Source organism: Engystomops pustulosus, chromosome 10 (assembly GCF_040894005.1).
Source record: "Engystomops pustulosus chromosome 10, aEngPut4.maternal, whole genome shotgun sequence".
Classification (NCBI taxonomy): Eukaryota; Metazoa; Chordata; class Amphibia; order Anura; family Leptodactylidae; genus Engystomops; species Engystomops pustulosus.
In genome coordinates this window covers 40,192,019-40,457,215 of record NC_092420.1, presented here as the reverse complement: position 1 = coordinate 40,457,215, position 265,197 = coordinate 40,192,019, and the positions used below count along the sequence as shown (strand labels likewise).

The 265,197-nt window shown below is 43.7% G+C and overlaps 2 protein-coding genes and 1 long non-coding RNA gene across 8 annotated transcripts; 1 reads left to right on the top strand and 2 right to left on the bottom strand.

Annotated features, from left to right (window-relative positions):
• Window positions 1–43,268: 43,268 nt before the first annotated feature.
• CEBPG (CCAAT enhancer binding protein gamma) lies at window positions 43,269–69,300 on the bottom strand. Of its 4 annotated transcripts, none has more exons than XM_072127236.1 (3): window positions 69,230–69,300; window positions 52,930–53,133; window positions 43,269–44,632 (listed from the first exon to the last, which is right to left on the bottom strand). In XM_072127236.1, the coding sequence occupies exon 3, from the start codon at window positions 44,613–44,615 to the stop codon at window positions 44,208–44,210; it is 408 nt and encodes a 135-aa protein (XP_071983337.1). In that variant the 5' UTR covers window positions 44,616–44,632; window positions 52,930–53,133; window positions 69,230–69,300; the 3' UTR covers window positions 43,269–44,207. The 4 variants fall into 4 exon arrangements, with proteins under 4 accessions (XP_071983337.1, XP_071983335.1, XP_071983336.1 ...); XM_072127234.1 differs by lacking the exon at window positions 69,230–69,300 and adding an exon at window positions 67,259–67,460; XM_072127235.1 differs by lacking the exon at window positions 69,230–69,300 and adding an exon at window positions 66,942–67,008.
• Window positions 69,301–157,434: 88,134 nt separating this feature from the next.
• On the bottom strand, window positions 157,435–182,575 carry LOC140103795 (uncharacterized). 3 transcript variants are annotated; one of them, XR_011850183.1, is made up of 5 exons: window positions 182,225–182,527; window positions 178,499–178,587; window positions 178,332–178,396; window positions 158,247–158,282; window positions 157,435–157,474 (listed from the first exon to the last, which is right to left on the bottom strand). It is a non-coding gene; the product is annotated as an uncharacterized lncRNA (long non-coding RNA). The 3 variants fall into 3 exon arrangements; XR_011850182.1 differs by lacking the exons at window positions 157,435–157,474; window positions 158,247–158,282 and adding an exon at window positions 177,930–178,014 and having other exon boundaries at window positions 182,526–182,575; XR_011850181.1 differs by lacking the exons at window positions 157,435–157,474; window positions 158,247–158,282 and adding an exon at window positions 177,930–178,014.
• CENPM (centromere protein M) lies at window positions 182,543–264,536 on the top strand. The gene is made up of 6 exons (XM_072127041.1): window positions 182,543–182,717; window positions 229,446–229,525; window positions 246,242–246,340; window positions 253,159–253,238; window positions 253,320–253,417; window positions 264,269–264,536. Exons 1-6 carry the CDS (start codon window positions 182,649–182,651, stop codon window positions 264,383–264,385), a joined length of 543 nt encoding a protein of 180 aa, XP_071983142.1. The 5' UTR covers window positions 182,543–182,648; the 3' UTR covers window positions 264,386–264,536.
• The last annotated feature ends 661 nt before the right edge of the window (window positions 264,537–265,197 follow it).

Genomic DNA, 265,197 nt, shown 5'->3' with positions numbered 1-265,197 from the left:
GGAGCCCAGGGAAAAGGAGAAGGATAAAGGGAGAGCTAAAGATCAGTCGAGCGCGAAAAGAGCCGCTTCAAGGAAGTGCAACATGTGCTCAGAAAAGCTCCCTGCAGACTACAAAAAACCAGTCTGTAAAACCTGTGTGGATAACCTACTCAGAGAAGAGAGGTCTTCTTTTGTGGATGAAATGCGCAGTTTTATAAGGGATGAGGTTAAAACATCTATAGCCTCATCTATAACAGCTCTTATACCTCAAGAGCCTCTGCATAAAAGACAACGAGTTATGGAATCCATGTCAGACTCCGCATCGGACTCGGAAGGGACCAAGGAATCTATTGATATGGAGCCAGGACCATCCAATTCAGCATGTAAAATGGAATCTAGATATTTACTAGCTTCAGAAGATCTGGAACCACTTCTAAAGGCTATGAGGGATACCCTCAAGATCGAGGAGATAGAGGAAACTAAATCCATTCAAGATGAGTTATTTGGACTCCTTAAGGTTAAGAAGAGGCGAGTGTTTCCCATAAATAACACTCTTAAGGAGCTGATACTTGAAGAATGGAGAGAACCGGAGAGTAGAATCTCCATTTCTAGAGAGTTTAAAAACCGTCTCTCCTTTGATGAAACAGAAGCAAAAATTTGGAACTCTACCCCCAAAGTCGATGTTCAAGTCACCAAAATGACTAAAAAGACGGATCTTCCATTCGAGGATGCAATTCAGCTAAGGGATCCTCTGGATAGGAAGGCGGACAGCCTTCTAAAAAAGACATGGGAATGTGCCATGTTGAATCTAAAATCTAATATTACTACGACGTCCATGGCGCGCACTCTGTTTCATTGGATTTCAGAATTGGAAGGTCATGTTAGAGACGGCACTCCAAGAGAAATGTTATTGGGCACATTCTCCACCTTAAAAGCAGCTACAGCCTTCATTGCAGATGCCTCAGCGGAGGGAGTAAGGATAAGTGCCAAGGAAGGGGCACTGTCAAATTCGGTTAGAAGGTCACTCTGGCTTCGCCAATGGACCGGTGATTTCAGGTCAAAATCAAAGTTATGTGGAATTCCATTCGAGGGGGAATATCTTTTCGGTTCGGAACTCGACACGCTTTTGGAGAAGGCGGCGGATAGGAAAAAGGGGTTCCCGGAGTCCAGGAGTAACCCCAGGAAACAGCCCTTTCGGGACGCTAAGGACAGAAAACAGCCCTTTAGAGGGAAAGGCAAGCAAGGTAGATGGAGCTACCCTAAAGGAGGGAAAGGAAGAGGCTTCCTACTCAGTGCCAGCAACTCTGCCCCGGCTTATAGAAAACAATGACGCCAGGGTGGGGGGAAGACTGTTAAAGTTCCACTCTCAATGGACTCAAATAACATCAAACCCCTGGATACTAAGTATTCTTCGGGAAGGTTACCATTTAGAATTGACTTCTCTTCCTCCCAGAAAATTTGTTCTGACCAAGCAGCCCTCAGAAAATCTCTCAGACTCATTATGGTTGGAGATACAAAAACTAATTCGACTGGACGTCATCATCCCGGTAGCTCAAAAACAGTTAAGAGAGGGACACTACTCCCCCCTCTTCTTAATAAAAAAACCGAACGGTGCCTTCAGAATGATTTGCAATCTAAAAAGATTAAACAGCCATATACTCTATCGAAAATTCAAGATGGAAACCGTGAGCTCGGCTGTCGTCCTGATACAACAAGGAGCATTTATGTGTACAATAGACCTGAGAGATGCATATTACCATGTGCCGATACATCCGAAATCTCAGAAGTTCCTCAGATTTGCAGTTCGATCGCCTTGGGGAGAAGAGGTCCACTACCAGTACAAGGCACTGCCCTTTGGGATTTCTTCAGCCCCAAGGACATTCACAAAGATCATGGTCGAGGTGATAGCTTATCTGAGGAAAAAAGGGATACTAGTCATCCCCTACCTGGACGATCTGCTAGTGGTGGCCGGTTCAGAACAGGAGCTAATACGCCACCGAGATATTACAAGGACAATCCTACAACAGTTAGGATGGATGATAAATCTGGAAAAATCCAGACTAGTCCCAAATACAAAAGTCGTGTTTCTAGGAACATTGTTGGATTCGATCCAGCAGATGTCCTTTTTGCCACCAGAAAAAGCAGCAAGACTGAGACAACAGATTATGACGTTTCAAAAAAGGAATCATTGCACAATAAGGGAAGCCATGAGGATACTGGGGCTTATGACATCCTCCATTCAAAGCGTACAGTGGAGTCAAAGTCACACCAGAGCCCTTCAAAACTGGGTTTTGACCTCCTGGGACAAAAATCCCCAACACTTGAATCAGAAAGTCCAGATATCGATAGCAGTCAAGCAGTCCCTGGAGTGGTGGACAGATACTTCAAACCTGGAAAGAGGAGTGTCATGGCATCCCTGGCCAGTGATAAACATTCAGACGGACGCAAGTCAGTCAGGTTGGGGAGCAGACATAGCAGGGCGACCCATTCAGGGGCTATGGCCATCGACAATCAGATCCCGTTCCTCGAACTTTCGAGAATTAAGAGCTGTCCTGGAGACTTTAAGAGCCAGCACTCAAAGCCTGAAGGAGAGTCATATAAGAATTTACTCAGACAACACCACCACAGTGGCGTATCTCCGTCATCAGGGGGGTACCAGGAACCCAGATCTCCTCAGTCTCTCAGACAAAATATTTGCTTGGGCAGAAGCAAACATCTGCTCTCTCTCAGCCACCCATCTAAAGGGGGAAAAGAATTTAATAGCGGACTATCTGAGTCGTCAGACTATAGACCACAACGAATGGTGCTTGAACGAGAACATCTTTCTACATCTCACACAAAAATGGGGACAACCAGTGACAGATCTCTTTGCCTCCAGCAAAAATACCAAGGTTCCCCATTTCTTCTCTCTGGAACCAAATACTCCGTTTGGCCAGAGGGATGCCTTCAGTCAAACTTGGAGTGGGCCTCTAATGTATGCTTTTCCTCCTATACCTCTCATAGCGAGAGTTGTTCAAAAGATCAGAGAAGACCAAGCGAAAGTTATTCTCGTTGTTCCCTGGTGGCCAAAGAGGAACTGGTTTCCGTGGCTAGGGAAGATGGCATTAGAAGAACCTGTCAGGCTGGAACCAGTAAACAATCTCCTATTCCAGGGTCCAGTGTACCATCCAAATCCACAGGCTCTCCAGCTCTCGGCGTGGATCCTGAAAGGATGTTGCTGATTGCCAAAGGACTGTCAAGCGAGGTAATTTCTACACTTAAAGCAAGCCGCAAACCAGTCACCCACAAGATCTATTCAAGAATATGGGGTAAATTTGTATCCTTTTGTGGTAGGACTCCTCCTAACCAACTATCCCCTAATATTTCACAGGTGCTAGACTTCCTGCAGGCGGGATTCGACAATGGCCTAAAAACGAGTTCTTTAAAAGTCCAGATTTCAGCCCTCAGTGCCTTTTTCGACACCTCATTAGCAGAAAACAGATGGATCCAAAGGTTTGTCAAAGCTACTGCTAGACTAAGACCACATATAAAGCAAAATATCCCAAACTGGGATCTTTCGTTAGTGCTAGACTACCTCACAAAAATACCATTTGAACCTCTCGAGACGGTTAAACTCAGAGAATTAACTCTGAAAATTTCCTTTCTCATAGCCATAACAACAGCTAGGCGTGTAGGGGAAATCCAGAGTTTATCAATTAAAGAACCATATCTTAGACTGTGTGAGGATAAAATTGTGCTAATGTTAGATAAAACCTTCACACCTAAAGTAGCATCATCTTTTCATCGTAATCAAGAGATTGTTCTACCTTCCTTCTGCCAGAACCCAAAGCATGCCAAAGAACGGGAGTGGCATACATTGGATGTCAGAAGATGCCTGCTACATTATCTCGAAGAGACCAAATCCTGGAGAAAGGACGACAACATTCTCCTACAATTTAGGGGAAAAAACAAAGGCAGAAAAGCTTCAAAAGCATCCATCGCCAGGTGGATCAGAACGGTCATCAAAGAAGCTTATGATGCCAACAACCTGGACATTTCAGGGACTATTAGGGCCCACTCGACCAGAGGGGTGGCAGCCTCTTGGGCGGAAAAACGTGGGGCCTCTCTAGAGGACATATGTAGAGCAGCCACCTGGTCTACTCACCTGACTTTTGCTAAACACTATAGGCTAGATGTCCAAAGTGCTAGAGACCTAACCTTCGGAAGGAAGGTCTTACAAGCTGTTGTCCCCCCCTAACTATGTAATCTGGTACATCTCCAGTTGGGGCCGTCATGGGGGACGCTATGGAAAAAGAGAATTATTCTCACCGTTAATTCGGTTTCCATTAGTCCACCATGACGGCCCATATATATTTCCCACCCTGTATTTTGATTAAGTTAAAATTGCCTATTTGTTATGTGTGAATTGATAACATACAATAAATGGGTTGCATCCAAGGCCGGTGTAGTTATTTGGTAGCCACTGGTGTACGGATGCCGGGGTGGGGTATTTAACCTCTCTGCTTCCTGTCCCTACAGAGGTCAAGGGTCATCCTCCAGTTGGGGCCGTCATGGTGGACTAATGGAAACCGAATTAACGGTGAGAATAATTCTCTTTTTATACTCCCTTCTCTGTCACAGCTTTCATTGATACCAGCCCCTGAGGACACCAATAAAGCAGAAAATAGTCCCAGGTACAGCTGTCACTTTAATATAGCTCTGTGCACAGCAAGTCCTGGGCTGTCTGGGACTGCAAGAAGATACCTGGAGTCATCTCTGGTGATGGCCTGAGTGCCCACAGAAAGAGCTCCGAGTGCCACCTCCGGCACCCGTGCCATAGGTTCGCCATCACTGCCCTAGGCATTGCTTTTTTAATCATTGTGTTCATATATTTTAATACATTGTATTGATCCTTTGCATTATTTCTGTCTATTTTGTTTATTTTTATTTAATTAATTAATTATTTATTCATATATATTCCTTGTAGTATCTTTATATGCTTTTTATCTATTTGTCCTTAGGTGCAATATTTTATTTATCCATATACATTTATATATTTATTTATGCATCCATTGTGTTTATCCAGTGGTTTTTATATAATTATGTTAAGAAATATCAATTACCCATTATATTGTTTACAATTCCATTATGTATCCTTTGCTGCTACAATGTTTCAGAGCCTGGTTTAACTAACTGTGGCCATATACGGCGCAGCATTTCTTGCGCAAGCGCCATTCACATACTTACTCCGTTAACCAGCTCTATCATCACTGCGCACGCGCCACTTCTCTGTGGCCGCAAAAGACCCAGTGCGCATGCGCACTCACGATCCTGTTTTCGCGCGCGCACCAGCGTCCGCACTGTTTATATACAGTCGGCGCTGCAGCGCGCGCCCACTCCACAGCTCCAGCTCATCTTGCCGGGCGCTGTATTATGTAAGTAATATCTGCTTCAAACCCATCACCCCTCACAGCTTCATAATCTATGTATATTCACCTCGGCCACCTTTCCATCTCCTAGATAATTTATAATATCTATTCCAATTTTAAAAGTATCATAGTGTCGTCCATCTATCCATCCCCTTATCCACTTAATTTTACCCTACCACTAATCCTACTCTTTTACTCAATTATCCATCTATCATTTACTTATTTCCTATTTTATTTGAGTGAGGCGATATATTTTATTTATTTATATATTTAATTTTTCATGCTGTACATTGTGCCTTATTCAAATCTAGCTGCATCACGCCTCCTAAAGATATCCATGCACGGGCTTATCTTTCTACCATTCATGTTCGCATTTTCTGCGCATATATATATTTATTTATACACATTGCATGTGAACCAATTTGTATTCATCTATTTTTATATATTTATTTGTCTTTGTTATCATGTTTTGTAGTATTGGTCTGATGAAGGGTCATCCCGAAACGCGTAACCAATGTACCTATGTTTGAAACCAAATTTTAACCATTTATAATAAATACTTACCTTGCTTCTACACCAATTCGTGTTTTTGGTAAAAATTCTCTGGGTTACAAGCGCACCCATCCGTAGCGCCATTTTTTCCTCTACCCATACTCTCAGGGAGTCTATCACTGCTTGTACCTTGGCTAGATGACTCTCCCAATCGTTACTATAGACTATGATGTCATCCAGGTAGGCCGAGGCATATCTCCGGTGAGGTTTTAGCACGAGATCCATTAACCTCTGGAATGTGGCGGGAGCCCCATGTAGCCCAAAGGGGAGTACCACATACTGAAATAGCCCATCAGGAGTAACAAAAGCTGTCTTCTCTCTAGCCCTGTCAGAAAGGGGTACATGCCAATACCCTTTCATCAGGTCAAGAGTGGAGAAGAACCTAGCCTGTCCAAGTCATTCTATCAACTCTAGGCATAGGGTAAGAATCAAATTTGGATACCTCGTTTAACTTCCTAAAGTCATTGCAGAACCGTAGGGAACCATCAGGCTTGGGAATCAACACAATAGGACTCGACCAGTCACTTTTAGACTCCTCGATAACCCCTAGGTCTAACATCTGCCTGACTTCTTTGGTTATGGCTTGCCAGCGCGCTTCAGGGACCCGGTAGGGTTTTTGGTGTACCCGGATGTGGGGTTCGGTTATGATGTCATGCTTGATGACTGAAGTACGACCCGGTAACTTAGAGAACACATCAACGTTTCAGAGCACAAACTCCTTCGCTTCCTGAATCTGGGCCCTGGAGAGGGACTCCGAGATCCGTACTTCAGGCACCTTGGCATCGGGTACACCTACCTCGGGTGTCCCCTTCTTGGGGACAGATGCTTTTCCAATTCCCATGGCTATCAGGGACTCTCTTTCCCTCCATGGCTTTAGGAGGTTCACGTGGTATATCTGTTCGGGTTTCCTCCTCCCCGGCTGATATACCTTGTAGTTAACCTCCCCTACTTTCTCCATGACCTCATATGGACCTTGCCATTTCGCCAAGAACTTACTTTCTACGGTGGGCACAAGAACTAACACTCTGTCACCTGGGTTAAAGGTCCTGAGTCTGGCTGACCTATTGTAGACCCTAGACTGGGCCTCTTGTGCCCTTGTCATGTGCTCCTTTACAAGGGGCATTACTGCCGCTATGCGGTCCTGCATAAGGGAGACGTGTTCAACCACACTACGGTGGGGGGTCCTTTCCTGTTCCCAGGTCTCCTTAGCTACGTCCAGGAGTCCACGCGTGGAACGGCCATATAATAGCTCACAGGGTGAGAAACCTGTGGAAGACTGGGGTACCTCACGTATGGCAAACATCAGATAAGGCAACAAACAATCCCAGTCCTTCCCATCTTTGCTGACCACCTTCTTTAGCATCCCCTTCAAAGTCTTGTTAAACCGCTCGACCAGGCCATCTGTCGGGGGTGATATACAGAGGTGCGGAGCTGTTTAACCTGCAGTAATTTCCACATCTCCTTCGTTACTCTAGACATGAATGGGGTACCCTGGTCAGTCAAGATTTCCTTGGGGAGGCCTGTGCGGGAGAATACCTGGAACAGCTCCCTAGCAATGTTTTTGGAGGAGGTGTTCCTTAATGGAATCGCCTCTGGATACCGCGTAGCGTAGTCCAGGATAACCAGGATGTACTGGTGCCCCCTTGTGGATTTGACTATGGGGTCAACCAAATCCATTGCAATCCGTTCAAACGGCACTTCTATGATTGGTAGTGGGACAACGGGGCAGTAAGTTGACAGGGGCAGGAGCTACAATACCGGTTTACCTCCTCTCATACCCCAGGCCAGAAAAATCTCTGCAGGATTCTCTCTCGGGTCTTCTCAGCACCTAAGTGCCCTCCCAGCACATGTTTGTGTGCCAAATCTAGCACCAGCCTACGGTGAGATTGGGGTACTACAAGTTGCTCAACCTCCTCACCCCGTATCTGGTCAACCCTGTACAGTTCCCCAACAATCACCATTCGGGGGTATATTTTGTCAGCCCCTGGTATTTGGAGTACCCCATTTATCACTTTAACATTTTCCCGTGCTTTAAATAAAGTAGGGTCCTGTAGCTGTGCAGCCCCAAAATTTTCACGGGAAATCTCAAGGTCCGGCATGTCGGCCCCCTCCTCGTGACCCTCGACCTCACCAGCTACGACCTCTAGGGGAGAGAATTCATCACCTGGGGTCACCCCTACTGCTGGTGTGGGCACATTGGCCTCGAAGGGTTCAGGGGCCAAGGCCGGGCATATCCGATGTCCATTATCTGTAATAGCACCTGAGGTGGGTCTTCGTCTCCAGAGGTCCCAAAACACCGGTAAGTTTCTGCCGATAATAGCCTCATGAAACAGGGTCCCCACCACCCCCACTTCATGGGTGATAGTACCACAAGGTGTATGTAGGTTGATGACGGCAGTGGGATATTCACGAGTGTCCCCATGTATACATAACACTCCCACTTTACGCCCACTGTACAGTCCAGGATCAACCAAAGTTCCCCGCACCAGGGTGACCAGACTCCCCGAGTCTAGCAAGGCTTCCACCGTGTGACCATACACACTTGGGGTTCTTCATCCGTGACTGACTCGGCTGCCAGAACCGGCCGGGCAAACAGTGACATTCGCCGGGTCTGGTTGCAGTTCATTGGCTCCACTGACAGGGGACAGTTGGCAGCAATATGGCCCATTTCATGGCATCGCCAGCAATGGATACGGCTATGACCTCTGTCACGAGCCTCACTGGGTTTCTGTGTATCCAAGCCCCCCAGTGGACCCCCTCCCAACCTGACCTGTTTCCCTTTTTCTGCAGTAGCAGTCTTACCAGATGGTTTAGTGGCCTTGTCACTGGCACTGCTTCGTGTGGGAGAGATAAGTAGAAGATCCTCCGTAGCCCGATATCTCTCTACTAGGGACACAAGTTCCTTAGCATTTGTGGGACCGGCCTGTCCAACCCATCGCTGGAGCCGAGAGGGCAGAGAACGGGTGAACTTGTCAAGAACCACTCTCTCGACCATCTGTGCTGGGGTGCAGTCCTCGGGTTGTAGCCACTTCCGGACAAGATGGATCAGGTCATGCATTTGGGAGCGTGGGGGTAGTTTTTCAGAGTATGCCTACTGGTGGACCCAGCTGGAACGAACTTGTATGGTGACCCCAAGACGAGCCAGAATCTCCGCCTTTAGCTGGGGGTACTCACGGGCCTCTGTTTCACTCAGGTCGTAGTAAGCCTTCTGCGATTCGCCTGTCAGGAACGGCGCCAGGACATCTGCCCACTGCTCAGCTGGTAACTCCTCTCGCTCAGCTACTCGCTCGAACACAGTGAGATAGGCCTCCACTTCGTCGGTCGCCGTCATCTTTTGTAAAGCCTTCTGCACTGCAGCCCGTGCGGAATGCTGGACAACCGGATACCCTTGCAAACCAGTATGGGACCCCTCAGTAGCCGTTGCTTGCGGTGCTGCCATAATGCCGGAAAACTTTTCCATCATCAGCTGGAACATGGCTCGGGACTCTTCCTGCTGCTGGCGGGACCTCTCCTCCTGCTGCTGGAGCATGGCTTGCTGCAGCTGTCGATTAGCTCGGGACTCTTCCTGCTGCTGGAGGGATCTCTCCTCCTGCAATTTGCCTGCTGCTTTCACCCAGGCCATGCAATGTTACAGGATGTAGCGAGCCTTTCAGGTGTGTGTCTTTTGAACTGCCCGCAATCCGAAGCACCATATGTGGGAGATTTGGCCCAGTAGAGACCGTGGTAGCGGGGTGCTGGGATGCAGTTCAAGACAGTGACACCAAGGTACAGTCCAAAACAGGTCTCGCCTGCGTGTATTGCAGCAGCAAAATAAAACAGCCTTTACATTCAGGCATTAAACAAACAAAATCCTACCCGTTAGGGTGCTAACTAAACAGAGTTTCTCTAACTCACCACTAGTACATAAAATAAGTCGCTGCTCCAGGCACAGAGGTCAGGGCTGTGTGCTCTCCAGCCTCCTTTCAGAGAGACAACACTCTCAGCTCTGCTCAGCGGCTTTATGCAGACTGATTAGGCTGCTCCCACCACCTGTGTCCAAGGTGCTGGACAACACAACCTCAGCACTCAGGCCTCGCATAATAGGAAAACCTAGGGGAAACATACCGCCCATCCACAGTTAACCCCTTCAGTGGCTCACAGTGGGTATAGTGGGAGATGCATTGCTAAAGCATTTAGACGTGCCAATCAATGAACAAGAGCATTGGCAAGAAACAACACGGATCTCAACCTCCAAGATTTATACATTATATTATGGAAGATGGGGACAAATGAAAGATATTTTGCATACATTTCGGCCGATTTTGCAGACGGATCCAATTTTGAAAGAAACCCTTACTCCTCGACTAGCGATCACCAGCAGACAATGACAGAACTTGAAAGACTTGCTTGTACATGACACCACAAGTAAGTAAACCCATCTTTGGCACATCCAAACCAAAGTGGGGCTGTACATCATGTTGGAGATGTATTGCCTGTCCAAATGTAATGAAGTGCAACACATTCGCGAACTCAAGTTGTGAGCAGACTTATAAGATCACATGGCCAATTGTTTGTAACACCAAAGGGGTGATTTATTATGCCACCTGCCCCTGTTCCTCTTTTACGTTGGAATGACAAGAGAATTAAAAACACGTGCATGAGAACATTCGGCTGCAGCGGTACAAGAACCTGATTCCGTTCAATTGAAACCAATCTCTTGCCACTTTCGGAATTTTCATGGATACAATCCTGCGGGCTTTTGAGTAAGCGGAATAGATCATGTAAATGCTGACTTAAGAGGAGGAGCAACAAAGAAGAGATTACTACAACTGAAATCCAAATGGAGGCTCAATACTGTTAAACCATGTGGTCTAAATGACAATTTTGGATTCTCATCCTTTCTGTAACTATTAGAGATGGGCGAATTTGTTAAAATTCGTTCGTCACGATTCGCCCCGTATCGAATCGTATCGAATTATGAAGAACCACCTTAAAAAACAGGTATTTCCTGCCTGCAGAGAGCCTGTAGGGTGTTGTAGAACGTTGTGCCATGCTTAAATATGCATAGGGAGCATGGTTTGGTCTTCAAACAATGCTGTGTTTTAGTATGACACGCACATGACAGCTGCCTCTCTTAGAATCGCTTCACTCTTCACTTTCATGTGCACTTATATAGGCCAACTTCACCAAATAAGCGAAGTGGGAACGCAGCCTGACAAGGTAACGCCTGTGCCAGCTCGAAAGGACCGAGCTGAGGGCCAAGATCCCAATATAACAGTGGTGGCGAACCTATGGCACGCGTGCCGGAGAGGGCACGCAGAGCCCTCTCTGTGGGCACGCGCACCATCTCCCCTGCCTTCTCTTTATGGATCAGTGAAGCTTTGGGCAGCAGGAAAAGCTGCTGATCACCCCAGGGATCTATCTCCCTTTAGGCTGCATCCTGAGCTCTGTGCTCGATAGTGCTGCCTTAGACACAGCAACAGGTCAGTGCCCGCCCCTCCACTCCCTCCCCCTCCTCTCCTGCAGTGCGGAACACAAGGAGAGTGAGGCAGAATGGCCACAGTTGCAGCTGAGTACAGGTAAGGTATATGTGCAGCCCCTGAGTAGGAGGGAGGAGGGCAGGAGCTGCTCTGTGTGGTTTTCAAAGGCACAAGCTGAGTGTTCAAAGTTAGACCTGTCAGGCAGCTTTGGGACACTGAACAACTATAGGTCCTTATTGTTTAGTGTCCCAAATTGCCCTGTATGACAGAGATCCATGGCCACGTATATACTGCCCTTGACCCAAATCTCTTGTCTCTGTGCTATGCTGCCAGGGACCCCGGGGTGCACTACACTGCCCTCACTGACAGCAGGGCACAGGTGCCCAAAGCTCCGGACCAAGGGAAGTGTATATGTGTGGCAAAAGATGGCTGTCATATGTTGAGATTTAAACCAAAATTCACCTTGGCTCCATCCCCTCCATCCTACAATAAACACTTTGCCCTACACACCCCCTGCCAAATTGGATTCCCCAATCCTTTTTATTGCTCCTGCTACTGACAATATTTGATCCATGAGCAGCTAAAGCATCATAGCCCCCGACCCCTGTTCAGGACTACTGTCACTGTATTGGTGTAAGATTAATCAGTATATGGAGGTAATAATTATTATATAGCAGAAAATTATTCACTATATGGCGGTAATATTCCTCACTGTATGGCGGTAGTGTTCCTCACTGTATGGCAGTAATGTTCCTCACTGTATGGGGGTAGTGTTCCTCTTTGTATGGCGGTAGTGTCCCTCACTGTATGGCGGTATTGTTCCCCACTGTATAGAGGTAGTGTTCCTCACTGTATGGCGGTAGTGTTACTCACTATATTTGCTCCTGCCCAGTGATATAATTGGCGATGTTAGTCTTTCTTTACTGGTCTGTTTATTATCAGTATGGTGGTATTTATCATGTTCTACTGGTAATGGTCATCGTACGGCAGTATTATATGTACCTTTTAGAGTGGTTATTTCGGTAATACAAAAAATGCAAAAGTCCCTCTGCATCAACGTCCTCCGTAAATATTAGATAAAAAATTAATTAAAAAATAATCAATAAGAAAAGACACAGTACCTCTCCATTTTCAAACATATGTACCCGAGTAGAGGCAAAAAACCTTATTTGTGCGTTATCACTCCTTGGTGTAGTGTTCTTTTTAAGCTCGATGCGTCCGTGGATCCTGCGGCTCCCACTGGAGATGCGGTGCGAGTGTCCGGTCTTCCGACTCAGAAACTCAAACTCCTCCAACGTTGGTTCCGCTACGGTCCGTAAAGGGAACACTTCAAGTCCATTCACCAATAAGGAGAGAAAGAACACACAATGGTGCAATAGGGTTTTGCGTAAAACTTTTTCTTTTTATTTCGTATACTCACAAAAAAACTTCGCCAGGTGGCTTCATCCGGGGCTTGTCGACGTGCACAGGTTGTTGCTCATTTATAGATAATGAATTGCAAGTACAAAAAACTTAACCCCGACTGCCAGTTTCTGATCTAACTAACCCAAAATACTAGAGGTATTATATCTGACAATAAAAATTCCCAAGAAATAAATTGATAAGAGGGCTTCATGAAAAAGATTATTTGTATACATAGGTAAAAATCCACGAATAACAATAGAAAATTAAAAAATATAAAAAAAAATATATACATACAAAAATATACAAGGAAACAATTAGAGGGGGGGGGGGGGGATTACCACCCATCTTTTCTGTAATATTGATTCAACCGTAATGTTATTTCAAATGTTTTCAACTATAAGAAACATTTTATTTCTAGGTCTGCCTTCAGACCAAGTGGAAGCAACGTTTTTAATTGAAAGATCCAGAAGGATTCTCTCTGGCTCATCTTTTTTATAAGATCTTCTCCTCTCCAATGGGGAGACACCTTTTCTATACTAAAGAAGGAAGTACCTACAGAATTTTTATTATGGTATTTCGCATAATGTGCAGACAGAGAATGATCTAGTTTTACACCAACGCGGTGTAGTTGCGGTTGCTGAATTTTTAAATAAGGATCAGAATTTTCCAGTAGAACAAAAGAATGTTGTCCTAGATCTGTTGAAATTTGGATTAGAAAGGAATTATTTTTGGTTTGAGGGTAATTTCTTCCTACAGACATCAGGAACGGCGATGGGGGCAAAATTTGCCCCATGTTATGCCAATTTATATATGGCCACCTGGGAGAATAAATGCATTTTTGAAACTAATCCCTTTGAGGAGTACCTGAAGCTACATAAGATGTATATAGACGATATTGTAATACTGTGGGATGGCTCTCAACAGCTGCTAGAAGAATTTATTAGATATATTAACCCCTTCCCGACATTTGACGTAATAGTACTGCATGGCGGGAGGTGCGTTCCCGCAAAATGCAGTACTATTACGTCAAGCTTCTGGCGCCGGCTCCTGAACGGAGCCGGCGCCAGAAGTTGCGGGTGTCGGCTATATATTATAGCCGGCACCCGCCTCTAACACCCGCGATCGGAGATTTCTCCGATCGCGGGTGTTAACCCCTAACACGCCGCGGTCACGCTGACCGCGGCGTGTTAGAGGCATTTAAAAAGCATTGCAAGTGAATCGGACCCCCCCCCGCGGCGCTTACCGGGGGGGGTCCGCAGCTCCGATCGCAGCCCCGGGACTGCCGGTGCCCAGGGCTGCGCGATCTTGATCCGGAAGCCGGGTCCGTGCCTCCTGGCAGGACCCGGCTGTAAGACACTGGGCATGCGCAATACTTATGTATTGCACTGTGTAACCTGTAAAAGAGCTTGAACAAGTAATCAGAATAACAATCCGTCCGTAACAATCTGTACAATAAATCCTAATCATAATTGGACCCGCTCGGTGAACGTGGTAGAAAAAAAACCCATTAAAACTTTGCTTTACAAAAAATGTTCTAAAAATCGATCAGAAAATTTTACAAGCACCAAAATGATACCACTGAAAAGAACAACTTTTCACGCAAAAAAAAAAGCTCACAACCAGCTCCGTCAAGCAAAAAATACTATAGTTATGCTGCTATAAAAATGGAAATACTAAAACAAATGCAATTTTTTCTATTCTAGTTTTCCTTCAATAAAATTGGACAAATATAAATAGAACTATATAAATGAGGTATCACCGTAATCGTAGTGACCCGTAGAATAAAGATAATATATTATTGTTATGCTACAGTGAACACCCCCCCAAAAAAATGCTAAAAATCCAAAACAAGAATTGATGATTTTATTTTCCTCCACACGTAAAAAGTTAATAAAATTGCTTCAATAAACTAAAAACCCACTAAAATGAAGGTTTTTTTTTTACAGTGCATCTCGTCCCGCAAAAAATAAGCCCTTATTTGTCTAAATTGCTTAAATTCCCAACGCGCGTTGTTATAGAACGGTGCGGCGGGTAGTGACTTGCCAACACTGTTCAGATACAGTGATCGGGGCAAGATGGCGGCTGTTCCTGACAGCCATCCATCCTGCCCCATGGACCAGAATGGTTCCGTCCCCCCCACACCCCCAGTTCATGATCGCTGCTATTGGCTCATCAATTCAGACCAGCCAATAGAAGCGAATTTACTTATGACGTCAGTAATACTGATCACCATGTCTGTAGACACGGTGATCGGGCAGGGTGGCGGCTGTTCCTGACTGCCACCAATTTTGCCTTGCGGTCCAGAAGGGTTTTGCTGCCCCCCTCTGTCCATGTTTGCCGCTATTTGCCAAAAGCAGCAATATTCTTCACAATGGGCATCGCTAGGGTGAATAAGAGCAACACTTGGCGATAATTTCCCTACTAAAACGAAGATATGGTACAAAAACGCTGGCCGTGCACATTGTACAGATTATGTTGTACAACTCTTACGAGCTGTTCCAATGTGCACGTCCTGCCGTATCATTTCTCCGTTTTTCAAGAGGAAGGTATTAGGAAACTAATATTGGGACAAGAAGGACGGGGCCCCAGTACCTCTGGTTTAGATGTTCTAGGACAGCATTTTCCCGGTGAATTCTGCTGCTTCTAAAGGTAGGACTCAATAAAGAGAAGTTAGGATGGACACTATGTACTAAGAGACCCACGACACCTCCAGAGTGACAAAAGTTTAGTTGGTCCCCTGGTATATTCTACCTCCATCGAAAAAACTTTTACCCCTCAAAAGAGGGGAGAGAAAGGACCAACTGAGAGGATGCATGTAAAACAAGAAATCTTAATTGGTGACATTATACATTTAAAATTACAATAAAAAACATAAAGTGGTGGAATACAGAAAAATACGGAGCGATCCAATCTGGACAGAATGGAGTAATGGATTGGATCGCTCCGTATTTTTCTGTATTCCACCACTTTGTTTTTTATTGTAATTTTAAATGTATAATGTCACCAATAAAGATTTCTTGTTTTACATGCATCCTCTCAGTTGGTCCTTTCTCTCCCCTCTTTTGAGGGGTAAAAGTTTTTTCGATATTGGTTATTTAGGACCAGTGTGTTATTAGTGAGGGGTGACCGTACAGAGTGCCTTACATTTGGCCCCGGTATACACACTTCGGGGATGATCTTCTTCTCCCCAAAACCCCACTACCTGTATCCAACTCTTTACCTATATTCTACCTCCTTATACACAACACATTCACAATTCACGCCCAAGCTGTTGTGAATTCATTTAGGTAAAATGAATAATTGTAACAACTGTTAGGTTACGTTGCTCCCTATACCCCTCCATTATTTCATAAGGGGCGCCACATAACGGGCACTGAACTTTGCAGAAATAATTGCAATTTCCATCTTGGACTCCGTTGCACATCATATTTGGAAACCACCTGTATGTTCAAAATGCTCATTTCACCACGTGTATTACCCTACACCACATATTACACCTTGCTAAATTCCCCAAGGGGTGTACATTCCACAATTAGGGTCACTTTTCGGGTTTTCCTCTGCTTTGGTACCACTATGGCTCTCCAAATGTATCCTGACACATGTGAAGGATTTCTTTCAAATTTGGCCACTAAAAGACAAACATCCCTCTTTTCCTCTACTGTGCGCCCATAAAGCATTTTATATGCACATGTGGGGTACTTCTACACTCGGGAGAAATAGTTTTACACCTTTTTCAGGGTTATTTAATGTATTATCCCTTGTGGCTTACAAAAATTAGGGGTAAAGTGACATTTATAGGAACATTTTCACCTTTTTAATGTTTAGTGCCTAATTGGATCATTCACCTGTAGGGGCAAAAACATATATTACACATTGCAAACTTCTCTAAGGGGTGTGCGTTCAAAAATTAGGGTCACTTTTCGGATTCTTATCTGTTTTATACCACTAGGGTTCTCCAAATGCATGTCAAACATTTCTGTCAAATTTGGCTTCTAAAAGGCAAACATTCCCCTTTCCTTTTACTGTGCGCCCATACAACATTTTATATACACATGTGGGGTACTTCTACACTCGAGAGAAATAGGTTTACACATTTTGGAGGGTTATTACATATTTTTATCCCTTGTGGCTATAAAAAATTAGGGGTACAATGACCTTTATAAGAAAATTTTCACCTTTTTCCTATTTAACTCCTAATGAAATCAAACAACTTTACGGACAAATACACATATTACACCTTGCTAAATTCTCTAAGGGGTGTACTTTCCAAAATGGGGATACTTGTTGGGGTTCTGCTCTGTTTTGGTACCGCTACGGCTCTCTAAATGCATCCTGACACATGTAAAGGATGTCTGTCAAATTTGGCTTCTAAAAGGACAACGCCCCTCTTTCCCTTCTGAGCTTCACTGCGTACCCATACAACATTTTATTTGCATGTGTGGGGCAATTTTATACTCGGGAGAAATGCTAGTACACATTTTTTTGGGGTTGTTTTATCTTTAATGCCTTATGGGATACAAAAAATAGCCGTAAAAGTGACTTTTTTGGGAAAATGTTCATATTTTTCCTTTTAGGGACCTAATTGAAGCAAACACCTGTAGGGGAAAATACATATATTACACCTTGCTAAATTCTCCAAAGGGTGCACTTTCCAAAATGGTGACACTTGTTGGGGTTCCCCTCTGTTTTGGTACCACTAGGGCTCTCCAAATGCATCCTGACACATGTAAAGGATGATTGTCAAATCTGGCTTCTAAAAGGCCAACGTCCCTCTTTCCCTTCTGAGCCCTACTGTGCACCCATACAACACTTTATATGAAAAAGTGGTGCATTTCTGTGCTTAGGAGAAATAGTTTTACACATTTATGGGGGTTGTTTCATCTTTTATCCCTTGTGGCTTACAAAAATTTGGGGTAAAGGTGACTTTTTTGAGAAAATTTTCACCTTTTTTCCCTTTTGGGGCCTAATTGAATCAAACACCTGTTGGGGCAACTACACAAATTACACCTTGCTAAACTCTCCAAGGGGTGTACTTTCCAAAATGGTGTCTCTTGTTGGGGCTTTCCTCTGTTTTGGTACCATTATGGCTTTCCAAATGCATCCTGACACATGAAAACTTTTTCAGCCATATTTGCCCTGCAAAAACGAAACAACGCTCTTTCCATTCCAAGTGCCCCCCTGTGTCCGTACAGCAGGGTACAGTGACAAAATGGGTATTGGCATACTCAGGAGGAATTGCCCTCAACATTGTAAAATGCATTTTCCTTTTTAACCCATTGTGAAGGTGCAAATTTTAGTGTTCAATGAATCTATAGTAAGATAAAATTACATTTCTCTAATCTTACTTTCATTTATCTGTCACCCTCATGAAACGCTCATAGGGTTAACAAAATTCCCAAAGGCTGTTTTGAATATTTTGAGGGGTGTAGTTTCTGAAATGGTGTCATTCGTGGGGGTTTTCTGTCATGTAGGTCTTATAAAGTCACTTCTAACTAAATTGACCCTCCAAAAGTAGGTTTTGATGATTTTCGTGAAAATCTGAAAAATTGCACCTAAAGTTATAAGCCTCCTAACATCCTAAAAAAAGGAAAAGATGTTTGAAAAATGATGCCAAGTTAAAGCAGACATATAGAAAATGTTAGTTATCAAGTTATTTTAGTGATATGACCAACTTTCCAAAAAGTAGAAAATTTAGAATTTGGAAAACATTGTTTTTTTCAAACATTTTGCCAAATTTCCATTTATTTCATAAATAAATATTAAATATATTGATTAAATTTCTCAACCAACAGGAAGTACAATGTGTCATGAAAAAACAATCTCAAAATCAACTGGATATGTTAAAGCGTTCCAAAGTTATAACCACTTAAATAGACACATGTCAGATTTTAAAAAATGGGCCGTGTCAGGAAGGTGAAAAGTGGCTTCAGCGTTAAGGGGTTAATATGAATGATTTCAATTTGTCTTTTACGTCTAATTTTAGTAAAACTAGTATTCGATTTTTGGACTTGGAATTGATTAAGGGAGATAATAAGATATACACGAAAATGTTTTTCAAGGAAACTGACTGTAATAGCTATATAGATTTTGAAAGTTGCCACTTTGGCCCTTGGTTAAAGAATATTCCAAAGGGCCAGTTTAAAAGAATAAAGAGAAATTGTACTAGAAAAGAGGATTATGATGCACAAGCAGCGATTTTGGAAGGAAGGTTCATAGAAAGAAACTACAATATAGAGGATATTAATAAAGCAAAAGAAGAAATAGAAAATGACACCATTACACCAGTGAATAGAGAAAAAATAATTGGAAATAAAGGTACTAAAATTAAAGATACTAAGAAAGGTGAAGGTAGAGAAGAAAAAAATCACAATTCCGTTTATTACAAATCACACAAAGGATTCTTATTGGGTGAGGAAGATTATTAAAAAGAATTGGCACATTTTACAGCACGATCCGGTATTAGGGCATAGAATGGCAGAACCAAAGGTTGTCCATAGAAGATTAAAGAACATTAAGGACCACATTGTTCACAGTAGTATTAGGACAAATTCACAAAGCTTTAGGACTGCACACACCGGTTTTTTTAATTGTTCCCATTGTAAAGCATGCAAAAGCACGAAGAAAATTTGCACTGGAGGTGTCCATAATTTCACATCATCTGAACCTGTCAACAATTTTTTAATATAGAGTACTTTTCCACATGCGATTCGACGGGTGTTATCTACATGATGGTCTGCCCGTGTGGTTTAAAATATATCAGACGAACTATAAGGAAGTTAAAAACCCAGGTGAATGAGCATGTTAGAAACATTAAAAATTGTTTCCTTGTATATTTTTGTATATATATATTTTTTTATATTTTTAAATTTTTCATTTTCTATTGTTATTTGTGGATTTTTACCTATGTATACAAATAATCTTTTTCATAAAGCCCTCCTATCAATTTATTTCTTGGGAATTTTTATTGTTAGATATAATACCTCTAGTATTTTAGGTTAGTGTTAAATCAGAAACTGGCAGTCGGGGTTAAGTTTTTTGTACTTGCAATTCATTATCTATAAATGAGCAACAACCTGTGCACGTCGACAAGCCCCGGATGAAGCTACCTGGCGAAACTCGGAGTCGGGCTGTTAATGTCGAACGTGCAACCATTTTATTCTTATAAGGCCTTTTATCAGAAGATTTTTGGGGGTATACGAAATAAAAAGAAAAAGTTTTACGCAAAACCCTATTGCACCATTGTGTGTTCTTTCTCTCCTTATTGGTGAATGGACTTGAAGTGTTCCCTTTCCGGACCGTAGCGGAACCAACGTTGGAGGAGTTTGAGTTTCTGAGTCGGAAGACCGGACACTCACACCGCATCTCCAGTGGGAGCCGCAGGATCCACGGACGCATCGAGCTTAAAAAGAACACTACACCAAGGAGTGATAACGCACAAATAAGGTTTTTTGCCTCTACATGGGTACATATGTTTGAAAATGGAGAGGTACTGTGTCTTTTATTATTGATTATTTTTTAATTAATTTTTTATCTAATATTTACGGAGGACGTTGATGCAGAGGGACTTTTGCATTTTTGTATTTCTACGTTTGGATATTTGGACTTTTATCCGTTTTTTGTCTCTCTTGCGCCATTACGTCGTTCCCTACAGCGGATTTGGTTTTCCTTGTTTTTGTTTTTTCTAATTTCGGTAATATTGGGCTAAATAGCCATATAGGCACTTTGCGATAATTACATGGACTTTGGTTTGCACTTTGGGCACTTGGTCTCTAAAAGGTTCGCTATCACTGCACTATAAAATCAAAGAGTGCACTCTTTTTACACTGACATCAGATGATTCCATAGATTACGACAAACCTGTTCAGTTAAACGCGGACACATGTAGAAACCCCCCTAAAGAGTGGAGAGGGTGTCGGCAGTAATTTTGCATTGACGTCACTGATCATTTTGCCCTTCTTTTCACGCGTCAGTGTCCTCTTTCAATCGGTCAATAATCCATCAGTATTGCTAAAGCAAAAAACAAACAGGAGTTGATCCAGAATATGATCTAGAGATGAGCAGCAAATGGGATACTTGCAAGCCCTATGTGTTCTGTATCCACTCCTGCTTTTGGCTATCAATCCTGAAGCTTTCCATCCTTCTGGCAGATAAAATGAAGGGGAAAACCAAACAGTGACAACGTCATAGAGTGGTGGAGGGTGAAAACAACATTATGGAAATCACAGGGTGTTCCAGGGAGACATCGGTCAGTTGGCAGCAGCATGAGTAGGCTGCAGAGTGGCACAATGACAAATTATGGAGGTGGCGGAAACATGGTAGGCCACCAAGTGGCACAATGATAAGAGTGAGGAGGTGGCGGTAGCAGCAGCAACAGGAGGCCACGGGTGACAGCAACATGGAAAGCCACAGAGTGGCACAATGATATAGTGTGAAGGTGGCATCAACAGCAGCCCACAGGTGGCAGCAACATGGTGGCAGCAACAAGGAAAGCCACAGAGTGGTCCAATGACAATGTGGCGGTAGCAGCAGCAACAGCAGGCCACAAAGTGGCACAATGATAGAGTGTGGAGGTGGCGGCAGCAGCACGAGCCCACAGGTGGCAGCATCATGGTGGCAGCAACATGGAAAGCCACAGAGTGGTCCAATGACAGAGTGTGGAGGTGGCAGCAGCAGCAGCAACAGGAGCCCACAAAGTGGCACAACGATAGGAGTGTGGAGGTGGCGGCAGCAGCAGGAGCCCACAGGGGGCAGCAACAGGGAAAGCCACAGAGTGGCACAATAATAAAGGGTGGAGCTGGCAGCAGCAGCTACCGGAGGCCACAAAGTGGCACAATGATAAGAGTGTGGAGGTGGCAGCAGCAGCAGGAGCCCACAGGTGTGCACAACATGGTGGCAGCAACACGGGAAGCCACAGAGCGGCACAATAATATAGTGTGGAGGTGGCATCAACAGGAGCCCACAGGTGGCAGCAACATGGTGGCAGCAACAGGGAAAGCCACAGAGTGGCACAATGATATAGTGTGGAGGTGGCATCAGTATCAGCAGGAGCCCCCAGGGTGGCACAATGAAGTTTGAAACAACAATGAAGTTTGAAATGAATTTGAATTCAAAGTATTCAATGTAAATTTTAATTTGTAGATTGGAGATGCCACATCCATTATACATTACAGTTTTCCTGAAAATATCAGGTCTTTGACAAAAAAGAACTTCAAAGGTGGCACCAGCAGCAGCAGCATGAGGTCAGAGGTGTGGAGGTGGCGGCAACATGGTAGGCCACAGAGTGGCACAATGATATAGTGTGGAGGTGGCATCAGTATCAGCAGGAGTCTGCAGGGTGGCACAATGACAAATTATGGAGGTGGCGGAAACATGGTAGGCCACCAAGTGGCACAATGATAAGAGTGAGGAGGTGGCGGTAGCAGCAGCAACAGGAGGCCACAGGTGACAGCAACATGGAAAGCCACAGAGTGGCACAATGATATAGTGTGAAGGAGGCATCAGTAGCAGCAGCAGCAGCAGGAGCCCGCAGATAGTCACAATGATATCGTGCGTTGGTGGCATCAGTAGCAGCAGCAGCAGGAGCTGACAGGGTGGCACAATAATATAGTGTGGAGGTGGAGTCAGCAGCAGCAGGAGCCCGCAGGGTGGCACAATGATATAGTGTGAAGTTGGCATCAGAAGCAGCAGCAGCAGGAGCCCGCAGGGTGGCACAATGATATAGTGTGGAGGTAGCGTCAACAACAGCAGGAGCACGCAGGGTGGCACAATGATATAGTGTGGAGGTGGCATCTGCAGCAGCAGGAGCCTGCAGAGTGGCACCATGATATAGTGTGGAGGTGGCAGACAATTCGAGTCCCTGGTAAAGATGGTAGGAGGCAGATGGTGCACCTGGCAGCAGATGTGTAGCATCAGGCGGGTGGCAGCATCAGAATAGTGGATGAGGCAGGTAGTTAGAACCCCGACTCATTTCTCAACGTTTGGAGGAGGCGTCATGGCTGATCTAATCTGATGCATTAGGCATTGGTGAGTTGAAAACCTGGCCGATCCAAGCCTGATTCATCTTGACAACATTCTCTCCACATTACGGGTGTACAAGCGCGTTCTCCTTGGGGTAACTATGGCCCCCGCCACACTGAACACACTACTGGCTGGGCAGGACAGCTTCTCTACTGCAAACTCTGCAAGTTGCGGGCACGCATCAAGTTTGGCTGCCCAGTAGTCCATGGGATCCTCTACCTGAGGTGGTAAAGTGCTGTCCAAGTAGGCCACAACCTGCTGGTGCAGGATCTGCTCGATGTCCTGCTGGTAGCGGCTACCCTCTTCACTAGGCGGGTGAAGGAAGTTGCTCAATAAATAATCCAGACTTAACTGCTGCTGATGAAGCTGCTACTGCTCCTGCCCCCCCCCCCAGCTCCCCACAGCAGCCGTGGCAGTAATACGCGAGCAATGACTGCCAGGAGTCCCCCGGTCAGACCTGACAGAGGATGGACAATGTCGCACATAGGCAGTGGCCAACTGTGTGCACAGTATTTCTCTATAGTATGCCAGTTGTTCTCCCTCTCAGCAGCTGGAAAAAAGTCACCCATTTTTGACTGGTAGCGAGGGTCCAAGAGGGTGGAGAGCCAAAACTCATCCCTTTGCCAGATGTTGACTCTTCGGCTGTCACTAGTTAGGCAAAGCAGCATGCTGCGGGCCATCTGCGCACGTGACTCTGAGGGACTCCCGGCCTCCATCTCCACAGTATACTGCCATGGTGCTTCTGGGTCATCTGCCTCGTCTTCTACCTCCTCCGGATGCTCCTGCTCCTCCTCTCTTTCACTTCCACTCATCTAAGTGGAAAAACCACTGATTTCACCAGACTCTGCTTGTGCTCCAATGTCCTCCTCCTCATCCTCCTCCAGTTCAGCCCCCACCGGACTCATGTGGCCATGAGATGTAGTTTCCACTTCTCCAGTGCCCTGACCAGACAGTTTTGCAGCATGAGTTCCAGGACATGAAGCAGTGGAATGACGTTATTCATCCCACAGTCCTGGCGACTGACAAATAATGTGGCCTCTTCAAAGGGCCTGAGCAAATGGCAGGTGTCACGCATGAGCTGCCAATGGCTGACATCAAAAGTTACAAAGGGGAGTACTACGGTCCGCTTCCATCATCAAAAAATCATTAATGGCTTTTCTCTGTTCATACAGGCGGTCTAACATATGGAGGCTGGAATTCCAATGGGTGGAAACATCGCATATCAGACTATGTTGGGGTAGGCTGTTCTGACGCTGCAACTCGAGGAGTTTGTGCTTCGCTTTGTAAGAATGGCTAAAGTGCGTGCACAGTGTGCTGGCCATTTTAAGAATGTCTTGCAGATGGGTGTAAGACTTCAGGAACTTGTTGACTACTAGATTGAACACTTGCGCTATGCAGGGCGCATGGACCATCCTTCCTCGGTGCAGTGCGGTCACCATGTTCCTCCCATTGTCTGTGGTTCCGATTTTTAGTTTTCGCAGAGAAAGCCACACATTGATTTCTTGTTGCATGACGCGTAGCAGTTCCTCCTCTGTGTGACTTTGTTCGCCCAGGCAAACCATGTGTAGAACTGCGTGACACCGCTGCGCCCTGCACATGTGGTATAATGGAGCAGCACTTGTGGAGGCTGAGGTGGTGGTAGAGAAGGAGGAGGCAGGCACTGACGCAGGAGCAGCAGTTTGCCAATGTGGAGGAGAAAGCGCCGTCTATTGTGGAAGTTGTTGGTGTGGCTCCCTTCACTCAGTGGGCTGTAAAGGACATGTACTGGGCCTGACCATAGTTACAGCTCAGACGTTCGTGCTGCCGTACACCTTGGAAGAGACTGATAAGGTCAAGGACTGGCCCACCTTCTGTTGTACATATTGGTGAAGGGCTGGCACAGCCTTTTTGGAAAAAAAATTGTGGCTTGGAACTCTCCACCTCGGTTCGGCACAAGGGTGCAGAGTCCACGTTTTGGAAAGGGAGAGATTGCAGTACCAACAACTTTGACAATAGCATGGTCAGCTTCTGCACCTTAGGATGGCTGTACGCATGGAGCACCTGCAGGATGGACCACATCTGACACCCGTTTCTCCCAGGCGCAGGGCCATGGTGCCAAGGTTAGCTCCTTGACCACGCTTCACTTTCTGCCCACAGATACAACATATACCCACGCTCGGCTCCTCTGGTGTCTTTACAATAAACTGCCACACTGCCAAGGAGGTAATTTTACCGCCAACACTCTGCACTGAGCGACTACAATCGCAGCTGAGCGCCTGTTCCACTGCTTACTTCGACCTGCGAGTCGGGATTTGTACCCCGCAGACGTTTGGCTCCAGTCCTCACACTGCTGTCACCCTGCTGCTTCACGGCCACAGTAGCAACTTGCTGCCTGCTCCGCCTGCCACCTTTCTGTCTGACATAATAGTTTATAAATTACATGGATTTCACACGTAAATCTGGCTGTAAACTATAGCCTCAAAAAGGTATGGCAATGTGTGTTATACAGATACCCTACAACTGACAGTGTAATTTCAGTGAAAATCACTGTATAAACTATGTGGATTTGACACGTAAATCTGGCTGTAAACTATAGCCCCAAAAAGGTATGGCAATGTGCGTTATACAGATACCCTACAACTGACACCCAGTGAGAGATCCAAAAATCACTACAGCAGCTGCATAAACAAATCGCTACTGCAGATGCATGCAAAGACTTACCTGCTATGGAGAGGGCTCAGTCCGTGAGCCCTCTCCATGTAGCGCGACCCGGCTGCCGCCGTGAATACACGGCGGGCGGTCGCGAAGTGGTTAAAGAACAACCAGGGATTGCAGCAAGAATCGCTAATGCATATGCATGAAAGTCAAACAGATTTCTTCCTATTGGATTTTGTCACTAAATAGAACTGCTATTTGGGGTATACAGATCTGCTTTAAAGAACAACCAGGGATTGGTCCACCAATCGCTACTGCAGATGCATGAAAGTCAAACAGATTTCTTCCTATTCGACTTTGTCACTAAATAGAACATCTGTTTGGGGTATACAGATCCCCCTTAACCGGTTAAGGACCGTGCCCTTTCCTGTTTTTTCATGTCCATTTTTCACTCCCCACCTTCAAAAATCTATAACTTTTTTATTTTTACACGTAAAGAGCTGTGTGATGGCTTGTTTTCTGCGTAACAAATTGCACTTCATAGTGATGGTATTAAATATTCCATGCCATGTACTTGGAAGCAGGAAAAAAATTCCAAATGCAGTGAAAATGGTGAAAAAACGCATTTGCGCCATATTCTTGTGGGCTTGGATATTACGTCATTTCACTGAGCGCCCCAAATGACATGTCTACTTTATTCTTTGGGTCGGTACGATTAAGGGGATACCAAATTTGTATAGGTTTTATGTTTTCATACATTTACAAAAATTAAAACCTCCTGTACAAAAATAATTTTTTGATTTTGCCAACTTCTGGCGCTGATAACTTTTTTTATATGCAGCAAAGACTTACCGGCTATGGAGAGGGCTCAGTCCGTGAGCTTTGCCAGCAGACGGCAGCCATCGCTGTGAAAACACCCGCGATCGGTGCTAGCACCGATCACGGGTGTTACCGGTAAGCCTTTGCTGCAATATGCAGCAAAGACTTACCTGCTATGGAGAGGGCTCAGTCCGTGAGCCCTTTCCATGTAGCGCGACCCGGCTGCCGCCGTGAATACACGGCGGGCGGTCGCGAAGTGGTTAAAGAACAACCAGGGATTGCAGCAAGAATCGCTAATGCATATGCATGAAAGTCAAACAGATTTCTTCCTATTCGACTTTGTCACTAAATAGAACATCTGTTTGGGGTATACAGATCCCCCTTAACCGGTTAAGGACCGTGCCCTTTCCTGTTTTTTCCTGTCCATTTTTCACTCCCCACCTTCAAAAATCTATAACTTTTTTATTTTTACACGTAAAGAGCTGTGTGATGGCTTGTTTTCTGCGTAACAAATTGCACTTCATAGTGATGGTATTAAATATTCCATGCCATGTACTTGGAAGCAGGAAAAAAATTCCAAAATTCCAAATGCAGTGAAAATGGTGAAAAAACGCATTTGCGCCATATTCTTGTGGGCTTGGATATTACGTCGGTCGCGAAGTGGTTAAAGAACAACCAGGGATTGCAGCAAGAATCGCTAATGCATATGCATGAAAGTCAAACAGATTTCTTCCTATTCGATTTTGTCACTAAATAGAACTGCTATTTGGGGTATACAGATCCCCCTTAAAGAATATCCAGGGATTGCTGAAAGAATCACTACTGCACAGTAAAGTAGCAGCAGCTGGGTTTTATAGGGCTGTGACATCACATAAGCATGCCGGTCGCTGATTGGCTTACAGGTCTGCAGATGTCATCAGGGGTGTTCCTTTCTCCATCCCAGAGTTCTCTGCCCCATGTAACACGTTGTTCTCGCGCCCATTTAGCTGAAAAAAGAGGGGGGAAAAACAACTTTGTTCCCGCAAATCAGCATAAACTTCGGCTTCGTGACAAATCGAATTTTTCCTGAAATTCTAACCAAAGTTAGAATCTGTAGAATCGATTCGCCCATCTCTAGTAACTATCATTATCCTTGTCCTGAGTTTCACCAGCGGATGACAGGGAATGTTCATGGGAACTACGCTGACATATCAAGGAGCTACGATGTTCAATTATTCGTATAGCTTAGTAAGTTTCTCATGTGGTGCTTTTTTTTCGACCACCACATTTGTTTTTATTTGATTTTAATGGTTTTTATATCTTTTTTAGTTTAGGATAGGGTTAGAGTCGGGATAGGTGGATATAAGTGAATACTCCTCCATTGGCTTTACTCATGCAGTGATCATCAATATAGGTATTCACAAGATTTCCTGCCTCATTATAGTGTATCTCCTTCTGTTTGGAACATTTGTTGGCATATTGAAAGGTGTGGACAACAGCCATTCCTAGGTGGGTTGGGGAACTGCCAGTTCCAAGGATCCAGCATAGTAATAACTTCAGGTAGCATTTTCATCTTTATTTATTATCCTTTTTTTAATTATTTTTATTTTCACTTTTTGTCTTCACAACTACTTTTTTTCATATTTTGATTTTGGGATGTGCCATTACTGTTGGTACATTAGCCATTTATTACATTGGTATTCATACCACGATCACATTCACACAGGTTAAACTTCGCATCAATTCATTCAAACATTCACACGCATAATAATAATAATCTTTATTTATATAGCGCCATCAAATTCCATAGCGCGTTACAAATCATAGGGGACATATACAACTATATTATATTACAAAGAACAAACAGTCATATGGAACAATAGGAGTGAGGGCCCTGTTCACAAGAGCTTAAAGTCTAAGAGGATGAGGGGGTGACACAAGAGGTTGTATAATGGTCCAGCCATTCTTTATAAGGGAACAATATAAAATAATTTAATAAATAATTTACTAAACAACGATGTTGCTGCCTGAACCAGCCATCAGCCACCATCTTATGTACAGGGTCCTAGAAAGGGCCTGAAAGACCAGCCTGGCTGCTGCATTAAGAATAGATTGAAGAGGAGAGAGTTTAGTCAGTAAAAGGCCGATTAGTAGGGAGTTACAGTAGTCTAGTCGAGTGTGAATCAGAGCAACAATTAGCATTTTAGAAGTTTCAAATATCAGAAACGGCCGGATTCTGGAGATGTTTCTGAGATGCATACGGCAAGAGCGAGCAAGAGATTGAATATATGGTGAAAAAGAGAGGTCAGAGTCCAGCACAACCCCAAGACAGCGGGCCTGCTGCCTCGGTGCTATAGTGATCCCACAGACCGAAATGGAGAGGTCGGGGTTGGGTTGGTTAGTAGATGGTGGAAAGACAAGAAGTTCACGCATATTTTTTCATCATTTTTTCTTTTGATTTTTCATGTTTTTTGCCACTACGCTTCATCTACCGTCCACACACATGTTTTCATTTGTACATTTCACTTTTCGTGGTTTCACATATATTTTCATTTTTATTTTATTTTTTTGGTCACATATCATTTTTTTTTTTTTTGAGTTTCCAAAATGTATGATGTTTTTTTAAATTTTTTTTATCATTCTCTTTCATTGAACAAAATACGACATAGTTACAAATGTCAAACCATGTAAAACATCATCATACAAATAATTTCTCACACATGCAGGCGAGCTGGATACAATTGTATGGAGTTAGTGTGTTCCAAGTGTAGATATAATTTTAGAGTCATACATCCGGGAACATCCTTATATCAAATGTACTCTAGGGGATGTGGTTGAAGGTGAAACAATCCTGTTCTTATTAGAGTATATTTACTTTTCATAGTTCCTAGTCTGTGTCCAAATTACTCCTAGTATCAGGATTAGCTTATGCTCTAACAGTCCCCTTTTTATTGGTGGGGAGTACATCCCAGTATTTTTTACAACTAACTTGATTTAAAGAGGGAGGGAGGAAAATTGTAGGGGAAAAAGAGGGGGAGTTGAGATTTATGTAAGCATCTCTATTTCGAGATTAGAAGTATACGTGTATCTCAGAGTTTATGAGAACGTGAGAAAGTCCGGGGAGTTCCTGAAGTCAAGCCACGGACCCCATGTCTTTATATGTTGTTCAGTGGTATGGTAGGAATCTGCCGTGAGTTCTTCCATGTTCTTCTGTGTAATGTTGAAATTTCCGAGAGGAGGTCAGAGCTAGATGGTACCCTAGTGGATTTCCATAAGCGCGGTATCAGTAACCTGGCGGCTATCAGTAGAAAACCCATGAGTGATTTTTTAGCCTTGTGTGTTGGGATCGGGATGATGTTCAGCAGGAGAGTGGCAGGGTCATTGTTTGGTTTAATACCTGTCAGCTTTCATATCAGATTTATAACTCTGTTCCAATGAGGTCTCAATAAGGGACATCCCCACCAAACATGGGTCATAGAGCCTTGGGCCTGTCTGCATCGCCAGCATTCATCGAAGCATGAGGGGTAGATTTTACTCAGTTTTGTGGGAGTCCAGTACCATCGCAATAGTATTTTAAAATTGGATTCCTGAGCCCTACCTGATATGGACAGCTTATGACAGAGCTCGAATGATTTAGCCCATTCCTCCTCAGAGAAAGCTTTACCTAGTTCCTGCTCCCACATTTTTACAAATGGTAGATCAGCGGATGCCCATTTATCTAGAAGCAGGTCATATATTGCAGAGATGGAGTGAGGAGTTTGAGACTGACATATGCATAGCTGCTCGAACGGCGTCAAGGGTCTGTGGACTTTCAGGGTACTCTTGTTAGCATTATAGAAATGCCTTAATTGTGTATACTCCCATTTCACTCTACCTGTGCACACCCCGGCCTCTAGCACTTCTTCAATTGGAATTAGTCCAGTGTCTTTTAGAAGATTTACAAAGGTTAGGGGTTTATTTTGTCTCAGTAGTGAGAGGAAGTGGCTGAGACATCCTGGGGGGAAGTCAGGGTTGTCAACCACTGGTGTCAATGGCCCGTCAGAGGAGAACAAGCGCATGGATTCTCCCATTCGTTTAATTAGTTTGAGGATGTGAGTAGCCACGTATGGAATTTTGGCTAAGTGGAAGCTTTGATTAACGTAGGTGGCCGTCCATGGTAGGATGGTTAAGGGGGCAGGTGAGAGGGTGTTTTCAAGTGTCACCCATAGTTTTCCCTTCCCAGCATGAAACCAGTCCAAAATATGTGCCAGCTTCGCTGCAGTGTAGTACCCCTTGAAGTCGGGTAGCCCAATCCTCCCTGGATTTTCCTACGTATAAGTAACTGTCCGGGCAACGCAAGTGGTATTGTTTGGAATAAATAGAGGAGTCTTGGTAGCACTGTCATTTTGATGCGACTGAGTCGCCCTATCCACGTCAGTTATGTCGAAGTCCATTTTTTCAGGTCGTCTTGTAGTTTCTATAGGAATTGTCCATAGTTACGGGTAAAGGTCTTGTCCAGGTCTGCTGGGAATCAGTTTCATTTTTGTTGTCCTGATTAATTGGTCTCATTCATAACCATTGTCACTACATCATTCACATTACTATTTAAGTGTTCAGGGGTCTTTAGTATTTGTCATAAATTTCACAACCTATTTACTACTTCAATGCTAGGAATATGACAGATAATAATCTTTATTATCCATTTTATTTTATTTTATCTTCATTAATTAATTTCTCTGCACCGGATTTCATTCACTTATATTATATATCGGACTATGTCCGCTTCTTGCGACGCAATCATTGTGTGTGGTCCCTCGATTCCCGGTCCTTGGTGGTGACATGCATTTGGTTCCATTAGATCCCGGCCGCATTGGATACCGCAATCACCGCCAAGTTTCACCTTGTAAGGGGCGGAATTCAAGAGTTTACACACCAGGCAGGTAATTAATTATAGATTGAAGCAAATGGTGAATAAGATTCAGCCATTGGTTGAGAACCCCATTAATATCCCGAGCAGCCACATAGCACCACCCCTTGAGAAAGGCTTGGTATGCCAAAACACGTATTGGGGAAGACGTCCGGGGACACAAACTTTTGTTGGTATGTGTATTACAGCTTTTTATTTTTATCACATTCCCAGTGTTTACAACCTTTGTATCTCTTACAGTTCAGAGCTTTAGATATACTTGTTTACATGCACTCTGCACTTTATGAGCCCTTTTGTGATCCATTGACACTTTGGCTGCTATATGATGTATTGATTTGATATTTCTGACTCTTGATATGATGCAGTTATATTGAGGAGATATACAACAGTTGTTATTTAGTTATCATTGTGCATGTTATGTCTCTATGAGTGGCTTTCATTGTGGTTAGTAATCTAATTCTATTTATTGTATTTTTTTTAATATGTTAATAAATATGTATATAGTTAATATATATTTTATGTGAAAAAGAGATGAGTTGTTTCCCTCACTTTTGTTCATATTTGGTTGTTAACCACTGTTGTTCAACTGTGCACTAGTTTCCCACCTTGTGATTGTACCATGATGGACTGAGTTGTCAAGGCCCATGTTCCAGTAGAACTCTAATTATGTCAGTAGTAAGAGTCTTATCTTTAAAGGGAACCTATCATCAGGGGCTGTTTTTCTGGCTCCCCCATGTCCCATAGAGATTAGTGTGCAGATTGCCAAAGAGTTTTCATAATTAAACTGTCTGTTTCTGAAAAAAAAAGAAATGTTAGATGAAAGTTTCCGTTTATGTATGCAGAGCTGTGTCCCTAGTCTCCTGAGAGTGGCCAGTGAGGAGTGTGGCAGCCATGTACCCCTGCCTGAGGGGGAAAGCAATGGCGGAAGGTAATATGGGGGACATGGGAGTTTTTTAAAATTTGAAATCGAAGTATGACAGTATTTTGCCAGGGGGGGAGGCACTTCTAACTGGCTACTCCCTGCATAGAGTTAGGTAAACTTTCATCTAAATTATGTTTTTCGGAAAAAGCCAGTTCTTCTATAAAAATTCTTTGTCAATGTGTACACTATTCCCTATGGGAACATGCTCTACACTATTGGTAGTGTATTCTTAGTTATCTACTGTCACTGTGTTGACTCTTATATTAAAGGACAACTGGTGGCAGCTTCTCAGGGTTGATAAGATTCTGTCTCACTGAGGCTAGTGAGAGGGATCTTGTAGCCATTCCGGGCTTTGATTTATTGTTGTGCCATAGCAGGAAGTTGTTTGGACAACTATAAAAATCACTTCCTGTGCCTCTCATTATACATGTGGTTGTCTATTTTCTTCTTGCTAGGTTGACATGAACCATTAGGAAAGACAAATTAAAAAGCACAGCATCAAAGAGATTCATCATATCATAATCAATTCTGCCCTATTTGTTGGCAAGGGTAAGGGAAAAAGTAGGGAGTAGGTCTGGGGTCCTGGGCTGTGGGAGGGGTGTTGGGTAAGAGGAGGAGATAGCAGTACCATATGCTATTCTGTGGTAGAATATGTAACCCAATACTGCCATACCTTTGTAAAAAAAATGCTCCTTTATCATGTAGCATGTTATATAGTTTATCATTAACAATAATTTAATTAAGCTTGGATTTCACTAGGTGTATCAGGATAGTGTTTTTTTCCACGACGTGGCTATTGCAATCATAGCTACTAAAATGGGTAAGAAGTGAATCTATGCTATATAGTACGACACAGACCGTATTCCCAATCTATCAACAAAATCAGCAATTCTGTACAGGCCTTCATCCAACCACCATTGAAGCTGATCTTAATAAGCCTGGCGTATGGGGAGACACCATCTTGAACCTATGCTTTAGTCTGTCCCAGACCGCCAGATTTGAAGACAAGAGTGGACATAGTCTATCCTTTGGATTAATCCAGGGAAGGAGGTCAATAGGGATCAGTGGGGCAAGCTGTTTGTTCGATTTGGCCCCATAGTGGAAGTCTATGTAGAGAGACCGCCCTATTTAGAGAGACCAGTGGGACTAGCCTAGCTGCATAATAATAATATTTGGTAACATTTGGAGCCCCTAGTCCCCCATCTACTATGGAGTGAACATAGTGATCTGTGCAATTCTACTATGCCCTGACCCCCATATGAACCGGTTGAACATGGACTGGAGTTGCCTCAAAAAAAGACCCGATATATATCAATGGGAAAGGTACGGAAAAAATAAAGCAATTGTATGCAAGGAGGACCGAATCCGTAACTCTTCAACAAACCTCTTGCATAATGGTATATGGTTTGCTTCATAAGCGTCGGGGTCCTGGGTTCAAATCCCAACCAGGTCAACAGCTGCAAAGAGTTTGTATGTTCTCTCCGTGTATGCGTGGGTTTCCTCCCACATTCCAAAACATACTGTTAGGTTGTTTAGATTGTGAGCCCCATGGGGACAGGGACCAATTTGACATGCTTTGTGCAGCGCTGCGTAATCTGTGTGCACTATATCAATAAAGAATTATTATTATTATAAATAATTTAGCGAAATTGGATGTCAGGTTTATACCTAGCGCATCTCAAAATTCAATTGTAGCAGCTTTGTAATGGGTGGGGGGACAGTTAATTTTAGTGCCTCAGATTTTTCATGGTTAACTTTAAGACCAGAAAGGGACACAAACTTGTCTAGAACCTGATATAGATTTGGTAGCGAGGTTAAGGGAGATGTAAGCAGAAATAGAATGTCATCTGCAAATAGGGCACATTTATATTCCCTGCCACCTACTTCAATAACTTTAATATTAACCCCTTCCCGACATAGGACGCAGTATTACTTCATGGGTGGCAAGGACTTTCTGCATCGTGATGTAGTACTACGTCCCGCTTCTGGCACCGGCTGACTCCGATCGCAGGTATATTAACCCTTTACACGCAGCGGTCACGCTGACCGCGGTATGTAAGGGTCTTTTGCACTAGATCGGACCCCCGCGGTATTACACTGTGTTATAGGAATAAGAGCTTGAACAAGCGATCAAAGCATCGCTTGATCAAGACAACCTGTAAAAGTAAAAAAAAAAAATTTAAGACACTTAATAAACACATTTTTTTAACAAAAAGAATTAATTAAAGTGAAAGTCCCCTAAACACCAACATTCCCTATTGTCACGGGCGCACCTGTGTCCCTCCGTGTGCCCCCGGTGCCCAGTGGAATTCACCTCTCCTGGCTCCAGCGGCGGTCGGTAATTGGCGCTGGCCTGACATAAATTCCTGCCCCTTCCTGTGACCTTTGCTAAATCTTCAAGCCATTCCATTAAGAGAAAGCCCCCTGTGTATCCTGCATTCCTGTGTATCTCGCGTTCCCGTGTGGGATAATTTATGGGATTTTACTTTTATTTAGGCATATTTAGGCAGCTCTCAATAGCAGGATTTTGTGTTTTTTATGAAAATGTTAAAAATCGCACTTAAAGTTCAAAGCCCCATAACATCTTACAAAAATGAGAGGATGCATAAAAAACTGTCAACATAAACCAGACATTTGGTTAACCCCTTAACGCTGAAGCCACTTTTCACCTACCTGAGACGGCCCATTTTTTCAAATCTGCCCTGTGTCACTATAAATGGTTATAACTTCGGAACGCTTTAACATATCCAAGTGATTTTAAAATTGTTTTCTCGTGACACATTGTACTTCAGGTTAGTTGAAAATTTGGAAAAATTCTTGATTTTCGAACTTCAAAATGTTCTACTTTTTCCATACATAGTCATAACCGCAAAAAAACGTAATAACTAACATTCACTAAATGTCTAATTTATGTGGACATGGTTTTTTATGCATACTCTTATTTTTGTAGGATGTTATGGGCCTTTGAACGTTAGGTGCGATTTTTCACATTTTCATAAAAAACGCTAAATCCTGCTATTGAGGGACCTGCTCAGGTTTCAAATCACTTTGAGAGGCCTAAATATATTAAAACCCCATAAATTACTCCATTATAGAAACTACACCCCTCAACGTACGTAAAACAACTTTTATGAAGTTTGTTAACCCTTTAATTGGTTTACAGGGGTTAAAACAAAATCGGATGCAATTTTGAAAGTAACATTTTTTTGGCTAAATTTAATGTGTTTTTCAAAAAATGTACCAATTCTCAGTGGATAAAATACCAAAAAGCTCCACAAAATTTGATACCCAATCTCTTCCGTGTATAATAATACCCCATATGTGGTGGTAACCTGCTGTATGGGCACACGCCAGGGCATCGAAGGGAAGCTGCGCCATTCAGAGCAGATTATGCATTGTCACTTTTTATTGGCTATACAATCTTTATGTTTTGGGCAATTTGGACATATAAGGGCTTATTTTTTGCAACATGAGATGCACTTTACAAATACCGTATATTCCGGCGTATAAGACGACTTTTGATGACAGAAAAATCTTCTGTCTTGTCTGGGGTCGTCTTATACGCCGGTAATCCCGCCCGCCCGCCGTGTATTCACGGCGGCGGTCGGGTCCCGGTGCATGGAGAGGGCTCAGCCCGATTCTTCTCAAATGCCCCTTGCACGGCGTGTCAAGGGGTTAACACCCGCGATCTGAGAAATCTCCGATCCCGGGTGTTAGAGGCAGGTGTCGGCTATAATATATAGCTGACACCTGCAGCTTCTGGCGCCGGCTCCGTTTAGGACGTAATAGTACTGCATTTTGCGGGAACACACCTCCCGCGATGCAGTACTATTACGTCAAATGTCGGGTAGGGGTTAATGTTAGTTATCAAGTTATTTTGCTGTTATGACTATGTGTGGTAAAAGTAGAACATTTTGAATTTCGAAAATTGAGAATTTTTCCAAATTTTTACCAAATATTAAATTTTTTCATAAATAGATGCAAAACATGCCACCAAAATTTTTCAACTAACATGGAGTGCAAAGTGTCACGTGAAAACAATTTCAAAATAGCTTGGAAATGTTAAAGCGTTCCAAAGTTATAACCACTTATAGTGACACATGTCAGATTTGAAAAAAATGGGCCATGTCAGAAAGGTGAAAAGTGGCTTCGGCGTTAAGGGGTTAAGGTTTGCTCTGACCAGGTGGGCCAAGGGCTTGACAGCCAAGACCAAAAAAATTAGGGGGAAAGTGCACCACACTTCATTTTTATGCGATCGGACATGAACCCCTTAACATTGACTACCACTGTGCAAGAGGAATAAAGGTTCCTTATTGTTAGGAACCTCACCTCACCAAAGCCCCACCTTTTAAAGATGTAAAAAAGGAAGTCCTATTGGAGGGAGTCAAATGCCTTGTAGTTGTCAATTTTTAGTAACATGGCTTGTTTAGGTGGGGTGTTGTCCCATTTGGCTTGAACTAGGGATATCCGGTCAATCACGAGTTTGATCTGCTGTGGGATTTGTCTTGAGGGACAATAGAGTTAAAATATTGTACTAAATGAGGTACTAGCAGGTTAGCATACTTCTTACAATAAAGGTTGGAAAATCCGTCAGGGCCAGGACATTTTGATGGTTTGAGTGACTTTATGGCCATCATGACCTCTGTTGGGGCAAAAGGAGCGTCCACTAATTCTCGTTGTGTTTCACTTAGCACTGGTAACTGCATATCAGCAAACAGTAGATGAGCAGACCAAACCTTGCAAGGTATTTCTTGACCATAAATTTCTTTATATAAATATGCAAAAGTTTCTAACACTTCTTTCGGGTGCTGGATTATTTTACCAACAGGCTTCTGAAACTTAGGGATAGAAAAGGATTGGGGATGGGGAGTTAGTCTTCAGGCCAACAAAGTGCCGGCCTTATCACTCTGGGAGAAGAATTTAAACTTAGACCACCTAATGCTGCGTACCGTCGCTGAAGTAAGACATAGATTAAGTTCAGTCCTAGGTGCTTCTATTCTGCATTTGACCTTAATCAGGTTTTTTTTATGGGGGTCCAATAAAGTATAATATTTTGCCTCTGTCTCCTTCCTTATTTTATCTCGCTGCTTCCTTAGCCTCGAGGCTGATTGCATGAGAAGGCCTCTTACCAATACCTAATGTGCCTCCCAACTAGCAATTTGCATATACTCCAGAATGTTATAAAGAGTGATCAGCTTAACAGCAATTAAGTGCAAAATCAATATTTGCCTAGAAAATGAACTTTTTCCCCAAAACACATTTTAACTGCCTTAAAAGGAGCAGCTAACATTGTTTCAGTGATTGCTCCAGTAACACAGGTGTGGGTGTTGATGAGGACAGGGCTGGAGATCAATCTGTCATGATTAAGTAAGGATCATACCACTGGACACTTTAAAAGGAGGCTGGTGCTTGGCATCATTGTTTCTCTTCTGTTAACCATGGTTATCTCTATCACGTGCAGTCATCATTGCACTGCACAAAACTGGCCTAACAGGAAAGAGTATCCCAGCTAGAAAGATTGCACCTCAGTCAACAATCTATCGCATCATCAAGGAGAGAGGTTCCATTGTTGCCAAAAAGGCTCCAGGGCGCCCAAGAAGGACCAGCAAGCGCCAGGACCATCTCTTAAGTGTTTCAGCTTCGGGATCGGGCTACCAGCAGTGCAGAGCTTGCTCAGGAATGGCAGCAGGCAGGTGTGAGTGCATCTGCACGCACTGTGAGTCGGAGACTTTTGGAGCAAGGCCTGGTGTCAAGGAGGGCAGTTAAGAAGCCACTTCTCTCCAGAAAAAACATCAGGGACAGATTGATATTCTTCAAAAGGTACAGGGAGTGGACTGCTGAGGACTGGGGTAAAGTCATTTTCTCTGATGAATCCCCTTTCCGATTGTTTGGAACATCTGGAAAACATCTTGTTGGAGAAGACAAGGTCATCGATACCACTAGTCTTGTATCATGCCAACTGTAAAGCATCCTGCAACCATTCATGTGTGGGGTTGCTTCTTATCCAAGGGAATCGGCTCTATCAGTCCTGCCTAAAAACACATCCATGTGTGTAAAGAATGTCCTTCAAGAGAAACTTTTCCCAACCATCCAAAATGCCTTTTCCAGCATGATGGAGCACTTTGCCATAAAGCAAAGGTGATAACTAAATGGCTCAGAGAACAAAACATAGAAATTTTGGATACATAGCCTGGAAACTCACCAGATCTTAATCCCATTGAGAACTTGTGGCCAATCATCGAAAGACGGGTGTACAAACAAAAACCAACAAATTGTGACAAAATGCAAGCATTGATCGTGCAAGAATGGACTGCTATCAGCCAGGATTTGGTCCAGAAGTTGATTGAGAGCTGCCAGGGAGAATTGCAGAGGTCCTGGAAAAAAAAGGGTCAACCCTGCAAATATTGACTTGCTGCATTAACTCATTCAATAAAAGCTTTTGTTACTCATATATGACTGCACTTGTATTTCTGTATGTGATAAAAACATCTGACAAACACATATAAAAAACAGAGGGCAACAGATCATGTGCAAATATAATATTTGTGTCATTCTCAAAACTTTTGGCCAGGACTGTAGAGGAGAGGGGGCTCTACCGTTGCTGTGGACCGGGATTCTTTACTGTAAAAGCAGGCAGAGCTGGTTTTAGACAAACTCTCGCCCTGGGCAATATTAAAAATGGGGGCCCAAAATATTATATTAACTAAAGTTAAATTCAGTATTAGTTCTCTCCATCCACAAACATTAGCATTCTTCATATTTGTCTAAATGGTGGTTATATCCTACATCCTTTTATAGTGCTGCCAGCCACAATAGCCCACTTAATTTTTTAAATGTCTCCTAATGAAATCTTATACCAGTATTCATGCAAACTTGCTAAAGATGACTACAGTCTCCTGGAGTAAATTGTAGCAAGGTAGTGTGGCTAATTTATAATGAGGCTTGCACCTTGCTCTTGATACATGCCTTCCAATGAGAGGCATCTTCTGTGACTGAAACTTAAATCTGTGCCAGCTAGTAGCAGCCAGCGTAACTCTGTGCTGTAATAAATGCTACTTTCTGGGGTACATCATATTAGATGAGTCAGGCTACAGTAGACCCTGCACCCCCATGCTGTGTCCCAGACACTGGGGTGCAGGGTGCATAACTGCATAAACATCCCTGTTCTTAAAAGTGCAACTGAAACCATGGATTCTACTCCAGAAAGTAATGTAAAAAAAAGGGGGAGATTTATTATACGCCGGCAGATGATGAGATCTCTGCCCCCCGGCGCTGTCGGCAAAAGCCTTTGATGTATGCAATTATTTGGGGGCTTCTACACCAGTTTTTTGTCAGTCCTGATAAATGTCTCAGATAGTATATATAATAATTTGTGTTTTGTATCCACCCCAATGCAGTTCATTGGTGATAAAATATTGGAATGTCCCTTCTATTTGCACATTTTAACAAGGGTCAGTTCACACTTCCAGTGTGAAACAGCAGAAAAAAATAGCGCTGAAGCCTGCACTAGTTTTTTCACTATTAACCCCTTAAGGACGCAGGGTTTTTCGGCTCATTTCTTGCTCTCCAACTTCAAAAATCCATAACTTTTTCATTTTTACGTGTACAGACCTGTGTGAGGGCTTATTTTGTGCGTAACTAATTTTACTTTCCCGTGATGTTATTTATTTTAACATGCCGTGTACTGCGAAGCTGAAAAAAAATTCCAAATGTGGAAAAATTGAAAAAAAAACGCGTCAAGTTCTTGTGGGCTCAGTTTTTACCACTTTTCGCTCCAAATAACACGCCTACTTTATTCTTTGGTTCGGTGCGATCGCGGTGATACCAAATTTATATAGGTTTTATTGTGTTTTAATACATTTTCAAAAATTAAACGAATGTGTACAAAAAAGAAAAAATTTTTTTTGCCATCTTCTGACGCTAAAAACTTTTTCATACTTTGGCGCACAGAGATGTGTGAGGGGTCATTTTTTGCGAAATGAGGCGACGTTTTCATTGCTACCATTTTCTGGTCTGTGCGACATTTTGATAATTTTTTATGTTATGTAAAAACGTGTAAAAGTCGCATTTCGGACATCTGGGCGCCATTTCCCGCCTCGGAGGTCACCGCCGCCCGTAACCGTTTTTATATTTTGATAGATCGGGCATTTTGGGAAGCGGCGATACCTAATATGTTTGTGATTTTTGCTGTTTATTATGTTTTATATCCGTTCTAGGGAAAGGGGGGTGATTTGAACTTTTAATATTTTATTAATTTTTTTAATTTTTTTAAACTTTTTTTTTTTCACTATTTTTTAGACCATCTAGGGTACATTAACCCTAGATGGTCAGATCGCTCCTACCATATACTGCAATACTACAGTATTGCAATATATGGCATTTTTGCAGGTTATACATTACAATGAGCCACTGCTGGTTCATTGTAACGAACCTGCATAAGCTATGTAGCCTCGTGTCAAAAGAAGACCCGAGGCTACCATGGTAACCGATCGCCGCCCCCTGATGACGTTCGGGGGCGCGGCGATCGGAAAAAAGATGGCGGCGCCCACGCGCCGCCGTCTTTTAAACGCCGCCGGGGACTTTGCCGGCGGCGTTGAGAGGGTTAATAGCCGCGATCGGTGCAAGCACTGACCGCGGTTATTAGCGGTGGGGGTTTTGTGCAAAATGCAAAAACCCCCACCTCTGTATGAAGAGGACTCAGCCCGTGAGCCCTCTTCATACATCCCTTACAGCTCTGCGCCGTAGAGCTACGGCGCAGAGCGTTAATAATGTCAAGTTATTTTATACATTTAAGTCAATGGGGAACAAAACGAAAAGGGAAGACCTTCAATTTTTTTAGTTTTCATTACACTTTCCAAGAGTCATAAAGAAAAAATATTTAAATTTTTTTAATGAAAGAATTAAAGGAAACCTACCATTATGATGTGATGCATTATGAAGCAAACATACCTTGAGGATGCTGTAGCTACACTGATGCAGGATCATATATTGACTAATCCCTATGCTGAGTGGTTTTGCTGATAAAACAGATAGAACATTATAATAATGAAGCTCTGTCCCTTCTATGGCTCCTTCAGCGCTTGGTTCAGCACTTCTTCTAGCAGGTAAGTTTTTCTCTGCAGGAGAGGATGATGCAATCACTGTTCTCCCCGCCAGACAGAATAATCAATTGCTACATCATCCCCCAGCTGCTGTGTATGAGTGATCCAGCTCAATTTGATTAATCATGCTTGACTAACCTCCATTTGTAATTGCAAGCTCTGTGTCTATGTTGATCTAGACAGCCAGCCTGAACCAGCTTTCCCAAGGTCCTGAATGTTAGAATTGTTGTTTCAGCAAAACCACTCAGATCAGGGATTAACCAAGATATGGTCCTGTATCAGTGTAGCTAACAGTTCTAACAGGTAGTGGTGAAATAATTTGTTACAGAGACCTGATGACATGTCCTTTAGGAACGCTGTCAGATTTCCTGTCCATTGGGTCTTTTAGTTGGTTTTCTTTCTCAAAGGAAGATCAGTTTTCCTGGTGTTTTTTGTCACTTGCAGATCAACCTTGGGAGCTGCATTCCAAATTTTTGTCTCTTTCTCATCAAAGACTAATCTGTTTTTGAATTCAGTGAAAAAACACATCGTGGACTAATGCAAGGAACCGGAAAAGAGGATTGGTGTTTATAGAGTACTGTTAATGGGGAACATTCTTCTTTTTGCTTTTTTGGTCCCCAAACAACTCATCCTGAATAGTGTAGCGGATAGCTTTAAGTAATGGGTCTAACTCTTCAGATGAAAAGAGATACTTGGATTCCATTTTGTCTGATACTAAGGAAGGAGACATATCAATATCAATGGGGTCTTTAACTGAGAAGGATTCATCTTCTAAATCTGAAGGAAAGGCTAGTTCTAGGTCTTTTAGAGGGGGAGGGGGTTTCTGGATGTTTTATGTTCAATAGGTGATTGTACTTCCTCTCTAATAAAGGAACGAATATCATCTCTAAGCAGGTTTGGCAGTTTTTTAAAAACACATTACACCGTTTTTGCTGCTGGCTTTTTTGGTTGTTTCTCTTTTTCACTCTCCTTGGTCTCCTTTTCCTTCTTATCTTTCTCCATAGAATCCTAGGAGTAGAGGGGAAAAAAGGAACCAAGGTGTAAGAGGATATATAACATTGTGCAGAGCCCCTCCCCATAGGCCACTTACAGAAGCTGTAGGTAAGGAGCTGTATTTTCCATAATGTTAATGAGCCCAGTAACCTAAATACAATGTACTGGTATTAGGGTCTGGAATCAGCAACAGACTGCAGAAGTACACATCAATATGAAAAATACCTCATCTTGGAAGCATGTAGTAGTCACAAAAACAAGACCCTAGAGACATCTAGAGTGACCTGTCGGCAATTTAAATAATCACCTCACCACGAACAATATCTATCTTGTGACATAACTTCCGTAAATTCTGTTATACCGTAAGTACCTTACGGTCACTGGAACACACTGTGTGTGAGCACTGGACTGATTAGGAAGCAGTCTAAATTGGAAGGCAGGGGAGGAATGACCACTCAAGCTTTAAGACTGGCTGGCTTAGGTAACTGAAACCGGTCTACAAATTAGGGCCTCTCTCCACTACCCCCCCCCCCCCCAACTAATTACTTTACAATTTTGCGGTTTTAGCTCCCAGGGTGTTGGTGGGGCCTCTCAAAGCAGACACATAACTATTATCCAACTAGTTCTGTGGAATGACAATGTGGTTACATTATCAGGGTACAAGGTGTATATGCACTTTCATCTGCCTTCTGACATTGTACTAACACATAGAGAGAGGAGACTGTGGGCTCTACTACATCTCACAGAAATGTGCCTGCCTCCCCCTTCCCCCGGGCCACTTATCTCCTTGTAGCTTGTTGTTTGCAGCATCCCTCTCTCCTCCCAATCTCCTGGCAGGAAGTGTCTGTGTCTCAGTGTGCAGCAGTGTAAGCTCTGTGCAGGGGGGTGGGGCTACAGCCTCACAGCATAAACAGACAGTAATCTCAGCTCTATGATTTCATCCAAGGTGGCGTCCAACCCCAAGTCAGAAGTTACTGGGTGGAGTGTAGGGGCAACTGAAATTGTGTATAGCAGGACTGGTTGAACTTATGTCTGTGAATTGCTGCATTTTTGTTAATAACAGTGAATTAGAGAATGTGTTATTTTGCTATCCTGAGTACATATAAAAACCTGGCTTTGTGGGAATACCCTTTTAATCTCCAAGTGTTTGTATTGTTTTAAAAGGGTCTGTGGTCTTCCATCATTCCCATCTGTGCAGGTTGTGTGTAGTGGCAAGGGTAATAGACTTAACCATTCAAGTGCAGATAAACTGTGCCCGATCCTTTAGCTGCTTTATTCAGCCCATTTCAAATAACACTAGCAAGTACATTTCTATAGAAAAACTATGAAAAGGCAATGTCAACTTTTACAAAAACATTATTTCTTAATTTGTGCACTGATACACATATGAAAAAGTTAGCAACTTTGCAATTAAGCACATAGGCTGTATTTCCGTTTGAGAAAAACAATATCAAAATTTGGTTGCAAAGATTTATGCAGCCCTTGAAAAGACTTTTTTTTGTCTAGAATATTCTCCCTTCTTTATTATTCCACCCATACATCATTTTATTAAAATAGCTGTCAATCTTCCGATTGACTCATTTTGTAGTGTTTATAAAAGAAAACCACGATGAATTGGTAATACATTCACACCGATACCACCTGTGATCAAATTATCTATACAATATGTACTAGTAGAATAATCTGTAAAAGTAGCAATCAGTACAACTGCATTATTAAATACAGAAATCTGAAGAACTCTGCCATAAAGCCCAAGAAGCAGTTGTGAACAGATGCCGATTCACATTTTAAAATGAATTCGCCATAACATTGCTTTGCTTTGATCAAAGAAATAAATAATTTAACCAGAATTGTTTTAGATCAGCTGTAACTTTCAGTTATATTAACATAAAATGAAAATGAATACAACATGAAGCAGAAAAGTAACACTAACACTATTTTGTACAAAATCGATAAACAAACATGAAGCTTTTTATGTTCAAAGAAAGTCTCTTATTTACATTCTTATACCAAATTTACATGATGTACTACAAGTTATGGCGTCGCTTGCTCCTGCCCGGCTGCCGAAGTCTCAGAAGGTACACTTTCCGCCAAGTTGTGTGCATGCTCTAGGAAAAGGTCCTTTAACACACTTAACTCTTTCGTCAACAGTTTAATTTTGGCTTCCAGTCGCTCATTTTCCTCTTTTAACTGATTGACCCGCTGCAGTGTATCTTGGGCTTTTTGTTTACTTTTTAATCTACTTTTCTTCACAGCCAAGTTATTACGCTCTCTACGTAAACGGTACTCCTCACTGCCCCGATCCATCCGCTGTGCCTTCTTTTTGCTTGGAGGAGTAGCTTTCCCGCCACCTTCAGAGTTTAACAGCACAAGTTGGGGAGTCAGTGGACTACTCCGAGAATTACTTAAACCATCATCCGAAGAAGATGAAGATGTATTCATTTTCAAACGTGGATATTCTGCCATTAGATAATAGAATTTAATAGCAATACAAATACTTTAAATTACTGATACAATCATATTGCATAGAAAATGTTTAAATTTAAAACTTGTATTTATGTAGAAAGCTTTGCAGTATTTTTCATCAACATTTTAAGCCACTGACAGGAGAAGTGTATAGCATTTCATAAAACCTAGCATTTGGCAAAACCTGTAGATTTCAGGGGCAAACAAATAGTACTATGTACTTATATATTTTTATTATTTTTGTAATGTGGTTTATAAAAGGCTTAACCCCTTCAAGGTGCAGACAGTTTGTATTTTAAGGCTCTGCCTCTTTTTGTAATCTTGCACGTGACGCTTTATATGGTATAACTTCTGAACACTAACTTATCAAAATCATTTTGAGAAGGTATTCTCATGACACATTGTACTTCAGGTTAGCAGTAAATTTTAGTTGATAAGTTTCGTGTTTATGAAAAAAAAACTAAAAGGATAGTTTTACCACCCAAATTAGTTAGTTACTAGCATTTCTCAACATTATGTTCAGAAATTTTTTAAAGTTCCTCTAATATAATGACATAAGATTACAAATAGAAATTTCTAATTGAAATTTTTGGGATCATTTATGTTTTAAATAAGTTTTTAAACTTCATTTAGGAAGATTTTTAACATTTTGAGTGTTGCATAGTACTTTGTTATGCAATTTCTTGGTAGAAAAGCATTAAATTGTATAAATGATTTTTATCTGTATTTTGTTTGACGTTTACCATTTAGCCTAGCAAACATCATATTTTTATTCCATGGGTCAGTACAATGATGCAAAAATGCAAGGAAAAAAAAATCTAATATGGGGAAAGGAGGATGTCTGCAGACAGGTAATGGATGCAGACAATTGAAAGTGTTGGCAAGGTAATAATAGTACAAGACAAATAGTATTTGTTCCATTCACTCCCCTAAGTAGGGCATCAAGTGCTACATGGAATCGTAATGAAAAACATTTAATTAATTAAATAATAATAAAAAAAGGGGATAATGATCAAATGTGACAACGTACTAATGGGAAGAGAGTGCAAAAAACTTCAGTGGGGAGCACTGCATAAGATATAACATTGAGTAAATGGAGCGAGGTCAAAAATTAGGGTTTTGTTATATCTTATGCAGTGCTCCCCACTGAAGTCTTTTGAACTCTTTTCCCATTAGTACGTTGTCACATTTGATAATTATCCCCTTTTTAATTATTATTTCATTAATTAAATGTTTTTCATTCCGATTCCATGTAGCACTTGGTGCCCTACTTCGTACAAGACACACAGGGGAGTGAATGGAACAAATACTATTATTACCTTGCCAACACATTCAATTGTCTGCATCCATTACCTGTCTGCAGACATCCTCCTTTCCCTCACCGTTGCCCTGATTTAAGATGGTGCCCGGACGTGCTGGAAGAGTGTGCGCATGTCCGGTGACCTCTGTGCGCCTGCGCTTCCACGGGGCCGGCCACTGCATCATCCGGATCACAATGTTGCTCCGGATGTTGCTGCTGTCCCGCCCCTCGCTCGCGTTGCCGCACATGCCATGGATCATGTGCCGCTGGAACTCCTCTCCACACGCTCCCTTTTCCGCAGGTGTGTATCTTCTCACCCATTGCCCGGCTTTGATGATATAATCCTCCAGCCTCTGCTGGGCAGCGTCTCCTTTTATGTGCCTCTATACGCCGTACTTACCAGATATATTCTGTTACTTGTACCCTGTGCGCACTTGATGTATTTATCTACTTGTTTGTTACTATGACCACCTGTGATGTACTGCACTTTCTGGCTGTGCACCAAGCACTTTATATCTCCTATTTACTGTAAGCCTCTGTGTGCTCGCTGCCCAGCACCTATACGTAACTACCCTGCTGTGATGCCTTATAGTATCTACTGGTTTTTCTATCTGCATCTTAACTCAGCGAGAAATAATATATTTAGCTACTATGTCCCAATAATTGAACGTTTATGCTTGTTTCTAGATCTTTTGATATATCTGACTCAGTGAAGCGACGGTGTTAACATAAGGGTGTTATCAATGTTAACATTTTGTTTACAACATATATCTGCACGTATCTAACTATTTAAGATTTATTTCATATGTAGGATCTACATGCAAGATTGTAATATCCGTGACGTACCGTTCTCTATATAAGGTTATGAATGTGTTTTTATGCTATTGTTTTTAACCCATTTTATCATTTGTATACTTAGGATCATCGGGAGGTATTGTTTTGGTGTCCTCCTAGATCATGTGATTAGTGGGCGTTACCAGCTATCACGTGATCTGGGAGGGGGAGTTACCTAGTGTCACATGACATGATGGTTTATTTTGAATAGCATGTATTTACCACTGAGTAGTAGACCATGAATAAGGCGTGACCACCGAAACACATAGGTCTGTGTATTGGACTCTTTGGATACGGGTTCTCAGTTTTATTTTATGTATTCAATAAAAGAATCTTTACTACGAATGTCTAGCAAGTCTGTGGAGCAAGTGCCGGGATAATCTTTCCACTACCCTGCTGTGATGTTCTATTTTAAAATTGACTTCAATAAATTTTTTATTTTTATTACCATTTTGCTCAACTTTCTATTGGTATTGTTTGATCCTTGAGCTTTCTTTATACCTTTTGCACCCTTTCATACTAACATCACGTAAGCTTACACCTATATATACTCTCCAATCCATTAGTCTATATAGGTTTTGTATATCGTGTTAAGATTTTTACCTTTTTTACATTATCCCATTTCAGGTGTTAATGAGTTGGGGCATTTATATTCACTAAAAGATAAATTAATAACATTTTCTTCAACTTTTTTTTTTTTATTACTTCCACCATGGGACATGAACAAGCAATCATCTGATTGCTTTTTCATGATAATACCCTGCAATACGAATGTATTGCAGGGTATTAGCTCTGTAAGCCTATGCACAAGCACAGGCTGACACCCATCACAGATGGGATCTTACAAGCACAGCCTGCGGACAGCCCTGGGGTCCTGATCAGACCTTCGAGCCACCATGGAAACTGTCAGCGCCCCCTCCCCGGAAGACAGCGTGGGGGGGGGGGGGGGGGATTTTTGCCAATTAAAGTCGCCTTGTAGGAAGGTGGAGGCTTACAGCCAATGACGCTTCACTGAAGGAAAATATCCCATCCTGGAAGGAAGGCAGCCCCCTGAACATGAAGAATGACTTTCAAGAAGCCCAATGAAATTATGCCCCAGCATCTGCCCCTTAAAAGGTGTTTTCCCATTAAAGAAAGTTCTCAAATATTAACCCTCTAGTGGTGTTTTAAACACAAGAAATTTTTAACCCCCTTACTTTACAATTTATGTTTTAGCTCCATAGCAGCGTAATGGTCAGTGAGTGGGGGCCACGACTCTCTAAGCAGACACATTATTATTATCCTTGTGTGCGGACAATGTGGTTACACAAAGGAAGTGTAGACAAACCATGGACCCTGAATATCTATGTGGCAGATATTAGTAAATGTTCAGAAGCTAATTGAGAGATGACAGATTAGAGATGATGAGATCTAGGAGTTGATATAACACACAATGATAACTTGCTAACTAGTAGCTGACAGTCCTAGTGTATACAATTTTAGTTCCTCCGGGATACGCCCGTAAATCTTCTCATTGCGGTCGGGTAGGGCAGATTCTTCTCATGAATAGCTTCTCCTGCTTACAAAATGCAGTGCCTTTTCTGCCACTCCCCCCTCCATACATACAGCTCACACAAACAGTTCCTGCTGGCAAGCAGCAGCGTGTAAAGACGCGCTCTACAAGCTTCAAGCAAGATAAGGTCTTTATAACAAGGGAAGGAGGCATATAGCAGAGCTAACTGTGTTATAGCTGTATATGTGACTAAAAGCTTCTGGCACTGAATCCAGAACGGCATCAGACACTCACATGTAACACCCACGATTAGAGATTCCTCCGATCACAGGTGTTAGCCCCTTACATGCATGTAAGGAACTTTTGAAGTGGTTCAGACCCCCCCTGCTCCGCTTATTTCATACATTATTCATTGTAAAATCACATATTCTTTATCATATAAATGAGGCTGGTCACATGGTCAGAGGCAGTGATGTCACCCCTGTTACCCCTCCCCTCTCCTCCCCCTGCTCATGTCTGTGTGTAATGTATAGTAAAGCATGGCTGGTGTGTGCTGCATCTGCTGACATGCTGCATCCTCCTAATATACAGGTGAGACACAGACATCAGCTACACATGAATCTGACATGTTCTGCTGTAACATGGCTGCCTGGAGCTGCTGTATCTCTCCTAAACACACACACACAGGCTACAGGGGGCGCCAAGCACCAGGAAGCACATCATTATACAGCCTCACTCCATTATACAGGCTGTCAGTCATGCACTGGGGGCGTGGCTGTGCCTCCCACTCATGAATAGAGTGGACAGCTTGAATATGCTAATGCTTCATTGGACATTTCACAGGTCATTTGCATACAGCTTTAGGACCTCATTGCTTAGGTTTACAGGCATGTAGAGGGACAATGAAGGGATAGAGGCAATGCTCTTTAATGGCAGTTTATGAAAATATATTTAGTTTAGGGGGGTTATTTTGCATGACTGGTTCTCTTTACTGTACCCTAGATGGTCTAAGAAATAGTGGGGAAAAAAAAGTTTAAAAAATAAAAATTTATAAAAAAAAAATATTAAAAATTCAAAATCGCCCCTTTCCCTAGAACTGATATAAAACAGTAAAAATCAAACACAATAGGTATCGCAAAATGCCAGATCTATCAAAATATAAAAACGGTTACGGCCGACGGTGACCTCCGACACGGGAAATTTTTACATCACATAAAAAATGGAATAAAAAGTGATGAAAACGTCGGCTCATTTTGCAAAAAATGCCACCTCACACAGCTCCGTACCCCAAAGTATGAAAAAGTTAGATGGCAAAAAAATGTTTCTTTTTTTGTACACATTCGTTTAATTTTTGAAGATGTATTAAAACGCAATAAAACCTGTATAAATTTGGTTCGGTACGATCGCAGTGATACCAAAGAATAAAGCTGAGGTGTTATTTGGAGCGCACAGTCAAAGTCGTAAAAACTGAGCCCACAAGAATGTGAGTTTTTTTTTTTAATTTTTCCACATTTGGAATTTTTTTTTTCCAGCTTCGAAGTACACGGCATGTTAAAATAAATAACATCACAGGAAAGTATAATTTGTTACGCACAAAATAAGCCCTCACACAGCTCTGTACACTGAAAAATGAAAAAGTTATGGATTTTTGAAGGTGGAGAGCGAGAAATTAGCGAAAAAACCCTGCGTCCTTAAGGGGTTAAACACAAACGTTCCCTAAACATAATAAAGTAGAAAAATCACAAAGAAACTCATATTTTGTATTGCCGCGTCCCCAACAATCTGTACAAACACATCAGACAGACATTTTTGACCTGCTCAATGAGTGCTGTTAAAAAACGAAAAACCCAAATACACAACCTTACAATATCTTTACAAAGTGACAATGCAAATCTACTCTAAATGGTGCACCTTCCATACAATGTCCTGGCGTGTGCAAATACAGCAATTTAGCACCATATATGGAGTATTGGAGTACTATGGAGAAATTGGTAATTTCCACAGAATGTGTAAATAAAATAAAAAAGAAGTTTTTAACCCCAATAAAATAATTATAGGGTTAACTAAATTCATAAAAGTTGTTTTACATACGTTGAAGGGTGTAGTTTCTAAAATTGTGCAATTTATGAACTTTTACTTACCGTATATACTCGAGTATAAGCCGACCCGAGTATAAGCCGAGACCCCTAATTTCAACACAAAAAAAACGGGAAAACCTATTGACTCGAGTATAAGCCGAGGGTGGGAAATGCATTGGTTACAGCCTCCCAGTATATAGTCTACCAGCCCCTGTAGCATACAGCCTACCCAGCCCCTGTAGAAGGAAAAAAAATAACACTGTACTCATCTTTCCGACGTCCCCCATAGGTCCTCTTCTGTCTCAGACAGAAGAGGGCCTATGGGTGATGTCAGAAAGGTGAGTCTTGTCTTTATGTTTTTAGTTGACTCGAGTATAAGCCGAGTTAGGGTTTTTGAGCACAAATTTTGTGCTGAAAAACTAGGCTTATACTCGAGTATATAAGGTACCCGAGCGTAAGTGTCTGAGCTCCCTGCAGGGGGAGTGCCTACAGCCACACAGCAGACAGAGACAGAAATCTCATCTGTACAATCTCACACAGGAATCCAAGATGGCGCCCGAACGCAAGACAGGAGTTACTGGGTCGGGTCTAGGGGCAACTGAAATTCTGTACAGCAGGACTGATAGAGAAAGGTTGGACTTCTATCTGTTAAATGCTGGATTTTTGTTAATAAAAATGAATGTGTTATTTTGTCATCCTGAGTACATATAAGAAACTTGTCTTCGTGGGAATACCCCTATACAGAGGTCGCACTAACATTTTTCCAGAAGGGTAATAATACTCCTGTCACAATTTTTGAGGAGTATTTTTAACCGAGGAGGAGTACCAAATTTTCACTAATAAATGTATAACTCCCAGGCGTATATATAGTGTTAAGCAGAGGTCGCATTAACACCTCATCACGCGTCATAGACGCGTGATGAGGCGCCATTACCCCCCAAAATAATTGCCATGCGTAAAGTTACGCTTGGCAATTATTCCGTGTAGCGCGCAGGCTGAGCGGTTCAGCACGCGCTGCAAAAGAGGGGAATGTCACTAGCGCGAACACAGCGTGCGCCGGACCGCTCAGCGGGGCACGTGACTAAGGGGCGTGCCGGAGAGACCCGGAGTTAGAGCACCGGCCACAGAGGAGACATGTGGACAGCGGGGCTGTCCCAGCGACGGGACTTAAGAGCAAGGCCGGGTGAGTGTAGTGCTGTGTGAGTGGAGTGTAGTGCTGTGTGAGTGGAGTGTAGTGCTATGTGTGCAGTGTTTTACCGAAATTTTCATACTCCTCCTCGGGTAAAAATACTCCTCCAAAATGGTGAGAGTAGTATTTTTACCCTTCTGGAAAAATGTTAGTGCGACCTCTGGTGTTAAGAGACGTCTATTAATACAAGGAAAAAGTTACAGCTCCTGTTTTCTGTGCTTAAAAGGGTTTTCCCACAAATTCAAGTTAGGCCCTATCAACGGGATAGGGTCTAATTTGAATTCTCAGGAAAACTCCTTTAGGGCACATTCACACATTTTTTTATACGTTTTTGACGTATCCAAAGGCTTCACGTGTTGAAATAACACTGCGTTTTAGCCAATGCAATGGAAACGCAATGTTACTTCAACATGTGATCAAGGTTGAAGCCTTTGGAATGCGTAAAAAACACAATGCATCGTGTGAATGCTTCCTCAAATAGCAAGTATGTATTAAACGAGTGGTGCACAACATTTTTGTGGTGTGTTCACACATGGCGTTTTCAAACACATCAGAACAGCTGAGAAGAGATTTGCCTAATTACATTGCTGTATACATTGTTAACAAAACACATGCATCAACGCAATTTTATTGCGTTTTGTAAATGAAATGTTGACACCAATGTAATTAGGCAAATCTCTTCTCAGCTGTTTTGATGCGTTTGAAAACGTATGTAATAACCTCACCCTTACGCTACATTCACACTATCATATGGGGACGTATGTACGGCCGCAAGCTTGTGGCTGTACATATGTCCTCAGTCGATGACAATGGCCGCACGGAGCGATACAGCTCCGTACACGGGAAAATGACATGTCTTTCCCCGTGTTACGGCCAGTGACCCCCTCCTCCTCCTCCTCTCCATGGCACCGAACGCATGCCTGCACGGCTATGGCTAATGCTGCTGAAATTTTATTTAATTTATTTTCTGCGGTTTGGGAACAACTCTTTTTTTTGTTTTGTTTTTTTTGTTTACAGGGGCACATTTAGGGAGGAACACATAATATATGTGTGCCTTGCTTTACTCAAATATATATCACAGATAACAGGGATCTAATGGTAAGAGCCCATTGGATCACTGTCATCAGTGATCTGTATACAGAGACATGCAGAGAGGCTGCATACAGCACCTTCCCTGCATGCCTCTCACTGTATACAGGGGATGCTGTGACTGATAATAATCAGCCCCTGTCACAGTACACGATCGGGCTGTCTTTGTGTGAAAGTTCTGATACTGCAGAAATTATGCTTTTATATGTGTGCACCATCTTTACTATAAATCTTATATTGAATTATTAATGTATGCATGAGATACACATGCCAATCACACTTTATATAATGTCAAAGCAAATTCTTACCAAATATAATTATGTTGAGGCACAATTCCTGCTGCAAGACCCTTTCGGATTCCCAATTTGGGTCAGACTAGTTATAGAAAGATCTGTGGAAAGACACTATGCCACTGCTTAGGTGTTAAAAGGACCACAACACCAAATAAGTGTCCCAGGGGATTTTATTCTTAGACAACACGTTTCGGCATTGGATAAATGTTTTCTTCAGGTCTAGAAGTAAAAAAATATTTGTACATACATTAAAAAAAAAGTTCAAGAGTTTTCACACAAAAAAATTAGCTCCTTCTGACATATAAGCAGAAAAACTCTTCAGGAGTATTTAAATAATTTAAATACACAGAAAATATGCAAATATTTAAATTATAACTTTTCTCTGTACGCCTTGGATCTTTTGGCCTAAGACTAAGTCCTAGCAGCTTTCCCCATTGCCATGGCTACTTGTGTCTTCTGGGTGCCATCAGCTCTGTGCTCCATTACAGAGACCACGCAGCTGTATATTATGCGCCTGTGAGCAAGGTTTTAATTACAATGTGTGTACAGGGGTTTGGGTATTCTTGCAGACTAAAGAATATTCATAGGGAAACCCCCTTTTTCAATATATTGGATTTATGGAAATTCAAGGATTTCTCAGCCAAAATATCACCAGTACATCCATGTCCACATGGATTTTGATGTGTACTCTTGTACTATTGTAACATAAAAGGTTTTAAAAAAACAAAACTAATATATGCTGTAGCGGACTGGGAAATAAAAAAGTGAACCAGGAAAAGAACCACCAAAAAAAAAAAAAAAAAAAAAAAAGTACTTTGTTGGGGATGGCTATTGTGCATATGATCAAATGTTAAGAATTACCCAAGTCCGAAGTTTGTGAATGGATACTGCTCCCCCAACTAACTACAGGCAGTCCCCGGGTTAGCTACAAATACTGCTTTTTAGGTTTGTTCTGAACTTGAATTTAGGCTTACGAGAGCTTCACCAGAGGTCACAGTGAGCAGAGAGGTCCATCTGCAAGTCAGGTGTCAATAAGTAGGGGACTGTCTGTACTATAATACTGCCTGAACAAGAATACAACTACTATAATACTGCCTTCTATGTACAAGAATATGAAAAAATAAAAAAATAAAAATAATAATAATAATAAAAATAATAATAATACAGCTCCAACGCTCCTGCGTTCCTTAAGCATAGGCTCCTCTCCTGTGAAAAGGTTTTTTTCTGTGAAGTACAGGTATCAGTCTCCGGCACTGGTCCTCGCTACATTACATCATTGTGCAAGCCAGGTAACATGCAGAGAAGTAGCTGTGGCTTTAATGCTTTAAGGCATGGGTATCATTCTTTATTGATTATGTATGTGCAGGTCACCCCCAAGGCCAAAACCAGTTGGTCACCCCACCATGATTTTTTATTTGCACATACACATCTCTTGTTCTATTTGTATCTCATATGTGATTTTTTTTTTTAAATTGTAAAATAAAAAAAAATATGAGGCTGAACCCCCTGCTTTCATTATGCTCAGCGCATGACTGCTTTATAGTTGTTATATAGTGATGGAGTCACAGCTGCTGGCTCCGAGGTCCGTCAAGGATAGGTTCTAAACAAAAAAGCTGCATCTACTATGCCTAAACGGTTCTACCCTGTGCTGCCAATCGTCATCTGGACTTCAATGTCTCCCACTTGTTCTAAGTGAGAGACTTTGAAAAGGTTTAATAGATCAGAATCAAAGCTACGGGTTTCGAGGTAACAGGATTACATATTCCGCCTGCATGTTAACACACATACTGGCGAGTATGGAAAGCATTCAGACGCCTTCAAAATGTTCACCCTGTGTTTCATTGCTGCCAATGGCAAGATCTTTTGTTCATTAAAGGGGACTTTTCACCACCTCATACATGTGAAGATTATCATATCATCTTTCTAGCCCCCACGGTAGCAGAGATATCATTCCCAGTTTCTGACCATTGTAATCTGTGTTTGGTGGGAGCTGGTGGTGGAGGTGCACGTTATGCTAATCTTCTCTTATACTGTCCAATCAATGGCAGGCAATGGCAGAGAAGCTATAATGAATATTGAGCTGTGAGTTTTTTCTATGTTACTCTAATGGCTGTGTTCACACACATTCTGCTAATATTCTGTTGACATTGTGTTTACATAATCACAATGTTTCAGCAGTTTTGCTTGCGCTTACGCGCAGCTTGTGGCACGGTTATGGGGCGTTTGCATCACAGTTACGCTTACGAAACATGTGGGTAACTTTTACACTTACATTATGCTTGTGTCACGCTTATGCAGCGTTTGTGTTACGTTTACAGTGTCTGCACTATGTTTATTCTTACACTTCCGCATATGTGCCATTTGTCTCACATTTATGTTTTTATTTATGCATACGCACCATTTGTGGCGCATTTATGTGTATGCAGCGTTTGAGGTGCGTTTACGCATATGCAGACTTTCCGTTTATGTCTTGTTTGCATTGCGTTTACGCCTGCACTTACATTTATACGTTTGCACTTACATTTACATATTGTTTGCGTTTACATTGCATGCGTTTGTAGCATTGCATATACACACTGTTTACAAAAATGCAATGTCAACAGAATAATAGAACACTAAATTGCTGATAGCACATTGTAATGAATAGGTTAACCCAAAGCAGCCTCGGGTCCTCGGAAGACCTCAGGCTTTCATGGCGACGGATCGCAGCTCCCCAATGACATCACAGGGAGCAATGATCCTTGGCAAGATGGCGGCGCCCATACGCCGTCATCTTTATGAAGCCGCCGGCAGCGATCAACGGGAAAACACCCGCGATCGGTTCTGGCAATATGCAGAAAATACTTACCGGCTATGGAGAGGGCTCAGCCCATGAGCCCTCTCCATGCACCCGAGCCCGGCATGTGACGTAGTATTACGTAAAACTATTAAAATGACTCCCTGACTTTGTTTTGATTTTGCTTTCTCTTCCCTTTTTTTGTTCTCTATCCATTTCCCCTACAACGGATATAAATAAACAGTAAAAATCATAAATGCATTAGGTATTGTCACCTCTAAAAATGCACAATCAAAATATAATAACGGTTTTTCACTGCGTTTAACCCTGTAACGGAAAGTAGCGCCAAAAGTTGAATATTGTATTTTTTTGCCATTTGAAAAATATTTAAAAAAAAAATTCAATAAAACGTGATCACGGGGTTGTACAGTCCGAAAGAAAAATTGTAGCATTAAAATGTCATCAAAAGTCGCAAAAAATATGACACCACCCCCAGCTCCGTACACTTAAGTATAAAAAATATGGAATTAGTCTTACCGGTAATTCGGTTTCCACTAGTTACCATGACGGCCCCCACCTGGAGGATGCTCCTTATATCCTGTAGGGACAGGAAGTTGCAAGAGATTAAAAGCTCCTCCCTAGAACCCAACACCAGTGTCTACCAAAGTACCACCTAGAAGGATGCAAGTGCAATAAAAAAAATTTAAATAGACCCATCTCCAAGAAGGAAGGAAAGGAGGGAAATAATGGGAGGCAGTCATGGTCACTAGTGGAAACCGAATTACCGGTAAGACCAATTCCATATTTCCACCACGTTCCATGACGGCCCCCACCTGGAGACTTACCAGATTACACCATTATTTGGGAGGGACCACCGCCTGTAGGATTTTCCTGCCGAATGCCAGGTCTTCCTGGGAGGCAATATCCAAGCTGTAGTGCTTTGCAACGGTCGAGGAACTTGACCACGTTGTTGCCCGGCAGATCTGATCCAGAGATGCACCTCTTTTCTCGGCCCACGAGGCTGCCATGGCCCTAATGGAATTGGCCTTAATGTCCCCCGGAAGGGAGGCGTTTGCGGTTTTGTAGCAGAGAGAGATGGTGGATTTTATCCATCTGGCTAAGGTCGCTTTTGAGGCTTTCAACCCTCTATTCTTTCCCCCAAAGTTGATTAATAAATTCGAATCTTTACACCACCCTTTTGTGGCCTCTAAGTAAAAGAGAACGCATCTCCTGAGATCTAGGGTCTGCGACTTTGGGAAGGAAGAGGGGATCTAATTTGAGAACTCTCTTGTCGTCTAGAATTCTTAGAAAGGGTACTCTGCGTGAAAGGGCCTGGATTTCACCCAACCTGCGTGCTGTGGTAATGGCAATTAGGAAGGCTGTTTTAAATGTAAGAAATTTCATATTCCCAGAGTCTAGAGGCTCGAAGGTGGGCTCTGTGAGGAGATTTAAGATCAGGGAAAGATCCCAAGAAGGGACTGGGTTCTGTATGTGAGGTTTAATTCGGGAACAGCCCTTAATGAATCTTTTTATCCACCGTTGATCTGCTAAGGTAAAAAAAAAAAAAAACAACACCGAAAAATATGCTCAAGGCCGAAATTTGGACTTTAAGAGTACTAGGTTTAAGGCCAAGAGAAAACCCCGCTTGTAAGAAATCTAGAACTTGACCCAAGTTTGGATTGCCCGGAGAAGGGGGGTAGTCCCCAAACCAAGTAGAAAATTTCTTCCAGATTTTTGAATAAATAGCATTAGTCACTGGTTTCCTACTTGCTTGGATAGTGCTGATCACCTCGGTAGAAAGGCCTTTGGTCATTAAGAATGTCCTCTCAGGATCCAGGCTGTGAGTTTTAGATGTCGTCCGTCCTGATGACACAGTGGACCCTGCAGAAGAAGATCCTGACGAGAAGGCAGATGAACAGGATTATCTATAGCTAGTTTCTGGATGACCGGGAACCAACTTCTTTTTGGCCAATATGGAGCAATAAGAATCATTAATACCTGCTCGGTCCTCAATCTCTGTAAGACTTTGGGAATCAGGGGTATGGGGGGGGGAGCATAGACTAACCCTGCTGAAGGCATCTAGTCCTATAGGAGAGCCCTTGGGGTCTACGGAGAAGTATTGAGTGGACTTATTGTTTAGGTGGGTCGCAAAAAGGTCTAATGTTGGAGTCCCCCAGATATAACAGATTTCCCTGAAGGTTTCTGGATTTAGCGACCATTCGTTTGGATCTAATGTAACCCGGTTTAAGAAGTCTGCTTTTACATTTTCCGTACCTTGGAGATGGATAGCTGAGAGGGAAAGAAAATAAGTTTACGCCCACCTGAAAATCTGTTGGGATAAATCTGTCAGACTTTTTGATTTTGTGCCCCCTTGTCTGCGAAGATAAGCTACTGTAGTCGTAAGGGACAAGTCGGAAAGGACTCGGACATGTTGATTTTTTTATATGTAAGTGGATTTGTTTGAATATTTCTAAAACTGCCTATAGTTCTCGGAAATTTGAGGACCTGGAGCGAGTCTAGCTGTCCCACTGACCCTGAAGATAGTGGGCTGCTAATACTGCCCCCCAACCCTTCAGGCTTGCATCTGTTTGTATCGTTAAGACCGGGGTCGGATTTGACCAAACTCCTTTCCCTAGGTTTAAGACATTCTTCCACCATTATAAGGAATGTTTGACTAAGAGAGTAATTTTCACCTTGTAGACTAGATGTAGAGGGTTTTTGTCCCAGACACGGATCGTACAAGCCTGCATAATCCTTGTGTGGTTTTAAGCACTGGATACAGGACGTCAGCAGCCGAATGCTGCAAGAATCTTTTTTCTGGAAGAGACTCACATTCTGTCTTATTTTTTGGACTTTCTCTTTTGGTAGGAAGGAACTTTGATTCACTGAATCTAGTTTTACCCCTAGAAACTTTTTTACTTTCTCTGGTTTTAGTTCCGATTTTTTCTAGTTTATTACCCAACCTAAATCTTGGAGAAGGCCTATGTTGACCTGAAGGCAAGTCTTTAGCTCCAATTCTGTTTTGGCAATTAATAGGAGGTCGTCTAAGTAGGGTACTATTACTATAACTCTCATTCTTAGGTGGGCTACCACCTCTACCATGATTTTGGTGAAAATACAAGGGGCTGAAGGGATCCCAAATGGTAAAGCCCTGAATTGGTAGTGAAGGATTTTTTCCCTCTGGGGAATGGACTGCAAACCTGAGATATTTTTGGTGATCTTGACAGATAGGGACGTGATAATGCGAGTCTTTGAGGTCTATTGTACATAAAAAGTAGTTTTGACCTATAAGAGGTGTTGCTGACTTTATTGATTCCATCTTGAAGTGTTTGTATTTGATAAACCTGTTCAATTTCTTCAGGTTTATAATTAGTCGGTAAGACCCATTGGGGTTTTTTTTAGTAAAAATAGAGGGGAATAAAATCCTTCCCCTTTCTCTGCCTCCTGAACTGGAACAATCACATCCATTTGACGTAGCTGCTGGATGTTGGTTCAGAGTTGGAGATTTTGGTTCTTGGAAAGCTTTTGGGAAATTTGAAAATGTTGTGGGGGAATACAGAGAAATTCTACCCTGTAACCTGTTTGGATGGTCTGGAGTATCCAAGGGTTTGGGAAGAATTTTTCCCATTTGGTCACGAAATAAGAAAGTCTCCCCCCCACCTGTAAGTCATTGTTTTTTCTGCTTGTGGTCGGGGTTAGTGAAAAACCTGCAACCTGACCCTCCTTTTGCATAACTCCATCTCCCAGTTTTCCTTTGCCCCTAAATGGAGTTTTTTCTTCTCTGGAAAGGGAAATGAGGGTTTTTTTAGGAGGAGGTTTATTTACTGGAAACCCCTTCTTCCTGTCTGCAGCTTTTTCTAGAATAGAATCTAGTTCGCTGACAAACACAAAGTCGCCCTGGAAGGGTATGCCACAGAGCATAGATTTAGATTTCACATCATCCCCCCCCCCCCACACACACACACTGTTTTAACCAGAGAGATCTCCGGACGGAATTGGTTAAGGCCGCCTCTTTGGCCGAAAACCTCAGGGCCTCCGCCGAAGCATCAGCAAGAAATGCTGTGGCAGTTTTAAGGGGGGGGGGGGTAAGGATTCTATAATGGATTCCCTTGAAGTGTTATTTACAAGGTGGGATTTAATTCCGACAGCCAGGAAAATGGAGTCCTGTCAACAGATGTGGAGGCGATATTGGTTTTAATATTTAACGAAGAAGTTTCCTATGCCCTTTTTAACAGGGCATCAGATTTACGATCAAGAGGGTCTTTAAGTTGGGCACTGTCTTCAAATGGGAGATCCGTTATTTTAACTACCTTTGTGACCTGGATGTCAACTTTAGGTATCGTGCCCCATAACACATTATCCTCAAATTGTAACCGCTTACGGAATTCTTTAGGGACCGAAATCCTTTTCTCTGGTTCCTTCCACTCTCCTAACACCAAGTCTTTTAACGTGTCCACCACTGGAAAGAACCGTTGCTTTCTATACTTTAGCCCCCCAAAAAGGTCATTCTGAACCGAAGTGGGCTATGTAATGTCTTCTATTTCTAGTGCGTTTCTCAGGGCTTTTAATAGATTGTCTAGGTCTTCAGACGCAAGCAAATATTTAGTGTGGCCCTGATCTTTGGAATGTACTTCTAAATCTTCCTCCAGTCTTTCACTTACAGAACCGGAAGGGAAGTCTGAATCCTGATCCGAGGAGGATGACTGAATATACCTAGCTTTTTTCCTAGGTGGTTTGGGTAAATGGGTGGCAATAGAGGAGGACACTTCCTCTTTTATTGCAGATCTAATCTGCAATAAATGACGATCTTTCCTCTTTTAGTATTTTAGATAAACAGTCTGGACATAGACTTTTCTTATAATCCTCATACAATTTTGTATTACATAGGGCGCATCTTTTAGAGGGTTTATCTCTCTCTGTTCCTTCTCCTTAGATTCTTTTTGCTCTTTTCCCTAAGAAAAGCACACATGATAACAGTCAATAAAGACAGGTATGAAATGTATGAGAGACAGACAGAGACAGACAGGGCTTGTACTTACGGGTACCAGGACCTGGAACAGGTTGGATGCATCATCAGCCATGTTGCTGGAAGCACCAGAGCCACCCGAGAGATAGGGTTCACCAGAGACGCTTATAAGTGTGGTTGGTGTGCCTGGAGAGGCTCTTCCCCCTCCCCCTTCCGGTATGACCGGAAGTGATCGGGCTCCCAGACTGCGTCCTTTCGGAGCCGGGACCTATCAGCCGCCATTGATTACGTGCCCAACGCCCTGGTGACATGACTCCTGAAAGTCGCGTCACCAGGATGTGATCCCAACTTCCGGCACGTGGCTACATGCGCCGCGTACCTGAGTCGCGTTAACGCGCCACTCCGAGACACGTCCTGCCTCCCTGCCAGGACCCTCCACCGGCCGAGGACTTACACCCGAACGCCAGTCCTTGAAATAGAGAAGGCCCCAGCCGGCAGGTACCGCCGTTCCTTTCCCTCATCCGCCCCGCACTTGGCCCTGCCTTAGTCTCCCGGGACCGCTGGGTGAGCCGAATTGATAGGTGGGGGGTGGGGTGTTTGTTCCCCTCTACTCAGCTGTGGAGGCAGAACTATCAGAAGTAAAAAAGTAAAAATGTAAAATTCCTTTTATCTCCCTAAGGAGATTCTCTTGCATCCTATATCCCTTAGGGACAGGAAGTCACTGGTGTTGGGTTCTAGGGAGGAGCTTTTAATCTCTTGCAACTTCCTGTCCCTACAGGATATAAGGAGCATCCTCCAGGTGGGGGCCGTCATGGAACATGGTGGAAAAGTTATTAGCGCTAGAAGATGGCAAAATCCCCCCAAAATTTTTTGTACAGGAGGTTTTAATTTTTGTAAATGTATGAAAACATTTTAAACCTATACAAATTTGGTATCCCCGTGATCGCACCGACCCAAAGAATAAAGTAGACCTGTCATTTGAGGCGCACAGTGAAAGCGGGGTTAATTTGCCTGATAGGTTCTCTTTAATCCTGGTTGTGTGATAGAGATAGAAACCAGTTACAAAATAATAGGATAATATTAGGGAGAAAAATAACAAACTTACAATTAAATACCGATTTCCTGGAGGTGTGAGAAATATGGAACACCTTAGCTTGCTAATGCAGCTTCCAACAAGAGAACAATTTCTACCTACATATCACAAAGTTTAACCCTTTAAGAACAATCCACTTTTTCAAATCTACCAGGTTTCACTATACGCGATTACAACTTTAGAACACTAACAAAGCAATACGATTTTCAATATTTTTTTTTGTGAAATGTTGTACTTCATTTTAGTGTTATATTTTGGTTTAAATTTTTTGCATTTATTTATAACACTTCTGGCTATACTGCATTGATTAAGTTGTATAAACTTTTTTGGCTGGAAAGCAAAAACAAAAATATAGCCTGCCAGTACCTGACCCCACACCAGTATATAGCCCACCAGCCCCACCCAGCCTACAGCCAGCTAGCCCCTGCCCCAAGTATGCCAAGCCTTTAGTTAAAAAAAATAAACAGCTGGGGAGTCAGAAAGGTGAGTACAGTGTTCCTCTTCTTGCTTTGGATGCTCTGGTGCCTCTTTGGGTCCTCTACCAGTCGTTCAGCTCCTCTTCCAGTCATTGTCGTTGTGAAAGGACCCGAAGAGGAGCGGAAGGAGCATAGAAGATTTTATGCCTTCAGAGTTTATCAAGCTAGAAAAAAAAAAACTTCAAGATGTTGGAAAAGCTGCCTAAAACACTTCAAAAGTTAACCAATAGTATGCACTTAAAGGAAACCTACCACTTGAAGTGGCAGGTTTCAGATGGAAATACCGAGCACCAGCTCAGGGTGAGCTGGTGCCGGAGCTTATTTCTGTTAGTGTTTTAAACCGCTGTATTGCGGTTTAAAACACTTTTTAAACTTTATAGCCGACGCAGGGACAACTTTATACCGGCGCCGGCTATAAAGTTTAAAAAGTGTTTTAAATACAGCGGTTTAAAACACTAACAGAAATAAGCTCCGGCACCAGCTCACCCTGAGCTGGTGCTCGGTATTTCCATCTGAAACCTGCCACTTCAAGTGGTAGGTTTCCTTTAAAGGGGTTATCCGAGTTTAACCCCTTCACGCTCCGTGACGGATATATCAGCCATGGAGCTGTGAAGGTTGTATGAAGAAGGCTCACGGGCTGAGCCTTCTTCATACAGAGATGGGCTTTGCTGCATATCGCAGCAAAGACCCATCGCTATCACCCGCGGTCGGTGCTTGCACCGATCGCGGGTGTTAACCTTTTCTTTGCCGCCGGCGCATGGGCGCACCATCTTACCTCCGATCGCCGCTCCCCCAAATGTCATCGGGGGGCGGCGATCGGTTGCCTCGGGTCTTCGTTTGACCCGAGGATACATGGCTTCTGAGCAGAAATGCCATATACTGCGATACAGTAGTATTGCAGTATATGGCAGGAGCGATCAGACCATCTAGGGTTAATGTACCCTAGAGGGTCTAAGAAATAGTGGGGAAAAAAAAGAAAAAAAAAAAAGTTTAAAAAATGTAACAAAATAAAATATTAAAAGTTCAAATCACCCCCCTTTCCCTAGAACTGATATAAAATATAATAAATAGTAAAAATAACAGACACATTAGGTATCGCTGCGTCCCAAAATGCCCGATCTATCAAAATATAAAAACGGTTATTGACGGCGGTGACCTCCGGAACGGCAAATGGCGCCCAAATGTCCAAAACGCGACTTTTACACCTATTTAGATGACAAAAAAAAAAATGTAATAAAAAAAATGATCAAAATGTCGCACAGTCCTCAAAACGGTAGCAATGAGAACGTCGGCTCATTTCGCAAAAAATGACACCTCACACAGCTCCATGCGCCAAAGTATGAAAAAGTTATTCACGTCAGAAGATGGCAAAACATTTTTTTTTCTTTTTTGTACACATTCGTTTAATTTTTGAAAATGTATTAAAACGCAATAAAACCTGTATAAATTTGGTATCACCGCGATCGTACCGAACCAAAGAATATGCAGTTTTTTTCAATTTTTCCACATTTGGAATTTTTTTGCGGCTTCCCACTACATGGCATGGAATAATAAATAACATCATGGGAAAGTAAAATTTGTTACGCACAAAATAAGCCCTCACACAGCTCTATACACGGAAAAATGAAAAAGTTATGGATTTTTGAAGATGGAGAGCGAGAAATTAGCGAAAATACCCTGCGTCCTTAAGGGGTTAACAAATAATTTAGGGCCGGGCTGGGCCATTTGAAAAAAAATATATAAATGTGTACTTCACTCATCCGGCGCTGCTGATGTCCCCAATGTTTTCACAATTTTAAAAATGTTCTGTTTTTTGATCTAATAATCTTATTACCAAAATTGGTTACTAACCTTTACCATATCTCTGCGTTTTAATTTTTCACTCCCCACCTTCAAAAATCTATAGCCAACTTTTATTTTTCCCCATATATTCCATGCCATGTACAGGTAAGAGGGGGAAAAAAAAATATTTCAAAATGCAGCGAAATTGGTGGGGAAAAAAAAAAACGCATTTGAGAAGACTTCTTTTGGGCTTGGATTTTATGACTTTCACTGTGCGCCCCAAATGACATGTCTACTTGATTCTTTAGGTTGATACAATCATGGGGATACCAAATTTGTATAGGTTTTCTAAGTTTTCATACATTTACAAAAATTAAAACCCCTTGGGGGAGAAAAAAAAAAAAAGGTTATTTTGCCATCTTCTGGCGCTATTTACTTTTTCTTATTTCGGTAAATGGAGCGGTGATGTCATTTTTTGCGACTGTTGACGTTTTCAATGCTTCTATTTCTAGGACTGTATGGCATTTTGATCACTTTTTATTGAATTTTATACATTTTCAAAATGGCAAAAAGGGCCATTTTCCATTACGGGGTTAATCAGTAAAAACTCATAAACTCATTAGGTCGCCGTGTCCAAAAATGCCCAATCTATCAAAACATAATAATGTTTTTTACTGCGTTTATATTTATAAGACTTCTAGGGAAAGGGGGGTGATTTGAAGGCCTCTCCATTCATCCACAGCCAACGAGTGACGTAGTACTACTTCAGGTGTCGGTAAGGGGTCAAGTGTCCTTTTGTCCATTACGATACCAGAAAAGCAATTTCAAATTTTTAAGAAAAAAGTTTTGTAGGGGTTTTGGAAGTTCTGTTAATAGAATCCCCCCCAGATATCATTGTTCTATTAACTTCACCCCTTAAGGGAACCTGTGACCAGGGATCACATTTTCACTAAAGACAGGTTGCAGAACCCCATCACACCTGCAGTGCAAAAATGCCTCTCTGCCGTTTCTAAGCATTTGCATTACAATATAATTGTGTGTTATAATTTACCTTGCACCCTGACAAAATCCTGGGGTAGTCACAGGGGCTGGGCTTTGGTTTGGATGAGTTTCAAAAAACAACATGTGACTAATCTATGTTACCAACTCCCCAAATCTTAGCCCTACCTTTGTTCTCCTTTACAGCCCCTCCCTCCCTCCCTTCACAGAGCTCACCGCCTGGTGAGATGACATCAGTAGGGTTGGAGGAGCTGTACAGGAGCACAAAAGGTGGGGGCCAAGATCTGAGAAGTGAGTAACACAGACAAGTCACATGTTTTTTGAAATGCAGCCAAACCACAGCCCAGCCCCTGTGACTACCCCAGGATTTTGTCAGGGTGCAAGGTAAATTATAACACACAATTATATTGCAATGCAAATGCTTAGAAAAGGCAGAGAGGCATTGTTGCACTGCAGGTGTCATGGGCTTCTGCAACCTGTCTTTAGGTTATTGCCGGCGGTGAACCCCATAACAGAAAATAGCGCCTAAATGCCACTTTTACACCATTTTACAAAACATACCGTATATACTTGATATTTTACCACCAAAAACTGGGAAAGCCTTTTGACTCAAGCATAAACTAAGGATAGGAAATGCATTGGTCACAGCCTTCCAGTATATAGTATACTATAATACTATAGTATTTAGTATTATATTGTGTGCCCACCAGCAGAGTGCATGTCTGCACCTCTGCTGGCTGATACAGCTGTGAGAAGAAAGAAGAGGAGCCACAGCAAGCATCAGGAATGCTAAAAGGGGACTATGCAAGTTTATTACATACAAGCGTACAGGGCTGGATTAAGGTTGATGGGGTCAAAATCTATTGGGGGCCCCCCATTGAATGTAGTCCAGACAGGGAACAGCAACCGCTCTATACAGCCCCCCACCCAGCAACCACTGTAATAATAACTTACCTAGGACTGTATATTTTTATAATAGGAGTCAGTATATAGTTAAAGACCTTCCATCATTCCCCGATGCGCACAGAGGTGTCAGTCAGTGTGTGTACTTCGGAGGTGTACCAAGATGGGGCCCCCTGCCGCATTATCAGGGCGCCACCATCTTTGTATACCTCCGACAATCGTCTATGACAGAGCATGGAACATCTGCAGAACACGGCCAAGGGAACCCGGACCCAAATACACGGTGGGCAATTCGGCCCACATTTGGTGGAGGGGCGCCTCCCCTATAATCCGGCCCTGCTCGCGCATAAGCCGAGGTGGAGTTTTTCAGCACATTTTTTTTGTATATATACGGGAAGTGAAATAAAAAGTGATTAAAAGGTCACATAGTCCTCAAAATAGTAGCAATGAAAATGTCAGCTCATCTCGCAAAATACAATCTCACACAGCTCTGTACACCATGGTATGAAAAAGTTATTAGCGCCAGAAAACGGCATAAAAATTTTTTTTTCCGTACACATTGTTTTAATTTGGGAAAATATATTAAAACACAATAAAACCTATACAAATTTGTATCACCATGATCGTTCCAAAGCAAAAAAATAAGGTAAAAATAAAAAGTTAACAATTTTTGAAGGTGGGTAGCGAAAACTGGCTGCATCCTTAAGGGGTTAATAGACCAGTAGTTGCCTGCAGGCACAAAATTAGAAATCTGAATAGAAAAGTGTATAGAAACTGTGCCCCTCCCCCTACAGAACAAACTCTTGACCACTTGTCTTGACAGGGGAGGGGTGCAGACTTTCACAAACTAAAAATAAATAAAGATTAATAAAGACTATAAATAAAGATAATTATTATTATTATTATAAAAACCATGTATTCTATTGTATGGTATAAGCACCTGTGAGGAGAAAGAAAGAGACCCTATGTATATTTAGCAATAACAAAAAGAGTTTTTTTTGTAATCATTATCAACTTCCATCCATGCCCTACCCCGAGAGCTCTGTGTAAAATCTATGAAGTCCATATTCACTCTGCACAACTCCCCTTCATTTTGTACAGGAAGGGGAGGAACACAGCATATGCAGTTATACCGAGACGCCACCATGCCCTCTATACCAGGAAGAGATATACAAGGTTTGGAGAAAGAGAAAAAAAATCGCCGGCACAGCACACAACGCAGTCTTACATGCTTCATTTTTTCTCAAATGTGTCAAAATACACAAGCCGTTCCCTGCCCGCAGCTATAGGACTCGCCGAGAAAAAACAAAGTTAGCTTTGTATGCAGTTTTTCAACAAGATGATTGTACCTTAAGAGCCAGGGTTCCCGCAATTTATAACGAATCTTCCTTAAACTTCTCTTCAGTTTCGAAAAGATTTTATAACCCCACTCAGCTTACAGGCAAACATGACACACAAAGCCTCGTTGCGTAATCTCACAGGTCTTTCTCCTTATTATAACCAGCATGATGCAATCAGGTGAATGACAGATCGACTAACCAATCAGAAACTACTATTTATAAAAATAACGATAACCGGTCCACACGTTAGGTACAGTATAATTAAAATTAAAAAAACAACGTCTAAACTAATGTAATGTCTGCTTATGCATTTCTTGCTTGACGTTGTCTTATCTTTGAACATTATATTATTTCTGCCTGCTTGAAACAGCCTTTAAGGCTGAACTTTTTTTTTCTTTCACGAAGCTTTATTACACTGCCGTTCAAGAACAATTAATGATGTAATAATTTTGGATTCTTAAAGCGAACTGTCACATTAAATATAACACGAAATAACTAACATAACTGTTTTTATTAATTGGATAAAGTGAAAAATTGCATGTAAGAATTGTGGCGTTTAATTATAAGTAATGTAAAGAGCTGTGTGAGGGCTTGTTTTTTGCGTAAGAAATTGCACTTCATAGTGACGGTATTTAATATTCCATGCCGTGTACCGGCAAAGTGTGTCAAAATTCCAAATCCAGTGAAAAAATACGTTTGTGCCATATTCTTGTGGTCTTGGATTTTAGGGCTTTCACTGTGTGACCCCCAAATGACATATCATTCTTTGAATTGATGTGATCACAGGGATTCAAACCTTCTGTACAAAAAAAACTCTTCATTTTGTCATCTTCTTGCTCTAAAAACTATTTCATACTTCAGTGTGCGGAGCTGTGTGTGTTGTAATTTTTTTGCGACTTTTGATGACTTTTCAATGCTCTGATTTGTAGGACTGTACCGCCTTTTGATAACTTTTTATAAATTTTCATCTTTGCGCGCCATTTTCCATGGTGGGGTCAAACAGTGGTAAAAATGGTAATTATATTTTGATAGAAAGGACATTTTGGTATATGGCGATACCTAAAATGTTTATGATTTTTACTGTTTATTTATCAGTTATAGGGAAAAGGGATCTGTATGTTTAGGTTAATATATATATTTTTTTTAAATATTTTTCAGACCCCCTAGAGTACATTAACCCTAGATTGTCTGATTGATCCTACCATATACTGCAGTATATGGCATTTTCGCACAGTATTCATTACAAAGAGCCACTGGCTCATGTAAGGGATTAGGTCCGGGATCGTCGTCTCCTGGGGTAGACGGGCACAATTCACCAGCACACAAATAAGTTCACTGTCCACACTGTGCGACCTTGGTACAACTGACCTCAGCCAGTTTTATTCGGGAGTAAAAACAAAATAAACAAAACAGCAAAGTCTTAGGCTGGTGCCACACGCACCGCTTTGTCTGGGCGCGTTCACACGTTCCGCTAGCGCCGCGTTCATAACGCGACGCTAGCGCACAGGGGGCGGAGTTTGGGGCGATCGCATATGCGTTTCCAGAGAAACGCATGCGATCGGGTTATTAATCGCATGCATTTCCCCGGAAACGCATATGCGATTGGCCCGAGCCCCGCCCACTGTGCGCTAGTGTCGCGTTTTGAACGCGACGATAGCAGAACGTTTGAACGCGCACTCTGCGTTTGAAAACGCAGACAAAGCCGCGCCTACTGGGGCGGGCCGCGGCCCGATCGCATCGGCGTTTCTATGGAAACACGTGCGAACGGGAACGAGCCACCGGTGTTTTGCGTTAATTTAATGCAAAACACCGGTGGCTTGTTCCCGTATCGCAGGCGTTTCCATAGAAACGCCGATGCGATCGGGCCGAGGCCCGCCCCGGTAGGCGTGGCTTTGTTTGCGTTTTCAAACGCAGACAAAGCGGTGCGTGTGGCACCGGCCTAAGCCTCTCCGGCACTGACTATACTTGGAGGTTCCCTACCTCACCAGGTGCTGGCCCACTGCCAGGGACCCCAAAAACTCACAGCAACAGTTCACTGCCACAGCTCCACAGGCCTTTGACATAGCCCGTCTCTTCCCCAGGGTGGAGCCAATCTGCACTAGGTAGTTATGCAGGACTTCCAGCTGGATGCAAATTAATCCTGAGGGCGCGTTCCCACGTTCCGCTAGCGTCACGTTCATAACACGACGCTAGCACACAAGGGGCGGGGCTTGGGCCAATCCCATATGCATTTCCCGTGAAACGCATGCGATTGATAATCTGATCGCATGCGGTTCTCTGGAAACGCATATGCGATTGGGTCGAGCCCCGACCAACCATGCGCTAGCATCTCGTTTTGAATGCTACACTAGCAGAACATGTGAACGCGCCCTCAGGGCGCGTTCACACGTTGCGTTTTGACCTGCGTTTTCATTGCGTTTGAAACGCATATACAACAGCTGAGGAGAGGTGATTTGCCTAATTTCATCACTGTTAACGCATGCGTTAACAAAACGCATCGTAAACGCGATGTTAACGCATGCGTTAACAAAGCGTTAACGCATGCGTTTTGTTAACGCATGCGTTAACAGTGCGTTCACAAACGTAAACGGTAATGTAATTAGGCAAATTACCTCACATCAGCTGTTGTATATGCGTTCCAAACGCAATGAAAACGCAACCAAAACGCAACGTGTGAACGCGCCCTCACTAGTGGCAAAACACCCAGCTTTCCCACATCCATCAAACAACATATTCATTCTATATCTAAAATCTGCTTTAGTTGCAGCTAACCTGCCACACTCATTATAACGAATCTGCAGAAACTAAACAGTCTCAGGTCTGCCGAAGACCCTAGGCTGTCATGGCAACTGATCGGCCCCTCCGATGAGGTCACGAGAGGCGGCGATCGGATCCAAGATGGCGGCACCCATGCACCGCCAGGATTTAACTGCACCTTTGCCTGTAGCATTTGAAGGGTTAACACCCACAATCGGTGGCAGCATATTGTAGCAAACTCCCACCTTTTATGGAGAGGGCTCAGTCCGTGAGCTCTTCCCATACCCCTGCAGCTGGCATGTGATGTAATACTACGGCACACATGTTGGTAATAGGTTAAAAACCCTTTTTTGTTATAACCAGGGTATAAGAAGCAAAAAGAAAAGCAGATCCTGCCAGATGGGGCGCACACCAGTATGTCAGTGTGCTTTGTTTGCAATCCTTCATCCTGTAGATGTCCTTTAACACCTTAACGCTTTCACGACCCGTGACGTGCTTTTACACGGTAAGTCTTTGCTGCATTTCAGAGCAAAGACTAAGGGTGATGCCAAACATGGTGTTTTGAACCTGTTTTTAGTCCGTCTTTAAGCAGTCCGTTAAAAAGCGCATGCGTTTTTGACAGGTTTTACCAATTATCTTAATTAAAACTGGTCAAAAAAGGATGCGTTTTCAAAATACGCATGCACTTTTTAACGCATGCTTTTTTGGACAGACTGCTTAAAAACTTACCAAAAACAGGTTCAAAACGCCATGTGTGGCATCATTCTTACCGGTAACACCTGCAATCAATGCTCGCACATTGTCGCCGGCAAACCTGTCAAAAAGACATCTCATCTCCCCTAGTGACGTGACGTCATCGGGGAGTGGCGATCCGTCACCATGTCTAGTTTTTACCCTTTTATTACAATGTGCTATCAGCTCTCCGGCACTTCCTAATCAGGCGCACGCACAGTTGCGTGCATGGTGCACCGAGCCCGTATCATGGTGCACCAAAGCGTGCTTGGAATATAAAGTATAAAACAGTTTAAAAAGGAATTGGCGGTTTCTGTAATTAATGAAGATATGCTCCGGCACCAGCTCACCCTTAGCTGGTGCACTATATTTGAGGGTTAGAACTGCCATTGTAAAGTGGTAGGTTTACTTTAAGATCATTGATTCAGAAGATCATTTTTCAAAAACGCATGCTTTTCTAAAAACATGCGGTTTTTAACGGACTGCTTAAAAACGGCCCAAAAACAGGTTCAAAACGCCATGTGTGCCGCCAGCCTAAGGATGTGGCCCTTTTTCGTTTTTGCATTTTCATTTTTCACTCCCCACCTTCAAAAATATGTAATTTTTTTATTTTTCCATGTAAAGAGCTGTGTTTGGGCTTGTTTTACAGCTTTCACTGAGCGCCCCCAAATGACATGTCTACTTGATTCTTTGGTTCGGTATGATCACGAGGATACCAATTTTGTATAGGTTTTATACATTATAGATTTTATAATGTTTTCATACTTAAAAAAAAAAATTTAAACCTTCTGTACAAAAAAAAAAAATTCTTCATTTTTGCATGTTCTGGCACTAATAACTTTTTCATACAGTGCGCGGAGCTGTGGATGGTGTCATTTTTTTGCAAATTTTGATGACGTTTTTCATTTTGAGGACTGGACTGCCTTCTGATCACTTTTATATTTCTCAAAATGGAAAAAAAGTGTCACTTTTGACTTTCTGCGCCATTTTCCGTTATGGGGTTAAACGCCGGGAAAAATCGTTATTATATTTTGATAGATCTGACATTTTGGGATGCGATGATACCAAACATTCTTACTGATTCTTACTGTTTATTTGCTTTGATATGTCATCTAGAGAAAGGGGGCTGATTTAAACTTTTATTACTACTTCATATTTTTAAAAAATGTTTACAATTTTTTTTTACCATTATTTCAGATCTTCCAGGGTAATCTGATTGCTAATACTATATACTGCAATACTACTCTATTGCAGTATATACCAATATTACAATGATTTCTAATAGCCTGCCATCTGCTGGCTATTAGAGATCATTGCACATGGCAAGCCGGCGAATCTCAATGAGACTATAGGCTGCCATGCCAACCGATCGCCGCCCTCCGATGACGTCACAGGTTAAAGGTAAGTTAGGTGCCACGGTCAGGTTTGAGCTGCTGTGGTCTGACCAATCTAATCTTTGTACTTTCAAAGAGGAGGTGCTAGGGCTGAAGCTGGGGGCTTGTATTATGCTAATCTTCTCTCATACTGTCTGTCAAGGGGCTAACCCATGCCCCTCTCCCTCCGTCAGTGTGGCGCCCGTGCCACTTACCTCTACCTTATCCTGTTCTGGCTCCGGCTGCTCTCCAGGGGCACGTGCGCGCCGGCTTGCGAAGATTTAAAGGGCAAGTGCACCACTGATTGGCGCTGGCCATTCCAGTAAAAGATTAAAAGCCGGCCTCTCCCAGCATTCCGTGACAAATCTTTGTTCTCTGTGTCTTTAAGAAAGCTTGTACCTTTGCCTAATGCCTGTTTGTTGATTTCTCGTTGTGACCCCAGTTCCGTGTTTGACTTTGATCCTGTTCCACCTGCCTTGACCTGTTGCTCTGATCACATGCTGCCCATCCTGCACCACTGATTGGCGCTGGCCATTCCAGTAAAAGAGTAAAAGCCGGCCTCTCCCAGCATTCCGTGACAAATTTTTGTGCTCTGTGTCATTAAGAAAGTTTGTACCTTTGCCTAATGACTGTTTGTTGATTTCCCATTGTGACCCGGTTCCGTGTTTGACTTTGATCCTGTTCCACCTGCCTTGACCTGTTGCTCTGATCATGTGTTGCCCATCCTGACCTCATGCCTGTCCCTGACTATGATTCTGCTTAACGTCTGTGTACTTCGCCTTGGCTGCCACCACGGACAAAGTCGCACCTGTGAAACAAATTTGTGGTACCACGCAGCAGCAAGTCTTAACCGCTTTGCGGCGGGCTCTGGTGAAAACCGGGTGCCACTTAGATTCTGGTCCCAGGTGTTGGCTTACATCATCGTCCGCGGTGGTCCAGTGGGTCCACTAGCCCTGAAGCCTGACACTGTCCAATCAGTGGCAGAGACGGTATGAACAAACACAATGCAATGGAAACGCCATGGAAATTCAATGGAAACGCAAACACAATGCAGAGGTAAACACCTAGCAAATGCGATACCAGCGCAAAGTAAAAGCAAATGCATTGAAAACACCATATAAACGCAAATGCAATGTAAATGTAATAAGGGGTACACAAATGCAACCCAAGCACCACATAAACATGACTCAAACGGAACGTAAACACAAATGCACCGCAAACTAGTAAATGCCTGCAAGGTCCTGTTACAGACAGGACCTCAAAGGCAGTGGGGCACATTTACTTACCGTTCCGTGTGCGCCCGATATCCTGCATGTGTCGCTTCCCAGCTCAAGTCCGCCGGAGTTCACCATCTTCTTCCAGTGTAAGGCTACATTCACACACATGTATGGGGATCGTATACACGGCCGACGTATATATGGCCGATATACGTCCCCCAGTACGGTGCAGCACACGTGCGCCATATGTTCCTATGGTGAGGGGCCACGCGCTGCCGTGTGCCTGCCATGCTAAGGTACGGCGGGCAACGGCAGTGTGCATGTAGCCTTAGTACTTGTTCTTGCAACACAATTTGAATGTTAAAGTCGGATCGTCCAACCGATTTCTGTCGCATGAAAGCCGGCGCAGCTGCTCCAAAATCCGATCGCGTGCAACACAATCCCCTGCTAAATACCTTTCACAGCGAAATTTTGAAAATCTGACGAAAGTGCGATCCGCAGACCACATAGTTTGTATCAGCATTTATGTCCCATAGTGGGACAAGTAAAAAAAAATTAAGAAAAAAGGGTTTAAATAAAAATAAACTATTAAATTAAACAAAAACATTACACATTACACTTACATATAAAAAGGTAAAATCACCATACAAACCCCACAAATGTATAATGAAACAAAATCATTATTATACCCGCACAATGAACAACAAATTTTTTATTTTTTTTAAAACCCACCGAAAATTATGTTTCTTATCTATTTTGTCCCACATAAAATGAAATAAAAAGTGATCAAAAAATATATCAATACAAAAATGGTACTGTTGTAAAGCACAACATGTAAAAAAACAAGGTGTCATCCAGCTATAGTGACCAAAAATTAAAAGTGTTATGCTACTTGAAAAATGTTGATACAAAAATTATAGATTTTTTCTCACATTAGGCTTTATTGTACAAAAATAGTAAAACGTGGTATTGCGGTTATCGTACTGACGCATTGAATAAATCTAACATGCCACTTTAGGTTATGTGGAGAACACAAAAAAAAAAAGTCAGAACTACTATCAGAACTAGATCTAGTGGAGTAGCCTTAGCTCCCATTGCCTGGCCAGGCAAGTACAAGCCCCTGTAGCCTTTTCAATTAATTTACATATTACCAAAATAATCACTTCTACAGATTTCCTGCTGTCAGCCGTTTGGGGTAGTGAACCCCCTGTACCACCACGGATGATGACACAAGCCAACACCTGGGACTGGAATCTAAGTGGCACACGGTTTACACCAGAGCCTTGCTGCGTCGTGGTGCCACCATGTCGTTCCACAGGTGCAACCAGAACCTCTTTTACCTTGTAGACATCAGTGGAGTCACCCTCACGAGCAGGAAGAGAAGATTGCTGAGAGAAGTGGTTCAAGATGACAGGTTTCAGGAGGGAGACATGGAGGGAGTTCGGGATGCGCATAGTGGGAGGAAGGCAGAGTTTATACGCCACAGTATTTATGTGCTTCACCACCTCAAAAGGACCAACAAAGTGTGGAACAAGCTTGTAGCTAGGGATCTTCAGCTGGATGTATCTGGAAGATAGCCACACCTTGTTACCCTGAGAGAAGACAGGATGAGATCTAAGGTTTTTTTTATCAGCCTGGGCCTTGGTGCAGGCAGCGGCCCAGAGGAGAAACTAACGAGTCTGTTCCCAATTTTGAGGTCCTGTACCAACTCCTCTACCACAGGGACATCCAAGGGAATGGACAAAGGAAGAAGTGGGCGAGGCATTTGTCCGTAGACAACAAAGAAAGGAGCTGCCCAGCAGACTCAGAGTCCAGGGAGTTATAGGAGAACTATAGGTGAAGTTATAGGTGAAGTCTTATTCACCCTTTCCAATAGACCATTCAACTGTGGGTGGTAAGCAGAAGAAAAGTCCAGATTCACTTGCAGCTGGTTATACAAGGATCGCCAGAACTTGGACACAAACTGAACCCCTCGATCAGACACGATGTGTTGAGGAAGTCCATGAAGCTGGAAGATGTGATGAAAAAACAGACTGGCAAGATGTGGAGCAGACAGGAGACCTGGAAGAGAAACAAAATGGGACATCTTGGAAAACTAGTCAGTCACCACCCAGATGACGGTATTGCCAGAGGAAGATGGAAGTTCCGTGACAAAGTCCATTGCCACGTGCAACCACAGGTAACTTGGTATCGGCAACGGAAGCAGCAGGCCAGCCAGTTTAAGACGAGATGGCTTTTTACTGGCACAGGAAGTATAGGAACCCATAAAATCCTGAATGTCTTTGACCAGGTCAGGACACCAGTAGTAGGGCCATGGAGCTTTGCACCCCAGGGTGCCTAGCCAGGTGCGAACAATGTCCTCAAGACAAAATTCTCTTTTGCAGGACAGGTCGGACATACGTCTTGGCGGAAGGAAGCTGCTGAAGATCCACCGGAGCAGCAACAACCAGTTGTTCAGGAGAGATAACAACTCTCATCAGAGGCACGGGAAAAGGCATCAGGACGGAAGTGGATCAGAAGGTTGAAACAAGAAAAGAAGAGCGACCAACGGGCTTGCCTAGGGTTGAGACATTGGGCTGTCTGGAGATACAGGAGATTTTTATGATCTGCATATACACAGACCGGGTGATGGGCTCCCTCCAGAAAATATCATTACTCCTCCAGGGCAAGTTTGATGGCCAGAAGTTCTCTATATCCTATATAGTAATTCCTCTCTGCGGAGGAAAAAGTCCTAAAGATAAAGCAGCAAGTGAGAGTTTGGCCTTTAAGTCCTCTCTGGGTGAGCACCGCCCCTGCACCTATGGAGGACACATCAACCTCCAGATGAAAGGGCTTCTTCGTATCAGGTCTATTGAGAACTGGAGCCAAGGCAAAAGCGGATTTCAACCTTGAGAAGGCTTCTCAGCTGCCGAAGACCAGAGGCGGAGAATGGTGCCACTATGGGAGACACCAGAGTGGAGAAATGCGGGATAAACTGCCGGGAATAGTTTGCAAAGCCCAGGAACCTCTGTATGGCCCGTAGACCTTCCAGACGTGGCCACTGTAGAACTGCAAACAGTTTTGGCAGAATCCATCTGGAGACCTTTGACCGAGATATATAGCCAAGAAAAGGAAAGCTCAGTTGGTGTAACTGTCATTTCTTGAGTTTGACGTAGAGACAATTGCCATGTAGATGACCAAGAACTTGCCGTAAGTGGGAATGGTGGGACTTGAGGTCCGGGAGAACACCAAAATGTCGTCTAAGTAGACTACGACACACGTATACATCAAATCCCTGAATATGTCATTGATGAATTATTGAAAGACAGCTAGCGCATTACAAAGTCCGAATGGCATCACCAGCTACTCGAAATGTCAATCACGAGTGTTAAGAGCTGTCTTCCATTCATCACCCTTGTGGATCCGGATTAGCTTGTAGGCCCCACGAAGTTCCAGCTTGGAGAAGACCTTGGATTAGCGCATGCGGTCAAAGAGTTCCGTGATCAAAGGCAACGGATAGTGGTTTTTAACCGTGACCTTGTTAAGACCGTGATAGTTAATGCAAGGACGGAGTGAGCCAGCCTTCTTGGACATGAAAAAGAAGCCTGCACCAGCCGGAGAGGAGGACTTGCGTATAAATTCTCTCTGCAGTTTCTCTTGAATGTACTCAACCTCCAGATGAAAGGGCTTCTACGTATCAGGCCTATTGAGAACTGGAGCCAAGGCAAAAGCTGGGGGCAAAAGCGGCTTTTGGAAGGTAGGAGCCATGCAAGGAGGGTGTCAAACCCGGTCTTGTGAATGCTGGAGACATAACTCCTCAGCGCGCTCCTTAAACCGATCGTCAATCTGAGTGGCAAGAGTGATGAGTAGATGATAGGTCACGTGTAGCCAACGCGTCTTTGACTTGACCCGAAAGTCCTTTTCTAAAGGTCGCAGTCAGGGCTGCTTCGTTCCAGGGGAGCTCAGGGGCCAGGGTGGGAAACTGAACAGCATAGTCACCTACGGAGTCCCCTTGACGCAGGTTCAGCAGTGCAGTCTCAGCTGAGGAAGCTCATGCAGGTTCTTCAAAGACAGCCCGGAATTCCGCAAGGAATGCAGTATAAGGGGCTGTGACTAGATCGCCTCTGTCCCATAGAGGGGTATCTCAGGCCAGGGCCTTCCCAGAGAGGAGGGTGATGATGAATGCCACCTTGGATTGTTCAGTGACAAACTGAGACAGCATACGTTCAATGTGCAGGGAGCACTGTGTTATATAGCCTCTGCACAACTTGGGGTCCCCATCATACTTGGTAGGCATACAAAATCTCAGCCTTGTTTCAGCGGCAGGTAGACAAGCCGGGGTAGCAGGAGAGGTAGCAGGAATCTGTCTCAGTTGTTGAGTGACAATCAACTGCTGCAACATGGCAGTAACTTCTCCAAGCTGTTCTCCTTGTGAAGCAATCTGCTGGGACTGCTGGACCGCAACGGTGGTAAGATCAGCCAGTTTCGGAAGCAGAACCTTGGTGGGCTCCATGGCCGGATCTTACTGGGGTACTGGGGCTTCTGGGGTAGTGAACACCCTGGACCACCGTGGACGATGACATAAGCCGAGACCTGTGACAGGAATCTAAGTGGTTTTCACCAGAGCCCACCGCAAAGCGGGTTGATCTTGCTGTGGCTAGGTCGTTCCACAGGCGCGACTTATCTGTGGTGGCAGCCAAGGTCGGGGTACAGAATCGGCAGGCAATCTTATGGTCGGGGCAGGCAGGTGGTCAAGGCAGGCGGCAACGGTTCTAGGTCTGGGACGGAGCAGGAGGTCAGGGCCGGCATCGAAGGAACGAAGTCGAGGACAGGTCGACAGGTCACAACGGGAGGTCAGACTACAGGTATCACTTACAGGAAGCTTTCTCTGAGGCTTATAGGACAAAGATCCCGCGGGGAATGCTGGAAAAAGCCAGCTTTTCAGGAATCCCGGAAGTGTCCAGAACCAATCAAGGGAGTGCTGGCCCTTTAAATTTGTGAGTGGCAGCACGCATGTTCCCTAGGGAAAGGGGACACGCACACTGAGGCGTGGGTTGCAGGAGCACCCATGAAACCTGCCTTTGCTCCGGAGACCAGCATTCCTGCGCTGGGGCCCGCTACCACCGGGTGTCCCCAGCCGGCTGCTGTGCTTGCTGCACCTCTAGCAGAGGCGGTTTCCCAGAGGGATCGTCGAAAGAATAATTTCCTGATGGGCTGAAGCCCACCACCAGGTATTCTGTTCATTGTAAATATTATTCTGATTTTGCTTTCTCTCCGTTGGGTTGAGCCCACATATACCTGCTATCTAAAGTCAAGAGACTATCCTTGAACTTTCCCCTGTTGTGCTAGAAAGCTCATTTCTTACTTTGGGAAAAATAACTATTATGATTACTATTGAATGCTACTATGCATTTTTATGCCTTTCCTTTCAGGTCAAAAGGGCACTTAACTGAATATTATTGATTGTTATCAATATCATGCCTTTTCTTTTATAGGAAATGGACATTACTATTGTTGATACTAAATGTTATGTAACCATTTCGCCTTGTAGGCCAATGCAATGTTTATAAATATAGTAACAAGTACTATATCCTGAATGCTTAACCCTTTGATATGCTTTGGAGCTTTGTCAAGACTGTGTCGGACGTGAGCTCAGTACTTGTATGGTCTTTAGGGGATCCGGGGTGTCTAAGCTGTGATACCTAAACGTCATACACTAGGGTAAGACAGCAGGTATAATATACTATGTGTCATATGTCTATGATTATGCCACCTAGGTGATGTGTCCTCTGACAAATATCAGGCCTTGGTGCAAGGATTACAGGACATGATACCACACCTAAGAAAATAGTTGATTTAAGGGCGATAGCTACCAGCTGCATTGTGTCATATGTAATGTACTTAGTCCAACACCAACCCCGCTTCCAATAGCCAGAACCATGAACGGTTTGTCTCCCCTACACTGAATATAGCCCTAGCACTTTAGTTTTCCTACCTCTAGGCTGTAGGATGCGTGGAGGCTGTGTACTGCTATCCAGCCTATCTCCCTATCCGTTCCATAGCCATGCCGCATTCTGCTCGTTCAATTACCAAGGGGGTATGCAACAACCCTGCCGATGCATAGGGTAAGTTGTTGTTTTTGCGAATGGCACCCACTCCAGGAGCTGCCTAGGGAGACTGAACACATGGTCTGTGGGTTTAGTCAGAATTTGAGAAACAAGTCCAGTGTGCAGCTCCTGCAGAGCTGCCATCCAGAAACACTACCAGGAAGCAGAGATGCCTCAGGCCAGCTGCCCCAGAGCAGAGGTCATCTGTCCGGACTCGGCTCCATCAGTCCAGTCTGAAATTACTACCAGGCTGTGGGCCACCCTTCCTGCGGACCATCTATCTCTTACCAGCTTGTTGATGATAGGCCGTTGCCTGCTATTCAAGTTCCAAAAAGAACCGTGAGTTGCTTTGCACAACGTGCCTTCATGTGATCCCTGGATCAGGCTGCTTCACCATCACAGGCTCCCCATCCACCATCACCCAGGGATTCCCATATACACCTCAGGGGTTGCCCCAGGGAGAAACCTCCTTCATCAGCCTCTACTTCGACTTTTCTTGCACACAGCACCTGCTGGAAACCTGTCAAGGTTGTAGGCCCATCTTCCGGTCCCAATACCAAACACCGTGACCACCGCGTGCCCAAGGCAGCATAAGGCAGCCACTTCAGTATTCTGGGCCCCTGCTGTCTACAACCACCGAAGAAAGTTCAGGCCCTGGTGGGGGATGTTGCACCAGTGTGTTACTGTTCGGTCTATACACAGACCACAGTGGGGTTGAGTTTTCAGCCACCTTTATTGTCCGGTGGTCTGAATCAGCATGCACATTTTATGGTTTTGTGCTTTTTTAAGTGTTTTTAAAGCATACCAATAAAATATATGGATTTTATTTAGAGCATATCATTGTTGGCCTGGAGCCTGGAGCCATAGGGGCTTTGCCTGCCAGTATGGGTGCTGGGGGGCAACCAGGTCTTGGTCCCTGCCGGCGCTGTGCTGCAGCGGTGGTGGACGCCATGTGATGCCGCACCCTCCAAAAAGAGGTCACCTTGAAGTGGTTAGTGGGCTTGTACAATTTGATCAAAATGTAACTAAGAACCTCAAGTTCGTTATATAATTAGCCTAGTGGCAGTGGTTCATTGTATGATGTGTGGATGTGCGGTCCAGTTCTTTTTCTCTCCTCATGTTGTTTTTTTAAAAATAAAGGAATTATTATTATTATTATATAACACCAGACTTTAGCAGTTTTTGTTCTTTACTTGTACACTGGTGTTAGTCCTTGTCCATTGGGCCCACATTTCAGACACAGACACAGTTTTGATATACACTCACCGGCCACTTTATTAGGTACACCTGTCCAACTGCTCGTTAACAATTAATTTCTAATCAGCCAATCACATGGCGGCAACTCAGTGCATTTAGGCATGTAGACATGGTCAAGACAATCTCCTGCAGTTCAAACCGAGCATCAGTATGGGGAAGAAAGGTGATTTGAGTGCTTTTGAACGTGGCATGGTTGTTGGTGCCAGAAGGGCTGGTCTGAGTATTTCACAAACTGCTGATCTACTGGGATTTTCATGCACAACCATCTCTAGGATTTACAGAGAATGGTCTGAAAAAGAAAAAACATCCAGTGAGCGGCAGTTCTGTGGGCGGAAATGCCTTGTTGATGCCAGACGAAGAATTGAGGTAGTTCTGAAGGCAAAAGGGGGTCCAACCCGTTACTAGCATGGTGTACCTAATAAAGTGGCCGGTGAGTGTACAAATCACTCCGGTGTAATCATACAAGTTCCTTGTAGTTCCCTGATAACACCTTCTTCACTATCCTTATTACTTGTTCAGACTTAGTGAAATGAGAACCGCAATACGGTCACCTGTTTTGACAATGCATAATGCATCATGAATATTGGAGCACATTTCCTTACCTGCTCAGGTCCGAGAGAGTTCACCATCTTTTTAGTGGTGCATCTAAGTGCTAGGGCTTGTGACACCATTTGAAAGTCAGAATCAGTCAGACTGTCCGATGGCACGCCCCCTAATTTGTGTCGCATGGATGCCAATCGCAACGCACCCGCTACTTAAATATCTGTGCAATTCATTTTACCTTTGAAGAAAGGGTACAGTCACAAAAAAGTGCGGCGCAGAGCCTTAGTAAATGTGTCCCATTGTGTCACAAGCTCTGAGGTGCCATGATTAGCTGCCTTTAACGAGTCCCTGATCTCGGGTTACATGTATAGTAATGCTACCGTTAAAAGATGTAACTTCTCTTTCTACAAGCTGGGAATTCCGTTCTCCAGCTTTAACATTGCAGGAGTGTCGTGATTGGCTGCTGTCAAACGAGCCTCTAAATTGGATATTCCTTCCATTGGTGCTTGCCCAGCGGTACCGCCTCTGATTGGTGTTACATACTCTTAATAAGCTGCGCGTGCACATTCCACTAGCGTCAGTAGCATGTATGAGGCTGTAGAAGTATTCACTGTGTGCCTGCACACTTGAATATCCTATTGTAGATTACATTTATACCTCTGATGATACATTGTCCATACTGGAAAATGTAGATACGCGCCAGGCGGATGCTATATAGCAGTGGTGGCGAACCTCTCTCTATGGGCACCTTCACCATCACACCAGCGCAGAATTCGCCAGACAGGACTCAAGGCCTCTTGCAGTCCCAGCAGCCCAGGACCCTTGAAGGAAGCTACACTGATAATCCAAACTTCCTTCCTTCCTTCTACTCTATTGGTGTCCTCATGTGCCTTTTTAATTTAAACCTGTGAAAGAGCAGGGAGTAATAAGTTACTGCTTAAATTGTTGCATTTGGCACTTTGCGAAAAATACGTGACTTTTGGTTGTAGTTTCGGCACTCGGTGTCTAATAGGTTTGCCGTCACTGCTATATAGGATATAATGGATAGGGGGCTACCAATGTAGCCAGTACCTAATGTTTGTATATCTTGGCTTACAGCAAATCAACCACGTAAAAAAACCCAGAAATACTCACCCCCGCTCCTCTTTATCTTGATCCCGATGTTGTCTTTGGCTAAGCTTGACATGCCAAGATCACAAACTTATAATTAGCTTCACAGACTGTGGGGGCAAGATGTCTGGCACTGTGGGCTGCTAATTTTGCACGCCCTCACCACTTTCCTCTTCCATGCTGCGAGCATAAGAGAGCAAGGTGACGTCACACGAAAGGCGTGCATAGTTAGCAGCCCGAAGCGCCAGACATCTTGTCGTGTGCTCCATGCTGCTAATTATGTTTGTTTTCTAAGTGATCCCAGCATGTCAAAATTAGCAAGGCACAGCCATGATGAAGAGTTTTTTTACTTGAAACGCAGAGCTGTTTGTGGATACCACTATGTGCTGATCGATTTTATATGATGATTTAATAAAGAAGCAAGAATTTTTCATATAAAAAGTGCTGAATCTTTTTCATTAGCGACGCACAGCGCCAGTGTCAAGATTAGGGCTTCCACACCAAGCACGATTTTTTAACCCCTTAACGCCAAAGCCACTTTCCACCTTCCTGACACGGCCCATTTTTTTCCAATCTTCCCTGTGTTATGTTTCGCATTCATTTAGGAGTAAATCAGGTATTTGGTTAAAATTTGGAAAAATTCTTGGTTTTCGAAATTCTAAATATTCTACTTTTTAACAGCAAAAACAGTTAATAACTAACATTCACCATCTGCATTCATCTACACTATGTGGACATGTTTTCTTATGCATGCTCTCATTTTTGTAGGATGTTATGGGGCTTTGAACTTTAGGTGCAATTTTTCACATTTTTATTAAAAAAAAACGCTAAATCCTGCTATTGAGGGACCTGGTGAGGTTTCAAGTACATTTGAGAGGCCTAAATAAAAGTAAAACCCCATAAATTACCCCATTATAGAAACTACACCCCTCAACGTACGTAAAACAACCTTTATGAAGTTTTTAACCCTTTAATTGCTTTACAGGGGTTAAAACAAAATCGGATGCAATTTTGAAATTTGAAATTTTTTTTTATAAATGTGTTTTTCATAAAATGTACACATTCTCAGTGGATAAAATACCAAAACGGTCCACAAAATTTGATATCTAATCTCTCCCAAATATAACAATAACTTATATGTGGTGGTAAACTGCTGTATGGGCACACGCCAGGGCATTGAAGGAAGGTGCGCCATTCAGAGCAGATTATGCATTATCAAATTTTATTGGCTATATAAGGGCTTATTTTTTGTGACATGAGATGCACTTTACAAATACTTTATTTTAGTGGGTCTGTAACTTATTGATGAGATTTTATTAACTCTTGAATGTATGGAGGAAAAGAAAATCGTCAATTTTGGTTTTCTTTCTTTTTGTATTTTTTGAGGGTCATACACTGAAAATACTATATTATCTTTACTCTATAGATCAATATAATTATGGTGATACATTTATATAGTTTTTTTTATATATTTTTACAATTTTACTGGAAAAAAACTAATCTAAAGAAAATCTTGTTTGTTGTATCGTTGTTTTATGAGATACAACTTTAATATTTTTTGGTTGACAGAGCTCGTTTAGGGCTTATTTTTTTTGTGTTGAGTTGTCCTTTTCAGTGGTACCATTTTTCCGCACATTATTCCGTTGTGCCGCTGTGCCCTGGCATCCGGTCCCAGGTGTCGGCTAGTACCATATACCACGGTGGTCCAGGGGGTCCACTGACCCCGAACCTTGAAACTATATATACATGACACATTCTCACAAACAAATACAGTTGCACATCTCTCTAGATGACAGTGGTATGGATCCACAGCTTTCAGCTACTTTTGCTGATTTCGTGCACTGCCCCTTTCTACCCGACAGCTGCATGGCTGGTGTCAAATTACACAGCCAGGGTACTAACGATAGTGAAGAGGAACACTTCCTCCATTAAGTGTCCATCACTGCCGGTAACAGCATGGGACCCGAGCAGGCAGCTCCAGAGACCACCAGGGGCTGGGAGACGGGGCCTCTGTTTTGAGCAGAGGGAAAAGCTTCCTGCACAGCAGTCGGAGAGAGCCAGACAGGGGGACCTGTGACTGCCACAGCTCATCTGCGTGTAAGCTGTGCACTGCACATTCTTCCTGTGGGGGTGCAGCACATGGAGGAGCCATGGACCCTTCTCAACCAGTGGGTCCAGTCGCAGTCACACCCTCTGTTTGACAGAGTAAAGAAGTTTCTTAATTCCATTCCTGCTTTGATATCTGTATTTTTCTTTTCTTATTTCCTGACTTCGGCCTGTTTTCCTTTCTTCTCTCCTCTCTATTGAATTGGTACTACACTGGCCTAACTATTGTGACATGGCTCTGATAACTATTCTAAACTGTTTTTGTTTTGTCTGTTGTTGATGCCTAGTTAACCCCTAGGGGACACAGCCTATTTTGGCCTTAAGGACGCGGCCCCATTCTTCAAATCTGACCTGTGTCACTATAAGTGGTTATAGTTTTGGAACGCTATGAGATATCCAGGGGATTTTGAGATTGTTTTCTCGTGACACATTGTACTTCAAATTAGTTTAAAAATTTGGATGATATCTTTTGTGTTTAGTTATGAAAAAAAACTAAATTTGGCAAAAATTTGGAAAAATTCTTTATTTTCAACGTTCTAAATTCTCTACTTTTGATGCAGATAGTCATAGCTCCCAAATAAATTCATAACTTACATTTCCCAAATGTCTGCTTTATGTTGGCATGGTTTTTTAAGATTCCACATATTTTACTAGAATGTTATGAGGCTCTGAATTTAGGTATCATTTTTCACATTTTTTGTAAAATCACCAAAACCTGTATTTAGATGGACCTGCTCAACTTCTAATTGACACTGAGAGGCCTAAATAATAGTGGGACTCGTAAAATACCCCATTGTGGAAACTACACACCTCAACGTATGAAAAACCACTTTTAAGAAGTTTGTTAACGCTTTACGTGTTTTATAGGGGTTAAAACAAAATGGAGGTGCAGTCTGTAAATTGTAATATTTTTTCACAATACACTCATTTTGGGTGGAAAATTAAACATTTACAATGGATTAAATGAATAAAGGCTCCACAAAGTTTGTTACCCAATTTCTCCCGAGTACACGGATACTCTATATGTGGTGGTAACCTGCTGTATGGGCGCACGGCCGGGCATAGAAGGGAAGGAGGCGCCATCCAGATCAGATTTGCTAGGTCACATTGTACAGGCTATAATTTTTTTCTTTTTTTAATGTGGACCTATAGGGGCTTATTTCTTTTGCCACATGAGATGCACTTTTCTGGTACGTAATTTGGGGGAATCTATAGGCTAATTGGTGAGATTTTATTAACTCTTTGTTGGTGGAGGAAATGAAAATCATCACTTTTCAGGAAGATTTTTATGGGTTTTTTTTTTTGGCTGTTTACCATACCATAAAAATAGTATATTATTTTTATTCTATGGGTCGCCACGATTACAAAAAGACCTCATTTATATAGATTTTTTATTTTTTTCACATTTTTAGTGCATAAAAAGTAATTTGGCAAAAATGTTGTTACTTTTAGCATCACCGTCTTTCATATGCATAACTTTTTTATTTTTCGCCTCACAAATCTGTTTAAGGGCTTATTTTTTGCGAGAAGGATTGTTCTTTTTAGTGGTCTTATTTTAGAGTGCATAACATTTTTTAAATCCCTTTTTAGAGCATTTTTATAGGGTATTAATTGAAAATGATCTTTTTTCTGGAGCTTTTTTTTGTTTTGTTTTTTACGGGGTTAACTTTGCGGATCTAATAACGATTCTGTTTTATTATGCAGATTGTTACGGACGCAGCGATACCAAATATGTGGGGGTTTTGTGTATTTTATTCAATTGTACTGAATAAAAACCAATTTGGAGAAAATCTTGTTCATTTTAGCATCATCATCTTTTCATATGCATAACTTTTTTATTTTTCGCCTGACAAATCTAGTTAGGGGCTTATTTTTTGCGAGAAGAGTTGTTCTTTTTAGTGGGCTTATTTTGGAGTGCATAACATTTTTAAAATTACTTTTTAGAGCATTTTTTTATAGGGTATTAATTAAAAATTATCTTTTTTCGGAACGTTTTTGCGTTTTTTTTTCTACGGCGTGTACCGTGCGGGTCCAGTAATGATTCTGTTTTATTATACAGATTGTTACGGACGCGGCAATACCAAATATGCGTTTTTTTTTGTGTTTTTGTGTTTTTTATACTTTATTAAGTGTTTTTATGGGAAAGTGACATTTTAGGGGCTTATATTTTTATGTATTTATTTTTTATTTATTATAATGTGTAGTGTTTTTGCATATTTTTACTTATACATACTTGAACTTGAACCAGTGATGCTCTGATCACTGGTTTAAGTTCAATACACTGCTCTATAATACTATTTTATTGTAGAGCAGTGTAAACTGTCTGAGCAAGCTTGCGCATGCTCAGACAGTTTACAGTCAGACCCGGAAGGGGTCTGGCTGCCATGGAGACCGGGCAGCTCCGGGGCACATTCCAGTCCTCGGAGCTGCCCAGAAGTGGATCGGATCCCCCGGTAAGCGACACGGGGGATCCGATCCACAGCGCAAACACCCTTACACGCCGCGGTCATGTTTGACCGCGGCGTGTAAGGGGTTAACACCCGCGATCGGAGCCGGCTCCGATCGCGGGTGTTAGCGCAGGCTGTCAGCTGTACTAGACAGCTGACAGCCGCTGCTTCTGGTACCGGCTCCGTTCGTGAGCCGGTGCCAGAAGCAGGACGTTATAGAACGTCCCCATGCGCTAAGCATCTAGCCCCGGGGACGTACTATAACGTCCTGGTGCGCCTAGGGGTAATGGCCAACATTTAGAGCAGATTTTGTAAGGGGAAAGGGCTTGTTTGAGAGGTTTAGTCTTAGGGTTCACCGATTCTGGTATCTGGTTCATCAGCATCACATTCAGTGAATAAATATTTAGTACTGATTAGAAAATACACAAGAGCATGTGTGAAATAGCCAAAAAGAGCAATCTTTATTAACAAATGAAAAAATATATACAAAAAAGACACACAGGTCAGACACAAATGATTAAAATCATCTAAAAATGGAGGGAGATACAGCTCAGCTGTACCCCTCACACAAGTATGGACAAAGAGGGGACAGTGGCACCTGATAATGCCAACAAACTGTCACCCCAAAGCGACCCTGCTCAAGGCACTGTCAGGAACCCATGCAAGTGCAATAAATAATGTGAATACCACACAAAAAGCAGCTGGTGAATAGGGGCTGTTCTGGGCACTCAGATAACAAGCAACCTGTGAGGCTAAATAGAGCGTGCAACAAGCGGGCACATAATAACAGCCTGTTTATGAATATCCAGAAACAATCTTCACCCCTAACATGCATAAGAGATGAAACTCCGCTAAAGCACCCAAGCAGAGGGAGCGGATCACTCCTAACAATAAATTCGCTGCTGTAAAAATGATAGTAGTTACCATCTGGTCCGGACAGTGCAGGGAGAGACAGGGTCGGAAAAAGACGGCCCACGCGTATCGCCGCGGATTGCGGCTTCCTCAGAGGTGCCCGACAAGTGTGGTGTATGCCTATAAATACCTCTGTTAACTAATGTACGCTGGCCTCCAGCTGTGTGACACTGAGAATCGAAGATGGCGGCGCCCATGCATGTGACCGGAAGCGGTGAAACGTCACTTCCGGGATGGCCGTGAAGAGGGAAAAGCGGGTGAGCGCATGCGTGCTGTTAGCTAATATACATGGAACCACCACTAACTGCTGCCAAACATGTTTAGGCAACTGAGATTCTGTCTCAGTATGCAAATTGCTAAATAAAGTGCAGATAGTGCTCCTGTATACGGAAGTGGCTAGTGGGTGGATAAATGACGTATGCGTTATGCAAATATCGTCTGAGAGGCCACGGTGTACAACGCATGAAACGATGAACTGATTAATAATAATAAAAAGTATGATTAATTCATGTGTATGAAAATAATGTATCTAAGATTAATTATACAGTGCAAAGTAAAATGTGCATACAAGTGAAAAACTACATGTAAATTGTGAAATACTTAAGAAAGAGTAATAGATGGCCGCCGTGCTGGGGGGGGAGGTGGGTCCGGCGGGGGTGCCCCAACGGGTGACCGTCACCACGTGAATGCGTGAGGTGGACCGAAGGGGCAGTCCAGCTGGGCCATTCACCCCTGCACCACAGCCCGGGCAGTAAGGTCAGAATGAAGCCAAAGCTTTATAAAGTACATATATGTTAAGCAAAAGCACTTAATCCACCAGTTCATGAATAAAAATGTGAAATAGCACAACCCACGCTCACAACCACACAACCGTGGGCCCATGTCCAATCATACACACATGCACACTGCCGCGGCAGAACAAAACATAGAGGGACATATGTAAATCCATATGGGTATAGCATACAGACAATGTATATATACAGTATCCATGTAAACATTATATAAATATTATGGGGGTCCAAAGACCAGACCCACACTGGATCAGAGGCTGAAAAGGGACCAGACCCAAAGAGGCACTGTCTGGGAACCCTCAGGCTTTCTTCAAGACGTTATGTTCAACATTGCAAGAACTAGGATGGGCCAATCCGGAAAGCTGGTAAGGTAAGACACCAGGTAAAGCCATAAATACATATCACGCAGGGATGCAGGAGGACATAGGCACACCTAGGGATAATGTACACAAAACATGTATGAGACGCAGAGTCAGAGCATCAGAGCTATATGGTGGACAACATTAAAGGATGATAGAGAGTAATATTTATAATATGGAAAAAGGATATACCAGGAACATACCTGGGGAGTGAAGCTGAAACCAAAAAGTGGATACTGTGAGGTGATATGTGGAATGTGAACATAGCAATGTGTGATAACACTGAGATGAATGAGGATGCAGAGAATGAAAAGTGAATCGGAGAGGAGTGAAATGATGGGAGCGTGAAGCAAGGACAAAGAGGAAGAGGGAATGTAAAAGGGAAAGGAAAAGAAAAAAGAAAATCAGGAGGAACAAAGGAAGGAAGACGGGAAATAGAACAGGAGAGAAAAGAAGGGAAACAGTGAATGTGTCAAGCTGCAAAACAGAAAAAAAATTTTTTTGAATGAAAATAATATTACGGGATCACCGTAAAGCAAGCTGGGAGTGATCTAAAGTGCATGCAGAGGTGCTGACAGTGTAAGAATGAGAGAGTTAAGAGAGTGAACTAATGGTGTGAAAAAATGGTGTGAAAGAATATGGGTAACTTACTTTTTGTAAAAACCTGAAAATAACATATCTTCATTGATGCCCTGTGGCATCTGTGATGAAAGACTGAAGATCCATTTGGCTTTCGAACGTAGTAGAGCAGGTGTGATGTCACCACCCCGTATGTTGGGTTGAATTTTTTCCAGTCTCACTTACCCCTCATGCGCCAGTAATTGGCGCTTGCCAGCCACTGACCTGTTAAGTAGCCAAACTCTTCCTGTGACCTCTGTCGGATTTTTGTGCCCTTATGCCATTGAAAAAGCGTTCCCTGACTGTCTGTGTATTACCCGTTGTGACCTCCTGGTACATTCCTGATGTTGATTCTTTGCCGCCTGTCTTGACCTTCTGCCACATCACAGATTCCGGTTCTGTTCCACCTGACAACGACTCCGATTTTGCCTGCTGAATTTGTACCTGGCTTTGGCTGCCACCGCAAGCAAGTCGTGCCTGTGGAGTGACCTGGTGTTATCCCGCAGCAGAAAGTCCAACCCGCTTTGCAGCAGGCTCTGGTGAAAACCGGTTGCCACTTAGCCTCAGCTCCTAGGTGTCAGCTTGCGTCATCGCTCACAGTGGTTCAGTAGGTCCACTCCACCTACACTGACTGTAAGATCTGGCCATGGATTCCTACCTGAACTGGCTGATTTAACTACCATCATGGTTCAGCAGTCAGAACATATTGCCATGCAGGACCAACAACTTCAGCTCACCACAATTATGCAGCAATTGTTGTCTACCCAGCAGTATTGTCCAGTTCCTGCGGCACCTCCCGCTAGAGCGGCCACACTACCTACTGCAGAAGCCACACTAAGATTATCCATGCCCTCCAAATATGATGGAGACGCCAAGTTGTGCAGAGGCTTTATCACTCAGTGTTGCATGTAAATCAAATTACTGCCTACACAGAAAGCCCTGGCGTGTGCCACTCCCCTCTGGCACTGAAATGACCCAGTCACGGCTAATTTAACCACATTCCTCACTGAATTCTGGTCCGTCTTCGAGGAACAAGCTTGGGATTCATCTGCAGAAACTGCTGAACTTGCACCAAGCGGACTCTTCTTTTGGTGACTATGCAGTTCAATTCCACACCCTTGCCTCCAAGCTCTCTTGGAATGAAGCAGCCCTGGTCTCCACATTTAAGAAAGGTTTGGGCTGTCGTATTAGTATTAAAGACCCTCTGTCTGCACGGGATCTGCCGTCTTTGCTGAGTGACATCTCCCTGGCCACTCAGATCGACATCCGGTACTCTGAGAGTTTGCAGGAGCAGACAAACGAACACAAATCAGAGCCCGTCGACTGCCCCGCTTGGCTCCAGTCTTCAAGAGACCATCTCAGTCGCCCTTTGTGTCTGCTGCAGAGGAGCCCATGCAGTTGGACAAGGCTCATCTGACAACTCAAGAGCACTCCAGACGAAGACAGGGTAATTTTTGCCTCTATTGTGCCAGCCCAGAGCACTTCCTCTGGACTTGTTCACTCAGCCCACAGCATCCAGGTAAACGCACCCACATAGGGTTCTTGGGAGAAGCGTCCCTGGGTGAGAGCGAAGCTTCTCGAAGCCTGAACATACCTTCCTTCCACGTGGTCCGACTCGAGAAGCCGCTGGCCTCCTCATCCGTTAGTGGGCAGATCCTCTGCGACCCGACCCAAATTGCAAGGAGAGATTGTCGTCTTATGTGCTACCCAAGGTCCACATTTTCCGTCCTTCTAGGCCTTCAGTGGTTGCAGTGCCATGCACCCGTACTCAAATGGCACACCGGAGAGGTTCTTTGCTAGGGACCAGACTGCCAGTCACTCTGTTTGGTGGTACCTCATCCTGTACGCATCCTGTAGGCTTCTCCGGTGTCCTCCAAGCCTCTGGAGGGACTTTGCAGATATCTTCTCGGAGACGAAAGGCGCCTAAGAAAGAGTCTAAGGGTATAACTCTTATATGCGACTTTTTCTCTAAATCCTTTTCAGCCGCAGAGAGGAATTACTCCATAGGTGTTCAGGAGCTTCTGGTCATAAAGCTTGCTTTAGAAGAGTGGCGTTATCTTCTGGAAGGAGCTTGTCATCTAGTCATTATCTACACAGATCACAAAAATCTCCTTTATCACCAGACTGCTCAGCGTCTCAATCCACGACAGGCTTGTTGGTCCCTCTTCTTCTCCCGTTTTAACTTATTCATTTCCATCCTGCAGAGACGAATGTTATGGCCCTCTCTCGTGACTCAGATGTAATTGGGGAAGAACCAGCTCCTCGCGCCGGCTCTGTAAAATGTAAAGGGCCAGTGCACCACTAACTGGAGCTTGCCAGCCACTGACCTGTTAAGTAGCCAGCCTGTTCCGGTGACCCCTGACGGATCTTTGTGCCCTTATGCCATTGAGAAAGTGTTCCCTGAATGTATGTGTATTACCCATTGTGACCTCCTGTTCTTGCCTTCGATTCTTTGCCGCCTGTCTTGACCTTCCGCTACGTCTCTGGAATCCTGTGGCCAGATGGAGAAAGCCAGGTGCAAAAATGGAGTCAGGGGTTGTGACAGCAGTGCAGTAAGTAGAGAAGATCACAGCAGATATAACAAATGTAGGTATAAACAGTCTGGCCAATTGTCACTGAGCCTGCTTCCAGTATCTAAAATGTCACAGTACCTATTTCACAGTAACCAATATTACATGTGAGGGTGCTTCATGAGGACGTCCATTATGGCTTGCATTAGAAAGAATCTCCACAGGAGGGCATTTTACTGGGGCTAAAGAAAGGGGGCTATATACTTTGTGATGGCAATTAGGGTTGGTAATACACCGTGTGAAAATACTATGGGTTGGGGTAAAGAGCATGGCTTAGGACATAAAAATGTATCAATGTGTGAAACATCTTTTATCCCTATTTTATGGGAGATATGATATGCAAGGGTGCATTAAAACTACCATGGGCCACAGGCTGTATAAAAATTTTGGACATCCCCCTGCCCCCCCCCGAAATCTTATTTTTTGTGAACAGTTGGGATTCTTGGGTAGTAGTGGGGTTTAGGAGGTCCTGAAAAGTCCCTGTATAGATGTGTGTTGAGAGCCAGTACACATTTATGTGGACTTCAGGGCTAGAAATCTCTCACTTTATTATCTACTATCAAACTTGGTGGGTGGTTTGGGTGGCCATCAGCCCCCCAATAGCATAACTTCATATAGGTAGTATAAGTGGGCACTTTGGCTTCGGAGGTGCCCGTCCATACCAGGTCCAATATGAAGATCCGCCATAAGTCTATACTCTCATTCCGGCTTATTCTCCCCGGCCTCACGGCTCCATCTTCTCCTTCCAGCCCAGGCGCATCACTAAGACGTGTATGCGCCATGCATGCCCTTACACTAAGGAAGACGGAGCCGGGGAGAAGAAGCTGAAAGGTGAGTATAGACTTTTTTTTCATTAAAGCTGGCATCTGGGGTGGACATTACTGTAAAGGGGGGCTCTGCCTAGGCTTATACTCCAGTCAATAACTTTTCCCAGTTTTTTGTGTGGTAAAATTAGGAGTAAAATATACAGTATGAGGGGGAGTTCAGCTGCAGAACACAGAGGCTGGGCCAGAGGCAGCATTCACATCTCCTACACTCTCTGGGAGATCTGGTCTAGGCAGTGGTCAGGGGGAGGGTTTCATGCAGCTATTAAATGTGATTGGCTTTCCTTTATAGATAGGTTATAAGAGCATGTGTAAAGTTCACAATGAAATAACTTTAACTGGTTAGCGACCGCCCGCCGTGTATTCACGGCGGCGGCTGCGTCCCACTGCATGGAGAGGACTCACGGGCTGAGCTCTCTCCATAGCCGGTAAGTATTTGCTGCATATTGCAGTAGAATTCCCTAGTGGAGCATCTATGGCTTTAAGTCTCCACACGCCTTTAAGGTGGCCTTAATTGGCATTGTCTCCTTAAGGAGAACACCTACTGTCTGACCCTAGTCAATAGCTTCTCACATAGCCAAATCAGTTCCCTATGCTGTACTGAGGAGACCCAATCAGGTCGAAACAGTGCTGTCTACAGTTGGGAGTCTGTCCCTTATGGAATAGATATACTGGTTTGGCTTAATCCCACATCATATTTTTAGACTTCTTGTAAGTCATTCTTGATGCCTTTCAAGGTAGCAAAAGGAGGTATTGTTTTCCATTTAACACCTTCCATTTAACACCTTGCATATTGCAGCAAAGACTTAGCAGTAACACCCAGCGATCGGTGCTAGCACCGATCGCAGGTGTTATAACAGCGATCTCTGCCAGCAAAGCTGCCGGCAGCCTCAAAAAGACGGCATCGGGGAGCGGCTATTCGTCTCCATGGTAGCCTCGGGTCTTTCAATATGTTTAACCCCGTAATGGAAAATAGCGCCCAAAGTCGAAAATGGAACTTTTTTGCCATTTTGAAAAATATATAAAATATCTATAAAAAGTGATCAAAAGGTCGTACAGTCCTAAAAATGATATCATTGAAAATATTATCAAATGTCGCAAAAAATGACACCACCCACAGCTCCGTACAGCAAAGTATAAGACGTTATTAGCGCCAGAAGATGGCAAAATAAATAAAAACTATTTCTACAGGAGGTTTTAATTTTTGTAAATGTATGAAAACAATATAAAACCTATACACATTTGGTATTCCCATAATTGTACCAACCCAAAGAATAAATTAGACTTGTCATTTGGGCGCTCCGTGAAAGCCGTAATATCCAAGCCCACAAGAAAATGGTGCAAATACGTTTTTTCACCATTTTCACTGCCTTTGGAATGTTTTCCCCGCTTCCCAGTACACAGCATGAAATATTCAATACCATCACTATGAAGTGCAATTTGTTACGCAAAAAACAAGCCATCACACAGCTCTTTACGTGTAAAAATAAAAAAAGTTATACATTTTTGAAGGTGGGGATTGAAAATGGAAATGAAAAAACAGGAAAGGGCCCGGTCCTTAACCAGTTAAATTAATAAACAGTAAACGATTAAGAATATGGAGGATACAGAGTAGCACTTAAGTCCTAACATCCGGCCACTTGTTGTTTCGGCACTGGGAGTGCCCTAGTCGTGTGAACAGCTCAGGGCCCATGGGACAGTTAATCTGCCACTAGGGCCGCCTATACACCTTTGTCCCTGCCACCCAACCACCTATATTATGAGTAAATATATGCAGGAGTAGAGTAGTACTTTGCACAGCCCAGAAATGTAAGATAGTAAGATAGTACACTCACCGGCCACTTTATTAGGTACACCATGCTAGTAACGGGTTGGAACCCCTTTTGCCTTCAGAACTGCCTCAATTCTTCGTGGCATAGATACAACAAGGTGCTGGAAGCATTCCTCAGAGATTTTGGTCCATATTGAAATGATGGCATCACAGAGTTGCCGCAGATTTGTCGGCTGCACATCCATGATGCGAATCTCCCGTTCCACCACATCCCAAAGATGCTCTATTGGATTGAGATCTGGTGACTGTGGAGGCCATTTGAGTACAGTGAACTCATTGTCATGTTCAAGAAACCAGTCTGAGATGATTCCAGCTTTATGACATGGCGCATTATTCTGCTGAAAGTAGCCATCAGATGTTGGGTACATTGTGGTCATAAAGGGATGGACATGGTCAGCAACAATACTCAGGTAGGCTGTGGCGTTGCAACGATGCTCAATTGGTACCAAGGGGCCCAAAGAGTGCCAAGAAAATATTCCCCACACCATGACACCACCACCACCAGCCTGAACCGTTGATACAAGGCAGGATGGATCCATGCTTTCATGTTGTTGACGCCAAATTCTGACCCTACCATCCGAATGTTGCAGCAGAAATCGAGACTCATCAGACGAGGCAACGTTTTTCCAATCTTCTACTGTCCAATTTCAATGAGCTTGTGCAAATTGTAGCCTCAGTTTCCTGTTCTTAGCTGAAAGGAGTGGCACCCGGTGTGGTCTTCTGCTGCTGTAGCCCATCTGCCTCAAAATTCGACGTACTGTGCGTTCAGAGATGCTCTTCTGCCTACCTTGGTTGTAACGGGTGGCGATTTGAGTCACTGTTGCCTTTCTATCAGCTCGAACCAGTCTGCCCATTCTCCTCTGACCTCTGGCATCAACAAGGCATTTCAAATCATCTTTCTTCCCCATACTAATGCTCGGTTTGAATTGCAGGAGATTGTCTTGACCATGTCTACATGCCTACATTACATTTAAATGTAAGTTGCCGCCATGTGATTGGCTGATTAGAAATTAAGTGTTAACGAGCAGTTGGACAGGTGTACCTAATAAAGTGGCCGGTGAGTGTAGATCCATAATATAGTAGTAATACTAAGGATAGTAGTAATTTCCATAACTGTAGGATGTGAGTATTAATACCATGCACAGCCCATAAATATAGGATATTCATATTGCAGAGTATTGCCTGTATATGGAGGTTAGGTTTAGCAGTAGTACCACAAATGCAGAGTAAGTAGTAGTACCAAGCAATGCCCACATATCCCAGTGTATTTATTGCCTGGGGACAATGGGGCTCATTTACTAAGGGTCCGAATGCTGCACTTTCGTCGGGTTTCCCGATTATTCCCGAATTGGCCCAGGATTTTGGTGCATGCGATCGGATTGTGTCGCATCGGCCCCAGCTTTCATGTGACAGAAATTGGGGGGCGTGGCCGACAGACAACCCGACGGATTTGGAAAAAACGCAGAATTTAAAAATAGAATTGTGTCGCAAGATCAAGCACTTACATGCATTGGGAAGAAGAAAGTGAACTCTGGCGGACCTTGGTGCAGCAGCGACACCTGCTGGATATCGTGCGCACAACCTTAGTGAATCCCGGCAGACCCGAATCAGCGTCGGACAACGCGCCGCGGTATTGCGACTGGACCGGGTAAGTAAATGAGCCCCAATGTCTCTAAAAGATTTGAAGGAGTCTTAAAAGGAACCTACCACCACAAATCTACCTATAAAGGTAGATTGGGTGGTAGGTGGATCAATGGGACGTAAGGATAGCCCTTTTAAGGTCCGCGTAGCTGCGCGCCCTCGTCCGGCAATCCTTCCGTCTGCGCATTCGCAGAAGAGCAGGCCCGCGCCTGTTTCGGAGCAGTGACCACGCAGGCGCGGGCCTGCTCTTCTGGGCATGCGCAGACGGCAGGATCGCCGGACGAGGGCGCGCAGCTACGTGGAGCTGCGCGCCAAAGATGGGTGAGTAGGAGGGGAAAAGAGGCTACCGGGGTGTGGAGTAGCCACCTCGTGTAACCTCAGATGCGGCTACTCCACGCCCCAGTAGCCGCATAAGTAAATTTTAAAATATGTCTAATAAAAGTTAACAAAAAAGTGTGGGGACGTGAGGATTAGCCCTTAAAAGGGCTATCTTCACGTCCCATTTATCCACCTACCACCCAATCTACCTTTATAGGTAGATTTGTGGTGGTAGGTTCCCTTTAAGGTTTTAGTTATTTCTTGCCATATACAGGCAGTCCCTGGGTTACGTACAAGATAAGTTCTGTTGGTTTGTTCTTAGGTTGAATTTGTATGTAAGTTGGAACTGTATACTTTATAATTGTGTCCCTAACCATAATTTTTTTGTGACAATTGGATTTTAAAAATATGTGGTTGTCATAAGAACCAGGAATAACAATAAGGCATAATTGCACACACCTTTGATAACTGTTACAGCTGTTTATTGTAGCCTAGGGCTAAAGTACAGTAAATTACCAAAATCCAGAGGTCCGTATTAAACACGTTGGGGCAGATTTATCAGAAAAATCTAAGAGCATAACTTTTCTAGTTGCTCATGGCAACCATTCAGAGCTCAGCTTTCATTTGCATCAAAATGCTTCAAACGCATCTGTGTTCTGCAAGTAGTAACATCTGCTTTGTCTTTTAATATGACTGATGGCAACCAATCAGAGCTCAGATTTAATTTCATAAGCTGCTGGTTGCCATCAGTCATATTAAAAGACAAAGCAGATGTTACTACTTGCAGAACACAGATGCGTTTGATGCATTTTGCCCAAAGCATTTGAATAGCAAACGCATCATCAGAATGCGGCCTCTGACTGTGTTCACACTCTTTACTTGAATTAAGTTAGGAAGGCAATTCCAGTACAGTGCAAAGGAGATTCTCCAGATAACATCTGCGTTTCCTGATCGCAAGCGTTTCATTGTAATGTGCATTGTACACGTGATGGGGAGACTCCTCCCCAAAATGTGTTCCTAAATGTAATTCAAATGCAGTGTGTGAACGCATCATAATGTGAACCATCAGGAACCTAAATGTCGCCAATAACCCAGTAAGTAAACAAATAAGCTAAATATACCCAGCCCAACTAACCCTAAGCTACTGATTCCCTAACATATACTGTGCACTCCATAATTCAAGGGGTTTGAGGGTGTAAGAACAAGAAAGTAGTTGTACTTACCCCCCTCTGGCGCTCCAGTCAAGTGCTGTGCCTCCTATTACCAGCGATCTGTATGTATAGAGGTACAGCAGTGACATAACAACCGGCAGTGCTGCAGGTCCTGGCTGTGGACAGTGTAACACTAACACAGGCTGCAGACAGAGGCTACACAGGCTCCCCACTTCACTGGTAAAAAAATACACAAGCCTGGACAACCCCTTTAATCATGAAGGCCATGTGTGTATATATACATACACACTCACACAGAGAATTGTATAATTACATGAAAACAGGATCAAAACCCAGCTCAGTGTTGTGTTATGAGTGGGTAATGGGGCACATTTACTTACTCAGCCACTTCACAGAAGTTGCATTGTCCGACGATAATGCACTCTGCCGCGATTCACTAAGATTGTGCCCCCCATATCCTGCATGTGTCATTTACCCGCTCAGGTCCGACAGATTTCACCTTTTTCATGGTGCATGTAAGTGCTTGGGCTTGCGACACAATTTAACCCCTTAACGCTCTTCGCCGTAGCTCTACGGCGCAGAGGTATAAGGGATGTATGAAGAGGGCTCACGGGCTGAGTCCTCTTCATACAGAGGTGGGGGTTGTTGCATATTGCAGCAAACCCCCACCGTTAATAACCGCGGTCGGCGCCGCCATCTTTATTACGATCGCCGCGCCCCCGAACGTCATCCGGGAGCGGCGATCGGTTGCCATGGTAGCCTCGGGTCTTCGTTTGACCCAAGACTATCTGGCATCTGCAGATTCGTTACAATGAGCCAGTGGCTCATTGTAATGAATGTGCTGCAAAAATGCCATATATTGCAATACAGAAGTATTGCAGTATATGGTAGGAGCGATCTGACTATCTAGGGTTAATGTACCCTAGATGGTCTAAAAAATAGTGAAAAAAAAAGTTTAAAAAATGAAAAAAATTAATAAAATATTAAAAATTCAAATCACCCCCCTTTCCCTAGAACGGATATAAAACATAATAAACAGTAAAAATCACAAACATATATGGTATCGCCGCGTCCCAAAATGCCCGATCTATGAAAATATAAAAACGGTTACGGGCGGCGGTGACCTCCGAGGCGGGAAATGGCGCTCAAATGTCCGAAATGCGACTTTTACACCTTTTTACATAACATAAAAAATGAAATAAAAAATGATCAAAATGTCGCACAGACCTCAAAATCGTAGCAATGAAAACGTCGCCTCATTTCGCAAAAAATGACCCCTCACACATCTCCGTGCGCCAAAGTATGAAAAAGTTATTAGCGTCAGAAGATGGCAAAAAGAATTTTTTCTTTTTTGTACACATTCGTTTAATTTTTGAAAATGTATTAAAACACAATAAAACCTATATAAATTTGGTATCACCGCGATCGCACCGAACCAAAGAATAAAGTAGGTGTGTTATTTGGAGCAAAGAGTGAAAGTCGTAAAAACTGAGCCCACAAGAACGTGCGGTTTTTTTTCAATTTTTCCACATTTGGAATTTTTTTTCAGCTTCGCAGTACATGGCATGTTAAAATAAATAACATTACGGGAAGTAAAATTTGTTACGCATAAAATAAGCCCTCACACAGGTCTGTACACGTAAAAATGAAAAAGTTATGGATTTTTGAAGTTGAAGAGCGAGAAATGAGCCGAAAAACCCTGCGTCCTTAAGGGGTTAAAAGTTAAATCTCGCGTCCAGTCCAGATCAGTCGGATTGTCCGAAGGCACGCCCCAATAAAAGCCTTTTTAGCCCCCAAAAAGCTGCAAAGACCGACAAAAGTGCGATCCAAGACCCTTAGTAAATGGGCCCTAACGTGTAATACCAGCAATTACTGTAAATCCAGAAACTCACACATGGCTTCTATAGTTCTTCTAGACTTCTCTGTACTTTCTCTATACTTCTATCTGGAGGATACATCAGCTTCTAGCAGCCAGAACTCGGGTCTAAAGATTTAGAAACACAAAAAGTTTAAGTTCCTCATTTTATCATCATCTCCCCTATTGATCACAATTATGCTCCTATAGTGGATATAGTCCCGTTCCCAAGTAGTCACAAGGCATGTCACCCTGCACCCCCACATAACATACATGTCACCCTGCACCACACATTACCTCCATGTCACCCTGCCCCTCCACATAACATCCATGTCACCCTATACTACACATTACCTCCATGTCACCCTGCACCCCAAATTACCTCCATGTCACATTGCAACTCCACACAACATCCATGGCACCCTGCACCACACATTACCTCCATGTCACCCTGCACCCCACATTGCCTCCATGTCACCCTGCACCAGACATTACCTCAATGTAACACTGCACCTCACATTACATCCATGTCACCCTGCACCTCCACATTACATTCATGTCACAATGCACCCCACATTACGTCCATGTCACCCTGCACCTAAACATCACATCAATGTCACCCTGCACCTCACATTACATCCATGTCACCCTGCACCTCCACATGACATCCATGCCACCCTGCAACCTGCATTTCACCCAGCACCCTTTAACATTAAACTGGCAGAATGTGCAGCAGCCAGCGCAGGAAAAGGGCAGATGTGCCCGGTACCTGGTCCCCGCATCCAAACCCAGTCACCCAGGATGTGGGTTGTGTTGTCGTTGCCGACAATTTTTTTAATAAAAAATATTTTTTCCCCTTGCCAGGGGGGTCCCCACCAGTGACGTGGCCCAGCGGAGGATCCTCCGACCTCTGCTATCCTAGTCTGACCCTGTGCACATCTGAATGTTTTTTCTAATAAAAGTTTTCTGCTTTAATCATTGAACCTAAATAACATAAAGACTTTTTCTCTGGGTCAACATTAGAACTAGCAAATTTAAAAAAAATCTTCCTTTGCATAATAAAATGCTTTTGGGGGAGAAAACCTTCCCAGTGCCAATATTTTTTTCAGCATGGCTGTGTGAGGGCTTATATTTTGTGAAAAGACCTACCATGCAACCCCATCGGTACCCTGCAATCACAGTGGGATTGTGCTGATGGATGGCAGAGGTGTCGATGGTGGCAGATATAATAATTCAGCCCAGCCGTGGCAGCAGCTGGGCCCTATGTCCTGTAAAGTTCTTCTATAGTGGCGCTGTAGTAAGGCGTTGCATCAGAAGAAGTACCCTTAAAAGTTGATACGGCAGTCTTTAAGGGGTTGATTGAATATTATTTTTTTATATATATACATATAAGCCTTTTTTTGTGATTTGGTGGACTGGTGGGCTTTGTTGCAGAATGGATGGTCCATTAGCTTCTTTGGCCTTGATCTGAAGTCGGGGTCCTGGGATAGAGTGGGTCTTTCTCCTGTAACGATCCGACAGAAAGAACCATGAGTTATTTTGCATTACATTGCCTCCGTTTAATCACTGCATAAGGCTGTACCACCAAGTGGTCCCCATCCATCACCCAGGTATATATATTACGGACACTCAGGGGCTGCCCCAGGGAGAACCAGTACATCAGCCTCTTCCTCCATATTTCTTGCACACAACACCTACTGGAGACCTGCCAGGCTGTAGGACAGCCCTTCAGTCCCCATACCAAGCACCGTGACCACAGCGTGCCTAGGCTGCCTCCAGGTCCCGGGAAAAAGGCTAGGCCTCGGTGGGGGATGTTGCACAATGTTGTGTTAACAAAACACATGTGTATGCGTTAGCATTGTGTTAACATTGCTTTTATTAAACACAAATGTTAACAGCTATGCAATTAGGCAAATATCCTCTCCTCAGCTGTTGAATTGTGTTTTAAATTGCAATGTAAATGCCACATGTGAACGCAGCCCTTAACATGGGATATGGGATGAAATAGAATTAGTGGCACGTTCCGCATTTGGATGCCTTGGGCGCCACCCCCTCATGAAGCTGTAAGCTTGGTCCGGCATTCTGAGGGCTTCATAGTGCAGTGTTTGCTAGCTTTATCTGTATGTTCCGATAAAGCTAACAATTTAACACTGCTATTGGGGTGTACTGGGGTAGGGCTAGGGGGACAACCCTCCTGGAGGGTTTATACAGAGTGATAGGTTCTCTTTAAATGCAGGACAGATGATGCGATTGTGAATGAGGCAGTGGTCTCATGGGAGTGTGAGGAGGCTGAAACTTTGTGGGTTCAAATTCAAAGCCAGAAGCCAAAAATTATTTTTGGTTTAATTTATAGACTATAGAACATCTCTGAGGAAATAGATGGAGCGGGCTGCACAGGAGGGGACCGTAGTGATAATGGGAGACTTTGTCTTCCCAAATATAAATGGGGTCAGGGCTCTTCTTCACTTGTGAAGGGGAGACATTTTATCAACTTTCTGCAGGATAATTTTATAGTGCAGCTTGTAGAAGATCCCACAAGAGGTGATGCATTGTTGGACCTTGTGATTTCTAACAATGTGGAGATTGTCCAAAATGTCAGTGTCCGGGAACCCCTTGGGAACAGCGATCATAATATAATTATGCTTTAAAAAGCAGAAACAGGCGGGAAAATCGAAAACTTAAGAGGGCTTAATTTCCAGAAATTCAGGGCTGCAATACAGGATATAGACTGGGATCAGATACTGTCACATGGTGATACTAATGTTAAATGGGAGAAATTCAAATCTATCCTGGGTCATTATACTTCTAAATTTATTCCAATAGGTAACAAGTATAGACAGGCGAGATTACACCCCGCATGGCTTACAGCTACAGTTAAAAGGGCAATTAATGAGAAAAAGAGGGCATTCAAAAAATATAAATCTGACGGGTCACCTGAGGCTTTCAATACTTAAAAAAACTTACCAAACCAAGAAATTTTTTAAGTATATCATTGCAAAGAAAAAAAAATGGGTCAGAACTAGAGATGAGCGAACATACTTTTCCGAGCTTGATGCTCGTTCGAGCATTAGCGTACTGGAAACTGCTCGTTGCTCGGACGAATACTTCGCCCGCTCGAGAAAATGGCATCTCCCGCCGTTTTGCTTTTTGGCGGCCAGAAACAGAGCCAATCACAAGCCAGGAGACTCTGCACTCCACCCAGCATGACGTGGTACCCTTACACGTCGATAGCAGTGGTTGGCTGGCCAGATCAGGTGACCCTGGAATAGACTAGCCCCTGCCTGCGCTGCTCGGATCATTCTGTGTCTGGATGCCGCTAGGGAGACAGCTGCTGCTGGTCAGGGAAAGCGTTAGGGTGTTCTATTAGAATAGTGTTAGGCAGGAGTGATTCTACAAGAACCCAACAGCCCTTCTTAGGGCTACAATAACGTTATACATTTTTTTTTATTTGCTTGTGGCTGGGCTTGCTGGCACTAGTAGTGCAGCTAGTACCATATTGTGAGGAATTTGCAGGGGGACTTGCTACCGTTGTGTTTAGCTCTTAGTGACACACATATCCACCTCAAACACCAAAGTGGGACAATTTATTAGGGGTTTGATTAGAATTAGGCAGAGTCTGCTGATTTTTTTTTTTTTTTACCTTTATTTCATTTTATAGCTCAAACTCATCTTGCAAAGCAGTGTGCTTTCAGTGTAGGCTACAAAATAGCCATAGGAGAACCCCAACGGCTTACTTAGGCCTACAATAGCGTTATATTTTCCTTTTTTTTGTTTGCTTGTGGCTGGGCTTGCTGGCATTAGTAGTGCAGCTAGTACCATATTGTGAGGAATTTGCTGGGAGACCTGCGACCATTGTGTTTAGCTCTTAGTGACACGCATATCCACCTCAAACACCGAAGTGGGACAATTTATTAGGGGTTTGATTAGAATTAGGCAGAGTCTGCTGATTTTTTTTTTTTTTTTACCTTTATTTCATTTTATAGCTCAAACTCATCTTGCAAAGCAGTGTGCTTTCATTGTAGGCTACAAAATAGCCATAGGAGAACCCCAACGGCTTACTTAGGCCTACAATAGCGTTATATTTTCCTTTTTTTTGTTTGCTTGTGGCTGGGCTTGCTGGCATTAGTAGTGCAGCTAGTACCATATTGTGAGGAATTTGCTGGGAGACCTGCGACCATTGTGTTTAGCTCTTAGTGACACGCATATCCACCTCAAACACCGAAGTGGGACAATTTATTAGGGGTTTGATTAGAATTAGGCAGAGTCTGCTGATTTATTTTTTTTTTACCTTTATTTCATTTTATAGCTCAAACTCATCTTGCAAAGCAGTGTGCTTTCATTGTAGGCTACAAAATAGCCATAGGAGAACCCCAACGGCTTACTTAGGCCTACAATAGCGTTATATTTTCCTTTTTTTTGTTTGCTTGTGGCTGGGCTTGCTGGCATTAGTAGTGCAGCTAGTAAAATATTGTGAGGAATTTGCTGGGAGACCTGCGACCGTTGGGTTTAGCTCTTAGTGACACGCATATCCACCTCAAACACCGAAGCGGGACAATTTATTAGGGGTTTGATTAGAATTAGGCAGAGTCTGCTGATTTATTTATTTTTTTTACCTTTATTTCATTTTATAGCTCAAACTCATCTTGCAAAGCAGTGTGCTTTCAGTGTAGGCTACAAAATAGCCATAGGAGAACCCCAACGGCTTACTTAGGCCTACAATAGCGTTATATTTTCCTTTTTTTTGTTTGCTTGTGGCTGGGCTTGCTGGCATTAGTAGTGCAGCTAGTACCATATTGTGAGGAATTTGCTGGGAGACCTGCGACCGTTGTGTTTAGCTGTTAGTGACACGCATATCCACCTCAAACACCGAAGTGGGACAATTTATTAGGGGTTTGATTAGAATTAGGCAGAGTCTGCTGATTTATTTATTTTTTTTACCTTTATTTCATTTTATAGCTCAAACTCATCTTGCAAAGCAGTGTGCTTTCAGTGTAGGCTACAAAATAGCCATAGGAGAACCCCAACGGCTTACTTAGGCCTACAATAGCGTTATATTTTCCTTTTTTTTGTTTGCTTGTGGCTGGGCTTGCTGGCATTAGTAGTGCAGCTAGTACCATATTGTGAGGAATTTGCTGGGAGACCTGCGACCGTTGTGTTTAGCTGTTAGTGACACGCATATCCACCTCAAACACCGAAGTGGGACAATTTATTAGGGGTTTGATTAGAATTAGGCAGAGTCTGCTGATTTATTTATTTTTTTTACCTTTATTTCATTTTATAGCTCAAACTCATCTTGCAAAGCAGTGTGCTTTCAGTGTAGGCTACAAAGTAGCCATAGGAGAACCCCAACGGCTTACTTAGGCCTACAATAGCGTTATATTTTCTTTTTTTTTGTTTGCTTGTGGCTGGGCTTGCTGGCATTAGTAGTACAGCTAGTACCATATTGTGAGGAATTTGCTGGGAGACCTGCGACCGTTGTGTTTAGCTCTTAGTGACACGCATATCCACCTCAAACACCGAAGTGGGACAATTTATTAGGGGTTTGATTAGAATTAGGCAGAGTCTGCTGATTTATTTATTTTTTTTACCTTTATTTCATTTTATAGCTCAAACTCATCTTGCAAAGCAGTGTGCTTTCAGTGTAGGCTACAAAGTAGCCATAGGAGAACCCCAACGGCTTACTTAGGCCTACAATAGCGTTATATTTTCTTTTTTTTTGTTTGCTTGTGGCTGGGCTTGCTGGCATTAGTAGTACAGCTAGTACCATATTGTGAGGAATTTGCTGGGAGACCTGCGACCGTTGTGTTTAGCTCTTAGTGACACGCATATCCACCTCAAACACCGAAGTGGGACAATTTATTAGGGGTTTGATTAGAATTAGGCAGAGTCTGCTGATTTTTTTTTTTTTTACCTTTATTTCATTTTATAGCTCAAACTCATCTTGCAAAGCAGTGTGCTTTCAGTGTAGGCTACAAAATAGCCATAGGAGAACCCCAACGGCTTACTTAGGCCTACAATAGCGTTATATTTTCTTTTTTTTTGTTTGCTTGTGGCTGGGCTTGCTGGCATTAGTAGTGCAGCTAGTACCATATTGTGATGAATTTGCTGGGAGACCTGCGACCGTTGTGTTTAGCTCTTAGTGACACGCATATCCACCTCAAACACTGAAGTGGGACAATTTATTAGGGGTTTGATTAGAATTAGGCAGTCTGCTGATTTATTTTTTTTTTACCTTTATTTCATTTTATAGCTCAAAGTAATCAGGCACAGCACAAAATCCAGTTGTGTGCTGTCAGTGTAGGTTAGAAAGTAGCCATAGCAAAAAAAATAAACACACAAAAAAAAAAAAATGTAAAGTTTACACTTTAATTTGGAAAATGTTTAACCCGAGGGCTAGGGGTAGAGGACGAGGGCGTGGACGTGGGCGTCCAACTACTGCAGGGGTCAGAGGCCGTGGTCCTGGGTGGGGTGAGACACCACCTGCTGATGAGGGAGCAGGGGAACGCCGCAGAGCTACACTCCCTAGGTTCATCATGTCTCAAGTTACTGGGACTCGTGGTAGAGCACTGTTGAGGCCAGAACAGTGCGAAGAGGTGATGTCGTGGATTGCGGACAATGCTTCTAGACATTTGTCCACAGTCAGTCTTCCACGCAGTCCACCCATGTCACCGAAATCAGCACTCCTCCAGCTCCTGCACCTCAGCCTCCTTCCCCCCAGTCTGCCCCCTCCCAGCAAAATTTGGCATTTGAACCGGCATACTCTGAGGAGCTGTTTTCTGGACCCTTCCCACAGTCACAAACCACTTGTCCGGTTGCTGCTGAGCAATTTTCCGATGCCCAGGTTTTCCACCAGTCGCAGTCTGTGGGTGATGATGACATTATTGACATAGTGCAAGAAGTGTGTAAAGAGCAAGCTTGTGGCTGGGCTTGCTGGCATTAGTAGTACAGCTAGTACCATATTGTGAGGAATTTGCTGGGAGACCTGCGACCGTTGTGTTTAGCTCTTAGTGACACGCATATCCACCTCAAACACCGAAGTGGGACAATTTATTAGGGGTTTGATTAGAATTAGGCAGAGTCTGCTGATTTTTTTTTTTTTTACCTTTATTTCATTTTATAGCTCAAACTCATCTTGCAAAGCAGTGTGCTTTCAGTGTAGGCTACAAAATAGCCATAGGAGAACCCCAACGGCTTACTTAGGCCTACAATAGCGTTATATTTTCTTTTTTTTTGTTTGCTTGTGGCTGGGCTTGCTGGCATTAGTAGTGCAGCTAGTACCATATTGTGAGGAATTTGCTGGGAGACCTGCGACCGTTGTGTTTAGCTCTTAGTGACACGCATATCCACCTCAAACACTGAAGTGGGACAATTTATTAGGGGTTTGATTAGAATTAGGCAGTCTGCTGATTTATTTTTTTTTTAACTTTATTTCATTTTATAGCTCAAAGTAATCAGGCACAGCACAAAATCCAGTTGTGTGCTGTCAGTGTAGGTTAGAAAGTAGCCATAGCAAAAAAAATAAACACACAAAAAAAAAAAAAAGTAAAGTTTACACTTTAATTTGGAAAATGTTTAACCCGAGGGCTAGGGGTAGAGGACGAGGGCGTGGACGTGGGCGTCCAACTACTGCAGGGGTCAGAGGCCGTGGTCCTGGGCGGGGTGAGACACCACCTGCTGATGAGGGAGCAGGGGAACGCCGCAGAGCTACACTCCCTAGGTTCATCATGTCTCAAGTTACTGGGACTCGTGGTAGAGCACTGTTGAGGCCAGAACAGTGCGAAGAGGTGATGTCGTGGATTGCGGACAATGCTTCTAGCCATTTGTCCACAGTCAGTCTTCCACGCAGTCCACCCATGTCACCGAAATCAGCACTCCTCCAGCTCCTGCACCTCAGCCTCCTTCCCCCCAGTCTGCCCCCTCCCAGCAAAATTTGGCATTTGAACCGGCATACTCTGAGGAGCTGTTTTCTGGACCCTTCCCACAGTCACAAACCACTTGTCCGGTTGCTGCTGAGCAATTTTCCGATGCCCAGGTTTTCCACCAGTCGCAGTCTGTGGGTGATGATGACATTATTGACGTAGTGCAAGAAGTGTGTAAAGAGGTGTGGGACGATGAGGAGACACGGTTGTCAGACAGTGGTGAAGTTGTTGTCAGGGCAGGAAGTCCGAGGGGGGAGCAGACTGAGGGATCGGAGGATGATGAGGTGACAGACCCAAGCTGGGTTGATAGGCCGGGTGAACACAGTGCTTCTGAGACGGAGGCGAGTCCTATAGCAGAACAGGTTGGAAGAGGCAGTGGGGGGGCCAGACAGAGAGGCAGGGCCAGAGCTGGTGCATCAGCGCCAAATGTTGCCCGTAGTCAAGCTCCCGTGGCGAGGGCTAGATTTTCAGAAGTCTGGAGGTTCTTTAAAGAAACACCGGATGACCGACGGACTGTGGTATGCAACCTTTGCCAAACCAGGATCAGCAGGGGTTCCACCACTACTAGCTTAACTACCACCAGTATGCGCAGGCATATGAATGCTAAACACCCCACTCAATGGCACCAAGCCCGTTCACCTCTGGCCGGGCACACCACTGCTCCTTCCCCTGTGTCATCTGCTAGTCAGCCCCCTGCCCAGGACCACGGCCCAAACACCTCCCGTGCGAAAACCCCATCTTCGCCTCCACGATCCTCCACAGCATCCACCAGCGTTCAGCTCTCCATACCCCAGACGCTGGAGCGCAAAAGGAAGTATAGCGCAACCCACCCACACGCCTAAGCCCTCAACGTCCACATCTCCAAGTTGCTTAGCCTGGAGATGCTGCCCTATAGGCTGGTAGAGACCGAGGCCTTTCGAAACCTCATGGCGGCGGCCGCCCCTCGGTATTCGGTCCCCAGCCGCCACTACTTTTCCTGATGTGCCGTCCCAGCCCTGCACAAGCACGTGTCAGAGAACATCATCCGTGCCCTGACCAACGCCGTTTCTGACAAGGTCCACCTGACCACGGACACGTGGGCGAGTGCTGCCGGGCAGGGCCACTATATATCGCTGACGGCACATTGGGTTAACTTGGTGGAGGCTGGGACCGAGTCTGACCCTGGGGCTGCTCATATACTGCCGACGCCGAGGATTGCGGGGCCTACCTCGGTCCAGGTCTCAAAGGCCTACTATGCCTCCTCCTACTCCCACCCCTCCTCCAACTCCTCCTCCTCCGGATTACCATCCATGGGCATGGCGCCATCAGTCGGTAGCTCTAGGCACAGCAGCAGTGCCATCGCTAAGCGACAGCAGGCGGTGATCAAACTGCTGAGCCTAGGCGATAAAAGGCACACCGCCCAAGAGCTATTACAGGGCATCACGGCGCAGACTGATTTGTGGCTGGAACCGCTGAACCTGAAGCCAGGCATGGTTGTGTGTGACAATGGCCGTAACCTAGTGGCGGCTCTGCAACTCGGCAGACTGACACATGTGCCATGCCTGGCCCATGTGTTAAATCTCATAGTTCAGCGTTTCCTCAAGACATACCCCAATCTGTCTGATTTGCTCACGGAGGTGCGCCGCATCTGTGCGCATTTCAGGAAGTCACAGATGCTGCCACTCTCAGGGCAGCGCAGCGCCGCCTCCAACTGCCCGCTCACCGACTGTTGTGCGACGTGCCCACGAGGTGGAATTCAACATTAACCATGTTATCCAGAGTTTACCAGCAGCGCAGAGCGATTGTAGACTGCCAGATGTCAACTTCCACCAGAACTGGTAGTCAGGTCAGTCAGCTTCCTCAAGTCTACAATGAGGAGTGGACGTGGATGTCTGATATCTGTCAGGTGTTGAGTAACTTTGAGGAGTCAACACAGATGGTCAGTGGCGATGCCGCCATCATCAGCCTCACCATCCCGCTGCTTGGCCTGTTGAAAAACTCTCTGGTCAGCATGAAGTCGGAAGCTTTGCGCTCGTCACAAGAGACGGGGGAAGAAGATTCCCTTGTTGATAGCCAAAGCACCCTTAGGTCTGTTTCTCAGCGCATATCGGAGGAGGTGGAGGAGGATGAGGAGGAAGAGGAGGAGAATGTTGGCGAGACAGAAGAGGGGACAATTGTTCAGTCCTTCACTGTTCAGCGTGTATGGGCAGAAGAAGAGGAGTTGGAGGAGGAGGAGGAAATGGGCAGTCAGGCCAGTGAGGGGAGTGAATTCTTGCGCGTTGGGACTCTGGCACATATGGCAGATTTCATGCTAGGCTGCCTATCCCGTGACCCTCGCGTTCAAAGAATTTATTCCAGCACCGATTACTGGGTATTCACTCTCCTGGACCCACGGTACAAGCAAAATCTTTCCACTCTCATCCCTGGAGAGGAAAGGAGTGTGAGAATGCATGAATACCAGCAGGCCCTGGTGCACAAGCTGAAACAGTATTCCCCTTCTGACAGCGCTAGCGGCAGAGGGCGTACTTCTGCGGGACAAGTAGCGAGGGAGAGTAGGCGAGCAGGCAGCTTTTCCAGCACTGGCAGGGGTACGCTTTACAAGGCCTTTGCCAGTTTTATGTCACCCCAGCAAGACACTGTCACCTGTCCCCAGTCTCGGCAGAGTAGGGCTGATGTTTACAGAAAGATGGTGAGGGAGTACGTAGCTGACCATACCATCGTCCTAAATGATCACACAGCTCCCTACAACTACTGGGTTTCAAAGCTGGACATGTGGCACGAATAGGTGCTGTACGCCTTGGAGGTTCTTGCCTGCCCTGCCGCTAGCGTGTTGTCCGAGCGGGTTTTCAGTGCAGCTGGTGGCATCATCACCGATAAGCGTACACGCCTGTCGACTGACAGCGCTGACAGGCTGACGCTTATCAAGATGAATAAAGCCTGGATTTCTCCGGATTTTCATTCTCCACCAGGTGAAAGAAGCTCAACCTGAATAATATTGGCACTCCTCCTCCTCATTGTCCTCCTTCTCCTCCTCTTTGTACACTAAAGCATAGGAAACTGGCTATTTTTTGCCAGGGCCAACTGGCTCTAGCTATAATACTCTATGTATTTAATTTTTCTGGAGGGCCACCTACCCGGTCCTCTGTTTTAAGCAATTTTTGGGAGTGCCACATACAGGCACTCAATCTATTTAATTTTTCTGGAGGACCAGCTACCTGCTCCTCTGGTTTGAAAACTTTTTTGGACTGCCACATACAGGCACTCAATTTATTTAATCTTTTTGGAGGACCAGCTATCTGCTCCTCTGGTTTGAAAACTTTTTTGGACTGCCACATACAGGCACTATCCAAATTAAATTGTCTCCATAGCAGCCTCCACACGTCGTCTTTTTAGCTGCCTTCACACGTTGTCTCCATTGCTACCTCCACACGTCATCGCCATAGCTGCCTCCAAAAGTAGTCCATATAGCTGCCTCCATACATGGTCCCCTTATCAAACGAGCTGTGTCAGGCAGAATTTTGGATTGTTTTCATGGCTTCCATGTTAACTTTGTCGCCACCCTGCTGTGTAATCCACAAAATATACTGGCAAACTTTTATCATTTACCAATATTATTTCAGCGCTTCTTGCACATCTGTTTACATTCCCCTCACCCGCCATATCCTAAACTTATAAGAACACTACTACACTTGATCTTATACAAAAGGTTCTTAGAAGTGCTGTTTGGGGAGTAGCCTAGAGACAGGGGCTTGGATTGGCGAAAGCTCGCCTGGCAGCGGAGCGCCAGCTCCATCTCAAGATCCAACTAACATAGTTTTAACTGCAGCACCTTTAATCTACTACTAGTTCACTGCCTCCATACATCGTCCCCTTATCAAACGAGCTGTGTCGGGCAGAATTTTGGGTTGTTTTCATGGCTTCCACATCAAACTTGTTAACTTTGTCGCCACCCTGCTGTGTAATCCACAAAATATACTGGCAAACTTTTATCATTTACCGATATTATTTCAGCGCTTCTTGCGCATCTGTTTACATTCCCCTCACCCGCCATATCCCAAACTTATAAGAACGCTACTACACTTGATCTTATACAAAAGGTTCTTAGAAGTGCTGTTTGGGGAGTAGCCTAGAGACAGGGGCTTGGATTGGTGAAAGCTCGCATGGCAGCGGAGCGCCAGCTCCATCTCAAGATCCAACTAACATAGTTTTAACTGCAGCACCTTTAATCTACTACTAGTTCACTGCCTCCATACATCGTCCCCTTATCAAACGAGCTGTGTCAGGCAGAATTTTCAGGTGTTTCACCAGATACATAGTGGAACTCGGCCCATCTGTCGCCGCCATGCTGGAGACCTGAAGTTGCAATCATAGCAGCGCAATATGGATGCCCCATACTGTCGCTCTTAATCATGAAACCATTTCCATAAAAACAATTAAAAATAGAACCACTATGCTATTCCATTATTCCTAGGTGAAATATTCAAACGACCCGGCCTGATTTGAAAATTATAATTTTTTCAAAGTAAACGCTTCTGGCCCCCAGGCCCATTTTGGGTGGGGAGGAGCCGAGAGACAGGGGCTTGGACAGGCGAAAGCTCGCCTGGCAGTGGACTGCCAGCTCCATCCCAAGATTAGGCAGCCTCAGAGGCATCCATGCATGCTGCCCCCGCTGTTTCCTGTCCATTTTGCCTCCACGATCCTCCACAGCATCCACCAATGTCTCATTTCAACTCTCTATACCCCTGACGCTGGAGCACGAGTGGATATGCAGCACATCATCCCCTTATCAAACGAGCTGTGTCAGGCAGAATTTTCAGGTGTTTCACCAGATACATAGTGGAACTCGGCCCATCTGTCGCCGCCATGCTGGAGACCTGAAGTTGCAATCATAGCAGCGCAATATGAATGCCCCATACTGTCGCTCTTAATCATGGAAGTCGTCTCCATGGCTGCCTCCACATGTCGTCCCCTTATCAAAAGAGCTGTGTCAGGCTCATTTTTCGGGTGTTTCACCAGATACGTTATGGAACTTGGTCACTATGTCGCCACCATGCTGTGTTATCGACTAAATATACCATATTTTGTTCACATAGGAAATCATTTCACCCCCTTTGGTGAAACCTGAGTCCATTTAGGGTATGTCGCCATGAGACTCTCTAGCCTGCCACTGCTGCCGCTGCCTCTGCATGCAGTCCCCTATAGTGTCAGGGTCAATTATTGCATGTTTTAGATGCTATCTAGCCTCATTCGGTCACTCTGTCATGGCCATGCTGTTGCCCATAATTTTGGCATAATGGTGCAATTAAGCAGCCTCAGAGGCATCCATGCATGCTGCCCCTGCTGTTTCCTGTCCATTTCCGTGGTGTTTCCATTATTTTCTGAGGTTCCCAGGTGTTTGGCCAAGCTTCCCTGTGCAGAGCCTTGGTCCCCTTGAAAAATGCTCGAGTCTCCCATTGACTTCAATGGGGCTCGTTATTCGAGACGAGCACTCGAGCATCGGGAAAAGTTCGTCTCGAATAACGAGTACCCGAGCATTTTAGTGCTCACTCATCTCTAGTCAGAACAGGTTGGATCCCTTTATTCTGAAAATGGGGCATTGGTGACTGGAGATCAAGAGAAGGCGGAGATACTTAATAGGTTTTTTAGCTCTGTTTATACGCATCTTGTAATATACTAGACTGGCTGAATGTACACATGATCCAATCTAAGCTCAATAAAATCAATGTGTACAAGGCTCCTGGACCAGATGGGTTACACCCTAGAATTCTTAAATAACTCAGTTCTGTTATTGCTGTACCGCTGTCTAAAATCTTCTGGAATTCCGTAATGTCTGGTGTGGTGTCAAGTGACTGGCGCAAGACAAATGTGGTGCCAATATATAAAAAGGGCTCTAGAACTGTTAAGGTAAACCTAGATGATAGATGAAATCCTGTCATTTCTACTTGTCTTAGTTTCCTAAAAGCATTGTAACAGAGAATACATTTTAAGATGGTACCGACATTGTGGATCATAACCAAAACATCAAGACTAAAGTTATGTGAGCTTGATGTGAACATGAAGTCAATGTGCAACAGCAGGGAAGTTCTCCAATCAAGAGACTACATAAGCTGGGAATTCTCCACCCTCTTCTGCTTCTTACCTAATTTATATATAGATTTGTGGAACTAAATAAAGCTTGTGCAGTGCAGATTTGCCCCAGGCAATGATAGCATGAGTGAGACTTAAATCAGCTGTCTGAATTATTCGTTAAGCACACATGCTTATTGATTTGAAACACAGCCAACGCACACTAAAAGAGGATATCTTAAATCCTACCCCAACATTTGGAGGCACTGCTGAGATTAGAACTTGTGAGCAGGACCAGGAAGCCCCTTCGTTCCAGCACCGTTTGCAGCTTCGGGGTCACCACTTCCCGATCGGGACTGATCAACCCAGATCACGGTAAGTTTCAGATTACATATGTTAACCTGTGACTTTCCTGTGACTCGAGGGGTGGTGATACCTGTGGCTGTAGACAGCTGGGATTGGAGGCTAAATATATATAGCCACCTGGTGTCCTGCCCAGGATCTGAATTTTTAGACACTTCTGTGTGAAACTGAAACAAGTGCCATGGCTGCTGTGTGTATGCGCTTTGCTGAGCCAGAACAGAAAGGAGGGGGAGGACTTAAAAGTTCAGACAGGATACTGAGAGGAGTATAGCGAAGCTGCAGTGAAGATCAGACGTAGGGACCGTTAGAATTAGGAGAAAAAAGGACAGATGTCTGCACATCAGACATAGGCCGCCAGAATAATGAGAATAGGACGGATGTCAGCACATCAGGCAAAGGCTGCCAGAATAGGAGAACGGGTAAAGAATGGGTGATTTTTACAAGAATTAGGAGAAAAGGGAGATCGTTAAGTGGGGGCCTTCTAACTGACACACAGTGAGCTAAGTCTCTGTAACTGGTGATCGGGGAGCTTGAAGGTCAGCCCTTAAGCCTGTGCGCAGCTGCATTGGTAAGGGTCTCGGACAAATTATGCTGCGGTTTCGGAATAGAAATTATATAATAGAAAATTATATAATTATATTCCCTTCAAGTCCCTGAAAGTTAATTGCCTATGATTCTACTCTGTTGGCAGCCATAAAGGCTGGTTGAGGATAATAGTTGTCGAAAACTTGTTTTTTTTTTTGCAGCTGAGCACCCTTCGGGATTCTTGGCAGGTGTCTGAAATAAACACCAGCAGGTGATTTTTCACCAATTTCAGACTTCTGCTAAAGATCTTGGACTGTGGGACGTTGTTTGTTTGGGTATGGGTTAAACTGTATTTAATCCGGATGACTAGAGAAAAATTACTATAAAAAGTGTTGCAATGTCTCTGGTACCTGCTTTCTGGAGTTTAAAGAGTTAACTAGGGTCAGATCGTGGGGGCAGTTGTGCACCTGGGCTTTGCCTGAGCTGTGTTATCGTTGTTGTGCTTAGGACAGAACAGACAGTGACTTTGCAAGTGTAAGTGTTTACAAAAAGTGGGGACGACAGAGCTGACAGCCTAAAAGACTTGAAGGAACTTGCTTGTGATACAAGAATACAGTATGATGTGATGTCCTCCTGTGTACCCCATGAACAGACTAAGCAAGAACGAGCCCCCCAACTGTATTACAGAGCCTATGACGGACTTTTGTTCCCTTTTGACTAAAAACCAACACCAAAACGCACGTTCTTGTGGGCTCAGTTTTTACAACTTCGACTGTGCGCTCCAAATAACACCTCAGATTTATTCTTTTTGTTCGGTACGATCGTGGTAATACCAAATTTATACAGGTTTTATTGCGTTTTAATAAATTTGCAAAAATTAAAAAAATTTAAAAATTGTGCACAAAAAAGAAAAAAAAACAATTTGCCATCTTCTGACGCTAATAACTTTTTCATACTTTAGGGTACGGAGCTGTCATTTTTTGTGAAATGAGACATTTTCATTGCTACCTTTTTGAGGTCTGTGCGACATTTTGATCACTTTTTATTCCATTTTTTATGCGAAGTAAAAAGCTATAAAAGTCGCATTTCGGATATTTTGGGCGCCATTTCTCGTCTCGGAGGTCACCGCCGGCCAAAACCGTTTTTATATTTTGATAGATCGGGCATTTTGGGACGCTGCGATATCTAATATGTTTGTGATATTTACTGTTTATTATGTTTTATATCAGTTCTAGGGAAAGGGGGGTGATTTAAATTTTTTATATTTTATTAATTTTTTTTATTTTTTAAACTTTTTTTTTCTCTTTTTTTTCACTATTTCTTAGACCATCTAGGGTACATTAACCCTAGATGGTCAGATCGTTCCTACCATATACTGCAATACTTCTGTATCGCAGTATATGGCATTTTTGAAGCACATTTATTACAATGAGCCACTGGGCCATCTGCAGAAGCCATGTAGCCTCGGGCCAAACGAAGACCCGAGGCTTCCATGGCAACCGATCGCTGCCCCCCCCCCATGACGTTCGGGGAGCGACAATCGGAATAAAGATGCCGGCGGCAACGGATGGGTTATTAGCCGTCGGGGTTTGCTGCAATATGCAACAACCCCCACCCTTGTATGAAGAGGACCCATTGCTCAGTCCTTAACTGTTCAGCGTGTATGGGCAGAAGAAGAGGAGTTGGAGAAGGAGGAAATGGACAGTCAGGCCAGTGAGGGGAGTGAATTCTTGCGCGTTGGGACTCTTGCGCATATGGCAGATTTCATGCTAGGCTGCCTATACTGTGACCCTCGCGTTCAAAGAATTTTTTTCCAGCATCGATTACTGGGTATTCACTCTCCTGGACCCTCGGTACAAGCAAAATCTTTCCACTCTCATCCCTGTAGAGGAAAGGAGTGTGGCAAGCGGGCAGCTTGTCCAGCACTGGCAGGGGTATGCTTTAAAAGGCCTTTGCCAGTTTTATGTCACCCCAGCAAGACACTGTCACCTGTCCCCAGTCTCGGCAGAGTAGGGCTGATCTTTACAGAAAGATGGTGAGGGAGTACGTAGCTGACCATACCATCGTCCTAAATGATCACACAGCTCCCTACAACTACTGGGTTTCAAAGCTGGACATGTGGCACGAACTGGCGCTGTACGCCTTGGAAGTTCTTGTCTGCCCTGCCGCTAGCGTGTTGTCTGAGCGGGTTTTCAGTGCAGCTGGTGGCATCATCACTGATAAGCGTACACACCTGTCGACTGACAGCGCTGACAGGCTGACGCTTATCAAGATGAATCAAGCAGGGATTTCTCATGATTTCCATTCTCCACCAGGTGAAAGCAGCTCAACCTGAATAATTCTCATGTATGCACTCCTCCTCCTCATTCTCCTCCTTCTTCTCCTCTTTGTACACTAAAGCAGAAGCAACTGGCTATTTTTTGCCAGGGCCCACTGGCTCTAGCTATAGTACTCTATCTATTTAATTTTTCTAGAGGGCCACCTACCTGGTCCTCTGTTTTAAACATTTTTTGGGAGTGCCACATACAGGTACTCTTTTTTTAAATTTTTCTAGAGGGCCACCTACCCGGTCCTCAGTATTGCAAGTGTTTTGGGAGTGCCACATACAGGTACTCTATGTTTTTAATTTTTCTGGAGGGCCACCTACCCGGTCCTCTGTTTTGAAAACTTTTTTGGACTGCCACATACAGGTCTTCTATCTATTTAATTTTTCTGGCGGACCACCTACCCGGTCCTCTGTTTTGAAAACTTTTTTGAACTGCCACATACATGCACTATCCAAATTTAATTGTCTCCATAGCAGCCTCACTCGGTCACTCTGTCATCGCCATGCTGTTGCCCATAATTTTGGCATAATGGTGCGATTAGGCAGCCTCAGAGGCATCCAAGCATGCTGCCCCTGCTGTTTCCTGTCTATTGCTGTGGTGTTTCCATCATTTTCTGAGGTTTCCAGGTTTTTGGCCAAGCTTCCCTGTGCAGAGCCTCGGTCCCCTTAAAAATTGCTCGAGTCTCCCATTGACTTCAATGGGGTTCGTTATTCAAAACGAGCAGTCGAGCATCGGAAAAAGTTTGACTCGAGTAACGAGCACTCAAGCATTTGCTCATCTCTAGTAAAGACCTGAAACCTTGTCCCTCCTGCATACCCCTTGCCCTTCCCAAGCTAGTGGTGAGATTGAAAGACTAAATGGCACTCTTAAGTTAGAGATCCAGGAGGCCATGGTAACAGAGGAAACCATGTCGCGAGTGCCCTCCTGCTGCCCTCTTTTCAGTTAGAACCACCCTTAACAGATGGGATTGTCCCCATTTGAAGTACTTTTTGGCTGTGCACCCAGACTAGGCCTCTATTTTCTAAACACCCTAAAGCTGATGGCAGGAAACCAGGTGGAACATGCCATGGAGCTAGGCCTTGGAAAAGGTCCGCAAAAGTGTTTCAGATCCAGACAGAGACCTCACAAGCATAACCTGAAGCCTGGAGACTATGTGGTGGTAAAGAGACACACCAGAGAGAGAGTCCGGAGCCTCAATACGACGGTCCTTTCCAAGTCCTGCTGACCACGCCTTCACGCCTGTGAAGCTAGAGGGAAGCCAGCATGCTTCCACGCTTTCTATTGCAAACTTACTTATTCTTCTTTCCAGCTAGTCTCTTCTGACTGACTGTATGCTCAAGATGCTTTCCAGACCCGCATGGCTTTGGTCATGATCCTTGCTGAGAAGGGAGGAGTCTGTAAGATGGTGGGAGCGGCTTGTTGCATGTACATCCCGGATGACATCGCCCCCAATGGATCCATTCCCTATGCACTTGAAAAAATTGGAGGACTGTCCAGGGAACTCAAGAGAAACTCAGAAGTGGACGCTATATCCTTCACTTTGTGGTTGGGGGATTGGAAGGGTTTCCTTTAAGTGGGGGTGATATTGGGGATTATGATTTTGCTCCTGTCATTTATTGCATGTTGGGTGGTCGCCCTCATGAAGTCCACCAAGTATCATGGGTATCAGTAGTTACTCAAGTTACCTAAATTTGCATAATGAAGATATCCCTCTGAGATCAAGCACCCCTAAAACATATCAAACAGCCCCATGGAGTAGGAAGAAATAGAGTAGAGAATTGATTCCCATATGTGAAAGTCCACTAAATGAGGGCACATCCAACAGGGGTCTGCTGTCATCCAACTGGTGAAGAGGAGAACGATGCACATATGGGCAGAGGTCCTTCTAGATTAAGAGTAGCTGAGAGAAATTCCAGGATTTAGGGGGGACTGTTAAGGTAAACCTAGCTGATAGATCAAATCCTGTCATTTCTACTTGTCTTATTTTCCTAAAAGCATTATAACAGAGAATACATTTTAAGATGGCGCCGACATCGTGAATCGATAGACAGAAGAAAAATGTGGACACTAGACTGAGTCCATATATCAATTAATATTTACAAATAAAGGCCTTAGGCCTCACTGAGAATCATTTGTCATTAAAACTTCACTTTTATTGGTATTTTATTTAAAAATATAATCTATTTCACACACTTCAGTGAGTTTTAGTCTGAACAAATCCTAATTAACATTAAAATTATGCAGACCATCGTGGAGACTTTAATATGTGGTATTCAATAGAATGAGGGAGATTGTCTTGGAGAGCTTGTAGGATCTCACTATGTACCCAAAAGCAACACTAGATGTCACTGTAGTGCTGTTAGTCTGATAGTAATATCCAATTTTGTTTTATTGATGGTAAAGGCTACAATGTTGCAAGTCTCGCTGTTCTACGAGTAGATACAGTATCAGTTGGTTCGATCTCTCATATGTGGTCTCAGGTGCATACAAAGTATCAATTTCATTGAACCATCTCGTATGTCATCCCATGCACACAGTGGACTTTCTATAGACGCTTGTGTATTCTCAAGCCCGCTATATCACTTTGAGCCAATGAGCGTATTGCTGGCAGTTAATATTCACTGCCAGTCAGCTCACTCCACTACAAAGGTGCTAGAGATCCTATATCTGTTCTCATTTGTTAGTCTATAGTACTGACTCTCTTTTGCAATATAGATCGTTCTCTATTAGGCTCTTCCTCACTTTCATTCATACATTTGGAATCCACACACACACACTTTGTCTGCTGATTAAAAACTTTTTCACACTATCGCCCCCCGACATGTTTCGCCACGTTAGTGGCGTCCTCAGGGGTGCCGGGGCTAGAGTGTGCTTTGCCGAGTTTGAGCTCCGATTCTTAACACCTCCGTTTGTGTCGTCACTGTGAACTCCCTTTCGTTGCCAACCTATAGTGGTTACCGTTCAATCAGAGTTATCCAATCCGGAGTGGAGAACTGTGGGTGTGGTAACCTGGTCACACGCCTCCTCTGACTACCTCGTGTCTGCGCACCAATCCAGATATCATGCGACTGCGCACTGATCCTCTTTATCCTCCGACGTATGTTTGTTCAACTGTGCGTGCGCCGGAACTTTAGATTCTTCACTCGATCTCCGACAAGGCAGATCCACTAACAGAGAGAATATTCATGGTGAATAGGTAGGTATTAATTTCAATATTGTAAGAGATTTTTTTGAGAGATTTTTTCAAAACTAATGTTGGGGTTATTTGTGTTTTTGTATACATCAATATTATTTTCAATCAATATCCATTTCTCGGACAATATGTTGGGGTTATTTGTGTATTTCATATTTTTGTATACATCAATATTATTTTTAATCGATGTTCCATCAGTTTTAGGTTTTGCTGTAATGGAAACAGTGTATGTAAGGAGCTCAAAAAATACATCAGGATTTGTCCATAATTCTAGAGTGTATATATAGTCTTAAAGTGTATACTTTTTCCTTTGACCTCCTCTAGTGATATTGATAAAAACCCAATTTGGTGTCATATCTCTCATATACATGTACAAAACTACAGAGAGATGACTATAAGAGTATAGTTAACTTCTTATATTTGTCATTATTGATCTATCCAACACTAGGTAGAGAACACAGATATGTTAATTAGCTACGCTGTTAGAATTGGCATATCATTGTATCGATACTGGGAGTGTAGAGGTGTTCCCTGAACCTTACAGATAGAAGGGTATCATAGGAACGCAGAAAAGGTAAAGCCTTCATTTAGGCCTTTTGGACTTAGACAGTCCAACCGCTCTATCCAACGAGCTTCTAGTTGGAGCAATAGTTTGTCTATGTTACCTTTCCGAGGGCCTACCTTTAGTTGATCTATCGCCCAAAATTTTAGATGGTTCATCTTGCCATCGTGTTTTAATTTCACATTTTTTAATGTCTTGCCAGAGATGTTTCCTTATCCGTCCTGATTGTGCTAAGGTGCTGTCAGCACCCGTCCAGCAAACGCGCAACCACAACCAGACTTGGCGCTAGCTGTCAGACTACGTAAGTGATGGCGAACTCACCCTGCGACGTCCCTGCGGGCTAAGGCCCTGCCTAAAGCAGATAAACCGCCCTGATAAGGGCGAACCCACTATCAGGAACCTAACTGACGGTCCCTGAGTGACCCTACAACAGGACAGGGGACACTTACTTCGTCTGGCAGCTGCTGGATGGTGGAGCGGACAGGTAACGGAAATACAGGTAAAGACCAGTGAACATACTGGTACACAGAATACAAACACAGGACTGAACAGGAAACCTGAATACAGGAATAGACCAGTGTTCACACTGGTGCACAGAATACAGACACAGGACAGAACAGGAAACCAGAATACAGGAATAGACCAGTGATCACACTGGTGCACAGAATACAGACACAGGACAGAACAGGAAACCGAAATACAGGAATAGACCAGTGTTCACACTGGTGCACAGAATACAAACACAGGACTGAGACAGGGACAGATATATACAGGAATTCAGGCAGGTATCCAGATACAGATAGGATATACACAGGTCAGGTCAAGATCAAAGGGGTAATATACAGATCAGGTCATATCCAGATAGGATATACACAGGTCAGGTCAAGATAACCAGCCAGGTATGATGGGAATGGGCAGGTATTTAAAGCCGATCCCAGACACGCCTCCAGCAGCACACTGGAGGAACTGTCCATCAGGCTAGTAACCCTGAAATGCAAGGAACAGGGTGTGGCTCAGTTAATCCAAACACAAGAATTAAGCCACAATACACACACAAATACGCCATGTATTCCGCCAACTGCGGATAGAGGGACATTCAGGCACGGACGTTACAGGTGCGCCGATATTCTCCTTCTCAACTCCTGAACTGTTTTGCCCACGTATATTTTAGGGCAGGCAGACTGTGCTATATAGATTACACAGGTGCTCTTACAGTTCAGGAATTTACGGATAGTGTAGACCTTACCGTCAACGGAGAATTCCTTTAGTTTTATCATGTATTTGCAAAATCTCCACAGGGGTAGGACCCCATCAACGATTTTGTTAGCCACGTCTCTTTCCTGTTATGTTTAGGTTCGTAATGGCTGTGGACTAAAGTGTTCTTGATATTCTTGCCCTGACGATAGGTAATACTCGGCCTATTACTAATGACGCTTCTAAGGTCGTCATCTGATTGTAAAATGGGCCAGTATTTACTTAGAATGTTTAGGATATCTTCAGTCCGGGAATCAAAAGTCCCTATGCAGCGTCCTATCTTCTCTTGCTTGTTTGGCCCTCCTATATGCTCGTTTCAAAGACTTTCTAGGATATCCCTTATCAAGGAATCGCCTATATAGTGTTTTGGATTCAATCTCAAAAGCTTCATCCGAAGAACAATTACGTTTAGCCCTCAGATACTGTCCGATCGGGATTCCTTGTTTCAGAGTCTTCGGGTGCCAGCTTTTCCAGTTTAATAAACTGTTAGTTGATGTAGTTTTGCGGTAAACTGCAGTTTCTAAGTCTCCCAAGTGATTTATGCTTATTGTTAGATCCAAAAAGTTGATTTTTGATGCATTAATATCCGGAGTAAATCTCATGCCTATGTCATTATTGTTCAGTGTATCAACCATTTTGTAGAAAGTGTCCTCGTCCCCACTCCAAAGGATGAGGACGTCATCTATATAGCGGCCCCAAAATAAAATGTGATCCGTGTATAATGTGTTTTCATCACTGAAAACATAGACAGATTCTCACCACCCAAGAAATAAATTCGCGTAAGTGGGTGCGCAAATAGTGCCCATGGTGGTACCCTTCACCTGATGGTAAAAGGTACCGCCAAACAAAAAATAGTTGTGTGAAAGTAGAAAATCAAGAAGTGTTAAAGTAAAGTAGTTATGGTCGGAAAATTGTGTCCCTTTTGTGTCCAAAAAACTTTTCACTGCAGTTATACCCAAATGATGTATAATGTTCGAGTAAAGGCCTTCTACGTCAAGGCTGGCTAGGAATGTCCCTGGGGGTACCCTTATGTCTTGTATTTTATTTATCACATCCTTCGTATCCTTTAGATATGATGGTAGTGTGGATACGAACGGATGTAAGATGTTGTTAACATATTCGCTGATACCCTGCGTCAGATTATTCGTGCCAGATACTATAGGGCGACCTGGTATAGGAGAGGTCTGTTTGTGTATCTTTGGGAGGGCATACATAGTTGATATGGTAGGTTTGTTGTTGAAGATATATTTATATTCATCCAAGGTAATCAAATTTCTTCTAAAACCATCATCCAGGATCTCTTTGAGATCACTGAGGTATTGTTTGGTCGGATCCTGTGTCAGTATCTCGTATGTATCTTTATCCTCCAGGATTTTCTTCACCGTGTCTACATATTGTTGACAGTCCATTATTACGGTGTTGCCACCTTTATCCGATGGTTTCAAAATTATTTGGTTGTTTTTAGAGATGAGCGAGCACTAAAATGCTCGGGTACTCGTTATTCGAGACGAACTTTTCCCGATGCTCGAGTGCTCGTCTCGAATAACGAGCACCATTGAAGTCAATGGGAGACTCGAGCATTTTTCAAGGGGACCAAGGATCTGCACAGGGAAGCTTGGCCAAGCACCTGGGAACCTCAGAAAAGGATGGAAACACCATGGAAATGGACAGGAAACAGCAGGGGCAGCATGCATGGATGCCTCTGAGGCTGCTTAATTGCACCATTATGCCAAAAGTATGGGCAACAGCATGGCAATGACAGAGTGACCGAATGAGGCTAGATAGCATCTAAAACATCCAATAATTGACCCTAACACTATAGGGGACTATGCAGAGGCAGCGGCAGCAGCGGCAGGCTAGACAGTGTCTTGGCAACATACCCCAAATGGACTCAGGCTTAAAACCAATGGGTGGCAGAGAGGAACCAAAGGAGGTGAGCAAGAAGCGCTCAAATAATATCGGTAAATGATAAAAGTTTGCCAGTATATTTTGTGGATTACACAGCAGGGTGGCGACAAAGTTAACAAGTTTGATGAGGAAGCCATGAAAACAACCCAAAATTCTGCCTGACACAGCTCGTTTGATAAGGGGACCATGTATGGAGGCAGTGAACTAGTAGTAGATTAAAGGTGCTGCAGTTAAAACTATGTTAGTTGGATCTTGGGATGGAGCTGGCGCTCTGCTGCCAGGCGAGCTTTCGCCAATCCAAGCCCTTGTCTCTAGGCTACTCCCCAAACAGCACTTCTAAGAACCTTTTGTATAAGATCAAGTGTAGTAGCGTTCTTATAAGTTTAGGATATGGCGGGTTAGGGGAATGTAAACAGATGCGCAAGAAGCGCTGAAATAATATTGGTAAATGATAAAAGTTTGCCAGTATATTTTGTGGATTACACAGCAGGGTGGCGACAAAGTTAACAAGTTTGATGTGGAAGCCATGAAAACAACCCAAAATTCTGCCTGACACAGCTCGTTTGATAAGGGGACCATGTATGGAGGCAGTGAACTAGTAGTAGATTAAAGGTGCTGCAGTTAAAACTATGTTAGTTGGATCTTGGGATGGAGCTGGCGCTCCGCTGCCAGGCGAGCCTTCGCCAATCCAAGCCCCTGTCTCTAGGCTACTCCCCAAACAGCACTTCTAAGAACCTTTTGTATAAGATCAAGTGTAGTAGCTTTCTTATAAGTTTGGGTTCTGGCGGATGAGGGGAATGTAAACAGATGCGCAAGAAGCGCTGAAATAATATTGGTAAATGATAAAAGTTTGCCAGTATATTTTGTGGATTACACAGCAGGGTGGCGATAAAGTTAACATGGAAGCCATGAAAACAATCCAAAATTCTGCCTGACACAGCTCGTTTGATAAGGGGACCATGTATGGAGGCAGCTATATGGACTACTTTTGGAGGCAGCTATGGCGATGACGTGTGGAGGTAGCAATGGAGACAACGTGTGAAGGCAGCTAAAAAGACGACGTGTGGAGGCTGCTATGGAGACAATTTAATTTGGATAGTGCCTGTATGTGGCAGTCCAAAACAGTTTTCAAACCAGAGGAGCAGGTAGCTGGTCCTCCAGAAAAATGACATAGATTGAGTGCCTGTATGTGGCAGTCCAAAAAAGTTTTCAAACCAGAGGAGCAGGTAGCTGGTCCTCCAGAAAAATTACATAGATTGAGTGCCTGTATGTGGCAGTCCAAAAAAGTTTTCAAAGCAGAGGAGCAGGTAGCTGGTCCTCCAAAAAGATTAAATAAATTGAGTGCCTGTATGTGGCAGTCCAAAAAAGTTTTCAAACCAGAGGAGCAGGTAGCTGGTCCTCCAAAAAAATTACATAGATTGAGTGCCTGTATGTGGCACTCCCAAAAATTGTTTAAAATAGAGGACAGGGTAGTTGGCCCTCCAGAAAAATTAAATACATAGAGTACTATAGCCAGAGCCAGTTGGCCCTGGCAAAAAAAAAAACCAGTTTCCTCTGCTTTAGTGTACAAAGAGGAGGAGAAGGAGGACAATGAGGAGGAGGAGTGCATACATTATTCAGGTTCAGCTTCTTTCACCTTGTGGAGAATGGAAATGCGGAGAAATCCAGGCTTTATTCATCTTGATAAGCGTCAGCCTGTCAGCGCTGTCAGTCGACAGGCGTGTACGCTTATCGGTGATGATGCCACCAGCTGCACTGAAAACCCGCTCGGACAACACGCTAGCGGCAGGGCAGGCAAGAACCTCCAAGGCGTACAGCGCCAGTTCGTGCCACATGTCCAGCTTTGAAACCCAGTAGTTGTAGGGAGCTGTGTGATCATTTAGGACGATGGTATGGTCAGCTACGTACTCCCTCACCATCTTTCTGTAAAGATCAGCCCTACTCTGCCGAGACTGGGGACAGGTGACAGTGTCTTGCCGGGGTGACATAAAACTGGCAAAGGCCTTGTAAAGCGAACCCCTGAAAGTGCTAGACAAGCTGCCTGCTCGCCTACTCTCCCTCGCTACTTGTCCCGCACAAGTACGCCCTCTGCCGCTAGCGCTGTCAGAAGGGAAATACTGTTTCAGCTTGTGCACCAGGGCCTGCTGGTATTCATGCATTCTCACACTCCTTTCCTCTCCAGGGATGAGAGTGGAAAGATTTTGCTTGTACCGTGGGTCCAGGAGAGTGAATACCCAGTAATCGGTGCTGGAATAAATTCTTTGAACGCGAGGGTCACGGGATAGGCAGCTTAGCATGAAATCTGCCATATGCGCCAGAGTCCCAACGCGCAAGAATTCACTCCCCTCACTGGCCTGACTGTCCATTTCCTCCTCCTCCAACTCCTCCAACTCCTCTTCTTCTGCCCATACACGCTGAACAGTGAAGGACTGAACAATGGTCCCCTCTTCTGTCTCGCCAACATTCTCCTCCTCTTCCTCCTCATCCTCCTCCACCTCCTCCGATATGCGCTGAGAAACAGACCTAAGGGTGCTTTGGCTATCAACAAGGGAATCTTCTTCCCCCGTCTCTTGTGACGAGCGCAAAGCTTCCGACTTCATGCTGACCAGAGAGTTTTTCAACAGGCCAAGCAGCGGGATGGTGAGGCAGATGATGGCGGCATCACCACTGACCATCTGTGTTGACTCCTCAAAGTTACTCAGCACCTGACAGATATCAGACATCCACGTCCACTCCTCATTGTAGACTTGAGGAAGCTGACTGACCTGACTACCAGTTCTGGTGGAAGTTGACATCTGGCAGTCTACAATCGCTCTGCGCTGCTGGTAAACTCTGGATAACATGGTTAGTGTTGAATTCCACCTCGTGGGCACGTCGCACAACAGTCGGTGAGCGGGCAGTTGGAGGCGGCGCTGCGCTGCCCTGAGAGTGGCAGCATCTGTGCTGGACTTCCTGAAATGCGCACAGATGCGGCGCACCTTCGTGAGCAAATCAGACAGATTGGGGTATGTCTTGAGGAAACGCTAAACTATGAGATTTAACACATGGGCCAGGCATGGCACATGTGTCAGTCTGCCGAGTTGCAGAGCTGCCACCAGGTTACGGCCGTTGTCACACACAACCATGCCTGGCTTCAGCTTCAGCGGTGCCAGCCACAGATCAGTCTGCGCCGTGATGCCCTGTAATAACTCTTGGGCGGTGTGCCTTTTATCGCCTAGGCTCAGCAGTTTGAGCACCGCCTGCTGTCGCTTAGCGATGGCACTGCTGCTGTGCCTAGAGCTACCGACTGATGGCGCCATGCCCACGGATGGTAATTCAGAGGAGGAGGTGGAGGAGGGGTGGGAGGAGGAGGAGGCATAGTAGGCCTTTGAGACCTGGACCGAGGTAGGCCCCGCAATCCTCGGCGTCGGCAGTATATGACCAGCCCCAGGGTCAGACTCGGTCCCAGCCTCCACCAAGTTAACCCAATGTGCCGTCAGCGATATATAGTGGCCCTCCCCGGCAGCACTCGTCTACGTGTCCGTGGTCAGGTGGACCTTGTCAGAAACGGCGTTGGTCAGGGCACGGAGGATGTTCTCTGACACGTGCTTGTGCAGGGCTGGGACGGCACATCGAGAAAAGTAGTGGCGGCTGGGGACCGAATACCGAGGGGCGGCCGCCGCCATGAGGTTTCGAAAGGCCTCGGTCACTACCAGCCTATAGGGCAGCATCTCCAGGCTAAGCAACTTGGAGATGTGGACATTGAGGGCTTGGGCGTGTGGGTGGGTTGCGCTATACCTCCTTTTGCCCTCCAGCGTCTGGGGTATGGAGAGCTGAACGCTGGTGGATGCTGTGGAGGATCGTGGGGTTTTCGCACGGGAGGTGTTTGGGCCGGGGTCCTGGGCAGGGGGCTGACTAGCAGATGACACAGGGGAAGGAGCAGTGGTGTGCCCGGCCGGAGGTGAACGGGCTTGGTGCCATTGAGTGGGGTGTTTAGCATTCAGATGCCTGCGCATACTGGTGGTAGTTAAGCTAGTAGTGGTGGAACCCCTGCTGATCCTGGTTTGGCAAAGGTTGCACACCACAGTCCGTCGGTCATCTGGTGTTTCTTTAAAGAACCTCCAGACTTCTGAAAATCTAGCCCTCGCCACGGGAGCTTGACTACGGGCAACATTTGGCGCTGATGCACCAGCTCTGGCCCTGCCTCTCCGTCTGGCCCCACCACTGCCTCTTCCAACCTGTTCTGCTATAGGACTCGCCTCCGTCTCAGAAGCACTGTGTTCACCCGGCCTATCAACCCAGCTTGGGTCTGTCACCTCATCATCCTCCGATCCCTCAGTCTGCTCCCCCCTCGGACTTCCTGCCCTGACAACAACTTCACCACTGTCTGACAACCGTGTCTCCTCATCGTCCGACACCTCTTTACACACTTCTTCCACTACGTGAATAATGTCATCATCACCCACAGACTGCGACTGGGGGAAAACCTGGGCATCGGAAAATAGCTCAGCAGCAGCAGGACAAGTGGTTTGTGACTGTGGGAAGGGTCCAGAAAACAGTTCCTCAGAGTATGCCGGTTCAAATGCCAAATTTTGGTGGGAGGGGGCAGACTGGGGGGAAGGAGGCTGAGGTGGAGGAGCTGGAGGAGTGCCGATTTCGGTGACATGGGTGGACTGCGTGGAAGACTGACTGGTGGACAAATGGCTAGAAGCATTGTCCGCAATCCACGACTTCACTTCTTCGCACTGTTCTGGCCTCAACAGTGCTCTACCACGAGTCCCAGTAACTTCAGACATGATGAACCTAGGGAGTGTACCTCTGCGGCGTTCCCCTGCTCCCCCATCAGCAGGTGGTGTCTCACCCCGCCCAGGACCACGGCCTCTGACCCCTGCAGTAGTTGGACGCCCACGTCCACGCCCTCGTCCTCTACCCCTAGCCCTCGGGTTAAACATTTTCCAAATTAAAGTGTAAACTTGAAAAAAAAAAAATTTTGTGTTTATTTTTTTTTATTTTTTTATTTTTTTTAACAAAACGATGCTATCCTATTGCTATGGCTAGTTTCTAACCTACACTGACAGCACACAACTGGATTTTGTGCTTTGCAAGAAGAGTTTGAGCTATAAAATGAAATAAAGGTAAAAAAAAAAAAAAATCAGCAGACTCTGCCTAATTCTACTCAAACCCCTAATAAATTGTCCCACTTCGGTGTTTGAGGTGGATATGCGTGTCACTAAGAGCTAAACACAACGGTCGCAGGTCTCCCAGCAAATTCCTCACAGTATGGTACTAGCTGCACTACTAGTGCCAGCAAGGCCAGCTACAAGCAAACAAAAAAAAGGAAAATATAACGCTATTGTAGGCCTAAGTAAGCCGTTGGGGTTCTCCTATGGCTATTTTGTAGCCTACAATGAGAGCACACTGCTTTGCAAGATGAGTTTGAGCTATAAAATGAAATACAGCTAAAAAAAAAAAAAATCAGCAGACTCTGCCTAATTCTAATCAAACCCCTAATAAATTGTCCCACTTTGGTGTTTGAGGTGGATATGCGTGTCACTAAGAGCTAAACACAACGGTCGCAGGTCTCCCAGCAAATTCCTCACAGTATGGTACTAGCTGCACTACTAGTGCCAGCAAGCCCAGCCACAAGCAAACAAAAAAAAGGAAAATATAACGCTATTGTAGGCCTAAGTAAGCCGTTGGGGTTCTCCTATGGCTATTTTGTAGCCTACAATGAGAGCACACTGCTTTGCAAGATGAGTTTGAGCTATAAAATGAAATACAGCTAAAAAAAAAAATCAGCAGACTCTGCCTAATTCTACTCAAACCCCTAATAAATTGTCCCACTTCGGTGTTTGAGGTGGATATGTGTGTCACTAAGAGCTAAACACAACGGTAGCAAGTCCCCCTGCAAGCCCAGCCACAAGCAAATTAAAAAAAAAAAGTATAACGTTATTGTAGCCCTAAGAAGGGCTGTTGGGTTCTTGTTGAATCACTCCTGCCTAACACTATTCTAATAGAACACCCTAACGCTTTCCGTGACCAGCAGCAGCTCTCTCCCTAGCGGCATCCAGACACAGAATGATCCGAGCAGTGCAGGCAGGGGCTAGTCTATTCCAGGGTCACCTGATCTGGCCAGCCAACCACTGCTATCGACGTGTAAGGGTACCACGTCATGCTGGGTGGAGTGCAGAGTCTCCTGGCTTGTGATTGGCTCTGTTTCTGGCCGCCAAAAAGCAAAACGGCGGGAGATGCCATTTTCTCGAGCGGGCGAAGTATTCGTCCGAGCAACGAGCAGTTTCGAGTACGCTAATGCTCGAACGAGCATCAAGCTCGGACGGGTATGTTCGCTCATCTCTAGTTGTTTTCTTTTAGTCTCTGAAGAGCTTGTTGTTCTTGTTGACTGAGGTTTGAGTTAGCTATATTTTTATGAGTCTTCATTCGCTTTATATCTTTGGTGACTAGTTGTACAAATGTCTCTATTATTGGAAAAAGTGAAAAAGGTGGTGTATTTCTGGACCTAGGTTTCAAGGATGTCAGAGGTGGATTGATACCTGTTGGACGGTTTGTATTTTCTTCTTCTAAATCTAAAAGCGTTTGTAGTGTTCTTTCGTCTCTACATCTCTCCTGGGTATCATTGTCCCATTTCAGATGTTGCTTATGCAAAGCCAATTTCCGCGTAAAGAAGTTTATATCCAATTAAAGGCATCAAAGGATGGGGTTGGGGTGAAAGATAGTCCTTTTCGTAAGAGTCTCAGCTCCTCCTCATCTAAAGTATAGGAGGAGATGTTGATCACTAGTTTATCTAACTTGTTCAATGTTCTAATATCGACATCTTCTTGATGGGCTTTCATTTCCCATTGAACCCCCATTTTTCCCGATCTCGTAGTTGCATATTGGGGACCGGTGTCCCTAAAAAAAGAGGTCTTGGGTACCATACTTGTGTTCGTAATAGTCATTGTAGAGGGGTTTGTTACAGTTCCTTGATTCGGTCCAATTGTAGTGTGCGCTACAGTATTCACACTTGGTACTCCCAAAGTATCCCTTGGCACGGGGGTTTGTGCGTTCCCACACATCTTAGCATGGGATTGAACTGATTTCCCCCCAAATGATTTGCAGAATGCAACCCTATCATGTTTGGATTTGATACTTGCGTGGCCCAGGTCTGTGTTTGTGAAACCTGTCCAGTCGGGAAAGGTGGGTTGTATGGATGTGAAATAGTAGATGAGGAATATGATTGGGAAGGCCATTGTTCTGCTTTCTTATTTGGTACTTTTTTTGAATATCCACCTTTTCGATGATTGATTTTGCGTTTATTCCTACTCCCTTCTCTTGATTGGTTTGAGTCTAGATCTGAGGAGGAAACTTCTGACTCTGAGATGTCTGTATTAGCGATATTCCTAGTCCTGAATTGATTGAGATTTCTTCGAGTATAGACTTGACCTGTCTCAAAATCCTTTACGTCCCTAAGGAACTTTTTGTGTTTCCGTTCCTTTATATCGTTTGTGAGTAAGGTGATGTTTTTTTGTAATTTACTTTCAAGAGTGGTAAATTCAGAATTTGTATTGAAAGTCTGAATCTATTTGATCTCTTTGTCTAGTCTCTCATGTAATCTATTGAGATGTACTTTTTCGTACTCATAAAGATAATTAATTAGTCAAAGCGAATTTTCTGTAAGAATTTGTTGCCACCCCTATAAATTCACTGTCTTCTTGATGTGAGTTGGGGTGTAGATTAATACGGAGTCCTCTGTATACTAGTTTCTGTTTGAGGTAAGTCTCAAAACTGGCCACTTCCCAACTAGATTTCACGTATTGTCTGTATGTCTTTTGTAAATCTCGAAATGCTGTATTTACATCGGACTGATTTAAAGGTAAAGTTTCCCTGGATAAGACTCTAGAGATATAATTTGAAATACTGTCATTCACATCGTGAATCATAACCAAAACATAAAGACTAAAGGAATGTGGGCGTTCTTTGTGGGAAGTTCTCCAATCAAGAGACTACATAAGCTGGGAATTCTCCACCCCCTTCTGCTTCTTTCCTAATTTCTATATAGATTTGTGAATCCAAATAAAGCTTGCGCAGTGCATATTTGCCCCAGGCAATGATGGCATGAGTGAGACTTAAATCAGCTGTTGTCTGAATTATTCCTTACGACGTGCACACATGCTTTTGATTTGAAACACGGTCAAAGCACACTAAAATAGGATATCTTAAATACTACCCCAACAGAACTTTGCCAGGCAATTACAGGCCTGTAAACTTAACTTCCATCGTGGGGAAAATACTAGAAGGGTTAGTAAAAGACTATATACTGGAGTATGTGACATCAAATAGCCAGCATGGGTTTACTAAGAATAGAAGTTGTTAAACTAACCTGATCTACTTCTATGAAGAAGGGAGCAGATGCCTAGATGGAGAAGCTGCTGTGGATATTGTGTTCTTGGACTTTGCAAAGGCATTTGACACTGTCCCTCATAGACACCTGATGGGTAAAATAAGGTCTATTGGTTTGGCAGAAATCATTTGTCTGAAGGATCGTATCCTGAGAGTTGTGGTCAATGATTACTATTCGGAATGGTCACCAGTTATGAGTGGTGTACCCCAGGGTTCTGTGCTTGGCCCACTACTATTTAATATATTTATTAATGATATAGTGGTAGGAATTAATAGCACTGTATCTATTTATGCTGATGACACCAAGCTGTGTAGAGTAATACAGTCTATGGAGGATGTTCATAGGCTACAGGGGGACTTGGACAAACTGAGTGTTTGGTCGTCCTCTTGGCAAATGAGGTTCAATGTGGATAAATGTAAGGTTATGCACCTGGGAGCTAATAATCCAAAGGCAAAATATGTCCTTGGTGGAGTAAATCTGGGAGAGTCCCTTGTTGAGATGGACCTGGGGGTACTTGTAGGTCATAAATTGAATAACAGCATGCAATGTCAAGCAGCTGCCTCTAAAGCCAGTAGGATCTTGTCATGTATCAAAAGTGGTATGGACTCTCGTGATAGGGATGTAATATTACCACTGTACAAGGCATTGGTTCGGCCTCACCTGGAATATGCTGTCTAGTTCTGGGCACCGGTCCATAAAAAGGATGCCCTGGAGCTGGAGAGGGTTCAATGTAGAGCCACAAAAATGATAAGGGGTATGGAGGGTCTTAGTTATGGCGAAAGATTAAAACAACTAGATTTATTTAGCCTTGAAAAGAGACAGCTACGAGAGGACATGATTAATTTATATAAATATATGAATGGTCCATACAAAAAAATATGGTGGTAAGTTGTTTCAGATTAAATCAAATAAAAAGACAAGGGGGCACTGTCTCCGTCTTTAGAAATCAAGGTTTAATCACCAGTAGCAACAGGGCTTTTTTACTATGAGAACTGTCAATCTGTGGAATAGCCTGCCTCAGGCGCTGGTCACAGCAGGGACAGCAGAGAGCTTCAAGAAGGGTCTAGATGCCTTTTTAAACCTTCCATTACTTGGTTGAACTTGATGGACAAGTGTCTTTTTTCAACCATATAAACTATAATACAATGATACTATGTACTAACATGCATGACAATATAGGCATTGCCTGTATATATAGGATAGGAGCAGTATTACTTTGCATTTCCCATGAATTTACCTGGTAGCGCTGAGTGTACGATATAGTGGGTGCTGAGTGCTGTGATTTCACGCTCAGCGTCCGATATGTCAGCTGCTGGTACTAAATCTGTATCTGAGGTCACCCTTCTCGTGACAGGGTGACAGACTAGCAAAAGATGCCGGGATCGATAGGGGCCATCCCCCCTATGGCATCACAGGGCCGATCTGATTGGTCCTGCGATGTTAATAGCTGCCATTGGCCAGTCTGTAATGATAGTGATTAGTGACTGTGGGGGGCAGATCCAAGTATCACTCCGCTCTCCAACACTGCCATTCTGCATTTGGTGGTGTTGGAGAGAGAAATACTGTGTGGCCTGTCCTGTACTGTGCAGCAGAAAAGATTTCTACACTCATCATCCATCCCACCCTAGTGTAATCCTAGTGTATTCACATTGTTGTCACGGGTGCTCCCTCGATCCCTGTCTCTGATCGCGGGTGCACCCATGCCTCTCAATGTTCCGCACTCACCTTCCCCAGCTCCAGCGGCGTCCTCTGCAGCTCCCACGGCTCGGCGCGAGCGTCCCCGTCTCCTAGGACGCGCACACCAGCTCGCTAAGATTTAAAGGGCCAGCGCGCCAATAATTGGCGCTGGCCTTATTTAAATTCCAGCCTCTTGCTGTTGCTCTTGCCGGATCTTCAAACTTCCCTGAAGAGAAAGCTCCCTTTATTCCTGCGTTCCTGTGATTCCAACGTTCCTGTGATTCCTGCGTCCCTGTGTGCCATTCCGTTCCTGCGTTCCTGTGTGCCAGTCCATTCCTGTGTTCCTGTGTACCAGTCCGTTCCTGCGTTCCTGTGTGCCAGTCCGTTCCAGTGGTCCTGAGTACTGTGTGCCTTCCTGGGCTTTTCTCCTGCCGTCTCTCTGGGTACAGTCTCCTGTGTTACTACTTTGGCAGCCACCGCGGGCTAGTCGCACCTGTGGAAGAGGAGAAGAATGTTGGCGAGACATTGCTCAGTCCTTCACTGTTCACCGTGTATGGGCAGAAGAAGAGGAGTTGGAGGAGGAGGAAATGGACAGTCAGGCCAGTGAGGGGAGTGAATTCTTGCGCGTTGGGACTCTGGCGCATATGGCAGATTTCATGCTAGGCTGCCTGTCCCGTGACCCTCGTGTTCAAAGAATTTATTCCAGCACCGATTACTGGGTATTCACTCTCCTGGACCCACGGTACAAGCAAAATCTTTCCACTCTCATCCCTGGAGAGGAAAGGAGTGTGAGAATGCATGAATACCAGCAGGCCCTGGTGCACAAGCTGAAACAGTATTTCCCTTCTAACAGCGCTAGCAGCAGAGGGCGTACTTTTGCAGGACAAGTAGCGAGGGAGAGTAGGCGAGCAGGCAGCTTGTCCAGCACTGGCAGGGGTACGCTTTACAAGGCCTTTGCCAGTTTTATGTCACCCCAGCAAGACACTGTCACCTGTCCCCAGTCTCGGCAGAGTAAGGCTGATCTTTACAGAAAGATGGTGAGGGAGTATGTAGCTGACCATACCATCGTCCTAAATGATCACACAGCTCCCTACAACTACTGGGTTTCAAAGCTGGACATGTGGCACGAACTGGCGCTGTACGCCTTGGAGGTTCTTGCTAGCGTGTTGTCTGAGCGGGTTTTCAGTGCATCTGATAAGCATACACGCCCGTCGACTGACAGTGCTGACAGTCTGATGCTTATCAAGATGAATAAAGCCTGGATTTCTCAGGATTTCCATTCTCCACCAGGTGAAAGAAGCTCAACCTGAATAACCCCATAACCAAGCCAATTACTTATAAGAACAGTACTACACTTGATCTTATACAAAAGGTTCTTAGAAGCGCTGTTTGTAGCCCCCGCCTGCTTTGAAAATTATAATTTTTTCAAAGTAAACTCTTCTGGCCCCCACGCCCATTGTGGGTGGGGAGGAGCCGAGAGGCAGGGGCTTGGACAGGAGAAAGCTCGCCTGGTAGCGGACGCCAGCTCCATCCCAAGGTCCAGCTAACATAGTTTTAATTGCAGCACCTTTAATCTACTACTACTTTACTGCCTCCATACATCGTCCCCTTATCAAGCGAGCTGTGTCAGGCAGAATTTTCGGGTGTTTCACCAGATACATAATGGAACTCGGCGCATCTGTCGCCGCCATGCTGGAGATCTGAAGTTGCAATCATAGCAGCGCAATATGGATGCCCCATACTGTCGCTCTTATTTATGGAACCATTTCCGAAAAAACTATTTAAAATAGAACCGCTATGCTATTTAATTATTCCTAGATGAAATATTCAAACGACCCCGCCTGCTTTGAAAATTATAATTTTTTCAAAGTAAATGCTTCAGGCACTCAGGCCAATTTTGGGTGGGGAGGAGCCGAGAGACAGGGGCTTGGACAGGCGAAAGCTCGCCTGGCAGCGGACCGCCAGCTCCATCCCAAGATTAGGCAGCTTCAGAGGCATCCATGCATAATGCCCCTGCTGTTTCCTCTCCATTTCGCCTCCACGATCCTCCACAGCGTCCACCAATGTCTCCATGCGCAACTTTCAACTGTCTATACCCCAGACGCTGGAGCGCAAGAGGAAATACAGCACATCATCCCCTTATCAAACGAGCTGTGTCAGGCAGAATTTTCAGGTGTTTCACCAGATACGTTATGGAACTTGGTCACTATGTCGCCACCATGCTGTGTTATCGACTAAATATACCGTCAACCTTTTGTTCACATAGGAAATCATTTCAGCGCTTCTTGCTCACCTCCTTTGGTTCCTCTCTGCCGCCTTAACCAGGCAAAATACTGATACAGTGCTACACGTTATCCTCTCCAAAAGGAACTTTTTAATTGGTTTGAGTCCATTTGGGGTATGTCGCCATGCCACTCTCTAGCCTGCCGCTTCTGCCGCTGCCTCTGCATGCCGTCTTCTATAGTGTCAGGGTCAATTATTGGATGTTTTAGGTGCTATCTAGCCTCATTCGGTCACTCTGTCATCGCCATGCTGTTGCCCATAATTTTGGCATAATGGTGCGATTAAGCAGCCTCAGAGGCATCCATGCATGCTGCCCCTGCTGCTTCCTGTCCATTTCCGTGGTGTTTCCATCATTTTCTGAGGTTTCCAGGTGTTTGGCCAAGCTTCCCTGTGCAGACCCTTGGTCCCCTTGAAAAATGCTCTAGTCTCCCATTGACTTCAATGGGGCTTGTTATTCGAGACGAGCACTGGAGCATCGGGAAAAGTTTGTCTCGAATAATGAGCACCCGAGCATTTTAGTGCTCGCTCATCTCTAGTCACTATATAATGCATAGTTGTTACATTGATAAGCAGGTCAGAGGGGAACTTTCCTGGAATTTCAAGAGGCGGTAATAAAGCATTTGCATTTTGGAGACCAGCAGGGGGGGAGCGTCAGTACTTTTGGAGCGAGGCCACGCGTATTGTACCAGAGCAGCACTTTCCAGGAGAAGTTCCTCAAATTGCCAAGAAGGAAAGGGCATAAGAAAGGTGCAGGGTGTGCTCCAAAAGGGGTATAAGGAGGCAAACCATTTAGCAGTGTGACACTTGCCCCGATAAATCTGGACTATGCATAAAGGAATGTTTTAGGATATATCACACCTCCCCAGATATATAATTTTTAAAAAATTTACTGCATGATTAACTCCGATGTACTCTTCACAGCTTATACATAATTCAGCCTGCTGCACCTTCCCTTCTGAGCCCAGCCTGTCAATAATTGGCACACATGGAGTAGTGCCATACTTGGGACAACCTGCAGAATGATTTTTGGGGTGTTAGTCTAAAGTGACATGAGTCGGGTAATGGCATTTTTGAGAAATAAATAAAATTTTTAATTTGCACCATTCACTTTGCATTACATTTTGGAGGTGAAAAGGATCACTATAGCTCAAGATAAATTCTTTAAGGAGTCTAGTTTTCAAAATGTTGTAATCTTTGTGGATTTTCTATTGTACTGGTACTTAAAGGGCTCTGCAAGTACGTTGTGGCAACTGAAAATATTTCTAGCCAAATCGACCCGCCAAAAACCCAATAGCACTAATTCCCTTCTGCACATTGCTGCCGCTCACAGCCACCATGTTCACCCCTGCTGCTGCAGATGTCACACAGCTGCCTTTCCCAGTGACTCCCCCACACTCCCTGATCAGCATACCCCCCACAGCCACCTTCTTCACCCCCCCACACACACCCTAGCTGCAATCTTGACCCCACCAGACACACAGATACATCCTATCATTTTCAGTATGAAATGCCTAGAATGTATGGGCTTCTGGTAGGTCCTCCTTTCTGCCCATACACTCGGGCTCCTGGTAGACCCCCCCCCCTTTTGCCTGTGAGTCCTAGCATTTTTACTGTAGTGTATTCTAGACTTAGGAATGTATAATCTGTAAGGGCTCCCAGAAGGTTTTGATGGTAGTAAATGTATATATTTATGGTTGGTGTATATATTTACGTCCCTTCGGGACATAGCCAGTTTGCACCTTAAGGCTCAGCCCTCTGACTTGCGTTGTTTTATATGGTTATAACTTTTGAACACTTTCACTTATCAAACTTCATTTGATACTTCATTTTAGTGTTAAAATTAGAGATCATCCTATCTTCGTAGACGGAGGGGGCTGTCTGATTCAGCATGTGCTTGCATATTGGGGGGGCTGTCTGATTTGGTGTCTCTGCCTGGGTATACGGAGGAGGGCGGTCTGATTTGGCATCTCTGCCTGCATATATACGGGGGGCGGCTGTCTGATTTGGCGTCTCTGCCTGTGTATACTGTGGGGGGCTGTCTGATTTGGTGTCTCTGTTTGCGTATACGGGGGGGGGGGGCTGTCTCATTTGGCGTCTCTGTTTGAGTATACGAGCGGCTGTCGGATTTGGCATCTCTGCCTGCATATACTGAGGGGGGCTATCTGATTTGGGCTCTCTGCCTGAGTATACGGTGGGCTGTCTGATTTAGAGTCTCTGTCTGTGTATACGGGGCCTATGTATACGTGAGGAGGGTCTGTCTGATCTGGGGTCTCGGTCTGTATATATATGGGGGGGGGGGTGGGCTGTCTGGGGTTTCTGCCTGTGTATACGGGGGGTGTTCTGTCCAGTCTGGGGTCTCTGCCAGTGCTTGCTTTGGGACGGGGGAGGAGGCCGGCGGCCAGTGCTAGTGGGGGGGAGGGAGTAGCTTGATAATTAACATTTACGGAATGTCTGCTTTATGTTGAGATGATATTTTATGTGTCCTCTCATTTTTCTAGAATGTTATGAGGCGCAGAACTTTAGGTGCGATTTTTCTCATTTTCATGAAAATCACCAAAACTCACATTTTGAGGGACAACTCAGTTTTCAAGTGACTTTAAAAGGCCTAAATAATAGTAAAACCCCATAAATTACCCCACTATAGATACTTCAACCCTCAACATATGTAAAACAACTTCTATTAAGTCTATTAACCCTTTAAGTGTTTCACATGGGTTAAAACAATATGGATCTGCGATTTAGGAACTTTAGAATTTTTGGGGAAAATACATTCATTTAGGCCAAAAGTGACAGTTTCATAATAAGTTAAATAATGAAACGCTCTGCATGTTTGTTCCCCAATTTCTCCCAAGTGTACTGATACCCCATATGTGGTGGTAAACTGCTGTATGGGTGCACGGCTGGGTATAGAATGAAAACAGCGCTATTCAGATTTGTATTGTCACAATGTATAGGCTATAAATTTTTATTATTTTGGTAATGCAAATATATGAGGCTTATTATTTGCGGGATGAGATACAATGTATAGATAATTCATTTTGGGAGTCTAAAGCTTACTCATGAGATTTTATTAACTATTTCAAGGGGGGACACAAACAAAATCATTAATTTTTATTTTGGATTTTTAGCACTTTTTTCCCTTGCTCACCATAACGTAAAACTAATATAATATCTTTATTCTCTGGTTCACTACAATTTCAGTGATACCTCATTTATATCGTTTTTCTATATCTATTCTAGATCTTTGCTCAATTTTACTGAGCAAAAGCAACATTGGAGAAAATCACAACTTTTCAGGGCCATAACTTCAGTATTTTTCTGTTGTCAGATCTGGTTGAGGGCTTTTTTTTTGCGAAAAGAGTCGTTCTTTTCAATCGCATCATATTAAGGAACTTAACTTTTTTTGATCACTTTCTAGAAGTGATGGTGTTTGCTGAAAAATTGTATATTACCGGAAGTTTTTCGTGTTTTTTTTTTTTTACGTTGTTCACCGAGCGGGTTCAATATTGATTTAGATTCATTGTACAGATTAATACGGACGCAGTGATACCAAATATGTACTTTTCTGTGTTTTTTATACTTTATTTGCATTTTATGTGTAACTAGAGAAATGATGGGACTTTTGTTTTATTTATTTCATTATTATTATAAAATGATTTAAACTTTTTTTTTTTCAGCGTCAGAAGAAGTACCCTTAATGATCGCCCTAAAAAAGTCGATAGGGCTGTCATTAAGGGTTAAACATTTCTTACAAAGTGTGTTTTGGTTTTTTTTTAAACTTGATTTATTTCATGGTACCTACTGGAAATACCCAGATACACTCCAATTCCAAAACACTGGGGCTAGCATTGGGCTGGGAAAGTTTAAAAACCATGGGCTCTTCCACCTAAGTAGTGGCAAACAGCTGCTGCGTTATTGTGTCTGTCTGGTTATGAAAAATGGTTGAACTGCAAGTCTTTCTTTTTTTTTTTTTAAGCGCCTGCAATCCTCCCCAATTTTCATAACCTGACTGACTCAATTAAGCAACAGCAGTCTGACATTACTGAGGTGGGAGAGCTTATGGCTTTTCAGCTTTCCAAGCCCAATAATACCAGTCTGCAGCCAACCGAATGCTTGGCAATCTATCGAAAGTCTGGTACTGGATTGTACTTGGCTTCAACTGGTATCCCTGGTAGCAATGGGTCAAGGGGAGCATTAGCAAACACGCTTTGAGGGACATAGGGGGAGATATAACATGTTGTGCTAAGGCATTTAACAGGACCCTTTCCAACAATTTTGTTGTTTTTTTTTTTTACCCTTCTGGCCACGTTTGCAGGGGCATCAACTCCCCAGCTGGCCTACTGTATTTACTATAGTCTCTTCAGGTTAGACTTGGCCCAAACTGGTCTGACATGGCATCTGGATCTACTACAGGTCGTAGCCCATTTATATATCGGGCCAGCCTGGGGGAAAATTAAGACTGCTGTTCAAAATCTTAAGATTCCTCTCATGGGGGCATGTACATCATACACTGGCGCTAAGTGTACCAACATACGATTACCTACCCCCTTCCCCCAAGGCTCCAGCCTCCTGATAAATCCTGGCGTTTGCAGCACTGCACTGGGGCACTTCTTCACCAGGTCTGATCTGCCGGCCCGACATTGCCACTTCCCAACTGGCGTAGAGAGCTATGAGGTCGCATTGTGACTAAATCACTGCTTGTACGCCTGAAATGCAGCCCATAATTTTATAACTCTTCTTTTTAATTTTTCTTCTTTTTTGGGAGATTTAATTGCACATTCCAGATAAAGAAAAAAAAACTATGAATTTCCCTAAAATGATGTGTAAACTTGGAATACTGTACCTAACAGTTATATATTTTATATACTGAAATTATTTATAAAATGTTTATACAAGTCAAATTGTCAATGTTTAACTTTGTTAACAAACTGTAAAGTTTTATGTTGAATCAATTTTATTGCAAGTTGCAGATCACAAAATACAGCACAACAAATAGAACTTGTTTGAATAAACATATAACATACAGTATAAAGTATGCGCAAATCTTAGCTAATCGCTTACATTCAACAAAGGCCCAGGATGAATGAGATAGCTTCTCGGGCATAGTAGAGGATAAACTTAAAAATAGTGCCTTGAATATCATATAATCCTTGGCATGCCAACCACAAGGGGATGGGGGTCCTATAAAGTGTAGTCACTGGGGTCAGGGGAATGGTAGGAGATTAAGAGGTCTCCAACTATTTAGTTGAGCGGTCCAAAGGCGGGTGAGCCCATCAAGTGGTTTCAAAGAAAGCTTTAAAGACCTTGGAGTCCCTAAGGCTCACAGGAGACCACACACGCAAAAACCGCCCATGAGCCTCTGGTGTCATTACTGTCAGTTCCTCCATACAAAAGAGGTGGGACATTTCCTGGGCCCATTCGGCAATGGAAGGGCATGCAGTGGAGCGGTATTACTGCCCCAGCCACAATCAAACAAAAGCGCAAGATATCTCTTTTTTGAGTTCTTATTTGGCCTGAAATTGCATCCTGCTACATCCAGGCAGGCAGTCATCTGTTTACCCGAAATCCGTTGATATGTGTCAAACACCTTGTTCCAAAAGGGCTTGAGTGCATCACAGCTTCGCCCCTGTTGGTTCCACAGCGCCAACAGGCATCCAAGACAGAAGGGAAGGCCAAATGCAACACTGTCGGCACCTGGTACGATTTTGATACGATTTTGTAGCCCTTTTTTTGAGCTGAGCAGGCAGATGACATCTTATATGTGAAAAGGAAAGATGTGTCCCAGTCCTCCTGCGTCAAGGGGGCACACAACTCACATTCCCAGCTCCTTAAAAACGGGAGGTCTGAGGTCTTAGAGTCCTCTGTCAAGAAAGTGTAGATTTGGGATCTAGCATCAAACGGGGCCAAGTCCAAACGAAACAACCCCTCGAAAGCAGTGAGGGAATCTGCAAAGTACGTTGCGTCAACTGCCCCCACTATGAAGGACTGTAATTGAGAGTACTCAAACCAGGAACTGTTGTTACGACCCTGGCGTGGATTAAAAATACCCATGAAGAGGCAGGGGGTCTTCGAGGATTCCCCAACCCAGGAAAGACAACCTAGCCAATCCCGGCGGGAATCCAGGGTTGCGGAATATTGCTGTGAGTGGACTGAGTTCACGGGACAGAGACTTCTTAGAAATTGGCAATCTCCACAAGGATAGAGCGTTAAACTGTAAAGTTTTAAAACGTTGACTTGGAATATCTATTGCTGCTTATTTTCTTTCATATAAGTGGAATCTACAAAAATTGTTACATGTAAATTCTGACCATGTATAATTATTTTGTTTATATGGGGCTGAGGGGGGAAGAGGGCTTATACTCACTTCATCTGGTTCTCCCGTGGCACCACCTGTCTCTATGTTGATTAAAATTGGTTGATCTCAAAATTAACAATATATGTTACATCATTGTCCTTTTTGAACCAGCAGGACCTCCTAGCAGCTTATATTTTCATAAATCCAGAATAAAGTTACAGAACATAATGTGAACCCATACAGCATATTTCTCCTCTGAGCTGGCTAAAATATATGGACTGCAGAAAGCACCTCTTGGAAATGCTTACAATTCCAAATATAAGGCCCAGATTATAGATAGAACCTCCTGAAAACCCATACAGGCCTAGCCTAGAGCTCTAGGTACCGTTCTCATCCTGTAATAAAAGAGGCTTAGAAAAGACCTGTCCCTTTGTTGATGCATATCAATATGTTTGTACCATTTAATTACAAGTGGAAGTTGAATTTTTTTTACCTTATGTTCATCAAAGATCAGACTAGATCTTCAGGAACTTTGTTTTAATATTTTTGTTGCTTTGCAGCCACAGTAACTACAACAATTGTCTGTGTTTGGGCTGTGCTGGTTCTAGACAGTCCTAACTGCAGCCATTAACCCTAATCCTGGCAATCATGTGTTCAGTCTTGATTGCCAGGATGCAGAGAGGGAGCAGACTTGCCTCTTCCCTCTGTACTGTGTATGAGAGAAAAAGACAGAAGCTATAAATATTGTTTTTGTCTTCTTTGCACGGGTGCTCTGCATCTGCCTACAGTGGGGCACCTAGCATGAGGCTGTCCGGTTGCTATTTCTGAGGACTAAAGCCCTAGCCGGAAATATGCAATGACACCCTAAGCACTCAGAATCGTACTAGCACTGTACTGAGCCAATGCCGGTTCAGCTCTGCAACTGAGCCAAACCAGCATCGGGATTTGTGTGATGTCAGCGGTAATCTACTGCTGACAATCCCGAGTAACACCCGGGGGCAGAGTATTACTCCTTCTCAATCGCGTGCCCCCGCAGCGTTTCAGGGGTTGCAGACAGTTGCTATGGCAACATTGGGGTCTGTGCCAAGACCCCAGGGCTGTCCATAGTAAATACCTGCAAGGTCCTGTTACATATCGGACTTTACAGGCACAGTGTCATCCTATGCATCAGATTGCTTGTTCTTGTCCCATGGTGGAACAAAAAAAAAAAGTGAAAAATGAAAGTTTTACATAAAATTAAACAAATAAATTATTCATAAAGCATTGTTACATTTTACACTTGCATATACAATAAAAAATTGAATATCACCATAAAAACCCCACATATGTAGTATTGCCACATCCGTAATGACCCGTACAATAAAACCCTTACTATACTCGCACAATGAACGCCTTAAATAAATAATTTAATTTTTAAACACCAAAAATTATGATTTTTACCTATATTGTTCCACATAAAATGTAATAAAAAGTAATTTAAAACTCTATTAATACACAAATAGTATTATTGTAAAGCACCACATGTTCCACAAAAAACATTGAGCAAAAATTATAGATTTTGTTTTCCCTAATGAGGTTTTAGTGTACAATATTAGTAAAACGTAAGTAATTTGGCGTCGCAGTAATCAAACTGACATGTGTAATAAATCTAATTTACTTGAGGTATATGGTGAACACCACAAAAAAACCCAATCAATTACAGCTTTGATGTTATTTCTACATTTCCCTCCACAAAAAAAGTTAATAAATTTTTAGCGATAGGGCATAGCCACCCCAAAATAAAAAGCCCTTGCATGGCAACAAATATTTTATAGTGCAAAAAGTGTGTAATGAACCAACAAAAACCCACAAAATTCTATCTCTAATGCATGGTCCTCCTTCCCTTCTGTGCCTCGCTGTGCAGCCCTACAACAAGTAACATAAAACACGTGGGGTGTTTACGTACTCAGGAGAAATCTTTTCTTAACATGTAAATTTTAGGGCTAAATGAATGTATTACCGACAAAATTGGACCATTCTAAATTTCACCTCCATTTTGATTAATTAATATGAAGATCTTGAGGGGTTAAAGGGAACCTGTCACCAGGGACCTCACTTTTCACTAAGGACAGATTGTAAAAGCCCATGACACCAGTAGTGCAAATATGCCTTTATGCCTTTTCTAAGCATTTGCATTACAATATAATTGTGTGTTATAACTTACCTTACTCTCTGACAAATTCCTGGGGTAGTCACAGGGGCTGGACTTTGGTTTGGATGCATTTCAAAAAACAACATGTGGCTTGTCTGTGTTACCCACTCCTCAGAGCTTGGCCCCCACCTTTGTGCTCCTGTCTTGCTCCACCTCCTGCTTCTTCTCAGAGGTCACTGTCTGGTCAGCCTGACATCAGTGGGGGAGGGACAAGCTGTACAGGAGCACAAACATGGAGACAACCTGCAGCTCAGACAAGTCACATGTTGTTTTTTTGAAATGCATCCAAACCAAAGTCCAGCCTCTGTGACTACCCCAGGATTTTGTAAGGATGCAAGAGTAAGTTATAACACACAATTACACTCACCGGCCACTTTATTAGGTACACCTGTCCAACTGCTTGTTAACACTTAATTTCTAATCAGCCAATCACATGGCGGCAACTCAGTGCATTTAGGCATGTAGACATGGTCAAGACAATCTCCTGCAGTTCAAACCGAGCATCAGTATGGGGAAGAAAGGTGATTTGAGTGCCTTTGAACGTGGCATGGTTGTTGGTGCCAGAAGGGCTGGTCTGAGTATTTCAGAAACTGCTGATCTACTGGCATTTTCACGCACAACCATCTCTAGGGTTTACAGAGAATGGTCCGAAAAAGAAAAAACATCCAGTGAGCGGCAGTTCTGTGGGCGGAAATGCCTTGTTGATGCCAGAGGTCAGAGGAGAATAGGCAGACTGGTTCGAGCTGATAGAAAGGCAACAGTGACTCAAATCGCCACCCGTTACAACCAATGTAGGCAGCGGAGCATCTCTGAACGCACAGTATGTCCAACTTTGAGGCAGATGGGCTACTGCAGCAGAAGACCACACCGGGTGCCACTCCTTTCAGCTAAGAACAGGAAACTGAGGCTACAATTTGCACAAGCTCATCGAAAATAGACAGTAGAAGATTGGAAAAACGTTGCCTGGTCTGATGAGTCTCGATTTCTGCTGCGACATTCGGATGGTAGGGTCAGAATTTGGCGTCAACAACATAAAAGCATGGATCCATCCTGCCTTGTATCAACGGTTCAGGCTGGTGGTGGTGGTGTCATGGTGTGGGGAATATTTTCTTGCCACTCTTTGGGCCCCTTGGTACCAATTGAGCATCGTTGCAATGCCACAGCCTACCTGTTGCTGACCATGTCCATCCCTTTATGACCACAATGTACCCAACATCTGATGGCTACTTTCAGTAGGATAATGCGCCATATCTTAAAGCTGGAATCATCTCAGACTGGTTTCTTGAACATGACAATGAGTTCACTGTACTCAAATGGCCTCCACAGTCACCAGATCTCAATCCAATAGAGCATCTTTGGGATGTGGTGGAACGGGAGATTCGCATCATGGACGTGCAGCTGACAAATCTGTGGCAACTGTGTGATGCCATCATGTCAATATGGACCAAAATCTCTGAGGAATGCTTCCAGCACCTTGTTGAATCTATGCCACGAAGAATTGAGGCAGTTCTGAAGGCAAAAGGGGGTCCAACCCGTTACTAGCATGGTGTACCTAATAAAGTGGCCGGTGAGTGTATATTGTAATGCAAATGCATAGAAAAGGCAGAGAGGCATATTTGCACTGCAGGTGGACTTTTACAATCTGTCTTTAGTGAAAAATGAGGTCCCTGGTGACAGGTTCCCTTTAACAATCTTCCTAAAAGTGGTTCTACATGATATTTAGTACCCTAGTGGGATAAATAGAGATGAGCGAGCACTAAAATGCTCGAGTGCTCGTTATTTGAGTCGAATATTTTTGGATGCTCAAGTGCTCGTTTCAAATAACAAACTCCATTGAAGTCAATGGGAGACTCGAGCACTCGAGGGGACCAAGGCTCTGCACAGGGAAGTTTGGCCAAAAACCTGGAAACCTCAGAAAATGATGGAAACACCACGGAAATGGACATGAAACAGCAAGGGCAGCATGCATGGATGCCTCTGAGGCTGCTTAATCGCACCATTATGCCAAAATTATGGGCAACAGCATGAAGATGACAGAGTGACCGAGTGAGGCGAGATAGCATCTACAACCCCCAATAATTGACCCTGACACTATAGGGGATGGCATGCGGGGGCAGCGGCAGGCTAGAGAGTGGCATGGCGACATACCCCAAATGGACTCAGGCTTCAAACCAATTTTAAAAATTCATTTTGGCGAGGATAACGTGTAACACTGTACGTATCAGTATTTGGCCTGGTTATGGCGGCAGAGAGTAACCAAAGGAGGTGAGCAAGAAGCGCTGAAATGATTTCCTATGTGAACAAAAGGTTGACGATATATTTAGTCGATAACACAGCATGGCGGCGACAGAGAGACCAAGTTCCATAACGTATCTGGTGAAACACCCGAAAAATGAGCCTGACACAGCTCGTTTGCTAAGGGGACAACATATGGAGGCAGCTATGGAGACGGCGTGTGGAGGCAGCTATGGAGACGGCGTGTGGAGGCAGCTATGGAGACGGCGTGTGGAGGCAGCTATGGAGACGGCGTGTGGAGGCAGCTATGGAGACGGCGTGTGGAGGCTGCTATGGAGACAATGTGTGGAGGCTGCTATCGAGATGATGTGTGGAGGCATGTTGGGGGGGGGGACGCGCACCCAGTCATACAGCTTTGCATCCATTGTCAAAATGAGTGACCCATATAAAACACCAGAAAATCACAGCCGGTAAAACACCCAAAAATGTAGCCTGACACAGCTCTTTGCTAAGGGGACAACGCGTGGAGGCAGCTATCCAGACGACGTGTGATGGCAGCTATCGAGACAATGTGTGGAGGCTTCTATGTAGACGACGTGTAGAGGCAGTGGGGACGGTTATGGCACCCGAGGTGAACGTAAGGAGGTGAGAAAAGAGGAGTGAAAAGATAGATTTTAGAGTTAAAAGGTTATAGTAGTAAATTAAAGTTGCTGCAGTTAAAACAATGTTAGTTGGATCTCCATTGAGTGGGGTGTTTAGCACTCATATGCCTGCACATACTGGTGGTGGTTAAGCTAGTAGTGGTGGGACCCCTGCTGATCCTGGTGTGGCACAGGTTGCACACCACAGTCTGTCGGTCATCCGCTGTTTCTTTAAAGAACCTCCAGACTTGAGAACATCTAGCCCTCGCCACGGGAGCTTCACTACGTGAAACATTTGGCGCTGATGCACCAGCTCTGGCCCTGCCTCTCCGTCTGGTCCCACCACTTCCTCTTCCAACCTGTTCTGGTATAGGACTCGCCTCCGTCTCAGAAGCACTGTCTTCACCCAGTCTATCAACCCAGCTTGGGTCTGTCACCTCATCATCCTCCGATCCCTCAGTCTGCTCCCCCCTCGGACTTCCTGCCCTGACAACAACTTCACCACTGTCTGACAACCGTGTCTCCTCATCATCCGACACCTCTTTACACACTTCTTCCACTACGTCAACAATGTCATCATCACCCACAGACTGCGACCGTTGGAAAACCTGGGCATCGGGAAAGAGCTCAGCAGCAACCTGAGAAGTGGTTTGTTACCCTGGGAAGGGTCCAGAAAACAGTTCCTCAGAGTATGCTGAATGAAATTCCAAATTTTCCAGGGAGGGGGCAGACTGTGGGTAAGGAGGTTGAGATGGAGGAGCTGGAGGAGTGCTCACTTGGATAGCATGGGTGGACTGCGTGCAAGACTGACTGGTGGACAAATGACTTGAAGCATTGTTCGCAATCCACGACATCACCCCTTTCGCACTGTTGTGGCCTCAACAGTGCTCTACCACCAGTAAGTTGAGACATGAAGCTAGGGAGTTTAGCTCTGTGGCGTTCCCCCGCTCCCTCATCAGCAGGTTGTGTCTCAACCCGCCCAGGACCACGGCCTCTGACCCCTGCAGTACTTGGATGCCCACGCCCTCGTCCTCTACCCTTAGCCGTTGGGTTCAACATTTTCCAAATAAAAGTATTTTATAGACAAAAGAGAAATAGAAACTGTAAATTTTTTTGAGTAATTTCTTTTTGTTTGTTTTTTTTTAATGGATTTATAGAAGAACAAAATGAAATATAGGTGCAAATTTCATTCCAAAACTTTCCAATGATATGACAGAACCAAATAACGTGGCAAAAATGTTCTTCATGCACTCCGCATCTCAAGCACCTACCCTCCGCTTTAATCTTCATTTTATGTAGGTGAGCTGGAGGCAGATATATCATATGTAAGATACTATATTGAATTAATCTATGATTCCATCCTAAAGAGCAATTTCTGTTGTTTCTATTGTGGAGGATTTGGCCCAGTAGAGACCGTGGTAGCGGGGTGCTGTGATGCAGTTCACGACAGTGACACCAAAGTACAGTCCAAAACAGGTCTAGCCTGTGTTTATTTCGGCAGGAACAAAATAAAACAGCCTTTACATTCAGGCATCAAAAACAAAATAATATCCTACCCGTCAGGGTGCTAACTAAACAATGGTTCTCTGACTCACCACTAACAAAAACACTTTTCGTTGCTCCAGGCACAGAGGTCAAGGCTGTGTGCTCTCCAGCCTCCTTCCAGAGAGACAACACTTTCAGCTCTGCTGAGCGGTTTTATTAGGCTGATTGGGCTGTTCCCACCACCTGTGTCCAAGGTGCTGGACACAAACCTCAGCACTAAGGCCTTGCATAATAGCAAAACCTAGGGGAAACATACCGCCCATCCACAGTTAACCCCTTCAGTGTCTCACATACAATCCCCCTCTGTTTGACCCTGTGGGGGTGAACACTTTTGGCCATCAGACAGTGGGTACGAGACAGGGCATCGGCATTCCCATGCAGCTTTCCTGCTCGATGTTCCACCGTGAATTTGAAATTCTGCAACATTAGGAACCACCTTGTGACCCTGGCGTTCCTCTCTTTGGCCTGACTCATCCAGGTGAGGGGAGAGTGATCGGTCACTAGTGTAAACTGTCGCCCTACCAAGTAATACCTAAGGGATTCCAGAGCAGATTTTATCGCCAAGCACTCCCTCTCAACTATGCTATAGTTCTTTTCAGGAGGTGTGAGCTTGCGGCTCAGGAATGTCACAGGATGTTCCTCACCCTCCACTACTTGGGACAGGACAGCCCCTAAGCCCACGTCAGAAGCGTCAGTCTGCACAATAAAGGTCTTGGTGAAGTTAGGGGGGATCAGTACCGGTCCCACGCACAAAACCGTCTTAAGTCGCTGAAACGCCCCCTCAGCCTCTTCACTCCACTTTACCATCACCGCCCTGCTACCCTTGGTCAGGTCAGTCAGGGGTGCCGCTATGGTAGCAAAATCGGGGATAAATCGGCGATAATAGCCCACTATGCCTAGCCCTCACTTGCTTCTTGCTCATAGGTCGTGGCCACTGCTGGATCGCCTCTACTTTATTTACTTGGGGTTTGATGACACCTCGCCCAATACGGTACCGCAGGTAACGGGCCTCTTCCAGACCCAGTGCACATTTTTGGGGGTTCACTGTCAACCCTGCTGCCCTCAGGGAGTCTACCACTGCTTGCACCTTGGCCAGGTGACTCTCCCAATCGGTACTATAAACTATGATGTCGTCCAGGTAGGCCGAGGCATATCTCCGGTGAGGTTTTAGCACGAGATCCATTAACCTCTGGAATGTGGCGGGAGCCCCATGTAGCCCAAAGGGGAGTACCACGTACTGAAAAAGCCCATCAGGAGTAACAAAAGCGGTCTTCTCTTTGGCCCTGTCAGTAAGGGGTACCTGCCAATACCCTTTCGTCAGGTCAAGGGTGGAGAAGAACCTAGCCTGTCCAAGTCGTTCTATCAACTCGTCAACCCAGGGCATGGGATAAGAATCAAATTTGGACACCTCGTTCAACTTCCTAAAATCATTGCAGAACCATAGGGAACCATCAGGTTTGGGAATCAACACAATAGGACTCGACCAGTCACTTTTAGACTCCTCGATAACCCCCAGGTCTAACATCTGCCTGACTTCTTCGGATATGGCAAGCCGATGCGCTTCGGGGACCCGGAAGGGTTTTTGGTGTACCCGGATGTGGGGTTCGGTTATGATGTCATGCTTGATGACTGAAGTATGTCCCGGTAACTTAAAGAACACATCCACATTTCGGAGCACAAACTCCTTCGCTTCCTGAATCTGGGCCCTGGAGAGGGACTCCGATATCCGTACTTTAGGCACCTTGGCATCGGGTACACCTACCTCCGGTGTCCCCTTCTTGGGGACAGACGCTTTTTCTACTCCCACGGCCATCAGGGACTCTCTTTCCCTCCATGGCTTTAGGAGGTTCACGTGGTATATCTGTTCAGGTTTCCTCTTCCCCGACTGAGATACCTTGTAGGTTACCTCCCCCACTTTCTCCATGACCTCATATGGTCCTTGCCATTTTGCCAAGAACTTGCTCTCAACGGTGGGCACCAGAACTAGCACTCTGTCGCCTGGGTTAAAGGTCCTGAGTCTGGCTGACCTATTGTAGACCCTAGACTTGGCCTCTTGTGCCCTTGTCATGTGCTCCTTTACAAGGGGCATTACCGCCGCTATGCGGTCCTGCATAAAGGAGACGTGTTCTATCACACTACAGTGGGGGGTCCTTTTCTGTTCTCAGGTCTCCTTGGCTACATCCAAAAGCCCACGTGGGGAACGGCCATATAACAGCTCAAAGGGTGAGAAACCCGTGGAGGACTGGGGAACTTCACGTATGGCAAACATCAAATAGGGCAAAAAACAATCCCAGTCCTTCTCATCTTTGCTGACCACCCTCTTTAGCATCCCCTTCAAGGTCTTATTAAACCTCTCGACCAGGTCATCTGTCTGAGGATGATACACAGAGGTGCGGAGCTGTTTAACCTGCAGTAACTTACACATCTCCTTCATTAGCCTAGACATGAATGGGGTACCCTGGTCAGTCAAGATTTCCTTGGGGAGGACTGTGCGTGAGAACACCTGGAACAGCTCCCTAGCAATATTTTTGGAGGAAGTGTTCCTTAATGGAATCGCCTCGGGATACCGCGTAGCGTAGTCCAGGATAACTAGGATGTATTGGTGCCCCCTTGAGGATTTGACTATGGGGCCAACCAGATCCATTGCAATCCGTTCAAATGGCACCTCTATGATTGGTAGCGGGACCAAAGGACTCCTGAAGTGGGAGACCGGGGCAGTAAATTGACACTCAGGGCAGGAGCTACAATACCGGTTTACCTCCTCCCACACCCCGGGGCCAGAAAAATCGCTGCAGGATCCTCTCTCGGGTCTTCTCAGCACCTCAGTGCCCTCCCAGCACATGTTTGTGTGCCAACTCTAGCACCAGCCTACTGTGAGATTGGGGTACTACAAGGTGCTCAACCTCCTCACCCCGTAACTGGTCGACCCTGTACAACAGTTCCCCAACAATCACCATTCGGGGGTATATTTTGTCAGCCCCTGGTATTTGGAGTACCCCATTTATCACCTTAACATTCTCCTGTGCTTTAAACAAGGTAGGGTCCTGTAGCTGTGCAGCCCCAAAATTTTTACTGGAAATCTCAAGGTCCGGCATGTCGGCCACCTCCTCCTGGCCCTCGACCTCACCAGCTAGGACCTCTAGGGGAGAGAATTCATCACATGGGGTCACCCCTACTGCTGGTGTGGGTACATCGGCCTCAAAGGGTTCAGGGGCCAAGGCCGGACATACCTGATGTCCATTATCTGCAACAGCACCTGAGGTGGGTCTTCGTCTCCGGAGGTCCCAAAACACCGGTAAGTCTCTGCCGATAATAGCCTCATGAAACAGGGTCCCCACCACCCCCACTTCATGGGCAATAGTACCACAAGGGGTATGTAGGTTGATGACAGCAGTGGGATATTCGCGAGTGTCCCCATGTATACACAACACTCCCACTCTCCGCCCACTGTATAGTCCAGGATCAACCAAAGTTCCCCCGCACCAGGGTGACCAGACTCCCTGAGTCTAGCAAGGCTTCCACTGTGTGACCACCGATTGTGACCATGCACACTTGGGGTTCTGCATCCGTGACTGACTCGGCCGCCAGAACCGGCCGGGAAAACAGTGACACTCGCCGGGTCTGGTTGCAGTCCATTGGTTCCACTAACAGTGGACAGTTGGCAGCAATATGGCCCATTTCATGGCACCGCCAGCACCGGATACGGCCATGACCTCTGTCACGAGCCTCACTGGGTTTCTGGGTATCCACGCCCCCCAATGAACCCCCTCCCAACCTGACATGTCTCCCCTTTTCCGCAGTAGCAGTCTTACCAGCTGGTTTGGTGACCCTGTCACTGGCACTGCTTCGTGTGGGAGAGGTAAGTAGAAGGTCCTCCGTAGCCCGATACCTCTCTACTAGGGACACGAGCTCCTCAGCTTTTGTGGGTCCGGCCTGTCCAACCCACCGCTGGAGCCGAGAGGGCAGAGAACGGGTGAACTTGTCGAGAACCATTCTCTCTACCATCTGTGCTGGGGTGCAGTCCTCTGGTTATAACCACTTCCGGACAAGATGGATCAGGTCATGCATTTGGGAGCGTGGGGGTAGTTTTTCTGAGTAAGCTCTCTGGTGGACCCGGCTGGAGCGAACTTGAACGGTGACCCCAAGACGAGCCAGAATATCCGCCTTTAGCTGGGGGTACTCACGGGCCTCCGTTTCACTCAGGTCGTAGTAAGCCTTCTGCGACTCGCCTGTCAGGAACGGTGCCAGGACATCTGCCCACTGCTCAGCTGGTAACTCCTCTCTCTCAGCTACTCGCTCGAGCACAGTGAGATACGCCTCCACGTCGTCTGTCGTCGTCATCTTTTGTAAAGCCTTTTGTACTGCAGCCCGTGCGGAATGCTGGACAACCGGGTACCCTTGCAAACCAGTATGGGACCCCTCAGTAGTCGTCGCTTGCGGTGTTGCCATAACGCCAGAAAACTTTTCCATCATCAGCTGGAACATGGCTCGGTACTCTTCCCGCTGTTGCTGGAGCATGGCTTGCTGCAGCTGCCGATCAGCCCGGGACTCTTCCTGCTGCTGGCGGAACTTCTCCTCCTGTTGCTGAAACATGGCTTGCTGCTGGCTGGACCTCTCCTCCTGCTGCTGGCGGGACCTCTCCTCCTGCTGCTGGAGCATGGCCTGCTGCTGCTGCCGATTAGCTCTGGCCTCCTCTTGCAGGTATTTAATAAAGTCCTCCATCTTGGCTTTATCCTGCGCTTTGCCTGCTGCTATCACCCAGGCCATGCAATGTTGCAGGATGTAGCAAGCCTTTCAGGTGTGTGTCTTTTGAACTGCCCGCAATCCGAAGCACCATATGTGGAGGATTTGGCCCAGTAGAGACCGTGGTAGCGGGGTGCTGTGATGCAGTTCACGACAGTGACACCAAAGTACAGTCCAAAACAGGTCTAGCCTGTGTTTATTTCAGCAGGAACAAAATAAATCAGCCTTTACATTCAAGCATCAAAAACAAAATAATATCCTACCCGTCAGGGTGCTAACTAAACAATGGTTCTCTGACTCACCACTAACAAAAACACTTTTCGTTGCTCCAGGCACAGAGGTCAAGGCTGTGTGCTCTCCAGCCTCCTTCCAGAGAGACAACACTTTCAGCTCTGCTGAGCGGTTTTATTAGGCTGATTGGGCTGTTCCCACCACCTGTGTCCAAGGTGCTGGACACAAACCTCAGCACTAAGGCCTTGCATAATAGCAAAACCTAGGGGAAACATACCGCCCATCCACAGTTAACCCCTTCAGTGTCTCACACTATATATTCTATTCCATGCAATGGAATCATTTCCCTCTATTGCTAATAACTCCTCCCATTTTTCCTGCGATTTGTGCCTAATGTTTAGTGCCATACCCCTCAATAGGTGCTTATAAATCTTATAAATCTATCTTTTTTTCAGTCCCATTGCATACCTCCTCTATACACTCGTGCGACACAGTGTTTAATCCGTAGCCTTTTCTTTTATTAAAAGTCCCGAGTGCATGTATAACCTGTCCATATTTCAAAAAATCCCCTTTTCGGAGATGGTATGTCTTTATAAAGTGATCAAACGATTTAAACCTTCTCCCCTCAAAGACTTGTGCCACATACCTAACCCCCTTTTTTCCCAAAAGCTAGTGTCAGGCTAGTGTCTGGAATCTGATAATTCCCCCATAACGGTGTCTTCTCCAGGAATCCGTGAACCCTCAATATTTTTTTACAAGCAGTCCAAACCCTTCCCAGGAGTTTAGAAATTTCCCATTGTGTCAAACTACCAGTATTTAGTGTACCAATTTCCAGAAGCTCCAGAATTGAGCTCTTCTCGCTCTTTGTGGACTTCATCAACTTATAAAACACCCGATTATCTTTCCATTTACTCAATCTTGTCAATTGTGCGGCTATAAAATACCCCCAAAAATAAGGTATACCCAAACCCCCCTTGTCAATTGGGCGATATAAGTAGCTTAGCTTCATGCGCACTCTTTTGCGCCCCCAAATCAAATCATTCAGCATTGCTTCTATAAGCTTGAAGTGAGCCTTCCTCTATCGATACTGGACTTGCGGATAATACAAATAAGAGTTGAGGCAGAAAAATCATTTTATTAATACCTATTCTGTCCGCCCTTGAAAGTGTTAATCTATCCCAACAGTGAATTTTGTCCCTAATGGTTCTCAATAGGGGAATCAAATTAAAGGGAACCTACCACCCCGATTCTACCTATAAAGGTAGAAGGGGTGGTAGGTGGATGGATGGGACGTGAGGATAGCCCTTTTTTGGGCTAATCCTCACGTCCCGGGTGTCTTTTAGAAAACTTTATTGCATGTATATGCAAATTTTTTTATGCGGCTACTGGGACGTGGAGTAGCCGGACATGAGGCTACTAGTCGTGGCTACTCCACGCCCCAGTAGCCACGTTACTCCGCCTACCAGGTAATCTTCGGCGGGGTCCCCTGCGTTCTGCAATACGCAGAATGCAGGCCTTCAGCTGCACGGCCGCAGCTCCGGGGCCGGAGCTACTGCGCATGCGCAGAAGGCCAAAGATGCCGAGGAAATCGGACGAGGGCGCGCAGCTACCAGGAGCTGCACGCCGAAGATTACCTGGATTACAATAAAGAAAAACAGATGGGATGTGCAAAAAGACGACTATATTCAGTAGTATGTAGCAAAGAAATATTAATTTTATTTATACAATACACTAAACACTAACATTTAAAAACATCTAAAAAATGAGCACTCCAAGAATAAAGTGCTTATCCACAGTGCATGTGCAACATCCCCCACCGGGGCCTAGCCCTTTGAGGTGAGGCCTGGAGACAGCCGGGGCCCGCGGTACCGGAGTGGCTGGCGGTTGCGGCCTAAGCACGCTATGGTCACGATGCTTGGTACGGGGGAACCGGAGGGCTGTCCTACAGCCTGGCAGGTCTCCAGCAGGGTGGTGTTGGCAAGAAATGATGAGGGAGAGGCTGCTATAGCGGATCTCCCTGGGGCAACCCCTTAAAGTCCCGAGTGTGAGTCTCTGGGTGACGGACAGGGTGCCGGTGATGAAGGCAGCCGTATTAGCAGGGACCAGACGGAGACAGAAGTTGAAGAAAACAACTTACAGTTCTTTATTTGAACCGGCAGGAACCGCAGCAACGTGCCTTTAACAGGTAGATGGAGTGCTGAGATGTAAGTTGGAGGGAGCCTCAGGAGATAGTTCACCAGCCTGGATGTAGAGGGCAGGCTGGGAGGCAGCTGTGTCCTGGTAGGAAGCTTCAGCTTGTCCTGTAGGGCTTCAGGTATCACCTTTAAAGGTAAGATGATACCCCTTTTCCTCACTATACTAACTCTAGTCTTAAACTCCACTCTTCAGAGGCAGGGGCTAGGCTCTTCCTGCTTTGGTATGGGCTAGACAGAGATTGCTTACTCACTCACTCACTCTCTAGGATTCTCCTACACTGGAATCTCTCTGAAAAGAACTCCAGAACATTCCTGGCCAGGGGGTTTTATTACCTCCCTTTGGTCAGGTGGTGGCTGCTCCTCCAATCACATCTCAGCTTACAAAGGACAGGATGTAACACAGATCATTGGATGACAGAATCTTACATCATACAAAATACTTAACTCCTGCCCTGCCAGGCAGGATTCACCACTGCAATACCCCTATGTCCTATCAGGACCATGTAGTGTGATGTGATTACATGCAGGTGGGACGTATTCGCAAACCCTCCCTCGCCATTGCATCGGCGAGGGTGTTGCACATGACAATAACATGTTCTGTTCTCCCCCTACTTAAGATTGTGTAGAATCTATGCTTGGTGTTTGTCCGGAAGGTAATATGGTCAATAATAGACAGAGAGACTAAGAGCAAGAGGCTATCCAAAGAAGGTTATCTCTCAAGCATATATGCGAGTCAGTAAAATCAACAGAGAAACACTTCTAACACCAAAACCGAAAAGATCAAGAAATGACAAAGAAGTGAGACTCATTACAACATATAATAATCAATGGCAAGACCTGTACCAAATTCTTGGAAAAAATTGGAATGTACTAACAAGTGAACCTAAATTGCGGGATCATATCAGTACGAGACCAACCCTCACGGCCAGAAGAGCCAGAAATTTAAAGGATCATCTCACAAAAAGTCATTTCGTACAACCTACTTCCAGTACCACAGGAGGACATCAAATCAAAGGAACATATGCCTGTGGAGAATGTAACATCTGCCAATATATGGCAAACACAGACATGTTTACGAACTCCATCAACAAGAAGCAATACAAACTAAAAGACTACATCAATTGTAAAACAAGAAATGTTATTTACTTACTTGAATGCACTTTTCCCAGGATCTATGTTGGCCAAACATCACAACCACTAAAAAAGAGAATTCAGCAACATTTTTCCTCTATCAATATGGCCAAAAAACATTTTAAACAGGAGAAAAATCTTACTTCAGTGGCAAGTCACTTCATGAACCATCATAACAGCCAATGCACAGGGGTGAAAATTTATGGCCTAGAGAAGATCATCACTAACATCAGAGGAGGCGATGTCACCCCAATTTTACTCCAAAAAGAATCCAGATGGATATTCAATTTAGGTTCCATGACACCGAAAGGGCTGAACGAAGAATTACAATTTACAGGATTCTACAAAAAGGTATAGCCTTCTGTACTATGTTTTCTCTGCAATTGTTATGTCGTTTATCCTGCATGATGTTATCGATCTAATATAGGGGAACTACGGGCGTACATACAAGTAAAATGGGCTCATATATCAATTTTTTTATAAAATAATGCTAGCACATGGCCTCATACAGATTTAGGGTGAGCTCCAGGATGGGTTTAAGATCATGGTTACAAATTGTTTGCTGAGGCAAAATCACATATCTAATGTATGTCTAATGTATGTTGTATGCAATTAATTTCATTAATGTTTTTTTAAAATATTTTTTCCCTTTCCTATATTCCTCCTTTCACTTTTTTCCCTTTCCACATAGTACATTCTGATGAGGACGTCATCATTGCACAAGAAGTAGAATTCACAGTTATAATTTGCGTATAATGGAACCTTCTCTCCAGAGATACGATTCAACACAAGGGGAGAAGCCCCCAAAAGACACTAGAAGAAAAGAAAAATCACTTACTCACGTAATCTGGATAAAACTGTATCTGGTCCTTCTCTGAAAAAGGAAAAAGAAAAAGAAAAAGAAAAAGATTTAGATCACGGGGACACCAATAATTTTTTCACAAGATCACCATGGAATTAAGGTTTTTTTTCACTCAAAAATATTGTCACAGCCACAGTAAACCCATTTGTCCATAGCGGTTATAAATCAATATGTCTATTATTATATCTTGAATTATTATTATACACCTTGATTTGCATATAGGAATGTATACTTGCTAAAATATATGTATTCAGCCATTCATAACTATAGAAATTTTCCATAAATTTTCTATCTTCACCATCAGTCCTTACTCATTATATACATATATAAAGAAGTTAGTGAACATATCTAACCAAACATGTATAACATCATTATGTTGTGGTTATCTTTTCTTAAACTACTTGTTTTTCTAGTCCCCAAATACTGCAGACTATAACATTCTAACCCAAACTTACGAATAATCTTGAAGGCGTTGCCGGTGGGGTTCCGGGGGTGTGCCCTCCTGGTGACGCGCGGCTGACACAAGCTGGAGGTGGAGGATTGTGTCGGTCGCGCGAGATCCGGGATCGCGCATGCGCGGTGCCGCCGCGGCACGGCCGCCATCACATACACACATGGCCAGCCCGTCAACATCTTCCTACACAGGTGAGCTGACTCTCCCACAATTATCATTGTATATATACATGACCTCAAGGCACTAGACTCTAGACCCCTGAGGAAGCCACATCGTAGGCGGAACGCGTGGGGCGCGTTATCTCCTCCACTTGACCACTTGGTGATATCATTTTCTCTTTATGCATTTTTTATTAGACTAAGCTGCATTGTCTGTTCCGATTGAGGTATCATTCATATATTGATTTCAGGATACTCTTTATATCTTGACCGCACTGGTAGTCTATGCACAGTCTATTATTGACCATATTACCTTCCGTACAAACACCAAGCATAGATTCTACACAATCTTAAGTAGGGGGAGAACAGAACATGTTATTGTCATGCACTGTGGATAAGCACTTTATTCTTGGAGTGCTCATTTTTTAGATGTTTTTAAATGTTAGTGTTTAGTGTATTGTATAAAAAAAATTAATATTTCTTTGCTACATACTACTGAATATAGTTGTCTTTTTGCACATCCCATCTGTTTTTCTTTATTGTATACGATTGCCAGGGATGTGTGACATGTTGAGTTGTCCATACTTAACATAACTGGTAGGCGGAGTAACGTGGCTACTGGGCCGTGGAGTAGTCGCGACTAGTAGCCTCATGTCCGGCTACTCCACACCCCAGTAGCCGCATAAAAAAATTTGCATATACATGCAATAAAGTATTCTAAAAGATACCCGGGACATGAGGATTAGCCCAAAAAAGGGCTATGCTCACGTCCCATCCATCCACCTACCACCCCTTCTACCTTTATAGGTAGAATCGGGGTGGTAGGTGCCCTTTAAGTTCTACAAACCGATCAAGTTCCTTTGCCACCTGAATCCCAAGGTACCTGAAGCCACTGTTACAGGAAAGAACTGTGACTTCCCCAGTTTATCTGTAGCCCTGACCATTTCCCGAATTCTTCAACTGTGGAGGTTACTCTTGGGACCGTAACCATAGTGTCCTGAATATATAAAATCAGGTCATCTGCATATAGGCAGAGTTTGTCTGTGGCTCCCCCACTCACCCCTCCAGTGATCCTGTTATCCTGTCTCAATAGAGCAGCCAGCGGTTCGATATAAAGAGCATAGAGTAGGGGAGAGAGAGGACACCCCTGTCTTGTCCCCCTAGACAAAGGAAACTGGTCAGACTGAAGTCCATTAATCACCACTCTAGCCACTGGGGCCTTGTATAAAGCCTTAATCTGTCCATTAAAGACAGGACCAAAGCCAAAACATTCCAGAACTGACCATAGAAAGCTCCACTCCACCCTGTCAAACGCCTTAACAGCGTCCAAAGACAGGATGGACTGGAGCCCTCCTTCCCCCATCTCAATTGCTGAGTATAATCTGTGAATACATTCGTTCATCCTACGACCGGAAATGAATCCTTTTTGGTCTGGGTGAATGATAGTAGTTACCCAGTATTTTTGCGATTATTTTTGCATCTGTATTTAACAGTGAGATGGGTCTATACGACCCAACTTCCAGGCTATCTTTGTCTTTTTTGGGGATTACAATAATATTTGCTTCCGACATGGAGTCTGAAATACTACTCTTCGAATCTGCATCCTCGATGATCTCTAACAGCAGTGGTAATAAGACTTCCCCATATTTCTTGTATACAGAGAACGGAAAACCGTCCATACCTGGTGAGGAGTCTTTATTACATCCCCTGACAGTATCTTGTATTTCTGCCACGGTGATCAGAGCCTCTAATTTCTCTCTGACTTTCCGAGAGCTTAGGGAGTTTGATTTTTCTTAAATACCCCTCTATTTCCTCTTTAGAGAAGGCTGCCTGTGAGGTGTACAGCTCTTCATAAAATAATTTAAATTGGGCCATCACCCCCCCCCCCCCACCGGTCCTTTATTATTCCTCCTTGCTGGCAATGTATTGCGGAGATATAGTTATTTGGATGTGGGGTTTGTATCATATGGGCCAGTACTATCCCTGCTTTACCACCCTCTGAAAAGTGTCTCTGCCCTCTAAAAAGTAATTTATGTTGTGCCTTTCCGGGCAACAAATTCCTCATACAATGTTTTTGCTTGCAACAGGGCTAGTGCACGCTCATTAGTTTGTTGCCTCTTTAGATTTTTGTCAGCCTCCATATACTTATATTTAAGCTGTTGCTCTTCCTGATAGTGGATATAGGGCATTAAGGAATGGCTCACCAAGCAATGATCAATATGGGTCAGATTTTGTGTGTTTTGCTCAAATACGAAAAGGCCTTCTTCGTTCCAAATTTTGTACGCCATACGTCTGCTAAACCGAGTTCTTAGCATAAGGTTGATAATTTAGATTCTCTTCCACTGGTGGGTTCTCCTACCTTCCCCTCCAAACACATTCGGTCCAGACCGGCATCAAAAACCTTATTCAAGTCCCCTATTACAAAAATTGGATAACTGTCAGGGCCGGGAGTCTGTGGACTCTCTGGACCACCGTGGGAGGTGGTACTAGCCGACCAGGGACCACAGTCTAAGTGGAAACCCGGTGTTCACCAGAGCCCGCCGCAAAGCGGGATGGACTTGCAGCGGCGGGATTCCACCAGGTCATTCCACAGGTGCGACTAGCCCGCGGTGGCTGCCAAGGTAGTAATACAGGAGACACCACTCACGTCAGAAATCGCAGGAGCTGGCACACAGGAACGCAGGACCACAGGGACAGACTGGCACACTGAAACGCAGGACCACAGGAACGGACTGGCACACAGGAACGCAGGACCACAGAAACGGACTGGCAAACAGGAATCACAGGACACAGGAACGGACTGGCATGCGGGAATCACAGGAACGCAGGAATCACAGGAACGCAGGAATCACAGGAACGCTTTCTCTTCATGGGAAGACTTGAAGATCCAGCAAGGGCAAAAGGAAGAGGCTGGAATCTAAATCAGGCCAGCGCAAATTATTGGCGCACTGGCCCTTTAAATCTTAGCGAGCCGGCGCGTGCGCGCCCTAGGAGACAGGGAAGCGCATACAGAGCCACGGAAGCTGCGGAGGACGCCGCTGGAGCCGGAGGAGTTGAGTGCAGCTGGGCACCGGAACATGTTGAGGCACGGGTGCACGCGTTCCGAGACAGGAATCGCGGGAGCACCCGTGACAGTGCCCCCCCCCTTCGGCCTCCCCCTCTTCTTCTTGGTCCCAAGAAACCTCTGGAGGAGAGTCCGATCCAAAATGTTCTCTTCGGGCTCCCAAGAACTCCCCTTGGGCCCGAACCCCTTCCAGTCTACAAGAAAGAACCGCTTACCCCTAATGATCTTCATGTCCAGAACCTCCTTAACTTCATAGACATCTGGGGAATCCGCCTCAGGAGCCGGAGGAGGGGATTGCTGGGAGAAGCGGTTCAAGATGACTGGCTTCAGGAGGGAGACATGGAAGGAGTTCGGGATGCGCATAGATGGAGGAAGGCGGAGCTTGTAGGCTACTTGATTGATGCGCTTGATTACCTCAAAAGGGACCAAGGAACCAGGGACCAAGTTTGTAACTGGGTATCTTAAGCCGGACATATTTGGAGGATAACCATACTTTGTCGCCAGGAGAGAAGACAGGAGGAGCTCGACGTTTCTTATCAGCCTGGGTCTTGGTAGGGTCCATAGCACGTAGAAGAGACTGGCGGGTCTAATCCCAAATAGACTGGAGGTCCTGTACCAATTCCTCTACCGCAGGGACATCAGAGGAAGTAGACAACAGGAGAGGGGGCGAGAAATACGTCCATAGACCACAAAGAACAGAGCCAGTAGACTCCGAGTCCAGGGAATTGTAGGAGAACTCACCCCAAGGTAGCAGGATCCCACAAACTCCCGAACATCTTTGACCAAGTCTGGCCACCAGTAGTAGCGGGAGATGAAGGCCACAGTGCGTTGCACCCCAGGGTGCCCAGCCACACGAGAAGAATGTCCCCAAGATAAAATCCTCCTCCGGAGAGCAGGTCTGACATACGTCTTGCCGGGGGGTAGCTGCCGAAGATCCACTGGAGCTGCAAGAACAAGCTGGTCTGGAGAGATTATGGGGCAGATTTATCAAGCAGTCTGAAAGTCAGAATATTTCCAATTGCCCATGGCAACCAATCACAGCTCCCCTTTAAAATATTCATGAGCACTGGTGAAATGAAAGCTGAGCTGTGATTGGTTGCCATGGGCAACTGGAAATATTCTGACTTTCAGACTGCTTGATAAATCTGCCCCTATGTGTCAAGGAGCTGGTTCTTCTCCGACAACATCCGAAGCCCGGGACAGGGCGTTAGTTTTGGCGTTCTTGTAAGCGGGAACAAAGACCACCGGGCTTGCCTGGGATTCGGGCGCTGGGCTGTCTGGAGGTACAACAAGTTTTTGTGATCAGTGTACACACTCACAGGATGGAGAGCACCATCCAGAAGATAGCGCCATTCTTCTAGCGCAAGCTTGATGGCTAACAGCTCCCTGTCTCCAATCGAATAATTTCTTTCAGTTGGGGAAAGGTCTTGGAAAAGATGCCGCATGTAGAAGTTCGGCCCTTAGGCCCTTTCTGGGAGAGCACTGCTCCAGCTCCTACAGAAGATGCATCCACCTCAAGATAAAAAGGCTTGTTGGTATCAGGCCTAGAGAGGACTGGTGCCAAGGCAAATGCGGACTTCAACTTGGAGAAGGCCTCTTCAGCAGTAGGAGACCATTCACGTGGATTGGCACCCTTCTTAGTGAGTGCCACGATGGGAGCCACGACAGTGAAGAAGTGGGGAATGAACTGTCGATAATAATTTGCAAACCCGAGGAATCTCTGTATGGCTCGGAGACCCTCTGGGCGTGGCCATTGAAGAACAGCAGATAGTTTTGCAGGATCCATCTGAAGGCCTCTATCGGAAATAATGTAACCCAAGAATGGAAGTCTGTGCTGGTGAAACTGGCATTTCTCCAATTTGGCGTACAGATGGTTGGCACAAAGTCGACTAAGAACTTGACGTACGTGTCTTTGATTGGATTCAAGGTCTGGAGAGTATACCAAAATGTCATCCAGGTAGACCACGGCACGCGTATAGAGAAGATCCCGGAAAATGTCGTTCACAAATTCTTGAAAAACAGCAGGGGCGTTACACAGTCCGAAGGGCATCACTAAGTATTCAAAATGCCCGTCACGGGTATTAATCACCGTCTTCCACTCGTCACCTTTGCGGATCCGGATGAGATTGTATGCACCCCGAAGATCTAGCTTGGAAAACACCTGGAACCGCGTAGGCGATCAAAAAGTTCCGTAATCAACGGCAGAGGGTAGTGATTTTTAACTGTGATCTTGTTCAGCCCTCGATAGTCTATACAGGGACGTAAGGAGCCGTCTTTCTTGGTGACAAAGAAAAAACCTGCACCAGCCGGAGAGGAGGCGTATGAATCCCCTCTGCAGGTTCTCCTTGATGTATTCAGACATGGCAGCCGTCTCTGGAACCGAAAGTGGATAGACTCTACCTCTGGGAGGGGTAGTCCCAGGCAGGAGATCCACTGGGCAATTATAGGGACGATGTGGTGGCAAGGTCTCCGCTTGCTTCTTAGAAAAAACATCAGAAAAGTCCCGGTAACAAGCTGGCAGGCCCTCCAGAGAGTTGGAATACACAGAAGAGGATAAGACCGGAAGTGGAGCCACCATACAACGGGATTGACATTCAGGACTCCAACGTAGAATCTCACCAGTCTTCCAATTGAGAATCGGGGCATGTAGCTGGAGCCAGGGAAGACCCAGAAGAAGAGCTGATGTGGAGCGAGGCAAGACATAGAAGACCAAATCTTCTTGATGTAGTCGGATAGGTTCCGTGCGGTACCGGACTGGAAAGAAGCTGTCCGCTTACAGAAGAAATTACGAGAGGAGACTTGAGAGGAACCACCGGAATGTGATGCCGGGAAACGAGAGCGGGATCCACAAAGTTCCCCGCCGAACCGGAATCCAGGAACGCTGAAACCTGCATGGGAGCACCAGTGCCAATACTGAGAAGCACCGGAATAATCAGACGTGGAGAAGCTGAATTCACACTTAGGGACGACTCTCCCAAAAGCCCTAAGTGCTGCCATTTCCCGGACGTTGGGGACGCACTGGACAAGTCCTGATGAGGTGCTTGGGACTGGCACAGTATAGACAGAGGCGTTCTTGGAAACGTCTGGATCGTTCCCCAGATTTAAGTCTAGCTCTATCAACCTGAATAGGTTCACCAGCAGACTGAGTAACGGGAGGCTGGAATGGCTTCTGGAAAACCGGAGCCAACCGTGGCAGATGTGGGAGCCAGACTAGAGATCCCTCGTGCCGAAATTCTTCAGCTCTTTCCAGGAACCGCACAACAATCCGGGTGGCCAAGGTGATAAGACCACTCAGAGTAGTCAGAAGATCCCAAGCAGCCAAAGAGTTCAGACGCCAAAGTGCGGAACTGGACAGTGTATTCACCCACAGTGGAGTCTCCTTGGCGTAGGTTCAGTAATGCTGTTTCCGCAGATGAGGCTCGTGCAGGGTCCTCAAACACGGACCGGAACTCTGCCAGGAAGTTGGTAAGGGTGGCCATAACTGGATCATTCCTGTCCCACAGAGAAGTAGCCCAGGCCAGGGCCTTCCCGGTGAGGAGGCTGATGATGAAGGCCACCTTGGAACGTTCACTGACCAACTGAGATGACATTAGTTCAATATGCAGCAAGCACAAGGTGATGAATCCTCTGCACTGTTTGGGATCGCCATCATAGTTGTTAGGCATAGAGAGACTCATCCTAGGCTCTGGTGTCGGGGAACAACCCGGGATGACAGGCGAAGTGGCAGGAGTAGTCGAAGAAACAGCTGCAGGAGTAGTCACCGGAACTTGATGCTGAGGCCTGTAGTCAAGCAGCTGTTGTAGAGTGGAAGCGACTTGGCCTAAAAGTTCTCCTTGGGCAGCAATCTGCTGCGACTGCCGGACGACAACACTGGAAAGTCCAGCCAGTATCTGACATGGCTCCTTGGCGGGGTCCATGGCTGGATCTTACTGTCAGGGCCGGGAGTCTTTGGACCCTCTGGACCACCGCGGGAGGTGGTACTAGCCGACCTGGGACTGGAGTCTAAGTGGAAACCCGGTGTTCACCAGATTCCACCAGGTCGTTCCACAGGTGCGACTAGCCCGCGGTGGTTGCCAACGTAGTAATACAGGAGTCACCACTCATGTCATAAATCGCAGGAGCTGGCACACAGGAACGCAGGACCACAGGGACAGACTGGCACACAGGAACGCAGGACCACAGGAACGGACTGGCACACAGGAACGCAGGACCACAGGAACGGACTGGCACACAGGAACGCAGGACCACAGGAACGGACTGGCACACAGGAATCACAGGACACAGGAATGGACTGGCACGCAGGAATCACAGGAACGCAGGAATCACAGGAACGCAGCAGGAATCACAGGAACGCAGGAATCACAGGACAATAACTTAAAAAATTCCTTTCCTTCCCTGAATTTTAACAACTCACCAAAAACTTTAAGAGAGAAAGGTGGGGGAATGTATATAAATTCCAGCAAAATATGCTGGCCCCCTAGCAGCCCACACAAAAATATATATCTCCCCTCTTTATTTATTTGTTTGCTAAGCAGTTTAAAGTCAATTTTTGAGTGTATAAATACCGAAACATCCCTTTAGTATATGCTTCTGTACGAATGGAACTCCTTTCCAACCCATTTTTTCCCTTACCCTACTATGATGTGTTGCTGGTAGACGGGTTTCGGTCAAGCATACAATAGCAGGCAGATGTCTATGAATCCGGTCAAAAATCATACATCTCCTCACTTTATCACTAAGACCCCTAACGTACCATGCAAAAATCCTTATCTCACAACCCATTTAAGGAAAAAAAACAAAAAAAAAAACAATCCTCGTCCGTACCCCACCCCCACCCTCTCCGTTATCTACCATAACCATGTTCCGTAGATCTCCTATTTCCACCTACGCCATTCCTCTATCCTTTTGGCTCCCCCCCCCTAATCACTAAACAACTGTAACCACTACAAACCCAGCAACCAATACAGTCTAGCCATGTTTACCATCCCGGAACCACTATCTATATACTGGAATATGATTTTATGAGCCTTCCCTTTCGAACTCTGAGGCTTCTTCTGGGCAGTCAAAAAAACATGTTTTATTGCAATGGATGACTCACAGTCTAGCAGGAAAGAGCAGCAAGTATTGCATTTTTGCTTCTGCTAGCCTTCTTTTCACTCCTATGAAGCTCATTCTTGCCTTTTGTGTGTCTCGTGAAAAATCTGGAAAAATAAAGACTTTTTTGCCCGTTTACCAGGATGGGGTCCCCACCCCTGCCCTTCCGCAGTATAAAGTCCCTGTCCCTGGAACTGAGCAATTTAACCAGAATGGCTCCAGGTCTGGCTCCCTGTGAAGGTCTTTAAATGGGACTCTATGGGCCCTTTCAACCCCAAAACCCGCTGTAAATCCCTCCGGGCCAAAGGTGTCCACTAACCATTTCTGCATTTCCTCAGACATATCTTTGCCATCTACGCTCTCCCCACTTTCTGGATACCCTACCATTCTAATATTGGACCTTCTGGACCTGTTCTCAAGGTTATTCAATTTTTCTTTAAGTACTCTTCTGGCTGACCTCAATTCGGAAGGCTCTTGCCACGCCTCTTTAACCTCTTTTACCACCTGATTTACAGTGGCTTCAGTGCTTCCATTGATGCTTTAGTCTCCCGAACTGTGTCTAATATTTCTTTCCAAAATTGAGGAGTTCCCTTGCGGGGGATCTTCCCCCTGTAGCACTGATAATCTAGATCCACTTCATCTCCTGTTCCACCCTCCTCTTTATCCTTCTCCCTTGTTGTCTGCCGGGGCTGAACCGAAGATTTCCAGATCTTATCTATCCCCGTGGACCTACGTGCCGCATTTTTAGGTCCCATCCGTCCTTTAACTGCGGTCCCCCAAAGAGTTTTCCCTGCAGTTATCGCTCTAATCAACTGCGCTCACTCTAACAGCAGCGCCCAGCTGGTGAATTATGTGATTTGGTCTCTATTAGAAGGTCCTCTTGAGAGTAACAACGCCTGGACACAGGCATATAGAGTAGAAAGAAATGGCACTCACCGCCTTCAGATCTTCTTTAGGTATTTGTTTTTATATACTCACAAAAGCATGGCAATATGCTGTTCAAACAAAAGGGAGTGGAGGACAAAAGGTGCAGGACATCACAAAGCCGTTAAACGACGGGCGTTCTCACACAAATACACCGGATGAAGTGCATTCTAACGCGAACAATCTCCTTATATGCTGATGATGATATCATCACTTGTCACAATCTGGAAATATCGCTTTTTAATTTGATACAGACCTTAAAGCTGTTCTCAAAAATATCATACTGTCACGGTTAGTAGGGATGAACGGTCAGAGAGTCTATGGGCAGAGTCTGTGGACTCCCTGGGCCACTGCGGGGAATAACGATACTAGCCGGAACCTGGAAGGAGTCTAAGTGGGCTCCTAATCACTGCCAGAGCCCGCCGCAAAGCGGGATGGTCTTGCCGTGGCGGGGAGACTCCACGGATGCGACTCGGCCCGCAGTTGCAGCCAAGGTAGTGACACAGAGTAGGCAGGACCACGTAAAGGCAGGACCTTGGGAAGGCGGGACCTCAGAAGGAGGGCTGGCAGGACCTCGGAAGGACGGCTGGCAGGACCTCAGAAGGACGGCTGGCAGGACCTCGGAAGGACGGCTGGCAGGACCTCGAAGGGACGGCTGGCAGGACCTCGGAAGACTACTGGGATACTGGACCGCCACAGGATTACAGGAACCCCACAGGATTACAGGACCACCACAGGATAACAGGACCGCCCCAGGATAACAGGACCACCACACGGGAACACCACAGGAACCATGGAGGTGCCTGGAGACGCTCAGGAATCACAGAGGCATCTGGAAACACTTAAGGAATCATGGAGGCGTCTGGAAACGCTCAGGAGGCTTTCACTTAAGTAAGAAAGACTTGAAGATCCGGCAGGTGATGCTGGGAACCAGCGGGCTATATAGCAGAGCCGGGAATGCCAGCGCCTATTAGGTGGAAGCGTTTGCCCTAGTCCGACAGCAGGAGCGCCACCAGACGGGACTGGAGCCAGGGACCGGAGCTGGGAGAGGTGAGTATGGATCCAGAGCGGGGCAACCGTGCCATAGGTCCGGAACGGGGTCACCCGGGATCGCGAGGTCACCCGTTTCAGTACCCCTTCCCCTAAGGGCCCCTCTTCTTCTTCAGCCTCTTCTTTCTTACCTTCATCCAATTCTTCTCGGTGACGGAACACCTGAGGAAGAGAGCAGGAACAGTGAAGACAGGACCAACCTTGTGGTGCGAGGTCACCCGTTTCAGTACCCCCCCCTTACCCTTTAGGGCCCCTCTTCTCTTCTTCTTCAGCCTCTTCTTTCTTCCCTTCATCCAATTCTTCTCGGTGATGGAACACCTGAGGAAGAGAGCAGGAACAGTGAAGACAGGACCAACCGTGTGGCGCTTGGACCTGCCATGGAACAAACTCGGGAGCGGAGTCTAAGTGGACTCCTGGTCTTAGCCAAAGCCCGCCGCAAAGTGGGATGGTCTTGCTGCAGCGGGGAGCCACCAGGTCGCTGCACAGATGCAACTAGACCCGCAGTGGCAGCCAAGGTAGTGACACAGGGTAGGCAAGACCTCAGGAAGGCAGGACCTCGGAAGGACGGCTGGCAGGACCTCGGAAGGACGGCTGGCAGGACCTCGGAAGGACGGCTGGCAGGGCCTCGGAAGGACGGCTGGCAGGGGCTCGGAAGGACGGCTGGCAGGGCCTCGGAAGGACGGCTGGCAGGACCTCGGAAGGACGGCTGGCAGGACCTCGGAAGGACGGCTGGCAGGACCTCGGAAGGACGGCTGGCAGGACCTCGGAAGGACTGGGATAACGGACCGCCATAGGATAACCAGACCGCCACAGGATAACAGGAACGCAACATGGGAACACCAGGGGAACATCACAGGAACACGGGAACACCACAGGAACCATGGAGGCGTCTGGAAACGCACAGGAATCACAGAGGCTTCTAGAATTACGGAGGCGCCTGGGAATGCTCAGGAGGCTTTCACTTCAGTTAAAAAGACTTGAAGATCCAGCAGGGGATGCTGGGAGCCAGCGGGCTATATAGCAGAATTTAATTAAATTGAAAAAAAATCTTAAAACTGATTTTGATAAACTACGCAAGATACATCTATCTTGGGTGGCAAGAATCCAATTCTGTAAGATGACAGCTCTACCAAAGATTTTGTATGTTTTTCGTTGCCTGGAGGTATTAATTCCCAATAAAACCCTAAGAGAAATCCAGACAATGATTAGTAACTTCATATGGAATTACAAGCAACCACGGGTGGCAAAGACAAATCTGTATTATCCGCTTAATAAGAGAGGCATGGCAATGCCAAATATTGCAACTTACTGCAAAGCGGTTATGGAAGCAGCCTTTCTGGGGAATTTAATTTCTCTCCAAAACATGCCCACAATACAATAGTGCTTGAAATCCTGGAAGGAAGTTGTTAGCAATATAGGATTAAAAGAGGACAAATGACCACCCGAGCTTCTGGTCCCCAACATGATACTAGACTTGTGGATTAATAAAGTTATACATACAACTGCAGACCTTTATGAGGGTACAGTCTTAAAACTTTTTGAAAGCCTAAAAGAGCAATTTGACCTTGCCAATAGGGTTTTCTTTCAATACCTTCAAATTAGAAGTATCCTAAGGTAGGGGAAAAAGGAAAGTGAATTCCATCTGTATCCCCTTAAGAAATAGTTTGAGTCCCCGAGGGGAAAAATAAGGGTTATATCAGTAGTGTCAGGATCAGTGGATCCTCTGGACCACCGCGAGAGATGGAACTAGCTGACACCTGGGACCGGAGTCTAATTGGCACCTGGTTTTCACCAGAGCCCGCCGCAAAGTGGGTTGGACTTGCTGCGGCAGGATACCACCAGGTCGTTCCACAGGTGCGACTAGCCCGCTGTGGCAGCCGAGGTCGAGGTACCTTAGCGTAAGACAGTCTTGTGGTCAATGAATACCAATAACCGTACCCACCTCTTTGGTAACAGATCCCTATGCTGTTCAAACAAAGAATACCAACAAAGAGCATATGAGACCCTGAATCGTACTGCAAGTACCAAAAGTTAATTCAAAATATAAATCTTTATTAATACATATAGACAATCAAAAATTGGACATTAAAAACATACACGTTAAAACCACAAAAACAAACAGCATGGTGGTGGTCAATCCATTAACCATAGTAAAGAGTAACACGTCATAACGATATACAAAATCAATCCATAAGTATAGAGATAAGGGCTACAACGAGCACAGAAAATATAAACTCCATCTCAGTTAAAACACAAGTGTCAAAGTAATATACCTGTGCCTCAGGTTAAATTAGCCCCAGACCACCACCATTATTAATTAATCGTGTGCATATGAAAAACGTGAAGTGAAAACCAAAAAACCAACAAAAAATATATGAAAATGATAAAAGCAATTATATATGCTGTGCCAAAATCTATGTGATTGTGCTCTTATGTTATGCTATAATAATATTAATATACATGTAAATAAGACAATGTGATGGAATAAAATATATATGGACACCACTCATTAGGAAAGAACGAGATGTGCCCATATGAGTGACTGCATAAAAATGTGTATTGAGTGCTCAAAAGTGTTAATAATATCTATTTAGCACATTACTGTATCCGAGTGTAATTCAGTGCTTATGAAGTGTGTATTAATGCCTATTTAGCACCATAAGATATAGAAAGTTGATTTATAGCCCAAATTTATGGCTGGTGGGAAACTAAACTGACCCAACAGTTGTATGTGAAGTAATGGTCTAACTCTACATAAAGTGCTATGTGTGTAAAGTGTAATGTGCTTATTACTAAAGTGCAACAATCACTACCATGATAAATTGTAACGTGAGTACATTCATATCATTATGAATTGGTACATGATTGCGTTAAAGATGTTGCATGCTCAATCTCTCTCCATAGCTACCGAAAGAGAGAGAGTGCAGGATACCCCCAAAAGGAGAAGCCAATATCATATATCGTAGATCCAATCCTTGAATAAGGAGGCATAAAGGTATGTATAAGACCTCCACATTGCCACCATTACGACAATGCACATGCCCAACCGCACACCCAGTACACTGTATATGTCACTTAATCCCCCAACCAAGGGGGGGAAGTTGAAGGCATTCAACCAATCAATATGATCTACCCTCAATATACCTCACCCTACCGCCAAAAAATTATGAATGAGATGTAAAACCGATAGATATACACTAAACCATAAAATTTGCGACTCACTACCCATTTCTGCTTAAATATATGGGGAAAAAGTGAGCTTCTCATTCAATCCTGAGGGAAACACAGTATCCAATTTCACAATCCATTTCAATTCAATCCTCTCCAGTCTTTTAAAGGTATCTCCTCCACGGCCTCCCAGAATTATCTTGTCAATACCATATGCTCGAAGATCCTGCCATCTATCATCATGGTATTCCAAAAAGTGTTTCGGTACAGGTTTAAGCCGGGCTAGCTTTTCCAAATCGGTGGGAAGAAATTTACTTGCTGTCCTGATATCCTTGATATGTTGAAGACGGATTTTCAACTCACGTGTTGTCATGCCTACGTATTTTGAGTATATCCCGTGCCCACACTCCTTGCCAGCACCCAAGATGGCGGATGATGCGCATCTCTCCGGCGCATGCTCGGATTCCGGCGCCGGACCTGTACTTCCGGTCAGTGATGACGCGCATGTATGCGCATCATTCGCTCTCCGGAACTCGGGCCTGTCTTCCGGTCACGTGCCTGTTGGCCGGAGCAATGCGCCACTAGTACACACCTGCCTCATTACATATCTTGGGTAAGCGATTTTATCATAGGCTTATATTGGTCAGCTGGTTATGGGTGTGTGGGTAGATATATCCTCCCCCCGCCTTGCCACAGCACACCCCCTTGAGGAAGCGACGGCGAAACGCGCGTCGGGGTGCTGTGGTGGTGGTCTGGGGCTAATTTAACCTGAGGCACAGGTATATTACTTTGACACTTGTGTTTTAACTGAGGTGGAGTTTATATTTTCTGTGCTCGGTGTAGCACTTATCTCTATACTTATGGATTGATTTTGTATATCGTTATGATGTGTGACTCTTTACTATGGTTAATGGATTGACCACCACCATGCTGTTTGTTTTTGTGGTTTTAACGCGTATGTTTTTAATGTCCAATTTTTGATTGTCTATATGTATTAATAAAGATTTATATTTTGAATTAACTTTTGGTACTTGCAGTACGATTCAGGGTCTCATATGCTCTTTGTTGGTATTCTTAGTCTTGTGGTCAAGTCCAGGCTCAGGGTCAGGGCAGGCGGCAGAGATGCAAGGTCAAGTCCAAATCCGGGGTCAGCAACGGGAGGTCCCGGCAGGTGGGAACGGAACACCGGCACAAGGGACACAGCATGGAGGAACTTGGGTAACACACAGGAACGCAAATTTCCACGGGCCCAGAGATGGATCATTACGTATATTTTGATTCCAGCAAGACAATGTATAGCAACAAATTGGAAAACAGCACAAAAATTTAAGTTAAAAGATGTTTGCAATAAAGTAAATACATATAGGCACTATGAAATTACTATGGCCACAAATTATACGCACTTTTGTATAACAAAAGAGAAATGGGCCATATGGGAGAAGTCCCCTTGACTTCGGAACATTCAGAATTTGTATACATAGGTCTATTTAATAGAATGGTCACATTCAGCCCCAATTGGAACTGAAACTGGAATATTTCTCACTTTAGATATAAAGTGAAAATCTTGCCCCTCCCAGGCCGTTGCATTTACTAAGGGCCCCGCGGACCGCAGTTTCGTCGGACATCCCTACAATTTCCAATTTGCGCCGCTGGGACAGGGATTTAAAAGGGGTTTTTGGCGCACACGATCGGATTTTGGCACAATCGCGCCACCTTTCATGCGACATAAATCGGGGGGCGGGCCATCGGACGATCTGATGGATTCGGACAAACCGCGGGAGTTAACTTCAAAATTATGTCGCAAGCCAAGCACTTACATGCACCGAGAGCAAGAAGGTGAACTCCGGCGGACCTCAGCGGGGAAGCGTCACAAGCAGGAAATCGGGCACACCATCTAAGTGAATCGCGGGGTACTCCGAGGGACCGGGTAAGTAAATGTGCCATGTGAGTACTTAAATTTTCTCTATTTATATTTAAGTCTTAAATAAAAAAATGTAAAAAAAAAAAAAAGAATCAAGGGCTCGTATGTTCAGTGTGTCTCTTGATATGCACATTCACATTTTTTCACAAGGAAAGACTATCTTCTGTAGCGACACACTTCCGGATGCATCATGGGGGTAAGACACGGGGCTTACAGGTGGTTGGTCTTGACAAAATTCGCCCCAATATTAGGGGTGGAAATGTCATACCAGAGCTTTGGCGACGCAAAGCTCATTGGATCTTCACATTAAAATGCCTTTCCCCACAGGGTCTCAATGAAGAGCTTCTCTTCACAGGCTTTTACAAACAGATATGACATCATTGATGGGCTGGTGCCTCTAAAAGCATTTTATGTGATACATGAGGATCATACTTCACAAATACTGGCTATACATCACATGAGAGAAAAATGTAAGTATTGGATAAATACAAATTATTTTTATAGAAGTTTTTTTTTCTCACTTCTGTTTATAGACTTGGACCCTTATGGTCCTCTTCTTTCACAATTGCATACACACGTAGTAGTCTGGGCCCTTAAGGCTTACACACTTCACATTTATACATGCCACACAACACACTAGATTGTACTTCTCACACATATTTGCACTTGTCATCCTAGGAATAGAGGTCATACCGTACATGTATTAACATTTATTATGCAGACTACACCATATGAATAAAATAATAAAAATTTACAACAATTATATAAAAAAAAACCTTTTTCCTTTTTTTTTTTGGTTTTTCCATTTTTTATTAACTTAAATTAATTTCAGAGAATTTGAATTGTCTTTGCTCGAACTGGATACTTACTTTATATTCTAAAAATTTGATTGGATCCCGGAGTTCCTAAGTATCACGACTCATCTCCAAAAGTGCCTCGGGAAGAATACTAAAACGACCTTGGAAGACTCCATACTCCAGCATACAAATATCTTTCTTTTGAATTGAATAAATTTGGACATATAATAATTTTTGGAAATTATTTCAAAATCTTTGTACATGGACTCCAGGATTTGCTCCCTTTTAAGCCTTGGATGGACTGGTATCCTGGGAGTATTGGGTTTTCTTTTTCATTTTTTGATATATAATATTGTTTTTTATGTACTATTGTACTAGTAGCTTGTTGCTAGTGTCAAATACTTGGATTGCACCATATTATGTGACTTTATACTATAATGTTAGGCACTTGCCATGTGACAACCACAAAGACAGACAATTACGCTGACTGTGATCGCTGATTGTGATCTATTTAATGTTAGTTGTATGTTTATACTCACCTTTGGTCCACCCCCCAGGAGTGTTATATGCAGACTTTCATTTTTTGAGTACTAGACTGTGACACCTTCATAATCGAAGCATTCTTCCGTAACGCCTAGCGCACCAAGGACATTACACTCATAACAATCATGCGGCCCTCATTTTCCTTTCAATATACGAACCATTTACTGCCATTTATCTCCTTAGCATGACCACTTTTTAGGATAGTTGTCACTGCTACATAGCAGGACAATTTTTTGCATAATCATTGGGTTACTTCAATGTAATTGCATTATCACATTTCTTGGTGCCTTCTCAGCAACTTTGTTGATATATTATATGCAATACCATCCACATAACGTTATCTTTGATTCCAACTTTAAGAAACTATTGATCCATTGACGCTAGCCCGTTGCTTAGCAACCATCTGACTTAGAGCCGCGGTCGGGGTGCACAAGCACAGTAATCTGCAGTCAGACACAATGGGGGTCATTTACTTACCCAGTCCTGACGCGATCCACTGGCTCTTTCTCCGGCGAGGATTCGGTCTTCCGGCGATTTACTAAGGTCATGCGCCCGTCGCTGCTGCGCCGAGGTCCGCCGTTTTCCGACGGCCACGCCCCCGATTTCTGTCACATGAAAGCCCGGCGAAATTCGTCGCAAAGCGGAAAAAGTCGCGAAACCTGACGAAAGTGCAGCCATGGAGCCCTTAGTAAATGAGCCCCAATTTCTTAATTTTATCACTTTTTGTTTTGGGTGATTGACAGCTGGCCATGGAAATTGTATGGGCATCGACTTCATACGTTCCAGGTATATTGCCATCTGAACATATCTGACGTCGTTTACTTATGCTGTCTATTTTGTTCATAAACAATTGTGTTGTGTATATTACACTTTTCGGGATAAACACTATTTATTACTATTCACCATTTTCACTAAATTGCGGCTACGCTCTATATAATGAATGGGTCGTGCCCAGGATAACGGTGCTGATGCATTTTTTGTGGGGCTGCTATACAATATGTGACTTTCATATCCCTAGAACCTAAAGTCAGCTTTGTACCTCATCAAGTTCTTTACGTGTGCGACCCATTGTGACCCTTTGACTGCAATTTGCAGTAAACTTTGATGCACCGCATCAAGTTTTATATGTGCAATCGATTTGTATCTATTCACCACGGATGACATCAACCCGTTGCTTAGTTACATCCAAAACCTAGAATCCGACGGGGGTGCGCATGCGCAGTAACGAACATTTATACATCACATTCTCACTTCCAGTCCTGCACTGTTGTTCGAGCGCAACACCGTCTGTGTGTGGAACTTTTATGGGGGATGTATTTAAGGTGAGTCTGATATGTTTGGGGCTACTTACCCTTGAGGAAGTTGTCTTCGACGACGATGCGCGTGGGGAGCCTGCCACCACTTCTACTACCCTTCCCTCCACCTGTATGCCAGCTCTATAGGGCTCTACACCATGTGCACATCTAATGAGAGATGGGGTTTGCTTTGATCATTTATATCTAATATCTTTGCACCTTTTGTTGCATTTGGCACTCTTTCTTTGACCCTTTTTTATCACATAACAACTGAGTATTACACACAAGCACTTTGTTGTGCATTTTGTTACATTCTCCCGAGGAATTATACATTTGGTGTTTACAATGGGCTAAGTGCAATAGGAGGACAGACGCCAAATCAGATAGCTCCGCTCTGTATACGCAGGCAGAGATGCCAAATCAGACAGTCCCCCTCCGTATACGCAATCAGAGATGCCAAATCAGACAGCTGCCCGTATACTCAAAAAGATGGCACTTTAGGAAGCACCCCTCAGTATACCCAATCAGAAACACCAAATCAGACAGCCCCCCTCTATATATATGGGTCTGTCTCCCTGCACCCTGTATGAGAAATACAGGGTGCAGGGAGTGTCTGCAAATTAAGTATCTTTACTTGCATCTTTGTAGAATTGCTTACATTAGGTCCCATTATGTGACTTGTTACTAGAGCATTTTGTACTCACTGTGGACTATTGTGCTGACTCTCCAATACTCATTTGCGGTTACATTTGTTTGATGTATGCCTTACTGCATGGATAGGACCACACACTTTACTGCTTGATATTTTTTCATAGCAGGGTACAGGGAGAATATATGATGGACATGGCTTTGCACCTCTCCTTGTCCACTCTTTAGGTGCTGATTGGGCACCTTTTTAAGGGTTTTATAGTTTGTGTTATTACTGTATATATTTTTTGCTAATTGAATAAAAGTATTTTCTTTGATTTTTGGTCACTTTATGCATCATCTTTTCTTTTTCGAGTGTTGCTACTATTACTTGATGCATGACCATGATTAATCTTAGCTGTGCCGGCCTTATTTTAATATAAATAAATCAGACAGCCCCCCACCATACGCAGAGAGAGAGAGACAATAATGTCAAGAAAAAACACAGGTTGGTATGTGCGCGCTGCCCCTAAGTCTAAATAAGAAAGATGGGCTCTGGATAGTAGCGAATATTTTATTATTTTTCAGTAACGGACAACGCGTTTCAAGGACGTACTGTCCTCTTCGTCAGGTCCTTTAGCATAATACACTAAAAAGACATTAAACAAAGGTAGGGGGGGGGAAGGTAATGACATAAATATGTGGAGTATAAAATTCCATATAAAACTTGTGCATTCCTCAATGATCGAGGGATTACAAGTATATAGCAGCACATAGCTATACACAGACGAGTAGAGGTTAATAGATCTAAACACACATTAGTATGGTAAAAACCTATAAAAATATTTGTATATATACATAATACAGTAATGCAGGAATTCCAATAGAAGACATTAAAAATGTTATAAAATTACTAACACATAAGAGAGATAGACGTGAGATACAAGGACAGATCGGGGGGCTTACCTGGATGCAAATATGGTCTAGATATAAGTTGTGGAAATAGCAGAGAGATGAGATGATGAAAATGCCTGGGTGGGTAAAGTAAAAACTTAAGTTAAAGTTAAGAGATATAAAGGGGAGGGGGGGGGGGGGTGATGGGCTATACACAGGGGGGGGAAAGGGGATAGTACCTGCTGTGATGGTAGAGCCAGAGCACAGGGGCAACGTCCCTTCAAATATGGGATAAACGTCAACGGCTGTGGCTACAAGATTCTATGTCCTGTGTGGGAAAGATTAAGTGTGTAAGCGGAGGAATCTTAATGTTAAACGGCAAGTCAGGGAAGAGGGATCGGGGGCAGGTCCAGACTTACCACTAGCCGGAGGACCGGTCGCTCACACTGCATACCAAAGTGGAGCAGCAGCACGAATGACTCGGGGGGTTAATAAGGACGCGCCAGAGGCGGCGCGTGCGCAAAAGACTTGATGTGCGCCAGATTTGGCGCATGCGCAGGAGACATAATGTGCGCCAGATTTGGCGCATACGCAGGAGAAATGATGTGCCCAAGATTTGGCCCATGCGCAGGGGATCCGGATCGCGATCCGGGAACATTGTGTCGCGTCTAGTGTTGTGTGAAAGGTGGGGTGGGAGGAGGGACGGGGTATGCGGGAAGGGGTCAAAAATATGAATGAGAAGGAGCGACAGTGTGCAGGAGAATAGAAATTTGCACAAGAATAGGAGTTTGCATAATAGTGAGAATTTAGGTGATTGGTAAGCGAAGGGGTTATCAGAGTTAAAGTTTAGACCACTGTGGTACCCAGGTTGAAGGTAATGAGAGCCAGGACATAGGGATACTGGTAGAAAGAAGTTTTCAGAACAACAGGGGTTAGCGATGGTGGTGGTAACAGTAAGAGTGGTAGCTCTGTTCAGAAGACATCTGGATATAGAAAACATAAATATAATAAATATAATACATATAATAAACTGGAAAGTACAGTATCAATAGGGAAGGAGCTTGCAGAGGTAGGAAAAAGTGATGACAATTAAGTATCGGGTGATAATACAATAAAAATAACTCGTGATATAAATGCATATATGGGCATATAGGGCCACCGTCAGTCCAAAAAATGTGTCTAAAAGTCCATATAATAGATCAATAGCCAGAGTCCATTTCTAAGTTTGGTGAGGGAGGATCCTGTTCACGTTCCTGTTTCAGACTCGTTCCAGGGACTCGTTGAGGCCATTAGGGGATAAGGTATTCAGCTTGAAGATCCAGTAGTTTTCCCGTTTGATGAGCTGGTCCAGTCTGTTCGGGTGATTCTTTGGGATTTGTTCGATTGGAATTAAGGAAAAGCTTCTGTAGCTGTGGCGTGTCCTTATTAACCCCCCCCGAGTCATTCGTGCTGCTGCTACACTTTGGTATGCAGTGTGAGCGACCGATCCTCCGGCTAGTGGTAAGTCTGGACCTGCCCCCGGTCCCTCTTCCCTGACTTGCCGTTTAACATGAAGATTCCTCTGCTTACCCACTTAATCTTTCCCACACAGGACATAGAATCTTGTAGCCACAGCCGGTGACGTTTATCCCATATTTGAAGGGACGTTGCCCCCATGCTCTGGCTCTACCATCACAGCAGGTACTATCCCCTTTCCTCCCTGTGTATAGCCCATCACCCCCCCCCTCCTCCCCTTTATATCTCTTAACTTAAGTTTTTACTTTACCCACCCAGGCATTTTCATCATCTCATCTCTCTGCTATTTCCACAACTTATATCTAGACCATATTTGCATCCAGGTAAGCCCCCCGATCTGTCCTTGTATCTCACATCTATCTCTCTTTATGTGTTAGTTATTTTAGTCTAGTTTCCCATGTCTTTTTTAACATTTTTAATGTCTTCTATTGAAATTCCTGCATTACTGTATTATGTATATATACAAATATTTTTATAGGTTTTTACCATACTAATGTGTGTTTAGATCTATTAACCTCTACTCGTCTGTGTATAGCTATGTGCTGCTATATACTTGTAATCCCTCGATCATTGAGGAATGCACAAGTTTTATATGGAATTTTATACTCCACATATTTATGTCATTACCTTCCCCCCCCCCCACCTTTGTTTAATGTCTTTTTAGTGTATTATGCTAAAGGACCTCATGAAGAGGACAGTACGTCCTTGAAACGCGTCGTCCGTTACTGAAAAATAATAAAATATTCGCTACTATCCAGAGCCCATCTTTCTTATTTGGACTTAGGGGCAGCGCGCACATACAAACCTGTGTTTTTTCTTGACATTATTGTCTCTCTCTCTACATTACATTGGATCATAGGATCTCCTGTGTGCCACAGGGTACGCTGCAGCCCACCATACCGCTATTTTTCACCTTTACCCTCTCCTTTAAGATTGTAGACCCTTCTACTCACAACACAACCAGGCGCCACGTGTCTCCCTCTAGTACCTCCCCACCATACGCAGGCAGACGCCAAATCAGACAGCCCCCCACCATATACGTAGGGAGAGACGTCAAATCAGACAAACCCCCCCTCTCCACCCCCATATACACAGGCAATTGCCAAATGCCCCCCTCAGTATACGCAATCAGAGACCCCAGATCAGACAGCCCCCCTCAGAATACGCAATCAGAGACCCCAGATCAGACAGCCCCCCTCAGTATACGTAGAGACCCCAAATCAGACAGCCCACCTCAGTATACGCAATCAGAGACCCCAAATCAGACAGCCCACCTCAGTATACGCAATCAGAGATCCCAAATCAGACAGCCCACCTCAGTATACGCAATCAGAGACACCAAATCAGACAGCCCCTCTTAGTATACCCAATCAGAGACCCCAGATCAGACAGCCCCCCCTCAGTATACGCAATCAGAGACCCCCAGATCAGACAGCGCCCTTCAGTATACGCAATCAGAGACCCCAGATCAGACAGCGCCCCTCAGTATACGCAATCAGAGACCCCAGATCAGACAGCGCCCTTCAGTATACGCAATCAGAGACCCCAGGTCAGACAGCGCCCTTCAGTATACGCAATCAGAGACCCCAGATCAGACAGCGCCCCTCTGTATACGCAATCAGAGACCCCAGATCAGGCCGCCCCTCAGTATACGCAATCACCCCAGATCAGACGGCCCCCCTGTATACGCAGAGACCCCAGATCAGGCCGCCGCCCCCCTGTATACACTGAGACCCCAGATCAGAAGGCCGCCCCCCTGTATACACAGAGACCCCAGATCAGAAAGCCCCCCCTGTATACACAGAGACCCCAGATCAGAAGGCCCCCCCTGTATACACAGAGACCACAGATCAGGCCGCCCGCCTATATACGCAGAGACCCCAGATCAGACGCAGTATACGCAATCAGAGACCCCAGATCAGGCCGCCCCCCTGTATACGCAATCAGAGACCCCAGATCAGGCCGCCCCCTGTATACGCAATCAGAGACCCCAGATAAGACGGCCCCCCCTGTATACGCAATCACCCCAGATCAGGCGGTCCCCCTGTGTACGCAGAGACCCCAGATCAGGCGGTCCCCGTGTATACGCAGAGACCTCAGATCAGGCGGTCCCGCCTGTATACGCAGAGACCCGAGATCAGGCCTCCCGCCTGTATACGCAGAGACCCCAGATCTGATGCCCCCCCTGTATACGCAATCAGAGACCCCAGATCAGACAACCCCCGTGTATATGCAATAAGAGACCCCAGATCAGACGGCCCCCCTGTATACGCAGAGACCCCAGATCAGACAAGCCCCCTTTATACACAGAGACACCGGAACACAGTTCCCCCCCCCCCCCAACCCTATACATAGAGACCCCAGATCAGTACCCCCATATACATAGACTGAAACCCCAGATCAGACCCCCGCATAAAGCCCTCCCATATACACAAAGACTCCAGACAGACCTCTCATCCACTCTACAAAATAGTTTGTGAGATCCAGGGAAGCATTAACCAATGACAGGCAGCTAAGCCTCCTCTCCCCACGGCGCACACTGACAGGTGCAGCTCGCGGGCTCACAACAGGTCACGGGTGAAAAGAATGCACCTGACCCTGTGACGTCAGGAACAACAAAGCTCCCATCCATTCTGGGGGTTACCCAGCGAAATGGGATCATCACACTCAGGGAGTGGATATATCTTACAAAAGTTCAGAAAAAAACATCGATATGCATTTACCAAAAGGAGTTAAAAAAAAAACCCCTACACGTTGAGTCATATCCGGCTGCCTTACTGAGTTCAAGTGGCGGACAGCGGGAAGGCGGATCTAGTCACATGACTTATTTTATCACATGACCTCTACCTCACAATACGTTAATTTGTATTTGAAATGGCGCGTAATGCAGCGATCCTCAAGCCATTTGATAAGTTGCCTATTTTAGACACTGCTGCTATTTTGGTGAGTGGATTTAACAATAGCAATTTACTTCGCTTCTTCTGTTGTGTAGAGATTCTGTCTTCTTTTTTTGTGGGGAAAAAGGAGCGAGTAGCTGGTTACCGGGGTGGCAACTGTTCACTCTTTGTTTTGCTTATTTGTTTTTTTTTTTTTTTTTTTTTAAGCAGTTAACCCCTACGGGACTCAGCCTCTTTTGGCCTTAAAGGGGTTGTCCGAGTTCTTTAAAAAAAAGCTAAAAGTGGCCGGGACAGGGCTGCTTAAAAAAAATAAAGCTGTACTTACTTCCCGGTGCCCTCCCGTATCCAGCGCTGCTGTCGCTCCGGTCCGGGCGCCATGTAAACATCCGTCCCTATACACAGCATTGTGTATGGGGGCCGGAAGGTTGTCGGGTCCGGCCGGAACTGAATCCTGGAAGCTGGATACGGGAGGGCACCGGGAGGTAAGTACATCTTTATTTTTTTTAAGCAGCCCTGTCCCGGCCACTTTTAGCTTTTTTAAAGAACTCGGACAACCCCTTTAAGGACGCGGCCCCATTCTTCAAATCTGACCTGTGTCACTATAAGTGGTTATAGTTTTAGAACGCTATGAGATATCCAGGGGATTTTGAGATTTGTTTTCTCGTGACACATTGTACTTCAAATTAGTTTAAAAATTTGGATGAAATCTTTTGCGTTTAGTTATGAAAAAAAACAAAATTTGGCAAAATTTGGAAAAATTCTTTATTTTCAACGTTCTAAATTCTCTACTTTTGATGCAGATAGTCATAGCACCCAAATAAATTCATAACTTACATTTCCCAAATGTCTGCTTTATGTTGGCATGGTTTTTTAAGATTCCACATATTTTACTAGAATGTTATGAGGCTCAGAATTTAGGTATCATTTTTCACATTTTTTGTAAAATCACCAAAACCTGTATTTAGATGGACCTGCTCAATTTCTAATTGACACTGAGAGGCCTAAATAATAGTGAGACTCGTAAATTACCCCATTGTGGAAACTACACACCTCAACGTATGAAAAACCACTTTTAAGAAGTTTGTTAACGCTTTACGTGTTTTATAGGGGTTAAAACAGAATGGAGGTGCAGTCTGCAAGTTGTAATATTTTTTCACAATACTCATTTTGGGTGGAAAATTAAACATTTACAATGGATTAAATGAATAAAGGCTTCACAAAGTTTGTTACCCAATCTCTCCCGAGTACACGGATACCCCATATGTGGTGGTGACTGCTGTATGGGGACACGGCCGGGCAGAGAAGGGAAGGAGGCGCCATGCAGATCAGATTTGCTATGTCACATTGTACAGGCTATAATTTTTTTCTTTTTTTTTAATGTGGACCTATAGGGGCTTATTTCTTTTGCCACATGAGATGCACTTTTCTGGTAAGTAATTTGGGGGAATCTATAGGCTAATTGGTGAGATTTTATTAACTCTTTGTTGGTGGAGGAAATGAAAATCATCACTTTTCAGGAAGATTTTTATGGGGTTTTTTTTGGCTGTTTACCATACCATAAAAATAGTATATTATTTTTATTCTATGGGTCGCCACGATTACAAAAAGACCTCATTTATATAGATTTTTTATTTTTTCCCATTTTTACTGAATAAAAAGTAATTTGGCAAAAATGTTGTTAATTTTAGCATCACCGTCTTTCATATGCATAACTTTTTTATTTTTCGCCTCACAAATCTGTTTAAGGGCTTATTTTTTACGAGAAGGATTGTTCTTTTTAGTGGTCTTATTTTAGAGTGCATAACATTTTTTAAATCCCTTTTTAGAGCATTTTTATAGGGTATTAATTGAAAATGATCTTTTTTCTGGAGCTTTTTTTTGTTTTGTTTTTTACGGGGTTCACTTTGCGGATCTAATAACGATTCTCTTTTATTATGCAGATTGTTACGGACGCAGGGATACCAAATATGTGGGGGTTTTGTGTATTTTATTCAATTGTACTGAATAGAAACCAATTTGGAGAAAATCTTGTTCATTTTAGCATCATCATCTTTTCATATGCATAACTTTTTTATTTTTCGGCTGACAAATCTAGTTAGGGGCTTATTTTTTGCGAGAAGAGTTGTTCTTTTTAGTGGGCTTATTTTGGAGTGCATAACATTTTTTAAATTACTTTTTAGAGCATTTTTTATAGGGTATTAATTAAAAATGACCTTTTTTCGGAACGTTTTTGCGTTTTTTTTTCTACGGCGTGTACCGTGAGGGTCCAGTAACGATTCTGTTTTATTATACAGATTGTTACGGACGCCGCAATACCAAATATGCGGGGTTTTTTTGTGTTTTTGTGTTTTTTTATACTTTATTAAGTGTTTTTATAGGAAAGTGACATTTTAGGGGCTTATATTTTAATGCATTTATTTTTTATTTATTCTAATGTATTAACTTTAGTGTTTTTGACTTTTTTTTAATTCTACATACTTGAACTTAAACCAGTGATGCTCTGATCGCTGGTTTAAGTTCAATACACTGCTCTACAATACTATTTTATTGTAGAGCAGTGTAAACTGTCTGCGCATGCTCAGACAGTTTACAGTCAGACCCGGAAGGGGTCTGACTGCCATGTAGACCGGGCAGCTCCGGGGCACATGCCAGTCCTCGGAGCTGCCCAGAAGTGGATCGGATCCCCCGGTAAGCGGCACAGGGGATCCGATCCACAGCGCAAACACCCTTACACGCCGCGGTCATGTTTGACCGCGGCGTGTAAGGGGTTAACACCCGCGATCGGAGCCGGCTCCGATCGCGGGTGTTAGTGCAGGCTGTCAGCTGTACTAGACAGCTGACAGCCGCTGCTTCTGGTATCGGCTCCGTTCGTGAGCTGGTGCCCGAAGCAGGATGTTATAGAATGTCCCCGTGCGCTAAGCATCTAGCCCCGGGGACGTACTATAACGTCCTGGTGCGCCTAGGGGTTAATGAGTTTAACCCCTTCAATTTGCTCTTTCAATTTGCACTATTCTGAGGCCGATAACTTTTTAATACTTTGGTGTACAGAATTGTGTAAAGTGTGTGGGTTTTTTTTTTTTTGCGCCGTGAGATAACATTTTCATTGCTACCAATATGGGGAGTGTATAACCTTTTTGATCACTTTTTTTATTTAAATAATTATATGTTGGAAAATGGCCAAAAAGTGGTTTTGGACATTTGGGTGCCATTTTCTGCTACGGGTTCACCACCAGAAATAACAGTTTTATGAAACTTTACAGGGGCGCTGGGCCTTTTAAATGGTTTACACCTGTGATCCTTGCTAGCGATGGGTGTTTAACCCCTTAAGGACGCAGGGTTTTTTCGCCCATTTCTCGCTCTCCACCTTCAAAAATCCATAACTTTTTCATTTTTACGTGCACAGAGCTGTGTGAGGGCTTATTTTGTGCGTAACAAATTTTACTTTCCCGTAATGTTATTTATTTTAACATGCCGTGTACTGTGAAGCTGAAAAAAAAATCCAAATGTGGAAAAATTGAAAAAAAAACGTCACGTTCTTGTGGGCTCAGTTTTTACGACTTTGACTGTGCACTCAAAATAACACCTCAGCTTTATTCTTTGGTTCAGTGCGATCGCGGTGATACCAAATTTATATAGGTTTTTGTGTTTTAATACATTTTCAAAAATTAAACGAATGTGTACAAAAAAGAAAAAAAAATTTTTTTGCCATCTTCTGAAGCTAATAACTTTTTCATACTTTGGCGCACGGAGCTGTGTGATGTGTGATTTTTTTTTTTTTGCGAAATGAGCCGACGTTTACATTGCTACCATTTTGAGGTCTGTGCGACATTTTGATCATTTTTTTTATGTGATGTAAAAAGGTGTAAAAGTTGCATTTCGGACATTTGGGCGCCATTTCCCGTCTCGGAGGTCACCGCCGGCCGTAACTGTTTTCATATTTTGATAGATCGGGCATTTTGGGACGCGGCGATACCTAATGTGTCTGTGATTTTTACCGTTTATTATGTTTTATATCAGTTCTAGCGAAAGGGGGGGTGATTTGAATTTTTAATAGTTTATAAATTTTTTTTTATATTTTTTAAACTTTTTTTTCACTAATTCTTAGACCATCTAGGGTATTTTAACCCTAGATGGTCAGATCGTTCCTACCATATACTGCAATACTTCTGTATTGCAATATATGGCATTTTTGCAGCTCATTCATTACAATGAGCCACTGGTTCATTGTAACAAATCTGCAGAAGCCATTAAGCCTCGGGTCAAATGAAGACCTGAGGCTACGATGGCAACCGATCGCCGCCCCCCAATGATGTTCGGGGGCGCGGCGATCGTAATAAAGATGATGGCGGCGGCTTTGCCGGCGGCAATCAAAGGATTAATGGCCACGATCGGTGCAAGCACCGACTGCGGTTATTAGCGGGAGGGGTTTGCTGCAATATGCAACAACCCCCACCCTTGTATGAAGAGGACTCAGTCCGTGAGCCCTCTTCATACATTCCCTGTACCTCTGCGCCGTAGAGCTACGGCGCACAGCGTTAAGTGGTTAATAATAATAATCGTTTATTTATATAGCGCTATCAAATTCTGCAGTGCTTTACAAATCATATACAAATATAATATTACATTACAGAGTATAAACCGTCATGGGGAACAATAGAATTGAGGTTTGCTGCATTATGCAGCAAACACCCAGGTTGTATAAAGAGGGCATAGCCCGTGAGCCCTCTTCATGCACCCACTGTGGCACCATGGTGTTGAGGAATGACATGGTGCGGCAAGGGGTTACATATCTTAACACCAAATGTGTGTAAATGATTGCTGCTAATGATGGGCTAGATTTATCTTTATTGTGAGCTGAATCATTAGGCTCAGCTCACTATAGAGTCTGCTCCTGAATGGCTACCTATGTAATAACATAGGGAGAGATTTTCAGGGTGACTATTCTGATGTTATGGGAAGGCTACGTGAGCTGTTGGGTATCAGGTCGCAATCGCATATGTGTTTTCATGGAAGAGCTTGTGATCAGACCCTGGTGTCTTTTATTTTTTAACAATCGTGTGTTCCACTTGAGACGCATATGTGATGTGGCCAAGCCATGCCCTTCTGTCTGCTACCAATGCATTATGAAACGCAACGCTAGCAGCACGTGTGACAGTGGCCTCAGAGGGCGGTTTCCTACATACCGTTTTCCCGTAAGAAAACCGCCCAGAGTGTGCTCACACATGGGATTTGCATTGCTTTATAAATGCAATAAAATTGCCCAGGATTTAAATTAACTCAATACACCACAGCTTTGTGTAAACGCACACTTGGCCAACTGGCTCATTGTAACGAATATGCAGAAACCATTCATCCTCGGGTATGACGAAGGCCCGAGGCTGTCATGGCAACCAAACACCCCCCCCCCCCATGACGTTTGGGGGAGCGACGATCGGAGGAAACATGGCTTCGCCCATGCGCCTCCACGTTTAAAGTGTCGCCGGGGACTTTGCTGGCGGCAAAGAAGAGGCTACCTACATAAGAAGTGCCGGAGAGCCAGTGACGTCACGCGCGCATGGTGCGCCGAAGCTGCCTCACATATAAAGATTAAAAAGTGTTTACACCGCGATACAGCGGTTTATGACACTTACGAAAATAAGCTCCGGCACCAGCTCACCATGATTTGCAGCTTACACCTACTATTTTGTGTGGTAGGTTTCCTTTAAACAGATTCAAAACGCAATTCAACCGCAGCGTTTTAGCACAGCCAAATACAGGCGGTCCCCTACTTAAGGACACCCGACTTAGGCCGGCGCCACACAGGGCGCTTTGTCTGCGCTTGCAAACGCAGACAAAGTCGCGCCCACCGGGCATAGAAACGCCGATGCGATCGGGCCGAGGCCCGCCCCGGTGGGCGCGACTTTGTCTGCGTTTGCAAGTGCAGACAAAGCGCCCTGTGTGGCACCGGCCTTACAGACAACCCATAGTTACAGACAGACCCCTCTGACCTCTGGTGAAGCTCTCTGAATGCTTTACTATAGTCCCAGACTGCAATGATCAGCTGTAAGGTGTCTGTAATTAAGCTTTATTGATAATCCTTGGTCCCATTACAGCAAAAAATGTTTAAACTACAATTGTCCCTGGGGCCAAAAAATGTTTTTGTCTGGATCTACAATTATAAAATATACAGTTTCGACTTGCATACAAATTCAACTTAAGAACAAACCTCCGTACCCTATCTTGTACGTAACCCGGGGACTGCCTGTATACATCTAAAAAAACTCAAGTAAAAAGAAGGGTAGGCGCACACAACACAATAATTCATGTGTCCAAAATACCCTCAAAATCACCTTGGTGTGTTAATTCGTCTTTGCTGAAGTAGTGCTAGCAGTGAATGCAGGAGTCGGTGGAACTGGCTCTACAGACAGGACAGTCGCATGATTGTCGTGTCAGCAGGGGATAATAAGAGCTGCTTGTACAGCTCTGATGAGACAACTGCCCCTAAGGCTGGCGCCACACGTGGCGCTTTTGTCTGCGTTTGCGAACGCAAACGCAGACAAAGTCGCGCCCACCGGGGAGGGCCTCGGCCCGATCGCATCGGCGTTTCTATGGAAACGCCTGCGATCGGGAACGAGCCGCCGGTGTTTCGTGTTAATTTAACGCGAAACACCGGCGTCTCGTTCCCGATCGCAGGCGTTTCCATAGAAACGCCGATGCGATCGGGCCGAGGCCCGCCCCGGTGGGCGCGACTTTGTCTGCGTTTGCGTTCGCAAACGCAGACAAAAGCGCCACGTGTGGCACCAGCCTAAGGGTTGTTTCCCTTGGAACTGGGGTTCCAGTTACATGTAAAAATTTTAAACATTTTTTTTAAAACACACATGTGGAAATGTCCCCCAGGGCTCTTTTATGATGTCATTGGGGTTATATATAATAAAATGAAAAAAAAAAATTAAATATTTAAAAACATTTTTATTTCCCAATAAAAAGTTAAAAATCCCCTCCCACACTGTAAAAAAACATTGCTGTTATCACCCCGTTTGCCCAAGACTATACATATTACATATGAAAACAACCAGTACACCCTAGGGAATTAACCCCTTCACGCTCTGCGAGGATATATCGGCCGCAGAGCTATGAAGGCTGAGCCCTCTTCATACAGAGATGGGCTTTGCTGCATATTGCAGCAAAGACCCACCGCTATCACCCACGGTTGGTGCTTATCCTTGCAGAGCGTGAAGGGGTTTATTCCCTAGGGCAGTGATGGCTAACCTATGGCACTGGTGCCAGAGGTGGCACTCCGAGCCCTTTCTGTGGGCACTGAGGCCATCACCATCGATGACTCCAGGTATCTTCCTGCAGTCCCAGACAGCCCAGGACTTGCTGTGCACAGAGCTATTTTAAAGTGACAGCTCTACCTGGGACTATTTTCTGCTTTATTGGTGTCCTCAGGTGCTGGTATCAATGAAAACTGTGTCAGAGAAGGGAGTATAAATCACAAATTAAATTTTGTGTTGGAACTTTGCGATAAATAACTGGGTCTTTGTTGTAGTTTGGGCACTCGGTCTCTAAAAGGTTTGCCATCGCTGCCCTAGGGTGTACTGGTTGTTTTCAAATATAATATGTATAGTCTTGGGCAGACGGGGTGATTACGCTGTATTGTGATTTAAACACTTTTTAATCTTTATATGTGAAGCAGCTTCGGTACGCGACCGTGCGCGCTAGACGTCACCAGTTTTCCGGCACTTCCTATGTAGGTGCACGCACAGTCGTGCGCTTGGTGCGCCAAAGCTGCTTCAGATTTAAGGATTTTAAACCGCGATACAGCGGTTTAGGAGAATAACGAAAATAAGCTGGTGCTCGGTATTTGCAGCTTACACGTGGTAGGTTTCCTTTAACCCCTTAACGCTGAAGCCACTTTTCACCTTCCTGACACGGCCCATTTTTTAAAATCTGACATGTCTACTTAAGTGGTTATAACTTTGGAACGCTTTAACATATCCAGTTGATTTTGAGATTTGTTTTTTGTGACACATTGTACTTCATGTTGGTCGAGAAATTTAATCAATATGTTTAGTATTTATTTATGAAATAAATGGAAATTTGGCTAAAATTTTGAAAAAAACAATGTTTTCCAAATTCAAAATTTTCTACTTTTTGGAAAGTTGGTTATATCACTAAAATAACTTGATAACTAACATTTTCCATATGTCTGCTTTAACTTGGCAACATTTTTCAAACCTCTTTTCCTTTTTTTAGGATGTTAGGAGGCTTATAACTTTAGGTGCAATTTTTCAGATTTTCACGAAAATTATCAAAACCTACTTTTGGAGGGTCAATTTAGTTAGAAGTGACTTTATAAGGCCCACATGACAGGAAACCCCCACAAATGACACCATTTTAGAAACTACACCCCTCAAAATATTCAAAACAACCTTTGGGAATTTTGTTAACCCTATGAGTGTTTCATGAGGGTGAAAGATAAATGAAAGTGAAATTACAGAAATGTAATTTTATCTTACAATAGATTCATTGAACACTAAAATTTGCACCTTCACAATGGGTTAAAAAGGAAAATGCATTTTACAATGTTGAGGGCAATTCCTCCTGAGTATGCCACAAACCATTTTGTCACTGTACCCTGCTGTACGGGCACAGGGGGGCACTTGGAATGGAAAGAGCGTTGTTTCGTTTTTGGAGGGCAAATATGGCTGATAAAGTTTTCATGTGACAGGATGCATAATGGTACCAAAACAGAGGAAAGCCCCAACAAGAGACACCATTTTGGAAAGTAACACCCCTTGGAGAGTTTAGCAAGGTGTAATTTGTGTATTTGCCCCAACAGGTGTTTGATTCAATTAGGCCCCAAAAGGGAAAAAAGGTATTTTCTCAAAAATGTCACTTTTACCCCAAATTTTTGTAAGCCACAAGGGATAAAAGATGAAACAACCCCCATAAATGTGTAAAACTTTCTCCTAAGCACAGAACTGCACCACTTTTGCATATAAAGTGTTGTATGAGTACAGAAGGGAAAGAGGGGCTTTGGCCTTTTAGAAGCCAGATTTGACAATCATCCTTTACATGTGTCAGGATGCATTTGGAGAGCCCTAGTGGTACCAAAACAGAGGGGAACCCCAACAAGTGTCACCATTTTGGAAAGTGCACCCTTTGGAGAATTTATCAAGGTGTAATATGTGTATTTTCCTCTACAGGTGTTTGCTTCAATTAGGTCCCTAAAAGGAAAAAGAAAAACATTTTCCCCAAAAAGTCACTTTTACGGATAATTTTTGTATCCCATAAGGCATTAAAGATGAAACAACCCCAAAAAATGTGTATTTCTCCCGAGTATAAAATTGCCCCACACATGCAAATAAAATGTTGTATGGGTACGCAGTGAAGCTCAGAAGGGAAAGAGGGGCGTTGGCCTTTTAGAAGCCAAATTTCACACACATCCTATACATTTGTCAGGATGCATTTAGAGAGCTGTATTGGTACCAAGACAGAGGGGAACCCCAACAAGTGTCACCATTTTGGAAAGCACACGCCTTAGAGAATTTAGCAAGGTGTAATATGAGTATTTGTCCATAAAGGTGTTTGATTTAATTAGGACTTATATAGGACAAAAGTGAACATTTTCTTATAAAGGTCATTGTACCCCTAATTTTTTATAGCCACAAGGGATAAAAAAAAATGTAATAACCCTGCAAAATGTGTAAACCTATTTCTCTCGAGTGTAGAAGTACCTCACATGTGTATATAAAATGTTGTATGGGCGCACAGTAAAAGGAAACTGGGAGGTTTGCCTTTTAGAAGCCAAATTTGAAAGAAATGTTTGACATGCATTTGGAGAACCTTAGTGGTATAAAACAGATAAGAATCCAAAAAGTGTCCCTAATTTTTGAACGCACACCCCTTAGAGAATTTTGCAATGTGTAATATATGTATTTGCCCCTACAGGTGAATGATCCAATTAGGCCCTAAACATTAAAAAGGTGATAATGTTCCTATAAATGTCACTTTACCCCTAATTTTTGTAAGCCACAAGGGATAATACATTAAATAACCCCAAAAAAGGTGTAAAACTATTCCTCCCGAGTATAGAAGTGCCCCACATGTGCATATAAAATGCTTTATGGGCGCACAGTAGAGGAAAAGAGGGATGTTTCTCTTTTAGAGGTCAAATTTGACAGAAATCCTTCACATGTGTCAGGATACATTTGGAGAGCCGTAGTGGTACCAAAACAGGAAAACCCAAAAAGTGACCCTAATTGTTGAATGTACACCCCTTGGGGAATATAGCAATGTGGTGTGGTGTAAAACACGTGGTGAAATGAGCATTTTGAACATATAGGTGGTTTCCAAATATGATGTGCAATGGAGTCCAAGTTGGAAATTGCAATTATTTCTGGAAAGTTCAGTGCCCGTTATGTGGCGCCCCTTATGAAATAATGGAGGGGTATGGGGAGCAATGTGACCCAACAGTTGTTACAATTATTAATTTTACTGAAATGAATTCAAAACAGGTTGGGGCGTGAATTGTGAATGTGTTGCGTATAAGGAGGTAGAATATACCAAGGGACCAACTTTTGGACCTCTTTTTGTACAGACTCTTTATTGAGTCCTACCTTTAGAAGCACCAGAATTCACCGGGAAAATGCTGTCCTGGCAAAACACAGGAACATTTAAACTAGAGGTACTGGGGCCCCGATCTTCTTGTCCCAATATTAGTTTCCTAAAAAGATCTTCCTCTTAAAAACGGAGAAATGATACGGCAGGACCTGCACATTAGAACAACTCGTAAGAGTTGTACACATCATAATCTGTACAATGTACATGGCCAGCGCTTTTGTACCAAATCTTCGTTTTTCGCAGGGAAATTATCGCCAAGTGTTGCTCTTATTCACCCGAGCGATGCCCATTGTGACGAATATTGCTGCTTTTGGCTGGACCAAATCGACCAGCCAATAGCGCTAAACATGGACAGAGGGGGCAACAAAACCCCTCTGGACCGCAAGGCAAAATTAGTGGCTGTCAGGAACAGCCGCCACTCTGCCCCGATCACCGTGTCTACAGACATAGTGACCGGTATTACTGACGTCATAAGTAAATTCGCTGCTATTGGCTCGTCTGAATTGATGAGCCAATAGCAGCGATCATGTGGGGGGGACGTAACCCTTCTGGTCCATAGGGCAGGATGGATGGCTGTCAGGAACAGCCGCCATCTTGCCCCGATCACGGTGTCTGATCGTGTTGGCAAGTCCCTACCCGCCGCACCGTTCTATAACAACGCGCATTGGGAATAGGCTATACAATCTTTAAATTGCTTAAAAAATAAATAAACAAATAATGGCTTATTTTTTGCAAGATGAGATGCACTGTAAAAAAAAACTTCATTTTAGTGGGTTTTTAGCTTATTGAAGCAATTTTTATTACCGTATATACTCGAGTATAAGCCGACCCGAGTAGAAGCCGAGACCCCTAATTTTACCACCAAAAACTAAGAAAACCTATTGACTCGAATATAAGCCGAGGGTGTATTATACAGCCAGCCCCAAGTGGTATACAGCCAGCCTCCCCCCCCCCCCCTAATGTATACAGCCAGCCAGCCTCCCCCGCCCCCCTAATGTACACAGCCAGCCTCCCCCCCCCCCCCTAATGTATACAGCCAGCCTCCCCCCCCCCCCCCCTAATGTATACAGCCAGCCTGCCCCCCCTTCCCTAATGTATACAGCCAGCCTGCCCCCCTGTATGTTGAGCACATAAAAAAAAAATAAACTTAATTCTCACCTTCCGGCGATACTCACCCCCGATCCTCGGCGGTGGCTCTCGATCCCCGGCAGCAGCTTCTGTCTTCTTTTGCTGGGGGAGTCGCGTCCATGCGATCTCCCCGCCGGCGCTCACTGTGATGCGGCGATGTCGGCGCTGATGACGTCACACCGCCGCATCATAGTGAGCACCGTCGGGGAGATCGCATGGACGCGACTCCGCCGGCAAAAGAAGAAAGAAGACAGCCGGGGATCGAGAGCCACCGCTGATGATCGGAGGTGAGGTTTTTCAGCACATTTTTTTGTGCTGAAAAACTCGGCTTATACACTAGTATATACGGTAACTTTTTACGTGTGGAGGAAAATAAAATCATCAATTCTTGTTTTGGACTTTTAGCATTTTTTTGGGGGGGGTGTTCACTGCAGCATAACAATAATATATTATCTTTATTCTACGGATCACTACGATTACGGTGATACCTCATTTATATAGTTTATTTTATATTTGTCCAATTTTATTGAATGAAAACTAGAATAGAAAACATTGCATTTGTTTTAGTATTGCCATTTTTATAGCGGCATAACTATAGTATTTTTTGGTTGATAGAGCTGGTTGTGAGCTTATGTTTTGCGTGACAAGTTGTTCTTTTCATTGGTATCATTTTGGTGCTTGTAACCTTTTCGGATCACTTTTTAGAACATATTTTTTGTAAAGCAATTTGATAAAAAGTTTTAATTTTTGGCAAGTTTTTTTTTTTTAAACCACGTTCACCGAGCAGGTCCAATTATGATTAGGATTTATTGTACAGATTGTTACGGACGCAGCGATACCAAATAATTTTTTTTTTTTGTGATTTAGTGTTTTTTATACTTTATTACTTGTGTACAGGGAAATGTGGTGTTTGGGGGGACTTTCACTTTCTTTTATTATTTATTTTTATTTTAAAAAAAACTTTTTTTTTTTTTTTCAGTTACTGACTAACCCCCCCCCCGGTAAGCACCGCGGGGGGGCTCCGATTCCCTTTTACTTAGCTTTAAATGCCTCTAAAACGGCTATAATATATAGCCGACACCCGCAGCTTTTGGCGCCGGCTCCGTTCAGGAAAAACACCTCCATGTTTATATTGAATGGCAGTTAAGATTCTTAAGTTAATTTGCAGCTCTTTTCCAAAAAAATAAAATATAAAATCTATCTATGTATACCAGTGCAGAAAAAGCGATCCTGTGAAACTTTGAAGGGAGGGTTTCTTAGTTGCACCAAAAAAAATTTACCACTGTGCCCACAAGTCACAAAAAATGGCAATAAAGGGGCAAAAAAATACATGTACCCCAATGTACTTTGTTAGTTGAAAAATTTGGTAGATTTGTGTTAAATTATTAAAAAAAAATTTTGTAAACCATATTGAAAATTGACAATTTTTTTTTTGGTTTGAGAAAGATACTACCCAAATATCTTACTAGCATTACTAAAATAAGAGAAGAATCGAGAGCAATTTATGACTTTGAAACCTTGCTCCACAAGGGCCTCAATGAGGATCTGGAGGTCTTTGGTTTTATATAATAAGTGACATATTTTCCTTGTATTCAATATACAATGCTCTATATACATACAGTTTATAATGACTATATATATACCAGTGATGGCAAACCTTTTTGAGCCTGACAGCCCAAACTTCAACCAAAACCCACTTACCGTATATACTAGAGTATAAGCTGAGACCCCTAATTTTACCACCAAAAACTGGGAAAACTTATTGACTCGAGTATAAGCCGAGAGTGGGAAATGCATTGGTCACAGACCCCCCCCCCCCCCCCCCAGTATACAGCCAGACAAGCTTGCCCCCAGTAGTATACAGCCTGCCCCCAGTCAGAGATCGCGATAACGCCTCTACAAGCGCCTATGACGCATGCAGAGGCTGATTTACTCTCCAAAAAAACCACCAAACGTATAAATATGTTTGGTAATTTAATCTTGTTACTGCTGTCTAGCTCTCAGCAGTAGCGATGTGCAGCTGCCACCTGCTAGTGTGTAAGGGACAGAGCTGGCAGCGGAGCTCAGACAGAGAGCAGTCACGTGCCCTGCTCACGGACCCACTACACTGCAGAGATGTATCTGCTCCTCCCCCGCAGAAGAGGAGCTCAGGCCACGCCCCCCTCAGCACGGAGCAGTCACTGTCTTCTCCAGCTGCTCTGTATCCAGTGTTGCTAGCATATAGGGAGCAGCAGTGGAATCACATTACACTGAGGGGCGGGGCAAGGCACAGGCAGGAGGACAGGACATGTGACCACTACTGGGGTCTCTGCTCCTCCTCCTCCTCCCCTCCTGACCTGTCTCTCTAGTTCTAATATATACAGCTGCACATGCACACTAGCAGACTTGGCAGAGTCTGAGAGAAAGGAGAGTGGAGCAGCGTTTGATTTCAAAGGTGTTTGTTGTCATCTGGTGTGGTGGTCCTGTGCCTGCTGTGGTGGGGGTCCTGTGCCTGCTGTGGTGTTCTCACAGGTTTGTGTGACTGACCTATTCCCAGGGGTTCAATTGATTAATAGTGGTTACCTGAGCTGGACATAAGATGTATTCAATAAAGTACAAAATAGTTATGATTGAGGTTCTATGCATGGGTGGACTGCATGGGACACAGGAGGGGACAGTGCTTGTACAATGATAGGGAAAGACACTTAGACCAAATATAGTAGAAAATCACTCTTTAGTTTGAATATTGACATGTGCAGCGCGGCTCGTCTTCTGGTTTCCTGGCTCCTCTTCTGTCACATCGTGCTCGGCGCCGCCATTGTTCTTTATTCACGGAGCACAATGGTGGCGTCCAGCACGATCTTACAGAAGGCGAGCCACGCGGACATTTGTGGGGGCAGCGCTGCAAATCGGGGCCACCGGAGGGTGAGTATATAAGTTTATTATTTTTTAAGCCCATTGACTTAAGTATTGACTTGTGTATAAGCCAATCTTCTTGCTCCTTGCTGTACCACAACTTTCAATGTTACTTAGGAAATCAATATCATTGACAGAAGGGAAAATTTGGCTTACCATTGGAGCTTCCCTTGACAACCAAGAGCAGTAGCTCCAATGATAATCTTGGGCTAAACTTGTCACGTCTTGGGCTACCTGGACCTGCAGGAGGATCCCTAAATCTCTTGTCTGGTGAATTCTGTCTTGGGGCAATATTCTGAGTGCCCTCTGGCAGGGCTCAGAGTGCCACCTCTGGCACCCATGCCATAGGTTCGCCACCACTGATCTAGAGTATATTATTTCTTGATCAGGTTAATATATATACTTTCCATAAGAAGTCTTCTAGAACCTGCTGGAGTAGCTGCACTTTCAATCTGGATCCACTTATGAGCTACCAAGGGAACCCAGCATTCACTTACCATAAGGCTGCTATTTTAGATATGCTATAACTTCAAGTTTGGCATTCCAATATCCCCCTTTTTTATGGGGGCAAATAGTTTTACTGACCCTAGATTTTTTTTCCCCGCCCATATAAATTTTAAAAGTAAATTCTGTACTTTGTCTAGTATTATTCTGGGAAATCTAAGTGGAATACATCTAAAAAGAAAAATTTACAAACTTGGATTCTTGCTATTCATGAAAATTCAACCTTTTTTTATTCTCTCTATTTCATCTTTTATTTTTCTGAATACTAGCTCTGAGTTTTTTTTCCACTAGCTTCCTTAATGGTAAACACATTTGAACCCCAGGTATATAAATCCTTCCTCTCCTCCTACAAACCCTATATGTGTCCGTCAGCTGCTTCTTCGATTCTGATGACATATTTATTGAGAAAATAATCGATTTGGCCACATTCAGTTTGGAGATGGAGACACTGGTGACACAATATTTCCATTAAGGCTTTTATAGATCTCTCTGGGTCCGCGTACAAGCATATAGTGTGTATTTCTGACTCTATTTGGATACCTTTGATTTGGGAGTGTAGCCTTATTGCCTGGGCCAATGGTTCCATTAACATTGCGAATATTACAGGGAATAGGGGGCATCCCTGTCTGGTACCGTAAGATATTTTAAACCCGGTCGACCAAAATCCTGACAGGGAGACCCGCCCATTTGGGTTTGAATACAAGGCTATTATTGCACTTAGGATTGCGCCTCTCAGACCGAATTTCTGTAAGGTGGCCTCCATATACCCCCAGTGTATTCTATCAAATGCTTTCTCAGCATCTAAAGATAATAACACACTGGGAGTTAAGGATGTCTAAGCTGCCCGCAATAAGTCTATTACTCTTCTTGTACCATCTCTAGCTTGTCTTCCGGACACGTATCCCACCAGGTCTGTTGATATAACCATCGGTAGTACCTTATTTAATCTAATGGCCAAGATTTTGGAGTATATTTTTATGTCGCTGTTCAATAATGATATTGGTCGAAAGTTTTCTGGTTTATTAGCCGGTTTACCTGGTTTTGGTAATGTTATTATTGTTGCTGCTAAATTTTCTGGTGAAATCTTGCCCCTTTCTTGCCAAAACTTATATATTCTTTCTAAGTAAGGCAGGAGCTGTATCGCAAATTGTTTATAATGTTCATTCGGTAACCCATCTGGGCCCGGAGACTTTTTAATTTTAATGTCTTAACTACTTCCTCTATTTCTCCTATTGTAAGTGGGCTATTTAAATTCTCTATTTGCTCTTCCGAGAGACTTGGTAGATTAATGGTCTTTAAAAAAATTTTGCACCGTCGCTGCGGTTGGCTGAATTTCTGCCTTTTTATCTTTTAGGTTATATAATTTAGCGTAGTACATTTGGAAGGCTTCCACCATCTCGGTTGGATTTTTACTAAATTTGTTCACTGGGTATTGCAGGGTTTCTATTTTATTCTTAGCACAGCTCATTTTAACTCTTTTTGCCAATAATTTACTTGCTTTATCCCCCCATTGAATAAAACTTTATTTTACATTTCCTCATATCTTGGCATCATGTTTGGAGGAGTAGTGTGCGTAGCTGTGATCTTATTTGTTTCAGCTCTTTTGTGCCTTCTCCTCTATCCTTCTTAATTCTGAAATCAACTTGTCTAAATTGCTTTCTCTGTCTTTTGGCAATTTTCTTATATAACTCTCTTGTGAAAATTTATAAGTAGACCATAATGTTATTTATTTAAAAAAAATTAATTTGTCTCCTGTAACACTCAGGATTGTGGGAATCTTAACAGATGTGTTTGTAGCCTCCATCTTATGTTAATGTTTCGTTTTGGTCCGTTCTGTAGTTGCAGTACCGTGGTGGCATGATCTGACTGGCATGATCTGACTGATTATATCCCCAATTGCTGCACTGGTGCAATGTGGAAGGGTCTCTCTATCAAAAAATAATCTATCCTAGAGTAGTATCCATGTCTAGGAGAAAAATATGTATAATCCTTTTCATCTACATGTTGTTATCTCCAAATATCATGCAGGTCCCACTCACGGATAATGCTCCCCATTTCTTTTCTGCCACCCAATGTAGTGTAGTCCTAATCCTCTGATGGAGGTGCATTGAAATTCCCACAGATCACTAATCTTCTGTGTTTAATTTTTTTTCTATTTTTTTTTTTTTTTTTGCACTGACCGCAGAGCCCCACATTGCCCTGTATTTGGTGCATACACTGTGGCCAGTGTGTATTGAATACCATTTATCCCACCAATCACAATCACGTAGTTAGTTAAAAATTCAGAGGATTTTATAAGGATACTCACTCCTGCTTTTTTGCTTACAGAATTTGAGTGAAACCCTATGTTAAAATTAGAGATGAGCGAACATACTCGTCCGAGCTTGATGCTCGTTCGAGCATTAGCGTACTCGAAACTGCTCGTTGCTCGGACGAATACTTCGCCCGCTCGAGAAAATGGCAGCTCCCGCCGTTTCGCTTTTTGGCGGCTAGAAACAGAGCCAATCACAAGCCAGGAGACTCTGCACTCCACCCAGCATGACGTGGTACCCTTACACGTCGATAGCAGTGGTTGGCTGGCCAGATCAGGTGACCCTGGAATAGACTAGCCCCTGCCTGCGCTGCTCGGATCATTCTGTGTCTGGATGCCGCTAGGGAGAGAGCTGCTGCTGGTCAGGGAAAGCGTTAGGGTGTTCTATTAGAATAGTGTTAGGCAGGAGTGATTCTACAAGAACCCAACAGCCCTTCTTAGGGCTACAATAACGTTATACTTTTTTTTTATTTTTTTATTTGCAGCTAGTACCATATTGTGAGGAATTTGCAGGGGGACTTGCTACCGTTGTGTTTAGCTCTTAGTGACACACATATCCACCTCAAACACCAAAGTGGGAAAATTTATTAGGGGTTTGATTTCAATTAGGCACAGTCTGCCATTTACTTTTTATTTTACGTTTATTTTTTAATAACTCAGCGTCATCTCATCTGGCATAGCAGTGTGCTTTCATACTTGGCTAGAAAATAGCCATAGGAGAATCCAAACGGCTTACTTAGGCCTACAATAGCGTTATATATATTTTATTTCTGGTTGATCTGCTGGTGGCTGTCCTTGCTGTAGTGCATCTACTACCATATTGTGAGGAATTTGTAGTGAGACTTGCGACCGTTGTGTTTAGCGCTTACTGACGCACATATCCATCGCAAAGACCGAAGTGGGAAAATTTATTAGGGGTTTGATTTCAATTAGGCACAGTCTGCCATTTACTTTTTATTTTACGTTTATTTTTTCGTAACTCGGCGTCATCTCATCTGGCATAGCAGTGTGCTTTCATACTTGGCTAGAAAATAGCCATAGCAATAGGATAGCATCGTTTGGTTTTAAAAACTAAAAAACACAAAAAAAAGTTAAAAAAAAATTAAAGTTAGAACTTTCATTTTCAAAATGTTTAACCCGAGGGTTAGGGGTAGAGGACGAGGGCGGGACGTGGGCGTCAAACTACTGCAGGGGTCAGAGGACGTGGTCCTGGGCGGGGTGAGACACCACCTGCTGATGAGGGAGCAGGGGAACGCCACAGAGCTTCACTCCCTAGGTTCATGTCTGAAGTTACTGGGACTCGTGGTAGAGCACTATTGAGGCCAGAACAGTGCGAACAGGTGATGTCGTGGATTGCCGACAATGCTTCGAGCAATTTGTCCACCAGTCAGTCTTCCACGCAGTCCACCCATGTCACCGAAATCGGCACTCCTCCAGCTCCTGCACCTCAGCCTCCTCCCCCCCAGTCTGCCCCCTCCCAGGAAAATTTGGCATTTGAACCGGCATACTCTGAGGAACTGTTTTCTGGACCCTTCCCACAGTCACAAACCACTTGTCCGGTTGCTGCTGAGCAATTTTCCGATGCCCAGGTTTTCCACCAGTCGCAGTCTGTGGGTGATTATGACCTTCTTGACGTAGTGGAAGAAGTGTGTAAAGAGGTGTCCGACGATGAGGAGACACGGTTGTCAGACAGTGGTGAAGTTGTTGTCAGGGCAGGAAGTCCGAGGGGGGGAGCAGACTGAGGGATCGGAGGATGATGAGGTGACAGACCCAAGCTGGGTTGAGAGGCCGGGTGAACACAGTGCTTCTGAGATGGAGGAGAGTCCTCGACCAGAACAGGTTGGAAGAGGCAATGGTGGGGCCAGACGGAGAGGCAGGGCCAGAGCAGGTGCATCAGCGCCAAATGTGTCACGTAGTGAAGCTCCCGTGGCGAGGGCTAGATTTTCAGAAGTCTGGAGGTTCTTTAAGGAAACACCGGATGACCAACGGACTGTGGTGTGCAACCTTAGCCAAACCAGGATCAGCAGGGGTTCCACCACTACTAGCTTAACTACCACCAGTATGCGCAGGCATATGAATGCTAAACACCCCACTCAGTGGCACCAAGCCCGTTCACCTCCGGCCGTGCATACCACTGCTCCTTCTCCTGTGTCAGCTGATAGTCAGCCCCCTGCCCAGGACCCTGGCACAAAAACCCCATCGTCGCCTCCACGATCCTCCACAGCATCCACCAGCGTTCAGCTCTCCATACCCCAGACGCTGGAGCGGAAACGGAAATATAGTGCAACCCACCCGCACGCCCAAGCCCTTAATGTCCACATCTCCAGATTGCTTAGCCTGGAGATGCTGCCCTATAGGCTAGTAGAGACCGAGGCCTTTCACAACCTCATGGCGGCGGCCGCCCCTCGGTATTCGGTCCCCTGCCGCCACTACTTTTCCCGATGTGCCGTCCCAGCCCTGCAGCAGCACGTGTCAGACCACATCATCCGTGCCCTGACCAATGCCGTTTCTGACAAGGTCCACCTGACCACGGACACGTGGACGAGTGCTGCTGGGCAGGGCCACTATATATCGCTGACGGCACATTGGGTTAACTTGGTGGAGGCTGGGACCGAGTCTGACCCTGCGGCTGGTCATATACTGCCGACGCCGAGGATTGCGGGGCCTACCTTGGTCCAGGTCTTTCAGGCCTACTATGCCTCCTCCTCCTTCCACCCCTCCTCCACCTCCTCCTCCGAACTACCATCCGTGGGCATGGCGCCATCAGTCGCTAGCTCTAGGCACAGCAGCAGTGCCGTCGCTAAGCGACAGCAGGCGGTGCTCAAACTGCTGAGCCTAGGCGATAAAAGGCACACCGCCCAAGAACTATTACAGGGCATCACGGCGCAGACTGATCTGTGGCTGGCACCGCTGAACCTGAAGCCAGGCATGGTTGTGTGTGACAACGGCCGTAACATGGTGGCGGCTCTGCAACTCGGCAGACTGACACATGTGCCATGCCTGGCCCATGTGTTAAATCTCATAGTTCAGCGTTTCCTCAAGACATACCCCAATCTGTCTGATTTGCTCACGAAGGTGCGCCGCATCTGTGCGCATTTCAGGAACTCCAGCACAGATGCTGCCACTCTCAGGGCAGTGCAGCGCCGCCTCCAACTGCCCACTCACCGACTGTTGTGCGACGTGCCCACGAGGTGGAATTCAACATTAACCATGTTATCCAGAGTTTACCAGCAGCGCAGAGCGATTGTAGACTGCCAGATGTCAACTTCCACCAGAACTGGTAGTCAGGTCAGTCAGCTTCCTCAAGTCTACAATGAGGAGTGGACGTGGATGTCTGATATCTGTCAGGTGTTGAGTAACTTTGAGGAGTCAACACAGATGGTCAGTGGCGATGCCGCCATCATCAGCCTCACCATCCCGCTGCTTGGCCTGTTGAAAAACTCTCTGATCAGCATGAAGTCGGAAGCTTTGCGCTCATCACAAGAGACGGGGGAAGAAGATTCCCTTGTTGATAGCCAAAGCACCCTTAGGTCTGTTTCTCAGCGCATATCGGTGGAGGGGGAGGAGGATGAGGAGGAAGAGGAGGAGAATGTTGGCGAGACAAAAGAGGGGACCATTGTTCAGTCCTTCACTGTTCAGCGTGTATGGGCAGAAGAAGAGGAGTTGGAGGAGGAGGAAATGGACAGTCAGGCCAGTGAGGGGAGTGAATTCTTGCACGTTGGTACTCTGGCGCATATGGCAGATTTCATGCTAGGCTGCCTATCCCATGACCCTCGCGTTCAAAGAATTTATTCCAGCACCGATTACTGGGTATTCACTCTCCTGGACCCACGGTACAAGCAAAATCTTTCCACTCTCATCCCTGGAGAGGAAAGGAGTGTGAGAATGCATGAATACCAGCAGGCCCTGGTGCACAAGCTGAAACACTATTTCCCTTCTGACAGCGCTAGCGGCAGAGTGCGTAGTTCTGCGGGACAAGTAGCGAGGGAGAGTAGTTGAGCAGGCAGCTTGTCCAGCACTGGCAAGGGTACGCTTTACAAGGCTTTTGCCAGCTTTATGTCACCCCAGCAAGACACTGTCACCTGTCCCCAGTCTCGGCAGAGTAGGGCTGATCTTTACAGAAAGATGGTGAGGGAGTACGTAGCTGACCATACCATTGTCCTAAATGATCACACAGCTCCCTACAACTACTGGGTTTCAAAGCTGGACATGTGGCACGAACTGGCGCTGTACGCCTTGGAGGTTCTTGCCTGCCCTGCCGCTAGCGTGTTGTCCGAGCGGGTTTTCAGTGCAGCTGGTGGCATCATCACCGATAAGCGTACACGCCTGTCGACTGACAGCGCTGACAGGCTGACGCTTATTAAGATGAATAAAGCCTGGATTTCTCATCATTTCCAATCTCCACCAGGTGAAGAAAGCTCGACCTGAATAATTTATGCACTCCTCCTCCTCATTTTCCTCCTTCTCCTCCTCTTTGTACACTAAAGCAGAGGAAACTGGCTATTTTTTGACAGGGCCCACTGGCTCTAGCTATAGTACTTTATGCATTTAATTTTTCTGGAGGGCCACCTACCCGGTCCTCTGTTTTAAACAATTTTTTGGACTGCCACATACAGGCACTAGCAAAGCCAAGATGGCGCCGAACACTCAGACACGCGAGCTGAGCGCGCACAACCGGCTCTGAGAGAGGAAGAGAGTGGTGCAAGCTCACCCATCAGCCGAAGATCGTGCTCAGCGCCGTCCACTCCAAACTCTGTAAGCCGCCAGGACCTAAGGAGCAGAGGTGAGAGATCTCCGGAGGGGAGTGTAATCAAACAGGCAGAGCCTATGAGACGTAGTAACTCGGCAACATGGCCGCCACTAACTCACTCACAGAGCCAGAGCCCAGCCAAACAAAGGCCGAGACTTTCTGCAGAAAGCATCGGGGATTTGATAGATAGTGGGCTAACAAATGATGCAGAACAGTCAGACCCATTTGAGCTCCTTCCCGCCACAGACAAAGGGTTAACAGAAGCGACTATGAAACACATGATGACAGTATGGCGCCGATCATTCCAAGGGGACATATCTACTATGCTCAAACCAGTGAAAGCAGAGATACATGCTATGGATGATCGAATACACCACGTAGAGCAAAAAATGGGAAAATTGGTCCCCTCGCACAACGAATTGATTGATGCACACTATGTTCTAGAGGAAGAGGTTAAAAATATGCAAGTAAAGCTTGCGGATATAGAAGATAGATCAAGACGTAATAACGTAAAATTCAGAGGGATTCTGGAAATAGTAACTCAAGTAGAACTGACCAAATACCTGCAAAGATTGATCAAGGCTTTACTCCCAGAATGCAACGAGCAAGAATTAATCATAGACAGAGCACATCGCTTACCAAGACCGAGACACCTAGATGAGACAGTGCCAAGAGATGTTCTAGCGAGGATACATTTCTACACAATTAAAGAAAGACTAATGGACACATCCAGAAAGAAAGGAGCTCTTCCAGCCCCATATGAAGGCATTTCAATCTATGCGGATCTATCGGCAACTACTCTACGTCTGAGGAGACAACTCATTCCAATCACCTCCAAGCTAAGAGAGAAACAAATTCCATACAAGTGGGGTTTCCCAATGAAGCTGATAGTGGCGAGAAATGGCACTACTACTCTGATAAGAAGTCCGGAGGAAGGCCTGCAGGTATTAAAGAGATGGGGGATTCCTATCTCAGAAATTCAGCCACGAGACAACCAAGGCCCCAGCAGAATGGAAAAAGAATGGCAAACCGTCGGGTCCAAGGGCAACCATCATAGATGAGAGCTGAGGCGAATAGCCGGTAATGTTGAAGGGTATACCCACAGGACTGGTATCCTTTATCTGAACTGGTATTTCACCCCCACAGGGCAGTGTATTAGACACACTGCAATGTTTTCCTTATTGGCAGCTATGGCTGCACCAAAAAGGTTTAATGTTTGGTTTAGTGTTATTGTTCTGATTGTCACAGGCTCATTCCATAACAACCAAAGGATCTGGTCCACGAGTATCCTGGAGGGCGAAAGGAGAGAGAAAGAGGGTGAGATCAGGCTATATATTTAATATTGATCAAAATGAGTGTAAAATTACTTTCCATTAATGCTAAAGGATTAAATAATCCTTATAAGAGATCACAGGTGTGGCAAGACGCATGCTCAGCATCATGTGACGTCTTATATGTACAGGAGACACATTTGAAAGAAGTGGATGCACCACGAATGAGCCACCCAGCCTACCCAAATGTGTATCAAGCACACTATAAAACAAAAAGTAGAGGCGTGCTTTTGGCAATTAGGAACACCTGTGCTTTCCAGGAGACTAAAGTGATATGAGATCCAATGGGCCGTTATGTATTACTGATATGTGAGATCAATAATGAAACTTATACCTTAGGTACGATATATGCACCTAATAAGAGACAAATACATTTTGCTAGGAAAATATTCAGACTGGTTAAAAAACACGCTCAGGGCAATATCATATTGGGAAGAGATTTTAACATTACCCCTGACCCAGCAATAGATTGCTCGGCAAGCAGCAATAGACACCAAAAGGGACTGGGAGAAGAATTTTGGCGGAATGACCTAAATGATGTGTGGAGGGCTCAACACAATACGGAGAGGGACTATACCTTCCATTCACTAGTGCATAACACGTACACTAGGATAGATTTATTTTTGGTTAACAGACCACTACTCAATCGCATAGGGTCGTCTACTATCGAAATGATCACCTGGTCAGATCATGCGGCAATTAAAATGGAAATATCCGACATATATGATCAATCTCCAACTTATATTTGGAGATGTAATGAATATATTCTTCAACAACCTAAATATAAGGAAATTCTGTTGAGAGACTTAAATGAATATTTCCGTTTTAACCCCCATTCAGTAACTGACCCAACACTATTATGGAACGCACATAAAGTATTTATAAGAGGCATCTTCATCCAACTGGGAATTAGAGATAAAAAGCAACGCCTAGTAGAGATAACAGAAGTAATGGACAAGATACAACATCTAGAAGTATCAAACAAAACAAACCCTTCTAGAACAAACTTAGAAGCGTTAAACCAACTAAGGGAAAAACTTAGACTACTGCTGATCCATACGTATGAGAAAAGGCTACTTAAAACAGGGGCTAGATTTTATTCACAAGGAGATAAGGCGGGGAAGATCCTAGCTAACCGCTTCAAAAACAGACAATTAAGGGCTAAAATCCCATTTCTATATAACGCAGATAAGTCTGGCAAACTTATTACACCGGTCAGCATAGCAAATAGATTTAAAGAATACTATGCCTCCCTATATAATCTAAGTAGTGATCCCTTTACATATCAACCTTCCATAAGGGAAATTGATGACTTCTTGGAAAGCCTCGAAATGAAAAGTCTTTCTCAGACCCAGCTTAAAAATCTTAACCAACCTATAACCATAGAAGAGGTATCTAAGGCTATTAAAACACTTCCATCACATAAAGCCCCGGGACCAGATGGAATCATAGGGGAGTACTACAAAACACATACAGAGGAACTGGTCCCATACTTAACGACTATGTTAAACCAGGCTATGGTGAAGGGTAACATGCCAGAAGAAAATCAAGAAGCCCTAATAATTACACTACCTAAACCCGGAAAGCCGGCTGAAACACCGCAAAATTTTAGGCCAATTTCGTTATTAAACGTAGACACGAAAATATATGCCAAAGTATTGGCGACAAGAATAATGGAGATTTTGCCAGAACTTATTAGCACTAACCAAGTTGGATTTGTAAAAAGCCGTCAAGCATCAGATAACACTAGAAAGGTAGTGGACTTACTCCACTACATAGACTCCAAAAAAATGGAGGCGATCATGCTAGCGTTGGATGCCGAGAAGGCATTCGATCGGATCCATTGGTTGTATGCCTTCTCGGCCCTGGAAAAAATGGGTTTTCAGGGGGAAATACTACAAGCGATTCGAGCACTATACTCGGCACCATCGGCAAAAGTGTACTCCAATAATACCTTATCAGACCCTTTCCAGATAACCAACGGAACCCGCCAAGGGTGCCCCTTGTCTCCGCTAATATTTATTTTATCACTAGAACCTCTCACATGCGCATTACTAAATAAAGAGGGAATAAGAGGCATAAAAATAGGACCAACTGAACATATCATCTCGCTTTACGCTGATGATATAATTCTCACATTGTCAGACCCAGAGGACTCCGTAGAAATTGCCATGGAGGTAATAAGGAATTTTGGGAATTTATCATACTATAAATTGAATACAACTAAAACCCAGGCTATGCCCATAAATATCAAACCAGAAACTACTTCATTTCTGCAAGCCAAATACCCATTTGACTGGTGCTCATTGAGCATACAATATTTAGGGGTGCAAATACCAAAAACAGCTTCTAAATTATATTCTTTAAACTATGAAGCTCTTATAGCTACATTGAGGAAAGAAATCAATAATATGGAACACAGGGAAGTCTCTTGGATGGGAAGAGTAGCAGCCTTCAAAATGCTACTGCTACCCAGACTGCTTTATGTATACCGTACTTTGCCAATAGAGTTGCCAGAGAAATTTTTCGCTAAAGCAAACCAATTGCTCAACTTATATATATGGAAACGTAATAAGCCGAGATTAGCGCAGAAACTACTTATCAAACATAAATCGTCAGGAGGGTTGGGTGTGCCAAACCTAAAGGGATACTATCAAGCCTCAGTTCTACAACAAGCCTCCCAGTGGCTTAACACTAAAAATAAGCTCCCTTGGATGGAAATAGAGGAAAAGATAGCCTCTATCTCCTCTTTAGACTCTCTACTGAAATCCAGCCTATATGGGCCATTAATACATAAACACATGTTGCCGCTAACCCACAATCTCATAAAAGTGTGGATATCGGGACATTCCAAAATAAATACACACATGAAAGAGGTACAAATAGCTGAATTGCAATTGGACATGGTTGAGAACATCACAGCGGATTTAAGTTTGAAAAAATGGACAGATGCGGGAATTAAACAAATATCGCAAATAATGATAGGGGGTAAGGTACTCTCTTATACCTGTATTAGAGAGAAGTTCCAGGTTCCCAGCTCTGAAATTTTCACGTATCTGCGACTAAAACATTTTATTGAAGAGAAAATAAAAACTCCGCAATATTATGACACACAGCTAAAGAGATTAGTGTACTCCAAGAGGAAAGGACTAAGTCTGATATATAGGCACCTAACTGTATGCAATTCGAGAAAAACTATGCATTAAAACAATGGGAGAGGGACCTTAATAGAACAATACTACCATCAGATTGGGGAAAAGCAATAAAAGCTACATATAAGGCCCTAAAAAGCACAGCACACATCGAAAATACAATAAAAGTAATGCTAAGATGGTACTACACACCAGACCGCATACACAAGGCATATCCTACATCCTCACCCATGTGTTGGAGAGAGTGCGGGGCAAGAGGCAGCTTAAGTCACATTCTATGGGAATGTCCACTAATAGAACCCATATGGCGCAAAGTGTATGAGCTGTTAGGTAATTTGATAGGACCTGTCCCTAACAAAGGTCCAGCGCAAGCCTTACTACACCTGGATATGACTGGCATACCTCCAAAACAGAAAACACTAATAGTAAAGATATGCACAATAACTCGGATAGTAATAGCTAGATATTGGAAGTCTCCCACTTGCCCCACAATAAAAGAAGTAGAGGGGGAGATCTCCAAGGTATATAACTTTGAAAAAGCACTAGCGTACGGTTTTTTGAAGCACCAACCAATTGAAAAAATCTGGCAACCATGGCAGGAATACTGCACACCTTTGTAATTTTAATCCTAAAACACTCTTATTCTTACAACACCCTTATAACAACTTTAGAAAATGCCTGATAGGAGGATTGAATTCTGGATAATCTGTAATACTAGCAGAACCGGAATAAGGAAAAGGAGCAACTGAAACCTGTGACAAATGTTATTTAATTTGTTGTTCTTTTTGTTCTTCTTGTTATATTGTTTTTGATGACAGAGCAACTAATAGAAGAAAGCAATAGGGAATACAGCTACTGTAGACCTTGATAGATAACCAAACTGTATAATGGAAAATGTATTAAGAAAGTGTTTTATATTGCAACAAAATCAAGGCTGTATACATATACCTATGCATTCGTAAAGTATTTGAAGCGCATGTTATTGTAATTTTGAAAAAACTTCAATAAAAAGTATTATACGGGAAAAAACCTATTCACTCGAGTATAAGCCGAGGGTGTAGTATACAGCCAGCCAGCCCCCATGTAGTATACAGCCAGCCAGCCCCCCCGCAGTTTGCCAAACACAAAAAAAAAAAATAAACTTAATACTCACCCTCCGGTGTCCCCGATGTTCGTTGAGGCTTCTTCTGTAGCTGGCAGAGTTGCGTCCATGCGATCTGCTGGGCGTCGAACACTACGATGCTGCGCTGTCGCTGCTGATGAGATCATAAGCGTGACACCGCCGCATCGTAGTGTGCGGCGGCCGGTAGATCACATGGATGCGACTCTGCCGGCTTTAGAAGAGAGAAGAGGAGACGCCGGGAGCTGCGACAGGGATCGAGGACACCGGAGGGTGAGTATTAAGTTTTTTTTTTTTTTTTTGTTTTTTTTTTGTTTTTTTTTAAAATTGACTCGTGTATAAGCCGTGTATAAGATGCTGTGGTTGCTTTATCACAGAAATGAAACGGTGCAACATCACAACACAAGAAGCATTAGCTGAGGTACATCAGATATAACAATATATATCTTTACACAATCATTTGTCATGTGTGATAACATCTGTACAAAAACAGCGATCCAGTAAAACCCTCCCCAACCCATATATAGAACAGTAACCAACCTGGTCGAGTGGTGTCAAGAGAGAAATGGAGTTAAAGAAAAGGTAGTAACAATGGTTAGGCAACGAGGTAACCTACCACCCTATTTCTGGAGAATAAGGAATCCCTTCTGTCGACAGTGCACAGAGGAGTGCAGGAAGGGTGCCCAACTGTATTACGTAAAATTATAGTAATATCACCTACAGCGAGTATTGCACTCACTGAAAAGGGACAAGAGACTCTCTCAGATTGCGAACATTAAAAAGGGTATGTGGGGAAGAGCACCACACTCTTCGGAACTTATCCGGGCAGCCGCGGTGTTTGTAAACTATATTCTCGTAAGGTATAGTCAGATTAACTAGTTTCTTCCACTGAGGGACAGTAGGAGAGCGATCAGCCATCCAGCGTATGGCCAAAAACAGAGCCTCATTCAAGAAAACAGCTTCATAATGGGACCAGTCATCCTCCCGGGTAATTCCCAACAGGCATAAGGCTGGCAAACTAGGGACCGGTTTATTCAGGATGTCGCAAGTCCATATTAGGTGGATGAAATCTGCCCTGCCCACATGACATCTGTGATATCTAGAGTTCGGCAATCTATGCATATGAAAAAGTCTGACTGGAGTTACATAGCATTGGTGGATGATGAACAACTGAATTAGTTTATTATTGGCTGCCGGTGATACCGAGGTGTGAGATTCCTGGGCCGCCCGTCAAATACCGTCATTATGAAGTGTAATTTGTTATGCAGAACACAAACCTTCATACAGCTTTTTAAATGGAAATCTAAAAAATTTAGGGATTTTTGAATTTTAGGAGTGAAAAATGAAAACACAAAAATGATAAAAGGTGCAAAAAACACCAGCAGGGGGCTGAATTAACTTTGTGACTTTTTAGCATCTTTTTAAAAAAGTTGAGTAAGCATGGCTAACATAACAAAGCAGTGGCTTCAGAAGAACACTGGCCCTAACCAAAACCCAATTGAACATATCTGGAGAGACTTGAAAATGGTTGTCCACCAATGTTCACCATCCAACCTGAGGGAACTGGAATGGATCTACAAGGAAGAATTGCAGAGGATCCCAAAATCCTGGTGTGAACAACTTGTTTCACATAATTTCCAAGAAGATTTATGGCTTTACTAGCTCAAAAGGTGCTTCGACTCATTTATGACAATGGGATATTACAGTTTTTCATGTTTTCATAAATTAGTAAAAATATATACATTTCTGTTTTTCTGTCACGATGGGGTGCAGAGCAAAAATAGAATATTTTTAAGCTTGCCAACTGGCTGCAAAGGGAAAAATTTTAAAGGGGTCAGAATACTTTCCATACCTACTGTATAGTAGAACAACCCCTGAAGGCCCAGTCTCCAGATGATAAAACATTGAGTCTGTAGTGTTTGATAAAAGTAGAGTTACTACTCCACGTGGCTGCTCTACAGATCTGGGATATGGAGACGCTCCCTCTTTCTGCCCACAAGGTAGACATGGCTCTAACGGAGTTCTCCTTTTATAGTGTGAGGTAGTGGAACATTCTTGATCTTATAACATTCTTTAATAGTGCTAGTAAAACATTGGCCAATTGTGGCTTTTGAAGCCTTCCGGCCTTTGTACTTTCCTGTAAATTGAAGAAAGAAATTTCAAGTCTTTCCTCCTTGGTCTAAGGCATGCCATTCCTCTTCTGTGTAGGGTTTTTCGGTTTATCACAGAAGGTTGGTAATATAATGTCTTGTGACCTGTGAAAATAATTTGGGTGATGTTGTAGTGGCACTTATCAATTTCCAACCTTTCCAGTTCTATGTGCTCCCAACAAAACCTTTTCACCAATAAAGGATAGAGATTGCCCACATTCTCTGTACAAAATTGGTCAATTGGTTTGTTTCTGAATGTATGAACAATATATTTAATTTGATTAATTTATACCGATACAGTAATAAACAGTGATTAAAGGGCACCTGTCATCAGGTCTGTGTCACTTGTCCTGTTACTACTACCTGTTGGAGCAGCTCACAAGGATTCCCTCCCAGCCTTTATCTAGTCAATTCATACATTAACCATTCTAAAATCATCCACTTTATTATGTAAATGAGGCTGTTCACATGGTCAGAGGCAGTGATGTCACCCCTGTTCCCCCTCCCCTCTCCTCCCCCTTCTCATGTCTGTGTGTAATGTATAGTAAAGCATTGCTAGTGTTTGTGCTGCATCTGCTGACATGCTGCATCCTCCTAATACACAGAGACACAGACATCAGCTACACAAGTACCTGACATGTTCTGCTATAACATGGCTGCCTGGAGCTATATATTCTCTCCTATACACACACAGGCTGCAGGGGGCACCAGCGCCAGGAAGCACATCATTATACAGTCTCACATTATTATAAAGGCTGTCAGTCAAGCACTGGGGGTGTGGCTGTACCTCCCACTCATGAATAAGCCGGACAGCTTGAATATGCTAATGACTCATTGGACATTTCACAGGTCATTTGCTTACAGCTGTAGAACCTCATTGCTTAGGTTTACAGGCATGTAGAGGGACAATGAAAGGATAGAGGCAATGCTCTCTAATGGCAGTACAGGCAGTCCCCGGGTTACATACAAGATAGGGTCTGGAGGTTTGTTCTTAAGTTGAATTTGTATGTAAGTCGAAACTGTATATTTTATAATTGAAGTTCTAGACAATTTTTTTTCTTTTGCCTCAGTGACAATTGGAGTTTCAAAATTTTTGCTGTAAATGGACCAATAATTATCAATAAAGCTTCATTACAGACCCTTTACAGCTGATCATTGTAGTCTGGGACTATGGTAAAGCTTCCAGAGAGCTTCACCAGAGGTCACAGTGGGCAGAGGGGTCCGTCTGTAACTATGGGTTGTCTGTAAGTCGGGTGTCCTTAAGTAGGGGACCGCCTGTATATGAAAATATATTTAGTTTGGGGGGTTATTTTGCCTGTCGGGTTCTCTTTAAAAAGACCAATGTATAACACAGGGAAAATCTTATTGTAAAGTATATTTGTATATGTTTTCTGAATGTAAAGTAGTCCAAAAAATATTGCTTGTTCTCCAGTGAGTAATTTATCGTTGTGTTCATACACAAGAGGAAATTAAAAATATACATAAACAAAAAGGAAAAATAAAAAAATTGTAGATGGTACCTTCGTAAAATTCTTATGGAGGAAGAAACTGAGGTCGTCACATGTCTGTTGTATAGCACATATACATTTGTGGTTTGTGACCAAGGGGTAAAATACTACAGGAGGTTTGTGCTTTCAGATCATAGGGCCCTATGCCTGCAGCACACGTAGAAAAATGATAAAAAATTATTGATAAAAAGGTTATTCTTTGAGCAGCTTCAATCTTTTGAACAACTTCAACTTTTATATTGTGCAGCTTCAATTTTTATAACATGCAACTGTCTAATATGCCGTCCGGCACTCACTGTTAGTTGATACTCGGCTGGGTTGGTGCTGTTGTTCCTTTATGGGGCCATACTGTTTTCCCGTAGCTCCTACTTTTCGGCTCTCCAGTTGCGCTTGTTGTTTCCCGTTTTGGGTAGCGCCGTGTGAGATGTCTCCAGACTATGCTGGCTGAATTTGTTCCTTGTTCAGCAATGGCATTAGGGACGCCGTTGGTAAGGCTGGTGCCTGGCTTGTGGATAGTAGATTTACATCTCCCGCAGCCCAAACTAGCCGATCCTGGTATCGAGTAATCTCAGCGTTTGCAGTGCGCACGGCACTAAAGGTGTCTCTAGCTCCGGAGCAAGACTTCGTGTTCAAAAGGATAGTCCACCGGTATATAATATAGATATTGTAAAAATTTGTAGCTGCTCAATTTTGTGCTAAACGCGTTTCGAAGCGTGAAGCTGCTTCTTCAGTAGCTTGAAGTGCCCACATTCTCTGTACAAAACCTGTGAAAATAAGACACTACCTTGGGTAAAAAGTTCCTGTCAAGTTTAGGGGTTATCCAGTTGTCAGATTCCATAAATTAGGTTCGAATTGAACATCTTGTTGATGTTATGACTACTGAGAAGTAGGGTTGCACCAATACCAACATTTTGAGTGCGATACTATATTTATAAAAAAAAAAAAAAAAAAAAAAAGTCTGATTGCATTTCCTCTGAAGCACAACCACTAAACCCATAGCCTAGTTGATAGGGGCTCTGTCTCTCTATGACAGATGGAGGTTGTGGGTTCAAATCCTTGACAGGGCAAAAATTATTTAATTGAATTAAATAGAGACCTCAGGGGAAACCCTGGGGAATGTACAGGCCATGTATGGACAGATGGTGATATCTCCCTGATTATGTGGTCCCTGCTCGGCCACTAACATGACACTTCTATGCAAAAGATTCTCTGCCCGATGTCTGCTCTGGGCAAGCCCTAAGAGATGTAGAGACCATATATGGAGACCTGATGACTTGGTGGAAGTCATTCAGTACCGCACGTAACAGAAACCTGGTATTGAACTGTTCTGGCTTTGAAAGTATCGTACAAGTACCGAAATTTCGATGCATCGTGCAACCCTACTAAGAAGACTGTTATCATTGTAAGCTGCCAGATAACTTAAATGATATCTGGCTCAAAGGGTTTCTTAGTCAAGGTGCTCAGGACTAAAGATGGATCCCACTCAAACCCTTCCTGCAAGAAATCAATTTTACATATATTTGGTGAGCTCTGGCTAGGTGGAGAGTCTTTTGACCAAGAACACAATTTCCCCAGGGAGATTAAACCTGAGCATAAAAAACACGCTCCTCCTATCCTGCCTCAGTGGTTTCCTGTCCCTGGAAGGGACCTGAGCTCTTCAGAAGCATCCTTTTTTTGTTTTGTGGGGACTGCTAGTTGGCGGTCCGTAAGATCTTATCATTCTGACGGTGGCCTCCAGTTCTGGGAGAGCACCTGCATACGGGAACTGCCTCCTCCCTCACTGCATATCCATTCCCCTGACGTAGCAAGGCAAGATCCAGGAGATGGCGCCGGGCTGCAGGTCATTCTCCCGGCGTGGTGAAGCAAGGTCCGGGTGGCGCCGGGCTGCAGGAGTTCCTCTGGCGTGGGGAGAAGCAGCTGACCGGAAGTACTATAGTAAGTACTTCCGGTTCATTCAGCGCTGCAGACGGAGGAACTGAGAAGCAGCGGTATGTTGATCCAGGGGGAGCCCGGGGGTTCTAGCCCCCCTCCTGGGATATATACAGTGTGTGTGTGTGTGTGTTTCCCACGCCACAGGGAGAGGGGCGGGGCCTAAGAAATAAAAAGCCTGGCAACTTGGAGAGCTAGTGCTTCCACTTTTAACCAGGATGGCAGACAGGCGTAAGCCCCTAAGAGCCCTGACTCCGATAACTTTAGAAGTGGTGAGTGTTTGCCTAAGGCTTTTTCTGATGGTAATTTTCTAACAAGCAAGAAGAGGTTCCTAAAAAGGTTACTACAAAGACTCTCCACAGAGAATGCAGAATCTGTGGTAGAAAATTACAATTTAATTATAAAAAAACGCCTGTGTATAGGAAAGATAATTATTGAAGAATCTTCTTCATGGCTAGAGTCTCTCCGATCCGTGATTAGGGAAGGTGACAGTCAAAAATGTTATTGATCCAAGACCGATATTAACCCCATAGCGCAATAAGACGTACCCTTACGTCTTGCTGCGCATGGGGGAGTATGAAGAGGGCTCACGGGCTGAGCCCTCTTCATACTCACCGGGCATTTGCTTCATAATGAAGCAAACGCCCGCCGCTAACACCCGTGAACGGTGCTTGCACCTATTGCGGGTGTTAACACTTTGATCGCATTAAAGAGCCGGCGCCGCCATCTTGGCTCCGATCGTCACTCCCCGTGACGTCACCGGGGAGCAGCGATCCGTTGTCATGACAGCCTCGGATCACACAAAGATCCGAGGCTGTCATGATCGAGGCTATCAATTGCAATGTGCGATCTGCACATTGTAATAGATGGTATGCAAAATCCCCATATACTGCCATACTGTAGTTTGGCAGTGTATGGTAGGATCAATCAGACAACCTAGGGTTAAAGTACCCTAGAGAGTCTGAAAAACATAAAAATTAAAATCACCCCCCTTTCCCTAGAACTGATATAAATATAAATAAACAGTAAAAATCCTAAACACATTAGGTATCGCCACGTCCGAAAATGCCCGATCTATCAAAATATAATAACAGTTTTCACTGCGTTTTACCCCGTAGCGGAAAATAGCGCCCGAAGTCGCAAATTGCATTTTTTAGCCATTTTGAAAAATAGAAAAAATGATCGTATTGACCCAATGAATTAAGGAGATCTGTAATTTGGGGCGCACAGTGAAAGCTGTAAAAACCAAGCCCACAAGAAATGGCGCAAATGTGTTTTTTCATCATTTTCACTGCATTTTGAATTTTTTTCCCGCTTCCCAGTACACGGCAGGGAATATTTAATACCATCACTACGAAGTGCAATTTGTTACGCAGAAAATAAGACATCACACAGCTCTGTACATGAAAAAATAAAATAGTTATAGATTTTTGAAGGTGGGGAGTGAAAAATAAAAACGAGAATCTCATTTCTTCCTGGGGTCCTCTACCAAATTTAGATGCCTCTACAGGCGGTCCTCTAATTAAAGACTCCCGACTTAGACGACCCCTAGTTAGATGGACCCCTCTGCCCACTGTGACCTCTGGTGAAGCTCTCTGGATGCTTTGCTATAGTCCCAGGTTGAAATGATCAGTTCTAAGCTGTTTGTAATGAAGCTTTATTGATAATTCTTGGTCCAATTGCAGCAAAAATGTTGAAAATTCAATTGTCACTGAGGCACAAAAAAAATTTTGTCTGGAGTTACAACAATGTATAGTTTCGACTTGCATACAAATTCAACTTAAGAACAAACCTATGTAACCTATCTTGTACGTAATTGCCTGTATTATAAAAATGTCCCGAGGTTCTTCTCTGCCCTTTTTGAAGATATCAATTCCCTTAAAGACCCCAAGGATAGGAAGGCAGAAGGGTTCCTTAAGAAATCCTGGGAGTCTTCTACGGCCACCAGCGGTGGCAGCAGCTTGCGTAGCCCGCTCAGTCTTCTTGTAGTTTGACCTGAGGTCGCATTAACGCCTCGCCAAGCTTCATAGACGCATGATGAGGCACCGTTACCCCCCAAAATAATTGCCATGCGTCAAAGTACGCATGACAATTATTTCCTGTTGAGCTGTTCGGCGCACGCTGCAAAGGAGTGGAATATCAGACCCCCAGTGAGGGCGCTGGCCCCGGGGCAGACATGCGGGCTGCGGGGCTGCTGCTCCAGCTCTCCCTGCAGGCCTGTGTGTCAGAGATTACGAGATTCTGGCGGGACCGGAGAGCAGGGCCATGTGAGTGCAAACCCTGACCACACTGTACTCCCTACAGTCTGTGTACTGTGTGCAGTGTATGGCAAGTGTGCGCCAGGTGCCGTGTGTGGCACCTGGCAAATCTACCATTTTGATTTAATGCATTGAGAACCAAACATAACTCTAGAATGCTGTAGCAACACTGAATCAGGCACATATCTTGTTTAATCTCTGAGCAGAGTGGTTTTGCTGTAAAAACAATTACAGGCAGTCCCCGCGTTACGTATAAGATGGGGTCCGGAGGTTTGCTCTTAAGTTGAATTTGTATGTAAGTCGAAACTGTATGTTTTATAATTGTAGATCCGGACAAAAAAAATTTCCACTTCGTCCCCCATGACGGCCCACCTGGAGGATGCCCCTTGACCTCTGCAGGGACAGGAAGAAGAGAGGTTAAAAGTTCCCTCCCCGCATCCTCCCGCCAGTGTTCTTCCTGTCCCTGTTGAGGTCAGATCAAGAGAGTTCTTGTTCTTACCGGTATGCCGTCCTCAGTGAAATTCACAAATGAATTTGTGAGTACAATCAACCAGAACCCCTGGGGGATCTCACTTACACTCAATTTTTCCACAACGCATATCGAATTTCTCGACCTGCTCATATCAGTTAATGACAAAAAAGTCGGCCTTCTGACAAGTACCTATTTTAAAACAGTCGATGTAAACAGCTTCTTGGACTATACAAGTGCACACTACAAAAGTTGGCTAAATAATGTACCCTACAGCCAATATAAGCGCATCAGAAAAAACTGTTCGGAAGAATCCACATTTCAGGACCAATCGAAAATTTTACACAGGCGCTTTAAAGAAAAAGGGTACCCTAAAGAAATCCTCAAGGACGCCTATAAGAAAACTAAAGCCCTTTCCCAAAAAGAATGCCTAGCCCCACGGAAACAACAAGATCTTACGGATGACTGGGCCCTAAATTTTATTACTACCTACACTTCGGATCACAATATAATAAAAACCATACTGAACAAACACTGGTCGATTCTAACTAAGGACCCACATCTAGCCAAATCCATCCCCACGGGCCCAAAACTCACCTACAGACGAGCACCCACTCTGAAAACCATGCTGGCACCAACCACATCAAGAAAAGCGAAACCAAAATCCCAGATATCTCTGTTTCCAACCTTGAAAGGAGCATTCCACTGTAACAGTGATAGATGCCTGACCTGTGACATCATACAACACCGTACAAAAAGGTTCACCTCTATTTCAACAGGTGAACAATTTGAGATCACCTCTTTTCTAAATTGTGCTTCAGATTTCGTCATCTACATATTACAATGCCCCTGCATGTTACAATATGTAGGAAGAACCTCACAAACGTTGAGAGAAAGAATGAACACACATCGCAGCAAAGTCAAGTCTGGTTTTCAGTTACACAGTGTATCAAGACACTGTAGATCCCATCACGAACAGAATTTCAATAGCCTAACCCTTATTCCCATAGAACAAATCCCGAAGGATCATCCCGACAGACATAATCAGCTAATTAAAAGGGAAAATTATTGGATCTTTAAACTAAATACACTATGTCCCTATGGCCTTAATGAGACTCTAGAAAGAACTTAATTTTATTACAACTCCCATGTTTTCCCAGCGGGAGGTACCTATTGGCACCCCACCAATTACTCACTCTCTTTTTTACCAAAAACTGTTTCCTCAATTATCCACCACTTCACCCTAAATAATCATCTACTCATACCAAATCATCAGGTTATAGTGCATTTTGCACATCATCCCGTGCGCATGATCTGTCGCACACAGCGCCTGTCTCCCCTTTCCCCCATGTGCGCATGCGTGCGCATCCCGGACTGCGCGTGCGCACAATCTGTCGCATACAGCGCCTGTCTCCCCTTTCCCCCATGTGCGCATGCTTGCGTTCACATATATAAGAGCTGTCAATGGGAGACGCGCCGCACAGCGCTCCCTGCCCAGCAACAGGAGACACCACACGCAGGTCTCCCAGACTACCCGGACCCTGACAAAGTAAGTCTCGCTTACACTAATTTGCACATCAACTAGATTGATGACCTATACCCTACATTTCATACCCCACAGGTACGGACTAACACCTTCCCGTCCATAGAACTAATACAGCGACATTAATTATCGCTAACACCACCAGGGTAAGCCCTAACTCTATTTTTCTTTATCTACAACCCAATGCAATATAAGCTACAAGATGTCATTTATCCCCCCCCCACATATACAGAACTAACACCATCCTAGGGAACAATCGGTGTCCCCCACCACCAGCACAGGAGAGACTGAGGCTATACGGGTCAGTTAATATCTTCTTTACCTCAGACTTCTTTTCAGCTTCACCTTTTATACTTATACTTTACATCATGCTATTACTAGAACCGCTTTAATAATGCACTACCTACTATCATGTTTCTGTATGTTATATATTTATATGTTATATATTTATATATTCATCTAACTTGACTAAATGGCGTACTACCGTATCCTTGTTTCTCGAAACATTGTATACTTGAATTTTATACGTGTATTTTTATCTTGTATGTCTTATATATGACTTCTTTACATGATTTGGAAAAAGTTTTAGTTTTATTATTTATTTTTTAACCTTTATGCATTCATTTATATTGATATTTATATATACATATATTTATTTATATTTTTGTATAATAGAGCACTGTTTTTAAAAAAACTATACGGACCTGAAGAAGGGAGCGGTACGCTCCCGAAACGCGTCGTCCTTGTATGCATCTTAATAAAAGCCTTGTCAACACTGAGAAGCGCGACTATTGGTCCTGATTTTTTACCCCACATCTGTATACTCAGTGAAATCCGGGCGGGCTGGGGTCCTCGGTCGGCTTCGGCCTTCCCTGCTGGCTGCCATCCGGTCCGCGTCGGGGCCGCTGCACCGCGATCCGGAGGTTGTACGTGCGGCGGCCGAAACTACATATCCCGGCGTCCTCGAGGTCGAATGACCGGAAGTGGCACCAAAAAAGGCGCAAAACATCTCTGGGAGCCGGGAAGGCCAGCGGTAGCCTCTTCAGTGGGGGATGGGCTCCCCATTAAGGTATTTAAAGCGGGCTAGTCATGTTGATCTTAGGTCTAAGATCTCTGTGGATTACTGCTGGTTCTCGTGTCTCCTGCACTTTGGTAGTCTCGTTATGGCTGATGAAGCAGACCTGACTTTCCTGCACCCTCCAGTTTCAGTAAGTGGGGTAAATTGTGCAGGAATTGGTTTTACGTTATGTAAAAGATATCGGGTCACTTATTATCCTCCTATTTCCTTTTAGGAAAAAGACCAGGGGTCTAGGGGAAAAGGCAAGGAGGATAAAGGGGATAAGGCTAGTAGGCCTGAAAAATCTGAGAAAAGCAGAATAAAGAAATGCAATATGTGTTTTCATTCTATGCCCGAGTTTTACAGGAAACCAATATGAAAAACCTCTATAGATAACTTTATGAGATAAGTTCATCCAGGAAAGAAGTTTTTTCTTAAGGGATTTATTGAAGAAAAAGTAATGTCTTCAGTAGCCGCGGCTACATCTAGACCTCCCCCAAGTAAAAAAGCGAGAATTGAACCCGACTCATCGCTATCTGAGGAAGGGGACGATTCTGAGGTTCCATCATGTTCTATGTTTGAAGGTGATGATCCGACAGACTCGCAGGAGTCGGTTAAAACTGTGGATTCAAGACACCTGTTCCAACTAGAGGAGTTGGACAATCTTCTGAAAGCCATCAGACAGACCCTAGAGATAGAAGATGTTCTTCCTCCCAGATCTAAGGAAGAGGAATAGTTTGGTAGTCTAAAAACAAAACGTCAGAGGGTATTTCCTTTAAACGATACTCTAAAGGAACTCGTATCTGAAGAATGGCGTGAACCGGAGAAAAGGATAGTCTTGTCCAAAAACTTCAGGAAGCGGTTAATGTTTGAACCGGAGGAATCAAAGCTATGGGATTCCTGTCCCAAGGTAGACGTTCAAATCACGAAGATTGTGAAAAAAACGGACCTCCCATTCGAAGATTCAGCGCAGCTAAAAGATCCTATGGATTGAAAATCGGATTCCTTATTAAGAAAGGCCTGGGAGACGTCGATGCTAAACTTAAAATCAAACCTGGCAGCTACGTCCGTAGCACGGAACCTACTCTACTGGCTCAATGAGCTAGAATCTCACATTAAGGAAGGAATACCGAGAGCAACTATCCTGGAAAATTTTCCGTTACTTACGTCTGCAACAGCCTTCCTAGCGGATTCCGCGGCAGAAGGGATTTGGTTTTCTTATAAAGAAGGAGCGCTTACTAACTCAACCAGAAGATCACTGTGGTTAAAACAGTGGAGTGGGGACATGCGATCAAAATCAAAATTGTGCAGCCTACCATTCTCTGGAGAGATTGTGTTTGGTCCAGAGCTGGATACGATACTTGAGAGAGCCTCATACAAGAAGAAGGGGTTTCCGGAAAATCCAGCACAAAGGAAACTGCCCTTTTGGGACTTCAAAAGCCTAAAAGACAGAGACAAAGGAAAGAGGGGGCGCTGGAGCTACCCAAAAGGAGGTAAAGGAAGGGGGTTTCTCTTCTCCACTCCCACAGATACGAAAAGAAATAGAAAACAATGACGCCAGAGTAGGAGGAAGGTTGTTAAGGTTCAGAGAGAAGTGGACAAAAGTTACTTCAAATCCTTGGGTTCTGGATATACTACTCAATGGATACAGAACAACAGGAGAATCGGGAAGGGAGAGAGAAGGGAGGTGAAGGTATCAAACCTATATACCAAGTAAGTCCAGATCCATGTGGTACGTAATAGTGTGTGGGTTGGACCGGTATGGTAAGTAACACACCAAAGAGAGGCTTCCCATGAGCATACACAAAAACAAAAGGTACCCCTTTAAGGAGGGACAGGGAAAAAGGGATAAAAGGAAGCGCTGTGAAAGACCAAACTGAGTCTGAATAATTGTAGTAAAAAATACTTTATTAATGACTATTTAAGACATAATGATGAAAGCAGGATGAAAATCCTCATACAATGCTGAGGGGGAATGACAGTGCAAGGCGGCGACAACAAATGAGAAATTCGTCACCCCGTGCAGACATAGGAGGAATTACACATGGACAAAGCATGCACATGTAATAGGTAAGGACAGATGGTACATATAATGAAGGCAACAGGTGTAAAGTGGCACACAGTTGCTTAACATGCATAAACATAGGTAATGCGCACAAACAGGTAGAGATAATACCTTACCAATGAACAAAAAGTGAGATGAAGTGGACCTCCACTGTCCGGGATGGCGATATCCCCGACGCGTGTTTCGGCTCGTAACAGAGCCTTCGTCTGTTTATTGGTAAGGTATTATCTCTACCTGTTTGTGCGCATTACCTATGTTTATGCATGTTAAGCAACTGTGTGCCACTTTACACCTGTTGCCTTCATTATATGTACCATCTGTCCTTACCTATTACATGTGCATGCTTTGTCCATGTGTAATTCCTCCTATGTCTGCCCGGGGTGACAAATTTCTCATTTGTTGTCGCCGCCTTGCACTGTCATTCCCCCTCAGCATTGTCTGAGGATTTTCATCCTGCTTTTATCATTATGTCTTAAATAGTCATTAATAAAGTATTTTTTACTACAATTATTCAGACTCAGTTTGGTCTTTCACATTGCTTCCTTTTATCCCTTTTTCCCTGTCCCTCCTTAAAGGGGTACCTTTTGTTTTTGTCAATGGATACAGAATAGAATTTATCAGTCTTCCTCCTACAAGATGTATATCACCATCTTCTTCTATGTCCTTTACATCCCACGGTTTGATCTGGCAAGAAGTGTTGTCTTTGTTCCTGATCTTTTGGAACAGGAGTCACTACCCCTGCTGATAACAATCTGGATTTTTATTCTTCTCTTTTCTTGGTGAAGAAACCAAACGGTGCAAACAGATTGATTGTGAACCTGAAGCGCCTCGAACGACTTCATCTACAGAAAATTCCGGATGGAGTCGGTAAGATCTGCCACACACATCATTTACAAAGATGCATCTAAAAGATGCATATTATCATGTGCCTCTCCACCCACTTTCACAGAAATTCTTAAGGTTTTTGGTCTTATCTCCAGGGGGCTCTACACTTCACTTCCAGTTTTGTGCACTCCCCTTTGGCATATCCTCAACCAAGAACCTTCACCAAGGTGATGGTAGAGGTAGTGGCATTTCTCCGGCAACGAGACGTACTTATCGTTCCCTACTTGGACGATTTACTTATTATTGGCAAAGACCTAGAGAATTTAATTTCATCAAAATTTCACGATAGAAACCTTAGAGAATGTGGGTTGGATAATAAATTATCAAAAATCAGAACTCTTGCCAGCCACTATAAGAAAGTTTCTGGGTGTAAATCTGAACTCGAGTTACCAAATGCCATTCCTTCCACAGGAAAAGGCCGTACATATCAGGAAACAAATAGCGAGGTTCAGCAGAAGATCCATGATCTCAATCAGAGAGGCCATGAAAGTTCTGGGATCCTTGACGGCATGTATCTCCTCAGTGGCCTGGTGTCAGGCACACTCCCGGATCCTTCAGAGGTGGATCCTGAAGTCTTAGAACAAAAGACAGGAAGATCTAGACAAAAAGGTCCTGATTCCTCCTGCGGTAAAAGAAGATCTACTACTGGTGGTTGAGAGAAAAAAAAACCTGAAAAGAGGGATATTCTGGACAAACAATCCATACGTGTCTATTCAAACAGACTCTAGTCAGAAGGGATGGGGTGCACTAATGCCTCATCATTTCTCCCAGGGTACCTGGACAGACGAGGTGGCCAGAAGGTCTTCCAATTATCAGGAACTGCGTGCAGTATGGGAGGCCCTCAGCTCAAACGTATCTCTCTTAGCCCACCATCATCTTCTGGTCTTATCAGACAACATGACAACCGTATCTTATATAAAAAGACAAGAGGGAACCAGATCTCCGCTTCTGAGCGCTCTAACTCAGCGAATATTTTCGTGGGCAGAGGATCACGTCCTGTCCAGCCACTCACCTAAAAGGTCCAGAGAATATGAAAGCCGATTTTCTAAGCAGAAAGAAAATTCTCCCAAACGAATGGTGTCTGAAAAAAGAAGTCTTCCACAATCTGTTATCCCGCTGGAGAAATCCTCAGACCTATTTGCTACGAGAAGGAACACCAAGTGCCATCACTACTTTTCGCTAGAAAAAGGGGAGAGTAAGGAAAATCTAGATGCGTTCTCTCATCCCTGGAACGTTCCCCTAGCCTATGCCCCCCCCCATTCCCCTGATCGCCAGAGTCCTTGCAAAGATAAGTCAGGAGAAAACGAGAACCATATTCAACTTCCCGAACTGGGCGAAGAAAAGCTGGTACCCGCTATTAAAAAGGATGTCATAGCAGGATCCGATAATTCTCCCGCTGTCAAGGGACCTGTTATAACAGGGTCCGATACATCATCCGAACCCGGGAAGGTTACAGCTTGCAGCCTGGATCCTGAATCCAGCTACCTAAGGTCTCAAGGACTTTCCAGTAAAGTTATCAAGACTCTAAAGGCAAGTAGGAAACCAGTCACATTTGCTATATACCACAAAATCTGGAAGAAGTTTTCTTCATTTTGTAAAGACAACCCACCTATCCAATCTAACCCTAATTTTTTACAGGTCCTTGATTTCCTCCAGAAAGGCCTGGAGTTGGGACTATCTACTAGTACCTTGAAGGTGTAGGTATCGGCTCTTAGCGCCTTTTTTGACCAGCCGCTCATTGAACACAGGTGGGTTAAAAGGTTTATTAGAGAATCCTCTAGGTTAAGACCTCAGGTTATTAACAAAACTTCTTCCTGGGATCTGTCCTTAGTTTTGAACACTTTATCAAAAGGACCGTTTGAACCAATTGACTCTTCTGATATAAAAAATGTAACCTTAAGAACTGTATTCCTGATTGCTATCACCTCAGCCAGAAGGCTAGGTGAAATTCAGGCGATATCAATCAGAGAGCCTGATATGAGAATTCTGCAAGATAGAATTATTATTATGTTAGATCCTAACTTTGTTCCCAAAGTAAATTATAACTTCCACAGGAACCAGGAGATTATACTCCCCTCCTTTTGTGAAAATCCGTCCTCCGAGAGAGAACACGAATGGAACTCTTTGGACGTAAGACTGTTATCAGGTACATAAAAGTTACGGAGCCTTGGTGTGTGGATCATAACCTCTATATCCAATTTCAGGGGAAAAATGAGGGGAGGAAGGCTTCAAAGGCAACCATTGCTAGATTGCTGAAGACGGCGATATCCTTATGAGATCCAGAAGACACCGGTCTCTGCAGGAATACGAACGCATTCTTCCAGGGCTATGTCCACATGAAGAGGAGCCTCGTTGGAGCAGATCTGTAAGGCTGCAACGTGGTCCATCCCTTCTACATTCTCAAAGCATTACAGACTGGACTTACCATCTTCAAAGGACTTTCTTTCGGACGCAAGGTTCTGCAAGCAGTAATCCCTCCCTAAATCCTTACTTATTTTGTAAAACTCCAGGTGGGCTGTCATGGGGGGCGAAGTGGAAATCATGAATTAGTTACCTACCGGTAATTCCATTTCCATTAGTCCACCATGACGGCCTATATATTCCCACCCTAAAGTAAAGTTCTGCTGTCTAGGTTTGTGGATGAAACTTTGTATGTGATTATAATATACTAATAAAACTGTTGTATCCTCCTCAAGTGTGGTTATTTTGGAATCACTGGCGGGAGGATGCGGGGAGGGAACTTTTAACCTCTCTTCTTCCTGTCCCTGCAGAGGTCAAGGGGCATCCTCCAGGTGGGCCGTCATGGTGGACTAATGGAAATGGAATTAACTAATTCATGATTTTGGCCCCAGTGACAATTGGAGTTTAAACATTTTTTGCTGTAATGGGACCAGGGACTATCAATAAAGCTTCATAACAGACACCTTACATCATTGCAATCTGGGACTATAGTAACATCCAGAGAGCTTCACCAGAGGTCAGAGGGGTCTGTCTGTAAGTCGGGTGTCCTTAAGTAGGGGACCGCCTGTATAACATTCGGGACCTTGGGAAAGCTGGGTGCCTAAATAAACACATTACACACAGAGCTTCCTGAACTGTGCAGGCAGAACTAATCAACCTTATCTGAATCACTTATAGACAGCAGCTGGGGATGGGGCCTTGTGCCTCTCAGGGATAACATAGTGATTACATCATTCTCTGGTGCAGTGAGAGGAAAAGCGGCGATCGAAGCAATGGAGCGCGACAGCTTCATTATCATTTTATAGTAGTTTTTTCAGCACATTTTTTCAAAAAAATTTCAGATTTTGTTGATTCATGCAGGGAAATGTGATGAGCATATCTTCTCAGGAGACCTATGGAAGAAGATATGACATAATTAGATTCAGGTGTAGCCACACCCTTCTCGCATGACAAAGTGGGCAGATTATGAGGTTATCCAAAAGCATGTGGGCATAAATTCATTCAGTTTGAAGGGGATGCAACCAGTTTTGTAGAACTGTACCAGGATTTTCATTGGTTCTTCTCAAAGGATCTCTATACCAATCCAATTCGTAAGAGGTCTGTTTTTTTTTTTTTTTTTTAGTTTTTTTTTTATTATACTTTTTATTTTATTTTTTTTGCTTTTATGTAAGTCTCAGAAATAAATGAAAAACACGATTGATATTCAGCTACAGAGCGGGGAGGTAAAACCAGACTCCAAATGACGGTGACTGTCCTTTTCGCACACTCGTGCGTCTAGCAGTTTTATCTGTGTCTGTTTATTTACCCATTTATGTTACCTATAAGCATTGTGCCTTTTTGGATATTAAATTGTTTTTTAATACTTTTCTCCCTTGTGCTCTATATTTTGCCATAACTCTGAAAAGGTGAGTTGTCACTAAGCTGTGTTAAGATAATCCTTTATTAGTCCCACAGTGGGGAAATTCACAAGTTACCTTGTGAGTGTCTCTGTGCTAGCAGTAGCTATAGGCAGTGTGGATCCAGGTGAACTGTATTGCACCTAGAAGAGTGTGTATCTGGGTGTAAGTGTGCGGTCCTGGTGTAGGCATCTCTTAAGCTGTAATTGCGAGTATTGATAAGTGTATGAAATAAATGTGTGACTATTGGGGAGTAGAGTGACTCTGTTCAGTAGCGTTCCGTGGTGTAAGTGGTAGGGGGGTATATTACGTGATTGTGCGCCCCTGGGCTGTGCGTGCATGGTGTGTAGTGTCGGGGATTCTGATGCGTTTGGTTTCCCAGACTTAATTGGGAGTAGAAATTGGCGTCAGGATGCCATTTTTGTAAGTGGGTGGAGCTTAAGGGTAGATTGTGAGGACTCCTTTGCGCAGGTGCACCCTGTGCTTGAACCCGAGAGTGGGGGTTCATCACACTGAATATAACCAAAATTTGTTGAAAACCTATTAAAACACAAATAATATACACAAAAACCTCTACAACTGTAGGTACTTTTTGATTTTGTTGCACAATGGCTTGCACTGACATTTTTCCAAAGAGTAAAAATACCATTTTGTCTATGATTCTTGTAAAGGCGTTAAAGGAAACCTACGAGTACAAATGGTCGCTGTAAGCTGTAAATACCGAGCACCAGCTCAGGGTGAGCTGGTGCCGGAGCTTAATTTTGTTAGTGTTATAAACTGCTGCATCCCGGTTTAAACACTTTTTAATGTTTATAGCTGTAGCTGCTTCAGCTCTTGGGGCGCACAACCGTGAGTGCGCCTACATAGGAAATGCCGGAGACGTCGCGCGCGATCACGGTCGCGCGCAGCGCCGAAGCAGCTACAGCTATAAACCTTAAAAAGTGTTTAAACGGGGATGCAGCGGTTTATAATACTAACGAAAGTAAGCTTCGGCACCAGCTCACCCTGAGCTGGTGCTCGGTATTTACAGCTTACACCGACAATTTGTACTCGTAGGTTTCCTTTAATGCAACCATTCCCCCCCGCTCTGCCAGTGAAACTGATTTGTAGGTTTCTTTTCATAAGATTCATTATATTACATCTATTTTCCTTAGGCTCAAGAAATAAAAATGCTATAATGTTATATAGTTGGTTAATATCTTTTTTTATAATTTTAAGATCCACAATTATGCATTTATCTGATCTTTCTTTATGTAGTTGGTTGGCTCAGAGGAGGGCCATCGGGAACTAATTGCTAATACAATTCTGAGAGAGACGGGAGCCTTCAATGTAAAGATGTGAGTATATAATTAATAATTAGTTTGAATAGTTAATGTAGCTATCTGTGCCTTAACAGAAACAATTCTCTACAGTATGGCTTCTGATATTACACCTGCCCAATTATGTTATATTAATATTTAAAACGATGGGAAATTTGTGTAACATGTGAGGTAACAGTGTGGCATACTGCTCCCTAGCCATGTGAACCCCCAGCAATTTATTTAGATGCGAATGGCGCTGTCGTCAGTCCCTTTACATGAGCATGAGTGTTGGATCCCCAGCAATCTTACCGTAGCCAATATTTAAAAATTGCAATCTGCTCCACCAAAAAATATTAAAAACAAAAAAAACAGTATTTTAAAAGCATGTTAAGATGTGATCACATGAAAAACAGGTGCTGCGTTTTGGGCCTTACAGTATCAGTCTTTATTCAGGTATGAATTGGGATTAATGCTGTAGGATCCGAAACCTGTTTTTCTTGTGATCTCCTGATAATTATAATTATTATATATCATTTATTATTGATAGTAATAAAATGATTTATACATTTATTTTTTCTGATGCAGATAGCCAAAACGGAAATATTGCAATGTGTGTTGTCTTAGAACCTGAAACCTTGGAACGAATTTGCGCCATTTTCTAATGGGCTCTGTTTGTATATGCACTTTAACTTCTGAGACTTACATAAAAGTAATAGAAAAATTTTGATTTCTTTTGTGTTTAGCTATGAAAAAATTTTAAATTTGGCAAAAATTTCTAAAAGTTATTCATTTTCAGAGTTCAAAATTTTCTGCTTTTCAGGCAGATAGTTATAGCATCCAAGTAACTTTATAACTAACATTTCTGGAATGTCTGCTTTATATTGGCGCATAGGGTTTTATCCATCCTCTCTCTTTTCTAGGTTGTTAGGAGGTTGGGTGCAATTTTTCTCATTTTTATGAAATTCATCAAAACCCTTTATTTAGAGGCACATGTTCAGGTTTAAGTGACTTTGAGAGGCCTAAATGGCAGTAAAACCCCGTAAATCACACCATTTTAGAAACTACACCCCTCAATGTGTAAAAAAAAAAAAAATCAACTTTAAAAAGTGTGTTAACCATTTAGATCAGGGGTGGCGAACCTATGGCACAGGTGCCAGAGGTGGCACTCTGAGCCCTTTCTGTGGGCATTCAGGTCATCGCCCCAGCTGTTGACATAACTGCATTATCTTTGGAATTCATCCTGCTGGACCCACCATTCTTCCTACACAGAGAGACCCTGGAGAGAAGCTACAATGAGAGTCTGAATTTATCCTCCTACCTTCAACTGTATTGGTGGCCTCAGGGGCCGATACGATTGAATGATGTGGAAGAACTGGTAGCAATAGGTTGTAGCTTAAAATGCCATGTTGGCACTTCACGGTAATTAAGTGGAATTTGGTTTGCAGCTTGGGCACTCTGTCTCTAAAAGGTTCGCCATCACTGATTGATGCTTCACAGGGGTTAAAACAAAATGGAGGTGTAATTTACAAGCTTTAATTATTTTTAGACAACATATTGATTTTGGCCAAAAATTAAACCGTCACAAAGTATTAAATGACAAAAAACTCCACAAAGTTTGAGACCCAATTTCTCCCGTGTATGAGGATGCCCAATATGTGGTGGTGACTGCTGTACGGGCACCCGGCCGGGCATAGGACGGAAGCAGTGCCAATCGGAGCAGATCTGCATTGTCACATTTTACAGGCTATAAAATGTTTTTTTTTTTTTTTTTTGTATTTTGGACTTATGGGAGATTATTATTTTTGGATGAGATCCACTCTTCAGGTACATCATTTACGTGGGGGCTCAATGGCTAATAATCAGATTTTATTAACTCTTTCTTGGTGGTGGTTATAATCATTTAATTCTTGTTTAGCATTTTTTTGGCCAGACGTTCACCATACCATAGAAATGTTTTATCTTTATTCTATGGGTCATCGTGATAACGGGGACACCACATTTATGTGGCTTTTTTATGGTAAACTTAGGGCAACAACAACATAAACAAACTTAGGGTAAACAACATAGGGCCACTTTTATAAATTTTTCCAGGGCCACTCTTTATACCCAGTCCTCCCCTGTGTGTGTGTATGTGTATATATATATATATATATGTGTATATATACACACATATATATATACACACGTATGTCCGCTAAAGGAATCTGTACCATCGTATCACCCCATGCTTCCCAAAATCCATTCTCCATTCAGCCATTCTCTGCTGCTGCTGTGTCAGTTGGAAACTGAGCCATAATTGGTTGCTGTTCCGCCACAGGTCATTAATATGAGCTCTGAGCTTTGATTGGCTATAGGCAATGAGTAAAAGACGCTTATATCTGTCTGTATCCATCTTACTTCACACATATGGGGAGATTTATCTTAAATTTCTGAGGTAAAACTGTTCCAGTTGCCCATGGAAACTAATCGGAGATCAGATGTAATTTTATAAACCGCTGCCCAAAAAAAAAACTTGAGCTCTGATGGGTTGCCATGAGCAACTAGAGCAGTTCTGCTCCCAGACACTTCGGATAAATCTCTCTATAGACAAAGTGACAGTTAGAGGCAGCCACTGTGGTGGGAGCGCCGGAGGCAGAGGCAGCCACTGGTGGGAGCGCCGGAGGCAGAGGCAGCCACTGCGGTGGGAGCGCCGGAGGCAGAGGCAGCCACTGTATGCATATAATATATTATGCATATAATATATATATTTTTTAACCCATTCAATTTTGTTATAGCTAAGAGCAATTACTTACCATCCCGGGCAGCACCGGGAGCTACAGCTAGTTTTAAATAATAGAGGGTCAAGCACAGAATCCTGGAGTAAACCACTTGGAACTGGTGACCATTCTGTGTAGGAATCATTGACCACAGCTCTCTGGATATGATACATAAAACTGTTAAAAGATCAAAAAGAAGACCTTAAGGATAGGGACAACCGTGAACAGGTCACTTTTGGCAGTTTCATGATGTGAAGAAAATTGTTGAGAAATACTTGCCAATATTATCGGATCCAGAATTGCAATGCATAATAACGTCTGGTGTTAAATTTTATTTTGAAAACGATGTACTCGGAGAGCGCATTAACGCCTGTATGCGTCTATTACGCATGTAAAGGTATTTTTACTCCTGAAAAAAGTCCCAAACAGATAAATCTGCGGGGCGTTTTCCCCTCTCCGTCGGGGGCTGCAGGGGCAGCAGTGGCTCCTTGATACCAGTCTTGCAGTTTAGAAGAGTGTGCACTGTGGAGGCCAGAACTTCCTGTCCTGCACCAGTCTTCTGTCTTCTGACAGAGAGGGCTCATAACGATGGGGCTCTGGAGGTCAGACACTACCGGGTTGCCTGAAGCTGAGGGGAGGAAGTTTACACTGCTCCCTCCATGCAGAATTGAGTGCTGCCTCTCTTCCCTCCGCCATGTGTGATTGATGCTGTGGCCACTGGACAGGCATTCAAGAGGGAGGTGTGAATATTCAGCAGTGCACCGGAAATGATGCATGGTACCATTATATGCAGTCATGATTAAGGGTGGGTGTTCCGCTTGAAATGCATTGACACGTTTCAAGCAGAGGGGGATAAGAGACACGGAGCGGGATAAGTGACAGAGAGAGATGTGATGTGTACCCTCTCTGCATGTCTGTATAAATGGAGCCCCAGTCTTGAAAAAAAAATCTGTGTTATCCCCCACTCCTAAAAATAAAATGGGTGGCCAGTAGAGATGAGTGGACCAAACTTCCAGTGCTTTTTATCGATAACAAAGCGCAACTTTAAAGTCACGTAATGGTGGAAAAAATGCACCACAGAGGCATATCTTACTTGAGGATGCAACACCATATTTATTAACTGAGAATTTTTCAAAAGAACGCAAATTTAATCGCAAAGCTACACCACATAGGAGGTGGTGTATGTGGGTACATTGATACTTCAGGGTTTATCTTACCGTATATACTCGTGTATAAGCCGAGTTTTTCAGCACAAAAAATGTGCTGAAAAACTTCCCCTCGGCTTATACACGAGTCAATACTGTAAAAAAAAAAATTAAAAATGGGCAAAAAAAAAAAAACTTATTTACTCACCCTCCGGTGGCCCCGATGCGCAGCGCTGCTCCCCTGATGTCATTGCGGCTCCTCTTCTGGCTTCCCGGCTCCTCTTCTTGCTTCCGCGCCGTCTTCTGTCTTCTTTAACATCGCGTTGGGCGCCGCCATTGTTCTTCTCTCGTGCGGCGCCCAACGCGATGTTAAAGAAGACAGAAGACGGTGCGGAAGCAAGAAGAGGAGCCGCGATGACATCGGGGGAGCAGCGCTGCGCATCGGGGCAGTGCTGTATACTACTGGGGGCAGTGCTGTATACTACTGGGGGCAGTGCTGTATACTACTGGGGGCAGGGCTGTATACTACTGGGGGCAGGGCTGTATACTACTGGGGGCAGGGCTGTATACTACTGGGGGCAGGGCTGTATACTACTGGGGGCAGGGCTGTATACTACTGGGGGCACGGCTGGGGCGGCTGTATACTACTGGGGGCACGGCTGGGGCGGCTGTATACTACTGGGGGCACGGCTGGGGCGGCTGTATACTACTGGGGGCACGGCTGGGGCGGCTGTATACTACTGGGGGCACGGCTGTATACTACTGGGGGCACGGCTGTATACTACTGGGGGCACGGCTGTATACTACTGGGGGCACGGCTGGGGCGGCTGTATACTACTGGGGGCTGGCTGGGTCTGTGACCAATGCATTTCCCACCCTCGGCTTATACTCGAGTCAATAGGTTTTCCCAGTTTTTGGTGGCAAAATTAGGGGTCTCGGTTTATACTTGGGTCGGCTTATACTCGAGTCGGCTTATACTCGAGTATATACGGTAATTTCTTTTGGGTGGGTTGGTGTGAGGTTTTTTTTTTCTTTTTCAACTTGCTCATATTTTTGGTGCTGTTTTTTTCCGCTGCAAGCTTGGTTTTCTCCTTTGCACTGCATCTATCTTCCCTTGGTTTTTTTTCCTTGTGTTCACCCAAATTATTTTCAGCATTTTTTTTTTTTTAAATCTGCGCTTATGCTGGCGATAAAATATACTGTATATACCAGATTATAAGCTGAGACCCCTAATTTTACCACCAAAAACTGGGAAAACCTATTGACTCGAGTCGAGGGTGAGAAATGCATTGGTCACAGCCCCCCCAGTATACAGCCAGCCTGCCCCCCAGGTGGTATGCGGCCCCCCAGGTGGTATGCGGCCAGGCCGGCCTGCCCCCCGATCATGGGTGTTAACCCCTAACACTCCGCGGTCGCAATGCCCGCGGCGTGTTAGGGGCATTTAAAGTGTAAGCTGTATAAGAGCTTGAACAAGTGATCAGAAGATCAAGTTCAAGTGTAAGTTCAAGCTTACATGTAAATAGAGGTAAAAATAATAATAAAAATTACAACAGTTATGCCGCTGTAAAAATGGCAATACTAAAACAAATGCAATTTTTTTCTATTCTAGTTTTCTTTCAAATTGGACAAATATAAATAAAACTATATAAATGAGGTACCACCGTAATCATAGTGATCCGTAGAATAAAGATAATATATTATTTGTTATGCTACAGTGAACACCCCCCCCCCCAAAAAAAAAGAATTGATGATTTTATTTTCCTCCACATGTAAGGAGTTAATATAATTGCTTCAATAAGTTAAAAACCCATTAAAATGAAGTTTTTTTTACAGTGGATCTCGTCTTGCAGAGAATAAGCCCTTAATTGTCTAAATTGCCCAAAAAAAAAAAAAAAAGATTGTATAGCCTATTCCTGACGCGCATTGTCATAGAATGGTGCGGTGGGTAGTGACTTGCCAACACTTTTCATACACGGTGATCGGGGAAAGATGGCAGCTGTTCCTGACAGCTATCCATCCTGCCCCATGGACCAGAAGGGTTACATCCCCCCCCCCCCCCCATCCTCCTCCCGCTGTTCATGATCGCTGCTATTGGGTCATCAATGCAGACCAGCCAATAGAAGCGAATTTACTTATGACGTCAGTAATACCGATCACCATGTCTGTAGATACTGTGATCGGGGCAGGGTGGCAGCTGTTCCTGATGGCCACCAACTTTGCCTTGCGGTCTAGGGTGGTTTTACTGCCCCCCTCTGTCCATGTTTGCCGCTATTGGCTGGTCGATTTGGTCCAGCCAATAGCAGCAATATTCGTCACAATGGGCATTGCTAGGGTGAATAAGAGCAACACTTGGCGATAATTTCCCTACGGAATTTCTCTGCGGAAAACGAAGATATGGTACAAAAGCGCTGGTCATGTACATTGTACAGATGATGCTGTACAACTCTTACGAACTGTTCCAATGTGCAGGTCCTGCCGTATAATTTCTCCATTTTTTAAGAGGAAGATATTAGGAAACTAATATTTGGACAAGACGGACCCAGTACCTCTGGATTAGATGTTCCCGTGTTTTGCCAGGACAGATAGGACTCAATATAGAGTCTGTTCCAAAAGAGGAGTTAGGATGGACACTATATACTACTAAGAGACCTGCGACAACTCCAGAGTGACAAAAGTTTAGTTGGTCCCTTGGTATATTCTACCTCCTTATACGCAACACATTCACAATTCATGCCCAACCTGTTGTGAATTCATTTAGGTAAAATGAATAATTGTAACAACTGTTAGGTAATGTTGCTCCCTATAACCTTCGATTATTTCATTGCGGGATGTAGTTTGCAAACTAGGGGCACTTGTGGGTTTTATGTTTTTTATTTAGGGTTTTCTATTTCCCCTTTAAGTCTCTGGATTTGTTAGCAAATCCTTAATAATTCTCCAAGTTCTTTCTTTTCTTTTTTCTTTTTCTTTTTTTTCTTTTTCTTTTTCTTTTCCTTTTTCTTTTTCTTTTTCTTTTTCTTTTTCTTTTCTTTTCTTTCTTTCTTTCATTCCAAGTGCTCTATCATTTCGGAGCCCTGCTGAATTTTCTGGCTAGCATTTAGGATCACATGTTGGGTCTTTCTCGCATCAGGAAATATGGCTTCCTAATCAGAGAGCTGACATTTTTACAGTGACACCTAATGGGTGCAACATAATGGGCACTGAACTTTCTAGAAATTAATTGCAATTTCCATCTTGGACTCCATTGCACATCATATTTGGAAACCACCTGTATGTTCAAATTCTCATTTCACCGCGTGTATTGCTCTACATCACATATTACACATTGCTAAATTCCCCAAGGGGTGTACATTCAACAATTAGGGTCACTTTTCGGGTTTTACTCTGTTTTGGTACCACTAGGGCTCTCCAAATGTATCCTGACACAATTGAAGGATTTCTGTCAAATTTGGCCTCTAAAAGACAAACATCCCTCTTTTCCTCTACTGTGCGCCCATAAAGCATTTTATATGCACATGTGGGGTATGTCTACACTCGTGAGAAATAGTTTTACACCTTTTTCGGGGTTATTTCCTATATTATCCCTTGTGGCTTACAAAAATTAGGGGTAAAAGTGACATTTTATAGGAAAATTTTCACCTTTTTAAAATTTAGGGCCTAATTGGATCATTCACCTGTAGGGGCAAATACATATATTACACATTGCGAAATTCTCTAAGGAGTGTGCGTTCAAATATTAGGGTCACTTTTCGGATTCTTATCTGTTTTATACCACTAGGGTTCTCCAAATGCATGTCAAACATTTCTTTCAAATTTGTCTCTAAAAGGCAAACATCCCTCTTTCCTTCTACTGGGGCGCACACCATTTTATATACATTTTGGGGGGCTATTACATTTTATTATCCCTTGTGGCTATAGAAAATTAGGGGTAAAATGACCTTTTATAGAAAAATGTTCACCTTTTTCCTTTTAGGGACCTAATTGAAGCAAACACCTGTAGGGGCAAATACACACACATATTACACCTTGCGAAATTTTCCAAAGGGTGCATTTCGGGGTTCACCTCTGTTTTGGTACCATTAGGGCTGTCCAAATGCATCTTGACACATGAAAACTTTTTCAGCTATATTTGCACTCCAAAAACGAAACAACGCTCTTTCCCTTCCAAGTGCCCCCCTGTGCCTGTACAGCAGGGTACAGTGACAAAATGGGTAATGGCTTACTCGGGAGGAATTGCACTAAACATTGTAAAATACATTTTCCTTTTTAACCCATTGTGAAGGTGCAAATTTTAGTGTTCAATGAATCTATTGTAAGATAAAATTACATTTCTGTAATTTCACTTAAATTTATTTTTCACCCTCATGAAACGCTCATAGGGTTAACTAAATTCCCAAAGGGTGTTTTGAATATTTTGAGGGGTGTAGTTTCTAAAATTGTGTCATTTGTGGGGGTTTTCTGACATGTGGGCCTTATAAAATCACTTCTAACTAAATTGACCCTCCAAAAGTAGGTTTTGATGATTTTCGTGAAAATCTGAAAAATTGCACCTAAAGTTATAAGCCTCCTAACATCCTAAAAAAAGGAAAAGATGTTTAAAAAATGATGCCAAGTTAAAGCAGACATATGGAAAATGTTAGTTATAAAGTTATTTTAGTGATATGACCAACTTTCCAAAAAGTAGAAAATTTTTAATTTGGAAAACATAGATTTTTTCCAAATTTCCATTTATTTCATAAATACTAAACATAATGCTTAAATTTCTCAACCAACAAACCAACATGAAGTACAATGTATCGTGACACAAAAAACTGTGACAAAATCAACTGGATATGTGTTCCAAAGTTATAACAACTTAAATAGACACATGTCAGATTAAAAAAAAAAAAAATGGGCCGTGTCAGGAGGTTGAAAAGTGGCTTCGGCTTTAAGGGGTTAAACTTGCGGTTATGCTTGCGCTATAATATGCCTACTCTAAGCAGCTTACAGAGCATGTTTGTTTCAATAAAATTCTTTGTGTTAATAATAGTGTGTTTTTTTTCTTAGCGACACTCTTCATAGTTTACCATGGTAGTGGTGCTGTCTAGTTGATGGTGCTCATTACTGAGGGCTGGTCTTAATGTTCGCCTTTTTGAGGGAGGAAATTCACACTAATGCCAATACTATTACCCCGGTACTTACCCCCATAGGGGTGCCGATGAAGAGCTGTGGGTCAGGTAGTAGGGTGAGCGCAGGCTGTTATTGTTGCGCTGGAATAGCCCCCTAACAGTGGGCTATCCCAGCTCCGTAATGGCAGACTGGTGCGTTTATTTTTGTATCTGGCTGATTTGTAAAATGGGGAAGGGGGGGACTCGGGGCACACCTCGGGGCTTTCCAGGGGACTGCTTCTGCCCCGCAATGCCCCTCCCACGCCATAGGGCTGTGGTGACTAGTCCCGCATGAATACGCCAAACCGTGTATGGCCCTGCAGAGTCTGCTAGTTTTTATCAGAGGGTTCATCACTGTAGGGTTCAGCATTCTGAAGGTATGTTTGGTTCATAATGTATCAAATGGTAGATTTTCATTAACCCCTTAATGCTGAAGCCACTTTTCACCTTCCTGACACGGCCCATTTTTTAAAAATCTGACATGTGTCTATTTAAGTGGTTATAACTTTGGAACGCTTTAACATATCCAGTTGATTTTGAGATTGTTTTTTGTGACACATTGTACTTCATGTTGGTCGAGAAATTTAATCAATATATTTAGTATTTATTTATGAAATAAATGGAAATTTGCCAAAAATTTTGAAAAAAACAATGTTTTCCAAATTAAAAATTTTCTACTTTTTGGAAAGTTGGTCATAGCACTAAAATAACTTGATAACTAACATTTTCCATATGTCTGCTTTAACTTGGCAACATTTTTCAAACATCTTTTCCTTTTTTTAGGATGCTAGGAGGCTTATAACTTTAGGTGCAATTTTTCAGATTTTCACGAAAATCATCAAAACCTACTTTTAGAGGGTCAATTTAGTTAGAAGTGACTTTATAAGGCCTACATGACAGGAAACCCCCACAAATGACACCATTTTAGAAACTACACCCCTCAAAATATTCAAAACAACCTTTGGGAATTTTGTTAACCCTATGAGCGTTTCATGAGGGTTAAAGATAAATGAAAGTGAAATTACAGAAATGTAATTTTATCTTACAATAGATTCATTGAACACTAAAATTTGCACCTTCACAATGGGTTAAAAAGGAAAATGCATTTTACAATGTTTAGGGCAATTCCTCCTGAGTATGCCAATACCCATTTTGTCCCTGTAGCCTGCTGTACGGGCACAGGAGGGCACTTGGAATGGAAAGAGCGTTGTTTCGTTTTTGGAGGGGCAAATATGGCTGAAAAAGTTTTCATGTGTCAGGATGCATTTGGAGAGCCATAGTGGTACCAAAACAGAGGAAAGCCCCAACAAGAGACACCATTCTGGAAAGTACACCCCTTGGAGAGTTTAGCAAGGTGTAATTTGTATTGTTGCCCCAACAGGTGTTTGATTCAATTAGGCCCCAAAAGGGAAAAAGGTGAAAATGCTCTCAAAAAAGTCACTTTTACCCCAAATTTTTGTAAGCCATAAGGGGTAAAAGATGAAACAACCCCATAAATGTGTAAAACTATTTCTCCTAAGCACAGAACTGCACCACTTTTGCATATAAAGTGTTGTATGGGTACACAGTAGAGCTCAGAAGGGAAAGAGGGGCTTTGGCCTTTTAGAAGCCAGATTTGACAATCATCCTTTACAAGTGTCAGGATGCATTTGGAGAGCCCTAGTGGTACCAAAACAGAGGGGAACCCCAACAAATGTCACCATTTTGGAAAGTGCACCCTTTGGAGAATTTAGCAAGGTGTAATATGTGTATTTTCCTCTACAAGTGTTTGCTTCAATTAGGTCCCTAAAAGGAAAAAGAAAAACATTTTCCCAAAAAAGTCACTTTTACGGCTAATTTTTGTATCCCATAAGGCATTTAAGATAAAACAACCCCAAAAAATGTGTACTAGCATTTCTCCCGAGTATAAAATTGCCCCACACATGCAAATAAAATGTTGTATGGGTACGCAGTGAAGCTCAGAAGGGAAAGAGGGGCGTTGGCCTTTTAGAAGCCAAATTTGACAAACATCCTTTATATGTGTCAGGATGCATTTAGAGAGCCGTAGCGGTACCAAAACAGGGGAACCCCAACAAGTGTCACCATTTTGGAAAGCATACGCCTTAGAGAATTTAGCAAGGTGTAATATGAGTATTTGTCCATAAAGGTGTTTGATTTAATTAGGGCTTATATAGGACAAAGGTGAACATTTTCTTATAAAGGTCATTGTACCCCTAATTTTTTATAGCCACAAGGGATAAAAAAAATGTAATAACCCCGCAAAATGTGTAAACCTATTTCTCTCGAGTGTAGAAGTACCTCACATGTGTATATAAAATGTTGTATGGGCGCACAGTAAAAGGAAAGGGGGAGGTTTGCCTTTTAGAAGCCAAATTTGAAAGAAATGTTTGACATGCATTTGGAGAACCTTAGTGGTATAAAACAGATAAGAATCCGAAAAGTGACCCTAATTTTTGAACGCACACCCCTTAGAGAATTTTGCAATGTGTAATATATGTATTTGCCCCTACAGGTGAATGATCCAATTAGGCCCTAAACATTAAAAAGGTGAAAATTTTCCTATAAAATGTCACTTTGTAAGCCACAAGGGATAATATATTAAATAACCCCGAAAAAGGTGTAAAACTATTTCTCACGAGTGTAGAAGTACCCCACATGTGCATATAAAATGCTTTATGGGCGCACAGTAGAGGAAAAGAGGGATGTTTGTCTTTTAGAGGCCAAATTTGACAGAAATACTTCACATGTGTCAGGATACATTTGGAGAGCCATAGTGGTACCAAAACAGAGAAAAACCCGAAAAGTGACCCTAATTGTTGAATGTACACCCCTTGGGGAATATAGCAATGTGTAATATGTGGTGTAGTGTAATACACGTGGTGAAATGAGCATTTTGAACATATAGGTGGTTTCCAAATACGATGTGCAATGGAGTCCAAGATGGAAATTGCAATTATTTCTGGAAAGTTCAGTGCCCGTTATGTGGCGCCCCTTATGAAATAATGGAGGGGTATAGGGAGCAACGGGACCTAACAGTTGTTACAATTATTCATTTTACTGAATTCACAACAGGTTGGGCGTGAATTGTGAATGTGTTGCGTATAAGGAGGTGGAATATACCAGGGGACCAACTAAACTTTTGTCACACTTGGACAAGGTCTCTTAGTAGTATGTAGTGTCCATCCTAACTCCTCTTTTGGAACAGACTCTTTATTGAGTCCTACCTTTAGAAGCAGCAGAATTCACCGGGAAAATGCTGCCCTGGCAAAACACAGGAACATCTAAACCAGAGGTACTGGGGCCCCTGTCCTTCTTCTCCCAATATTAGTTTCCTAATATCTTCCTCTTGAAAACGGAGAAATGATATGGCAGGACCTGCACATTGGAACAGCTCGTAAGAGTTGTACAGCATAATCTGTACAATGTGCACGGTCAGCGCTTTTGTACCATATCTTCGTTTTTCGTAGGGAAATTATCGCCAAGTGTTGCTCTTATTCACCCTAGCGATGTCCATTGTGATGAATATTGCTGCTTTTGGCAGGACCAAATCGACCAGCCAATAGCAGCAAACATAGACAGAGGGGGGCAACAAAACCCCTCTGAACCACAAGGCACAATTGGTGGCTGTCAGGAACAGCCTCCACCCTGCCCCGATCACCGTGTCTACAGACATAGTGACCGGTATTACTGTCATAAGAAAAGTCGCTGCTATTGGCTGGTCTGCTTTGATGAGCCAATAGCACCGATCATGAACTGGGGGGGGGATGCGGGGGGACGTAACCCTTCTGTTCCATGGGGCAGGATGGATGGCTTTCAGGATCAGCTGCCATCTTGCCCCGATCAATGTGTCTGAACTGTGTTGGCAAGTCACTACCCGCCGCACTGTTCTATTACAACGCGCGTTGAGAATAGGCTATACAATCTTTATTTTTTAAGCAATTTAGACAAATAAGGGGTTATTTTTTGCGAGACTAGATGCACTGTAAAAATTTTAGAGGGTGTTCAGCTTATCGAAGCAATTTTATTAACTTTTTTTCGTGTGGAGGAAAATAAAATCATCAATTCCTGTTTTGGATTTTTAGCATTTTTTTGGGGGGGTGTTCACTGTAGCATAACAATAATATTTTATCTTCATTCTACGGATCACTACGATTACGGTGATACCTCATTTATACAGTTTTATTTATATTTGTCCAATTTTATTGAAGGAAAACTAGAATAGAAAAAATTGCATTTGTTTTAGTATTGCCATTTTTATAGCAGCATAACTATAGTATTTTTTGCTTGACAGAGCTGGTTGTGAGCTTATTTTTTGTGTGACAAGTTGTTCTTTTCAGTGGTATTATTTTTTTTTTCGGATCACTTTTTAGAACATTTTTTGTAAAGCAATTTGATAAAAAGTTTTAATTTTTGGCAAGTTTTTTTTTTTTTTTTTTTTTTACCACGTTCACCTAGAGGGTCCAATTATGATTAGGATTTATTGTACAGATTGTTACGGACGCGGCGATACCAAATAAGTGGGGTTATTTGTGATTTAGTGTTTTTTATACTTTATTACTTGTGTACATGGAAATCTGGTGTTTGGGGGGACTTTCACTTTTATTATTTTTTATTTTAAAAAACCTTTATTGTTTTAACTTTTTTTTTTTACAGTTAATGACATCTAAGCTTGAACAAGTGATCTTCTGATCACTTGTTTAAGCTATTTTACAGGTTACACAGTGCAATACAGATGTATTGCACTGTGTAATGTAAGACACTGAGCATGCTGCGCATGCCCAGTGTCATACAGCCGGGTCCTGCCAGGAGGCACGGACCCGGCTTCCGGATGAAGATCTCGCAGCCAGGGGGACCGGCAGTCCCGGGGCTGCGATCGGAGCAGCAGACCCCCCCGGTAAGCGCCGCGGGGGGGTCCGATTCACCTTAGATTTAAATGCCTCTGACATGCCGCGGGTGTTAGAGGCAGGTGTCGGCTATAATATATAGCCGACACCCGCAGCTTCTGGCGCTGGCTCCGTTCAGGAGCCGGCGCCAGAAGCTTGACGTTATAATACTGCATTTTGCGGGAACGCACCTCCCGCCATGCAGTACTATTACGTCAAATGTCGGGAAGGGGTTAATAATACAAAAATAGAAAAATGGAGAGGGCCGGGAGAGTGCGCTAGTAACCGATCAGAAATCTCCAAGTGTAGTGATTAACACAATTTTTATTGGTAGCAGTGATATCCAAAAGTAACGCGTTTCGGGGAGACCCCTTCGTCAGACCAAAAATGGAAGTGCTGAGTGGGAACTCAGAAAGGGAGCGCTGAGAGGGAGCTCACGCGGTCTGCTGCGGGTTAAAGAAGAGCAGATCCTGCCAGAGCTTGGTTGGTTTACAATCCTTGTAATCCAATATTTGGGACTGACTGTCTCTCCTGCATAATTTAATGCATTTATGCTGCCAATTACACTCAGCTGCCTGCATGTTGGTGGTTTACAAACCGCAGTCTGGTCTCTGTGGGATTTTTACCTCCGGGTTTAAATTTGATTTTCAATTGCCTTTTTCCTGCCTCTCTTTACGTTCAAAATTGAGCAAAAACGTTAAAATTTAGCAAGTTTGAGACACAAACTTGCTAAATTTTTACATTTTTGCTCAATTTTGGGTACTGTGAATTTTCTGTGCAAAAATGCAGAAATTGAGCAGATGTTAAACATGCGTGCGACTGGTGCAGTCTATTCGCATAGAGCACACACTGCACATACACCGGACTATAAATCAGACTGGTGGAAACCTGCCAGTCTAACACATAGACAACTGCCAAAATCCTACCTAACGATAAATCCCCCCCCCCCCCCCTATCTTTATTAGATGTCACAAATCGGGCATTGGGGGTTTTTTTTTTTGTCTAGACGTATCTCCGGCATGTCATTCTCTGAAATAAGTGGATTTTTTTGACAAGGGATAAGAAGAGTTTTTATATTTGAGAGTGGCAAGCCAGCAGCGGACGAATGTAGCAGAGCTCTGCACCACCGCAGCTTTCATACCATTATCCTGAAGAGTACCGCTGCTGCAGCAAAGCTCTGAGAATTTGCCTGGAAGAATATCTAAGATGATGCCGGTGCTTCCACTGCACCACCATGTTCTCCTTCCCCCTAAGGGCCTGCTTCTGATAACACTCAAGAGGACATAGAGCCCACGTTGAAAGAAGCGCAGCTGCTGGCAGCTATACAATCTTCTACTGCCTCTCTTACCACAAAGATGGAAGAAATTAGGGTGGATGTTGGTTTACTGCGCCATAACATGCAGGCTCTGAGGAATAGGATCTCTTAAAACGAGGCACGCAACTCTCAAATGGAGGACTTCTTTAAACCCCCATGCCAGTGCAATTGAGAGCCCTAAAAAAGCCTGCTGACCTCTGGACACAAAAGATGGATGATTTGGAAAATTGTCCATGCCGAAATAATGTATGTATTTTGGGACTGCCAGAGCGGGCAGTACAGTATTGTTTGAGAATTGTTTTGGGGCACTTTACCAGTGGTTGCATTTACACCAGCATATGCAGTGGAGAGGGTGCATCAAGTCCCCATGAGACCCCCCACAGGCGTGCTTCTCATGTGTAGCAGAGACAGAAATTCCATATGGCAAGCCTCCACGAGGCATGGAACTATTTTTCCTATCGAAATACTACCATTTCACTTTTTCTGGATTTCTCTGCAGGAAACAAGAGCATCAATTATTGGAGTAAAGAAATCTTGAGACACTTGCAAATATCTTATTCAATGGTGTATCTTGCACGGCTGCGAATAATCTTTCAGTATAAGACTCTATTCTTTGAAAAACCCACAAAATGCGGATGGCTGGCTCAAAACAGATTGGAGACCTCCACGTCATTTACCTGGTAGATGCTAGATGGAGAATTCATGGAAACTATCTATTTGCAAATATAGGCAGTCCCAAGGTTACCTACAAGATAGATTCTGTAGGTTTGTACTTAAGTTGAATTTGTGTGTAAATAAGAACAAGTATATCTTATAGTTGTAGCTGCAGACAAATATATATATTTTTTTTTTTTGCCCTGTGACAACTGGAATTTCAAAATTTTGTGCTGTCATGGGAACAAGTATTAACATCCATACATCCAAGAACACATACCAATATGTTTCTGGGGAGACTCTATATTTTATCAATGAGATCCAGCACTTTCGTTCAAAATGCATGCAATCTTGAGCAAGCCCACATCATATGGTGGTTCTTCTTAACATTTAGGGCACATTGAATCTTGGCATACCCATATATTGCACAAAAACTTAGTAATCCTATATACTTTACGTACAATGTATGCTTGTGAAAGGCAACTGGCCTCCCCAAGAGAGCATAGCTGAATTGCCTCAAGCATAGATTACCATTGCTCATTCGAGATATCCCTGACATCAGTCGCCATCCAAGAACTTGCAAAGTAATTGATAAAGCAGAGATATCAACCCAGCTGCATGATCATTCTTGGCCACATTTAACAAATGCGCATCCCTTTGGGGCAACATAGAGGTATTCCGAGACTGCCTCCACTACAGTCTTTAAAAAGATTTAAAGCCCAGGCGACCCCTTCAACTTCAAGGTCTTTTCAGATTTACTGACGTTGAATATATCAGTGTTTTAGAGTTCTCATAAGTGTAACCAAAATAGCTTATGTACTGTTAACTTTTTCTGTTTTTTATTTTGTTTTATAGTCACACGACATCATCACTTCCTCTACCATTTGAAAGAGATCACCTTCGTCCACGTTTTGACATGATCGTGTTTTTAATCAATTTACACAGCCAGTACAGGTATGTATTTTATGATACCTTTCCTTGCCGTGGTTATTAAAATGCTTCTACATTTAAGATGGTATAATACTTGTTCAATGTGTATCTGTTCTAAGAGACAATTCCATCACATTAAGATTTGTTCTGTACCCATTTTCATTTTGTAGTACCGTATATACTTGAGTATAAGCCGAGACCCCTAATTTCAACACAAAAAACTGAGAAAACATATTGACTCGAGTATAAGCCGAAGGTGGGAAATGCGTTGGTTACAGCCTCCCAGTATATAGTCTGCCAGCCCCTGTAGCATACAGCCTGCCCAGCCCCTGTAGTAGGAAAAAAAATAGCACTGTACTCATCTTTCCGACGTCCCCCATAGGTCCTCTTCTGTCTCAGACTGTCTCAGACAGAAGAGGACCTACAGGTGACGTCAAAGGTGAGTTTTGTCTTTATTTTTTTAGTTGACTCGAATATAAGCCGAGTTAGGGTTTTTGAGCACAAATTTTGTGCTGAAAAACTAGGCTTATACTCGAGTATATAAGGTAACTACTTTAGAATGCAAACAAGATCCTAGGGAAGAGGAAGTATTCTAATTTTTAACACCTTTCCTGCTTTGCTTGAAAAATGTCTGCTCTGTAGTATGCCACTAAAAAGTATATGTACTCTAAAACAATTGCAGTATTTAAAAAGCACTACATTATTTGTATTAAATGATAAATCAATTACTTAACAGCAATTTAGTTTACATAATTTAACGTTTTGTGTTCTTTTAGCATACTATTGTAACCCATTAACTCATTTATAGAAAAAACGCACTCGCTCTGAAAATGCTATAATGTTTGTATAGCAAATTTGTAAAATCGACAAAGACATGTCTGTTTCGTACACTACCGCTCAAAAGTTTGAGGTCACCTAGACAATAACTTTTATTTTTCAATGAATAGAAAATATTGTGCAGAGATTGACAAGGTTTGAAATATATTTATTTATTTTTTTCATTTGAAATAAGAATTTTCTCCTTCAAACTTTGCTTTCATCCAAGAATGCCGTCTTTGCCGAAATACAGTATTGCAGACCTTTGGCATTCTAGCTGCTAATTTGCTGAGATAATCTGTAGAAATGTCACCCAATGCTTCCAAAAGGCCACTCCCACCAAGTTCGATTGGCTTGATGGGCACTTTTTGCGTGTCAAACAGTCAAGCTTCTCCCACAACAACTAAATGGGTTGAGATCTGGTGTCTGGGCTGGCCACTCCATTACGGATAGAATGCCAGCTGTCTTCTTCTTCCCTAAATAGTTCATGCATAGTTTGGAGGTGTGCTTCGGGTTATTGTCCTGTTGTAGGATGAAGTTGGCTCCTATCAAGCACTGTCCACAGGGTATGGCATGGTGTTGCATGATGGAGTGATAGCCTTCCTTTTTCAAAATCCCTTTTACCTTGTCCAAATCTCCCACTTTACCAGTACCAAGCAACCCCAGACCATCACATTACCTCCACCATGCTTGACAGGTGGCACTCTACCAGCATCTTTTCAATTGTTTTGCATCTCACAAATGTTCTTCTCTGTGATCCAAACACCTCAAACTTAGATTTGTCTGTCCATAGCACTTTTATTTTTTCCAATCTTCCTCTGTCCAATGTCTGAGTTCATTTTCTGTTATTAGCCAGTCTCATATATGGCTTTTTTCTTTGCCATTCTGCCCTGAAGGCCAGTACCCTGAAGTCAACTTTTCACTAAAGATGTTGTCATTAGTGTTTGATGGGTACTATTTAATGAAGCTGCCAGTTGTGGACCAGTGAGGTGTCTGTTGAAACTCTAATGTACTTGTCTTGCTGCTTAGTTGTGTTTGTTTTATGGCCATTGTGAGAGTTTCGTAGATCACTCAAATGATGCTCCAGAATCTCAACCAGCTTAAAGGAAGGTCAGTTGTATAGCTTCTCTGATCAACCAAACTGTTTTCAGCTCTGCTAGCATACTTGAACAGGGGTTTTTAAGGGTTTTATAAACATCCATTAGCCCCCTTTCACAGTTAGCAAACCCATAAAAAATGTTAAACACCTGGAGTGGTGGTTGGTGGAAATGGGTCTATATATACCTATGAAGATATTGCATTAAAAACCAGACGGTTGCAGCTAGAATAGTCATTTACCACATTAACAATGTATGGTGTTTATTTATGATTTATTCAATGTTGGCTTTATTGAAAGAAAATATGCTTTTCTTTCAAAAATAAGGAAATTTCTAAGTGACACCAAACTTTTTAGCGGTAGTGTATACTAATAGTTTTTAAAGATTAAGCAAAATTTAAATAGGTCCATACAGTATTTGAAACGCAGAGGTTGTTAGCTTTTATGTTCATGGTTTCCTGATCCTGGGGGTGGAACCGCTCTCTTTCGTTGGTGCTGTTGTGGTTCAGGGAAACATCATTACTGGTTAGCAACTCCAGTTTTCTACTATATCATAAGATGTATAGCTATCCCAAACCATAGTAGGCACAGTCCTAGGAGTATCGGGTGTCACAGAATTCTACTCATGTGTGGCACTGAGTGTTCCAGTGTCCTCATTGGCATCCATAGGACCAAGATCCCCATTTCACATTAGGGAGGACTCCAACTCCATCCGCAGTTGGAGTCCTTCCTGGGATGATATCCTGGGTGCACCTGGGTCATCTCTGCACCATTATCCCTGACCCCCATGGTTACAGTGTCATCCATAGGAATGGCATGTAGATCACCAGGCAATCTCTTAGTCCCACCAACAAAACTGAAGGGGAAAAAATGGTTTGGCAACAGTCTTCTTCTCCGGGGACACAGTTCTCATATGCCAAACTGCATTACAAACAAAACCATGATGTCCAGCAGGCTTTGGGTAGGGCATGTGTCGCCCCTAGAGCTTTGTGAGCAACAGTGGAGGTGCTTACAGGGCTTTTCCCCCTTTCATCTTGGAGCAGCAGGCGTATACTAATTGCAACATAACTGCCCAGATAGCAGATGTTTATCTCCAATGACTTAGTCTATCCAGAACCGGAGACCATCTCAACTCAGCAGGACAGGTGCAAAGAAGGTGGTCAATTGCCATAGGGAGGGGACAACTGTCTCTCAACTTTGTGCTCCGCATACTCCTGTACTTATATCAGAAGCTTTATCATAATCTCAGGCTCATAGTCATAAATATGCTGTAGGTGTATAGAAAAAGTCTATAAGACTAGGGGCACTATCGCCACCATCACCACTTGATTCCTGAGTGTTCTCTCCTTTCGGTTTCTCTGAGGCTGGAGGTTCCTGGTACAATTCTGCAAAAGGTTGGGACTGCACATCAGATGCCACAATTGCTTAAATAAACTATGTCTCGTTCTGGCTTGTTGGTTCTAGTTTTGCTTGTGTTCTGTTCTTGTACACCAGTGATATCTTAGCAGAGGTCTTGTGACATCACCTGGGGAGGGGAGTGTTCACATGCTAATATGGCCTATCCCATCCTTCAGTTAAGTACATTTTATCAGATACCTTTCCACAGAAAATTGTTACAATGGCGCCACTGTCCCCATTTACCTGGGTACCCCATTCTCTATCACTTTGTACCAAACTTGGGAGTGTTGCACCTAAAATCAGGATTGTTGTGTATATCCACATCGTCCCAAAGTTCATAAGGGATGGTGGGCTATACCCCTGACCCTAACCTGTTAGCAGGGGCTTTAAACTACTGCTTATGTCCATGTTATTATGAAATATAGAATTTTTTCTTTGTCTGAAAGTTTCCTTTTTAGTTCTACTTTTGGCAATAACATAGCCAGATTCCCCCTAAATGACCTTACTTGATCCTATGTGAAGGATGTACTATGTCTTGTATGTGTGAAATGCTACACTGCCAGTATATTTCATTAAAAAAAGTTATCTTAAAAAATTGTATTTAAATGTTAAAACTGCACCATCAGTCTCATATAACAGGCTGTTACATCAACCAGATGAAGAGGTTGTCGGTAGTATCTCCAAATGTATTACTCAGATACGGATTGATGGTGCCGCGTACAGTAGCTCTAGTATCTTCGATACAGCATTTTTTTTTTTCTTCTTGATGTAAAGATCCAATCTGATGGACCTAGACAGGATTTATGGACAACAGAACGGGCCATCGGCCTTCATGACCACGATCTGATTTGGAGATTATAGTAGTTATGCACTCAGCGTAACTTTGCAAGGTGACATCCATACAATGGAGCTCAAACCACATCTAAGGACAAATAGTTTTGCCCTATGAGCACTTTCTCCCTTTTCTTTTGTAGCGCGCATACACTGCTATTGCAAGCAGACCCTGAACTAATTCCTTGATTTTCATGCGCCACTGGGGTCACCATGCACCATGACAAGGTTATATGACGGGTCTACTGTATAGTAGTTTCGAAAGGCGAACTACAAACAAATTAGGGCCATATTACTATACTATTATCACACATTCTATAATTTTATATGCGTTGTTGGCAGACTAAAATTAATTTTACCATCCACCAATGCTCCCAAGTCTTTTTCTACTAATTACTTACCCAGTAATTGATTATTTAGAAAATTATTTTACACGGCTAAAGTGTATAAACTTCCATTTATCTCATAACTCTTTATCCAATTCTTCAGCTTCGACAAATCTCTCTTTAATGTCATGCTATCAGCCTCTGTATTAATTATTTTACAGAGCTTAGTATGATCTGCAAATATTGATACTCTACTGTGTAAACCATCTGAGGTCATTAATAAAGCTATTAGAAAGAAAGTTGTCAAATTCTGACCCCTGTGGCACTACAATGGTAGTAACTTCAACCCAACCTGAGAATTTCCCATTACTGAGGAGTCCTCTGTTTCTGATCCTTAACTCAATTTCTAACCCAAATATACAGAATATCCCCTAGTTCCAGGAGTCTCATTGTATGTGGCACTTTATCAAATACCTAGGAAAACTCTCAGTACACAACATCCATAGCCTCCACAAGGTCCTTTCTAGAGCTTGCCTCGTCATAGAACAACCTTATAACCCAGCGTCAGGGTTTATGAGAGATCGGTCCTGTCAGACTAATCTGATTTGGTTTCTACGAGGAAGTAAGTTCAAGACTGGATCTGGGGGATGCTGTGAATGTTGTATATCTGGACTTTTCAAAGGCATTTGACACCGTGCCACATAAAAGGTTGGTATATAAAATGAGACTGCTGGGAATAGGGGAAAATCTGTGTATTTGGGTAAGTAATTTGCTTAGTGATAGAAAACAGAGGGTCGTCTCAGATTGGGTTGACGTTACCAGTGGAGTGCCACAGGGGTCAGTATTGGGGCCACTTCTTTTTAATATTTTTATTAATGACCTTGTAGTGGGTTTACACAGTCAAGTTTATATATTTGCAGATGATACGAAGCTATGTAAAGTAATAAATACTGAGGTTGATAGTTTAGCATTACAGAGGGATTTGTGGAAGCTTGAGGAGGGGGCAGAGAAATGGTTGATGAGGTTTAATGTAGATAAATGTAAAGTTATGCACTTGGGCCATGGAAACAAAAAGTATAATTATGTTCTAAACAGTCAATTACTTGGTAAAACTGGAGCTGAAAAGGACTTGGGGGTATTGGTGGATGGTAAACTTAATTTTCGTGATCAGAGCCACTAAAAATAAAATTATGGGATGTATCAAGAGAGGAATAGATTCTCATGATAAAGACATAGTTTTGCACTTATACAAATCCCTGGTCAGACCACACATGGAATATTGTGTACAGTTTTGGGCACTAGTGTATAAAAAGGATATAGTAGAGCTGGAACGGGTGCAGAGGAGAGCAACCAGGATTATTAGGGGAATGGGGGGATTAGAATACACTGACAGATTACAAAATTTGGGATTATTCAGTTTAGAAAAAAGACGACTGAGGGGAGACCTCATTACAATGTACAAATACCTGAACGGACAGTACAAGGATCTCTCAAAGATCTTTTTATACCTAGGCCTGTGACCAGGACAAGGGGGCATCCTCTGCACCTAGAGGAGAGGCGATCTTACCATCAACATAGACAAAGGTTCTTTACTGTACGAGCAGTGAGACTATGGAACTCTCTGCCGCAGGAGGTTGTTATGGCGGACTCTATGTACATGTTCAAGAGAGGCCTGGATGCCTTTCTGGAGAGAAAAAATATGGGGATAAAACATTTATTTAATTCTTAAAGGTTGGACTTGATGGACTTGCGTCTTTTTCCAGCCTTATATACTATGTTCAAGTCTCTATGTTCAAGAAGCTGATTAAATTAGTTTGACATAACCTATCCCTCATAAAGCCATGCTGATGCTGTGTTATATAGTTATGCAAAGTGAGATACTCCAGAGTAGCATCTCTAAGGCCTCTTTCACACTTGCCTTACAAATGACATCTGATCAGAGTCTGATCAGGGTATGGTCAGTGAAAAACTGACATTTTTCTTCAGCGTTCAATCAGTTTTCAGTCAGTTTGTTCAGTGTCTTTGTTTTTCACGCACGTTTGTTTGGTGTTTCCAATGCATTTTCAATGTGTTTTTTTAGCACAGCGCCTCAGTGTCGCAGAACGCACACATTTGGTCCTAGCTAGACTCAGAATCACAGAGTTGGGTTACATATGTTGACGTGGAAGATAGGTGATTTAATTTGGAAAAAAGTTTGGTCACCTCAGACCTCTTGAAAACTTTTATATGAACATTATATTATTTACCCTGGGGAAAAAAGTTAAATATGGAATTTTATGGTTAACATTTCTTTTTAATTTTGAAAGCACCTTAACATTTATTTATTTTTAGTTTGGACGATTTTTTCATTTCTTTATCATTTTTATTCTTTTTAGTTTGAGCAATATTATTTCCTCTGTTGCACTCATGGATGCCTACTTTTTTCTTGGAAAGGTGTGTTTTTTAGCTACAAAAGGTACAGTAGTCTTTTCATTGTAATTTAAACTACACTTTTGTCAGTAATCCATTTATTTATTTATTTATTTTTGTTAATTAGGCAGACATAAGAAAGTTCAACATTGTCTAGTAGATATAAGCATGGTAAAGGATCTTGCGGACAAATATTTGAGTCTCCTAATCCAGGCTGAACTTGAAGTAAGTAGTGCAATGTATAAAGTAAGATTTGACCAGAGACATCCCTTTTTTGTCATGTGACCTGTCACTTTATTTTGTCAAACTTTGAAATACAAATGACTGTTTGTACTCTGTAATGTATTACAGTATTATTTACAAATTATTATTTGTATATGTCCTCTATGATTTGTAAAGTACCATGAATGTAAGAATTTGAGTGACAAACTTTTGAGTTCATTTATGCTAAATCATAAAATAAAATGGACATTTAAAAATATTCTACTATTTAAAGGGAACCTGTCACCAGAAGGCTATATTTCAGTGGGGACAGGTTCCCATAGACCAGTCATGGCAAGCCTTTTGGAGACTGAGTGCCAAAGCTACAACCAAAACCCACTTATGTGTCGCAAAGTGGCAGCGTGACAAGTTTAGTAGTTTATTGATCCTTGCTGTATCACATGTTTTAATCGTATTGGCGTCCTGAGTTCACAATAGAAAGATGATTGAGAAATTTGGATTGTAGCTTCCCTCCAGGGTCCCCTGAAGAGGAAGGATCAGGGGACCCAGAGCAGGAGCTCCGACAATAATCCATCTCTGCCCACACCTTCTTGCTCCTCCTGTAGTCTTGGCTGCCAAGGATGTCTCTTTAAAATGGCGCTAAACATGGCCCATCTTGGGCTGTCTTGGATCACAGGAGAAAGCCATGATTCCCTAGCTGGCAAACACAGAAAGGGCTCTGAGTGCCACCTCTGGCACCCACTGCCATAGACCCTCTAACATGGATAGAAGAAATGGTCTTCATACCTTAGTGGTCTGCGGTCCCTGTGCATGACCGGATAGGTGTGGCGGCTCGGTACGCCTCCCTGCTCACTGGGCATGCGTACCACCTATACGTAGGGATGGGACGCATGAGCAGTGAGCGGCTGTGCCTATCCCTGTCATGTGCAGTGAGCGAAGGGATAGATTGTGCAATGAGCTGACGGACGTCATGAGGGGGAGGGATGCAGAGGGATGATGTGGGAGGCACACTATAGAATAACGAGGAGCTGGGGAAATATGCTAATTAGGAAATACATGTTACCTTCTGAAATTCAACCGCCTCCAGGACTTCACTAGGACCCGCAGGGTGCCAGGGAAACTTCACTGGTGAATATTACAACATCTACAGACCACTAAGGTATGAGAAGACCTGCTATCCACATTAGATTGTCTATGGGAACCTGTCCCCACTGAAATATAGCCTTCTGGTGACAGGTTCCCTTTAAGATTTTAACTTGTAGTAAATATATCTGCTTTATGTTGGTATCATTTTTTAAACATCCTTTAATTTTCTTTTAGTGATTTATGGAGATATATAAATATATACCGTATATACTCGAGTATACGCCGAGGCCCCTAATTTTACCACAAAATACTGGGAAAACCTATTGACTCAAGTATAAGCCGAGGGTGGGAAATGCATTGGGCACAGCCTCCCCAGTATATAGCCAGCCAGCCCCTGCCCTAGTGTATATAGCCTGCCAGACCCTGCCCCAGTGTATATAGCCTGCCGCCGCTGCCGGACAGATCGCACAGAAGATATACAGGGGTCACCGGAAAGGTGAGTTTAGATATATTTATTTTTTTGACTCGAGTATAAGCCGAGTTTGGGTTTTTCAGCACATTTTTTGTGCTGAAAAACTAGGCTTATACTCGAGTATATAAGGTATATCCCCTCATAGTTTGTTCTACTGAAAAAAATATTTTATGGGAGTTCCTTATTGCCACAAGCCAATATGAAATAAATTATTTCTCACAGTCTTGCTCCCATCTAAGAATGTATTGTAATTTCCCTTTTTGTTGTTAATCTATCCAATCTGTATAAGCTAAATATATTCCTACTTCACCTCGTCTCTTGAAAAAATTTATGAAACTTGAGGTATCTTCTTTTTAGTATGACCCATTTATCAGTCCCTATAGTGTTTTAGGCTTAAGTCAGCAATTCTGAAGGGGCTATATCATAATTCATTCATGTTAAACGACAATTCTTTAAGGGTAGTAATTCTCGCCATTTGCTTTTGTTCAAATCAGATACACAGACCTCCAACATACTTAGCTTAAAGGGGTATTCTCGTCTGGACATTCACATTCCGTTTGATAAATCTTCCATTTATAAAAATTTCTTCAATTACATGTTATTAAAAAAAATGTTCCTGTGTGAACATAATTTCTCATTTTGTCCCTTAGAAACGAGATGGCTTCCTCGGATACGGCCACGTCTGCTGGATGGATTTCACAAAGAAACAAAGTTTTTGTATATGAAATGTCCGTGAGTTACTGCATGTCCCCCAGCCGTCCTGTGTTAATGATCGCTGAATCCTGGTGGTCAGACAGGACTCAATAGCGCATGTCTGGCAACTGCTGCCCAATTGTGAGGTGGTCGTAACCGAGGAAGCTATCTCGTTTCTATGGGACAACATGGCTATGTTTATGGGAAATTATCTTCACACAGGAACATTTTTTTAAATAACATCCTATTGAAGAAATGTTTATATATGGAAGATTAGTGAAACTGAATGTGATTGCCCAGACGAGAATACCCTGTAGGGTGTTCAGCTCAAATGTGGGGGTCGGCAATGACAAAGCTCTCATGGACAGCAGGATTCAGGTTGAAAACTGTGCATTTATTCCAGAAAATACCAGCATCAAACAAAACATCAAACAAAATCCTTGCCTGTCCGGCTTTAACTATACACTTGGCGGCCCTCACTATCCACTGGAGGGCTTCTCCCTGCCAGCATGACACATACGTTTAGTAACCCTGTGTCACTCACGTGTGGCTCTCACACAGTCCAGCTTCTTTGTCTCCAGGTAGAGAGACTTCTGACTGCTCCACACCCTTCTTTAAGGGGTTGCACACCTGGTGCATTGTTAGAACCATTGTAGTGTGGAAGCTTTGGTCTGGAGCAGTGATCACACTTGTCTCCACTCCTGTACCAGGTCTTCCAAGGGACCAACACATGGAAAACAGCTTCCAGTTTGACCCAATTCACATTGTGGTTGCTGTAATACACATGAACACTCCCTTTCTCTCCAATTCAATAGTGACTTTGTCACAACCCCTTTAATGTGTTTTGGTTGAAGTAATACATAGAGGAATTATTTGCATTATTTGGGCCAAACTTTAACCTCTTAATGCTCAGCGATGTATAAATGTGTCACTGAGCTTTTCTCATTGATGCTCAGCTGATGCCGCTACAGCTCATAATCAGAGCTGTACTGGCATTTCTTTATACATCCGAGCACGGGTGTTTTAACCTGTAAAATGTGTCAACTGCGGGATTTAAATGTTCTTTTAAGGGTCTCTCCCCCATGATTAACCCTGCACCATCGGGGGCACCAATCAATTAAATGGCATCTCTGAGGTCCGATCAGGACCCCACGGCACCACAGACAGTGCCTGTAAGAATGGCCGTTGCCAATACATACACTCCCGAGTATAACAATACCCTATATTGGGGCTGTAACACGGCCCGGCATAGAAGGTAGGGAGTGCCATTCAGAGCAGATTATGCATTGTCACTTTTTATTGGCTATAAAAACTTTATTTTTTTGCCAATTTGGACATATAAGGACATGAGATACACTTTACAAATATTTCATTTTAGTTTGTATGTACCTTATTGATTTGATTTTATTAACTCTTGAATGGAGGAAAAGAAAATCGTCAATTTTGGTTTCCTTTCTTTTTGTATTTTTTGGGGGCCGTACACTGTACCCTAAAAATACTACATTCTCTTTATTCTATAGATCACTATGCTTACGGTGATGCCTCATTTTTATAGTTTTTTAAATATTTTTACAATTTTAAAAATATAAAGAAAATCTCTTTTGTTTTCATTTCGCCATTTTCAGAGACATAACTTTAATATTTTTTGGTTGACAGAGCTAATTTAAGGCTTATTTTTTCAGTGTTACTATTTTGGTGCATATAACTTTTTTTTTTTTGATCACTTTAACATTTTTGTGAAACGATTTTATGAAAAATGTACATTTCTGACAAGTTTTTCTGGTTGAGTTATTGCACAGATTGTTATGGATGTGGCGATACCAAATATGCTGGGTTTATTGATTATTTAGTGTTTTCTTTATTAGATGTCTATAGGGAATGTTTGGGTTTAGGGGACTTTAGCTTTAATCTTTTTATTACAAAAACCAAGTGTTTTATTTTTGGCAGGTTGGCTTGAACAAGCGATGCCTTAATCGCTTCTTCAAGCTCTCATTCATATAACACAGTGTAATACAGATGCCCTGGGTCCTGCTAGTAGGCGCAGTCCCGGGGGCTGCCATCCGACCATCCGGAAAGTGTCGCTGGGGGGTCCAAATCACTTGAGATGCCCCTTTAAGCGTGACCGCTTCAATAGGTTTGATCACACACCTGCCTCTCCCACCTCACAGGCTTCCCTCCTGAGACAACATGAGTCCATGTCATCAGGAAACCATTCTATTGTCTCCTCCACACTCAATGTCTCCCCCACTAGATCCCCTGCTGTTAGCCCTCATCCACAGATCAGTCAAACCAGCTGTCAGTCATCAGGCTACAATTTGATCCTTAGAAGTGCCCAGGTGAGAAAAGAGCTGAAAAGACTCAAGTGGGCAAGGCTACAGGACCAGATGGTATCAGTGCAAGATTAATCACGACCTGTGGTGATCAGCTTTGTGGTATCATTGCACATATGTTCAACATGAGTCTGGAGTTGGAAAGGGTACCACAACTGTGGAAAACATCTTGTGTGGTACCAGTTCCAAAAACACTTCACCCATCGGACCTCAACAGCTACAGACCGGTGGCATTAACATCCCATTTGATGAAGGTCTTCGAGAGGTTGGTTCTCACACATCTCCGCCCTCTAGTGAGCTCATCTATGGACGCCCTACAGTTTGCTTATCGGCCAGGCATTGGTGTAGATGATGCCATCATCCACCTTCTACACCGAGCTCTTTCTCACTTGGTTCTTTGATTTCTCCAGTGCTTTCAATACCATATAGCCAGGGCTACTAAGAGACAAACTGGATCTGGCTGGAGTGGACCACCATCTCTCTAGTTGGATCCTAGACTACCTCACAAACCGACAGCCCAGGACTGTGTGTCGGATACTGTGATGAGTAGTACAGGTGCACCTCAAGGTACAGTTCTGGCTCCCTTCCTCTTCACATTGTACACAGCAGATTTCAGGTACAATTCATGTAGCTGCTACCTCCAGAAGTTCTCTGATGACTCTGCAATAGTAGGCCTCATTACAGGTGAGAACGACAGGGAGTACAAAGAACTGATACGGAAATTTGTGGACTGGTGCCAGCGAAACCACCTTAGGATTAATGCTGGGAAGACCAAGGAGATGGTGGTGGACTTTCGTAAGCACAGTCCTCCTTCTCAACCGGTGGTTATCCATGGGACAGACATTGAGGCAGTGAAGTCCGATAAGTACTTGGGTGTCCTCCTCAACAATAAACTGGAGTGGGTAGAGAACATAAACGCACTTCACAGGAGGGGTCAGAGCCGGCTACACCTGCTGAGGAGGCTGAGGGCATTCGGAGTGCGGGGTTCTCTTCTTAAGACCTTCTTCAACTCTGTAGTGGCACCAGCCATCTTCTTTGGCATAGTCTGTTGGGGAAGCAGCATCTCAGCTAGGGAGAGGAGCAGACTGGACAAACTGATTAGGAAAGCCAGTTCTGTCCTGGGGGGTCCTCTTGACACAGTGTAGGTGGTAGCTGAGAGGAGGACACTGTGTAAGTTGAAGTCTATTCTGGAGAATAGCTCCCATCCCTTGCATGAGACTGTGGTGGCATTGGGGAGCACATTCAGTGACCGACTGCTTCACCCCAAGTGTGAGAGGGAGCGTTATCGTAAGTCCTTCCTCCCCGCTTCCATCAGGCTGTTCAACAAACAAGGTCCAAACAGAAGTAACCTGCGCCCCCCACCTAACCAGTCCCTGCAGGTCCCATCCACAGACTAAACATCAAACTGCCGATCATTGCTTGTCTCTTTTTTTTGTCTTTTTATCCCCCTTTTCTTTTTGTTCATTTATCCCTAATATTCTCTGTACCCTCTCTGCTGCTGTAACGCTGTGAATTTCCTGTGGGACTAATAAAGGATTATCTTATCTTATCTTAACACCTGCGATCGGAGGAATCTCGGTACGTGGAGGTTAGAGGCGGGTGTCAGCTATAATATACAGCCGACAACCATAGCTTCTGGTGCTGGCTCCGTTCAGGAGCCGGTGCCAGAAGCATGACATAATAGTACTGCAAAATGCGGGAATGCACCTCCCGCCATGCAGTACTATTGCGTCAAATGTTGGGAAGGGGTTAATATAGGATTATACAAATAATAATAATATATCTATCTATTAATAATATATAATCTAAATTAGATCTTTAACCTGTGAAAGAAGGTTCATACCATTAACCCCTTAAGGACGCAGCCTGTTTGCAGGTTAAGGCTCGCAACTTTTTTTTGAAATTTGACCTGCGTCTCTTTATATGGTTATAACTTTTGAACACTGTTACTTATCAAAACGATTCTGAGATAGTTTTTTTCCCCACATGTACTTCATTTTAGTGGTAAATTTTGGCTGATACGTTTTGCGTTTATTTACAAAAAAAAGAAAAAAATGATGAATTTTTAGAAAAATTTGCCATTTTCGAAATTCAAAATCACCGCGTTTTCAGGCAGATAAATTTACCACCTAAATAACTTGCAGAATAACATTTCCCATTTGTCTACTTTACATTTTCATAATTTTTGAAATGTTTGGATAATTTATTTTGACGTCACGCGGCCTACAAATCGAATAGCGATTTTCCGTATTTTCGGAATTGACTATTTTGGGGATAAATACTGTTTGAAATCAAATTTTACATATTTAGCAACAAACCCCCCTATATAACCAACCCATTTTCAAATCTGCACCCCTCAAGCTATCAGAAACAGCATTTACAAAGATTGTTAACCCTTTGAGATCTTCATAGTAATTGAATCAAAATGGCGGTGAAATTTAGAATGGTCAAATTTTGTCGATTATACGTTCATCTAGCCCTAAAATTTACACATTTCCAAAAGATAAAAAGAGAAAACTCACCATAAAATTTGTTCTACAATTTCTCCTGAGTGCAGCGACCCCCCCACATGTGGACATTACTTGTGTTATGGGGGCACAGCAAGGCGCAGAAGGGAAGGAGCGCCCTGCAGCTGCCAGGATTTTAGTTTTCTCGTTGCCCCATTTCGAAGGCTATAAAATTTTTGCTTTTTCGTTATTGGGTCATGTGACGGCAATTTTTTTGCGGGACGAGATGCTTTTTCCAGTGTTACCATTTTGGGGTTGGTATCACCTATTGTTGAAAATTTTGGAACTTTTTTTGAGGTCATGAGTAGAAAAGCATCAATTCTGTACTGGATTTTTTACTTTTTTTTTTTTTTTTGTGTTCACCGTATAGCCTAATAATCCTGTTATCTTTATTCTATGGGTCGATACGATTACGGGGATACCAGACATGAATATTTTTTCTTATGTTTTACTAAATTTGCCAAATAAAACCCTAATGTGGGGAAAAATCTATCATTTTTGCATCGCCGTCTTCCAAGTGGCATAACATTGTTACGTTTTTGGCTACAGAGCTGGTTGATGGCTTGTTTTTTGCGGGACATGTTGTTCTTTGCAACAATATCATTCTGGAGTACATATGTTTTGTTGATCACTTTTTATTGCATTTTTAGTGGGATATAATAGGTAAAAATCATAATTTTTGGCGGTTTTTTAACGTTTTTTTTTTACGGCGTTCATCATATGGGTTCAATAGTTATTTAGTTTTATTCTATGGATTGTTACGGACGCGGTGATACTATATATGTGGGGTTTGTGTTATGATTTAGACTTTTTTGAGTGTTATATGTCTCTTTATATGTTTTGGGGCTTAGGGGCATTTTTAGTGATTTCTAAAGTAATTTTTTATTGAAAAACATTTTTTTTTACATTTTTTTACATGATCCACCATGGGATATGAACAAGCAATCATCTGATTGCTTGTTCTTGATAATACTCTGCAATACTAATGTATTGCAGGGTATTATCAGTGCCAGCCTATGCAGATGCATAGGCTGACACTTTGCCTTTAAGATGACGTCACAGACGCCATCTTAAAGGTAAACCCTCCAGGCTTCTCTGGGGTCCCGATCGGACCCCAGAGGTGCCAAAACAGCGATCGCCCCCCCCCCCGAAAACGGTGCGGAGGGGCCGATCGTGGGGTAAAGACCCCCAGAAGGCAGGTTAAATGCCGCGGTCGCGTTGACAGCGGCATTTAACGGGTTAAACACCCGCGATCGGAGCCCACTCCGACCGCGGGTGTTAGCCGGGGATGTCAACGGTAGATTACCGTTGAAATCCCGCGGCTAACGATGCCGGTTCGGCTGCTATGCAGCGCTGAACCGGCATCGTCTCTGCGCAGTAGCTGTACTGCGCTGAGCGCTATTCGCGGGACTCAGCGCAGTACAGCTACGGCGCAGAGCGCTAAGGGGTTAAAGCTGACTGGGACGATGGCCCGCAAATAAGCCTCCTATTACCCTTGAATACAAGAATTTAGCAGCTATAAATTCTTTAAGTTGGCGAGAACCGCTAATCCAAAACTATTGCTCTTCATTTATCTTATAATATGACAAAGAAATATAAATCTCAATAGGTTTTTGGAGGGTCTTGAGAGACTCGGCTGGGTTTAAACATATAATTATGTAATCCGCATACATGATACGGTATGTTTTTTACCTGCAAGTTGAATGCCCTGTATATCGGAAGTTTGTCTTATTGCCTGGATTACATATAAGGGTTTATGAAGGACACTCCTGCCTAACCCTAATGGCTATACTAATTTTTGGGAATCAAAGCCCATACCAGTAATATAAGCCCTAGGATCCCTATACGATAAAAAGATTAGCACAATAAAAGTATTTGAAAACAAAAATTTATTCAGTACAAGCTCCAAGAAGCCCCACCCTGTCAAAGGATTTTTCAGCATCAATAGACGGGACTTCTCCAGGGAGCCCCAGGAAGCCCGCCAACTGCATCAGATTTAAGACCCTTCTTGTGGCATCCCTAGAATGGTTTTTAGGTATAAATCTTACCTGGTATTGATGAATAAATTGTTCAACAGAGAGAGAGGTTGAGAATTTTCCACCATGTCTGGGTATTTATTAGTTTTATGAATTGTGACTGTTTTGGCTTCTAACATTTCCGCAGGTATTTCCCTAGCCCCATATCTTTTAAACAACACAGCTAAGTGAGGGGCCAGTAATTCTTTAAGATATACAGAATATTGATACAAGAAGCTTTGGTCATCCCTTGCACCTCCTAGTTATTCAACCCTTTCAACCAACTGCCGAACCCTGACCCTACCAAACCATTCGAATGAGGCGGTCTATCAGTTTTCCTAATTTTAGAGGACCCTACAACCACTAACTGTCTTGGCTTACCTGGACTACCACTCCCCCTAGTAGCTGGGCTGCTCCCCCGGATGCTAGGGAGAGTTGGATCCACAAGGGCAGCCATTTTGGACACTGACGTCCTTACATCAATGCACAATTTCAATGTTTATTAATACAAACAAAAATCTGGTCTTGTCTTCTGGAGAACACATAACCCATTGAGGCCACATTCACACACTTTTTTTTTAAATGCAACTCAAGCTCCGGAGTTTCTGCTGATCACAGTGGTGTGTAGAGCCCATCACTGTGATCAAGAACAAGTCTCAAATGTTTTGTCCGGAAACATAGCAGAACAAGTTGCTTATTCCTGAAAACAAGTGTTTTAAGTCTAAACACATCATGATCGGGAAAATCTCCTCCCTGCTACGCTTAAATGGGTTTCAAAACCCAGTGTCTGAATCAGACCTGAATCAGACAGCTGCCACTAAATGATTGACTGAATTGGTTTATTCTAATTATGCCACCATTCATCTAGTCACATGACCCTTTTAAATAATTTCATATTTAAGTCATCCTGTTTTCATAATTAATATTTGTTTCCATATATTACCCAGGAAGCATGGACTGGGTAAACTTGTCTTTAGTTTGTGGTTAAAGATCCCTGCACCAGGCTGTCCTGAGATCTGTATTGGCTCCAGGCAGTGTGCAAGGAGGAACATCAGTGGCTCTGCCATGCCTGGTGTAATGAGCCATGGAGGGTGAGGAGAGGACAGCCTTCTCCCTCACAGAAGCAGAGGTGCACAGACACTCTGCTTTCTACATTGTGTGTGAGGAGTGAGCCATCAGAGAACGGATAAGGTCCTGCAGTCCCAGCCATTTTGTGTCTGTGTTGGAGTGATGGTATCGCAGCCTACGAAATCATGGTATTGAACCATTTGCAGGGGGATTATATTGAAAATGCATCAGTTTTCATACACCGGCAACCACCTGTGAAAGTTTGAAGGCTGTGGTGCACTTCTGTTTCAGTTCCTGCCAAATATTTGGAGGGGTGGGACTTTATCATATATCTGTGCTCATACTCTCTGAAATTTTGTTGTCGAGTTCTTCAATCTAATTTTAAATAAGGTTATGACAACTTTGTTAGTAACGAATTGATAATTTCCCATACTACAGTCAACAAAAAAAATTCCTTCTACCTATTAGCTGATCAGTAGTGATGTAATTTAGATTTACACTCTAAAGCTGAACATAGAAGTAGTTAGGAGAAAAGGTTCCCCTAACTATAAGAAAAAAGTTTAAGTAAGCTACAGAACCTTTTCAGGTTATCCATAAAGGTCATGTTTTAATGTGTATGACATTACTCTACCTATAACAATTTAAAAACTGAAGGCTATGTATGTTTGTTGCTTAATTTTTAGGATGAAGAGGATGTTGTTTGGACAGCCAAACGGCTACTTAATATGTTGAAAATCTGTGCTGGTTTGGTTCCTGGAATGTCTTCACTTTATACTGGGTCAATTCTCAAAATTGTCTAACACCTTAAATCCAACAGACAATTGGATACATGATATAATATCAGTTTTTCAACGAAGTTTGGACAAAATAACAAAGACTTGTAGATATCGAACACATGGATATGGTTAATATGCCTTTATTCCATTTACTGAATAAATTTTTTTAACTATACTCTTGTGACCCTTTATTTTACAATAAGGCAGTGTGTCAACGATAATAAGTAAACAATAAGTCCTTGACACTACACTTTATCGACAAAAGTATTCGGAGGCCTTACACCTTCAACATCCCATTCTTAAGTATATTGACAATACCACGGAGTTGTAAAAAATCAAAAAGAACCATGTGCTATACCAAAATACAATCTTTATTAATACATGGAAAAAACACACCAAAAAGGAGAAATAAAAACATTTAAGAAGGATCATAATCCTCTATACATAGCCAAAGGGAGGGTAGGGTATATGATAAGTACCCATGAAGACATACCTCCCTATGCAGCCCCCAAACCTTTAAACCTGTCCAGCTAATACAATACAACAAGTGGCAAGCCAAAAAATATATACCAGAAGTACCAATAGAATGTACTATCCTACAAAAGCAGGAAAATCAGTATGACAAAAATTTTTTGAAGCAATATAAAATGATTACCAATGAACGCTGAGCTGGCAGGAGAAAAGGGGGGGAGGGGGGCTGGAAGAGGCCCCACGCGTATCGCCACACACAGTGTGGAAGCCACTGTGTGTGGCGATACGCGTGGGGCCTCTTCCAGCCCCCCTCCCCCCCCTTTTCTCCTGCCAGCTCAGCGTTCATTGGTAATCATTTTATATTG

Coding starts and splice junctions, on each gene's coding strand:
- CENPM (XM_072127041.1), top strand. CDS start 182,649: ATGGCGCGTAATGCAGCGATCCTCAAGCCATTTGATAAGTTGCCTATT. Junction 246,341..253,158: donor AATTTACACAGCCAGTACAG/GTATGTATTTTA, acceptor TATTCTTTTTAG/TTTGAGCAATATTATTTCCT. Junction 253,239..253,319: donor GTGTTTTTTAGCTACAAAAG/GTACAGTAGTCT, acceptor TTTGTTAATTAG/GCAGACATAAGAAAGTTCAA.
- CEBPG (XM_072127236.1), bottom strand. CDS start 44,615: ATGAATACATCTTCATCTTCTTCGGATGATGGTTTAAGTAATTCTCGG.